The 263,844-nt window shown below is 33.7% G+C and overlaps 4 protein-coding genes and 1 pseudogene across 11 annotated transcripts; 3 read left to right on the top strand and 2 right to left on the bottom strand.

The window, feature by feature from the left end:
• Positions 1 to 22,900: 22,900 nt before the first annotated feature.
• On the bottom strand, positions 22,901 to 31,462 carry LOC143254607 (uncharacterized). The gene is made up of 4 exons (XM_076509754.1): positions 31,228 to 31,462; positions 27,438 to 28,031; positions 23,501 to 23,746; positions 22,901 to 23,288 (listed from the first exon to the last, which is right to left on the bottom strand). The coding sequence occupies exons 2-4, from the start codon at positions 28,004 to 28,006 to the stop codon at positions 23,228 to 23,230; spliced, it is 876 nt and encodes a 291-aa protein (XP_076365869.1). The 5' UTR covers positions 28,007 to 28,031; positions 31,228 to 31,462; the 3' UTR covers positions 22,901 to 23,227.
• Positions 31,463 to 39,033: 7,571 nt separating this feature from the next.
• On the top strand, positions 39,034 to 62,787 carry LOC143251661 (uncharacterized; annotated as a pseudogene). The gene is made up of 4 exons (XR_013028635.1): positions 39,034 to 39,162; positions 40,173 to 40,290; positions 61,215 to 61,352; positions 61,542 to 62,787. The product of XR_013028635.1 is annotated as an uncharacterized LOC143251661 (transcript).
• Positions 62,788 to 70,216: 7,429 nt separating this feature from the next.
• Positions 70,217 to 97,120, top strand: LOC143252960 (meiotic recombination protein REC114-like). Of its 5 annotated transcripts, XM_076505909.1 has the most exons (8): positions 70,217 to 70,601; positions 74,346 to 74,486; positions 77,114 to 77,132; positions 78,439 to 78,522; positions 89,951 to 90,034; positions 90,458 to 90,614; positions 94,654 to 94,703; positions 95,312 to 97,120. In XM_076505909.1, the coding sequence occupies exons 2-8, from the start codon at positions 74,479 to 74,481 to the stop codon at positions 95,462 to 95,464; spliced, it is 555 nt and encodes a 184-aa protein (XP_076362024.1). In that variant the 5' UTR covers positions 70,217 to 70,601; positions 74,346 to 74,478; the 3' UTR covers positions 95,465 to 97,120. The 5 variants fall into 5 exon arrangements, with proteins under 5 accessions (XP_076362024.1, XP_076362028.1, XP_076362026.1 ...); XM_076505913.1 differs by lacking the exon at positions 90,458 to 90,614 and having other exon boundaries at positions 94,653 to 94,703; XM_076505911.1 differs by lacking the exons at positions 74,346 to 74,486; positions 77,114 to 77,132.
• Positions 97,121 to 104,110: 6,990 nt separating this feature from the next.
• On the bottom strand, positions 104,111 to 159,717 carry LOC143252959 (uncharacterized). Of its 3 annotated transcripts, XR_013029273.1 has the most exons (7): positions 159,596 to 159,716; positions 137,173 to 137,342; positions 121,335 to 121,452; positions 118,580 to 118,845; positions 106,767 to 106,938; positions 105,155 to 105,235; positions 104,111 to 104,314 (listed from the first exon to the last, which is right to left on the bottom strand). XR_013029273.1 is itself a non-coding variant. In XM_076505908.1 (6 exons), the coding sequence occupies exons 1-6, from the start codon at positions 159,624 to 159,626 to the stop codon at positions 104,196 to 104,198; spliced, it is 675 nt and encodes a 224-aa protein (XP_076362023.1). In that variant the 5' UTR covers positions 159,627 to 159,717; the 3' UTR covers positions 104,111 to 104,195. The 3 variants fall into 3 exon arrangements, 2 of the variants coding, with proteins under 2 accessions (XP_076362023.1, XP_076362022.1); XM_076505908.1 differs by lacking the exons at positions 105,155 to 105,235; positions 118,580 to 118,845 and adding an exon at positions 110,700 to 110,764 and having other exon boundaries at positions 159,596 to 159,717; XM_076505907.1 differs by lacking the exon at positions 105,155 to 105,235.
• A 16,327-nt stretch (positions 159,718 to 176,044) lies between these two features.
• prtp (thioredoxin domain-containing protein pretaporter) lies at positions 176,045 to 262,690 on the top strand. The gene is made up of 10 exons (XM_076505906.1): positions 176,045 to 176,425; positions 184,818 to 184,911; positions 202,802 to 202,860; positions 213,417 to 213,522; positions 220,615 to 220,815; positions 242,915 to 243,001; positions 243,509 to 243,625; positions 255,514 to 255,599; positions 255,794 to 255,920; positions 260,872 to 262,690. Exons 1-10 carry the CDS (start codon positions 176,268 to 176,270, stop codon positions 260,995 to 260,997), a joined length of 1,161 nt encoding a protein of 386 aa, XP_076362021.1. The 5' UTR covers positions 176,045 to 176,267; the 3' UTR covers positions 260,998 to 262,690.
• The last annotated feature ends 1,154 nt before the right edge of the window (positions 262,691 to 263,844 follow it).

Here is a 263,844-nt window from a genome sequence, read left to right as displayed (position 1 = left end):
CTTCACAGAAAATAAAAGAAATATTAAGCTGCTGATAGTAAGCCCTAAGTAGGGGGGTCACATGGGTTTCAAACTTTTAGGTAAGGGGTCGCGAGTGCCAAAAGGTTGGGAACCCCTGTTTTAGTAACAAAAGAGAGTCACAACCAAGTTTATTATGTCATGCATTACAATTGATCTCAGACGAGTCTCTGATTTATTATGTTACATACGTTAAATCTTATGTTTTCATATAAATGGAAATTTGAATTTAGAAGTTAATTCAATGTCTATATGTAAGAAATTTATTATATTTGTCCATAAGATTGATACATAGTTTTCTTTACAATACAAATGTATTTTAGTATACAAAAACAATACATTTTATAATAACAGTTATTACAAATAGTTATTAAAAATAATTATTTATATAGAAAAATGTTACAAACTCACAAATGATATTTAGTTTTCTCTCTGGTCTGGAACTTAATGTTTCATCGACGGCCCAGGTCCACGACGAACAAATAAATTTTATGTTGATGCACAGATTAATAATATTATCCTTTTTCACCCGTTTTGCCATGGCTACATTTTGTACTCAATAGGCAATATTCTCGAAAATTCACTTGGAAGCAATACTGGCAGTTACATACACACCTAGTACATTATTGATTCTTACGCTCGCAAATCTACAACTTTAGAAAACAAGCAGGACTTTCGCAATATACACATACATTTCTAAATATATATTAAACTAAAACAAATATCGATATTAAAATAAATTCATAATATTAAATCCGTTTCACTTAAAGCCATTAGACAATCACAACTGATAATTAATATAATGCAAGAAACAGATAAAGCGCTTAAAGAATTATTAGTTTACTGTTCATACTCACAAATAAAATGTTTCAAAGAAGAATGTTATTCCAGGGAAAATGATACACGAAAAAACTGTCACATCAAAAACGTTGTCCATCAAATCATATGCAATATATGTGGAGATGCACACATAGGAGAAGGTGACCTAAAAAGGTCGAAATGTTTTCTTTACTTTATTTTAATTATAGTTTTAATACCCTTACCAGCCGTATTTTGAAGACATTTTTACTTCAGGTGGACTCAGCAGATAGCCCAATGTGGCTTTGCTATAAGAAAAAACACACACACTTCAAGTTGAATTCTCGTTATCATGAAGTACTTCTAATCAGATGTTATGATTGTTCATCGATGTTCCAGTGTAAAATCACAAACCGATAGTTGTCAGACATACTCAAACATCTATTCACTAAACTAAAAAAAATCTCAAACTTAAGTTTCATACATACTTAAACAATTGTGAACAAATCTTCAAGATACACTATTTACGAAAATATCTTAGTTGAGAAAGTAGTGACCTATACATGTCTAGCATAGTCATTTATAATAAATTATACTTCATGAATACCAGTTTATAATGATATGTGCAACCACAGCTTAAGGCGTTCGACTCGTAATCCGAGGGTCGCGTGTTCTAATCCCGGTTGCACCAAACATGCTCGCTCTTTCAGCTGTGGGGGCGTTATAAAATACGGTCAATCCCACTATTCGTTGGTAAAAGAGTAGCCCAAGAGTTGGTAGTGGGTGGTGATGACTAGCTGCCTTCCCTCTAGCTAAGCTACTCAAGAGCTATTTGCGCGAAATTCAAGACAAACAAACAAGCAACAACATCTTTCAGGATGTGATGGTCTTGAAAAGTACCTTCGCGTTTCATACGTTGAAAAGAGTTTTTTTCGCACTATGCACAGTGCGAATCATCATTTGAAATATATCATGTTTATTTTGTATAATACCTATGCCTGGTGAATTAGTAATTGGGGAATATTTAAATGTTCAGTTATATGACTGTATAAATAATGCAAATCGCTGTAATGAAAATATATAATACATTCACCAAAATAATTTGTACCGATATGACGATCACATGATTTGAAAATATTCACTAAAAAGTATACACTCCCACCTCAGATCTGTAGATATTTTTGTATACTATTGTTATACACAGACATATATAATCCAGATCAAAATAATTCTATAATAAATTATGCTAAAGGGTAAGACATTGTACCTACAGCTTTCACCTTTGTTCATTAATCACTTGACCACTGTTTGAGAAAAACAAATAATGTGCTTATTTCTAAAAAGTGATAGACAGTCCAGAAATTATATTTCTTTATCTTCCAAGCTTATTACGACAAAAGACAAAAAATACATATTTTCTTTCACATTTTTATAAATCCAAAATGTTTATAATCAAAATAAGTTCATGTGTTCACTTCAATTTGATTCTGACAATAAAGAACAGATTATTCAAGTTGTTGAACTTAACAGTCAGTAAAACAAAATTATTTGTTCATTCATTTCATATGACAATACAGAAAGCTAAATGTATGTTCATGAAATTATTTTTTGCTCTGATTTATTACTTTCTGTTTTCAATCTATAAATCTATATTTGTCATCTAAATATTACTTTACAAATATGACACGCCAGGATTTATACATAGGCTAGCTTCTTGAACATGTAATTGTTCAGACATGTAAAGAAATAATAGTATTGTCCATCTTCATACAATTCAGCTATTTGCTTTAATTTCATTAGAGGACGAATTCCCTCTGACGCGTTTCAGTAAGAACTTTTGCAAATCATTAATTTTATTTTGTGATTTAAGTTCAGTTTAGCATTAAAGTTTTGCCTTTAATTTATTTCATATATCTATTGCTCTTTTTTAGTTTACCCAGTGCTTTTGAATAAAAATATTTGTCACCTTTTAGTTATGTTGTGAAATATTTGATTAGCCTTAACTGTTTTGCTACAATTCATAGATTTATCTTTCAACAGCTTAGCTTAGGAGCAATGTTTCATCTTTAATTAATTTCAAATATCTATTGTTCTTCTTCTTTTGTTGTTGTTTTGTGAAAATTTTGATTTGAATTAACTGTTTTCCTACAGTTCGTAGAGTTACCTTTCAACATACAGGTATAATTTCCATTTAATATCTTAATTTTCTCAATTTTAATTTAATCAGTCTTATGTTTATTTTGTACCAATTTTTTGCAGTTATTTCAAACGATACTTCTATTATATGCTTTGGTACAGTTAACGTAAAGAATACCCCCAGTGCGGATTTAAATTAATGACTTAATCCAATTAAATATATTCGTGTTGTGACGTGTTATTCTAGTTCAATGGAACTATGAAGCCACGGCTGTATGTTATGGCAGGTTCACTTTTTGTGGTACTATTATGTCATAGCTGTTTGATATCGAACTATAAATTCAACCCTATGACATTTAGACGCCTGCCATGGCGGTCTTGCAGCGCGCCCTCTAGTGGAAACAATTGTGGGACTGTGACTTAAATTATGACATTATTGACTCTCCTCTTCTTCCCGTTGCAGCCAATCGGAACCTGTGTCCACAGTGCACTACTAACTACCAGCATGCCATAAGTAGGACATATGCTACAGAGACACTTTAATATTCATTTAATAGAAACCAAATATCTTTTCAACTTTAGCTTAGTACACACTAATGTTGCACATTTATGCCAATTATAAGGTCTATAGCATCACCAGATCTGAAGGTATGAGTTGAAAACTGTGATGAGAATGTCAATTTTCTGATTTTGAGAACAACTTGTTTGAAGGCATTTAAACGAAAAACCTTTTATCTGTTATACATTTTAACGGTTTTTAGTTTTGCTAAGACTTAGCTGAAACTTTGTTTGCACTGGACATTAAACGTAAGTGATTAAGTGTTTAAAATAAGCTAAAACAAAAAAAGGAGTAATACTCTTTAATATTTGAATGATATGTAGTACCTTAAGCCATACAGCAGACTTGCAGCTATATATATTCCCCAATAGTAAATATTGGTTAACCCCATCATGTTCTCTTATGGGCTCTTTGTAAAACCTTGCAAGTCTCGTTAATAACCTGTTGCAGGTATTAATGGCAGGTCGTAACAGGTAAACCTCAGTTTACACTTTCAGGATTCAGGGGATGTTGATATGACTGCATTGTTGGTATATTTGACCTGAGTTAGAATTGTTATGTCCAATAACCGAGAGGCTACCGTGGTAGAAACATTTTGGGATATTTGGCTATAAGGTAGGTATCTGGAGATTTTAAGTAAAACTGTTACCAAACGTGGTACCTTTTATTGGAATTGAAAATTAAGTGTGATAAGTAGTATGAAATTGTGTTATCTGTGTTGATTTTGATAAAAACAGACAAGAATGAAGAAATTTTGTGCACACATTTTATTTGTTTTGAATATATTATTTTATAACAAACGGATCGTGCGCTGCCTATTTATTGTTGAAATGTATCGCCAATATATCCTTACTTTAAATAATTGAACCTATAAAATCTGACATTGGAGAGCCAGCCACGAGTACACAATGGCAAATTACAGTAAAACATCAAACTCCTGCAAGTCTTGAAAGACGTCTCCCGCAGGCACAGCGGTAAGTTTTTGAATTTACAATGCTAAGATCAAGACTTCAATTCCCCCTAGGTAGACACAGCAGATAGCCTGATTTGGCTTTGCTATAAGGAAACATACAACACAACACACTCTCGAAAGATGACATTCCGAATGTTGGTTTAAAGGTTTGTTTGTTTGTTTTTTTCTTATAGCAAAGCCACATCGGGCTATCTGCTGAGCCCCCCGAGGGGAATTGAACCTCTGATTTTAGCGTTGCAAATCCGTAGACATATCGCTATACTAGCGGAGGGCTGGTTTAAAGGAATTCAAGAAACCACAGAAGAAAGACATTTCACTGCAGAAAGTCTAGGATAGTGCTCCAGAGAAATTAAACAAAGGAGAAGGAAACTTACAGAATAGAGTTATAAAAGTACTGTATCAGGTATATCAAAGTACTTTTACTAGGAAAGTTAAACAAATCAAAGGAAGGCAGAAGCGCTTCCATGACAAGAAGGCCAAGGATTAATGTTTGAAGATTTGACAAATGGTCTTGGTTTTGCTATCTACGGATAAAAACAAACTCGCCTTACAGTAGAAAAGACCTTTTCAAGTTCAGGAAATATGAACAAAATGTTCTAAAATTTGAAAGTACGTGGCAAGACCAGGGTCTACTATGCAAACATGTTAAAGAGATACCTCAAGAGGGAAGAAGACCTAATGGGTGCAGCAATCGAAACAGAAGTGTACATAGCAGGCATGGTTGTCACAGATGCAGAACAAGTAGACAGTGGTTTTTGTTACAAAAGATAAAAATCAACTTAGCCTAAGACCATTTAGTGAAGATGAGACATGCAAAGACATCAGCATCAAAGAAGAACTGACTGGCAAGCAGAAGAAGGTGCAAGACCTACTGTGCCAGAATACACTTGGCAAGACAGAACCAGTGTGATACAAGATCAAGATCAAGATAGGCCATTTTGTCAAGGTAAAGTCCTACCAGATGAGCTATGTGCAGATAGACCAACAAGAGAACTGCAAATGTTGGAGCATACTTTATAAGAAATTTTGTGCATGAATTAAGGACAGTCTTTGTATATAATATAAAAGTATTGTGAATATTTTTCTTGGAGTGGAGCTTTTTGTTGGATATAAAAACTGTTCAGTTCAAGAGCTATTATTTAGTTTATTAGGTTATTTAATATGTAATGATTATTTACTTTTATAGCAAGTTTTAAAAGCTAATTATGTTAAAAGCAATAGTTATGACAAGTTTTATTATGTAACTGTGTACGAGTCACACGTTGTGTGTTTGTGTAGTCTAATTATTGTACTAGAATTTTGAAATATGTTGACATAATTTTAATCGAAGATTCTAAGTTTTTCTCATTATGTATAATATTGTTGTAACTAAAAAATTAAACATTTTTAGAATTTATTTGTTCCGTGTTACAAATACATGCATATACAGAATGTAAGAAGTCATTGAAAGTAAAAATGAAGTTATACTATGTGTTAATTGTAATGGATTTACTGTTATTCATTTAGTTAAATACGTTTGTTTTATTATACTTTATTATGCATGTGACGTACATTGCTTAATGTGTATTGTGCAAGTCGCGCCTGTTCTCTAAATTTGTAAAAGATTCTTGAGAGCAGGAATCAACAACATGTTGTTTACGTGTTTTCAAACATTGTTGAACGTTTGAGACTCTCGCCTTAAACTATATAAACCAGTTATTATTATTTGTTAGCTACAATCATTGTCCTACAGGCCTAGGAAGCTATAATTGTTAAAACGCTTATAATATTGAAAAAACTACAGAATTTGACCAGGAACGTTTATAGTTTTCGAACATTATGAATCGTTCAATTCCAGAGAATTAACTTTGGACATTAGTATTTCTATGCAGACATTAGATAGCTATCTTTCTCTGTGAAAAGTCAGCTTGTAAGGTTGTGAGGTTAGCCAAAAAAAAAAACAGTGCTAGCTTAAGCAAAGTGTAACAATATCAACTCAGAATAAACTTTTTTGTCGTGGATTTGTGTCGTCAATACAATATTCAGTTTCAGTCCAGTTAGAACTATAGATATTGGTTGTGAGTTTATTAAACTTTTCTGTGTAAACACCATTGGTATTAACTAGTAGTAATAACCGTTATTATAAATTGTGTTATTTTTATGCTTGTTTATTAAAATATATTTGTGTTAAAAAGGAAACTATGTGCATCACTCTTGTTGGCAAATAACGTAAATTTAATACATATTAACATTTAATTAAATACTAAGCTCAACTTCAAATTTCTGATAATTTGAGTTAGTAATACTTAACATACATATCGTAATGTATCGGAGGCTCGTTCAAAATAAACTGTAATACGTAACGTAATAAACTGGAGGCTCTGTCCGAGATCTGATTAGAGACAAAATTTATCACAAATTTAAATTCAAATCTTAATACAATTTATATTTATGAGTGCTAACAAGAGTTGATCATGTCTATTTATCAAGGCTTTCTTGAATCACCATCCTTCCCTTCGAACAACAGGAAAAATATAACAAAAGGGAATTGCCTGAAATTGCCAAAATTTTAGAATAAAAGGTTAAAAAATCAATGAGAAAAAATGAACTAAAAAGCATATTTTTGAAATATTAGCCCATGATGATTCGTTGTATGAAAAAACATTAGAGGAATCTCCTAATGTCTCCAGTAACTAACTAGAGCTGAGTAACAAAGATATCTTGCTAAAATTCAAACAAGTAGAGCTTGTAGAGTCTCATATCGAAGCTGAGAGAGCAAATCCATATTAAAGCAGAGAAAGAGCAAGCCCGCATCGAAACCCAGAAAAAGCAAGTTTGTGTCAAAGCTGAAAAAAGAAATAGCAAGCCCGTATAAAAGCCAAGAAAGAAATTAGGCTGAAAAAAGGGAGTTTAGATTCAACTTCGATCAGTGGCAGCGCCAGGATATTTTCGTTGGGGGGCTGATATAAACTGTGGACGGGCTTTCCAAAATGCCATCAATATGAAGTATAGATGGTAAATTATAATAATGTAAATACCAAGATACATTTCAGAAAGGTGTGCTATTTTGAACTGCCTTGTCAATGTAGTTTTCATTGGAAACTCATACTCTGATTAATAATTCGTTATTACAAATTAGAAATAATCTGTTTATGAAAATATGCGTATATATGAAAGAGGAAGCTCACCTAAATTCCACCCAAGGTAATACATAATAATAAAGAAAGTCAAGATTAGCTTAGATTGAACATTTAATATACCATTAAGAGTAAAGCTACAAATCAAAAGAAATATAACATAAAAACATAGTTTACATAGCAAAACGAATTATCCCATGTGAAGTTAACACACTCTGAGGAAAAGTAAGGTCACTATCAGGCTAACTATCTTTCATCTTAATGAAGACGTTGAGTTCTACAGATCTGCCTCTTTGATGTTAATTGTTAAGCAACAACGACGATTGTGTTTTCCATATTTTATGAATATATGTAGGTAACAATAATGGGGGGGGGCTGAGAGGGGCTTGGCTCACTGGGAGTTAAAGCCCCCCAAGCCTCCCTCCTTGGCGCCGCCACTGACTTCGATCGGCCAAGGCAAAATGACAAATTTGAACTCAATCGATATATTAAAGTACCATTATTTAATGTAAAAATCAATAAATATTTCCAAAATTTTAAGAAAGATGCCCAAACCATGGAATGGCCCACTGAAAATGGTCGTTATTGTTACAAAGTGTTTAACTGGTAAAGTACAAGAAGCTTATGGTGTTCTCTTTCTAGAAGATTGTACGGATTATGATAATGTTAAAGCAACTGTTTCTAAAGCATCGGAGTAGGACTGGAGGCTTATTGCCAAAAGATTCGAGATAATCAAACTTATATGGAATTCGCCCAAGAAAATATATTTATTTTTATCGATGGTGTAGCTCTATACATAGTGGCAACAGTTTCGACAAACTAAAACAACTACGTCTAATTGAGGAATTTGAAGACTGTATAAGTGATAACCTAATACTTACTTGGATGAAAAGAAAGTTGAATTATGACAGGGAGCAGATGCTTTTTTCGATTATTACACTTTAACACATAAAACCATTTTTCATAAAGAAAAAATCCTTTATCTCAGCAAAAGCCTGAACCAGTAGCTTCTCTAGTTTGAAATACGAGGGCTGTTCAAAAAATACGCGGACTGTTTGAATTGCGCGGCTCCAGTTGGTTTCAGGGGAATCCGCTTGGTGTCGCTAGGTACGCACAGATCAGTTGGTTACGACTCCATTTCCCGATTTAAGATATCTTCATTTGTGTATTAGCTACGCGGTTTTAAGTGAAATGCGATTTTTTCTTTTGGCGGATTTCAGAATGAATGACCTGAAGGAGCAACGACTTGCTGTGAAATTTTGTGTAAACTTGGAAAATCTGCGGCTGAAACTTTCGCTATGCTTAACACGGCTTACGGTGATGTTGCTATGAAGCATGTTTCAAGTGGCATGAACGTCTTAAGGATGGTCGACAGTCCATTGAAGATGATGAGCGTCCTGGACGTCCTTCCACGTCAACTGACGACCCACAAGTCAACAAAATCAACACCCTGGTGCGGGCAAATTGACGTCTGACTGTCAGGGAGCTTGCTGAAGAGTGTGGGATATCAGTTGGATCTTGTTACGTGATTTTGACCGAAAAATTGAAGATGCACCACGTTGCTGCGAAATTCAGCCCTCAGAACTCGTGAGTTTTTGGCCAAACACTCGATCACCGTTCTTTCCCACCCACCCTACTCACCTGACCTTGCTCCTTGCGATTTTTTCTTGTTCCCCAAACTCAAAAGACCCTTGAAAGGAAGAAGATTTGAGACGATTCCCGAGATTAAGGCAAATGCCACGAAGGAGCTGGAGGACATAACAAAAGAAGCGTACCAGGACTGTTTCAACAAGTGAAAACACCGTTGGGATAAGTGTGTGCGTTGGGGAGAAGAGTACTTTGAAGGGGTCCCAGACCTGTACCTTCTAAATAAAGTACATTTTGTTTTATGACGTCAGTCCGCGTATTTTTTGAACAGACCTCGTATTCTGAGAGTCAGGATAAAACTTCATCAAAGTCATCAAGACCTATTTCTCATTTTTGTAAAAACCCTGGTCATGCTATGTTCGATTGTTAGCATAATCATCAAGTATATTGACTCAAATGTGATACAAATAACTGAAATCAAATGCTAGCACAAATGCAGGAAATACCTTGGCTCCCTCAAATCTTTGTACTATGCAAAATTTGTGGAATTCTTCTCACAGAGCTTTAGTGAACACTAAGTGCCTCACAGTTGAAGAAACAGGTCTTTGTAGCTCATAGTGACAATAAATGACCTTGATTTTATACGTACCAGGGGCCATGCGCGTTCGTGCTATACTTTTCAATCAGTGCAAGTAAGGCTTCAATTTGCTACAGAGCAAAAACGCTCTTTTGGTAGGTAGCATTATTCTATTGTTTTTCCCATACTTCCTGAAGTGTTAATTTCGGCATCCATCCATGGCTTGCCTTTGCTTTTTAGAAATGACAATTGTTCCAACTTCCAGACACTATCCAGAATCAGGATATTTCACATACGGGTTAGATCTTGCCATATGGCAAAAGCGTTTGTCTGCATCTTTGTATTGTGGGCATGGCAATAAACTATAGTGAAGCCGTATTTTTGCAACATTGTAATTCCTCCAAAATTTTCAAAGCTCATAAACCGTTTCATCAAAGCGTAATCTACTTGGGTGGTTAACTTTTTTCATATAAGTGGTGGCAAGACCACAACTACAAAAACTATTTTTTGTTGTTGTTTAATAATATCTACATTAAGCAGTTGAGAGTGTGTGACTACGATATATAATAAAATGATAAATAGATAACACACAACGTTAAAATGAATACACATTAAAATATTTATATCTAAATTAACTCAGGTTAATATCTGGTGTAGAAAAACTTACTGAAAACCCCGTAGATATTAATACATTTCACCATTATAAAAGATCTAATGGTGTTTCTGTTTGCTGACCCAAGAAGCTATGCTGACGAGACTTGAATAGGCAAAACTAAAGTCTACAACAGAGGGTACAGTTGATTAAAGCACGCATCAGACCTCTATGTCACAGATACAGATTTTCTTGCATATTACTCCCGGTAAAAAGAAAAATTTTAATATAAACACGTTAACTTGTTTTGACGTTTACCATGTTATATTTATGAGTGTTTAGATTTATGATTTCTGCATAATTCCCGGAATCAGTCCCGCTATACTCTCCCTAAAATATTCTCCAAACTTTTGTTTCTATTTAACACTTCATAATATTTTTAAACTTTATCATTTCTAAAGATTCTCGGATATTATTGACTCTGATACTATTCGGTTGAGCCAATATTACTATTTTTCCTATAATGTCTTTTATAATTATAGATGTTCTGAGAAGGCTGAACTTTCAGTCCTTTCATTTTTTTACACATCTCTCATTTTTTTACAAAACTATATTTTAAATTATGTTTTGTTTGTGCAGCATAAACACTTCCACATTCACATTTAATTTTATAAATTACAGCTTTTTTCATTAAGAGTATATTAGCTCTAGAATGACCTAAAATTTGTTTCATCAGTTTAAATGCAGAATAAGGTATTTGTTATTTTAAACATTTTTTGAATAAACCAGTAATTAAATCTGGAACATGTGAAAAAGTAACCAGTTCTTTTTAATCTTATACTAACTGGGTTTTATAGTATTATCTTGATTCATTATTACGAAATTAACTAATTTCTTATTAACTGCTCTGTCTGCAACTGTTCGATGAAATCTTCTTTCAACTGTTATATATTTCTTTACTAACAACATATGTTTAACTCCTCTTATTATTTTTAATTTCTTAAATAAATTTTATAGATTTTTCTAGGCTATTCAAATAACATACAAGCTTTATTAATTAATGCTTTATATTCATATCTCCACATACGTTATCGAAATTCTAGATTTTGTATTTTACACTTTTAACAGTTTTTATTTCAAATACATCCATATATAAGTGATTATGTATATTTTTATAGCAAAGCCACATCAGGCTATTTGTTGTGTCCACCGAGGGGAATCGAATCCATGATTTTATCATTGTAAATCTGTAGACTTACTTCTGTCCCAGCGAGGGACCAATATATAAATCACATAATAATGGGGAAGTGGGGATCCCATTGCTAACCTATCATTTTGTTTATAAGAAGCACGGATAACCCGAAAAATGGACTTTTATACATATCTTTCTTAAATTAATTGTACTTATAGTTTCAACTGCTGAAGTTTATTTTGATGATTGGTTCGTTGTTTGGCGTTAACTGGATTTTCTGCGCTAAACAACTGGTTAAAAAAATCACGTAAAATGTAAAAATTAATCAAAATAAAACAAAACAGTGGTTCAAAATTGGATAAAAACTTAAATAGAATTAAAAAGGCCAATGGGTCTTAAAATTTAAAAACATAAGTAAGGTGGGTAGTGTCAACATTGCGAATGACACTGTCCAACGTCAGATGTAAACCCGTGAAAAATAAACATATCTAAAATGGTGTCGTCGTTCAGAGTCGTTACGACCACAGGAAAGTAAAAAGTGGGCTATTGTGACTCAAATGCAACAAAGATCACACATTGATACATCAGGTCCAGATAAAAAATATGATGAGTTAGGAAACTGTGACCAATGGATAGCCTAGCCTGGAAAAATCCTCCTTCTAATCCTTATAGAAACAAGATAGCCAAAGAGCAACAGAATGTTTGATCTGGAAAAGCTTGTTATCACGTTGCTTATTCCAAGTTGACTGCAACCAGTGCGAAACCAAGCCTTGAATACAGTACTGTAGTTCATATATGGGACAAACATGGCAATTAAACCACCAGCCAGATGGACTTAGATGCAGTATCAGAGAGCTTGTTCCTACAAATATGGGCGTGGCCTAGTATCTAGGAAAATCAGATAGATGTAGAAAGTAAAGAGAAGAGGGCCAGTTGATATTTAACGTCGACGATAACAGGACGAAGTGCTTCCAGGACTAGTAAAGGGCAAAAAGAGTCAGCATAAATAGTGTCATTGGTATGCTGCATAGTTTTACATGATCCAGGGCAAGAGAGGAATACAACTAAGCAGTAAACACAGAAACTGATCAGGGAATCCTGTGTGCAACCACCAAATCACAGCAAACCATGGCTGAGTCCACAGAGTCATCTGGTTTCAAATCATCCGTATAGATGGGAATTGAAGGGTAGTTCAAAAGATGTTCAGCAAATAAAAGATGATACTTCCAATTGGGAGTCTCCACCTTCCTCAGATGACTCAAAGAAAGATCAGAGGTGGGGATAATAATAATTCATAATGGGATGGGCTGACCAGTGGAGACAGCAACGTCGTCCAAGGACAGACCCAATTCAGTTAGCTGTGCATGGACACAAAGGCCAAAAGGAAGAATGGTAGGCCCTCTCGTCTGTAAAAGCATAGTCCACTGAAAAGGGAAGACACAACCTCAGGTGGGATGCTGTGGTAAGGGTCAAAAGTTTGAAGCATACAGTAAAAAAAGTTGAAAGTGGCAGAGGTAAAGAGTTGGTTCGTGAGACCCAGTGTACAAATTCTTGACTGGAGAGTGCAGAGCTGAAGCCCCAGATGGCGCATGGGGTCGGGTCTAACATCTTTAAGACTGAGGTTCTGCCACAACCATAGACCAGAGATCCATAATCCAGTTTGGATCGAATGAGGGCATGATAAATCTTTAGCACAGAACATTGATCTACTCCACATAGTTGCATTATGTGTGGAATGAAAGACAGCTCACGGTCAAAGATAATTCCCAAGAACTTTGCCTCATGGACCACAGAAAGAAGAAAATCATCAAGATTGATCTTGTGATTAGGGTGAATACCCCGTTTGCAACAAAATTGCATGCAAACGGTTTTAGAAAAAGAAAAGGTAAAAACCATCTACCGTGGTGCCTTTTTTATGTGCAGAAAACACTTTATTTCACGTATATATGTAAAAACGGCTGGTATGGATTGAGAATTTTTTTTATGTAGAGGAGCGAACAACGTCTCGACCTTTTTCGGTCATCGCCTGGTTCACAAAGAAAGAAAGAGGTAACTGACCGATAGCTGACCACATGTTTGAAGGGGGTTGTGTAACTGAGTGTAGGAATGTAGAGAACGTGCTTAGATGTAGGATTATATTTATTAATATAGGTATAAAGGTGTTCCTTCGTATTGGTTTATTTTGGGCTTGAGTTGTTGTATAAGTAAGGCTTCTTTAATTTTGCGGTTGTTCATGTTTGTTTTTTATTTAGTATTTGGGTGTTTTTATGGTTATGTTGTGCTTATTTAATTTGCAGTGTTTGTAAACGAGTGAAGGTGACTTTTGTGTTCTGTGAATCTGGTTTCCATTTTTCAACTTGTTTCTCCAATATAATAGTGGTGGCAGTTATCGTATTGTATTTTATAAATAATGTTGGTGTGGTGTTTGTCAGTGTAGTTTTTACATAGCATGAACCTTAGTTTTGTGCATGGTTTTTGAATAAATTTGGTATTAACTGGAATGTCATATTTTGTTACTAATTTTTCCAAAATGTTGGTTATTTTGCTACTAAAGAAAGTTTCGATGCTATGAATTGGCTGCATTCTGATGAGTTATCAGGTGTAGCTGATAATGCTGCGTATTTGTACAAACAGCTTTTCGATAAGTCTATAAGCAAAGCAGTTTCTTTGCTCTTACTCGCTTGCACAATATTTGGACAAAGGTATCAACGTTCCCAGTGGTCGGCTCAAGAAAATTTCGCCGGCGTTGAGGAGAAGGATTCGATGGGTTGTCCGGCAAGACACCAGCCGATCGTCGAACCAGATTAAGGCCCTTACAGACGCAGGATGCAGCTCAAGAACAATAAGACTGCAGTACAAGAGAAAGGCTTAAAAACCATAAACGTCTTCAAAGGCCACGTTTCCTTCCACACCACGAAACAACTAGATTAAACATGGAACGTAGAAAAGTGGAAGAAAGTATTGTTCTCTGATGAGAAACAATTTAACCTGGATGGTCCAGATGGCTTCCAACGTTACTGACACGATAAGGATATCCCCCAGGAGACATTTTCTACATGACACAGTGGAGGAGGTTCCATCATGATCTGGGGTGCTTTCTCCTTCCATGGAACAATGGACCTTCAGGTTATACAGGGGCGTCAAACAAGAGCTGGCTACATTGGCATGTTGGAGAAAGCATCCTTATTGACTGAAGGCCCTCGCTTGTGTGAAATTATTGGATCTTTCAGCAGGACAACGCTGCAATCCACAATGCCCGCAGGACAAAGGTCTTTTTCATGGCGAATAACGTGATTCTTTTGGACCATCCAGCGAGTTCTCCCGCACTAAATCGCATAGAAAATGTTTCGGGTGGATGGCAAGGGAAGTCTATAGAAATGGACGTCAATTCCATATAGTGCATGATCTTCGTGAAGCCATCTTCACCACTTGGAATAACATTCCAGCCAGTCTTCTGCAAACGCTTATATCGACCACGTCAAAGTGAATGTTTGCAGTTATTCAAAATGACGGCTGTGTAACTCACTATTGAGACTTCTTGTTGGGCATTTCCTACCCTGTTTAGGACTTCTTTTTGGTATCGTCTTAAACTTTTGACCAGCTAGTATTTAGGCTAATTTGTAGTGTTTACATTTTCCCTATTAAATGCTGAAAAAGTTTTTATTTTTATTTTCTCTTTTCTTATTTTCATCTTTCGAAGCTCTACTCAAATAAGTGGTTGAGTCTAACAACGCAAAATGCATATTTTTTCTTTATGTTCATTGGCCTTAAGATTTTGGCCAGCAGTGTATTTTGTTCTCACTTACGAGTACAGTTTATTGCCTTTTTTTGAAAACGTTAGTTATTACTATATGATAAGTTTTAAATACAAAACCGAGTAAGATTTACATTGTCTATTGATATCAGTATTAATAGTTCAAATGATATTTCATTTACCATTTTTTTATGTCGACTATCAGAACAACTGTTATACAATTTCATTCGTAATGATACATTAAATAATTATGTTGAAGAGTAGTTTTGATTGTATTATAAATGATAATTTTGTCAAAAATTCAAAACTGTGTTTCAAAAGATGTCATAAACATCATGCAATTGTTAATGAATGCCTTCTTTCAGCTTTTTAAGGCTTATGAGCTATTAATGTCTACACATTTGTTTCTACAGACTTTTCCTCTCTGACAACTGGGTTAAAGTCACTACTTCATACCAGATTGGAACAGAGAATGATTCAGTTAATGTGAGGATATTTCTTTCACTCAGGTCTTTCAGTGAGTAAGATCCTTGTTTTATCTGTCTACGTAAAATGCCCTCCTGATCTGCTGGTATCGCTACTGGACAGACATTCCCAACTAAAAGATTCAGATAATCTACATTAGTGGGGCGAGTCTCTCAGCATCAGTCGTTTTTCAAGCCTTGAACTTAGTTTGATGGATTCCATGATCCTTTGTCAGTTTAAATCAGCATCACAGCTCATAGTTTACTCATATCCCTCTTGTATCTTCTCATCCAGGTGACTAATAATGTGGAAAACATTATATAGTTCAGTTCCAGAGTTCATCTATTCCAAACATTTATCTTTTCGAAATACTTTAGAAAATGACTGAGAGCCTCTTTTATTATTCCCCTAAATATTAAAGGTGATATCTGCTTTCTCTCGCTTACAAAGATCTGTGGAATGTGTTAAAGGATATCCTTTCCGTGTTCTTAAAGAATGCGTGGCTGCGATGCCACCATGGACATGGGTGTAAGGCAGTGGTCGTATTCAGGATCTCAAATCAAACATTTAATTGGTCCCTAGTACAGAGTAGTAGAGTGGTGTGATGTGCATTATCCCAGATATCATCAAAAGCTATGGTAGATATCATGGCTCGAAATGGTACACTGTCTCATAGTTCCTAATCTTTACCCATGTACGCCCATTGTCTTATTTGACAGGGAAATATCTCCAACAGTTGGATGTCAATCAACAACACTTCATCCATTCATTCTTAGTTAGCGACTAAATGTATGGACTGAACCTGGGATTGTGGTGTTCTGGCAGGTTACACACTGGGAGTCGTGTAGATTCCTATCCAAGTGGTCTCAGATTTGCTATGTTTCAATCTACATTAACAACATGTTAGCAATCCTTGCTCCTTTGTACAGAGATCAACTATTTGAGGCAAGATTCAATCAACAGTCTGGATGTTTCGGACATTAGCGTATCTTCTTGAGAAAGTTATTATAAGCAAAACAATGCAAGTCACTTCTGCAGCCTGGGTAAAAGTCCTATATCTAAATAAGGATTTTTCTTTTAGCCAACGATACATAAGTATGAATTCATTATGTCTGAAAAACATGTGTTCCTAAATCAATTAAATACAAAAATACGAAATCCTATAACCCCAGCATTTTCGAAATATGGGCCTTTACTCATCAAAGACCAGTTATAGAGAAAACCCACTGACACACCACAGTATGTTCACTGCAAAAGCTTTCACCCCACTCACATTAAATGGAATGTTACCTATAATCAAGCAATCCCATTCAAGAAAATATGGTCCGGCAAGACAAAATACAAAAAAACAACAACACCCAAAACCCAAAACAAACAATTTTACAAACGCTATAAAGATATCAACGACAGAGTAAGCTCGAACGTTAATATATCTACGAGTATATTAGATATTGCGAATGCTTCAAGCTAAACCAGCCATCAAAACAAATGTACCGGTGTATCGACAAAGAATTACTTTGCTCTCCATGAACGTCGATAAATGTTTCAGTTCCAGACCAAATATAAGAGTCTGTTGTTTGTAAGTTTGTACAACTCTTGTATATAAACCATAATTTGTAATAACTATTCGTAATAATAGTTATTATAAATTGTATTTTTTGTATATTAAAATAAATTTGTTTTCAAAATATCATTAATTTGATACGTATTTAATTTAAATTCAAACTTCTGGTTATTTAAATTTATAATAAGTAACATTGTTCATCCGAAAATGAATTGCACCTATCACATAATGTATTTTATCATCCATATAATAAAATAAAACGAATTCGTGAAAACTACCTACTAATTATTAAATTCTAAAGAAATTACTTGTTCAACACATACACACACACCATTCACCTCATAGTGTAAAAATGTATTTCTCAGTATGTAAAACACCCTAACAACTCTTACAGAACGTTTCAGTAGTGATATACAGTCATGTGAAAAAGTTAGGACATCCTATGAAAGCCTATGTAGTTGTGTAACATTTTTGGATATATAGATATTTAATCTCAATTTTAACAATACTGAGAAATTATAGGAATATAACTAAACAATTAAAACGGAAGAAAAGACTTTTCAAGACCTTCTGTAAATGTAATTCTACAAAATTGCATATTTTAACTGAAGATAAAGTTAGGATACCTTACCCTCAAATAGCTAATGTTAACCCCTTTGGCTGAAATAACTGCAGTGAGACGCTTCTTGTAGCCATCTACCAGTCTCTGACATCGGTCTGAAGAAAGTTTGCCCCACTCCTCAATGCAAAATTCTTTCAGCTGTGAGATGTTTGAGGGGTTTCTTGCATGTACAGCCCGTTTCAGGTCACCTCACAGCATTTCAATGGGACTAAGATCTGGGCTTTGATTGGGCCATTCCAGGACTCTCCATTTCTTAGTTTTCAGCCACTCCTTGGTGGATTTACTGGTATGTTTTGGGTCATTGTCGTGTTGCAGGGTCCAGTTCCGCTTCAGCTTTAATGTTCTTATAGATGGTCTCACATGATCCTCAAGCACCCTCTGATACACGGTAGATTTCATGGTGGATTCTATGATTGTGAGCTATCCAGGTCCTGCTGCAGCAAAGCAGTCTCAAACCGTGACACTTCCACCTCCATGCTTCACATTTGATATGAGGTTTTTTTCCTGGAGAGCTGTACTTGATTTACGCCAAACATGTCCTCTGTTCTGGCGTCCAAATAATTCAATTTGGGACTCATCTGTCCAAAGAACATTATTCCAGAAGTCCTGATCTTTGTCTACATTCTCTCTGGCAAACTTCCGTCTGGCCTTGATGTTTCTCTCACAGAGCAAAGGTTTCCTCCTTGCACACCTCCCATGCAAGTTAAACTTGTGCAGTCTCTTTCTGATTGTAGAGGCATGTACTTTCACATAAACAGTAGTCAGAGCCTGCTGTAGGTCCCGTGATGACATGTTAGGGTGTTTGGAGACCTCTTTTAGCATCTTGCGGTCTGCTCTTGGGGTGAACTTGTTTGGACGACCAAACCTGGGCATGTTGGCAGTTGTTTTGAAAGCCCTCCACTTGTTGACTATTATGGACAGTGGAATGTCTGATTTCAAAATATTTTGGGATCTTTTTAAATCCCTTACCAGACTCATAAGCTGCTACAAATTTCTTTCTGAAGGCCTCAGACAGCTCTTTTGCTCTCACCATGGTGCTCACTCTCGCTTCAACAGTCAGGAGCACACCAAACTAAATGTCTGAGGTTTAAATAGAGCAAGCCTCATTCAAAATGCTGAGTAACGATCTTCTAATCATGTGTACCTGGTGTGATACACCTGTGTGTGAGTTGAGCCATTTTAAGTGGGAATAAATGTGGGGGTGTCCTAAGTTTTTCCTCAGTTAGAATTACATTTACAGAAGATCTTAAAAAGTATTTTCTTTAATTTTAATTATTTAGTTATATTCCTATAATCTTTCAGTATTGTTGAAATTGAGATTAAATATCTATATATCCAAAAATGTTACAAAAATACACAGGCTTTCATAGGGTGTCCTAACTTTTTCACGTGATTGTATATATAAGCAACTACTATAATATAGTGCTTAGCATAAGACATTAAACAAACTAAGGTATACCTGGATAACTTGAACTTGCTTCCTTCTATTAGCAACGAAAAGGAAGTATTTGTTATTTACCACTTCAACTAACACGGTAATTCTATTAATGACGTAATTCTCATACGTGTTCAATTGAAGCTGTTGGAGAATTCAAAGAGATTTATTGTAATATCATTTTAAAGACCTTTCAACTTCAGGAAACAGACAAAAATCATGGAATCAATGATCTTTAATCATTAATCAGTTTTTCGGTCTGATAAATAAGTTTTTGTTGTTTTAATTTCGCACTTTCTGATTTTCTTATATGCGGTGTCAATTTTTGGTTTTTAACCATAATTTTTCTCAATACCTGTTATTTATTAACAATAATTTTCCATGCTTTTTTATTCTTTCTACTTAACTTTTTTATCATCGATCTTCGTATCAATATTTTACTTAATCGAAATCCAGAATATAATATTTTCGTCTCCTGTCGTGTTGCATCACGGATATGAGTCACACTTAGTATAATCTGAGCTGGTCGAAACGCTTCAGGATTATCAAGGTGTTCTGCCATGACGTCATTCTATCTATTTTTATCCTTCACTTTATGCAATCATTTCCAGTTTATCCTTAATAAACAAAAAGTCACCTTTCGAAAACGTTCAGGATGTTTTTTTTTCTTTTTCTTTGAGTATTAGATAGAAATGGTCTCATACTAATGTGCTATGTTTATACAAGATTTAATGGAATGTGGTTTGTATTTTTTGTGACATTAGTCATTTTAATAAGAATATTATTTAAAATTATCGTAGTCTTAATAAGTATCTTACTTCAAGACAAAAGTATACCAAGAGTTGACAGCGGAAGATTTGGCTGACTGCTTTCCCTCTAATTTATAATTTCAAAAATTAGAGACATTTGGATGGCCCGTTGTTTAGTTTTGAGCACAATATCTGAAAAAAAAATCGGCTTTACCTATGTTTGTTTTAACTTGTTTTGATACATTCTAAAAAGGCAAAGAACAAACGCTGATCGTGTTAAATGTTTTGTTTTTTTTGCGTACTCATATATCTAACACTTCGTCAGATAAAATATTTTTATTTTTAAAATCACTAAAATTTAGAAAGAATAATACCCACATTGTAAAACAGAAGTACAATTGTCAATGCTAAAGAATTTAGTAAAGAGCATTCGATATTCGACGAAGCTGAAAAAAAAAAAGGATAAACTAAAAACCAGTTCTACTTTAGAGATTAATACAAATGTAGAACCCGGAAGAAGGTTGTTTTGTGTAACAAAACGTGTTATTTAGTTCACACGTACACTTCTTCTTTAGTTTCTTTATAAATGTCGATGCCTTGACAGAAATTGCAATAATGTTCAGTGTGAGAGTTTACGTACTGCAACACAGTTGTGTTAACTAAATGGTAATTATTATTATATGTTATTAGCTGTTTTTCCTAATAAGCACAGAAGAAGCAAAGTGAACATAAAATATTAAAATGAGATTTAAAAGAAAGCAAAAAAGTACCAGCACAACCTTCCACATGAAAATAACACATCATTCTGATGAAATATTACTACGCATACTGCACCTAATAATGAAAACGTAAGCCTGTCAAACTTTGCACATCTATATAAATATAATAGTACTGTTTGTATGTCCATGTAACTAATTATCATAATGAATCTTCACCACAGTTGGTATAGAGGTTCATTGTGTCCACAAAGAATATATACAAATTTTCACTTTTGCATTTTGCGGTTTTTATTGCTTTTGTTACCACTTTTTTGTCTCATATAGATGAAACTTCACCAAATTTGGCACGAAGGTTTGTTGTGTGAGATACTTGCAAAATTGCGGTTTCACATTTTATATTTTGCAGTTTTTCTAAATTAAATTATATATACGGTTTTACAACAAACTCTTAGAAGTGTTCGTATCCTATCACCATAAAAGGCTCACTTACTTCCTTAATTCGATCTCCCATGTAGTATTGATGAACAAGGGCGCCCAAAAATATTTTCGTGGAGTGGGTGGGGTGCAAAACATGTATGTAGGAGATCCACTTTTATAGTGTAAGTAAACAGACTAAAGTAATGTATTATGGGTGTTTAAATGGTAACACAAATTTAAATTTTTAACTATAATGTTAAGATTACTTCGTTTGTTTGTTTGTTTTTGAATTTCGCATAAAGCTACTCGAGGGCTATCTGCGCTAGCCGTCTCTAATTTGGCAGTGTAAGACTAGAGGGAAGGCAGCTAGTCATCACCACCCACCGCCAACTCTTTGGCTACTCTTTTACCAACGAATAGTGGGATTGACCGTCACATTATAACGCCCCCACGGCTGAAAGGGCGAGCATGTTTGGTGCGATGGGGATGCTAACTCCCGACCCTCAGATTACGAGTCGCACGCCTTAACCGACCTGGCCATGCCGGATCTAATTACTTCGTAATACGTGTAAGTTTTATGAAATGTAAAATGGGGTAAATATCTCATTTTGACCTTTCTTGTTAATGAAAAGCTCAGCTAAACCAGATTATTGTAGAGGTGCTGCTGAAGTAAAAAATATATTATAATTTCGTGTTATTCATATTTTTTTTTTTCTGCTGTCAAGCATATATTTACACAATGAGTTATTTTTGCTCTGCCCACCATAGATATTGAAACATGATTTTAGTATTATAAGCTCTCGGATTTAAAGTCAAGCCAAAGAAGGAAACTTTTATTTCTTCACTGAAATTACATATTTTAGTAAGAAGTAAAAATAATTAGTTCTCTGAATAATCATGGGTGATCTATTGTGACAGAAAAGTCATATGTTATTCACACATGTAATGTATTTGAGGTTATAAACGTAACTATGTAAATTCCAATGAATAACGTAATTAAGTATAATTTTCATATTTGACGCCCAACAATATAATATGTGCTAGTAAAATCTTTGCGTTCATTAATGAACGAGAAATTAGTTTATCATTTGAGTTGTATCAAATTTAAGTTGATTTTTTTTTGCCAAAGATGATATTTATTTCTCATAAATTTATGTTAACTACGGAGAATATTGGATATTCTCATATGGTATATTACAAGTTTCATTAAAACCACTGTATTTTTAGGGTTATATGAGAAGTGCTCATGGAACGTTAATGCAATGAAGAAATCAAAACCGAAAGCAATATAAATACATTTCTGATTAATTTTTCTGTGAATTACCAAAGTTTCCCTTCTCACTCCTTTGGCCTGGCATGGCCAGGGGTTTAAGACGCTCGACTATTAATCTGAGCGTCGCTGGTTCTAATCATCGTCATACCAAACATCCTTGCCATTTCAACCGTAGGGGCGTTATAAAGTTTGGTTAATCCCACTATTCATTGGTAAAAGAGTAACCATAAAGAAGCGTAAAGGAAGCAATATTTTGTTCAGTGAGTAGACTTCCAGTTAAATACACTTTTCAAAAGTAAAAATATTTGTCATAGTTTATCTTATTAAAGGCACAAGACGCTTAGAATACTCACAGAGCCCCACTCAATTTTATTCCTCACCTTTACAAATTAAGAAACTTCTTGTCAATATCATAATAGAGCTGTAACAAACATATAATGATATATCAATAAGCAAGATTAATATGAATATTTAGCACAGAAAGATTGTCGGTCTGTTCCAAATTTCTTGGAATCAGTAAATAATAAGTTAGTCGAAATATTCAAACAAAACATTTTTCACAAACAATTACTGATGTTCTTAACTGGACAATTACAGTCCTTTAAGGTAATTTAAATACAGCAGTCTCCCACATTAATATTCGTCCTTGTTCAGCTCAATGGGAAAAACGAATTAATTCATTCAATAGAAGGCAGGTTTTCCCACTCGAAAGTCAAGTTCAATGTCACTGGACTTGGTGAATCTATATAATGAAGATGTCAAAATGACAGATTTTTATGGAGTGTGTTCGTATTCGAAAATTAACATTGTCTTTTGATCAAATAAAGCAAAAAAAACGATTTATACACTATTACTTAGCTTAATGTTAGTAGAATTATACACAAAATTATATTCAAAGCATTATAAATAAGATACTGTTTTTGACCTAAGTTAGTGGATTGAAATGTACTGTACCCAGTGGTAAAACTGACGCTTTTCCCTCCTAGTTCAGCATAGCTTCTCTGCTGAAACCTGTCAGTTTCCCAATTTGCAATGCTATTTCTACCTTGATACCCATGCATTCCATCAGTAGTTTGACCGTCTTCTCCAACATGGATTCCGATGCCTACTCCATGAGAGTTAGGACTTGTTGATAAATGACCACTCAGATCACTGCTTGCACTATAGCCGCCATACCCATTCCAAATATTTCCTTCAGTACTACAAATATTAAACACTTGAATATAACAAAATTCGTATAATTTATTACAATACTTGTAAACATTTAACATGAAACTTGCTGTTTTATTAGTTTCACTCTTTAATGAATTATCTCTTCACTTAAAAATTATTCAACTCAGATATACAAAACTTAAGATACAATAAATAGCATAGTTTATAAATTTACTAGACTAGCTTTCATACAAATTATGTTCATTCCAACGCGGCATATAAAATTTTATATAATTTTTAAACTATAGTGAATAGTTGTGCTTTTAAACAAAAATAGTGTTAAACACTGCAAACAATCTTAGAAAGGCCGGTACTTGGCCAACGTCCTCTTAGTGCGTGCGCAGACACACAAATACCCTAAACATTCTTTCTTATTTAAACCAGTAATGACAAACAGGAAATAATGTAAAAATTAATTAATGAAACACAAACAAAGTGTTAAAATGAATAAATAAATAACAGCTCACATAACATAATGTTTAGGAAAAACAAGGGACCCATTGGTCCATCTCGGTTGTCCCGTCCCATTTAATAAATTAAAGTCAATCCTTATCTTTCATATATCAATTAAGCTTTCTTTTGAATTCATTCAGATTTACTGCCTCCACAGCATCTGAAGACAAGTCATTGCTTAGGCCAACCACCATATTTGAAAAATCAAATTGTCTTAGTTGAAGACGACTTCTACTTTGCCTAAACCTATATTTGTGTCTCCTAGCTCTATAATTCTCGCTGCTATGTATGAAACATGTTGATGCATTAACATTATCAGTTCTTTCTACTATCTTAAACACTTAAGTCAGGTCCCCTCTAACTCTTCTTTTTTTCAAGAGAAAACAATTTTAAGTATTTTAATCTCTCCTCATGTGACAATCCCTCCATTCCAAGTACCATTTTAGTGACCCTCCTCTATACCCTTTCCAACAATTCAGTACATTTCCTGAGGCAAGAAGCCCAATACTGAAAATAGTACTTAGAATGTGGCCTGCCCAGTGACCTACACAATGAAATTATAACCTCTTTAGACTTATATTTAATATTTGTGTATGAACAACCTAAAATCCTATTTGCAACAGCCCACTGCTTGGATTACTTATGAAACTGATCAACTATTACATCAAAATCCTTTTCTTTCAAGACAGTAAAGGTTACTACAATCCAAATTACACTCATAATTCAAATTATGATAACCCACATGCAATATCTTGCTTCTATCATATTTAAAACCAATTTGCCATTTATTTGTCCAACATACTAAATGATCTAAATACTTTTGTGAAGCAGAATCATTCTCTTCGCAGCCAACAACATACAAGAGCTTGATATCATCAACAAATTTAACCAGTTTGTTGACTATTCCTTCATCTATGTTATTAATGTAAATAAATGACATTTTGAGGTACACAACATGCAACTTTAATCCAATTTGACTCGGCTCCATTTACAACCTTCTGCTCTCTTCCATTAGACCACTTTTCTATCCAATTAATTAACTTATTTCCCAGACCTATAAAGATAAGTAAGTCTCTTTACAAACCTTTTATGTGGCAATTTGTCAAATGCTTTCTCAAAATCCAGATACACTAGATCTACACAGTTACTCTCATCTATATATGCAGTAATATTTTCAAAGGATGTCAAAATATTTATTAGGCAAGATTTTTTCTTAGTAAAACAATGTTCGCTATCTGATAGAATTCTAAACTTTGGTGAATGACTTTATAATGTATTTTTATCAGACATTCCAAAACTATTCCCACAACTGATGTGAAATTAATAGACCTAATGGGATAACTTATATTATCTTCCTTAAAGATAGGAGTGATATTAGCTAATTTTGAATCTAAGGGTAGTTGTCTACTATTTAAGGACTTACAAAACCTTTGGCAAATGGCTCACACATCCTTTAAAACCCGCAAAAAATATTATCTGACCAAAAATCCTTATTATTCTTTAAATTTCCCAATTTATTTAAATAAGCTCAGAATTCATGAAGTTGCCTTATTCAACTTTCTTTTCATCTTTCGATTGCTCAATATAAAGAACACTGATTAAGTCTTCATGAGTAAAAACTGAAGAAAAACTAAATTTATCACCTAATCATTTTATAATCGTCAGATAAAATACTTTCTTTGTAATTTCTCAAGAGATCTTTCCCATTCCTAACATTTTATTTAACTTTTATGTAATTTTAAATTTTTCACTATTAATTTTTTATTTTCAGCCAATATTTTTCAGACATTTTTTTAATGTCTTAGTTTTCTGTTTGATCAACTTTCTTGATCTTCTATAATATTCTAATTCAGCAATAACACCAGTAGATTTAAATTTCTTAAACTTGACTTTTTTAATTTTATCTTTTTTAACCTTTTTATTCTCTATCTGAAGAAATACATTTATTTTAAATATTGAAAACCTTTTTAATTTGTTTTCCACATTTGCTCATTGTTTCTTATGTAACTCAGCTTCCCAGTTCACAACAGATAATTCTTGTTGTGTCCGTTGGAAATTTGCTTTTCTTAAATTTGTTTGACCAGCTTTCTTGATTTTCTATATCAGAAATCTTCTATGATACCAGTCAATTTAAGTTCCTTAAATTTTTGATGTTTTTCTTTAATTTTATCTTTTATAACTTTGTGAGCCAAAATTACTTCTTTTACTTAGAGGTACCTTTTTGTTTCTATAAGAAATATATTGTTTTGAATGCTGAAAAATCTTCACAACAGATAATTATTCTTACATTCCTTCAAAATTTGTTGTTGCGTTTTTAAATTTGGAATCAAAATATTGTCATTTATGTTTTATATATGCAGCAAAATATCAAACTTAATATAGCAATGATCACTTGTACCTAGATGTCGCCCAATTTCCACCCTTTGAACCATTTCCATATTAGAAGTTAAAAAAATTTAAAATAACATTATTTTTAGTAGGTTCTTTGACCAATTAGTAAATAAATCTATTCTTTCTTCCTCATGCTCTTGCTCCAGCATTTCCCAGTCTATATATCTAAAATCAAAATCGTCATTATGACTTCATTAACAGGCAAAATCTTAATATGAGTATAAAGTTTCTCACAAACTTCGACTGTTTCAAATGATAGTCCGTAAACGTTTTACTAAGAGATTTTACCTCGATACCCACTAACTGAAACCCAAATTGATTTCACCTCCTTGCTTTTATCCTTAATATTCTCAACTACAACAGGATGTAACTGACACTTTATATATAGAGCCTCTCTCCTCATTCTCTTTACTACACTGTTCCTATTATATAACCTATAACTGTGTATTTCAAAAAGAGCCCCCCGCTTGTACAGCGGTATGTCTCCGGATTTACAACGCTAAAATCAGGGATTCGATTCCCCTCGGTGGGCTGAGCAGATAGCCCGATGTGGCTTTGCTATAAGAAAAACACACACACACACGTATTTAAAAGAATTTCTCTCATCAAAATCATTTACATTTAGCCATGTTTAATTTGTTTCCATAATATCAAAATATTCTAATCTACTAGTGCCCTAAAGTTGTCTGTTTTATTTCTTATTTTTCTAGCATTACAATAATAACAACTAAGACTATTCTTATAACTACTATTATACTGATTTCATATGCTAAACTTATATATAGCGATATGCATAATTTTTAGTTGAAACAAGACAATAATCTATTTCACTTACGAAGCAGGATACAGTTTGTTGATGAATATTGGAAATTCTTTCACATCATTAACAGGATTCTTTACTGGATGAGTTATTGGAACTGAAATTTTCTTTGCAAAAGGAATAGCAAATGGGCGTAGAAATTTGATGGGCACAGAGGCAGGGATTTTGTTGACTATATTATACATTTTAGTTTGACTGACTATTACAGGCTTTGATGGTCGGATTTGAATGGGAATGGGGTCTAGCTGGGGAACTGGAACAGTTGCTTGATAAGGCACAAATTTCATAGCAGGTATACGAAAAGAGGCACGATGAACCTCGTTGACTCTATATGGTTTCTCTATAGGGTAAACAGTGGAGAGAGGTTTGAAGACATTTACAAAACTTGGGCTAGAAATTTGTGGAACAGGTGCAGAATATGGGATACGATAGTGTTTTCTTATTTTTTCAACTAGTATATGGTTACCACCCCAATCTTCCTTATAATTAGTATATCCATTCTTCAGTCCACCTCTGTAAGAGTGGGCACGTAGAACTGCAACCACATATAGCCATAGCGCTATAAATCCAGTCCTTTTGCCCATTCCACACTATGTTGTCAATATACCGCTGCAGAATAACGTTAAAGAAAATTAATGTATGATGACATTTATTATATTTTATCAAATTAGATAAATACATCATTCTAATTAAGCCAAAAATATCAAGTTCTGTCTCACTACAATCAAAATTGGAAAACTATGGTAACGTTGGACAAATATCGGTTTATAAGTCATAACATAAGCAAGTTATTCTGGCTAATAGCTGGTAGGTTCAACATCCAAACATACTTTAGGGTTGAGAAGATTATATTAAACGATCTTAGTATTTAAATCAGAAAGTCACATAACAACAACAACCAATAGAAAGAAGCGGTGGAATGGCGTATATAATAACGACATTTTTACATTGTTTGATCTATGATGCACTGATAATCTATCACTTTTGGAAAGGGTATATAACAGCCTTTTTCGATGCAAGATCATAAAGTTGCTTTTGTATCTGGGATTCATTATTTCCAAGAAAATGATATCTCTCATACTTAATAGCATTGTAAAAAGTAGTAATATGGATCAGTTTGGGACACCGACACATAAATAAAGAAACCTGGTGTGGTAAGCAAAATGCGAAACTTTGAACCATGCGAGATATCTGATCATAAACATCAGTAGCAACATTATCAAGAAGGATTTCCGTTCTGAAGCTAGACCAACAGAGTATGAATTCATCAAGATAAGTCATGCCACCTGTTCAACCATCGAATATATCACGAAGATTGAGAATGAAATAGGTCTTTATATTATATCGTACTAAGGCACCAGTCAAGTCCTCTGTGAATTTTTCTGCGATTAGAATGTTGAAATGGGTGCTCGGAGACTGTCACCCTCATCCATTAGACCCACTCCAGTATGGACAAGAGTTGTGTTTTAAACATAATAGCCTTATAATGGATGTTCTTTGCAAGTTAAACTATACAACGGAAATTTTTGTAAAACATTACAGTCGTTAGACAAAACATGATCAAATGTGGCCACATGGGCTGTAATTCGTAGTGAGTCTTCAAAATTGTTTCAATGTAACGTACTCAACCGCCTGTATGTGTTATAAGAGTATTTGTATGTAAACCTTAAAAGTATATATATATGTGTATATTAAGGTAACGACTGAAAAGCAACAACAAACAATTCAAACTTCAGTTTTCAATATACCAGACTAAAGTAAGTACGCGAGAGAAAAATGATGAAAAAAACACAGCGCTATTATAAGTTGATTTATTATAATGTGTTTTTCAGTTTTAACGATGAATGCTCCGGTTCAGAATTCATTATTTACGGTGTTTTTATCTTTTTCTTATATAATTATTACAAATTGTAAGTATCGAACTACACGCTGAAGAACAAAAGCGATGAGCGTAAGTTAATATGGCGTTATTGTATTGTACGCTGTTTTGCATCCTAAACCTGAACAAAGGTAATCACCTAAAGATCGACACTCCATACACTTCAAAAGTACAAAATCCTTATAAGTTATTGGTATAAAAAGTACAAACCGTAAGTTGAGATATCAAACGTCGAAGCACCATATATATACATTGATGTGAAAAATTAAAAAAATAATATTATTGATATCTGATATTATAGCCAGTATCGGCGATTTTTAACTGCATTTCAACGGTAAAAGTTTACAAATTCGAATATACGTTTCCTATACTTGGCCTAGGTACATATTTTATTTATTCAAATCTTAATATTATGGTGCGGCCCGGCATGGCCAAGTGCGTAAGGCGTGCGACTCGTAATCCGAGGGTCGCGGGTTCGCGCCCGCGTCACGCTAAACATGCTCGCCCTCCCAGCCGTGGGAGCGTATAATATGACAGTCAATCCCACTATTCGTTGGTAAAAGAGTAGCCCAAGAGTTGGCGGTGGGTGGTGATAACTAGCTGCCTTCCCTCTAGTCTTACACTGCTAAATTAGGGACGGCTAGCACAGATAGCCCTCGAGTAGCTTTGTGCGAAATTCAAAAATAAACAAAACAAATTTATTGTTAGAATGTTACGGGTCCGGGACGTATTACTCTAATTGAAAAACTATCACATATTTTATGTAATAATAAGTAAACAAATATGAACAATTATATGCGAGTAAAAAATAAAATGATGTATTTTATTCACTTTAGATAGAATGAGGAATCTGTCATTCAACACAGCGAGCAATAGTACCTATTATTAAAAATACTTATGTGTAACAAAGAGTTAAAATTTACGTAACAACAAGAAAGGTGAACACGTGTTTGTTTGTGTGTGTGTATGTGTTTATGCCTATCTGGATTTATTGTTGTTGAGTAGAATACTAAACAACGGACTGTTTGTATTGTGCCCACAAAAAGTATCGTAATCTGATTTTAATGTCGTAACCCTGCAGACTGAAAGCAGAACTATTGTTTTCTTTTGTTGAATATTTGCAGTTCTTTTTTAAAGTTTTATTTCTATAAAGTACATTTTTTATCTAAAGACTTTTATACTTCGTAATAGAGATAAGTAAGCTCTGAATTAGGGCAAGTGTGGTGACAGCATTTTATGACAAGAAGAGTCATCCCAGTACACGGTAGCGCAAGATATCTGCGACAGAATACGTTCAACAGTCTACCTGCATGCAGTAACCAGTTGTGATACTGTATCAGTTTTGTATGGTATTGGAAAGAAATCTCTACTGAAAAAAATAATGCCTCAGCCTGATGTCTTCTCTAGCCTTCATGTTTTGTCAGGAATAGCAACAGATATTGATTTATATATATTTTTAAATGATTTACAAAAATAATAACAATTATCTTTTCCCAATTCACATTATTTCAACTAAAATTATTAAATATACTTTTATTATTAAACGCATTTTCGTATAAAACAAGAGTAACAGTTTTATGCTTTCACAATAGACCCCCGCTAGTGCAGCGGTAAGTCTACGGATTTACAACGCTCAAATCACGGGTTACATTTCCCTCGATGGGCTCAGTAGATAGCCCGATGTGGCTTTGCTATAAGAAAACACACTTTTATAAGTTACACTTCAAATAATGTTCATTAAATACTTGCAAGGCTTTGATAGAGTAAAATCTCAGATTTATTTTTAATTTTGAAGTGACTTAACTGATGGTGTTATTTTTCAAAAATTTCTGTAAGTTTTAATTGATCTAACTCTTACCAAGTATTATTGTTATAAAATATGTTAAAAGTTACTGTGACTTGTCGAAACACATAACAAACACCCACCTGAATAGCTTATGAAAATCGCTGTCTAGAAAATCGAAACCTGGATTAAGAGAGGAAAAATAAGGATTTGGCCTTACAATAACAAACAGTTACGGTCATGAGACGAATCTGATTTTCATACAGCGTGTATAGCACAGTATTAGATGAGAAGCATAGACAAATTATTTCGTCTGTTCTCTAGTGTCCGCTGTGCATGCTACGTTGGACAGGTACACAACTCAGCAGGTAAAAGTTCACCACGTTTCCATGTGACTACACATCCAGACTCAAGGTCGAGGTTATTGAACTCCTGAAGTACATACGAAGCACGACCGCATGATCCATAACGTTTAAACAGTCATTTAACTTGAACTAAGTAACTAAACTGTGTATAGAATTACTTAATACTTATTAATTTTAAACCTATATGAGTGAGATATCGAATTAACATTAAATAATAATGTGATTTATCTTAATCATACTACGCTCTTTGGTACTTGGGATTATGCTTATATTCATGCAGCATTAATTCGTGGGAGTTATGACGCATAAAGGCTTAAAGCCTTTTAGAACCAGTAGCACTGCGATTGTTAAGCATTGGAACAGATATTTTTATCCAATTTATTTTTACAAGTAGTTTACTAAGGCAGAAAAAATCATGTGAGCTGTAGAGTACCAATACTATGTGTTTTGTTGAAACACTCTCATTAAACGCTGTTACTGTTATTTAAAGATGCTACATTGTTATATTTTTGGTCCATTAAAGAAGCCATATTAATAACAGTTAAGTTATATCAACCATATAAAGAAATTGTCATAAGCGATTAGCAAAAAATAAAGTACATTATGAGACCTTTGATTTCACCCAAACATATTGTATATATGAAGGAGAGATAGAAACCTCAACAAAATTTTGGCTGAAGTGCTGCTTAAAATATTTAAACACTTGTAATTCCCATTAAAAACATCAGCTTCATGTGTGTTTAGATAAAGTATTTAAAGAGTAGCAAATCCACAGAGTCTCGTCAATAAGTCTGAAGACTTAAAACACTAAAAACCAAGCTTCAATACTCGTGGTGGTCATAACACAGATAACCCATTGTGCAGCTTTGTGTTTAACAATGAACAAAACACAAAAAATAGTAAAATTCTTATTATTATACTCTTCAAAAAAAGAAACGCAAAAGGGCTATTTTTGTTATTTTAAAGAGAAATATATGTAATAACGTTACGAGCTCAAAGTATGTGATGTTACACGTGTTAAGGCACTGATTGTCAGACCAAAATGACAATAAAGGTTGTGCACTTTGAAAACGGAAGAAAACATCGGATTTTTCGTCAAAACGCATGCGTGTCCAATAAATTTGTTTGAGAGATCTACATGTTCTGCAAGTGCAACATATGCAAAATCCCTATAAAAGTGACGGGTTCTCGGTTTCCATAGCTCAGTGTTAAGCCACCGACACGCAATACAGTTACGCCAAGACTGACTGAAGCACAACGCAACAACGCCATTGGTCGCTTTGAAGCAGGCGAATCTCGATCAGATGTTGCCAGAGCTGTGAATGTCCACCCAAGCACCATCACAAGGCTATGGAATCGTCACCAACAACATGGATCAACTCGTGACCGTCCACGATCTAGCAGACCTCGTGTGACCACGCCCGCATAAGATCGCAACATCCGGTTACGTCACCTTCGGGATAGGACCACCACTGCGACGTCTACTGCCTCAACCATACCAGGGCTGCGTAGGGTTTCCGATCAGACCGTACGCAACCGTCGACGAGATTCTTAGGCCCCATGTGCAACCCATCACGGTGAACGTCAACGACGTTTTTCAACATGACAACGCCCGTCCTCACACAGCCCGACTCACCACTGTCTTCTTGAGACACCACAACATCAACGTTCTTCCCTGGCCCTCCAGATCACCAGATGTAAACCCCATCGAACATCTTTGGGACGAGTTGGACTGACGTCTGCGACGGCGACAACCTCAACTGCAAACTCTACCTCAGCTTGCAGCAGCTTTGCAGGCTGAGTGGACAGCCATTCCACAGGATGTGATTCGTCATCTCATCGCTTCCATGCGCAGGAGATGCCAAGCAGTTATTGATGCTCACGGGGGGGGCATACTCGTTATTGACGTTGAGTGACGTTAAACTTCACCTAGTGAGCGTGGACTTCGCCTATGCAGACTTTGGATGTTCAGCAGTGAATGTGCAAAGTTTCACACATGTCATACAGAACTACCCGGAATAAACTTGTTAACAATGTGTCTCATATTTTGCCTTTTGCGTTTCCTTTTTTTGAAGAGTAAATTATTCTCCTTGACGAACAGGAAAAACATACAGTAAACAAAGGAAGACTGGCAGTAATAAAATTCCACTGGTAGATGTTAATGCAGTAACCAGGGGAAATGATAGTGTGTTTAATATTGTTTTCACTTTATTTATTTCAAGTGCCAGAGGGGCCCGGCATGGCCAGGTGGTTAAGGCACTCGATTCGTAATCTGAGGATCACGGGTTCGAATCCCCGTCACACCAAACATGTTCGCCCTTTCAGCCGTGGGGGGTGTTATAATCTGACGGTCAATTTCAAATCATTATTCGTTGGTAAAAGAGTAGCCCAAGAGTTGGCGATGGATGGTGATGACTAGCTACCTCTAGTCTTACACTGCTAAATTAGGGACGGCTAGTGCAGATAGCTCTCCTGTAGTTTTGCGCGAAGTTCAAAACAAAGCGAAGCGCCAGAGAGAATAGAACGTCAGTACTCGATGTTATACCAGAGAGATGACAGGATCAGTGCCCATCTCTGTAATCAAACAGCAACTATCAGAGGTATTCCAATCTTAGGTCCCAGTAGATTAGTCAGTGGCTAATGGTCGGTCACTAATGTAAAATGGCACTCATGTAGGTATTTATGAAACTTCTTACATCAGTACATTAACAAGAAAACTTCTTTCTCCAACAGTGCATAATTTTTTCGCCCAAATTGAACCCCATTGAAAATGTTTGAGAGTGGATGGCAAGGGAAGTCTATAGAAAAGGACGTCAATTCCAAACAGTGCATGATCTTCGTGAAGCCATCTTCACCACTTGGAATAACATTCTAGCCAGCCTTCTGTAAACGCTTATATCGACCATGCCAAAGTGAATGTTTGTAGTTATTCGCAATGTCGGCCATGCAACTTACTACTGAGACCTCTTGTTGGGCATTTCCTACACTGTTAAGGACTTCTTTATGGTATGGTCTTAAACTTTTGACCAGCTAGTATTTAGACTAATTTCATAGTGTTCATATTTTCTCTATTAAATGCTAAAAATATTTTTATTTTTATTTCCCTTTTCTTATTGTCATCTTTCGAAGCTCTACTCAAATCATTGGTTGATTCCAACAATGTAAAATGCATATTTTGTCTTTATGTTCATTGGCCTTAAGATTGTGGCCAGCAGTGTATATCATAACTCATAATTTGAGATAACAGGTAACTCTAGCTTTTTGTGTGTTCATCAAGATTTTGAGTGTGAGTCATTTTAATCCATATTTTTATTGTTTGTTCACTACTTAACAGTTCTACAGCAAGCATATTTGTAAAGAGAAGAAATTTTCCTTTTGGATGAGTCAAAGTGCAGCCAGGTGCCTTTCAGGTCCATTGAACTCACCCCAGCCACATAAAGTTATTTTTTACGTCCCTTGATTCCAACAAGTCATTAAATAAAACATTAAAGCATGTTATTTCCAAACAATATTAGTAGAAATTGGTAATTTGATAAGAGAGAATAGTACAAAATATCAAAATGCAAAAATATTATACTTTCAAGCCTACAAATAGGGGCTCTAAAAAGTAAACAAACAAGGCTGGAAATAGTTTACTTTATTTTTTTCAAGCTACATGTCTATAGTACTTATCAATTTTAGTGCAGTCAAAACAGAAATTTATGGCTTGAGAAAATAATGAAAATACTATGTCACAGTAACAAAAGACGAGTCATATCTATGTTCTTCCAATTTGTACAAGTGTTTGCTGGATTAAAGAGATACAAATAATGCTCACTGGTGTGGGTGGATGCCTGATCTTGGTGAGAGGACTTCCCATAGAAGGTTTCACTTAGTCAACTTACCTATTCTGGGATCTGAACATCCACTTAAGTTTTTGCCGGGAAGTGGAAAAGAAGATCCTGGTGGTTGAATGGTCCAACTCAAACACACCACTTTTGCCTTGAATTCCTATAGATGGGTGGCTCCCAGGGTCTGTTGGCTCTGTCCTGTTGGGGGTCAACCTAGTACCAGTGTTGGGTACTCTTAACAGGTGTGTTGGACATTATGTCTGATGCTGGTGTTTAGGTATGGTACTAACTAAACCCTGACATTATTTTAGTGTCCTTGTTTGGCAGTTTGGTGGGTGGGAACATTGTGCACTGAATCTTTCTTCTTTGATTGTGATTCCCCAGATCAAAATATAAATAAAGCAATAAAAACAGATCATCAGTAAATTACCACATCTTGAACACTAAACAGCAGTCTCCATCCCCTTTGACACCTATGTCTCATTTTCTCATACTACATTCTTTTTTAGACAAATTTTAGATAGTATATATCCTTTTCTTATTTAAAAAGGATTAGAGGGACTTGCTGGCTCACCTAAGATAGTCAAGAAGCTACGTTGTGTGGATACCTTGGTGGGAAAATCTATACCAAAACTCCTCTAAAATTCGAAAGCAATTGAAGATATACCCACTGAGGTTACTCCCTATGTTATATTGAATTTATCACATGAAGTTATTGTTGAGAGGGATTTGAAGAACATCACATAGTAAAAGATTGTTGCTGTTTTTCCACCTAAGCTGTTTCTGCAGTGGAGTGCATCTTCACTCATAAAAAACAGAATAATGCAGCATATTAATGTTCTAATTTTGACGTTTACTTCACTACATCTACCTGATGCTGGAATGGCAGGTTACCTGCACTGTAAAGTATGGTAATATATTCCCGACCCTATCAGATGTTTTCATTATTAGCAGTTCAGTTACTTGAAGGCAACATATCGTGATTTTTCGACGTGTGCTCTTGCTGTGGCAAAGATCATGACACCTACGAGTGTGAACTGAATTCTAATTGTGTTAATCGTAGTGGCTCTTACCCCTCTTACTTTTCATTTTGCTCTAGGTGTGTGGAAGAGAAAGAAGTACAACATCTGAAAACGATTAACAACATTTCTTACACTAAGGTTCGGAAGTTATTGTCCCCAACTCCATTTCAGACATAAGCTGCTGCACTATGTTCCACTGCTACGGTGGGAAGGCAGACAATCTCTGTACCTCCAATATTGTCAATCTCAAACCATGTGAAGAGTCGTTTGGCCTCTATAGATAAGTAAATTGACAAATTAAAGTCTGCTCCTGTCTGTATCCCCACCTCTTTTTCCAATGACTACTCGGGTCCACTTCCTTCAGCCTCGGTTTCTGGCGTCGGCTTTGGTCCACCTTCTTTGGTCCCAAGATATAGAATGATTATTCGTTTACGCCTTCAGTCGCTGAAATCTCCGTTACTGATGGAGACCTGCTCACTCAACTCAGAGCAGAATCCATAGAGGACAATAAACCTCATTCTTATAAAGACAAACGGTGTGGTCGTAAAGCAAAGAGTTCCCCATTCATTTCTATTCCATATAAACGAAAATGGCCACTTTGATACAATGAGACATTCAAGATTTACATTCTAATCTGGATGACACTAAGGGCTCAATTGATTTCTATTATCCTGTGTATTTTTCATTACAGAAAACATTTCTGAAACCTGCTGATTCAGTCACTTTTTAGCTCTTTTGTTTTACCAAAATGACAGGTTGTGTTATGGGCAACTACTTGGTGGGTAAGAATTATTAGTTCTCCTGCACATGCTCACCCTGTCTTTGCAGCTCGATGCACTATTAAAGGCCGTAGCCTACATTGTTTCCTTGGGGTATACCATCACTGTTTGTACTCTCTACCTGTCTCTTGGAAATACTTATTATCAATCAGACCTTGATGCTCTCTTTGAACAGTTGTTGTGCAATTTTTTTTAATTCTGGAAGACTTTAAGATACACAATCCGCTCTGTGGTTGTACTGATATTGATGGGAGGGGTCGTTCCATAGGACTCAAAAATGGGCTTGGGATATCTTTAAATGTTGATCAGGGAAGCCTCCCTCAAGAGGGATCATTTTGTTTTTATGTTGTTTTTTTTTACCTTGAGAAGATTTAAGAAAGTACATGGAGGCACGGTATTTTGTGAAAACTCCATTCCAATGGGTTATATGGCCATTTATACATTTTTTATCGGAATCTGTTTTACTGGACATTCTTTTCCATAGACATTTGGAGTCAATCCATAAAGGCTGCATTTTGAGTGTCACATTTTCATTATCAAAGTTAGTGCAATAAGTACACAATTTTCTCATACTGTTGCAGACTTTCTCATTTTGTGTCTGTTGTCGAGCATGAGGTTTATTAAGCAGAAAAATTATACTGCCCTCAATTCCTTGTCAAAGTGAAACAGAGCAAACAGTTTTACCTTTTCTTTCTCCAAAATGGTTTGCATGCAATTTTTCCTCCAATGTGGTATACACCCTGATCCTGAGCTCTATCTTTGTAATGTTGTTCTTCCAGTGGTTCCTGAGGCAAATTTCATGGTGCTTCTCTATGACTGTAAAGTGACTTTCATTCTTCACATAATGCAGCTAAGTGTCAAGTGTACGAGGATATTGCACATCTCTGTGTCGTCTCTTCTACCACTTAGGGAGTAGATCAATGTTCCATACTCACAATCACGCCCTCAGTCACTACCAACAGCACAATGGTACTCTGATCTCTGTGAGGATGATGGACCCTAGTTACCATCTGGAACTTTGGCTCTGCACAGGGCTTTCTGATCTTCTTTGGATACTTGGCCATGTCGGTATTCGTGGGAACCAGTTCGCTGACACTACAGATAAGTCTGTCTGCTCTGCCCCCCCCCCGCTAGTACAGCGGTAAGTATACGGATTTACAACGCTAAAATCAGAGGTTCGATTCACCTCGGTGGACTCAGCAGATAGCCCGATGTGGCTTTGCTATAATAAAACATACACACACTGTCTGCTCTGGTGATATCACAACCGTGCCTGTCCTGTATTGAAGGATCAGCTTAGCACCAATCAAGAGTCAAATTGATGTGAGCAACATCGTAAAAACTTTTCTATATCAAACCTTATGTTATCTTTGGCCATTTTCTTTCTGTAAGGAACAGAAGGAGAAAGTAGTTCTAACTAAGTTACGCATTGATCACAGTTTTAACTCATCGTTTTCTTTTATCTGGGGCTGGTCCACCAATTTGTGACTTTTGTGACAATGAAGTCACAATAGCCACGTTTCACTGTCATGCTATCCTTACAACTATGAGCAATGGCACCATTTTCAACAAGCCTTTTCTATGGGTGACACTATCCAACTTCCTTGTGATTTTAAGTTTTTATGGCCATTGGTCTTTTAAATGACCACATGCGAATATTTTACATATATTTTGCACATTGTTTTGTTTTAACTTCATTTATTTTTTACCTTTTATAATAATTTTTCTTTTAAATTTTTTTACTGGTTGTATGGCTCAGACAGTTTAGTTGCTTTGTGCCAATGAATTTATACAAGATAGACAGCAATGACACACTTACCATAAGTCGTCAACTAATGACAAGGTTAACAACCAATACCTTAACACCAACTATTTATAAATAGCAACAGTTATACGAAATAGTCCTATATACAATGGTAATAAATATTAAATATGCACTCATGATATTTCACCATGATGGAACTGGACGATTTCCAGGCACATTGTCGTTCCTGCCCTGAGCACAATCTCCAGAATGATGTAGCCATTTTTTCAGTTTTAGCTGAAACCTCGTCGTCATATCTATGGCATACTTCAGTATTGGTATTGGCCATTGTGAAATTCTTCAATGTGACATCCATGTAGAATAGAACTAGATCATCAAACATTTGATGAGTATTCTCATTCAGAGCTGGAGTAGACTTCATAGTATATTAACATATACAGTGTGTTATGGATTCGTTTCAGAAACTTCAGCATGGGACTTGCTAAATTCCTCCAGCTTATGGGTCTTTAGCTACTTTATTTATTGGGCCACTATGGGACTTGCTAAATTCCTCCAGCTTATGGGTCTCTCAGCTACTTTATTTATTGCATTACTCACATGTTTCCAGAACAAAGAAGAGATACATGAAAGTGATCTTATTTTTTACATCAATCAAAGAAAGCAGTAAGGAAATACCTCATTAATGCTTCAATTTACAGCGCCAGTCCATGAATGGCACGTTTGTAATGCTTTTTATTAAGCATCTAGGAGACAACATCAACAGTAAAGATGCGTGAATCCACTAATAGATCACACCATAACCACCCATAGCAGTAATGAAACAATATTAAATTTGGAACCCTCTAAGGTGCAAGATGTGATGTTTTGACTGAATAGGCGAAGTTCATATAACTGCTGATCCATTGTTTTGTGAAGTATCTTTATTTTATTCTTTTCGCGTATTATAGCGTATATGACGGACATGTAAGACAGTTTTGAATTGATACTAGGTACATAGGCTATTGCATTATCTGTTGTATGTTCTGGTGAGAAGAGAGAATAAGATCTCGCCCAAAACAGTGCTGATTGTTTATCATCAGTGTGGGACACCTCATTTGCTGAGAAGGAAAGAACCCTGCCACAACACTTTGGGGAAAAGCTACATAAAATTGTAAGTATCGTGTGTTTCTTATCTTATACTGATGAGTGTTCCAATTACATCAGTCATTCTAGGAAACTCTGCACGCTTTTTTGGTTTGTATAAATGAATGACAAATAGTTTAGCTTTTGATGTAAATGTAGGGATTTGAGTTGTGAATCTGGTTTTTAAAGACTTTTTTATTCTCAGTTTACTGTATTTGAAAAGGATCCCTGCTATAGCACGGAATGTGCCTTTGCCATTAACTGTCTGACAGTTGATGTCAACGTTGTCATCTCTTTCATGAAATATCACCCAGCTTCAGCAGGTGAAACGATCATACTTAAAACACAACTTCCATTGTTCATATCTTTTCGTTCATAACCAGCAGCACTTGTCAAGAAATGATGAACCTCATTCAAAGCTATTTGAAAAAGCTCATCGAACAAATTGAAAGCTCGTGAGGATGCATCAGGTCTACTAATAATCTCGAACCATGTTCATAGTAAAGTTGGAGACCTAAGCAGAATTTCTATGACGTGATGACATTCCTGGTATTGAACGTAATACATTTTACTAACTGAAGAACTTTGCATTGTATCAGTGATAATTTTCGTATGAATTGTAGGATTTATCTTTCAGCAGCTACAGCAACATTTTCACCAGTAGAAGAAGGACAAATTTCTCAAATGATTGGAGACTCATGTCTGTTGGTGAAGGATATTCTCCAGTAGCATACACAGTAGCAATTTTTTCTTGAATATACATACACGCTGTGCAAGATGGACTGTTCTTCTGTGCTATAAACTAAAATATTCAACTTGGTCTCACGTTTAATATCATGTAGCTTAAATTTCAAGGAAAGAACGAAGCTAACAGAACTGCTAAAACTGCATTTGACATACTTTGCCCTTTTTGTGAGAGGAATGTTATTTTGTCACTGAAATACGAATGGAGTTTTCTCTGTAGCTACCTACTTTACTAGACCTGGCCTGCATTGCCACTTATTTCAAAGTACTAGTTGAATATTTCCGACAAAGATGTGATAGTCCAAGCCTTGTCATAATTTATAACAGTATGTTTTACCTGATCGATCATTTGATTTACAGCTTTCTTTTCAGTGCTTTCTGATAATATGATAGGTTCTGAATTTGGGTCTTATTTGTAAAGTGCTTTACTAGCATACTGAATATATACTTACACATTCATGCATTGTGGTAGAAGACGTCATGTGCTATCAGATCTTCTCCTAGTTTATAGAATAAACGTTAATCATTTAGTTATCGTAATGACTTCAAAATTGTTTCAGCCCTTTCATAAGTTTAAATCTCACACAAATACCTATGTCAGAACGGCTGGTATGGGTATTAGCACTTGTATTGATAATCAGTGAACAACGTTTCGATCTTCTTAGGTCATCTTCAGGTTAACAAAAAAAATCTTTGTCAACCTGAAAATGACCTAGGAATGTCGAAACGTTGTTCTCTGCTTATCAATAAAAGTGTTAATACCTTTACTAGCCGTCCTGAGATATATTTTTATTTCAAGTGGGTTTCTTGTTATCAAGAAAATCTCATACAACGTTTGGCCTGTTTTCTAGTTTGTTTCCAAACAACTCATGCACACTACCCAATTGGTTGCAGTTGTTTAGGAGATCTGGTGGGCATCTTGGATGATGAATTTGACTGTTATAACGTTTCTCCAGAAGAAGCTGAGATGTTTATTGTTGTGGTGTATAAATGCATATAACTTCTGTAATACATTATGCTGGATTCTCTAAAACTATCCAAATCGAGATTATTTTCCTGTACAAGTCTACTACGTACAGACTATTTCCTTATTTCATCAGCTTGAATAAATGTCTGGATCCCAGTGGTGGTACATTTGTTGAGACTTTTACTGTTTGATTTATGGCAAGTGACACACTTCCCAAAATCCATATGAAATTTCTGTTTTTCTGAAAGTCGTGATAGATTTAGGGAATTAGTACTATCACTAGGAAGGCTATTTTCGGTAAAACACTGTCTATCTCTCATCAGAACTCTAAGTGAGATTACAGTCTGCAAGCATACAAATGATAAATTATTACAAGAGCTATAAAATAACAACAAATTTCTTAAACTAAATTTTGTACTAAGACTTTATTTCTGAAAACTAACTAAATTATAATGATTTATCAAAAATGGCTATTGCATATGATAGCTATATTCAGACAATTCCTTTACTGACCTGAAGACGAAAGGCGGAAGGAAGACTTTCGAAACGTTGTTCTCTACACTTGTGTCTCCACAACAGGCAATTGTCTTCCATTCTATAAAGTTTCATCAATTCCTTTGCTGTGATAATATAACTCCTACTAAACGTTATGAATTAAACATATCATTCTATACTCAAGAAACTCAAGGGCAATCTGTGATAGCCGTTCCTAATTTAGCAATGTAAGACTAGAAGGAAGGCAGCTAGTCATCACCATCCACCGTCAACTCTTGGGCTACTCTTTTTCCAACGAATAGTGGGATTGATCGTAACATTATAATGCCCCCACGGCTTAAAGGGGGAACATGTTTGGTGTAACGGAGATTCGAACCCGCGACCCTCAGATTACGAGTCGAGTTTCTCGATTTGTAAAAAAATTCTTAGAAAAATAAATGAATATTATTTTCGATATTTGCGCAGCTGAGTTATCAAAATACAGTTATTAACAGCAAAATATCAGGTTATCCCTTGAGTAATGTCCGATTTTAGGTTTAAAAAAAGAGAAAAGATTTCAAACGCTTTTAATGTTATTTAATTAATAATGTATGTTCCATTTTCTTAGTTACGTCCTGCCAACACTTCACAAGTTTCTGAATACCACTTCGATAAAATTATTTGGGTTTGGAAGAAAAGAATGCAGAGAGGGTAGTTTTGACATCTTCATGTGTTCCAAGACCTTTTCCGTAAGGATAGTTCTGCTAACTTCGGAATAGATGATGATTAGATGGGGCAAGGTCTGGAGAATAAGGAGGATATGGAAGTTTTTCCCAGTCTAGCTCTTCCATTTTTGCAGATGTGATCCTCACTGTATGGGACTGTGCATTATTCTAGTGTAACACAACGCCTTTACGATTGATCAAAACAGGCTTCTTTTCTTTCAGTGGAACATTCAGACGCTATAACTGTTGAAAATAGTAGTCTGAGGTAATCATTACATTGAGTGGCAGGAACTCTAAGTGGATAACACCAACTGTATCCCATCAAATGCTTAACAAGACTTTTCTAGAGTAGAGGTCCATTTTGGGCTGTACTTTAACCAGTTTACCTGCACTGAGACATTGTTTGTGGCACGTAACATTTTTATAATATATCCATTTTTCATACCCAGTCACTAACCTATCCAAAAAAGGTGAGTTACGTCTACGAGAGTGCAGAGAAGTACAAATGTCCACTCTTGTTCTAATGTTAGCTTCTGTCAAACCATGGGGAACCAATTTTCCAAATTATGACATCTTTCCAACCTGTTGCAGATGATAGTGAACTGTTTATTAGGTTGAATTAAGCTTCTGTGCTAGTTCTTTAACTGTTACAGCACAGTCTTCATCAAGTGCAGCCAGCAGCAAGTCATCATTAAACTCAATAGGATGACCTGAACTTGGTGCATCACTTAAGCAGTAGTCATCTGAACTGAAATTCTGAAACCAACTTTGATATTTTCTTTCATTGAGAGACACTGCACCATAAACACCTTGAACGTTTTTTGTAGTTTCTGCTGCACTATTGCCTTATTTAAACTCATAAAACATTTTATGGCTAATGTGCTCCTCAGACATATCCATCTTCATAAGGGTTTATTCCATGAACGATGTGAAAAGTGGAGTTGGATTAGTTTCTTTTACTTGTCTGAACATTTTTATACACATCCTATTACATATTTTCCTCATTAAGGCCTTCTACAATGACAGAAATTATGATGCACTTTCTGTATTAAATTTTCGGACATTACTTATGAGATGACTTGATATCTTTAATGAGGTTTAATTTCACAGGCTCATGTTACACATAAAAGGAGTATTTTCAGGCTTAAAGCAAGTGCAATCACTTCCAAAATAAAAAATAAAAACAATAAGACAATGTCTTATTAAAAGTTGTGGGATATTTTGATAGAAACACAAAATATATTATATCAAGTAGGCGTTTCATGCTCTGAAGAGAAGCTAACGTAATAAAGTTCTCTTCTCATCCCCAAGAAACCACCTTTAATTCTACTTCATATATCATGTTCAGGATTATGAAGGTTATAGTATTCGAACTAATAGCCACTAGCACAGAGTCTACCAACAGATTTAAGTCTGCTAAACATTATTAGAAACAAAAAATACAAGCAATCAGTATAGCTAAACTGAAGCATTTCAATAAGGTATTTTCACATTTGTAACATTTTTTATTTTTATACTCCATTACCTAAATAGATTTTTAATATTCTAAAGTAGAAAACCTCACCACAATGAGTGTTCAACAACAACAAAAAACAATTTACTCAACTTTTACAACAAACAGAAATAAATTAAACACTTGCCAAAAGACAGTTAAAGTAAAACCAGAAAGCTAAATCTTAATTATAAAAAATACAGCAAAACAAAAATGTCTTTCAATATTAATAACAATATGAAGTGCTAAATGTCAACAATTCACTAACAGCAGCATTCACTAACTATCTGTTAACTTTCTTCTAGTGAAGCGTTTGGCAGGGTATTTATTCAGTGAGAAGGTCACGAGAGTACACATTATGTGATCATAAATTTACATAATCTTTTGCTATTATTAATTGTATTTGCACGTCATCACTATGGAAGCAGGTGTCAGTTCCATTATACATACATTGTGTGTTTTCTTTTAGCAAAGCCTCATGGGGTTATCTGCTGAACCCACCGAGAGGAATCGAACCCCTGATTTTAGCGTTGTAAATCCGTAGACGTACCGCTATACTAGTCGGGGGCACCATATTATATTTATTTAAAACGCAAATGATTCTGTAGATGGCGAGGTAGCGTACTAGTGCAATTAAAATTCATACATAAACCAAGAAATATAAGGAAATAATATGTGTACGACAAACACAACCATAACTAGAAAAAAGAAAGTTGCTATCTCACATCCCTTCTTTCTCGAAGAATAAAGTGATGAAATTAATCAGTTCTGGTTCGGCTTACCAAGAACATAATATTTTGAAGACCAGATATGATAATTAATTCTGCAATGGGATCGTATTATTCTTTAGGGAGAAGAAAGAGGTAGATCATTAACAGAATCTGTTGAAAGATGAAAAGTGATCAAACCAGTAAAAGCTTTGGGGGTGGGGGGACGACCATAAAGTCTCCTGTAAGAGACATTTTTTGTTTTGCTGCAACTGTCTAGGTGGATATAATTATTTGAAGATATAATTCAATTCAATTACTGAAATAATCTGTCACAACAAACAAATGACTATTTCCTGTACTAAACTTAAGATAAGGTCTAATATTGTCCACTCAGATTAACTTATCAAGTTGCAATGCTTTATTGTTTTGAAATAGTCCAGTGGTTTCACAAACATGGCATGACAACACATTTTGAATGTCCTTTTTTGTTCCAGACCACAAATCACGTTTGTATTCTTTGGCTATTGTTTTTATACACCTAAATAACCAACTGTAGGACTACCATGCATTTAGATTAACATCTTTTATCTAAATGTTTGGGGAATAAATGGTCTAAATTCATTATTGATAGCAATGCTTTTTGTGTAACAAAGAACGTTATCATTCAAGATATACTTACAGTTTCTGCAACTATAGTAGAATCCTCTGGTAATAGTCCAGTATTCAAATAAGAGTACATATGCTTTAATTTATAATCTTAAGCTTGTTCAGTAGCCAATTGTTAACAATAACCAAACGTTTAGGTGATAGTATATTGACATCCAATTTTGGAGTTTCTTCTGCAGAAGAGGAGGAATGAATAGAATATATAGGTAGGACACCAACTAATGCGTTCTCCTTTCCTTCAATGCGCAGCATTTCAAATGTTTAGTATTGTAATTTTAGAGACAAACACATTTGTCTACCAGTTAACATTGGTTCTGTTTGTCAGTTATACCTGTAAATTATTCTTCATCAACATATAACTTACAGTTTTATATAGCCCAGACTACGACTAGACATTTTAACTCTTTAGTTGTAAACATTATTTCTAAAAAGTTGTGTTCTACTGGTATATGCTATGACACTATTCTGATCTAATATCTGAAGCATTAATATGCACAAAATAGTGTTCACCACCTTTTCTTGATAGTTGAAAAACAGGTGGTCAAAATATAGCACGCTTTTATCTCTGGTTTGCATCTTCATACTGGGCGGGGAGTACATTTCCACCTGAACACTTTCTTCATAACTGATATAAAGGTTCATTAATTTTTACAAAGCATGGAGTGAACTGATTGTAAACGTTCCAAGAATGTATTTAACTCTGCAGTTTCTTAGAATTGGGAAGTCTCTAACAGCTTCCACTTTGTCATCATGTGTGTGAATCTTCTTAATTGTGATAATTGTGGTTAGAAAAACTTGTTTTTAGAATATTTTACAGCAGATTTAGCTGTAAAAAGTTTGTAGTTTGTTTGTTTGTGTTATGAATTTTGCGCGAAACTACATGAGGGCTATCTGCGCTAGCTGTCCCCAATTTAGCAATATAAGACTAGAGAAAAGACAGCTAGTCATCGCCACTCACCACCAACCGTTGGGCTACCCTATTACCAACAAATAGTTAGATTGATCGTCGCATTATAATGCTCCCACGGCTGAAAGGGCGAACATGTTTGTTGCGACGAGGATTCGAACACGCGATTCTCTGATTACGAATGGAACGCCCTAACCATCTGGCCATGCTGGGCCAAAAGGTTGTAGAAAATAATTTCAAAAACTTTCAAGCGTTGTTCAAATGTGGGGGAATTCCAGAATATCATCAGTATAAACCTTTGAGCATTGCTTCTGATAAAGCCTTATTCAGAATTATTTGTAAGGTAGGAGGTAGATTTTAAGACCAAGAGGTATCACTGTAAAATGATAAAGCCCATTATCACTCATAAAAGCAGTTTTATATCGATTATCCGTGTTAAGAGGTATTTGCCAATATCTACTGAACAGTTCTGATAAAGCATTCAAAACATCACTAGATTTAACTTCCTCTATTCCACACAAAACCTGAAGTATTCTTCTGGACAAGCTCGAAAAAAAGTGGACTTTTCAATTAACCTACTACGAAACATTTCATCCAATAAGGTTTACTAAACACTGGCTTTTCTTCTGTAGTTACAATACTATGCTTATGATGACGAGAAACCCATTTGAAGTAAAAGTGTATCTCAAGACGGCTGGTATTGGCATTAAAACTTTCATTAAAATAAAGTAGATAAGATGACCTAAGAAGGTCGAAACATTGTTCTGTACTTTATTTTAATAAAATTTTTAACACCAATACCAGCCGTCTTGAGATACATTAATACTATGCTCAGACAATTCTGTGAGGTCAGGTGTGTTGTTACAAATATCAACATATATCAAACACAAGTCACCTTATTTTTTCACAGTCTTTACTTACTAACTATAAACATTACACTTCTTCAATCACTATCTTATTAACACTTCAGGTTAAGAAGATAACCTAGGAAGATCGAAACTTTGTTCTCTCCTTATCAGTAAAATTGTTAATAACTATATAAGCCGTTCTTAGATATACACTGCTGGCCAAAATCTTAAGGTCAATGAACATAAAGACAATGTATGCATTTTGCGTTGTTAGAATCAACCACTTATTATCCATAGAAATAATGTCACATTTTGATGAAATACGAATAATGTAAACAACTTATTTAATAAACTTGTTTTTATTCAAAACTCTTATGATCAAACTGTTTTGTGGAAAGTAGGTTGAATATCAGAAAAATTTGCAAAGAAAATATATAAATTGAAACTTGCTAATTGCATAAGTATTTATACCACTAAATTACTACTTGCTGGAAGCACATTTGGCAGGAATTACTATTGTAGGTTTTACCGCCTTTGCACTATGGAATGATGTAATTTTTGCCTATTCTTCCTGGGAAAGTGGCTTCAATTTTGCCAAGTTCATTGAAAATTGCTCATGGACTTCAATCTGTAACTCTCGCTATAAATTTCCGATTGTATTCAAGTCAGGGTTTTGAATGAGTGCCTTCAAGACATTCACTTTCTTTTTTTAAAACCTCTCCAGTTTGGCTCTGATGTTGTGCTTCGGGTCATTGTTCTACTAAAATGCAAATTTTCTACCAAGTTTTAGATTTTTGGCTGACTCAAGCAGATTTTCCTTCAGGATTTACCTGTATTTTGCACCATTCATCTTTCCCTCAACCGTGATAAGTATTCTATTTTATAGTGACGAAATGAATCTCCATGATATGATGCTGCCACAATCATGCTTAACAGTTACGATGATACTGACTGGGTGATGTGCTGAGTTGGACTTGTGCCAGATGTAGCACTTTGAGTTTACATACAAAAACTCAGTTTTTGCCTCTTCTAACGACAACACTTTCTGCCACATGTCTGTATTGTTATTTACATGCTTTGTTGCAAACTTCAAAGTTCACTACGCTAATTTTGTGACGTTTTCACCTGAGCTAATTTATGGTTGCCGTAGCAAAGGGGTTGAATATTTATGGAATTGAGAATATTCTAAGTTTCTCTCAAAATCTAACTAACTTGCATAATAATAGTATGTTTAGCTCTCTCACTTTACTGACCACTATCCTTATTGTCTTTGATACCTGTTTACATATTCTATTAGCATTTCCACTTGTACTGTCAATACTGGCACAGACTGCTTTAAGTTTGCCACATAATACTCGCAAACTTCCAAAGAAACACAGTTATTTACAAAACTAGTTGACTTATATTTAATTGAACTTGAATTATTTCTGAACTAGTCACTCGATACCAAAGTCACAATTCAATCTTTATGAAATGGATTCCTGTTCGACCACTAGTGTAATGGTCTAAAATGAAAACAGTAAAGGTTGAACTACAACAACACCTAGGTATAAATTCAATAGTTCCAAGAACTCACGACTTGAAATTAATGTTAATGAATAATATATCATACATATCAATATTTTTCTCAAATAATGGAATCAGAGAAAACAAACAAAAATAAAAGCCTTAACTCAAAAACAGACATTTGCATCAAAATACTTATCAATATCAGTAACAATATCGACTCATACATAGCAATAATTCTCTAATTGTAGCATTTACTATCTCATATAATCATAAATTTATATAATTTTATACTACTTCAATAGTATCTGTATGTCACCGTTATAGAATCTACACATTTACTCAAAATACAAATAATTAGTTAGAAATTTGGTTAGTATTTTAATACAATGAAGTTCATAGTTAAAATAAAAGATAGAAAGAAATGACAAATAAACGATAAGCACAACCATAAACATGAAACATATACATAAACAAATTCGCAAAAATCTCTTATCTCACCTTGCCCAACCCAATGGAGTGCTAAGATTAAACGAAAAAATATTATAAAGTAATATTTTGTGGAAGACAAAAGGCAGGTCTATAACATTATTTAAGCACGCCTACAACTTTGAAGTTGAAATGGATAACTTAGGAAAATAAACAACAGTAGTTTATGTATTTATTGTTAAATATTTTGAATCTTTTGCTTTTAAGTCCAAAATAGACAAATACGAATGTATGTTTGTAATTAAACACCAAACTACACAATAGACTATTTATACTGTACCCAACATGGATAACAAAACCTGCTTTTTAGTGTTGTAAGTCCGCAGACAAACTGCCGTGGCAATAGGAGGCAAATACAAACGCATATAGGAGAGAAAACATAATAGATTACATGGTATTTATCACTGATTTAGGGTCTGTTGATTTTTGTTCGTTTGCTTTTTTTTATTCACAGGCCTGGCATGGCCAAGCGCGTAAGGCGTGCGACTCGTAATCCGAGGGTCGCGGGTTCGTGCCCGCGTCGCGCCAAACATGCTCACCCTCCCAGCCGTGGGGGTGTTATAATGTTACGGTCAATCCCACTATTCGTTGGTAAAAGAGTAGCCCAAGAGTTGGCGGTGGGTGGTGATGACTAGCTGCCTTCCCTCTAGTCTTACACTGCTAAATTAGGGACGGCTAGCACAGATAGCCCTCGAGTAGCTTTGTGCGAAATTCCAAAACAAACAAACAGATGCATGTGTAATAAAGTTTCAAAAATATATTTTGTCCCTGATCCTTCACTTCGACTAAAGATTTGTTTATGAATTTACAAAATCACTCTAACTCAGTCTCCGACTTCTCCGAACTCAAAGTGATTTTCATGATAAGAATTAAAATACTGTTCTTGTATTTTATTTGCATGACCTCCATTTCTTCTGTCGTTATCTCTACCTTAACACTAGCTATAGTGAAATCAGAAGTGTGAGGTAAAATCAAAAGTTTAACAATAAGAAACAAATCCAAATTGTTCCTTTGCTTGTAGAATCACTGTATATTTTACGAACAATTACACATTATTTATTTTTAGAGCCAAAGCTCCTAAACTTTTCGTATCTCGGTTAATTTATTTTAACTGTTGTGCAGCTGCGCGTAGACACTATAATCATACGCCAAGAACCATTTGTTTCAATGGGACACCTTTATGCAAAAAAATAATCGATTACAAGTATGCCACTGTCATATCATTATAATCATGTGTTGTGGTGAGCACGTGCTATAATGAAGAATCGTCAAAAAATTTATTTAAACTTTTTATATAACAGATATACAATTCTACGTTCATTTTGGTGTCTACATTTGTTTCTGTATAGTTTTTCGTTTTTGTTTTTTTGCCTGTGATGTATATTCTTAATATGTCCTGTCCTCGAAGGCCCGGCATGGCCAGGTGGTTAAGGCACTCGACTAGTAATCTGAGGGACGCGGGTTCGAATACCCGTCACAGCAAACATGCTCGTCTTATCAGCCGTGGGGCATTATAATGTTATAGTCAATCTTACTATTCGTTGGTAGCCCAAGAGTTAACGGTGGGTGGTGATGACTAACTGCCTTTCTTCTAGTTTTACACTGCTAAATTAGGGAATGCTAGTGCAGATAGCCATGGTGAAGCTTTGCGCGAAATTCAAAACAAACCAACCAAACCTGTCCTCGAAAACTATAAAACGTTTGTGTTTGATAATACTTGTTTGACGAACGCACGCGAGAATATTATCGAAATTTCTACAAACTCGCGTGATTCCTATCAGAAGTGGAAAAAGAATATTATTGAACATATGTGCTGTAGGCCTAGAAAGCTATAATTATTTGTTTTTAAATTTCGCGCAAAGCTACACGAGGGCTGTCTGCGTTAGCCGTCCCTAATTTGCCGGTGCAGAAACTAGAGGGAAGGCAAGTAGTCATCATCACCCACTGCCAGTTCTTTGGTTAATCCTTTACCAACGAATACTGGTATTGACCGTCACATTATAACGCCACCACTGTTAAAAGGGGGTGAATGTTTGGTGTGATAAGGATTCGAACCCGCTATCCTCGGATTACGAGTCTCATGCCTTAACCATCTGGCCATGCCTAGCAGTGGTGTAATTGTGATTAACATCTATTAATTCGAAAACTACAGAATTAGATCAAGAACATTTATAGATTTTGAACATTAGAAACCGTTCAACTCCAATAAATTACTTCCGATCCGATGTTAGAATTTCTACGAGGACATTCTTGGTAAGAAGTGAACTTGTTAGATTGTGAGACCAATCAAGAAACGACATCTAGCTAGCTTCATGAAGCGAGGTGTGACAATATCAAATCAGAATTAATTTGCTCATCGTGGATCTGGATCGTCGATAAAATATTCAGTTCTAGACCGCATGTAAGACACAGTAATTTTGTAAGTTTGCAAAACTCTTGTATATGGACCATCATTTGTGATAAGTGTTAATAATAAGCGTTATTATAAATTGTATTGGTTTTATGTTTGTATATTAAAATATATCTATGATAGAAAAAGAAGAAAATTGTGTGTATCAACCTTGTTGGCATGTGCTATAAATCTGTTACATATTAATAGTTAATTAAGTTCTAAACTCAAATTCAAATTTCAACTTATTTGAGATATTATTACTAATGTACTAACGCGTAATAGAACGGATAATTCATCTGAAATAAATTATAATACGTAACATTTAATACATAAATTTATATTTATATTAAATTAAAATTTATACATAAAAATTATATTATTTTTATTTTAGTTATTTTTATATAAAATTACAGAAACAAAAAGTGTAATACTTATATTTGGATGTTGCTTTTTGCCATAGAGAAGATTAAGTACTGTAAACCCGTTATTTGTAACAATGTTATTTCAGTTACGTAATTTACGACAAAAAATATTATCAAGCTCAGAAATAGAATTCCATAAAACTACTTTAATATAACTTGGTTTTTTCACTAAGCTATTAGTTTGTTTTAAAAGTTTCATTAGACGGTTGTGCGAAATACCACAGTGGAAAACGATGAAACTCAGGCTAAATGTTTACAAACCTTAATTAACGCTTGAGTCTACCTATAGTACAGCAGTATGTCTGCTGACATACAATGATATAAACCGGTTACGACACCTGTGTTGTGCAGATCACTTTGTACTTAACTTCAAATAAACACACCTACAATAAATAAACAATTGTACGAACGATTCGGGTGAAAAATGTTGTAAAACAGCAATTGTTCTTTCTATTGATTATAAATAATCCAATACCAAATATCATAGAGAATTAATTCTAAGTTTTAAAAGACAGTGTGTTGTAGTACGAGGAAATTAAGAAAATAGTTTCAGAAAAATTTCATGAACAACAGATCATCTAGTCAGATTAATTGAAACTATAATAGATAGTTTAAACAGAAAGAGATGCACTGTTGCTTGCTTTCTCAATTTAGAGAAAGCATTTAACAGTGTATGACACGATGGATTAAGATATAAAGTGGAACAAATGGATTTACTGACAAGTGTTATTCGCTGATTGTTCATATTTTAAAAAAAGCAGAAAATGTTGAGTGAAAGTGGAGAGTACCCGCTCGAAGTGTTTTACTGTTGAGACGGGTGTTCCACAGGAATGGATAGTTTACCCTATCCTTTTCATCACGTATGCCATTGTAAGATCCTAAGTTTAGTCTAGCATCACAATATGCAGACGATGAGACGATATGGAAAATTTCCATGACCTCTTTGAAAGCAGCTACGCACATTTCGGCTAGTTTTTAATCAAAATAAATGTTCCACAAACTATCGCTATTCTTTAAGTTATAAAAAACTCTTAGAAACCCAACCGAAATATACTTACACAGAACTATTTCCCATGTCTTCACACCAGCAAAACTTCTTCGAGTTATTAAGATTAAAAAATAGCTTTAAAAAACAACAAACATATTAAATAACTCAGAAACAAAATATGGCAACGAGCAAATTATGTCAAGAGATTACCAAGTAAACACAGAAGCCACGACAGAAAGTATCCTTAACACTTGTCGTCAAGTATAATAATTTATTCTGGATAAGTATCTCATTTATTATGTTACGTACATTACGTCTTGCAATCTCAAATAGCCGAACATTCTAATTTTAATTTAGAAGTCAAATGTCAATATGTTTCAAATTTATGATATGTATCAACAAAATTGATATATACAATTTCTTTATAACACAAATTTATTTAAATATACAAAAAACAATATATTTTACAGTAACGGTATTACACACAATTATTACAAATAATGCTTCATATACAAAAAAATTTAAACTTGTCTTCTATTTGGTTTGAAACTGAATATTATATCGACAATCCAGATCCATGACAAGCAAATAAATTCTGAGTCGATGTTGATACACGTCACTAAGCTAGCTAGCTGTCTATTCTTGGCTGGCTTCAGGCTGCTTACAAGTTTTTTTTTTTATCGACGAAGATATGTGATACCCATGTAAAAATACTAACGTCCGAAGTTAATTCACTAACGTTAAACGGTTTGTGGCATCCGAAATCTGTAAACTTTCCTGGTCAAGTATCTGTAGTTTTTCGATTAATAAGCGTACATTACAATTATAGCTTCAGAGACTTATAGTTTACTGACTGCTGTAGACTAACACTATATATTTCCCTGTCTCTCTGCGAGTTGATTTATGGACTTTAATGCGGCATTCTTGAAAGTTCACTTGGCAACTATATTCGAAAAACGCGAGTGCTTTTGTAAAACGTATATATTGCTGACTCTTACACTCGAGAATCTTCTCTAAATTTAGAAGAGAGACTCGCACAATGCACCTTAAAATATAACTTATATACATTTCTAAATGTATATTAAACTAAAACAAACATAAATATTAAAATAATATTAAATCCGTTACAACATAAACAATACATACGACCCGTATTAAAATATGCCTCTCGGGCTTGGAGTAATGTAGCACATACTCGTATTTAGCTACTACAAGACTATAAAAAATGCAGTAATCACCATAACTTTCAGAGTGCTCAGAACAATAAAACTAAAATTCATCTATAAATACGCTCATATAAAACCAATTCACAACAGACTCATAGACTGCTCGTTAAAATATTTTAATAAAAATTTTATATAAAAACGATTGACTGATCTCAATAGATCGTTATCTCATGCATTGTGAGAATAGTCCTAAGTGCCTCTCTCCACACACTTTTTATTATAAGAAAAAGTCCACCTTTACTAGACTATAATACATCTCTTAGAATTAGGTCCACCAGCTAATAGTGTGAACTAAATACGTGTGTATTTAAAAGAATATTATATGTGAAATATACATTTGAAGTGAAAAAATGGCATTTTATAATAGAACTGTTTGCGAGTGTTGATGACCAAATTCAGAGACACGGTAAAACTGCATTAAAATGCTATAAACATTCCGTTCATACGCATCTTAAATCAAGAGAGTTTACAGGATGTTTATGAAATATGAGACATACAGAAGAAAAATGTAGAAATGCTGTCATAGAATACCTTCTGATGAGACTAATAACAACCAAAAAAGAAATGAATGATTTTGCCAATATGCCTATTTTGATTATATTCCTAACTAGGATCTAAAAGTCCTATCTAAGAGCACTTTTGAACTCAGCCTTTTTCTATAACTTGTATCATGCTAGGTTTCCCCAATTTTTATCGGGTTATTTCCATGCTTGCTTTAGTTTTTCAACAGAGAGCCACCAGCACGAAGCCACTCTTCCAGTGATAGGCCAGCAATATTTGTAAAATGGCCAGAGTTACTACTCATGTAAAACTTCCACTATCCATCCTCTATGTAAGTTTAATTTGTCATCTCGCTTTTACCTTACAACCTATAAGTAATAATAACGAGAGAGTAGGAAAATCTAATCAAAATAATTAATTATTTAATAGTTGATCTCAGTGAATTTGTAACGTTAATACAAAAGATTTCAGGATAATTGTGTGCACTTATCTATGTGAGAAATAAAAATACATATATTATTTTATCCACTAATTTCTGAACAATTTATTTATTCCTTACATAAACTTCCTGAAGCTAGTAATCGCCAACCCAGGTCTGTGTATGTTTGTTTGGTTTTTGAATTTCGCACAAAGCTACTCGTGGGCTATCTGCGCTAGCCGTCCCTAATTTAGTAGTGTAAGACAAAAGGGAAGGCAGCTAGTCATCACCAGCCACCGCCAACTCTTGTGCTATTTTTTTACTAACGAATAGTGGGATTGATCGTGACATTATAACGCCCCACGACTGAAAGGGCGAGCATTTTTGGTGCCACCGGGATTCGAACCAGTGCCCTCGGATTACGAGTCGAACGCCTTAATACACTTAGCAGTGAGGGGTTCAGGTCTGTGTAAGTAGCCTGGATTAAATAAATCTATTTATAACAAGTGAACTTCGAGCTTATAACTAGCTATTCTGTTACAACTCTCTTCCTCTGCCCTCTCAGCCGTAGGGGCATATTTAACTGAGGGTCAATCTCACTATTCGTTGATAAACGAGTAGCCCAAGAATTGGCGATGGGTGGTGATGACTCGTTACCTTCCCTCTACTCTTACAATGCTAAATTACGGACGTCTAGCTCATACAGTTACGACAGCAGGTGTCCGTACCCCTGCATCCCGAGTAGTTTTTTTGCTCATAACTTAAAAAAGTAACACGATTAGGCTAATAGACGTATAATATGTTATAAATATTATACTGACACACATCTACATAAATTTTTATGTAAATTAAACGACAAATAAACTGTTTATAAACAAATAACCAAAAATAGGAGGAGCAGAAAGTGTTCGTACAGTTCAGAACGTGTAAAAAAACTGATATTCCCGTAAAAATTTTATTTATTTTGGCCAATAAACTACATTATATTATTCCAGACCTAGACAGTGGGTTCATAATCATTGGAATTTAGCTAGCAAAAAATTTAGCGCCGTCTCTATCATTATCTGCTTGCTCATCATGGGCGAATAGGAAGTAACTATCCAGTGATTTAAAAACCCGAATTATTGTAAAATACAAGTATCGCGTGTCTCTTTCCAGTATTGCTACACAACTTAATGTGCCGAAATCTACTGTTCGAAGCATACTTGCCAAGTTTAAGCTTAGAGGATCAACTGCTAACCTTTGTCGTTCCGGACGCCTCACCCACATTCCAGGTAGAACCAAGAGAAAGGTTCTCAAAGAAGTTAGTAGGAACCCTCGTTTAACACGCAATGACATACAGAAACTGGTAAGGGAAACCTAGTGTTGAAGTAAGCACCTCTTTAGTTACGAACATATTACGCTCTTCTGGGTTCAAAACATGCCATCCTCGTAGAACTCCATATTTAAAGCCTGTTCATTTAGAAGCACGATTGAGGTATGCAAGAAAGCATGTAGATAAACCCTTTACCTATTGGAAGAGTATTCTTTGGTCAGACGAGACTAAAATCGAGCTCTTCGGCCACAATGATGTTCGCTATATTTTCCGTGAGAAGGGAGAACGAAATCTTCCAAAGAACACCGTCCCTACAGTTAAACACGAAGGTGGCTCGATCATGCTATGGGGTTCCTTTAGCTCTTCTGGTGTAGGCAGCTTTCACCACGTCAACGGAATCATGAAAAAAAGAAGAGTACGTTGGTATATTAGACACTTATATCAAGAATGAAGTTCGGAACTTGCGGCTTGAGCGTCGTTAGATCTTCTAACACGACAATGACCATAAGCACACATCAAAATATGTGCAATCCTTGTTGCAGAGGAACCATATAAGCGTTCTGGAGTGGTCATCGCAGTCACCCGATCTCAACCCAATTGAAAACGTTTGGCATGAGTTGAAGACCAGGGTTCATCAGCGTCATCCGAAAAACTTGCAAGATTTGGAGGACTTCTGTGAAAAAGAATGGAAGAAAATACCAGTCGAGTACTGTAAAACGATTATGGAGCGGTATGAGGAGAGATTTCGCCAAGTAATTCACCTGAAAGGCTACACAACTGACCATTAAAGTAGACGCACGAACACTTTCTGCCCCTCCTATGTTTGGTTATTTATTTATAAACATGTTACTTGTCGTTCAATTTACATACAAATATATCTAGATGTGTGTTAGTATAATATTTACAACATACTATACTTTCATTATTCTAATCGATACGTTTTAAGTTATGAGAAAAAAACTACTCACGGTGCAAGGGTACGAACACTTTCTGTTGTAACTATATAGCTCTCATCATATATATCTGTGCGAAATTCGAAAACACACAAACAAAATAGCTAAACACTCTGGGAGCTTTTACACAGCTAAACACTCTGAGAGTAAATTTGTCATCTATCAAAAAAATGTTCTGATTAAATGCATATGGCAAAACTAATAAGTGCAAGACTGAATCCCTACATCTCAAAGCTTATAAAGTTTGGTGCACATCAGTACTTACCTATTCTCAAATCAGTATACCACCACTGACTTTTGTGTCTTTTTTTTCCATGAAATTCTTGTTGGATCCGATACCAAACTCTTTCCAAATGTGCATATAATCATAAACGGCTGTAATTTGAAGCATGATTCATATGTGTGCAGAAAATCTGACCACGTATTGTTTGGCGTATCTATATTTTCTTCAAACTATGAAAAATGGATTATTTTATGGTGATGATTGACAAAACCACGCCATTGAGTGCTTAATAAATTGAAAAAAACTTTTCAAAATCCCTTTCTAAATTTTGTCTGATCATTTATCATCCAGTTGCTGCTCTGAAATCTTGATTCATGCTCTATTTGTCAATATAAATAATCTTTTGGGGTACTTAATGATAGTTCACCTTTTCTACGTATTTGGCCAACTATATAGGAAGTTGGAAGCGAGACTAGATCCTACTATCTACACTTCGTTAAATTTTAACACCTTCATCCAACATATTGTCCTAAAAATGCAAGGAATGTTTAAGTATCTCTGTTGGGGTCATTACGTGTTTCACTATCAATCTGTACATTTTTAAGAGTTTCCTGTTGTTGAAACTACTAAGAACACGGTGTCTCCTTTTCTTCTATGTAGAACAGAAATGTACATGTGAAATGGCCCAAAATTTTCCTGACGTAAAATTAGTAGATAGAATATTAAAAACTCTGGTTATTCTTTAAATATTCTGAAATAGTGTATTAATAAAACTATGAAAACTAAAAATAATCCTTAAATTGGTCTTCTTGTTTAGACAAATGTAAGAACAGTTTTTCAACTGCATAAAATAAAGATATTAAGCAAAAAGATAACGATGGCGACATGTATAAAAACAAACTTAACTGATTTACAGTTCTGTGTAAAAAGTATTCATTCTCTACCAATATTATCACATTCTGATAAGATACAAATAATGTATTGTTTGTTTGTTTTGAATTTCGCACAAAGCTACTCGAGGGCTATCTGTGCTAGCCGTCCCTAATTTAGCAGTGCAAGACTAGAGGGAAGGCAGCTAGTCATCACCACCCACCGCCAACTCTTGGGCTACTCTTTTACCAACGAATAGTGGGATTGACCGTAACTTTATAACGCCCTCACGGCTGAAAGGGCGGGCATCTTTGGCGCGAGGGGGATGTGAACACGCGACCCTCAGATTACGAGTCGCACGCCTTAACACGCTTAGCCATGCTGGGCCAGTTCGATTGGTAAGAACACGAGAATCACAAGAACAAACACACAATTTGTAGGCCTGTTATGCAATAAAACAATTCAACAGACCAAACTGTAGGAAGAAATGATTGTATGCACCATACCCCCCACCTAAAATGAAAGGGGGTCTATCCCCCATCCCCCCAGGATCTAAGCCTCTGTTTACAAAAAACTTACTGTGAAAGGGGTCTTTCATACAGCACCAGAACATTTCAGTTGAGTTGAATAAGAAAGTTTGTATGTTGGTTTCTTGTTAAGTGCAAAGCAGCACGATGGGTCATCCTTGCTATGTCCACTACTAGCGCTAAAAACCCTATTTCTAGTTTTATAAGCCTACATAGCTCATTCTGAGCCATGGATGACTACGTAAATTAGAGAGAAGAAGTTCTTTAAAATACTTTCTAATTCAAAAATGACTGACATTACAGAAAAAGTTATTTACAAAATTTTTATGAACATATAATAACTTGTATAATATTAAAAATTCAATAGATGAAGTATCATCCTAGGCCTAGTACAAGATACGTATTCGCGAGTTTGTAGTTATACGCCATCGAAAAACAGTTGTAAGTCGCCACTTCCGCCTGTAATCTCAGATTTTAATAATATCGTCGTTCTTATCTTTTTACGTGTTCTCCAGTGGCACAGCAGTATATTTTCAGACTTCCAACCCCATAAACCGTATTTTCATGTCTGTGGAAGGCAGAGCAAACATAGTTTATCATGTAATTTTGTGCTTAATTACAAATATATATATATTCATATTTCTATTTTTATGAAATAATTCGGTATTTTTCTTATTGCCTAATTCCGAGCTATTGTGTTTATACACCAAATAAACACCACAACTTATCACAAAATCACAACTTAAGGATTGTATTTTACATAGCAATTACTTATGAGGATTTTGTTATTTTGAAGCGTATGGAGTATCGGTTGTAGGTTTTTGTTTGGTTACCTTTCAATTTGTTTGCTTATTTATATTTTCAATAATTTTACAAGAAAAAGATAAACACAAGTAATAATGATTTCTGAATTGGAGCATTTATCGTGAAAGTTAAACACACGTTATAAAAATTAGCCTATAATAGCGCTGTGTTGTTTTAATCATTTTCGTCTCTTGCATACTTGCTCTAGTTTGAGATATTGAAAATTGAAGCATTAATTCTTTGTGGTTGCCATTCGGTTATTAACTCTAAATTTTAGGAACAACATACAGATACTGTTAAAACATATAAAGAAGTTTCAGTAGGTTACGCTAAAACGATTTTGGAGACCCACTATGCAATTACAGTCCATGTTACCACATTTGATCTTGTTTTGTCCAACGACCGTATTTTTTATAATAACCACGCAATGTTGTTTCCATTGTAAAAAGCACTATTCTAAGTCTATCATGTTAAAAACACAATAATTATCTATTTGGGTTTCCATAACAGATCTAAAGACGAAGACAACAGTCTCCCAGGACCCATTTCAGCATTCTGTCCAAAGAGAAATTTGCAGACAAATTGATCAATGTCAAGCATGAAGTTGCATAAATATTTATTTCATTCTCCACCCACGAGAAATACGCGATGGTTGAACGGGAGGTATAACTTATCTTGATGAATCCATACTCAGTTGGCCTAGCTTCCAGATGATTATATATGTAAAAAACGGATGGTATAGGTAGAGAAAGTACTATGTTGAGAAGTGAACAACGTTACAACCTTCTTCGGTCTTTTTTTTGAGCTTAACATCCATCACGACAGTGTATTGTATAAAATTTACTTTTCAGTTGAAAGAACGATATATAAATAACTCGGTTACTCTTGCCTCTAGGATTACAATCTTCTTGTTTAATCAATAACAGTTAATGATTCACTTTTATTTAAATAGAAAAAATTCAGGCTGCAAGTTATTTACCTATATTATTATATACTGGTACTTGTGTATTTGTCAAGTTATATATATGAAAACAGCTAACTTTCACAAAATTATGTAATATGTTTATTTTTGTATTACAGGTAAGAGTGATGACTTCCTATCCCCAGACTACGTTCCTTCACAGTTCCAATATGTGTCTTCTCCACAGAAGAAAAAGTCAAAAGTCGCTCTGGAAACATTCAACAGAAGATCAGCCTCCAAAAAGAGAAGAAGATGTGGTGGGTTTGTAATTGTTAAACTTCTGTTAAAACCATAAAAAATGTTTATTTCAGTAACTCTGATGCGTTTGATTTTTGAGTATTTTTTCATATAAGTATGTCTTTTGTAACTTTATGTTTAGGTTTCTGATAATCATTTAATAAACATGAATATATATAAATCAATCACAAGTTTTCATTTTGTTTCAGTGGTGTCCCAGAGTGAAACTGACCAGTCTCTGCTGTCCATGTCTGCTTCTGCTCCTGCTGAGTACTGTGTGGAAGCTGCTGATGAACAGGAAGGTGGACCTCAAATTCCAGACATAGCCAGAGAGATCTCCATACAGACTGATCTTAGTATGACTGATATTGAAGCTTTACAGACAGAGTGTCAGCAATTGAGAACTGAAAATACTGCTCTCCGTGAAAAACTTGACAGTATTTCATTTGATCAAAAATCTTTAGAAAAAGATGACAGAAAGGTAAATGTTCTTATAGGTCTGAACTCATATGCAACTCTGATGTGTTTGTATAATCTCCTGAGTACCGCATTAAGGCCAATGGAATCTCTGAGTGTGTTTCAACAAATACTGATAACACTGTTAAGATTGAGAATCAACATGAATATGCAATACTTAGGTTTTCTGTACGGTGTGCATTTTTCAACAATATCCAGGTTGTTTCAGACAGTTATTGATGTGATGTATGCTCGTTTAGTTCCAGCAACCATTTTCTGGCCAGATCGTGATCTTCTTTGTAAAACTATCCTCACCTGTTTCCAGAGAATATTTCTAAAGTGTGCATGTATCATTGATTGTTTTGAAATTTGTATTGAGAGACTTTCTGATTTTAAAGCAAGAGCTCAGACATAATCCGATTACAAGTCAAATAATACAGCAAAATATTTGATTGGTATTTCACCACAAGGAGTAATAATTTTTATATCCAAAGGCTATGGAGGCAGAGCAAGTGACAAATCCATAACAGAAGATTCTGGGTTTCTTAACAACATCCATCCAGGTGACACAATTTGGCCGACAGAGGGTTTGATCTAAAAGATACAATTTGCTACTATGATACTAAATTAGAAATTCCAGCATTTACAAAAGGTAAAAAGCAACTGTATGCTGTGGATATTGAAAAAAACAGACAAATAGCATCAGTTAGAATCCATGTAGAACGCGTCATAGGTGTTACCAGACAAAAATACACAATGTTGGAATCAATTATTCCAATTACTGCTGTACATGGTGTTGATGTTAACAACATAAATAATTTTGATAAGATTGTGCGTGTTTCCTGTGCTTGGTGAATATGTGTGTTTCTGTTATCCCGAAAAATTAGTAAATTATGTTTTATGTCCCGATAATACGTTGTACCTTCACTAGTTATGTTTGTGCCAAGTAAATGTTTGGAGGTATTTGACTTTTATTTTTTCAAGTGAAAAGGAAAACTGTAAACCTGTATACACAAATAAAAATAAATATTGCAATATATCATATGTATTTATTTATGCTCACAAAAGTAAAATTGTCATACCCAGCCAGGTCACAAAAGATTACAATTTGCACATTTATCACTTAATATATAAATATTCAACAAGAGTAGTCTATGCAGTAAACTGAAATACCATACAATGGTAATTACCATAACAGGAAACACAAAACATTTCAAATTACTGGTTGTTTGACAACATTTACACCACGCGGTCACATTTCACAATGTATACATTCATACATGCGGTTGACTGCGCTGCCTGGTAATGTTGCCTAACAATATGGCGTCAGCATTGAAATCACGTGATCAGTGACGTCACATGCAAAGCCACAATAGGCCAAGGAAGCTATAAACTGTGTTGTTTTTATGTTTATATTTTAAAAATATATTAGTATTAAAAAAAGAAATCGTGGGTATCAATTTTGTTGGCAAATAACATAATAATTTGATACATATTAACATTTTATAAGTTTTTAAAATCATATTCAAATTTGCGGTTAATTGAAGTGGTAATGCGTTAACATACGCAATATAATAAATCAGAGGCTCGTCCGAAATAAATAATAATACGTACTACCCTCGACTCGCAATCAGCGGGTGGCGAATTCGAACCCCCATCACACCAAGCATGTTCTCCTTTCAGCCGTGGGATCGTTATAAAGTTACAATCAATCCAACTAGTCGTTAGTAAAAAAGTAGCCCAAGAGTTGGCAATGAGTGGTGATGTGTAGCTGTTTTCTTTATAGTCTTTCACTGCTAGATTAGGAACAGCTCGCGCAGATATCCCTCGTGTAGTTTCACATGAAATTCGAAACAAACTCAAACCAAATCCTCAAGTTGAGGAAGACTTATTCCACTCTGTTGTTCTCTCTACAGAAATGAAAGAAAACTGATTGCATTCTCCGCTTCATAAGATTCTCCATCACTAACTCAAACTAATATTGAAACAAGTATTTTCGACAATTCAAAATATTTCTACTTGTAAGTAAATATTTTATTAGTTTTCATTTATTTGAATTTGCTTATTTTTCCTTTGATGTAAATAAAGGAAATAGGAAAAAGAACCAGAAGAAAAAATATAATTTCGAATACCCATAATATTCTAAAATTAAACGGCGTCAAGATCAATAACTATCGAGTAACAGTCAGTAATAATTCATTCTAAATATTAACTCGGGAACTAACTTGTTTATGATTAAAACATTGTTTCTATTTAACAGTTTGACTGCGGTGTTATATCTCATGCAACAGAGTAATCATCTCGCAATATCTCGCAACGTTATTATCTGTACGTCGCCACTAGGAAAGGCTAGGGTCAATGTCATAATGCAAAAAACATACTCAGTGTACTTTGACTAGAGAACAGCCCGGTATGGCCAGAGGGGTTAAGGTGTTCGACTCGTAATCTGAGGGTTGCGGGTTCATGCAACATGCTTGCCCTTTCAGTCGTGAAGGCTTTATAATGTTACGGTCAATCCCACTATTCGTTGGTAAAAGAGTAGCCCAAAAGTTGGCGGTTGGTGGTGATGACTAGTCTTACACTGCAAAATTAGGGACGGCTAGCGCAGATCGCTCTCGTGTAGCTTTGCGTGAAATTAAAAAAAATAAAAAATTATAGAATGAGATAATGCTTTAATACAACTAAATGTTCAAAGTTATATAAATTATAATGAATACAAGTAGAATTCGCCATCTTGCACTCCTCCCCTTGAAAAGCCAATAAAACTTTTAATACTGAGCATAAACATGAAACACTTATGATATCAATACAGATTGGCCAGCTGAACCCTCTTTCTTACGTTTAATTTTTCATCCATAAAGCTGCTTCATCCTTATGGAGAGAATCTTTATTATGCATAAAAGTAACCTTTGCCTTCATCTGCATAAGTAGTAACTTCTTCAAATAAGTTAAAAGATTAGTAAGTTAAGATTTTCTTTTAGCACGACTATGCTGACAATACAAGAAAAATGATCAATTTAAATAATTCGCAAACCATAATTTTCAGACTTTTTTCACTAATAATGTAAGATTGATAAGTTTACATTTACATATAAATTTGTAATTACTTTCTTTGAAAAGAGGAATAATCTCCTGGCAACTGCCAACTATTCAAGGGCTTATAGGAGATATCATTTCCCCAAGAGTTTGAAGGCTAAGGATTGGATATGTTTGTCGCTTTCAAATATTTTCTTACTTCATGTAAGATGCACTTTATTTCTCATGCAAGTTACATGTACTTGAAAGTGAGATTCGAAATAGTGTTTTCTCTAATTGTTTGCAGAAAGTTAACTTCCCTATAGCTTGTGTTTGAGCAGGAATCTGATTGTCCGTGTTTTGTTCTCATTTCATAAAGAAGAAAGTATATTTCGGATAGTGTAGATTGATTTCTTTATACTTGTTTGTAGTTAACTTACACAGAATTTGGGCTAGAGTCTAATTATTTATTCTCTCATTTGATTAAGTAATTTCTGAAAAAGGCTTGCTAAGTTTTTGACAATGACACTGCATGTCCACTGTTTAGTTTATGTTCATACAACCTATTTTGAGCTGGATGTACCACAACATTTGAATATGCGCATTAGAAAATGTTTCAAAACATGGTCATATTATTGCATTGCATTTACTGGCAAGTTGAATGCATTCCACGTTCAATTAGTATACATAAGCCTTAAAGACTGGTTTCTTGTCACATGAATAATACGCATAGTAACTGCTAGAGTAAATTCTGTCCAGAATTTTATTCCAAAGCTAAACTTATAGAAACCTTTCTTTGAAAGTAGATTTTAAACTTTTAGTATAAGTTCAACAAGTTGTTGCTAAATCTCTTATTTTGCTATACTTATGAGAGCATTCTAGTGAAAGTAAGAACGTTTCAGAGAAAGCAGTCTTTCGTATAAATGTGTGGTAAGCCACTGTACAGCTACACAACATTCTCTTGTTGCGAATTAACTTGTTCCTCTTTTTAATTAATAGCTAAGCTACGAAAAGTTAAAATTCTACACTATCATTGCTGGAACTGCAAAAAGATACATTTGGAATATTGTGGAAGTTTGGTCTGACCTATTACATATCTAAGTCGCTTGTTTCTTAAGTTTCATTAATTAAATCCAGATATGCATTTGAAGTTTATACCCTCATTATAGTGCAACAGCTACTGTGATATGAATATATAGTGGAAATTAATTTCCATAATTCTGAAATACTTCCGAAACGGTTTGTGTGTGGGGCCCTGTAAACCGTATTTTCGAAATTTTTATTTAATTAGAAGTGTCGAACTACATCAAACTTACGATATTAGGCTTATCAGTTGAGTGAGACTTATTAAAATATACGACCCTGTTAATAATAATAATAAAGTGTAAAAACGCCATGTTAGCAAAAGGAAAGTATCGATGGCAGCTTCGTAAATTTGCTAAATTTGTTCCTGTTACTATTAATACAAACGAAGAAGTTAAAAAATGCAACACCCTTGATGAAGAGAGAGATTCGCCCTTAAAAGCACAAGTGGACAAGTACGGAGGATTGTGGAAAGTAGGTTTCTTGTACTAACTTTGGTCTAACTTATCAAATTTTTGTTTTGAAAGTTTCTATAAACTGAAGTGTCTGTTTAGGCCTACAATACAGTACTACTGAGCTTTTGACTTTATTAGTAGAAAGTAGTTTTCAAAACTCTGAAATTTAAAATTTCAGAATAATGTGTGTGTGTGGAGCCCAGTAAGTTGTAGTAGGGTATCATGGTTAGTTTAAATATGAGTAATTAAATCTGAAGCGCTTTGTTGGGCTTGCAAGTCAAGATGCCAGGGAAATGAAAGTTTTCAAAATAATTGAACTTCACACAACAGCAAGGCAATAAAATATATTTACTCCAAAAACCCAACATTCAAACAGAAACACATTTATTTGTTACGTATTTTAATTTATCTTTTACAAGCCTCCAATTTATTATGTTAGGTATTACGATTTCAGTTAAACTACAAGTGAATTAAATTTGAATTTAGAAGGTAATTAAATGTAGTTATGTATCAAATGTATAACGTTTGCTAACAAGATTGATACACTGCTGGCCAAAATCTTAAGGCCAGTGAACATAAGGAAAAAATATGCATTTGGCGTTGTTAGACTCAACCACTTACTTGAGTAGAGCTTCGAAAGATGAAAATAATAAAAGGGAAAATAAAAAAAACCTTTTTTAGCATTTAATAGGGAAAATGTGAACACTATCAAATTAGCCTAAATACTAGCTGGTCAAAATTTTAAGACCATACTGAAACGAAGCGTTAATCGGTAAACACGTAACGAAATTTAGTCATTTGTGTTCAAGCATTAGCGTTGTCAACATCTCCCACTGACAACTCCTGTGTCACATTGGGCAAAAACATGGCAAAGGGTAAAAAGTTGACAGAGTTTGAACGTGGCAGAATTGTAGAGCTGTAAAAGTAAGGTCTCTCTCAACGTGCCATCGCTGGTGAGATTGGGCGTAGTAAAACTGCTGTTGCAAATTTCTTAAAAGACCCTGATGGACATGGAGCGAGAATTTCAAGTGGTCGGCCCAAGAAAATTTCGCCGGTGTTGAGCAGGAGAATTCGACTGGTTGTCTGACAAGACACCAGCCGATCGTCGAACCAGATTAAGGTCCTTACGGCCACAAAATGCAGCTCAAGAACAATAAGTCGGCATCTTCAAGAGAAAGGCTTTAAAAACCATAAACATTTTCAAAGATCACGCCTCCTTTCACACCACGAAACAGCTTGGTTAAACTTTGCTGAAAAGCACCAAACATGGGACGTAGAAAAGTGGAAGAAGGTTTTGTTCTCTGATGAGAAAAAATTTAACATGGATGGTCCAGATGGCTTCCAACGTTACTGGAACGATAAAGATATCCCACCGGAGACATTTTCTACACGACAAAGTGGATGAGGTTCCATCATGATCTGGGGTGCTTTCTCCTTCCATGAAACAATGGAGCGTCAGGTTATACAGGGATGCCAAACAGCAGCTGGCTACATTGGCATGTTGGAGAGAGCATCCTTATTGAGTGGAGGCCCTCACTCGTGTGGAAATGACTGGATATTTCTGCAGGACAATGCTGCAATTCAAAATGCCCGCAGGACAAAGGACTTTTTCATGGCGAATAACGCGATAATCTTTTGGACCATCCAGCGTGTTCGCCCAAACTAAACCCCATTGAAAATGTTTGGGTGTGGATGGCAAGGGAAGTCTATAGAAATGGACGTCAGTTCCAAACAGTGCATGATCTTTCTGAAGCCATCTTCACCACTTGCAATAACATTCCAGCCAGTCTTCTGCAAACGCTTATATCGACCATGCCAAAGCGAATGTTTGAAGTTATTCGCAATGACGGCCGTGCAACTCACTACTGAGACCTCTTGTTGGGCCTTTCATACCATGTTTAGGACTTCTTTTTGGTATCGTCTTAAACTTTTGACCAGCTAGTATTTAGGCTAATTTTATAGTGTTCACATTTTCCCTATTAAATGCTAAAAAGGTTTTTTATTTTTATTTTCCCTTTTCTTATTTTCATCTTTCAAAGCTCTACTCGGATAAGTGGTTGAGTCTAACAACGCAAAATGCATATTTTTTTCTTTATGTTCATTGGCTTTAAGATTTTGGCCAGCAGTGTATACACAGATCTCTTAATACAAATGTATTTTAATATACAAAAAATAATACAATTTAAAATAACGGTTATTACAAACAGTGATTTGAATATAAAAGTTTTACAAATTACAAATAATGTTGAATCTTCTATGTCATTTGAAACTTTCTTGATATTCTATCAAGAAGCCACGATGAGTGAATTAATTTAGATTTGGTATTGGTACAGTTCACTTAAAGGGAAGCTAGCTAGCTCTTCGCTGATCACACGCAAATTTATCGCAATTTAAATTTTATAATCTCTTTGTAAAAAATATTAATGTCCGATGTTAATCAACTGAAGTTAAATGGTTTGCAATGTTCGAAATTTATAAACGTTGATATCAAAGGTTTCCGATTGATAAGCGGTAATCACAGTTATAGCTTCCGATGTTTATAGTTTATCAACAGTAGCAAACCAACAATATATACTGTCTCATGTCGCCTCGAGTTGGTTACGTTTTATAAGAGCTAAGCAAATATCTAGAAATTTCAACTGGATAAACAGTTCTAACGATATGCTGCCTTCGTAAAACATTCTTACACTTAAGAATCTTTTACAAATTTTGTGTATAGACGGGAATTTCGTAGCACACATTTGACAGTAGAAGTTACACGCATTTCTAAATACATATTTAACTGAAACAAACATCGATATACTTTATTGAAATAAATAAATATATAATAGTAAATCCCGTCACACATTTTATCTACCATCGCTTTGAGCAACAGCTAGTCATTAAGCTTCAAAATAAGATGAAAATAAAAGTTAAGCCTGAAGAAGTATAGTTGCTCAAAACTTTGCTATGTAAAACATATTTGTTTCAGTTTACATATCATCATTTTACAATGATTTTATTTTAAAAGAAAGTCTTGCATTCACATTTACAAGATACTAAGTCACCTACTGAAAATGCTACATCTTCATTATGTTCATATAAATTGTCATATTAGATTTTTCTAACTCGGTGTTCGTTTAGCAGTTGAGTATGATTAAGCCAATGCTGAATGTTGCTGAATGTCAGCAGTAGTTATAGATTTTTGTCTTTTTCTGTGTGGAGGAAACAAGCCTAATCATGAAGTTTATTGAGTTTTGAAAATTTTTGATAATTGTTGATGAGCCTTTCTCTGTTATTCTCTTCAGTTGTTGATTAGAAACACAAGGCAGTCAGTTCAATTTTGAATGAAAAATTTATATACAACCATTTGCTTGTAAATTATCTTCACCATGGTTAATGGATATTATTAGTATATCTGTCGTAATATATTCGTGTCCTGAGATGATAATTTTTCCACCCTTGGAATCTTTCAAGTGATACTCCTTTGATCTATTTCCAGTAATTCAGTATATTTCTTGTTGTATAAAATAACACCAAAATAGTACACGTTATATCAAGTGGAGCTTAAATAATTGTTAGTGTAAAGAGGCTGTTACTTCTTTTGGCTATCAGCGTATCTGTACATTTCACTCTGAAGATTTATCAGGCACCATGGTAGGGGTACGAATGTAGGAATATGACCGGTTATCATTTATCTTCTTTCTTCCTTTCCATTAGCTGTAACTCATAAACTACAGTGTATCTACTTTCACGCTGGATACCAAAACAACGTCTTTTCAATCTGGAGCCCCAAGTGATCCACAATAGGTTATTTACAGCTTTGAAATTTCCGTTTTGAAACGCATTGTTAAATATTGCCCAATACACATATCAACCAATAGATGGCGTTACATGTGAAACTGATGCTTTTTTAAGTTTAGAAACTAGTAATAAAAACTATTGTTCTAAAATTGTTAGGATGTAGGGCTAAACAAATATCAGAAACTAGAGTGCATTTAGAATGGGAGATGAATCTCCATAACCCATTCCTCCATACATATGGATGCATATATTTTAGTGTCCCCCTGACCAAATGATTGTATTTTTGTTACTTCAACCCCTGATCCAGATATTTCGTTTTTCCGTGACTAATCCATTTGGGTTGATCTTAATACTACTATTAGCCCTAGATCCTGATATTTCAGTCTCCCTTGATCAGTTTCCTTGTTTAGGGTTGAATTGTTCTTACTATCAGCAATTAATTCAGATGTTTGTCTCCCTTGATTAATGGCTTGGATGGTTAGTTTGCTTTATTTACTTAAGTAGCCACAGAGCACTGCTTAGATGATTTGACTGAATTATCAGTCAGTATGCCAAGTTTATAATGTATTGTGTAGTTACAGTAATATTAGAGTAAAATGATTTATAAGTTTATTGATCACTGTACAGTTTTACAGGTTGAAAAAAACAAACAAACAAACTTATTAGTGTCTGACCAAAACTCTACAACTAAATATATTGATAAATATGTTGAACTCAAAGACACAAATATTTAAAGAAGAAAGAAAAAAGAAAACAATATTGTCAGTAAAGATGGGTGATTAGTGTAACTTGATAATTTATTAACTATTGGGCTTATTAATTGAATACATTAAACTAATTGAATATTCTATATGAGACTTGGATAATTCGAATAAATAAAGATTGTGATAATTAAAAACATTGACTTCAATTACACATTTATTTTCGTAGATCATGACACTAATTAGTTAAGTACCATCATCTTGAATTACTCAAAAATAATAATAAGAAACCATAACAGGTATATTTTAGTTGGATAGTTGGAATAATAAAAAATGGTAACAATTAAAATGCTGATTTTGATAATTTGATTATTTTCATGATATTAATCAATTTAATCATAATAAGTTTGCTTATTTATTTCACATGATACTAATTTATATAATCAATGTTCATAATTAATTAGTTATGTTGATTAATGGGATCAGTTATTTATGTCTAGTTACAAGTACCAAACTTGTAAATATTAACAGGATTTCTTTAAATAAATTAAGGATAAACAAAATGTAAGGAATAGCATAGGGCCTTTGAGAGATGATAAAGGAATGCTCATATTTGATGATTATGAGATGGCTAGATTATTAAATACTACTTTTTTATTTTTTCAATTTTTACTGATGAAATTCAAGCAATATTCCTCATTCCAAGCAGTTGATGGAAGGAAATAAAACTTTAAAAATTATATTATTAATATGTTAAGAAAAATTGGAATATGTTTTAATGAACATTAATAATATTTTTCTCAAGTGTTTCAGAAGTGTTTAAAGATTGGATGTCTAAGCCACCTATTATTACATCTTGTATGCTCTTGAATAATGTGAAAGTGCCAGGATATTTAAAATTTGTTTATGATACCTTTTGCAAAGGAGGTGATGAAAATTGTCCCAGTAATTATAGACCTATTCAGACTTGCATCAATTTGATGAGGAGGAATCCACTTTTCAAAGAAAATAAGTTGAGATGAGATGGGTAATGAAAAACTTTTATGAAAAATATGCACTGTTTTCACAAAATTATGTCATCAATAGGTATAAGTAGCTTAGAGCTAGTTTGGATAGAAAACAGTTGCATAACAAGAGATTGCTTGACAGTCTAGTAAAGGTAATTTGGTATATTGGTGTTAGTTTAGGGTAGGGCTGTTTTCTTCAATTAAGATAGCTTCCTTTATTTTGCATTTGTTGATGTTTGGTTCTTTGTTTAAAATTACAGTGTTTTCTATAGATACACTGTGATTTTATTTGTGTTGCAATGGTGATAAATATGAGAGAATTTATAATTATGTCCAGGATTCCACTTTTTCTTCTGTTATCTCAAATGTAGATTTCGAGGCAGTTATTGCACTTTTTAAATGATGTTATGTGATTCTAATACCTCCAGTACTATGATAATAACAGTTTAATTTACCATTGAAACTACCCTTGTAGCTTATTCACACATTATTATTCTCTTACTTTTATTCTTATTTGATAATGTGATGCCCTCCACTGTCTAATTCTAGAGTAAAGTTGTCTTAAGTTTATACCTAACATTACAGAAAGTGCTAAATCATCTAATACAAATAAATCTCACATTGATAGCCATGCAGATTTAATTTTGCCTGCACCTTTGATGCTCCAAACAAGCAAGAGTTTATTTAGGCACATAAAATGGAAAAACAGATGACATTCATCAGACTTCAGTGCAAGCGAGGAAGTTATGTTCTGTACCCGTTGTAAATTTGACTGAATTTCTTTGTTAGCTGTTTACAGTTATTTCTGGGGTCTTGTTACTTCACATGCATTCAAAGAACTCTTCAAAAACATGCTGAAAGTATTGGACACATTAAATGTGAACAAATGCAGAAGACAGAGGACTAACCAGAAATAGCATTTATAGTATGATAAATTTGTTTGTATTGGACACATCAAATGTGAACAAATGCAGAAGGCAGAGGACTAACCATAAATAACATTTATAGTATGATAAATTTGTCTGTATTGATAATAAAAACATAATGTTAATATATTACATTAGAAATATGTTGTAACCCTAGCACAATATTTGAATAAAAAAGCAAGTGTAAATATTGGTACATTTCACTTCAGATAAAGAAGTATGTACAAGTGAAACCAAAATAAATTCCAACTTTCCAATTGACTTATGCTGCCATTCATTTACCAAACTCTAGGAAAAGAAAATAGCTTAGCTTTATTACTGTAAAACATATAAAAAGCAGCTTTAGAACAAGCATTGCCCTTACTCAAAAATAGCTAATTTAATTTAATTACAAGGCAATTTCTAATTTGGCCTTAAGTACACTTATTTTCTTGTAATGTAGCATTAACGTATTAGTCTAATGAGCAAAATGACATGATGGAGAAGTTTTTGAGAATAGCGTATTATAAGTTATGACATGTCTATTCAATCTCTGAACATTTGTGTGAACTACAAGCCATTGGTGGAGTTGAATTTGGTCATACTTACATGAACAACAAGATAGCTAGTTACTATATTTCATGTATTTATAAGGTAGCATTAGAAGATTGTACACCATGTAAACAGTTCTGAATTTTTTCGTGTTAATTGATACTTCTGCAGACAAATCTACAACAGTGCAATAAGCAGTATACATTCATCATTTGACTGGTAGTGAATCTGAAAACTTTTTCCTTGTGATTTTACATGTTAGTAATAAATGTCCTGAAGCAATAAGCAAATGGCTGATTTTATGTTTTTGAGAATATTGGGATCTAAGCATAATGGAAGAAGCTTGTTGGATTTGGGTCATATAGAAAAAGTGTCAACCTCAGTTTAGAGGGGGGGTAAAGCAAGTTTTCTGCATAAAAGCTATAGGCAAAAACTGTTAAACGAATTTCATTGCCTCAAAAATATTGCTTCTAGATCAAGCTCAGATGAAGCTTCTCTCACAAAGGGATTCAAGTCGGCAAAACCATGGCTAATGTAGTATGTTGTATTAAAGAATTTGATTCAATTCTTGATAATGTAAATATTTATGCAAATGAAATATTTTTGTAAGGTGTCAGCAAGCATGTAATTGAATATTTTGGTATTTTAGATCCAATTCTGGCCAAAATAACCTAATCTGTAGTAAAAATATTTAGAATCTAGCTACTCACTACTCTGAAAGTTTATTTTTTAGTAAGTCTGATGGCCATGATTCAGAGGAGATGGCTAACAGTTAAATGAGCAGGCTGTAATGCAAAAGTTGGAGAGCTTACAACAGTTTGTATCAAAACATGCTCCTGCAAATGAAAGGTTATTTTTTGTCATATGGAAATACTTCTTGGTGAACAGTTTCATCTTATTCCACAGTTAGGTAAATTAGTCAAAAACCCTCCTTTTGCCTGTGAATACAGCAGAATGTGAGGATTTTTTTCTGTGAATAAAATCAAAAGTGACAATAGATTAAGGTTGATGACTATCTCAGTTGATATGTCTTAGGTAAAGCATTTTGATCCTCAGCTTGCAATAGACTTTCGGGTAAAGGCATGAAAAGCCAGGAGAAAACTGTAAGCAATTCTTCACTCCCATCATAAGCTAGTCTAGACCTCAAGTTTCAAAACAAACGTTGGAACTCACATAAATTGATTAAACAATGAAAGGGTAATTTGCTTACTTGACATTATTTTCATTATCAAAAATAAAATTGTTATGATTCCTCAAATTTATTATTTAAATTTCAATACTGTATGTTTAAGAAAGAGCACTTGTAGTAGTACATGCACAATGTTGTTTAAGAAAGCATAGTTCTGAATCATAACTGCAAATTCATAAAAATATTGTGCATAAGTTGAAATGTAAAATATTTTTTGTGTATACAGAAAAGTGTTTCATATCAATGGCTGTTTTAGTGATGTAACAATTATTGCCCATAAGTTTGCAAATAATAAATGAAATTTTGAGTCCATAATCCCTTAGCTTTCCCCATTTTTGTTGCATTGGAATTGTTTAATTGTAGTATTAACCTGTTGACAGCCAAGTATTTCAACTCTAATGCTTCTTCATTTTGTAACTTTTTCGTGACACCATTTTGGATCGAAAGTGAAAGAATTTGTAAGTAGGTCAAATGCATGTATGGTGCTGATATCTAGCATTAACGTTAGGTATTATTGAGAACGAATTAACTCGTCCATGGCACTGTGTTACTGATTGGCTTGGACAAGTTATCTCGTCTACAGCACTGAACAGGTTGATGCCACATACTTCTTGATATGGATCAGTAACTTCATTGATATACATCTTTTAAACCTCTGAGGCAGCAGTTGGTAGGTTAAAATTAAAAGGTTACATTACATTAAATGTGACAAGAATAGACTTAAACAATTTTATGTTTTGTAAAGAAATAGATCATGTATAACATTTCAGTCAAATAAATTATTAAATAAAAATTATCATTTATTTGCCTTCAGGTCATGCTTGTGTTACCAAACAAAGATGCTTCCCAACCACATCTTCTGCTTATCAAATGTTTGAAACTTTTTACAGACTGGTAAGCACTTTTAGAAGGTGAGTTTACTAGCTTGTCACTATGAAATTCCCACCCTGGTCTGGCTCTGATCATTCTGTGGACTGTGGTAACTTGGGACATCTGCTAATGATACATGAGCTACAACCTCTGTTCAGTCCTGTCTGGAGGATGATGTTTTACAGGTTACACCTGATGCTTCACATTAATGTGGTTCAGCGATAGAGGATGATGTTACTTGAGATAACTTGACAAGAGTTATACGAGACATCCCGCAAAATTGTCTTTGAGTGGAAGCTAATCCCACCAATCTTACTGTATATCCATGGCCAGTAATGCATACTGTTGAAGAGTGGTCTTCCACATTATCATTCATAGATTTTCCTCATGGTATTTTGCTTCATCCACATATCCATTCCTGACTGAACTAACCCATGAACTTCTGTGGGTCTAGCAGAAGAAGGAATGCTGCTCATCCCTTTTATCAAATAAATTAGGGGGTGGTCTGCTTTTCAGAATGGGGTTTTCATGTTCACATTGCATTGTTTCCAGTGTCTGAGTTCCTCCAGACTCTCCACCATGTTTTCCCCCTTACTTTCATCTAGTGGAGTATGATAGTCCTCATCACTTTTACGTTCCTAGTCATTGAGGTAGTGGACCATGGATGCAACCTGTTGAATGTGATAACCTCCATTCAGTAGAGAGCAGAATGGTGATGTTTTGTTGTTGTAAATTGCATAGATCCTCCCTTCATGAACTGCTGCATTGGTAGTTAATTTTTTAGATGACTGGTGCTGGTTGCAGATGTGTGTACATTTACTTGACAAGTATGGAATTTTTCTCCTTCCTTTCTACTCAAATTGAGGTGAAAATGTTGTGAAACCTTCTCCTACTATGGCTCAGATTATTTATGCACAGTGCTTCCTGTCCTGTTTTTGGATTGGAAGTGACCTGCTGAGTACTGTCTGTTGCATTCTGTTCACTCTACACCAAGAGGCACATCCATTTAAGCTTTCCCCAACATTCAATCTGTGGCTCAGAACTCTACATTTGTTCTTATCATGGGCTGTGATTCTGGTGAGTTCAATGGAATGTGGGGTTGGAAAAACCAAGATTTATTTATTTCATATATTGAATATACTCCTCCAACTTTTACCAATTTATACACCTATTACTGTGAAAAACAAAGAGTACAGTTGGTGCAGAAGTGGTGCATTCTTTTGTTAAAACCATAAAAAATATGAAATAAATCTGTTACCTCCTATTTTTCCTTTCCAGAATGATTACAGCATGTAAAAAAAAGACTATTATTTATCCTAAAACACTTAAAGCTGAAAACAGTCTATATCTATTTTTGATTAATTTTATTACTCTTTGAATTATGCTAACTGATAATCTTGTCATAGAAGTTGTAAATCACTTGGCAAACATGTAGTTCATGTTACTGTGTTGAATGATGTACTACATGAGCTGCTATCAAGCATACCTTGTTTGTGAAGAAGTTTTATTATTATTATTGTTGCATCTAATCTAACTTTCTCTAATCTATTAAATTACTCATTTGTATGTTTTAACAGCTTTTATAAAAACTATGCATGGAAAATAAGAAGCATAGTACTTATGTTTCACCTCTTGTTTTTGCTGTCAATTACTAATCAAATTTAAGCCTACTTTCTTATAATGATGGCATCAGCATGCTAAATTTTTTAAAACTTTAATAATATGCACCCAAGAATGGAATAATATGCACAAGGCAATGTCCTAGCTCATCTGAACATCAGAAGGTAATCTTCAAACTGAAGATAAACTTGATAAAACTGTATTGAAAATATAATTGTATATCATTTGATAGATTAAAATTTTGCCCTTCTGTTACTTATGTATGAATATAAAATGTTGGAAAAAATTATTGTCAATTTTTAAAAGTGTACCTGTAAAATGAGACTGATTTCCATAAACAAATTAGACTGAAGGCTATGAAAATTAGACGTTGCTTTAATGATATCTATATTATAATGAATAACATATGTTAAATTCCAAAATGAAGTATGTCTGGCAGTTAAAATGTAACACAATCAAGTTAATCCTTGCTTTAGCATCTGTGAAGTCCAATCTCATTTTCATTTCCCAGGTTGGGGAAAGTGCTTTCTCTTGCCCTCCTTCCATGCAAATGCCTATTATAAATTTTACATTATTTATGCACTGGCAAATGTGAAAAACAACTTAGTTAAATTGTAGGCAAAAGTCAGTTAGTGCCCACAGAAGTGAAAATTAAGAATATAAAGAGAATTATTTGGTGAACTTTAAACCAACAGGAGTGAATAACACATAGCGCATCCTGGTACTTCAGAATCTTGCTAAGTAATTCATTTTGACATCTAGCATGATGAAACATTTCTGAAAAAGCTACCTTTGTGTTTCATTCCCTAAACTTCCATAATTCATATATAATGATTAAGCAGAGTCTGTTGCTTAAATGTGTAATATGTTAATTAGAGCTATGGCACAGAATACTTGAGATGAAAGTGTAGTTATAAAAAAACAAACAGAGGTTTCATATGACTTTACAACAGTGATGATAATTAGCAGTATGACTGTATGAACCTAGGCCTTTATTCTATAATGTTCTTTTTCCTGTTTCATCTAAATTTCTCCCAAATGACTTTTTATCTTTCTACTTTTTTTATTCAAATATTTCATTTTGTTTTTGGAGAATATTATTCTCCATTGAAATAAATGGACAAAGACATGCGTATGCTCAAACATACATTTTTCTTATCATGTTTGAGCATGTTTAGGTTAATAAAATTTTTGTTTGTTTTATAATTTATTTTTAAATATAAATATTTAATATTCTAGTTGGATATACGTTTTTATTCATATGCAAAATAATATATTAAAAACTACAAAATACAGTTAATATTTTACCAAATGATCTTCCACTTCAAAGAATTTTTTAATAAGTTTCAAGACATGCATTTGAACAAAGAACATAATTTTTGCTTCATTTGAGACTGTATTTTCATGAACTTAGTTTTTCTTTATTGTGTGTATGTATTAAATCCACTTTATTTTCTTTCCATCTGAAAGTTTGTTGGGGGAGAGGAAGGTGACCTTTACCTGTCTTACTTGGATGCAGGTTATTTGGTGATTTCCAAGGGAAGAACATTACATGTGAGTTTTAATCAGTTAAAACAGGCTTGACTTTTAAGTAAAATTTGTTTTTCTGCTGTTTATATAATTTTATATATGTATTAGGGTAAATATTCTTTTGAATTAATGTTGAAAAGATGCTGCAATAACTTCAAGATTTGGGAATCATTTGGAGCTATGAAAAAGGGGAAAAACTAGAAGGGACAATAAGAAGCTGAAAGAAAAATAATGAGAAAAGAAGAACTGAATAATAATAAGAAAAAGAAGAAACTGGAAAATGTGTATTGACTCCTTGAGTTTTACCACTAAACCATAAATGTTATTGTTGTCAACCAATACGATGTGATGAAAATTAGGGAAGAATTTTAGAATACATGATTGAGGATATGAGGGAGATAAACCTGTAATATTTTGTTCAAGGTTACAATGTTTTGTTTTTTGAGTTGCAATGGTGGTAAACATGGGAGGAGGTTTATTATGTTCAGTAAGTCTGGTTTCCAATTTTCCATTTGTTTCTCCAATGTGAAATTCTGGACAGTATTGCATGTTATTTTATATATGACATTGGAATTTTGTGATTCTGTGTAATTTTTATTCAGTAATGATTTTAGTTTAGTGCTGGATTTTAAAGTGAATTTGATGTCAACAGAAATTTAATTTTTATGGCATGTCTTGTCCAAGTGTTGATTATTTTTGAGGTGATATCAAGGATAAATGGTAAACTGCAGTGTAATAGTTTTTAGTGTATTAGTGTCAGTTTTGTTTCTTGAGCTGATTTCTTCATCTGTGTAATCAGTTGAATAAAGTCTGGAAGTTGTGTGTATAAGATATTTTAATATATTTTGTTTGAATTCATAGACCTGTGTGAGTAATTTTTCAGTGCATTTTGGTTTTGAATTGTGTGTCAGATCTGATAATCTACTAGTATTTTAAAAACATTGAGCATTCCTTAAAATGTAAAGAATACTTGAGCTTATACTTTCAAATAAACAATGCACAATCCATGCTACTTCTGGGGACTATAGGACTCATCTTGCCAAGTTTGGTGGAGATTGATCAAATAGTGTGCAAGAAGTTAGTAAACAAACATCCACTTTTATGTACATAGAGTTTGAAGTTTTTTCTTTGGACTGTTATCTTTGTTACCTTGCAGAAGCATGCTTTAACTTGGGCATTTTCAAAATTGAAATGTGCTGGAACTACACCATGAAGGCTATTATACAGTTGTAGATAGAGGTTCTAATTGGACAAAATTTGGTGATGTTGCATTAATATTTCTCCTTGGCAAACCAACAAATGTAATAAGAAATTTGATGCAATTATTATTATTCCATTTTTCAATTTTACTACTCTTCATGATCTCTACCAACATAACTTCTAGTCCAATTTAACTCTATGCATGACAGATGAACAGACAGAATTTTGATTCCTTCATGTTACTTCTGGAATCATAGGTTTCTTCGTGCTACGTTTGGTGGAAATTGGTAAAATAGTGTGCAAAGAATTAGTGGAAAAATTACAACAGATTTCACTTATATGGAAGGACAAAAGTATTTTAATTAATGAAAATTGAAATTATAATCTGTCAAAATAGGTAATAAGTTTAGTGACTCTGTTTTGAGAAAGAAAACAACAGTTTTCATGTTGTCATTTTATTTTGCTAAAAAATAAACAAACAAAGCACAACCTGATTATGTATAATCAAAAGTAATTGTTTAGAAGTTTATTATTCACTGTCAAGATGGTGTGGTACTTTCTATCTCACTGATTTTAGCTAGTGACTATAAACTGGAAATTCAAGAAATTGAGTCATAAAGTGTTTTTTGTTTTTCCCTGAACTCTACCTGAGTTGATTGTGTAAAAGGAAAACATATACAAATTCATAAATAAAAAAAAAAGTTCTTTCATACAAACACAAAACTACAATACAACAAGGTCTAATGTGTTTAGTGGATGTGCTGAATTGGCGAGAGATATGATAAACTATTAGTAGTTTCTTTCTTCAGTTCAGTGTGTTCCCCTTTGTAAGTTGTACTACAATCTAGTTAAGAATAAATGAAAATAATACCAAGAATTTAATTTTAAAATGAGATTAAAATAAGTACAAATTCTTAAACTATTAGTGTAAGCAAATTCCAGTCTATTCAGGGTTGTGCATGATCCCTACTTTCTGTGAGCAGTCCATGCATTCACAGCAAATCTTATACAAAATTATACAATTTACCAACAAGAAAAACAACTATTTTTCTCACAACAGTACAAGCTATATTTATAATAAGAAAGCACAGTTAATGCCCAGTTAGTTAATACATGTGCTGTAGGTATCAGAAAAAGGTAAAGTTGAGTAACTTATTGAAGCACTTCATTCTGAACAGATTTAGGACGAGGAAGAAATAATTTTTAAAATTTTAACATATTAACTACGTGGGAGGGTAATGCATTAGTAAAACTGTTCAAGAAAACAGTGAGTACTGTTCACAATAGTATGTGATGTTTATTGAACAAATGATAAAATACTTAATAAACTTGTGTCCTGTGTCTAAAGTGGAAACAAAAAGTAGAAATAATAGGTAAAAAACTATAACAGTTGTTTTGTCACATTTTAGATGAATTTCAGAAAATAACAAAGTGTAAAGTTCTGCTCTCAGTTCATTATTTCATCAAACTTTCCCAGGATTCACTGATTCATGTCATTTGTCAGCTGTTGACAGTCAACAATCATACCTGCATCAGGTGGTAAGAGTACAATGCACAACTTGTGAGCCGCTACAGCATTTAAAATTTTTAGACATTCTTTTAAAGTAGGACCTTCACATTTGTAGTTTAAACATTTTTACTTCTAATGCCAACTTCATGAGAAATTATTGGCATCATATTTCACATCCAGGATGATTTTCTCTGATGCATATATATTTATATCATTGTTGTTAAATTCATAGCCAACTGAGTAGTATCCAAGCATGTCCCATTGTGCTTATAATTTCACTTGAATATCTCATTCTTGGAATTTTTCTGAAGTTGAATAACCCCAGTAACAAGTAAGACTTGTAACAATTCTTTTTGTAATATGCTGTCACACAAACTAATAAATAGTAAATTACATTTCATTGGAGTAAGGCATTTTATGCCATAATTGAGCTATCTATAGTATTTTTTGCATTTCATTTGTAAATTATGTGAAATAAAAATATGGTGGAAATGGCCAAATAATTAATGCTATTATTTCTGCATATGAAGAACCTTAAACATTAAATCAAATGCAAATTACCCAGATTAATATATAAAAGTGAAAATTATGTCAAAAGAAAAATTGTACAAGGTTTATTAAACCAAATATTATCAACTTCAAACCATTTAAAGTCAGCTAAGCTGCATCCCCTGTCTGTCACCATATTCCATTAAGTAACTTCAAACTTCTTTTATGAAATTGGTTATATTCTGTACATATGAAAATAATGAAGTTTTATTTTTAGTTACTTATGATGGTGGAGTATTCAGTCTCTTTTAAATTTGAACAACTTCCTGAAATTTGCAAAAGGTAAACATAAACTTGATGACTCAGGCCTTACTAAAAATCCAGCACAGATCAACAGTAGCTGGTAGCCAGCAGATGTTATGTTTTGTGACATGACCATGCCAATTGGCTCAGTTTCTCTCAGCTACTGCTAGCCCACAGCTAGATGACCTAGTTTGTACCAGTGATTGGTCATTTTAATCTGATTAGCCTAACTTAGCTAATTATAACACTTTATGGTTCTTATTTTTTCTGGTAATTATATAAACTTCATACTGTTGCTTATTTTAAAAATACCCATTTGTTTTAAATGTTAACTTAAATGAGACACTGTTTTGGTTAAACTGGGTAATTTGTAATTTTCACTAATAAATAGCTTTTTCAAAACATTTCTTTGTTATTTTTTTACCTTATGTGAAATTAAAATGTTTAAAAGTTAAATTTATCTTAAGATTTGTAGGCAAAAGTTATTTTTCTTTGAAAATAGAAAACTACACAGTCATTTTAGTTTAAACTAGCTTCTATTACTATATAATTTTACATTCTGTTTCCTACTTAAGATTTTGTTACATTAGAAAGATCATGTGATGATTAACTACTGGTGTGTGAGGAACACTGTTCAACTTTTTTGTTGCTTTTTTATTCCTTTTGTTATGTCCATAATTTTTCTGTTATGTGTAATGTTTAACTTTGGCATTTTTTGATTACATCTGCTATAATCAGTGTCTGTAACAGCCTGTTAAAAATGATAGAGGTCATATTCTTGCAAAACAACAACAACAACTTAATTTTAGACTATATAGTTGTAAAACAACTCATTTAAGAGAATATTGACAACTCATAATAAAATATTCCTCACATAAATTTTTTAAATTCAAGCCAAGATAAACATTACAAATAATAATAATAATCATAAATTTCTACTAGCTTTTTCTTTTAGAATAAAAAAAAACATGAGTTAAACATCCTAAAGAATTCATATTCTTAACTTTCATTGCAGCATACTCGTAATGATTCAGTGAGGTGTGGGTAGCAGTTTTCGTTGATGTGCAGATTTTCCTCTCCCATTATGGTCTTCAAGCTTATCAGAGCCCCATAGTGCAACAGCAACATTTTTTACAAATACATAAAGAATCTTTTATTTGCCACTATAACACTTTATTATTTTTTTTCAGCATGGACTTACAAAATAAAAACTAAAGAAAACAATAACCCAATTCAGAACCTTAATTATTGACATAAAAATTAACTCCTTATTCTATTATAAATACTTTACACATCAAATATGCATGCTTATATGTAAAATAGTACATTTTAATAATGTTTACTTTGGAGAAACAAAACTACTGTTTTAAAGCATTTCTATACAACCTTTTCATTTTTACTTAATTATGAAGCAACAATAATCTAACACTCTGAAAAGGTTGTATCATTATAAGACATATATAATTACATGAAATGTTGTTATATTTTTAAATTATACATACAGTCTATCACTATGTCTCTGTATTTGCTATCATTTTCAAATTATCGAAAATAATTACCAAGTACAATCATTGCAACTGATTGCACAATATGATACACTGAAAAGGAACTCTTCTTCTCTGTGAGAAATTGGATAAAGATATAAAGATGTCTAATTTAGTTGCAAACATTTTCTTACATTATAGTTGATGCACAGACAATATTCAGGCATGTTTATAAATGCTATACAATTATTGAATATATCATTTTCTCAACACAAGAAATACAAACATTTCTTTTACTTGCCAATCCTGAACACTCATTTCAGTTACTGTTTCTTTAAATAAAATGTGGTGAAAACCATTTTCTTTCTCTTTTTTTTTTTCTTGGAGAATTCATCATGCTGGCATGGATATTTTGCAATTCTTAGAAGTTCTGAAAGTAATGAGAAATATGTCAGAACTGATTTTAATCACAGCTTATGACCCAAATTTTCTAGAAAAAAATATTTGTAATTAAAACTTGTTAAAGTCTTATTTTAGTGTACAATATTTCATACAAAATATATGAGAACATCAGCACAATTTTATATATTTGAAAACAAAATACATAAGCTATACATAAATTTACAATGATATATATATTATTTGGAACACTAACAGAAAAGATATATTAAATTACTATGTGACTCATTAATAGAATATAGTTGACACTTAGCATACAAAAATAAATGAATTAATAAAAATATCTTGTATAAAAAACTTTGCATCAATCAATAATTGAGAAAAAATTTAACTTTTATTTTGAAGCTTTTCTAAAATGTTTACATGCATACTTATGTTGAATCTTCTGTACATTTTGTTTCTTCTTCCATCTCTGGCATTTGCCTTTTACAAGATGATATCACCATTTTTAAATTATCCACTTCATTAATGAGTACACTGACTTTCTTTGATCACCATCTGTAATTTTTTTTATTTCAATATACAGCCTTTTGGGTAGTATTTCATCATTAGCATTATTGTACATAAAATATTAAACATACAAAATATGTTCATGAACAGGTAATTCATTTGTAAATGAAAATTGATATTTGTTTAGATTTTCTTTCTGAAATAAGTGAAGTAACTAACCAATGTTATTTTGGTTCTTTCTCTCTCATCATTAGCGTCAGGTTTTTGACTTTATGGGTTTGAACCAAACAATTTTTGCTGTACTAAGATGTACATATAAACAGTTTTTTTTTCAATTATATTGAAAAAATTCAACTTCTAATTAAATCAGTATTTTACTTCATTGATTTTTCCATAGTTTGATGTTAAAAGTAAAACACATAAAGCTTTATGGGGCCCAACTTAATTATGTAATTGTAGTTATGAAATGTAAGTGTATTAATTATCAGATATGAGGTAATCATAATTAACTTTCTCATCCCAGCAATAATCTGCCAATTTTTTCAATGTTCATATTTACTTCATATTTTTCAATAATACTATAGTCTAAATTTTTGGAATGTAAAGCCTTTTTTCTTGTTGTAAAAGGGTATTTACTTCTTCTTTTTCTGTATATGTTAATAAGCTGTGAATGTGTTAAGTTTGACTTTTCATAAGTCAGAAATACACTTTAGAAAACTGATTAATTAAGACACTAAATAAGTATATTGAACAGACTCAGACATCAAGACCTATACTGAACAATTTTTCAAGAAAATTTAGCTACTTCCCTTTAAATATCAAAATTTGTGTCTTGTACTAATCATTAATATCATTTATTGTATTACTACTGGTATTAGCTGAAAGTCTAATCATTCTCCTGTCAATAAAACCCATTATAAGTTATGGTATTTGTAAGTTTAGGGTAGAAGTTTGTACCTCTACAACACAAAATCTTCTGGGCTGATTGAAGGCATCATTAAAGCCCAATGTTTTCCATTTTGATAAAAGGTTGATTACATGGTTGAAAATGTAAAATAATAATATGGGAATACATATATATTATTATATCTGAAAAATCTAATATCATTGCTAATATACTAAATGATTTTGACAAATATATGTGTCCTTACCCTCCTTATTGACCATGCATATCTCTCTCTTTTCTTTTACACAAAGTACTGTGTAGTATACTTTACATACAGTGTATTTCCCCACTTTTTACTCTTATGTTTTTAGAACTAATATGTTGAAACATAGGTACAAAAATAATCAGAACCTAATCAAAGTGCAAAATAGCTTAGGCCATTAGACACTGATGCTAAACCAACTAAAATCCATCAAAGACTATCAAAAGCATCATAGTTTTATCTTAACATCAGCAAGAGCAGAGCAAACCACAATCTCAGCTAAGTTGACATGTGCTGATTTCATCAATGGGGGTGTAGCTTATCCTATGAGAATAACTTTTAACATCTTACCATGTCTACAAATATTTAACCAAGCCGCAAAAAATAACTGTTTAAATGCCACCATTCTCGGACTATAAGAAACATGCCTTTTTCTGAATATTTAAGAATTTATTTTAATATTTTTTTCCACATTTGATCAGAATTTCAAACTAATTAGTTGCCTATTTGTAGCAAACAATTTTTGTCTCTTTAGAATGTGTTGTTTTTTATAGAATATGGAACCAAATTCTCATTATTTCTTATCCCTCTATGCAACTAAACATCAAATCTAATTGAGCAATGATTATTGTATCCAGATCATCCACAGTCTCTATATTATCAACCATTTTTGTTTTGTTTTTAATTAGAATTTAAAAATAAATTTAAAGTAGCATTGTTCCTAAAGCTATCCATTTTATTTCTTATTATAGTAAAAACAATTAACCCATCAAAACTACTTTTATACCTTATTACCAAACAATAAATTTCTTTACATCTTATTTTTTCCTCAATCTCTGTGCTCTTAATGTTTGTTTTTTAATAAGAAATTAAAAATAAATATAGAGCAGCATGATTCCTAGTAGGTTCCCTGAACAATTGTTGAAGAATAACATAACATCATAAACAATATATAAAAATCTGTTTCTCTCATTATTGTACTGGCTTTAACATTTCCCACTTTATATGCCTAAAATTAAAACCTTCCATGATTATAACTTTATTGACTGTTGACTTCTTTAACTCACTGTAGTGTTTCTCATTAGTCACTTCAGTTCCATCAGGTGGTTTGTAACAAATTCCAACTAAAATCCTTCTCCTTTTGTGATCATTAAGTGTAAGCCAAAAAGATTCATCCTCCTTATCATTAGCTTTGATGTCCTCAAAAGTGTAGTGTGATTAAATATAGGTAGGGAAACTTATGACAGAGAACCTGATTCCCAAATTTGAAGAAAAACACCAGAGTTTAGGATTCAAAGAAAAGTAATACCACACAGAGTGATGCTTAGCCATATTAAGTAACAAAGGAAGGAAGTAATGTGTAAAATAAGTGAATAAGTAAAATGGTAAAAGAGGTATGAGACAAGACAAAAGTAGGGAGGAAAGAAATAGTCATAACCCCTTCAATCACAGATGAGGCATGTCAGGAACAAAAGAAAGCTTAGGCCACATGAAAGACTCCACTCTGCCACACAAAATGCTGTCCCCTGTCCCTGCATATAAAGATAAAACTAAAACCGATGTAGTTGGTAAGTTAGCATGAATGTAGTCTTGTCATTTCACATTAGACAAAGTAAAAGTATCTTTGGAGATACATCTGTTGGAAAATATCTATATCTCATAAGTTCAGGATTAAAAATAAATGCATTGTTGCACACAAGTTCAAGATTCAGAAATTATAATATTGATCTACAGTATAGGGGGAATTGGATACATTAGGAAATTATATTGCACTCCTAATGATGGAGGGTCATTGCATGTTACAGCACAGCTATACCACGTGTAAACACATGGGAGTAGGTGAAAGTTATCATATAAGAAACCTATATTTATACTTATACACTACAGTTCAAAAGTACAGCAATAAAAAAAAAACATAAAATTAAATAGTAGATGTGAATTGAGTAGAAGCTATAGTCATCTTTTACTATCTCAAATCATTCTAGAAAAAAAATACTATTATTAATTTTATTTCATATTTTCATGTCTTATTTCACAGCACATTGATGATTTTCTACAATTTGTGCTATGGTAGAAAAAATAAATATAGAATATAAAGTTTTACTAAAAATACTTTTGATATTGGTTTATAATGGTCTAGAGTTATTTAAATAATCATTTTTATTCTTATCATGGAAATCATATTTCACTTTAACTGATTTGCCAAATTTTGTGAAGATACTATTAGTATATTCAGAATTATAGTATTAATAGTTTTACAGTTAAATAGAGTTACAAGATTAGTTAAACTGACTGAACTCAGATGGTTAAATAGAATACAGCAGAATATACTATAACCATTTGATGATAATTACATGGTTAATTGAAAATACAGCATTGAGCCCTAAGAGGTTCTAAATGACTTCTACAGGGGTTCTTACACTTATATGAGTGTTAGATCCCTGTCATCAGAATAAAAATGGAGAATTACCAGAACTTGCCCATTGGCTCTACATGATCCCAGTCTTCTCCATAATTCACAGTTACACTGTCAGTATAACCCTTTACATGGAGAGGCTCTGCAGATTACTTGGGCTGGCAGACAGTGTTCACCAGTGGTACTATGTGGTAGTGTCCAGTGTTGGAGCTGATGTACACTTGTCAGCAAATATCTGGAAGTCCCACAGAAACTTCCTCATTGAGTTTCACTTTCCAGAACACACACCACCACAATAATACAAAGTTGCCCATTCCTCCTGTAATTAGAAGTTAAACATCATGGAAAAGATCTGATTAGCTGTTCTTTGCTCTTTCGATTCCAACACCTTTCTTTCTTGAGTCTGTTGTGTCATTGTGAAAATGAAGTTATGGGCATCTTCATATTAGCAAAATGCCAAATATCAAGGAGTAATTTCTTTTAGACCCAACAACTCTCTTTTTAACAATCATCATTTTATATGCATAAGTCTTCCTCCTGATTCTTCATTTCATGGAAATTTCCATCTTAAGTGTGAAGCTTTAACTCAAAAACACAAGAGTTGAAAAGAGTACAAGGTAAACACAATCATGAATAAAGAAACAGATCTTCCACAAAAATAAACCCTTTGGGCACAGCATCAAAGTATCTCCTTGCCTACTCGGTAGTATTCTTAGATTCACCAGTTTCCTTTGAGTAATCATATAGGAGCAAGAATAACAGGAAGCTTGCCAGAAATTGTTTTAATGAGTGAAATCTTAAGTATTTTAACCTTTATTGAATTTAAAGCAACAAATGACAATGAAAAGAAGTTAAACACAGTGAAACAGTATTTATCTCACACATTTGAAAACATTTAAAGACATAAACAACATATAATTTGGGTGACTTTAGTAGAGAGTTGAAGTATCATCAAATCTATCAGGAGCAAAGTCTAATAGTATTTAAACTGTATAATCTTCTACTTCATAAATACAAATTGAATTATAGAACACTAGCAATGATAAAAAATGATGGCTATATATATTGAACTGCATTCCCTGCTTATATTAGAGAACATTAACAAAAAACAAAAGAAACTTTGACCCAGACCTAATTATAATATTTAATAATGAAAATTTGAATGGCAAACAACAGAAATGAAGTAACCACTTCATACCAGGTTCCAATGGAAACTGCCTTGATTTGGATGAAGGTATCTGTCACACCCTGATGTGCCTCATAGCTGCACTGGGAAAATCCTTAATAAGCCTATCCTCCTGATCTTTGGTTACCATTACCTTCCTGTGTAATCACCAAAGATCATCTATGTAGGTGGCCAGTTCTCTTCAAAGCCTTGAATTTGATTGTATTGGATCACCTGATCTTCTGTTGGGTAAAACTAGCAACACAGTTTGAATATTACTATTTCCCAGTCCTCTTGCTCTTCATCCATATATTTTGTGTCACCCAAAGAAAGAAAATCCAAACTCAGTGATAGGTGCAGGACAGCTTTTTCCTGATCTATCCATCCCAATAATTTACCTGCCTGAAATGGTTTAAGACCTTTTTTGCTGTTCTCTTAAACATTGGGGGTAGAACCTGATTTGCTTCTCTCAAGGGACTTGTGGTGCAGATCAAACCCCCTCCCCTTGCAAATTCTCAGCCAGGGCAGCAAGAAGATGAATAATTTATTCCAACCCCTTATGTTGCCATGCATGAACGTAGGTATAATTACAAGCCATAATTGTTATTGTGAGGTATCTCTTGGTCTAAATAAATTCACCATTTCATGGTTTATGATTGTTATGTAACGAATCTTACTGCCTCACCTGCCAAAGAAACAGCCTGTCTAATGGAAATCATTCAACACATGTACAGAGCTTCTCAGCTGGTTGTTTGTGACCTGAACCAGAACTATATACAGATGTAACTTATTGAATTAATTGCTTCTTAAATTTTTTTTTTTTTTCAGGAAACCGTACCATTATTCAATGGAAAATATTGGTTACGAGGTGTAGCAAAAGGTGATAGCATGATGATTGTTTGTAAAGTTAAGGTAAGAAATTTATCAGTTTCTTACATTTCTTAAACGTGGTAGTTCTGTTTATGTTAGTTATTCATTTTAATTAATATCATAGATGCTGTACATATGACTACATAGCAATGACACTTGTGAACCATTTAAATTGCTGTATTTTTAGGTTGCCATTTTGTATTATTCACAACTTACTTTTACTTTAATTACTATGCAATACATTTCTGTTAGTACGTTCATTATTTACAAGTTCTAAACAGCACATTTAAGGCTGAGTAAAGAATTAACAATAAATGCTAAATGGAATATTCAATTATAGAAAACAAATGAAAATTGAGAAAATTATTTTTTTATTGCATTAATTAAATACAGTGATTTGGATTATCTTCTTGCTTTATCTATTGAAATTTATTTATGATTAAAAGTTGTTTTCTTTCTATACAGCTTCAAAGCAGACGTTTCAGGGTACAGTTTTATTCTGATATTCGAAGATCTGCTGTAGAACAATGTGAAGACTGCATTAAAATACTTTCAAATCACATTCCTTTCAAATATAATTCACTCAGTCCCTACAACCATCCTCCATCTATCAAACCACAGGAAAGTTTTAATAATTACCTGGTTAATTTTAATTATAGGCAATAATGTGAATAGTCTGATATATTAGGTCATCCCTTAAGTAATGTCTGATTTTAGGTTCAGAAAAAGAGAAAGGATTTCAAACACTTTTAATGTTATTTAATCATAAACGTATGTTCCATTATTATTAATTACTTCCTTCCAATGATTCACAAGCTCCTGAATGCCACTTCTATAAAATTCTTGGGGTTTGGAGAAAAAGAATGTAGAAAGGGTAGTTTTGATATCTTCATGTGTTTCAAGCTCTTTTCCATTAAGATAGTTTTGCAAACTTCAGAATAGAAGAAAATCAGATGGGGCAAGATCTGAAGAATAAGGAGGATATGGAAGTTTATCCCTGTCTAGCTCTTCAATCTTTGCAGATGTGTTTTTGCTGTATGGGGCTGTGCATTATCATGGTGTAACATAACATCTTTATGATTGATCAGAGCAGGCTTTTTTTCTTTCATTGTGACATTCAAGTGCTCTAACTGTTGACAACAGAAGTCTGATGTAATCATTACATTGAGTGACAGCAACTCGAAGCAGATCACACGAACAATATCCCACCAAACACTTAACAAGACTTTCCTTGGGTGGAGGTTCATTTTGGGCTGTGCTTTAGTTAGTTTACCTGCATTGAGCCATTGTATGCAGCACTTAACATTTTTATAATATATCCATTTCTCATCTCCAGTCATTAACTTGTCCAAAAGAAAAGGTGAGTTATATTCATGAGAGTGTAGGGAAATGCAAATGTCCACTCTTGCTCTAAGGTTGGATTCTATCAAATCATGGGGGACCCATTTTCCAAGTTTTGACACCTTTCCAAGCTGTTGCAGATGATAGTGAACTATTCAGTAGGTTGAATTAAGCTTCTGTGCTAGTTTTTCAAATGTTACAGCACAATCTTCATCAAGTGCAGCCAACAGCAAGTCTTCATTAAACTAAACAGGATGACCTGAATGTGGTACATCACTTAAGCTTTTGTTACCTGATCATAACTTCTGAAACTATCTTCAACATTTTCTTTCATTAAGACTCCACACCATAAACACCTTGAATGTTTTTTGTAGTTTCTGCTGCACTATTGCCATTTTAAAATTCATAAAGCATTATATGCCTGATGTGCTCCTCGGACACATCCATCTTAATAAGGGTTTATGTGATTAATGATTTGAAAAAGTGGAGTTGGGTTAGTTTCTTTTATTTGTTTGAGCATTGTTATGTATGTCCTACTACATATTTTAGCCATTAAACCCTTCTACAAAGACAGAAATGATGATGCACTTTGTGTATTAAATTTTTGGACATTACTTGTGGGATGACCTAATATATATATAAATTACAAAGCGTCCACAAAGAGTTAGGATTCTTTGAGAAGCTTAGAAAACTCAAGATAATAAATAACACACAACATTAAAATGGGTACACAATTTAAACATTTTTTAAATTAAGGCCAATCTGTGGCCTTCAAAATGTCGTTGTATGCCCAGTTTAACTTTGTGTGTTATTATTATTTTAACAATACTCACCAATGCTAAGAAACAAAACAGAAGACTTCTTAAGCAGTCCTGCTCTCTATGAATTTTGACTACTCAGGAATTTCTGTCTTTGTTATTAAGACTTCATTGCTCACTTTTCTAAGAGGTACCCACTTAACTTATGAACAATATAAGGTTTTGGAACAGCTATTTGTGGGATAATGTGGTTATTTTTGTACAGCATTTCACTTCTATCAGTGAAACAACATATATTTTTTTCAAACTTCATATTGTGATCTGTAGCTATCTAAAGCGTATTTGACATTTCATTTAACAGAAGTGTGGTTTTGATTACAAAAAGAAATAAGTAATTATGGTATTGGGAATAACAATGTCCTAATTTATTTCAAAGCACCATATGAAATCTTTCTAATCTAATGTATTGGAATTTCCAGCATTATTGGAACACAACGTGGCCAAAAGTATGTGGACACCCCTTCTAATTAGTGGGTTTGGCTACCTATTGTTAACAGGTGCATAATATTCAAGCATACAGCCATGCAGTCACCACAGACAAACACTGGCAGTAGAATGGGTCGTACTAAAGAGCTCAGTGCCTTTCAACGTGGCACTGTCATAAGATGCCACCTTTCCAACAAGTCAGTTCATCAAATTTCTGCCCTGCTAGAGCTGCATCGGTTAACTGTAAGTGCTGTCATTGTTAAGTGGAAACATCTAGGAGCAACAACAGCTCAGCCACAAAGTGGTAGGCCACACAAGATCACAGAACGGGACTGCCAAGTGCTGAAGCTAGTAAAAATCGCCTGTATAGAGTTGCAACACTCACTACCAAGTTTCAAACTGCCTGTGGAAGCACTGTCAGCACAAGAATTGTTTGTCAGGAGCTTTATAAGATGGGTTTTCCTGGCCGAGCAGCCGATCACAAGCCTAAGATCACCATTTGCGATGTCAAGCATTGGCTGGAATAGTGTGAAGCACACTGCCATTGGATTCTGGAGCAGTAGAAATGAGTTCTCTGGAGTAATGAATTATGGTTCACTATTTGGCAGTCTGATGGATGAATCTGGGTTTGGTGGACACCAGGAGAATGATACCTGCCTGAATACACAGTGCCAACTGTAAAGTTTTGTGGAGGAGGAATAATGGTCTGGTGCTGTTTTTCATGGTTTGGGTTAGATGTTTTAGTTTCAGTGAATGGAAATTTTAATGCTACAGCATACAGTGACATTTTGGAGAATTGTCTGCTTCCAACTTTGTGGCAACAGTTTTGGGAAGGCCCTTTTTTGTTTTAGCATGACAATGCTTTCGTGCACACAGCAAGATCCATAAAGACATGGTTTGCTGAGGTTGGTGTGAAAGAACTTGACTGGCCTGCACAGAGCCCTGACCTCAACACCATCAAACACCTTTGGGATGAATTGGAATGCTGACTGCATGCCAGGCCTTCTCGCTCGACATCACTAATGCTCTTATGGCTGAATAGAAGCAAATCCCTGCAGCCATGTTCTAAAATCTAGTGAAAAGCCTTCCAGGAGAGTGGAGGCTGTTTATAGCAGCAGAGGAGGGGGCAACTCCATATTAATGCCCATAGTTTTGGAATGAGATGTTGAACAAGCACATACGGGTGTCCATATATTTTTGGCCATGTAGTGTATATATATATATATATATATATGATATATATTATACATTTCTACAGAAGATTATGTAACAAAAAATATTTGAATTTGTTCCTGTGGTTAGTGATATTCAGTTACATTGTTTAAATTAATTACCAAAGATTATATAGAAATACAAAATTATGGAGGGGTTTGCTCAGAAAATGGTTAATTTAGTGTCATGGTTATGAGTTCAATCTTAGCATGCTTAGTGTTATATTTTATTCATGGTTGAATCTGTTGTGACCTTGGCTGTAGTTAAACAATTACATTTTAACTATTAATTATAGTGCAATGTTACACCAGTAATTTTGTTTTATATGCACACATGTAACCTCTATTAACCTTTATTTTGGATGGAATATTGTTACCTATAAATAGATGTAGGCATGAAATCAGGGTATAAGGCACTGTAAGATCTATGTTTTTAATGGGAGAAGAAACTTAAAATACATACCTCCAAAAGTAGCATATAGACAAGTTGGGTAATCTTATGAAAAGAAAAAATGAAAGTAAAAGATTTGTACAAAATTATTTAAGTATTTACATATTGTTGATACTGTACTAAATACAGTTGTGGTTTACCAATAATGAAGTTTTGTACATATAAAATATATTCATATACATATGTAAAGAATGTTTGTTCTGATGATGAAATTACTATTAGATCTGAAGTTCATTATCTAAATAAATAAAATTTAGCAGTATAAATAAAATTTAAAAAATAATAGTATTTGAAACATCATAAACACAACGTTTGATAGTGAGTGAAGAGTTTCAATTATTTCAATACAGTAGACATAGATATTTTCAAGTTTGTTTTCTCATCATCAAGATTTATGTTACTGTGTTTTACAGGTCCATGCAGAGAAAATAACTGGGGAAGTTACAGCCTCACAGATGGTTCAAGTATGCATTATCTCCATAAAACCTTTTCATTTTCTTTTTATTGTAATGTGTCTATTTATATATTAAAAACAAATCTATCAACTTATAAAATTTGTGATTATGTTGACCTCTTTTTATATAGTTATATGAATACATTTATCTTGATATTACTGAGAGTGCAAACTTAATAAAACTTTCACAGCAATTTGTTTCATTCACCATATACTTTAAATCTCTGAAAATGTTAAATTTCATGATTGAAATCATTCAGTTTCATTCTTAATAACTACAAATACTACACTGTAATTTTAAAATAAAATTTAATATTGTAGTTGCAGTGAATTAAACTTTTCTTTTGAAGTGACAAAAGACTTTTACATATAGAGTACTAGTTATTTTAAAGTATATTATTACTGTAATTCACTAATACAAAAATATTTGAATTTCACTTGTGAACTTTAAATTTCAGTGTTTGCTTGTTAGAAATTCTCTTGTAGTCATGTTATAATCATATTTTCACCTTAAATGTTCATTATACAAATAAGCTCTGTATTGGCCATTCTGTATCTTGGTACAGTTTATGGAATTAACTGTTTTGAAAAATTAAATACTTAAACTGGTACTCTTAGGCTGTGACTAAAGAAATAGAGTTACCTCGTGCATACCAACATACCAACATTCCTGTTAATCAGATCAAGAATTTGTTGTTCCTGTGTCTTTGTGATCCAAATTTTCCAGCTTTTGTGAGACAAGTACGAAAGGCTCTTCATGAAATGGAATGATGATAATTGTTTCTATTTGTTAAATATATAGTTTGAGTATTAAAAATGATTTTTTGTTATTTTTTATTTGGGTAAGTACAAGAGAAGGTTTAGTGAAATAGTAAAATATCTTTAGTGGTTGCAAGATTGTTCAATAAAAAAAGTTGTGAATATTGTTTATTAAAATTCAGCATTAACAGCAGCAGAAAGATCAATACATGTGTATATAAATGTAACACTAGTTTTATTAAATATAAAAATACATAGTGAAAGGTTTTTATAGTTTTAACAGCATTTTTAAGATTTAAATGACATTTCTTCAGCAGTTTGTGGCTTATTCTAGATATAAAAAAGTCTAGCAAGAACAGTAACCAAAAGCCAGTTTCATGTTTAGTATTCAAGTACTTTTTGTTAAAATAAAAAAGGGAATTTGTTACACCTTGTTTAGGTCAGTGAGGTCAACAGAAACAAAATGGTGGAAATTTATATTTTGTCCACTAAAAGTTTCTGTTATGTACACAGCAATTTTTGTTGCAAAAGCAGGGGTTATGATAATAACATGTTTTATATTATTAATTTTCAAAAAAATTGTAAATAGTAGAATCTGCTGCTGGAAAATAAAAAATAAAATAAAAATCTGTATGTCACTATTTATGTCAAATCCTTTAGACCTTTAGAGAAATGTAAAAAAAATGTATCAGAGTATACAACAATATAGCACTATGAACATCAAAATTGAAAACTCTTCTCAAACAAGTCCACTTCCATATTTTAACTCTCCTCAACTTGTGTTGTTTAGACATTTTGATGCATCTTCAAGTACTGTGTAAAGATATACATGTATCAAAATATAGTTTATACACTCAAAACTGTAAATGTGGCATTATGGCAAATAATAAGAAAAAGTATTTTCAGAAATAATATTACAAAAATTTTAAATAATATTTAAAATTGACTAAACATCCTACCATGACTTTTATTATAATCTTATTTGCTTATGTAAAAACCTTTACAATATCCCCTCTGTACAAAATGTTAAAGTTTACTGACCTTATAGACTGAATATTGGTATATATAAATTGTTTTTCTTTATTGTTTTTGTATTCCAACAAAATACTGCTTAAATACTGGCTTTTGTTTACTGAACTTTGCAGTACTCCTTTTAAGGTATTTTTCTTGTAATAAATGGTTTTCATTGACAATTACTGCTGTTTTTTTTTTAATATTGAGAGGTAAACTAGCAATATCAGTACTTCTGTAATTTAGATTTTTTTTCCTGACCAATGTATTTTATTCAAATTTCCATTTGCATCTTATCATTAATTTCTACTATGTGATATTCAAATATATTTACATCTTCAGTCTTAAATCAGTCCGCTTACTGGATTTAACTATCTACTGTCTCAACGTAGTGCTCAATACTGGATTGCATAATGATATTTTTGAATGATAACATATAAAATAAACAACTGACACCATTTAGAGTAAAATAAACCCTAGTAACTTATTTATTTCATGATATTCCTCTTCAAACATTTTATGTTTGTATTTGTTTCAATTTGCTATTTATTAAACTCCTCATTCATCAAAGCCATTGTAAACCAGCTTCAGCTAAGTTCATGAATGTATTTTATATGTTTCAATAACAAACAAATTTTGAAATAAAGTTTTAGAAAGGCATCTATTATATGCTTGTTCTTGTATAATAATCTCTACCAACATTATTAACAATGTTACACTTCTGTCTCTATGATATAAAATTGAACCACAGAACTGTTATTTTAGAAGTTTGGAAAATAATTACCACACAGGAATTGAAATCAGAGGACAGATCTTAAAAAGTACAAAGGAATGACGGGGAACGTATATAGTTAATTTTACACAACTAGTCATTATGCTGACTACTGTTTTAAGTAAACAGTATTATGATACATATAATAAATACAATATTTTAATTACTGAATTTGAGTATTTTGTGTTACCAAACTTTCAAATAGAAAACTTTACACCTGCAAAAACTATCCACTATTCCAAAGACAAACAGAGAGCTTACATTGTTTTCCTTTACCCACTAATGAAGATATAGTTTGAGACCAAAAATAATAAATATTTAAAATTATTATGTTTACATATATATCTGTAAATATTGCATTAGCATAAAGGTATCAGGATTATATTTGAAAAAGTTACAAAATTACTGAAAATTCCTGGCATTGCTGGAAACATCTGAGGAATGATATTCATAAAGATTATATAAGGTACATACAAAAAAATAGTCTTTGAAGCACACAATCTTAAAAGCAAGAAAAAATGTCTTTTTACTGTGAAGTATCAAATTAATGTTGTCTGTGTATGTATGTATATATATATATTTCTTTAATGGAAGATACTAATCCAGACAATTTTCCTTTTAAATTATTAACTATTTATTTAAAAAAAAGACACTTAACTGGATATCATTTAGAAAGTAAACAACTCTATACTTTTTATTGACTACAAGAACCATCATGTTTGTCTCAACTCGTTGTTCAACAAGAAGCATAAACATTCCAAATAGTATTTCTGTAATACCATAACCATTCAGTTATTTCTACAAGATCCAGTATTCTGACCATACTATGCAAGAAATTGTACACATTGCTCAGCTTATATATATATAACAATAATTAGTTCACCTCTCACCTGTTTGCACAAGAACTTAGTTGTAGGAGCACATTTCGCACTGGATTCTGTTCTCAACGAGTTATAAAAGAATCAATTTACTCCTTATTTGGTTCTCCAAGAACTAGTATACACCTATAATCTATTTAGACATTAATATTACAGGCAGACATTTTTAGTCTCTTTCTTAACAGTATTATTTATAACCGAAATAAATCCTGCAGTAATGGGCACCTCAATATTCCAAATTAAGGGTTGTATCTTTAGTCTCATTTGCTATACTACTGAGCACTCAATAAAGGGGGGCATTTGTCCTTGTCTTCTCATAACTTCTGTTACACTAGCACTATGTAAAAATAGAAAACTAACTTAGAAACAGCTGATTTTTGTTACATATGGCAGTGCTATTTAGTTTTTATATTCTTCCTTGCAAACATGATTGTGAAATTCTAATTCTTTTCTAGCAAAAAAAAAGGGATGGGTTTCAAACTGATTAGAATCTTAAAACTGTATTGCACTGACTTGAGATTCCTGATAACAGCCAAATGCCTAGGAATTACATTTTGTAGCAAGCTAACCTGGTCAGACCACTTTTGTATAGTAACAAAAAAAGTTTAAAGAAGAATCCACTATCTCAGAAAGATGGAAAGCACAGCCAGACACTGCTGAACCAATGCAATTAATTATGTCCATCTACAAAGCATTCATATGCCCAATAACAAAATATGGTAACAACCAACACAGCACATATACAATCTAGCAATATTCAAAGAGCTCAAAATCAAGCAATCATAACAACATTCCAATTTCCACAATACAGTCCTCCTGAATATCTAAAAAAAACTCAGTAAAATATCAGATGTCATACAACAAATACCAACTCTTGCAAGTGAATCATTCAGCCCAACACAGTTAACCAGACACTAGCCACCACCCCTGATTTTTAGTAATTGTACATCTCACTATTCAACACCATATATGCATGGAATGTTTAAAAATACATGTACTGACTTTATACAGCAATAGATACTGATAGAGTAGAACATTCAGTGTTCTACCAGTGACAGTGAGTTTTCTCTGGTACTCACATTTCTCCCTCACATCTAAATCAAATAGGGTACTGGATTCATACATCCCTGTCCCCCTGAAAATAGTAAATGCAAAATAAAAACCCAACAACAAAGAAATATATTCAAGAAACACAGTACCAACACAAATGACATTTTCAGAAGACTTGGTATCTGCATGAAATTGAGAGATTAATAAAGCACTGTTACTGTTAAAACAGTGCTGAAATAGCTAGAGAAAATAAATTTGTTTCTATTTCAAATATTTTTGTCCAGCAATTTTATTTTATTGTAAAATACAAAGTAACCTTTGGTGATGTACATAAAGAGAAAAATGAAATTGAGAGATATATACAACTCTTAATAAATTTAAGATATATAAGTACATATATTACACCTTCATCCAATAATAAAGAAGTTTAACTTTCCTCACCACAATGCCAGCAGCTGGCCCTCCAAAGCAGCAGAAGACTGGCTACCATTAGTGGAAATAAAATATCTCTGACCCAGACTAAGGCTTTCCTAGTCTGTGTGAACACCACCCAGATAGATCTCCTCTTCCAGTTGAAAGGAGGGATGTACATCTGACACAACCATCTTTCTCATGATTGAACAGGATACAGGCCTCTGTCCTTCTAAGACCATCTCCTAGCAATGCCACTTTATCAACAGAATCTGATCAAGGTCAGCTGGTTAGGAATATTGATTATTGGCAAATGTGTCCTCAGTTTCTCTATCACAGAGTTTCTTGACTAGTGACAGTTTGATCGCAATAGAGGTGGAAGCCCTATAACTCTTTTGCAATGGGTCCTAGGTCAAAGGCTATATCACTGCATTTGTTAATTTAAATTAAAACTTTTAATGAACTACTATTTTTCAAATTGTTGAGTATAATTCAATCTTTACTATTACATAAGTGTTAATTTCATAATTTAAAAGTAAATTTTAAAAGAACACACCTAAATATAGATTTTAGTGAGTCACATGGTATGTTGAATGCAGCACTGCTTAAAATTAGATGTTTGTGATGTCAAAATACTAAGTCTATAGTTTCGTACATATGAGGAACTCAAATTAACAATATCAAAAAGCTATAATATAAAATAAAAAACCTAATTTTTTGTTGAGATATGGCTTAAATACTGAATCAAACACAGAGTCCCATTCACATCTTTCATTTTTGGAAATGGTCCCTTATATACACGTATTTCTACATTAAAGGTATTTTGTGTACTTCATTGCTAAACTTAGATTTTTTTATATGTACTATGTTAATCGAACTTAAACATTTTGAGGGTTTTATTTTACTTATTTCATAATATACTACTGCACTAATTTGACCATTGTTAAAGTATTTGTTAATTATTTTATATAATGTAATGCATTATCTTTTATTATCTCAAATGCTGTTTTCTGGATTTTCTTTTATTTCAACTTTTAATTAAAACTTTGTCAAGTTTTCTATAGGACCAGATTCTTTGCAGTAGATGTGTGTAATTTGTTAGTGATAAATTTCAACAATAAATGAACAGCACACAATCCACAATCATATATCCAAAATTGGCAAATGTATGTACCAATTATCATCCCATTATTAGTTATCACAGTCATATCCAGTTTTAAATAATTCTCTCTCTTTTATTAAAAATCCATAGATGCAGGTTCCATTACTTTAGAACACCCTTTGTCAAGACAAATTATTTTCTCTTTATCTGCTATTACAAAATAAGCAGTGAAACTCATTTTAGAAACCACCACTATATGCTATTTATGGCTAAACTCACAATCACATATTCTAATTTGAATTTTACTACATTTTTCACCTATGTACATATATTGTCCAACTGAGGCCTATAATTTTCTACAAACTATGAGATATTATGATGTAACAATACTCATTTAAAACAATGAGAAAAATTAAGAAGGTTTGAGTAATATGCTGTATGTTCCTAACAACCAAACCACACAACAATTGATTCATAAACAGTGAATTAAGCAAAGTTGCCATTACTATTGCTTCTGAAATAACTTATGTTAATGCTGTTATCTTACAAACTAAATAATACACTCACATTAAACAATCAGCCCCTCTTCAAGAAAAATATTTCCACTATTTCTTTATGCTGTACACAAAGACTATTTTCAGTCCATAAACAAAGTCTACTCATACAGTCTGCATCAACATTTGCAATCCCCCATTTTGCAGAACCTGATAGGTTTCAACTGCACTGTATTCCTGGCCATAGTCTTGATCTTGTGTTGAATCAGGTTTGTCTTGTTTAGTCTATATATGGAAACATCTGCATACTAGCACAGTAGATCTTGTAGCTCTTTCTTCTGCTTGCCAATCAATTTTTCACTGATGTTGACATCTTTGTATGTCTCATCTGCATCCAGTGGTCTTAGATCTAGTAAGTATTCATCTTCTGAGACAAAGTCACTATCTTCTTGTTCCAAGCCTATGACATTTACACCTACCATGTGTAGGTAGTCACATCATCTGTGACTCAACAGGTCTTCTTCTTTCTTTAAGTACCTCTTAACCAAGTTCACATGGTAAATTTTGATCTTCTCATTCACTTTCATCTTATAGTCCATTCTGTTGATCACTTTATACATTCCAAAAGGTCCTTTCCACTGCAGGCAGTGTGTTGATCCTTGGCCTCCTTGTAATACAAGTGCTTCTGACTGCCTAGAGCTGCATACAAACTCTCTCAAGCCAGTTGACACATCAAATAATACTACTTGTAGGTCCCAGTCCTAGTTGCATTGTCTCTCTTGGTGCATCTTCTTTAGCATGCTCTTTAACACTCCTCTTACTCTCTCTCATAGCCCATTACATCTATGGTTGTATGGCAGATGTAAAAAGCTGCATAATCTCTTGCATCAATTCTGATGTCAACTGGGTCCCTCCTGGAAGTATTTTGCAGAGCAGGATTTCATATAAAAGCCTTGAGTACTATGGATTCTCGGTAATATGTTGCATAGCTGACTAATATCAGCACATTCTGATTGTTCTTGTCAGACACAGGATGTAGTGGTATGATCAAGTCCACAGTTACTCTGCTAAATAGGCTTTCTATGACAAGCATCTCAGCCAGTGGCATCATGGTTACTCTCCATCTAGATATTGTCCTTTGGCAGATGTCACCTGACCTGCAAAATTTAGTAACATCTCTGATGACCTCAACCAACAAAAGTTGCTGGTGATCCTTTCTGCCATTTTCTTTACTCCTAGGTGTCCTTCCACAAGTACTCATGAACCATCTTCATCATTTGAGCCAGGTATTCTGTTGGTACAAAAATGTTTACCTTCCTCAGTATAACTGCTCTGATAGATTTGGTAAACTCCTTTACAGTCCTCTATTCTGTAAGTCTCTTTCTCCCTTATCTTGTGCTCAATTTTCTCCTTGGCTTTGTCCCAAAGTTTATGCAATAAAGAGTCTTTTTTTTCTATGCTTCCTTCAGTTCTCATATTCCTTCATTCAGGATGTCATCTTTCAAGACTTGCAGGCACTTGGTTTCTTGCTTGCTTTTTCTTTTCCTAAACACTGGTGATGATTGCAAATACTTCATCAGTCATCTTTCAATCTGGTTCTTCCAAACTGTTACTACCTGGTATATTTCCAATCACCAACTCAATAGATGGGTGCCTTCACACACACAGACTAAAGATCTCCCACATAGTATGGAGTGTTCACCTTTATTCTTTCTATGATAAACTTTTCACTGTCCCTTCAATCAACATAAAGATGTATTTTGCCTGTCATCTTCTGATGGCACCTCTCAATGTTTGTCCCATGTACCAGTCACTACTGGCACTTTTGATCTATTTGCTAACTTGAGCTCACCAACGGAATTGATAATACTGTGTTGTTGGGTGTAATTGGTTGTGAAAGGCTTGTGTCATGTTTTATGACACATAGGAACAAAGAAGAGTTAATTTGCTTCTTGACTATGTCAAAATTTAAAGTTTGTTGGGTTAAAGTTTAATATTAATTGCTAGCTTGAGGGATTTTATAGTAATTAAAGAATTTTCTTTAGATTCCAGTGTTATAACTGAGTCATAATCAATAAATTATTTGTAATACTGTGTAGTTGGGTGTGATTCTTTGTGAGACTTGCATCATTCATGTGGCATGTTACTGTGGCTGAGAGCTAAACCATGTGTCAATTTAAAGTTTACTGGGTTGATTTTTAATTTTAATTGTTGACTTTAGAATCAATCTGAAGCAGTGATGAAGGGAAAAGTATACTATGCATGCAGATCATGTGCTTTTCCATCATCTTTATTAACACAGACATTTTTGAGTATTTTCATTTTGTCAGTTTCTATGTGATTCTGCATGAGCACATGGTCTATAAAACCAGATTTTTTTTCATTCTAATTATCTTTTTTGTTCTCAGTAGCAGATGATATCTAATCTATTTACAGGAATATTATACTGCAGTAATTTTGCTTAAGTGTTGAAAAGGTCATTGACCATAATGTCATTTCACAGGTAAAAATGGATGATGTCTGGGTATTCAACCCTTTGGATGCTGCCAGAGAATAATCAATCATGTTGACTATCAGAAACAAAGGAACCAAAGTTTCCAGTACCAGTATATTTAAATCTATTCAATGATCCAGTAGAGGTGATTTTTTAAGTATACACAATGCCTTTGTTTTTACTTTTTTTAAAAGTAAATACTGTTTACATCACATATGCAATCTCCTTATTTCTCACACAACTTGAGTTCACTTAATTTCCAAATTCAGACTTCTTTATAAATCTTTCATAAGCAGGCTTATGTGGTACTTGCATGGAATTTAATCTGATAATACCATAGCTTGAACATGTGCTCATGATTCATTAAGAGTTTTTAGAAGTTAAAAAATAACATTTTGTAATTAAAAATTATACAATTTATTTTGTTTTCAAAGTGACAAATGAAATTAACTTTTGAAAGTTTTCATGCTGTAAAACTTTCCTAAAGTTTATTATAAAGTTTTCATTTTCCTCAAGAATTTAACCTTTTTTTCATTCTGAGGTTCCAAAAAAATAGTTAAAAGCTTCTATCAAAGGTTGAGACTTGAAGACCAATAAATAATTATTTTCACTCAAAATTGACTTGATCTTTTCTTGAAAATTGTCATTACCTAAAATGAAAAAAAAGAAGACATTCTTCAATTATTTAACTACTCTGACTATAACAATGTTATAATTGAGTCATAATCAATGAATTATTAGTAATACTGTAGTTAAATGTAATTTATTTGTGAAAGACTTGTGTCATTCATATGATGAGCTATTGTGGATGGGAACACTATTTTTAGTGAACTATTTTCAATAAAATAAAATAAAGATTTCTCCATGAACATATTCAGTATTTGTTTTGAATAGTCTATGTGAAAAGTAATTTTCATGTTAAAATTAAAAAATAACTTTCATCTCAAAACTTTCAAGCTTCCTTTATACAATCCTTTAAACTTTCTAAATGCATTTCAGTCATTTTTTTCACTAAAACTTATAGTTTATCTATTATTTTCTCTACTCTGTCTCAAAACAGAATTGGTCAGTTTGAGCAACCTTATGACCACCAAAAAACAACAACAACAAAATAGATCTATATTACCATATTCTTTTCTGCCTAGAATTATTTCATATTGTAACAATAAACTACATTTGTTTAAATGTAGTTTAGTGTCTCTAAATTTGTAACAGTATACATTTTTATTCAAATTTTATTGTTTATTGCCCTTTTTATTGCCTTTTGAACCATGTCTAACTACTATCCATGCTGTTATAAGTTATGAATCATTTGGTGCACATGCTGCTCACTTTATGTTAATGAATTATATTACTTATGAACTACTATTATTATTATTTATTTCACCTAATTTAAACTTAACTAACATAATATAATCCCTATTTTGACATTTTAGTTACTTTTATAATTGTACATAAAGAATAAATATGAAAAGCAAGAAATAAAATACTTAGCCAATCTTCTTCTTTCTTGCTCTTGATTGTTGAAGGGAGTTAACCCTGAATTGTTTATACCAATGATGGCAATGCACCTAAAAATTTCTATTTAATTAAATGATGCACCAAACAATATAGACTAGTAACATGCAAAAAGTAGACAAATTTCCTTACCCCTGTAAAATTTTCTTGCTTTTCTTAGAAAAGAATTTTAGGATTTTAAAAAATTTGGGTTAAAAATGACATTTATAAATACTTACAGCCTTAAAAAATAAAATACATAGTCAATCTATAAAATGAGTAATTATAAATTACAAATTTACACAGTTTCACAAGGTGATATTTTGATAACTTAACCTCATGTCTATTCTAGGGTACAGTGCTGTATTTGATGATATGTTAACCAATAAATAACAGCACAAGACTACACTTCACTTTTTTGGAAGAAATGGCACACAGATGTTTATAAGCAATCTATATTCTACACTTGAACTGTTTTGTTAAATATACAGTGAGAACTGAAACTTGAAATTATGTACTGGTAGTGTTATATGCTACATTACTATTAATTGTATAATTTTTTTTTTTTTTTTAATTTTGAACTGAGTTATAACAAATAGTCAAGCTGAAATGTATGATAAGGTAGACACAAGAAACAAGGAAGAATAATGTAAGAAATCTAAAACAACTATTTAGCAGATGGGTTGCAGTCACAGCAAACACCAGCTTAGACTGAATGGATTAATCAATTGAACAAAAGGGTTTTATATGATTTTCCCCTTTAAGATAAGTATTTCATTACTAGGTTTAAGCGAGTTTCTTTTAAATAACTAAGTTGTAATTAAAACATAAAGCAACTTAAATACTACTGCTTTCAGTAAATAATACTGCATCTCATACATTTTAGCTACAACTTACAAAACAAATATAATTAATAATATTTAAGTATAGCCTTGTTTTGGGTTTTAACTACTACTATGCCACTTGCAGCATTAACAAAAAATTTACTTACATCTGGAGACAGTAACAAATATATTTTCATTGGTCTAGTTCGTTTCTTTTACATTAGACATACCAATATTTTGTTTTAATCTCCTTGTACTGCCACTACCAACATCTGTCATATGTACCACAGTAATATCTACATTTTATAAGTAAATAATTAACTTTATAGTTGCTGAATAAACGTACCTACCATAAAATTGATGTTAAGAAAAAAAAGCAACTAAAAATATTTAAAAATAATGAAGCACAATATAAAACTCATTGAAGAAATACACATTGAATTAGAGAAGGAATAAAATGATAAAATAATTCTATACTTTCTAGCCATAAACCTCTTTAAAAAAAGTTCAAAGGGCTTTCAAGAAAATTTATATGCATTTCTCCATAATGTAAGATTCAATTATATTTTAGATAGTTACCTGACTGCACTAATAAGCTAAATAACAACACTAAGCTTACTTAGTATTATATTCACAAAAACAGTTTTTCTGAAACTCTACAGTCAACCAATTTATTATTAAAACTTTCCTTACTGGATATATTACTTCTGTAATTGAAGTAATTGTATTCAACTTTCATATAACAATCAATATAACCATTATTAATACAGTTAAATTTTACCTTGGATTTGTGCTTCTACATCTTTAGGAAAACTTTCTGAGATATCATACTTTAGCTTGAGAGATAAAGTACCATACAGATCTTCAGGAATGTCAACCACTGGAGAAATTTCCAAGAAGTCATAACACATGGTTGTATGAACAGGCTGCCTAAGAAACTCCCCAACATTTTTCTACAAAATGACAAGTGTTAATTTTTTTTTCATACAACATAAAAGCTTTTCAAATGGAGCATCTTAACTTTGTATATGTATTAAAAAAGTGAACAAGGAACAAAAATAAACTTCACAAAGAAGTTATGTCTTCACAAAAGTTTCAGAGATGCATGTAATAAAAAGTTGTTTAAGGATTCTGAATATCTTGATTCAAAGTATAGAATTCACAAGCTCTTTGCATAATCTATAAAAATACACTAATAATTTATGACTTAAAACATAAATTAATCCATATTTTACATAAGTCTCATGAAAAAGTGACAGTCATTCATAATACAACATAAATTTCCATAAATAAATGAATTTGATATTTATATTATGTAAGAAATGCCAATCAAAACTTAAACCTTCCAATTTATCTTACATATTAACAAAAATTCAGAAACAGCTCATATCCTTATTCAATACTGTTGAAATATTTAAAAATAACTAGTGCAAATATATTTTAATTTAGCTGTACATTAGAAACTTTTCTAATTTCTCATGCAAGTGTTCTGCATCGTGACACTCTTGTAAACAGGATATGCAAAGGGAATATATTTCGTTAATCCTCTATTATATTGAGTGTTTCACATGGTTTTCTTACTTGACCCTATTTCTGTGTCATGACCTCCTGCACTGAAGTAATACTCATGTCATTCCAAAGGTGACACAGATTTAACAAAATTAGTATGCGTTGGGAGTTTATTTCTCTACAATATGCTAGATGGGTATAATCATTAACCTTGGTTATCTGAGAATTATGGGATTCACACTGAAACCTTGATATGATTTTGCAGTGTGGTATCATCATTATTTATGATCAAGTGTATGTCCTTTGTTGAGTTCTTGCTTTCAACTTAACCTCTTTTTCAAACAGTTTTACAAAATAACAGCTTTACAAAAACAAAAAAACATTAACTGGCCAGTAATAGAAGACAAAAATCATATTTTTAATAAACACTGGTTATAGTTTTTTTGTTATTGCTTGTATGCCTTTGTTTTTCATGTTCATTTTATTCTTTGCAAATCAGTTTTTGTGTATATTGTATTGAGAATACTTACAACTTTCCTCCAAATGCCACAAAGGGAGAAAGTCAGAATAAAGGAATGAGGAATAGAAAAAAGATGTCACTCCTAAGGACAAGAAACTATTGGAGTACTAAAGACTGGAAAACACAGGAAACCAGAGAAAACCAGTGATAAATTTCAAAAGTGTGAGGAACTTCAAACTTCCCATTATTAAGAAGGTTCTAGAGATTGCACAATATTCGAGATTTCTGGAACAAAAAATATTTTTTTTAGTCATAATATGAATTCACTTTGTGCTCAAACTAGCAATGATAAAGTTATTTTCACAAAAAAATCTTTAGTTAAAATATTAAAAAAAAACAATTTTTGGTATATAAAATACCTGTAATCTATAATGTCTACCAAATTTTGTGTAAGGTACACATGCTGCATCAAAAGTTATAGTGCAAATACTTAACATGTGCAAATGTGCAGATGAACTCATGTATATTACATCATGCCCATAGTGAAAGGGTTAAGGTAGGAAATACTTCAAGTTTTACATAATGCAAGTACTGAAGAACACAAAGAATTGTCACACATTTATGAATGTACTGAGGAGTTTTTTAATCACATTTATATAAAGTTAAAGTGCAATAGTGTAGACAGTGTACTACAACTCAGTTCTGGCTTGAATGGCCCATATCTTTCTGTAGTAAGCTTAACAAGGTTACTCACAGATCCTGAAATCACATGATGAATATGAAGCACACTGAAAAGCTTACATGCTATTTCAATGATGAATCTTTTAAAAGTTGGTTTATCTAGTGATAAAAGAATGAAAAGCAGTTTGGTTTGGACGATGAAAACACTGTGAATTATCAACTTGGTTGTATTGCCATTCAGAAGTTAAAAACACAATTCCACTAATACAACTGAAATATTATAAATACACACCAAATCAAATAAATTGGCATTCATTGGTAAATTAAGCACTATAGTTTTGTGCAAAATGACTATGTAGCACTGACCAAAATAAAACCTCTATTCTCGACAGTTATAGTACTGTCACAGCATATTTCTTAGTGCACAGTTCCGATGGTGGCACTATCCCTAATTTCAAGCCACCAATTAAAAACAGGCATTTAGTTGGTTAGCAGCCTATTGTTATCATACTGTATGTGTGTGTACACACACACAAGTAAGTAGAAAAATGTGCAAGATAAACAATAAATAAAATAGACTTTTGAAGACAAATCACCTTCAAAACTTTGTTTGTATTTTATTTTTTCTTGACAAACTTCAAGGAATGATTTGAAAGGAATTGATACATGAAAAGAGTACATTCTGTGAGACACAATATGAACAATAAATGTGTGTTTGTTTGTAGCTTAGATCTTCTAAGATTACTGTACGCAAGCACCATCAACTATGAGGAATGTTCTAAGAGGGTGAAAACTGTACTTAACCCTTAATCCTATTTCCATTTTTTAAAGTTTGTTGGTCGATCACTCCCAGCCTACTGTGCAATCTTAAACAGGGTAGTGGTGGGTTTGGCGTTTTATGGCGCAAAGCAACTAGGTTATCTGCACCAAACATCCAGTAAAAAGTTTAAAGTAAAAGTATTAAAATTCATAAAAAGGAATCAAGGTAACTCAATACAAAGCTGAATTTTTGAATTAAAACTTAAACAGCATGAAATCCAATTTTTATATCTAGTGTACAGAAGTAAGAGAAAAATTACAGTAATACTAATTTTAAATGACATTCTGTAGCATAAGTTGAATTGTCATAACTCACCAGAATGACTAACAGGTAAGTACAAACATCAGTGTTAGTCACCTGAAGTTGGCCTATGCAGTCCTCATTTCGAGTTATGTGACATTATGGCTATTTTCAGAAAGTAAAGTAATTTTTGTGCTTTTAAAATGCTGACAACCCTTCATGCAAAGCAATTTTGAGTTTAAGGTTAAAAATACTTTTCTTAATCTGAAAATTCTCATATTTCATTTGTGTAATCTCTATGACCTCCTAGAGAAATATCAAACATTTTCTTAGAAAAGCTATATTTTACTTTCTCTACCTCAACATTATACATAGTTGATCAATTTGTCCAACCTTGTAACCACCACCATAAAAAATTAGGAAAAAAAATCTAAGTTACTTTTTGTCTTTCTTGAGTGACTGTAAACTGTAACAGGAATCCATAAATGTTCATTCTAAAAAGCCTAAAACTCATAACAGTATGCATCTATTTATATTTATTAGTTTTCTTTGTTTTATTGACCTATAAACCATGCCTAACTGATAATCCCATCACAGAATTGTAAGTCATACAGCTCATATGCATCTCACATTATCATATCAAATAGCATAAAACTTGCCTTTACAAGGTATAAGTGTCCATGATGATGAGAAATCCACTTAAAGTAAAAATGTATTGCAAAAACTCTACACGTATTATAAACATTAATTAAAATAACATATAGAACAACATTTTGACTTTCTTAGGTCATCTTCAGATTGACAAAGGCAGTTTCAAACTGACTATTACTGGGCACAAGTCTTGGGGATGAGAGTATGAATGGGTACAATGTTGTTATTACATGTATATATGTATGTGTGTGTATATATATTGTTATTTATAAAAAATTCTAAACTTCATTTATTTTTCTTCAAATCTAGAACAGTAAATAAAAATATATATATAAAACAATGAACTCTACTACCTCTTGTGAAGTTATTAAGTTTTTGTGCTTGCACATTGTACTTGCTAGACTGTTGAACTTGATATCTGGAGGATGCAAATAGAATAATTTTTGTAGGTTTATATATGAACTTTGAAATGACAAATTATAGGTACTATACTGATATCAAAAACTTCCCCTGTAATATATTACACTTCCTAACTAGGTCTAAAAAGTCTCATTTCTGATCACCACTTTTCAAATCCTATAGCACTTATAAGGGCCTTACCCATATAAATACTTTAGAAAAACTGACAGGATTACATAATTCAAAATAAATGCTTTTGATCTGTTATAAAGATGTACTTAAGAAGTAAACATACAAACACAAGTGTTTTCAAATGATAAAAGCATAGGCAGAACCACTATGGTGGGTTACCTATGTATAATGATACTTCAGTAAGTAGCAAACGTAGGAGGCTCTAATTCTATATTCTTACTCATCAGTATTGGTAATTTTAGTTTCTAATTTGTTAAAACTGTAGACATTTTATAGCACCTACAATACAATCTCAACTTATGCAAAGAAAAATGTATCATGTGAAACACACAAACAAAAAAAACAAACAATATTTAGCAATTTTCTAAATATTTACTTTTGATATGAAAGATTCAATGACTTTTTAAAATATTATAATTAATCTTAACCTCACTCCACAAGCATTACATAAATAAGCAAGTCCAAAATATTTTGCCAGAGATTAAACCATTTCTGTCACCCATATCATAATATCACTTGTAGGCACCTGTTAATGTACAATATCATAAGTAATCAAAGATAAACAAGAAAGGAAAATAAAACATTAAAAATAAACTAAAAGCAAAAAGGTAAAGATGTGAAATTATGCATATATGATCAAAACAAGATATTTTAACATTATTTAACAAAGTGATAAAAGGGATATATATATATTTCCATTTCTTAATTTCATATACTGCAAGCTTTCTCTATGGTATCTTCTTCTCAAGATATATAAGTTAGACCATCCTACCATGAAACAGTCCTACACCTCTAGTTTCACTGATTCTATCCTAAACTCCTTGGTTCATCAACTCCCTACTTACAGACACCAACAATGCTTTACAAAACATTGTGAATTTCAGCTCATGTTCATATTCTGTTATTTAATTAATAATGTAAAATGTACTATTTTGGTACAACACAGGAGCTACTGATTTATCTTGGCATATCATCTTCTAAACTAACTAAAATTATTAATAAGTAATTTTTTTTTAAATCCTAAAGCCCACCATTATCATTTATACAGTTATCACTCTTTCTCTAAACTCACTTCAAGTTAGTGCTGCCACAACATCCAAGAGCATCTAGTTTTCATGTACAAAAGGATGAAATTTTGAGCAGACTATCGAGACACAACCTACTTCCTTCAAATCTTGTTTCAAAAGAAGAAGATGGCACTCTAATACATGAAAATGGCTAAGAAAGTCACAAGGGGGACATTATGAACTTTCTTTTGGTTATTCACATGTCATATACACAAATAAGTGTATATAAAGGCCATTTCCAAAAATGGAAAGAGGTGAATAGGGCCAGTGTGTTTAATTCAGTACATAAGCCACATCTCAGGAAAATAAAAATATATGAGGTTCTTATTTTATATTTTAGCTGGTCATTACTGGTAACTTGAGTTCCTAAGTTGCACAAAACTATAGACTTAGTATTTTGACATCACAAACATCTAATTATAACTAGTGCTGCATTTCAACATGCCATGTGTCTCTGAATCTAAATTTGATGGTTTATTTTAACATTTACTTTTAAATTAAGAAATTAACTCATATATTATATTAAAATGTGAATTATAATCTACAATTTAATTCCAAACTTATTTAAAGAAATTTATAAAATAGTAGTTCAATAAAATTTTGAATGCAAGTCAACAAGTCCAATGACATGTCCTCTGACCCACAACCTGTCACTAACATGATCTGTGTATTAACAAGGCAAAGGCTAGAAAACCCAGTTGTTACAAGATAAAGAAAACTACAAAATTGTATAAGGGTTCTATTCAACAACATCTACAAATGGTTTGTTAGTGTTCCTTACATTTCTATTTTTAACTATTATTTGCTCTTGTGAAAACAAAATAATAAACTATATTGAAGTATTTTATATATTTCATAATAAAGTACAGTCAAATACAAAAATTGATGTTCATCTGCAACAAGTATACCACCAATTTTCCTTTTAATCCAGACAAAATTACAAGAGTGCACTTGAAATACTTGTGACCACCAGACTAGTTCACTGGGTACCACAGATGGCATTACATGTGGCACATGCTCTTTTGGGACAGGCTACTTATAGAATTTACAGGATTTAATGTATCAAAAGTGAAAGAGGTTGTTCGTGAGTTCTTTGAGTTTGCAAAATGTTTAATGGGACCTGCTGCCAAGGGTATAGCAAGCAAGCTTAATGAAGAATTTTGACAAAGAAATACATGTTGTTCATCTCTATATTGACTCTGAAATTACGGAAACTGTTCTGAATCCTGACAAAAAAAAAGGTAAAGATAACACAAATGTAGCTGAAAGATGTACCATGGACAAGTTAACTGAGTTGATAGGTGAATTAATCAGTGAGCTAGAGCAAGGCTACATCCAATAATTCTATGGCCTCAACTTCAACTACCCTGGATGTTCCCCTTGCAACATGACAAATCAATGATGAAACAATTATGAAAGAGACAGTAATCCTGACAGCCTTCAACTTCCAGACCTGTGTCATTAGTTCTACAATTCCAGTAAAACTCTAAAATTTGCCACTTTGAAAGTGGTACTACAGCAACATTATTTGTAAGTACAGAAATTAATATATTTTTTTCATTTATACTGTACAAATAAACCTGTATCATTTACACTTGTACTAATGTACTTCATAATTAATTATTCAATTCACATTTAATTTTCTTTTATTTAAGTTTCTAGTATTCCATGGTGCTTTTGAGACACAGGAGGGGTATAATTAGTGAGTCAAAGATGTATTGTTGAATTATTATCATGTGACCTCTGTTGGTCCAGCAAAACGGATAATACAGCAAGGTTCTGAAACCAAGAGTGTCAGAAAAGCGTTGGTGTACCTGTACATAAAAAAACTGTTATACACTATTGTAAAATTTACATATCAGTGATTTGTTCCTAATCTTTTCAAACTCTAAATTTTACATTAACTACCACTGTTCTTTCTTAACAGCTAGGTCTTGTCACTTCTAACTACACTTTATTCCACTCTACCTTAATGTAAACAGCCTATAATCTGCATTATCCAATGATATTTGAAGTTTACCTGCAGCTCTTTGCTGAGCTTTATTAGAAGTTGTTCATATAACATATTGCAAGATCTAAAGAGACTGTGCCAATAAAATCAGTGAAAGAAAGGAAAAATCATGTTAGAAAAAAACCCAAAAAAAACATAGCTAATACCCATACCAGCTGTTCTGAGATACATTTTCATTTCAAGTGGGTTTCTCATCATCAAGAATAGCTAATTATAGTCTCAAGAGTTGATAAATTTGTTTACAAATATGAATCTATGCCTTGGAATGGGCTACAAAAATTCTAAATAAATTATTAAATATTTTTTTTTAACTATCTCAATATGGGTTCAGCCAATTTGACAGACCATGTGATCTCTTTGTAGTCATTTAAAGTCTTTTTAGACTTAATACTTCTGAGTTTTACTACAGTGTGTATATCTTCACAAAATGTGGCAGTTTTTCAATTAATATTATACTTTATACCATATCTTTCATGAAGTATTTTAATAAAATAAAATAAAGATTTGACTGAGAATAATATATTGAGTATTTATTTTGAATAGTCCATGTGAAAAACAATTTTCTTATTAAAATTGAAAATACTTTTCCTCATCTCCAAAATCTCAACTTTCCTTTGTGTAATCCCTAAAAACTTCTAATGCATTTCTAACATTTTATTTTACAGTAATATTTAATAGTTTATCTTATTTCTCTACCTTAACTCAAAAATTCACTTGACAAAAATATTTGAAAATATGCTAGTGTTTTAGTAAAATATATATTGTTGATTTTTACTTTTGAGAATCTTCTACAAATTTAGAAAACATGCAGGAATTGTGGTTGCACAGCCAACAATACATATCACATGCATCAAACTCAAACTCATACATGTATATTAAAATAAATGTAAAACGATAAATCCATAACAGTAATTTTTTTTTAATTAAATAATGCATCAAACTATAAAGATTAATAACATGCAAAAGGTAAACAAATTCCTTTACCTCTCAAAATTTTTCTGGTTTTCTGACTGTGACAAAAGTCATTACAAATTCATCCAAGCTAGTCATTAACTTTCTCACAAGAATGATGTAAATTCATCCAAGCTAGTCATTAACTTTCTCACAAGAATGATGTTGATGAACTGAGTGAAATCAACATTTAAAAGTTGTACAGTATGTTATTTGACAGATGAAAACCTTGACTTTCTACTGGTTATAGGTAATACATAATTAAAAAGAGAGGATTATTAAAAACTTATGAAGACAAAAACGTAACCAAACAAGATTGAAGACTAAAAATATTGTTTGTTTAAGCAATGACAATGTTATAGATAGTAAATGACATTTAATTCAATACTTTTTTGAGTGGGTGGTGAATAAAATAGGGAAAATGAAAAGCTAAGAGAAAATGTGTCACATGTGTCACACTAAGGAAAATTCAGGACCATTTAAAATATTGCATTGTAGAATTAAGAACTTAAAATCTTGTATACTATTGAAATATGGTTCATTAGCTATGATTTTATGTTATTTTAATTGGTATAACATAAAGAAAAAATAGTTTAATACAATCTTAAACGTAAAACACTAAAACCTTTTGTTGTGAACAGCAAAGGACACCATGGAGATAGTGTTTAAGAAAAGGCTCCTCAGAACTAAACAAGCCAGTTTGAATATTTTCTTCCTTTCTTGATTTTAAGTAAATTTTAGAAATGGCAAAATATCAACATCTAAATTATTTCTGAGTGTTAAAATGGGGTTATACTATTATTTTACTTAAATTTTGATATGCTGTTGTAAACAAGTCACCTGAAAAGTTCTCCCTGGTATCAATAGCGTCCATGTTACTTTGATAGTAATACTGTTTCAATTATAAGTTTTTATCAGTTCTTACTCAAGAGTGTAATAACAAAATTCCAGTTTTCATGGACACTAAATCAATTACTATCACAATTCTAACATACTTTTATGTTTAAAATGTTTCAATTCTGCAACAAGGGTATCCAAAATGAAAACTGTAACAGACTTACTGCTGTACATTTATTTTAGTGCCTACATTTTGTTTCAGTATAGAATTTTTTATACATGTGATGTATACTGCTGGATACGTATTGTGTGAGTCCATCCTGTTTTGTAAATTTGTAGATGATTCTTTAGAGTAAAAATCAATAGTATTTTTCTATGAAAATGCTAGTGTTTTGGAACATTATTTAAAATTTGAAAAATTCACATTATTTGTATAAAAGCAGCTAGTTGAGAGACAGTAACAGAAGAATATTACTGGCCAGCTACAGTCAGTGTGGATTATAGGCCTCGGAAACTATAATTGTGATTAGTGCCTTTTCATTGAAAATCTACTGAATTTGACCAGAAAAAGATTTTGAACATTACAAAAAGTCCTTTAGTAAATTAACTTTGGATGTTAAATACTGTCGCCACTGAAATCTTACTGGTGCTTCAAGCTTAGCCAGTTGTCAAAAGAAGTATACAGGTGTATCAACAAAGAATTAATTTGTTCTCTGTGAATGTCAGTAAAAGATCCAGTTCCAGATCAGATATAAGACTCAATATTGTTTGTAAGTTTGTAAAACTCTTATATATGAACCATCATTTATAATAACTATTAGTAATAACTGTTGTTATAAATTGCATTGTTTTTGCTTTCATACTAAAATGTGTGTTAAAAAAACTATAAATATCAATCTTGTAGACCAATACCATAAACTTAATATATATTAACATTTAATTAACTTCTAACTTAAAATCAAAATTTCCAGTTATTTTAAGTAGTAATACAAAAAATACATAACATAACAAATCAGAGCCTCATCCGAAATAAATTATGACATGTAACATAAGAAAACCAAAAACTCATATGGAATAGATTATAATATGTAACAGAAGAAATAAAAATGAGCATATAATTAATGGAAGCTGATTCAGGTGGTATGAAAAAGAAACAGCTTTCAGTAATTTTTACTAAATCATCTCTGCACATGTAGGCTTAAGTCCCTAATAGGATGCAAGTCTTAATGAATGGACTACATATGTGGAAGTAAATTATAGGTGCTTACACTTATAAACCTTTCAGTCAGTATATACATTTTTATATAGTCATGTGAAAAAGTTAAAACACCCTTATAGCTAGTGTTACACCCTTTGGCTGAAATAACTGCAGTGAGACGCTTCTTGTAGCCATCTACCAGTCTCCGACATCAGTATGAAGAAAGTTTGCCCCACTCCTCAATGCAGAATTCTTTCAGCTGTGAGATGTTTGAGGGGTTTCTTGCATATACAGCCCGTTTCAAGTCACCCCACAACATCTCAATGGGATTAAGATCTGGGCTTTGACTCGGCCATTCCAGGACTCTCCATTTCTTAGTTTTCAGCCAGTTCTTGGTGAATTTACTGGTATGTTTTGGGTCATTGTCGTGTTGCAGGGTCCAGTTCTGCTTCAGCTTTAATTTTCTTACAAGCACCCTCTGATACATAGTAGAATTCATGATGGATTCTATGATTGTGAGCTGTCCAAATCCTGCTGCAGCAAAGCAGCCTCAAACCATGACACTTTCACCTCCATGCTTCACGTTTGGTATGAGGTTCTTTTCCTGGAATGCTGTATTTGGTTTACGCCAAACATGTCCTCTGTTCTAGTGTTCAAATAATTCAATTTTTGACTCATCTGTCCAAAAAACATTATTCCAGAAGTCCTGGTCTTTGTCTACATTCTCTCCGGCAAACTTCAGTTTGGCCTTGATGTTTCTCTTAGAGCGCAAAGGTTTCCTCCTTGCACACCTCCCATGCAAGTTAAACTTGTGTAGTCTTTTTCTGATTGTAGAGACATGCACTTTCACATCAACAGTAGCCAGAGTCTGCTGTAGGTCCCATTATGACATGTTAGGGTGTTTGGAGACATCTTTTAGCATCTAGCAGTCTGCTCTCAGGGTGCACTTGCTTGGATGCCCAGACCTACACATGTTGGCAGTTGTTTTGAAAGCCATCCACTTGTTAACTATTTTCTGGACAGTGGAATGGCTGATTTCAAAATCTTTTGGGATCTTTTTAAATCCCTTACCAGAATCATAAGCTGCTACAATTTTCTTTCTGAAGGCCTCAGACAGCTCTTTTGCTCTCACCATGGTGCTCACTCTCACTTCAACAGTCAGGAGCACACCAAACTAAATGTCTGAGGTTTCTATAGGGCAAGCTTCATTCAAAATGCTGAGTAACGATCTTCTAAATGTGTGCACCTGGTGTGATACACCTGTGTGTGAGTTGAGCCATTTTAAGTGGGAATAAATGTGGGGGTGTCCTAACTTTTTCCTCAGTTAGAATATGCATTTTTGTAGAATTACATTTATGGAAAATCTTGAAAAGTCTTTTCTTCAGTTTTAATTGTTTAGTTATATTCTTATAATCTTTCAGTATTGTTGAAATTGAGATTAAATATCTATATATCCAAAAATGTTACAAAAATACACAGGCTTTCATAGGGTGTCCTAACTTTTTCACGTGACTGTATATATAAGCAACTACTATCATATAGTGCTTAGCATAAGACATGAAACAAACTAAGATATACCTGGAGAATTTGAACTTGCTTCTTTCTGGAAAAGTAAGCTTTTAATAAAGAATATACTTTTTTCATCAAGGATTTTACATCTTCATTCCACTGCTCAGAAACTGCACCAAGAGGAATAAATACTGGAAAAGTGTTCTCCAAAATTCTTGGGCACTCATAGCTTAGATCAAAGTCAGCATAGAGACTTTCCACGTAATGTGAACCAAGGGAAATATCAAACTGTATACGAGCAATATTATCCATCACTTTATGAACTGTGATTCCAGCTAAGTAAATAATAAAAAAAAGGCAATAAAGCACAATACTTACATTTACTATACATTTTTTTGTTACTTCTGAACTATACTACTTGAGGAATACTTAACAAAAATGAAAACATGAACAGTTTGCAAGTTGTGTATTTTGTTTCAGCTTTGCTTTATTTTATAATAAAACAAATATTCAAGACAACAGGTGAATTGCCAAATGTCTTATCTGATGTGGGTAAAACAAAGAAAGTGAATGTAGCATAAGAAATAATTGTTTAAGTGAGGAGTGGAGCTTTTAAGATTGATGCATATAGTTGTTAAACAGATGAAGCTTTTAAGGAATGAGCAAGTTGTGCCAAGAATAACTAAAGGTCAGAACAAGCTATACAGCACTGTGTAGCATATGCAATAATACAGATGATGATCAGCATCATATCTGTTAATTTCAATACATTTGTGAAAGGACCTGAACAACAAAGCCATAGTTATATTTCAAAGAAAACAACTTCAGCTGTAACAGCTGAAGGAATGATTAGCAACAGCCTTTATTCCTGTAAAGATTAATGAGAAATTACTGTTCCTTGAAAATGTAGAAAAAGTACTTGCATGACTGAACTGTAGGTAAAAATGATGAAACAATCTTATCAAACTTATAACAGCTCTGAAAGCCTTTTCACTTTGAGTTGATAAATTCCAAAGATAAAACAAAAGCAAGAGTCAGCTATCCAATAAGGAAATCAACAGAAGAAATCAGCTACTTTTCCAGTGAGTTAGACAACATGATGATTTGATTTTGTATAAATGCTGGATGGAAAAGAGGATTCTATGCTGTTAAAGAAGACAAATCAGCAGTAGGAACAAAACTGGATACAATTTGTACACGTGAAAATGAAGGAAACTAGGAATGCGTTGGCTAGAGAACAATAATAAGCAGAAATTAGAATTTAACCTTATTATTTTATTAAAAATTTTCATCACATATATATTCAGTTACAATGTGTTTGATATTCAAAAATTATGTTTTGGTTTTATTTTGCAATATCAGAAAAATAGCTGTATATGGTTTATGAAATTGGTAGTTACACACAATCAACTTAATATAGTTTGCAGCTTAAAGTTCTTTCTTAATGATGTAAATAATAGAAAACCTGATAAACCTGACAAATATTAATAAGTGGCACTTAAATTTTAGTCCAAAGTTACAAAGGAAACAATATCCTTAATTAAGATAGATTTATACATATAAATATAAAAAATAAGTAAGGGTTGACCATGATTAACATTATGTCAAGGTAAACTATACAAGTTGTTGTATATCTAGTTAACCAGAAGGTACTACCCAATAGCACTGTAACTGAGGCATTGTGGGAGCTATGAAGACTTTGCAAAGAGATTGTAAGGACAGTCAAGAGTTGTATTTTCCATCACACTACTTGAGTTAAGGAATGTATGGTGGTTTTAAGAGGTGGGATCATCTTTACAGTTTGTCTGTGAACTCCAGTTTTAATGTTAACTTCAATCAGGAGAGAACCAAATATGTGACTACTTAAATTTATATACGGCTGACACACATCAGTTCAGGAAAAGTAGAGAAGGAAGAGGGTAAAAGAAGCATCTATAGGAAAAATATTGGAGCAAAAATAATAATAGAAAGGAACAAACCATGAGATACAGATAGTATAAAAGTCAGGAAGTCAATGTAAAAGTCTGTGCAAAACCTTATTCAGTCAGGTGAGGTAGACTGAGCAGAATGAATGAGAAAACATAGTGGAGAGAAAAAGGGAACAAACACTTCTAGATACCTGGAACAGAGAAAAACTATGGACAAGAACACCTAACATTCAGGAAAAGCTGAGATCAAGATTCCATCAATAACCAGTTGGGTAAGAAAGGCTGAAAGACAGAATTACTGTCATGAAAATAAGGTGTTGGAAGGACCAGAATGATGCTACATTAGTGGAAAACCAAGCCTGATGAGTGACAGATTAGGCAGAGACTATACATGAGAACAGGGGGAAGATATTCCTCTTTTAGAAAGGAAGATGTGGGAGTATGAAGGAAGAAAGAGAAGATAATAGGGAGAGGAAAGGAATGCAAGTATCAAGCAACAAAGGCAAAAGTAGTCAAAGAGAAACCAACAATATGGCCTATGAAGATGAGTAGTGTATACTCTGGAGACTAGAAAAAGTAGAAATAGGGTAGATGGCATAAAGAAAGAAATAATAACTAGACTGTATGAGATAACTGAAAGCCAGAACTGCAGGACAAGGAATAGAGGACAATAAGAAAGGAAGTTCAGAGATAAGTAGGGTGACAAATGCATCCAAGACTAAACTCCACAGAAAACCTGGAGTTGTAGAGGCTATTCTTTTGGAAGTATTTACCTGGAGTTTAATCACACATTTATTGATATCTCAAGACTTCTGTTAAATCCAGACAATCATGTCAAGTAACATAATTTTTCCCAATTTCACATATGATATATTTGTGGTGAACAGAATACTCACTTCCAATTCTGAAAGCATAAAGCATTTCTTCCATTTTCTGGGTTTCAGCTACTTGGTAAGCAAAAGACTCAGGAATTACAATCTTTGTAGTATCTTTGACATCTTCCAGTTTACGTTCCTAAATGTCATGGATAAATTACAATGTTATATCCATCCATACTGACAAATAAACATTGGAGATTTTATCCCATTTAGTTCAACAGATCAACTAACACACAATTCAATTTGGGTAAAAAAAAAAGGGTCTTATTTGAGCTGAAAGAAAATATATCTCAATGATAAAAGTAGTAATAGTAATATAAAACATCACATATAACAATAATGATCTCTCAATTACAGACCAGTCATAAGTTAACAGTATGCTAATTTCCAAGAAGAGTTGTTTTCCTCAGCAGAAAGATAAAAAATAAAAAAAGTTTTGAACCTTATTCTTACAAAGTGAAATATCCACTTGATAGGCATCAAATCTAAACTTTCATAGTTAAAAACTGATAAACAGGTAGAAAAGGAAACTACATAAGCTGAAATATTACAAATTAATGTTAGAAAAACAACTAAAGGTTTTATTAGTATTTAAAAAATATATACCTACCTTTTTTTGGGAGAAATGTCAAACTAGCTTGGTTAACAAATCTTGGAATAAACTATATTTGTTGATTATGTTTACCTAAAATACCACTGTATAAATATGAAGTAGCACTAATTTTTAACTAATTATTAAAATTGACCTACATGAGTTTAAATGAATTTGGTTATGAACTTGTTTTCATAGTATTCTACATTCATTTTTTACACTTTAAATGATGTAGTAGCAGAAAAAAGAAATTCACCTTTGACAATAAACTGGAAAGGTAAAACTTTTAAATAATTCTTCAGTGAAAACATTATAAATATTTTATTTTCATAAAATGGTATCCTTAATACACAAATATTTTCAATTTAAGTAAATTTAAAAATCTCTAGAAGTTACATACACCAGATTTTTCACCAATCCAGGCCTGGTTAAGTAAAAATTTAGTTGTTTTTTTTTTGTTTCTTTATCTGCTTTCAGAAACTAATAACAAAATCTAATTGAATGGCTTATACTGTACATAATATTATATGTAAGTTCAGTTTTAAGGATATTTAAAGTAGAACTGACCAATCTGTGTTTTAAAAATACTGTTATTGAATGTTTTAATGTAACAGTTCATTAATTCTCAAAAAGTACAAGTAGCTTGCTTGCAAGCTATGTATTATGCACAATGAATTAAACAATTATATGAAATACATTTAATTATAGAACACTATGAGATATCATGCAAAACTTTGTTTGAACTTAGCTAATATTCAGCTAATGTGGTGCATGTTTTAATTGTAACTAAACGAGTGGAATTGAAGCACTTCAACCGCCACATTGATAATTTCTCAACTTTTAATGATCTTGGTTCTATGTTTTCATCTTTTCTAGAGACTATTAAAACATTACACAGCATTTTGGTAAAAACAATAAAGTTGGCAAACAGCAAAAATTGCAAACTTAAAATGTTAAAATACACAATTCTGTGATTCAGCAACAGGAGAGGAAAGTTACTTAATTTATAATAAAGGCAGAAAGGCATTTGTCACATGTGAAAGTTATGTATATTAGTGTTGTATTTTAAAATCCTGGAATAAAATAAAATAATAACCAAAACTGAAAATAATCACTGTTGAAAATAAGAGAAAAGAGATACATCCAGGAGAACTCAAACACAGAAAGCAAAAAATTCAAATTTAGACAAATTCAGACATAATCATACTAAATGTAACAATGGATAAAATAAATAGAAATGATAGAGTACATGCATAAATGATAAAAAAACATTAGAAACATATCTCACTTAATAGCAGAAGTGTTTCTCTCTCTCTCATTGTGTACAGGAACTCACACACAGGTTTCAGGAAACACTACCTCAGCTAGTATAATACAATTAAAATTGAAACAAATTCCACAAAATGGTTGTTCCTGTCATAACTCATTATTTATGCCACCTTTCTGTGTTGTCACCTACAAATTATACATAATATAATGCAACAGGAGCATTGCAAACACCATAAAATTGCTTTTGCCATTGAAGCACAGCAACTAGCTTCATTTCTAACTTTCTGGACTAGTACTGCCATTTAACAGACAGAAAATTCATATAATTAAGATAAACAAAGTCTTCCAGACCATACCAGCAAAAACAATACATATTCACTCAAGATTCATTCTGCCTATGTTAATTTTCATGCTGTTTTAAAGCACTGTTCCTTCGCTGCCATATATAATGACTAGTTCCAAGTATTCATCATCAGTTGAAATCAACAGTTATTGTTCTAAAATTGTATTTGTTGACCTATGCTGTTTTACCTCTCTTTATCAAGCAAACATCACACACATATGCTATTAAAACTAAGTAGAAAAAGTACTTATCATAAACCACACTGACATCTGGCTATTCAGTACCACTCAACAACATGGAAAGAAAAAAAATTTTCTTCCAGCCATTCATTTACTAATCACCCATTCTAATTACTGGTCAATCAGTTCATTTTAGCCAGCAGCAGTTTAGTCATCATCAACATTTTGACTAATCACTATAACAATCAAACCTCTTCTTTACTAGCATTTCTTCATATGACTCCTCAGATATGAAGTCAGCAACTAAATAATTGCCAAGAATTCTCAGTGTGTTCACTATCTTAAGGAGAATGATGATAAAGAGTGAGGTGAAAAGAATATGCATATACCACGTACAATATGAAGGAAAAAGATATTCCAAAAGTGGCACCTATCACAGTTATGCTAAATGTTAATGAAAAACTGTGAACTTTGAAAATGATCCACAGAGTGCAGTGTAACTTCATGAATGAACCAGCATTTAGGATTATGGAGTAATGCAACAGTAATTAATGTACATGTAATTAATCTGAAGATCAACATCATAGAAATTGTAGACATATTCAGAGATACCTAAAATATCAATGAGGTATCAAGGCACAGTTAAAAAATTTCTTTGATACACATACATATATAGTAAGACAAGTGTTGGATCCAACTGCCTAAGCAGAGAATGGATAACTCAAATAGTTTTGTATTAGAGACAAGTCTTTCATCTCACAGAAGTGAGCCACAAGATACAGCAAGACATGATAGAAATGCAAGAAACAGCATTTCAAAAAGAACTGAGGAACTAAAAGCCAAAACATACGTTGAAAGTTATGTAACCCTCTGTTTCTTTAAACCAAGTTCAGCAAACACTATATGTTTACCTAAATAACACTGGTCCATGCCAAGATTATAAATACTTCAGGAACAGCTCTTCTTCATATATGACAATTTTGGTCAAAATATATGTTGAAAGTTATGTAACCCCCTGTTTCTTCAAACCAAGTTCAGTTCAATATGCCATCTGACCAAACATGAAAGCTGAGCTCAGCCATCTTCAAAAAGACTGAACCAGTGAAGTTTTTCAAACTGGATTGCACTCACAGTTTCCATTCTGCAGCTTGACAGTTCAGTGAGAAATTATGGAGATTATATGTTAAACCTTTTGTAAAGGGGTCAGTATAATATACATAAGTTTGTCTATAACTACAGCTTTTGATACAGCATATGTAACTTCACAACCTTTGGTAGACTTTTAGCAAAGATCACAAGTATTTTGTACACAAAAAATCTGATATTTTTAATGAAAGATTTTCCTAAAGATTTGTTTATGAAAATACTGAGTGTGTTTCCTCACTAGTCCAAGTGCAAGGTGAGTTCATGTTATGATTAAAAAAATCCTCCTTTTCATCACAAAAATTGCAAATATTATTTATTCAATTTCTAAAACCTCCTAAATACATTTCAAGCATTTGTTTTCAGTAAGACTTTATATTTTATGTTATTTTATATACCCTAACTATGTGGGGTCTGTTGGTTGACAAATCTCATAATTATGCATTTTTTAATGCTAGAATGACTACATATTGCAACACAAAAATGGAAATGTATCTAAGTAACTTAAATATCGTAATACTATATATTTATTATTTTTTATTAGACTGATCTACAAGTTGTGCCTAGCTAAAATTACATAGCTTGCACTGATGTAGTGCACATGCACTTGTATTACTGTATCTAATAATATGAAACAGACCTTTAGTCTTTACAAAGTTACCACATCTTGGCTCTGTTTTAATGAACTAGTATTTTGCAACATATAGTTACATTTCTATTATCATGCAATAGATATGTATAAAAATTATTACTACTTAGAAATGAGTTATAAAACTTATTTTTCTCAAAATATAGAATAATAAATAAAGAAGCAAATAAAAAAAAACACAATATCTCTTCTAGCTATAACCTTTGAACACAATTGCTGCTGGACATGGGTTGCTAAACCTTTTAAAATTTTACACATGGATGATATCAAACAAAATTATTTTTTAGGTTTTATATATACAGTTAAATAACCAAAAAAATTAAAAATAACTGTACTGATACCATAGAATTCCACTATAATTTATTGAGTTTAGTAATTAGGCCGTAGTTAGGTTTAAAAAAACACGAAACTTCGAGCAGACTGGTGATACAACCCACCTTCCTGAATTCTTGGTTTGAAAGAATATGGTAGCCATTTCATGTATTAAAATGGCTTAGAAAATTACTAGAGAAATATTCAAGGCTTGTGAATTAACATGTCATATATTGAAGTATGTGTATATAAGGGACTGTTTTCAAAAACAGAAAGAGATAAACAGGGCTACTGTGTTTTGTTTGGGGCATAAGACACATCTCAGCAAATTAAAGTTAAGAAATTAACTCATATATAATGTTGACATTTTAATTGTAATCTACAATTTGATTCCAGACTTATTTATAAAATAGTAGTTCAATAAAATTTTGAATGCAAGTCAACAAATGGGATAACATGGCTTTTGACCCACGATCTGTTGCAAAAGGGTTAACAGTTAACTTATAATCTCTATGTTGAACCCATTTGGCTACTTCTCATATGAAAAATGATGCACAGTTCAACAACACTTACAATACTTCTAAGCTTTTTTAACATATCTTCACAACAGTTGGTAAGATTCTGTTGAAGATTACAAGTATTTTGTACAAAAGAATAAGATTATTTTAAGTATTTCAATTAAACATTGTTATTTCTGTATTGTAGTTATTTGCACTCAGACTCTGAATATTTCAAGTACTATCATCAATGTGTTATTCAATGAAATGTTTAAAATTAAAAAGAGCAAATATGTACACAGCTTTTAATGTTTTGTTCTATAATCATAAAAATCTTTTTTTGGTTCTATTTTTAATTTTTCACACAGTTTATTTTTGGTGTTTTATTTTTATTTCCTGTGCTTTAGTATTATTACTTATCATTTTACATGTCAACAGTATTCTTAGATAACGTTGGAGTATCAGAGGTAGAGACCCTTTAGCCTTCATTAGAATGTTGGGGCATTTGCCTACTATACTAAGCTCAATGGACCAATGCTATTTGACTTGTATTTTTAAAAAATAACTAAGTCTTCATAATATACATTTTGAAACATAAAAAACATGTAATTAATTATAATATGAAAATAAAACCCAAATACCACTCAACTGTATAACTAATATACTTATGGGTAAGAAACAATGTTAAACTGCTATGCACGAAAGCAGCAGTAATGTTAATTAGAATTCTTTGTGCCAATTTCAAATAATTACCGGTAGACTGTAGTTTAAAATGCTGTCTTTCTATTAGTTATAAACATCTAACTCAACTAAGTATAATTGGCTGAGAAATCACAACTTTATGTCTGGAAAGCAGGTGTGTCAACTGTCAAGAGTTCTAAGAAATTTCTTTTCCTGTCTCTGAATGTGATCTAAGGAGCTTGAAAGAAGAATATGTAAATACAACAATTAACCTATATTCTATTTATAAATGGTAGGTTAGCACACATCAAGTATTCAAATTATACAGTTCAGATAAGGTTTGAGAACTCTTGCATCAAACTGCAGTTTAAGAACTTTTATTTAAGATTTCTTTTGAATTAAAAAATTAAAACTTAAATAATACAAAACTGAACTGTGATGTAAATTTTAATGCTAAGTTCATTGGCAATATACTAGTAGGCCTATAACAATAAATGCTAAAAGGCCTAAGTTTAATTTGTTCTTAGGCCTAAGCTGATTCGTCACCTACATTGCACACTGTGCTGTTGCTTGCTGATGGAGTATTGTGTGACACATCATATTTTTGAAAAAATGCGTGCAGAGTCAACTGCTTGGTTTTCTTCAACAAATCATGACAGTCTGCTGAGACTGATCTTTTCACTTTCAAACTATGTTCGGTATCCAGGTTATTATCTTGATATTGATAGTGCCATTTTGATATGTATGAATGCTTTAGTAACTCTTTTCCTACTAAGCACTCATGGGTGTGAGTTGTCCCTATTTTCTTCATCTGTGAGAACGTTCTTGGTTTTCCTCTCCAAGAACCACAAGATCTTCTGTGGATGAATCTTCATGACCCTCTAGTAACTTAGCCTCATCATTGGCATCCACCTCATCTAACCCAATGTTCTCGGCCATGTTGACACATTGTCTTTGATGTCAAAGCCATCAAAGCTGTAAATGGACTCTGAGCACAGCTTTTGCCAAACAGCACTGCAGCAGCTGCTGCTCACTTCCTCCCAGGCCTTGACAATTATATTGATAGAATCCTTATGTTGTAGGATCTTCAGACCTCCTTCACTGTCATTCTGTTTTCTGTCACTTCAATTAGCCCATCAAATGTTGTTTTTTTTACATAATAGACCTTGAAAGTGGCAATAATACCTTGGTCCATGGACTATAGAAGAGAGCTTATGTTTGGAGGCAAAAATATAACTTTGATATTATTGCTCAGGTCCTGGAGTGCAATTGGGTGGCATGGAGCATTGTCCAAAACTAGCAGAATTTTGAAGCTCATATTCTCCTCCTTGCAATATAATTTTGGCTCAGGGTGAAGTTTTGTTGAAAAATATTGAATGAAAATAGTTGCAGTTATCCATGCTTTCTGATGCAAAAAATAATGTATAGGGAACAACTTCTTATCTTGTCCTTCGAGTGCTCTTAGATTTTTGGAATGATACACCATTACAGATTTTAATTTATGATTCCCTTCAGCATTTTCACCTAAGAGAAGCATAAGGTGGTCTTTTGTGGCCTTAAAAATCCAGTGCTGACTTTTCTTCTAGCAAAATAAATATCCTCAAAGGCATTCACTTCTAGTACAAACTAGTTTCATCTGAACTGAAAATTTTCTTTGGTGAATATCCCCCTTCTTCAATAACATCATTGAGCAATTTTGGAAATTTTTCCAGAGCAATTGTATCATCTGCTACAGCTTTTCCAAACATTTTGATGATATGGAATAGACACCCTTTTTTAAAGATTGCAAACCAGCAGAAACTGGCTTTGAATAACAGTTTCTCTTCTCTGTGGAATAAACTGTTATATAGACTGTGGTTTTAGCTTTTATGACAAGCATGCTCCCAGAAATATTTTTTGGTTTCGGTGCTCAATCCACTTACTCAAAAGTTTCCATTTTCTTAATTACACTACCCTGCAAATACAACATTATCACTAAAGTCCCTGATGCGGCATTTTGTTAACATGCTTTGATCTTTGAGGCAAAATTCAGGATGGTGTGTAGGTTCAACTCATTTAAACTGAGAGCTTGTTGAATATCTGCCATCCTTTCTCCTATATCATATTACCGTAAATCCTCTAATTTCATCTCATGAGTCAAAGATTTCTGAACTTTCTTTGCATATAAAGCACCTGCTTGACTCAGTCAGCATAATTTTAAAGAACAATGGCAGGGTAGAACTGACTCAATGGAAATTAGAATTCAAAATATATATTAGAAAATTTTTGTATCTAGGCAACAAACAAGTTTGAAGCAGATGCTTTTGAATAGCCAAGTTCAGAGGCACACTGTTTTACCTAAGAAAAAGTCAGTGATGAAAATCAAGGGATCAAAAGATTGTCTCACTTTTTGGTTCAAAGAAAATTAAATACTGTGGTGTGTTCACTCTTTAATAAGACTTTGTAGTATATACCCATCATATCATGTTACTCCCACCATCTGTCTAGGTAGGCCTGCAATAATATCAGTTTATTTTAGTCTTTTTCAAGCCATATAACTCTTGTGACTCTCTAAAATGGATTGTGGTAATAGGGATCTATGTCAGTGGATAGCACAACAGAAAGAGTAACTGGTCTCCATAGAAAGTTGTAATTACTGGCAACAGGAGGATTAAATATTAGTGTTAGGTAGGCAGGCCTCTTTGCCTCCAAAGATGAACCCCCCAATTCTGCATCTTAAGTAGTAAGGTCTATTGTCATTTTCAAGGCCAATAAGAAAAGCATTTCATTGAAAACAGAAGAATGACAGTGGAAAGATTCCTGAAAAGCCTTCAAAATTATTAGCAAGAATCATCGTGCCTGGCTTGTAGATCTCGAACTTCATTGATCTCCAAAAGGACCCTGCAATAATCTGGCTACTGCACAGCTAACCAAAATATTACTGCAATTTTAACATCACTTCAACTATCATATGTTGAGTTATTGCAGAAGGTACTGTAATAAAGTGTCTTGAAGAACATGTTGAGTAAATGCTTCTTTTTGCACTTAAGGTATAAGGTAGAAGCATTCTTCAAGAACACCTAAAGGATACCTTAAAAGGGCATCTTTAATAAGAGGATTATACATGGGAGAACCCACCACTTCAGAACCAGGTATACTCTTTGCCCATATGTAAAAAAAATGACAGATCTGGGCAGAAAATTGTGAGAAGCACATCCACATAGGGGAAAAAATTGTTGGACAGCAATTGTGGCCACAGTATATTGTAATTTCAATCTCTCTGACGAATATAATGTTGATAAAATAAAAAATATGCCCCAAAGTGTAGACTGGCTAGGGTGCTGTACACAGCAAATCAACTGCCTGTAACTGCTGATCTGTAAACATGACACATGAGCATACACACATACACACACACACACAGATATACATACATATATTATATATACATATATTTAATCACACTCAAATCAAACAGCCAAAAGCCCCTCAAATGCAGTAATACCCTTGGCATGAAAATATAAATGGTAGTGCAAGAGGAAAAAGTGAAGCAACCAACAAGAACACCTACAATACTGGTGTAGTTCTATTGAGGCAAACTGAGTGAGGGACCAAAGTTGTCCTGAATACGTATAAGGACTGAGATCCAACACCCATGCAGGTAGCAGGACAAGGAAGCTCAATTGCATGATACATGTGAGGGCATATCGGGATTGGTTAAACACTAAATCCAAATCTCTACTACTAGGAATCAACTTCCATCTGGAGGTAGGATAATGGATCCTAATCATTATGACAGTGAATTCCAAAACTACAACCTCTCCTTGGATAAACTCCTGTAAACATGGAGCATTCCATCTAGAGGACATCTCATCATCTATGCCACCAGAATACCAACAGCCTACTCTCAAATGAATGGAGTCTTTATTTTTTATATTGTACATATCTCTTATTCAAGATACTTTTATGGTCCACCACCCCATCAGCTTACAACTGATAAATGGAAAGGACTCAGTTATTCAACTGAAATAAAAGCAGAGAACAAACATGGTCAAGGGTCCAAAGGAACATCCACACAGAGACAGTGCAACAGGTAACTATAAAACCCTGTTTTGAAAAGTAAACCAAACATATTAATTCAATCTATAAGATGGCAGAGGTAGGCATCAATCCTCTCTGGCTTTACCTATGAAGTCCCTGGATTAGTATCAGATTGTAGGTTCAGAAAAAGAGAAAAGATTTCAAATGTTTTAATGTCATTTAGTCAATAGTGTATGTTCCATGATTATTAATTACTTCCTGCCAATGATTCACAAGCTTCTGAATGTAACTTCTATAAAATCCTTGGTGTTTGGAGGAAAACAATTTAGAGAGGGTAGTTTTGACATCTTTATATGTTCCAAACTTTTTTCCATCAAGGTAGTTTTGCAAACTTTGAATTAGATGATAGTCAGGTAGGGCAAAGTCTGGAGAATAAGGAGGATGTGGAAGTTTTTTCCAGTCTAGCTCTTCAATCTTTGTGGATGTGACCCTTGCTGAATGGTACCATGCATTATAATGATGTAACACAACACCTTTACAATTGATCAAAGCAGTCTTCTTTTCTTTCAGTGTGACATTCAAGTGCTCCAACTGTTGAGAATAGTATTCTGATGTAATCATTACATTAAGTGGCAGCAACTCAAAGCGGATCACGCCAACAATATCCCACCAAGCACTTAACAAAACTTTCCTCGGGTGGAGGTTCATTTTGTCAGTTTATCTGCACTGAGCCATTGTCTGCAATGCTTAACATTTTTATAATATATCCATTTTTCATCTCCAATTACTAACCTGTACAAAGAAAAGGTGAGTTATATTCACAAGAGTGCAGAGAAGTGCACTCTTGCTCTAAGGTTGGCTTTTGTCAAATAATGGAGAACCAATTTTCCAAGTTTTGACACCTTTCCAAGCTGTTGCAGATGATGGTGAATTGTTGAATGGGTTGAATTAAGCTTCTTCGCTAATTCTTCAACTGTTACAGCACAATCTTCATCAAATACAGCCAGCAGCATGTCATCATTTAACTAAACAGGATGACCAAAATGTAGTGTATAACCTATAGTGTCACCTAATCTGAACTTCTGAAACCACATTCAACATTTTCTTTCACTGAGATACTTACTCCACACCATAAACACGTTGAATGTTTTGTGTAGTTTCTGCTGCACTGTTGCATTTTTTAAACTCATAAAACATTATATGCCTAATGTGTTCCTCAGACACATCCATCTTCATAAAGGTTTATTTGATTAATGATCTGAAAAAGTGGAGGTGGGTTAGTTTCTTTCCTTTGTCTGAACATTTTTATACATGTCCCACTACATATTTTAGTCATTAAAGCCTTCTATAAAAACAGAAATAATGATGCACTTTCTGTATTAAATTTTTGGACATTACTTATGGGATGACCTGATACAATACAGAATATGCATATTTATAAAGCAAGCATATGAACAATAATCTATGAAAAACCTTATGGAACATCCCATCTCTAGTTTATGTGACTGTAATGAATAGAGATGTATCTTGTGGCCATGAAAATTATGAAAGAAAAGTAAACATGGCCTTATGGTGCAGGTTTTAGTACAACTCTAAGTGAATGAAGTATACCTGGACAGGCAGTGTAGTCCAAGTGCTTGACAGACAAAGTACTTCCAACAAATGATGAAGGTGAAGAGTAAGGTGCCTGGAACACTACACACCAGTGTGGGTTAAAACAGAAAGACTGTCAACCACAAAGGGAACAAAAATGAGTGCCCCCTTGATATAAGTAACAACTACTGAATAGTGAGAATGAAACATGATTAATCAAATCCAAGCAAGAGGGAGAAAGTGAACTAAAGCATATTGAACTGCTAGAAGTGCTATGGTGTTCATCCCTATACCACTGTCATAAAGCTTCCTACTAATCAACCCATGACTCCAATTTTGAAGATGACATCAGGAAAGAGAAACAAATTTGGATACAATGAAGGAATCACTAAATTTGATTATGTGGGGGTCATGTTCAACAACTAACATGTATAGTCAAAAAGGGAAGAAGGAAAGTTGAGAGGATAATTCAAAGCAACCCTAACAAGTTAATGTGTAGCATCTACTACCAGATCCAAATGAAGAAGTGCTTCCACAGAAGCCACATCCCCAATGAATCATAATGGCATGGATAACAGAAAGCTCCATCAAATCTACTTGAGGAGGAAAATGGCTTGTCCTGACAGATGTGGGTGTTAAAAATATATACTCCATCAAATAGCTGAGATTGTTAGGTATGTAACAGTAAACACTTATCCAACTGAAAAATCTAACTATCCAAGCTGCTCATATAAGCAGATGAGCATGTTATAACCACCCCTGTTTGGAAAGAGGTAACCAAACCTAGACATCCAAGTAGTAAAATTTCCAAAATGCAGAAGTCAGGTAAAATGCAATCCACCTGATAAAAAACACAGAACCAAAACAAGTTCAAGGAGCAAAGCATAGAAATGGTACCAAATTACATGATGAAAAAATCTAAGATATTATTTTGAGAAATGAAAAATAAGAATGTGTACCATGGTCATTCTCAATCTTGGAGATACTGCTCAATAAAGTGCAATAAAAAACTACATATTAAAATAGAGGAAGAACAAAAAGTTACTGAGGCAGAATCAACTGAACCAGAATTCTATCACCATCAAACATTCACAACATATGGTGAAGCCCATAGATAGGACAGGTTAAGAACATGAAAATGCCAGACAGGGAACATGAATAAAGATGGGAATAACTTGGAAAGTAATAAAAGATAAATCAAAAAAAGAATAATATAACACAACACAGAAATAGCTAAAAAAAAACAAAACAACACAAACAGTACAGTGGAGAAATAGAAACAATCATAAATTGCTATTAGAAGTAGATGGTAAACAAACAGTATAAGACAGTGTCCCACCCCAGAATATTTCCAAAGCAAAGAAGCCACATGCAGAGGGAAAGAACTGAAGATGTAAAACATTCTAACACAGAGGGAAGGAAGGAGAGGTATCCCATAAAATCCCCTAGATACAGGTGCAATGTCTAAAAAAAAAAAAAAGAGATTAAAAAATAGACATTTGCTGTAGGAGAATCAATAAGGTAAGATGAGGTTGGAAACTAAGAGTGAAATAAAACAAACAGGATTAACAGAAACTACCCCTCACACTGGCAACAGAGATTATAAGTACATAAAATCAAGAAGAAAATCTGTCTGATATTAAGCAAAAGTAAATTAAATCAAAGTCTGTGGAAGAAGAGACATGCACATACCCTCTCCCAAAAGAGACAAAAATGCTCATCACAAATATAATTTATAAAGGAGGAGGGAAAAAGCATACTGTGAAATGTGTCAAAAAAAAGGTCTAGATAGGCTTACCAGATTCTGATAGAGGCCTGAGAAGGCAAGCCATAATCTTGTGGAGAAAAAATGACAAAATTTAGATCATCTTAATCATGTACAGCAGTTATAAGAGGAAGGTATGCAATATTAGGAGAAAGTAGGACAGACCATGAAACCTAGGGGTCCTCACAAACTAAATTAATTGTAAGAAGTATACATTATTAAGAATTACAAAAATGAAATATTTGATATAATGTAAATTTAAGTAAGTGTGTAGCGAAATAAACATATTACATGTTAAAGAAAGAAAGTTTTCAACCTAATTATCAATTTCCCCAAAAGATGAACTCCACATAAACCAAAAATAACAGACACTTGTTAAGTCTAATGAAACTATATAGGACAAAGTTTATCACTAAGCTCAAATTTAAAACCTCTAACCTGAGAATAACATGTACAATATCAGAAGTTTGTGAGAAAAATAGATATAAAGATAAACAAAAAACTGAAGAGAACCAGATTAAACATATGAATATAAACACTGCTTAGTGAATTCCTGTATTGAAGGTGAAATAACTAAGGTTCCACAACTTGGGGTTGGAATTAAGGAATCTTAGTCCCTATATCCCACACCAGTGGCAAGGTCTATTGGACTATAATGTCATAAATATATATATATATATTTCACTGGATCCTAACCTACAGCCATAGAATAATGAATTTCACACCACTGGAATCACGACAAGAAAGTAAGCAACACTGAAGTGGACCAACTTTTTCCTACACCTGAAGAAGTCCAGAAAGCAACACCCTAGGCTCAGAATGAAGGGATCATGTATGCCTCTCTCAGCCAAAGGGACAGAACTCATCCAATCTTGAATTATAAACATTCATCCTCACTCTCAACCAAGTGGACAAGAAGTACTTCACTTGCCTTTGGAATTAAGGAGAAAACATAGAACCTATACTCAACCAAAGACCTAGGATGGGATAACTTCACATTTGGAATTATGAGGAGATAGTGGACCTCCTTCTATGAAAAATATACAAAGTAGACATTGATCAAAGAGAAGAGCCATGTACTCCTCAACTGGATAGCTTTGTGTTAAATCTGAACCAGAACTATGAATAGGTTCCTGCAGGAATTGGCATCATTGCTAGTGACATCTGGAAAAAACATTCAGAAATCCAAGTAGGAAAGCCCCAACTATGCTCTCTTCTCCAACAGTGGAGGAAAAGCCACTGCCCACTTAGTGACTAGAAATTGGATGTTATAAGGATTGCCTAGCTTCACTAGTAGAACCTGAGGGTAATGTGCCTGGGGAATCCTGAGGAATAGTGCTCTAGAAAAAATGCAACAGGTGAACAAAGTTCTTAAAATTTTTAAAAGCAAATGAACTTTGATTTATTCAATATGATGATTGGCAAGGATAGGCAGAATCTCCTTTATATAGTTAAATCATCTGGTAAAAGCTTAGATAGTCTTATAAAATAACTCATTTCTACAGAGCCTGTTGCAACCAGAAGTAATAATAATCAAATCAGCTGTTAGTGTAGAACTGAACTGAAACAAGCACACCTGTCTATGCAACACATGGCACACCATATTTCAAAATGTGTGGGCCCCCAAACTCAAGTTTAGTCCAAACAAAAGTCAGCTCATTGGTCAATTAATCTCCTGATGAAGTCAAAAAGTCAATAATTCCCTAGTTGAGGACTGCTACCTAAAGCCTGTGTAAATGTCCTGATATATCCTCCAAAGTGATAACTTAAAATTCAGAATTCATATTTAAACTGATTTTTAATGAAGTAAAAAAGTTCCATAATTAAGTAGAAATATAAGTTAATCCACTTCAGAATAAGTTACCCATACTATTGTTGCATAAAAAATATTAAATTTTGTGAGAGAAACTGATATGAAGATACAAAAAAAAAAAGACTTGAAGAAAGCATAAACTAAACATCTGAACATGAGCACTGTCAAACAAGAAGTGATAATGAGATAGAATAGCACAGAGGGAGTCACATGTGGGTGTGACACTAGTATTGGTGGAGGTCTGTTGCATGATAATTTGCATGTGAGAATTGATTAAATGATGTGAATTGAAGGGTGTGTGGGAGTGAAAAGCTTGTGGCATATAAAAAAATTTTGCAAAAAGAAGGCAGTCTGAATGAAAATAGCTATGTACATGAATGAAGTGAGGTACCTTGTGAGAAAAACATTTTAGTGTAGATACAAAACTTCAGTCATGGCAAAATAGATACCCAATCCACTTTCATACACAGTGTCTTTAAGGGATGATAGTTAGGTCTGCCATCCAGCAGACCAACTTTTCAGGATACACAAGTTGCCAGGCATTTCAGTGGAAGAAGCACATACCACTATACTTCAGTCCAGTGTGTTACCAAAAACACCAAATGGTGCTCTGGTCACAAAAGAAATATCTTTCAACCCTAACACACCAGAAAACACTAGATCCTAATGAAGTGCCTTAAACTGTGCCTGGCACTTCATCACCAGGATATAGTTCCTTTAAAGCCAGGAAGGCCATCAACTTATTTTTGAAATTATGATAAGTGTTCCAATTTATTTTTCTGATGGACAAGAATTAAACTCAAATTTCATTATAAAAACTTGTAGCAGAAGTAATACCTTAAGGGTATGGCTTTATTTAGAATTTTGTGCAAAGCTACATAAGGGCTATCTGTGCTAGCTATCCCTAATTTAGCAGTGTAAGACTAGAGAGAATATTTATATTTCCATTATATATCATAACCTACAGGACATGATTATTATATAATTTAAGTGTACTAACCATTTCACAAATACTTGTAAACTGCTGCTTCAATCTTAAGTTTTCTTCTTCAAGAAAGGCAAGTTCTTTTTGTAGATATTTCAAGCTATCTTTCTGTTCAAGAATCTTGTCAGTCTCTACACTAAACTGAGTATTCTTTTCTTGTAGTTGTTTAAGATTCTGACAAGTTGCTGCAATTTGAAGAAATATTTTAAATTTTCTTCAATAAAGTGTTTGAAAATTAAATCCTTTAACAGGTCTAACTGAAATAAATAAAATCAAAGGAGAAGGAGTTAAACTGCTCTAAATTCCAAATGGGTTATATTAAATTATATTAAAATTAGGAAGACATTTCTGTAAGTTTTCATGTAAATGTACTGAAAAATTAAATCCAAAAGTTAATAGTATAAAATAAATAGTTAAAATAAAACTACCTACAGTCTCAAAGTATAATAAAAAGTGTTTTATTTAATAATTTTACTATATAAAGATAAAATGCAATTATGATGATGTGGTAACAACTTCATACAGTTTACACATTTTGGCACATTACTGCATCACCATAAGGAGTGCAATATTCTGCATGAGTTACAACCTATGTTCATTTTCAAACATTAACTAATTAATTTTACATACAATTTTGGTGAAAGAATTCCACAACATTTATTAATAACATTTTATTCTTGTCTTTGTTTAACACTTTAACATTGTTTTTATTACATTTAGTTACCATAATAAATTCACAGATATTACTATCACTGATGTTTCCAGGTTGTGCTAAAATAGCAGTTTTTTTTCCATTTGAATCAAAACACAGAATCAATGAAAAAATACTCATTTTAGCACAAACTGCATATATCAGTAATAATAATTCATTTTGTTATATTTAACAAAACATTTTAGGATGTTAAAATCATTGCAAAAAGCAGAAACAGCATCAGAAGCCATAAATTATGATCTAAGATAGACTCAAACAACAAAGATTCACATATCACAGAATTTTCTTTCCCCACAATTATCCAGATCTTCAAGGCATATAATGCTTTGATCATCTATAATGCTTATGATGCAGTGCTTTTGGTGCTGAAAATAACATTCCACAAGGAAGGATACCACCAAAAAAGGTAACGGCTAGCTCAAGAAACTTTCAATAATCATTTTTAAGTTAGTTAACCTGAGACTACCTTCTAGTAAATTCAACAAAACTGTCCTCAACTTCCTATGTCATTTCAGCTACTCCATCTAGGTCAGTTATGATGTCAGCAAGCTTGTTCCTTCAAATACCAACATAGCCAGATATCCAAAAAAACTGAATATCAATGAAAGATGAAGAAAAATGGGCTATTCATTGTTGTATATTGATGAGAAAAAGGTGAGTACTAACATGAAACAATTCCAGGGCCAGTGGAGAGCTAAGAGAGTCACTGCAAATAGTACAGTTGGTGTGCTGCATAGCTTCTACATTATCCACAGCAAGAGAAATGGCATAAAACTTAGCAGTGAATACAGAAACTGTAGAGGGGAGCCCAAAGAGTTACCTGATTTTGAACTATCTGTATAAACAGGAATGAAAGGACTGTTAAAGATGTTCAGCAAAGAGAAAATGGTACTTCCCATTGAGAGTATCAGTTTTCTTCATATGACTCAAGGAAAGGACACATTTCGGAATGGCAATAAGCCACTGTAGAATGGGCTGATCACTGGGGACAGCAATGTCATCCAATACCTGACCCAATTCAACCAGTTGCACCTAACACACAAACTGATGTTTGAAAGAGAAAGAATTAAAAGTATCACTGAACTTTCTGAGAATAGATATTCAGAAATTACTGACAAAAAATATATACAGATACCTTTCCCAAAACAGATTTAATTTAACTAGTGATAAAATGAAGTCATCATGATTTTAATCCTGATAGACTGGATTCTATTAAGATGACATGGTATGGCTGTACAATATCCTACTGTGAGAAAGAATGAATTAGAAGATTAAGCAGATGCTGCAAGAGGCCATATAGTGTACTGAAAAGCATCAGTAATGTAGTTTAAAAGACTAGGGACGAGTAATGCATGCCACAGGTCATCTATCTTATCTTTAAAAGTACAAGGAAGAAAACTGCCAACAGGTAAATCTAAAGAAGAAATTGTCAGTGGAAATTCAACCTGCTGAAGAGATCAAAGTTCCTGTCAACACTATTTTCAAAGGATCATTCAAACTGGAGCCATCATTATATTCCCTCAACCACCTACTCAGGAAAAACTCCTACAGGGACAAGATAGCAAGTAACAATTTCAACAAGAGAATATCCCATATGGGCCTCACATATAAAACCACCAAAAAAACTTGATGAATGGACAATATAATGTAGTTACATTTTGCATTAGGATTATACAAGAAACTTCACAATCTGGAAAGAAGCAGTGTTGTAAGCTATGGTTTTAATGTTGAAAGTTTTTTATTAGCTGCATGAAACTGTGAGTTTTAATTATGATATTTAGGTAGAACTAGAAAATTATTATTTTATGTCAGTTTTTCTTGGATCTTTGAAAATAAGTTATAAACATAGGGTAACTGTGAAGATTGTTGTGAGCTTCTCAGGAATAAAGTACAGTGAATCAGTCACAAATCTTTGAAATTGAAAATCATAAGTGGGACACTGCAACACCTCTGAACCAGATAAACTCATCACTCAGTGTAGAAAATGTTGCATTCATGAGCACATCCAAATGGGAGAGAACTATCATACAATAGTGATTCAAGCTGTGTACTATATATGTGTTATAAAATCCAATAATGGAAAAGTTAAAGAGTAAGATGAAAAATATGCTCCAAGTTGTAGAGTAGCTAGGGTACAATGGATCATACAGGGCAAGTCAACTACACCTAAAATAAATGCCACTGGGTAGCAACATCCACATGGAGGAATGATGAGGATCATACTGTCAATATGTCAATTACAATCCAAAACCTGGTCACCAACATCTATATGAAGGAAGAAAGGAGAATCATAGTATAGCATGCCAACTACAATTCAAAACCTAAGCCATCATATACTGACATCCAAGTGGGGTTAGGAAAAAGGATCATACCAGCAACAAATCAACCACAATCAAAAACCCAGCCACCTGGTACTGACATTCATGTGGGATTGGAAAAGATAATCATAATGACAGCACAACTATAATTCATATTCCAGCCACTTGGTAGGGATAGGAAAGAGAATCATGTGGTTTTCACTTCAACCTCATAAAACCAGAGAGAATCTCATACCAACTTATTCATTAATATACAAATGTTGTTGTTTTATAATGATCTGAGACATTGAACAATCAATCCTAGAACCTGAAATCTGGCATTGAAAATATGTTTGTGTAATGTAAACCATCTCACAAAAATATATTATGATAGGAAGCACACCCAAGTGCAGGAACATTCTTGGAATAATATTCATGGAGAGATAATGGAAGAGGAAGAACTGCAGTAATATGCAATAACTTCAACCATGATCTACTACACAGGTAGAGTAACAATAACAGAAATAAGTAGGGGATAGAGACATCTGTAATACATGTGTGAGAACTTATGATGATTGGTTAAACTCTCAATCTAAAGCCAAGCCTATGGGAACCAACATCCAGTGGAGGTAGAATTATGGATCCCAATGAAAAGGGTGAACCACAATTTTCACAGTTCTCTTCTATGTTATATCTCGTCACCTAAACCAAAAGAGGATCACTGCCATACTCTCAACTAAATGGCTTTATAATGATATATATATATTACTTATATTTTATCATCACTTTCAGATGAATGCCTCCACAGTCCACCACCTTGGTGGCTTTGAACTGAAAAGTGAAAAGGACTTTTCAATTCCACTTCAAGTAAAGGGGTAGAAGTGAGGTGGAAAGTCTAGAGGAATGTTTAACATCTTAAACAGTGCAACAGGTGATCAAGAAGCCCTATTTTCAAAAGCAGGCTTTATTGATTTATTCAATACAAAGCATGACTGAGATGGGTAGCTGTCCCCTTTGCTTTACCCATGAAGTCCATAAGTGATTACAGTCCAGAACATACAAGCTTATGAATCAAACTTATTGAAATAATAAACCTACAAGCAATCTTGTGGAACACCCCAATGCATTGCCATAGAATTATAATGTTTAAGTCATCAGGACATTATATTGCAGTTTTTACTAGTTCAAGTATACCTAGACAGGCACCTCTCATCACAGAGCAGGATCACTAAATATAAAAAAAAAAAGAAGGTTCCCCTGAAAATAAGAGGTATATATACAAAAAGGTAACTTACCCAGTCACAGTCTCAAGAAAGAGTGAAGGATAACAGGTAAATGATGGTACTCAAACAACAAAGAACCAGCTATCCAAAGTAAAGAATGGGAGATGAATATACAAGGAGTAATATCAGTGCATGATGAAGTACCTCCAATGGACAACTGTTTGGATATGCAGAGAAAAAAAAATTCTGATCTGAGTGAAGACATGAATAATCAATGATGGGAAAAAGGATACAAGAAATAACAATCTAAACCCAACAGGTCAGAGAGGAAGTAAAAATGATCACAGACAGTAAAGAATAACACTGTGAGAGATGGATTCAATGGAAAAGCTTTAAAAACAATGAAGTAACCAATAGCATATAATAAGCAGACAAGGTCTTCTGGAGGCAATCTTGAAATAATGTGGAATATCAAATGAAACCAAAAATTAAAGCATATACCACCATTTGCCACAAAATGGAAGTAAACAGAAGTCGTAAACTGCTGGCCAAAATCTTAAAGCCAATGAACATAAAGAACAAATGTGCATTTTGCATTGTTAAACTCAACCACTTATTTGAGTAGAGCTTCAAAAGATAAAAATAAGAAAAGAGAAAATAAAAACCTTTTTAGCATTTAATAGGGAAAATGTGAAAACTATGAAATTAGCCTAAATATCAAAAGTTTAAGACCATACTGAAATGAAGCATTAACTGGTAAACACATAACGAAATTTAATCCTTTGTGTTCAAGCATTAGCGTTGTCAACATCTCCCACTGACATTTCATGTGTAACATTTGGCAAAAAACATGGCAAAGGCTAAAATGTTGACAGAGTTTGAACATGGCAGAATTGTTGAAATGCAAAAGCAAGGTCTCTCTCAACGTGCCATCGCTGGTGAGATTGGGCATAGTAAAACTGCTGTGGCAAATTTCCTAAAAGACCCAGAGGGATACGAAACAAGAATTTCAAGTGGTCAGCCAAAGAAAATTTTGCTGGCGTTGAGCAGGAGGATTCGACCATATCAAAAAGAAGTCCTAAACAGAGTAGAAAATGCCCAACAAGAGTTCTCAATAGTGAGTTGCACGACTGTCATTGCAAATAACTTTAAACATTTGCTTTGGCATGGTCGATATAAGCATTTGCAGAAGGCTGGCTGGAATGTTGTTCCAAGTGGTGAAGATAGCTTCACAAAGATCATGCACTTTTTGGAATGGACATCCATTTTTATAGACTTCCCTTGGCATCCACCTCCAAACATTTTTAATGGGGTTCAGTTTGGACAAACATGCTGGATGGTCCAAAGGAACCATGTTATTTGCCATGAAAAAGTCCTTTGTCCTGCAGGCATTGTGAATTGCAGCATTGTCCTGCTGAAAAATCCAGTCATTTCCACACAAGCGAGGACCTTCAGTCAATAAGGATGCTCTCTCCAACATGCCAATGTAGCCAGCTGCTGTTTGACAGCCCTGTATTACCTGAAGCTCCATTGTTCCATGGAAGGAGAAAGTACCCCAGATCATGATGGAACCTCCTTCACTGTGTCGTGTAGAAAATGTCTCTAGTGGGATATCCTTATTGTGCCAGTAATGTTGGGAGTTATCTGGACCATCCAGGTTAAATGTTTTCTCATCAGAGAACAAAACCTTCAACCACTTTTCTACATCTCATGTTTGGTGTTTCTCAGCAAAATTTAACCGAGCTGTTTCATGGTGTGGTAGGAGACATGGGCTTTGAAGACATTTATGGTCTTTAAAGCCTTTCTCTCATAGATGCATTCTGCATCTGTAAGGGCCTTAATATGGTTTAACGATCAGCTGGTGTCTTGTCAGACAACCGGTCGAATCCTCCTACTCAATGACAGCAAAATTTTTTTGGGCTGACCACTTGAAATTCTCGTTCCTTATCCCTCAGGGTCTTTTAAGAAATTTGCAACAGCAGTTTTACTATGCCCAATCTCACCAGCGATGGCATGTTGAGAGAGACCTTGCTTTTGCAGCTCGACAATTCTGCTACATTCAAACTCTGTCAACGTTTTAGCTTTTGTCATGTTTTTACCCAATGTAACACAGGAGATGTCAGTGGGAGATGTTGACAACACTAATGCTTGAACACAAATGATTAAATTTCGTTATGTGTTTACCGATTAATGCTTCATTTCAATATGGTCTTTAACTTTTGATATTTAGGCTAATTTCATAGTGTTCACATCTTTCCTATTAAATACTAAAAATGTTTTTTATTTTCATCTTTTGAAGCTCTACTCAAATAAGTGGTTGAGTCTAACAATGCAAAACGCATATTTTTTCTTTATGTTCTTTGGCCTTAAGATTTTGGCCAGCAGTCTATGTGTAGTAAAAAAATGGAAGATGGCAACACACAAACATGGAGGGAAAGAGGAAGAGGTATCCTATGAAAATCCCTAAGCATAGATGAAATATCTGAGAAAGAAAGTAGAAAATAAACATTACCCAAAGCAGAATATATAGGGTAAAACAAAACTGAAAAATTAGGTAGGTGAGAATATTGAAAGTATTAACAGAGATCCAAAGGATATCAAACCAAGAAAAAAATCTGCATGATGGTAATCGAAGGAAAAAAAAATTAAATACTTGTATAGAAATGCTTTCAAATACCAACCTCATCAGACACAAAAAAATCATAAAGAAACAATGCCAGGAAATGGGAATATACTAAAATGGGCTCATTAAAGGAGGAAGACACATAATACCAGGAGCAGGTAGGGTGGATCCCATCTCTCTGCTGGAAAAAAAATATAACCCTAAGATCTAAAAAAATCTTAGCCTACTTGGAAGTATAATAAAAAAATGAAATTAACAGAATTTTATAAAAAGAAATAAGTGTGTAGGAACAATAACCTATGTATAAGACATGATGTACAAAAGAAAAACAATATAGTTAAATGAATGGCTGACATCTGGTCAGGTGAATTACACGCAATCCTAAAGTAACAAAAACCCTTCATATTAACAGTAGAGGAGAAAGGATACAACTAAGCCTGATTTGTACCCTGAGCTGGATTATGAGTACTGATTAAGCTAAAAAAAACAAAAAAAAACATGATACAAAAATAATGATAGATAATAATATTAAAAGCATTCAAAACCCATAACAATATAATGTTTTATCTTTCCAAATCAGTGGACTGTATGTCAAAATATCAAAGTTGAGGCAAAACCTGGTGAATATAAGCTCCTTGAATGATCAATCACCAAATGAAGTAAAGCTGAAAATCTTCCCATGGAATACTGCAACCTGAAGCCAGTGTATATGTGTGAACAGAATACAACAAGAGGAGGATTGGTGCATAATACTTACATGCGAGACAGATTTGAATCAGTCAATTCCAGATGGGTTGGATATTTTAGGCTTGTGGATGCATAAAAACATTGTTTGCAAGTAAGGGACAGAACCGAACAAAAATAGCTATTTATATGAGGGAAGTGATGCACACCATATCAGAAAACTGATGTTTTGGGGTTAAAACTCAGTCTCTTGACTCATATGAAGAGTTCATTGGTCCTACTGCCAGTTTGTCAACTGAAGTTTTTAGTCTCCTCATTCATTTTAAGATGCCAAACAATCAGCTACTGAATCAATATGCTGTTTGATCCTGAGCCCAGAACAATGTTGAAGATGTTCATCATTTCCCACTCATGCTCCATCTAAATAACTACCACTACTTCTCAGAATTGTATAAAATTAAGATTAGGATGTATAATGTTTAAATAATGTATAAATAAATGTATAAACTTTCTGTAACATCCATTAAATTACTTAATATGTACTACCAGAAAGCTTAACTGAAGAACTGTTACCTGCTCAAATTGATAAATTTAATAGTTTTAACAGTGAAACATTTGAAGATATCTCTGTTAATTTCAATGTAGCTAAGTATTGTAATATATTACATTAAAATGGTATCTGTGGTTTGAATCTCAGTATCAGATTCAATTATTCAGCCTAACTGCAAATTCCTGAAGTTAGTGACTTCTGTACTCCACTTACAATTGTAACATGGATTTAAATAAATCTACCATAAGCTAGATTAAGTTAAACTTCAAATGACTAGCTTCTATGATTTCCTAGCATTTCAGAGTTTGTGCAGATGAAAGGATTTATGGAGCACATAACAACACGTTGGTTAAAGAAACGAGTAGAAGTAAGTCAGTCAGATAAGTAATATAAATTAAAGTAGTGCATATTGACATAAGTGGCAAGTAGAAATGGTTACTGTTGGTGTAGATACTACAACAGACGAAGGTGTTTGCTCCAGAGTTGATAGAATGGCTGAGGCAAATTATGATACTGTGGCATTTTAATCTACACAATTAGGTGTAAGAGATGCTATGCACTTGATGGGTGCTGTACTACTGTTTGATGATACACTTGATGAGGACAATGAGTTTTGGTGATGCTCTAAATAAAGATGCTGGAGCCTCATGTTGGACTTATGCTCAAAAAGCAGATATTGTGAGACTGAAAACATTAGGAATAAGAAAGCATTACTTTAGGGCTTATAATGAAGTGCATAAAAACTACTGATTTTCATTATTTATCACAGGGTTAGTTGAAGAATATAAAAAATGAGAAACACCAAATGCATTTCTGATTAAGTATCAAGGTGAGTCTGTTAGAGTGTTTGGGTATAAGTTACAAGAGCTGGATATCAGAATACAATGAGCTTAAAGACATCCAAATGAATTGATGATCCAGGAAACACTAAAATCATATCATGAATGAGTTGTGTTTAGTAACAAAGTCCACATAAACATAAATAATACAAATATGCCTAGCATGTCCTCACTGGATCTGACTGAAGAAACTACCCAAGAAGAGTTTCAAAAAACACAAATATACAAGTTACAATAATCAGCAGTAAATGTGGTGAGTTATAACAAAAATGTTCAAATAGGCTGGTGAAACAAGCAAAATAAGCCTATAACCTCTGGTGCTTTAACTGTAGAAAGTTTGGCCATATGGAGAAAATCTGTTTTCAGAAAGATGAAAAATTAGCAAATAGTTTGTTTCAATTATGGTACAAAAGGCCATACATAGCCAAAAATTGTATGCACCCAATAAAAATAGAAAAGCCCCAAAGGCTGGAACTTCTGATAGAATGTGCCTAAGAAACAGCATGAAGTTTAAGGTGTCAAGAAACATAATTTCCACCATGCTTACAGATTAAAAGTAAAGATAGTTCAAGCAATACGGAGTAAAAGATTGAGTCTCTGTAATATTAATGAAGTTTGAGCAGAAATAATGATACTGGTTGACACAGGTGTGTGATCTTCACTGTTAACTGGAGTCATTGCACAGAACCTGACATTGTTCAATAATGCTCAAAAGAAAGTGTCTACAAGTGTTTTAACTTTTATAACATGTCACCCTGTTAAAACTCTAGGCAAGTATACTGTTCAGATAAAAACAGGAGACATAGAGATAGAACAATCTTTTCACATCCATAAGTAGATAAGAATTAGAAACAGATAACATTACAGGGTATTTTCCTTAAGTGCTTATAACACTGAATTATCTCTTGCCAGAGGTAAGCTGCACATAGAAACAGAGATCTTAAGTTTTAAAATGCTTGTACCTTCAGACTTACATGCAAAATTTGAGAAATATGATACCTGTCCACTGATTAAAAGTAATAATCAGATGCCTAATGCTAGCATTAGCCAAGTTATTAATCAAAAGTCAAAATATGGATACACAAAGCCTGTTAAGCTTAGTGATACACACCAAAGTCAGCATGATAGGAATATGAAGTGTTCAAAAGAAATCCAGTGAGTTAAAAAGCTCAAAGAATTGCAGAAATGTTAGTAATAGCAGTATTTAGAAAAAAAAGAGAAAAAAAAAGAGGGAAAGTAGAGTAAGAATAAGTTAATACAACATCCAGGAGAGACAAAGCACCAATAAAAATGTTAAACGAAAATGAAGAAAAAGTAATATCAATTAAGCACATAACATTAGATAAGACTACTAGTAAAGAAAATTTAGATGCATTAGGACAGCATAAGGTAGAAAGTACTAAGATACAGACACATCAAAGTACAACAGATTGTGATTCTATCTTACAAACTGCAGAAAAGAAAAATTAACCTGATCTGATAGCTTTGTTAGAGGAGTATAGAGACATTTTTGGGAGAAAATATTAATAATGGCTACACAAATATAGTAAAACATAACAGTGTTAAATAGTAGTGTCTATCACACAGAGACCCTATAAATATGAGATAAGTACAGGGTGGAATTGAGGTAATGTGTGAAAGGAGATGCTTGAAGGAGTAACAGAGGGCAGTACTAGTCCATATGCATCCCCAGTTTTATTAGTTCCTATAAAGGAGGACAAATTAAGGTTCTGTGTGGATTTTAGTATGGTGAATGGTGTAACAGTCAATGACAGCTAACCATTACTTAACATACAAAAAACTTTAGATTGGTTAGTTAAAAGAAGTACTTTATATCTATGTATTTAATAGTTTTAACAATGAATTTTTTTCAAAATACCTTTGGTAATTTCATTGTGGCCAAGTGTATTGCATTAACACTATCTTGACAGGTTATGGATTAAAGGCATTTATTGACTTGCATTCAAAATTTTATTGAACTATTATTTTATGAATTTTTGTGAATAAATTTTTTATTAAACTATAGATTATAATTCAAACTTCATTACTACATATTAATTAATTTCTTAATCTAAAAGTAAATATTAAAAGAACACATCTAAATATCAGTTTTGTGTGTATCATGTGGTATGTTGAATGAAGCATTGGTTCATCTTATATGTCTGTGATATCCAAATACAAAGTCTATAGTTTCATACAAATTAGAAACTCAAATTATCAATGCTGAGAAGCTAGAACATCAAATAATGTGCATGTGTTTTCTTATAGCAAGGCCACATTGATCAATCTGCTGAGCCCACCGAGGGTAATGGAATTCCTGATTTTAGTATTGTAAGTCCGTAGACTTACAAGCCGTACTAGGAAGGGCATATCAAATAATAACCCCCCTCTTTTCTAAATGCTGAGATATTGCTTGTCTTAAAACATACACAGTGGCTCCACCCACCTCTTTTACTTTTCAAAACATCCTTTTATGCACACATACTTCTGTCTATGTCAAAAATAACATGACATTTTGGTCCCTCTAATAACTTTGTCAGCTATTTTGAAATATTATGATGCATACTTGATTTTTTTGATCTAAGATTTCAAGCTGTTGAGTATTTAGCTGGTTAGAAATTTTATATTATTTTTGGACCCAAATACAGCTTCCATACAATATCAAAATGGAAACCTCAAGAGATTCACTGTATCAAAGTGGTCATTTTCACTGAGGTGGAGGAGAACTAGGTGGAGCACCCTTAAGTTTATGACCATGCCAATTTTGTTTATTAGAAGGAAGTCTAACAACCTCCATGGACCTTACTGTGGGTTGAGTGAGATCTCTGTCAGTAGATTTACATTCCAATAACTGAGGACATTAAAGAATAATCATTCTGCACCTCAGGGCCGAAATAGGACCTGAGCAGATTTTGACTTGCCAACTTGCTTATCCATCGAGGACAAAAAGACTCTTTACATGGCTGGAAAAGGAGTCTGATGGAGGCACGTAAAGATCTGTCTGCATTCCCACTTCAGCAGTGGCATATAGTGTAGAAGTGTATGTCTGAGATGGAGCTGTGGACAATAACGTCCGAACCTTGGGGTAGGCAGATTGTTAACAGTTTTCAAATGCTGTACTTCCTTCTCCTTAACTCAAGTGGGCCAAGAACAAAAGTAAAAGGGCTGGAAAACACTACAGTTAATGTAGTGAGGTTCCAGTTTGCAACTGTACACATCATGTTCTTTGCTATCATAATAAACACACATCAAAGAACCATGATATGATGCCTTTGAATGTGTAAACATCTGACACTGAAAACATTAGTGAAGGTTTGTAATGTATGGCTGAATCTTTCAGTTCAGATTAGCTGCTCTGATAGAGGCAGGTGGACGTGCCAATGTAAACATTCAAATATAGACACTGGTCAGCAGCATAATGCAAGTATAGATAGAGTGCACAGCAGAAACACCTTGTCTGAACAAAACTGTGAAGATCTAACACAGGAATGTTTCTCAAATCCCTCTCAATAATAACTCCTTGAGGAATTAAAGGTAGGACTGAGAGTAATCTTCATGGATATATTCTCAAAAGTCTTAGAATTAAGGAGGAATTTGGTGTGTTTCAGTGAAGATGTTTCTGCCATGTTTTCCACAGAATGTAGCTTCTTGATGGACTTGGGAGAGCCAGCAAGCCCCTCTAATCCCTTCTGAATAAAAAGGGAGACATCTGTCCTAAGGATTTGTCAGATAAAGAAAGTGTTGGTGACAGTGCAACAGAATTGTGTGTTTGTTTACCTATAAGCTATTATTTTAATATTTTGATTTTGTTTTCAAGGATTAGATTACCCATAATAAATAAAGGAAAATTAAATGCCCACTGACCCCACCCACTATGGAATGTTATGAGGGGGTGCACTACAATGTCAGGATATTGTGAGCACTATATACAAACACCAGTATCAGACATAATGTCCACAAAACCCATCAAGAACAACCAACCTCACCCATCCAAAGGAATTCAAGACCAAATTGATGTATTGGGTAGGGTTTGACCCCTCAACTATCAGGATCCTCTTCTCCCCTTCATGAATCACCACACACAGCAAACATACAAGTAAATGTTAGATTCCAGAGGTGGTAAACTGAAAATACATAATTTTCCCTGGAAGGTACTCTCACCATGACAGACATCTATACTGAGAAGAGAGATGGCCAAAGAAGAAGTGAATTCTTTTGAAAATAGTGAAGCAGTGGAAACCACAGTCCTGTCAGCCAATACGAGGCAAACAGATTTTACAGATTAAATGACTGAGAAAATCACTCTGGAGACATTTTAAGCTGTTGAGTGGTTATTCATATCATATATTAAAGTGTATATAAGTGACTGTTTTCAAAACTGGAGAAAGGTGAACAAGACCACTATATTTGGTTTGGTGCATAAGCCATATCTCACAAAATAAAAGGATATGAAATTCTTACTTTATGTTCTAGCTTATTAATATTAGTAATTTGAGTTCCTTGTTTGTATTAAACTATAAACTTAGTATGACATCATAAACATTTAATTTTAAACAGTGCTGCTTTCAAGATGTGTGTGCACACTAAATCAATTCAACAAGGAACTTTCATTACAATAGGTTTTCCCCAAACATAATAGTTTATTTAAGAATGAGATGAGCTGTGTTAAAAATTATCAAGAGATCTTCCAAAATGTTGAAAGAAAAGACCAGTATCATTCTCCATCAAAGACAAAGAAGAATCAAAATATTTGGTAATCTGTAAAATACTTAAACCCACATCTCATAACTGGATTATTCCAGTTATTTTAAAAAATTGTAACACTTGTAACCGCTAATTCTAATATTCAGGTGGAAATATATCCTATTCCTACATCAATGAGCTGTGTGTCAAGTTGACTGGTTTTAAAAAGTATACTAAGCTGCATGGAAGACAAGCTTAAAATCAGTTAATGTTGAATGAAGAGGTAATATGATGTTTACAAAATTACTACAAATATTGGATTATTTAGTCACTCTTGTAATGTGTGGAATCACCTTCACCAGCATGTTCTCATCGCTACACAGGTTTATTATTGGCTGAAATTTATCATATTGTAAACTTTTAAGATGACAATTTTGAGAGGCAAAAATGGCATGCAGGACCAGATGGTAAACCTCCTCAGTCTCATCATAAAGATGATAGACTTGAAGAAGGTATGGGGAAAAATACAGTTCCCTTCTGATATTTTTCCATATTTTCTCTATATTACTAATTAATTGAATCCTATAGTTTATCAAACAACTACTACTTAGAGAGACTTGTTTCATATTATAATTTATCTCAGAAAAGTCTCCAATTTATTAAGTTACATATATCACTTATTATGATTTCAAAAGCCAGAAATTTTAATGTCAACTTAGAACTTATTTAAATGTTGATATGTATTAAATTTATTATATTTGCTAATAAGATTGATACACATAATTTTCTTTTTCAACAAAAAGGTAGTTTAATACATAAAAAACAATGGAATTTATAATAACAGTTATTACCACTAGCTATTACAAATAATAATTTTTACACAAGTTTTATGAACTTACAACTAATACTGATATCTGGAATCGAATATTTTTACAATGGCCTAACGTAGTTTACAAGCTTACTTTTCACAGAGGAAGATGTATACCCAATGTCCTTGTGTAAATGTATAGATTCTAATGTCCGAAACTAATTTTCTAAAGCTGAATGGTTGGTTCATAATGTTCAAAACATATAAATATTCCTGATCACATATCTGTAGATTTCCAATTAATAAGCATTTATTACAATTATAGCTTCTTAGGCTTACAATATACTGACTATATGAAACCATCTGTCTCTTGGCGCATTGATTTTTATAGTCTTTAACTGAAATTTTCAAAAGTTCAGTAGACAACAATGGAAATCATATGTTGTTGATTTTTATGCTCAAGAATCTTCTACAAATTTAGAGCAGAGATGGGACTTCCACAATACACATTTAACAATACAAGTTATATATATTTCTAAATATATATATTAACCCTTTCATGATAGGTCATGCATCAAAGGCTATGTCCCCAAGTTTGTTGACTTGTAATCAAAATTTTATTGAACTACTATTTTATGACTTTATGTCAATAAGCTTGGAATTAAATTGTAGATTATAATTCCCAACTTTAAAATTAGGTATGAGTTAATTTCTTAATTTAAAAGTAAATATTAAAAGAACACACCTCAGTAAAGATATTTAGTAAGCTGAAGTTTTAGTATGTTGAATACAGCACTGTTTAAAATCAGATGTCTACGATGTCAAACTACAAAGTTTATAGTTTTGTACAAATTAGGAACTCAAATTACAAATATTAACAAGCTAGAATATAAAACAGAACTTCAAACTTGTGTACAAAGTCAAACATAGTTCACCTCTTTCCATTTCTGGAAACAGTCCTTTATATACACTTACTTTAACATGTAACATGTAAATAAACAATCAACAGCTTAGAATATTCCCAGAGTGGTTTTCTCAGCCATATTAATATGTGAAAAGGCTTCCATATTCTTCAAACCACTTCATACCATTAGGTATGAAAAAAAAATGATATATCAATGTACCAATTTCATTGGTTAGTTGGTTTGGTGTTTTATGGAGCAAAGCAACTAAAATAAAAAGTTAAAATTATGGTAAAATTTGTAAAATGAATAAAAGGAAATTGAGGTGAAACAAAACAAAGTTTAATTTTTGAATTAAAAACATAAACAGCATTAAATCCAATTTTTACATCTAGTCTACAACAGTAAGAGAAAAATTACAGTAATACAAGTTGTCAAGGACTTTCTGTAGCATAACTGTAATTATTATAACTTGCCAGGAAGACTAACAGGTAAGTTCAAAAATCAGCATCAGTCACTTGAAGTTGGCCTTTCCAGTCCTGGTTTCAAGTTATTTGACATTAGGTTGTTTTCAGAAAGTAAAATAATATGAGTTTTATAAGGATTGTAACAAAATTTTAATTATTATAACTTTCCAGGATGATTATCAGGTAGTTCAAACAGCAGTTTTAGTCACCTGAAGTTCTTTCCAGTCCTGGTTTAGAGTTATTAGATATTATGCCAATTTTCTATTTTCAAATCAAACTAGATGTACTTTGATTCTAAAAAAATCACATTAAAATATGTCTAATGTATAAATTAAAAAAAACTTAAATAGCATTAAAAAGATTAATGACCTTTAAAAAACTAAAAACACTTTTAAGGTGGACAGTGTCACCATAGCCAATAATACTATCTAACTTTACGGATAAACTTTGAAACAAAACATGTTTAAAATGGTACCATCATTACGACTCTCAATGATGGCAAAACAATAGAATGTGGCTTATTGTTACACAAACAACACACTGGTGGACAGCAACTTTTGACCCTCAGGATAAGTAGTGTTTTGAATTGTCTTCAAATGCTGCACCTCTTTTTCTTACAACCATTCAAAGCAAGAACGAAAGTAGGATGGGTGAGATACATTAAAATTGATGCAAAGAGGGTTCCTTTCACATTCATAGGCATTGTAGTTCTTGCCACCACAATGAGCACACATCAAGGAACTACAACATGATGTCTTTGAGTGACTGAACTGCTGACACTGGAAACATCTGAGAGGGTTTAGAACGTATGGCCGTACCTTGCAATTAAGATAACTTGCCTTGATGGTGGCAGGTGGATGCGGTGATGTAAATGTTAGAATGAGGACACTGGTCAGCAACATAATTCCATCTTTGTGAGTGGAGATATGCCTTACTGTAGAAACCATTTGGGTGGAGAAACCAGCAAGAATCTCTGACTCAGAAATGTTCTTCAAATCCCTCTCAACAATAACTTCTCACAATGAATTCAAAGTAGCATGAAACATAACCTCAATAGGTATATTGCCAATTGCCTTTGAATGCAAGAGGAGTTTACTGTGTTGAGATATGGATGTTTCCACCAATATGTCACCAGAGCAAAGTTTTCTGACTGACTTTGAAGAGCCAGCAAGTCCCTCTAGTCCCTTCTGAATGAAAAATGGAGACATCTGCCCTTAAGCTTTGTCTGAAAAAATATATAATATTAGAAAATGAGATACAGGTGTTACAGATGTTGAAGATTACTGCTCAGAATTTTTAAGATGTAGTCATTTACCTTTGGACAGGTTTTTCACTATTTTATTTAAGTTTTTATTTGGAAGATCCATAATAAAAAAAATAATATTTCAGTTCCCACTGACCCCACCCACCATGGAGCCCGACAAGGAGATGCAGTAGAATGTCAAACAAGGACACTTCAGCAATGCCAGGATTTCGTGAGCACTATACCCAAACACCAGCATCAGATACAATGTCCATAATACCTGTTAAAAACATCCAAAACAGGTACTTAGTTGACCCCAATCCAAGTGGACCAGTCGATTAACCCTAGGAGGATCACCCTAAGGCCACCCGTCAACAGGAACTCAAGATCAAATGGGTGTGTTGTTAGGGTTGGACCCCTCAACCACCAGGATCCTCTCCTCCCCCTTCACAGGTCACCATGCATGGGAAACACATGGGTGGATGTTTAGGTCCCAAAGGAGGTAAACTGAAAGAACAGAACCTTCCCTGGGTTGTCCCCTCACCATGAACAGGAATTCACACCAAGGGGTGCAAGGAATAAATTAGCTAACAACAACTTTCAGGAAATTAAAAAGAGGGTTAAAATTAAAAATACTGAATTTAATTGTAATGAGCCAATTCTATTGACCAACAAATTTCAGCCCTTGGTAAAGAAAAGGAAAGTCAGGGAAGGATGTGTGTGATAAGGAGGTTAAAGTCATTGGTGATTCCTTGAAAATACATGTGAATAAGACAGTCTGTAGGGGTAAGTAGGGAGAAAAGAATCAGATTATCCTACCAGGTGCATAGGTAGAGGATATAACTGACAGAACATGAGATATAATAAGAGGAACTAGCAGAGATGCAGTTTTTAGTAAGAGTTAATGATACGGTCAAAAAGTAGAGAAAAGGAGCTAATTAATAAATTTAAGTTGCTGATAAAGGCATTTAAAAAAAATGGACATAATTTTGTCAGGGATACTGACCTAAATTAACTGTGGAGATGAAGTTATAAGTAGATCATTATAACTAAATGCTAGGCTTAAATTAGTATGTAAAGATGAGCAGATTGGTTGGTTGGACTTGTGCAATTAGTTAAGAGGAAGAATGAAGCTTTTAGGAATGGATGGTTTGCATTTAAGTAAGATATGGACTAGCTTCTTTGCTATTGCTATTAAATAAGCTTTAAGAAACATTTTAATCTAGGATAAACAGTGATGAGGGCTAAGACAAACTAAATACAAAACAAATAAGAAGCAGAAAAGTTAGCAGAGGAAAGGAGTACAGAAGTGGTTAAAAATTAGCAGGGTTACTTGTTTCTGTCATAATGCTAGAAGTATAAGAAATAAAATAGATGACTTTAGAGCATTTGTAGAGATGTAGGATTTTGATACAATTGGAATAATTAAAACATGATTAAACATAGATGACCTTGATGATCAAAAATTTATTTGAAATAATGGATTACAGGCTATTTAATATGGATACAGTACTAAAGAGGGAAAGAAGTCAAAACTATGTGTGATTTTAATTTCAGGTATATAGATTGAGAAATGCTAGAACCAAACCACCAAGAATAAAAGTTTTTGAAAACTGTTCAAGATGGCTTTCTCTTCCAATTAGTAAAGAAATCTACTAGAGATAATGCTACTTTAGATTTATTATTAACTTCAAAAACAAAAATGATTAAAAGGGTAAAACTGAGAAAAATTTAAGTGCAAGTGATCATTGCTATATTAGGTTCAACATTTTACTGCATATGGAGATATGGAATAATGATATTTGGGTTACAAGTTTCAAAATAGCAAATTTTGAAGAAATGTTACAAAAATTGTGTGTTGTGAATTGGGAAGCTGAGTTATATGGAGACAATGATCAGATGTGAAAATTTTCTGAAGATGAATCTTCAAATATTTAAGGTAAATATATTCCTTGTAGAAAAAAAAAGTAGCTGCAAGTAAACAGCCAGGTTATCTTACAAAGACTATGAGAAATAAAATTAAAGAAAAGCTGAGTTATATGGAGATAATGATCAGATGTGAAAAATCTCAAAAGATGAATTTTTTAAATATTTAAGATAAATATATTCCTTATGAAAAAAAAAGGTAGCTGCAAATAAACAACCAGGTTATTCTTTGACAGATTGTTTAGGCAGAGCATTCATTATGAAACTTTGTAGAATGGACAGCAACTGCTTGTTGTGGAGACATGTGTAGAGGACAACATTTCAAAAGTCTTCCACCTGAAATTGAAAGTTGGAACACTTTCAAAATGGCATCCTCTATACTTGTCTATCCACAACAGGTGGTTGCAGTATGTTCTACAAATTTTCAAACAATCAGGTTGTCTTACAAAGAGTATGAGAGATAAAATTAAAGAAAAGCAACACAAATCTAAGAAATTTAAATTGCTAGTATGACAGAAGGTTTAGAAGACTACAGAAGGTCATGAAAATTAGGATAAAAAAAAGATGCATGAGAAAAGGTTTGCTAAAAATGTAAAAATTAACATTAAGGATTTCTTTGAACACATTAAGGGCAAACAAAATGTTAGAATGCAGGAATGATAGAGGAATGCTAGTATCTGATGATCATGAGATGTCTAGGTTATTAAATTTTGCTTTTTCTTTGGTTTTTACGAACAAAATGTAAACAGGATTCCACACCTTAACTGAACTACATGATTGCATTATTTCTGAGTTGCTTAAGGAAAAAAATGAGAAGTTAAAAGAACAATAAGCTCTTGGACCAGATAATATTTCCCCAATGGTTTTGAAGAAGGTTAAAGATCAGATATGTGACCAATTGCTACTATTTTTGTCAGTCCTTGAATAGTGAGCAGGTGTTTAAGATTATAAAGAAAATTGATAATGTTGATACATCACATTTGTTTCACACTTTAACAGTTAGAATACTTAAAACATAAGTATAAATTCTGGCAAGGTAGGAATTAATCTTCAGTTAAGACAACAGGGTGGTTGACCTTTGTATGCTGTTGGAGACAGTAAATTTAAGCAAGTTAAAAGGAAAGCAATGATAAGAGCTGAATTTAAGATTTTCTTTTTTCAAATTAATTTATTAATAGTTTTAGTTTAATTTAGAATGGAATAGCCAAGATATATGTATGCATCCCATGTTACACCAAAACATTATGTTGGATAGATAAGTATCATTTATAATTTCAATGTATAGGTCACTAGTTAGGCCACATTTGAAACAGTATGTTCAGTTTTTAAATCATTAATTTAGGAAGAACAATAAATTATTGAAAGTGATTACAGATGTTTGGATAAATTATTAAATAAGAACACGTTAAAATCTCTGAAACTCTTAAATTTGAAACAGATAGTGCCAATACATTATCTTTTTTCATACTTAATAGTAAAAATAATATGACTAGAAAACACAAATTTAAGTTTTAGTAAGGTGGGAGACTTCGTCAGCTAGGATGAATTTACTTTTCTACACAGTGATTGGCCATTGAATTGAGATGAGTTCATACGTGGTAGATACAGTCAATTTAACCATTAAACAGTAGGAATGTTGTAGGCAGCAGCATCAATTGATCATGGCCACCATTAAAAGGTTAAGGAACTCCAGAGTAAGGCGAGGTAAACATATATGACAAAGGGTGGTACTGTGTATTTTTATTAGTTTATCAGATGTCCTTAAATTTAAAGCCTTTGTAAGTTATTTTTTCTTTAGAAAAGAAGGATAAAAAGTGATCTGGTTTACAATTTACAAGATTATCCAGGAAATCCATATAATAAAGGCCTTTGATTTCTTAGCACTACTTCTTGAATAATGAAAGAATGCAAGTTTCATAATTTGGAAAAGACTGACTAAATTCAAGTTTAATTCTTTAAAACACTGGCATAGTGGGGGCTAGAATTTATGAGTTTAAGAAGGAAATTAATAAGTTTCTGAATAATATTTTTAATTTTCTTTTTTTTTCATGGTACGTGAGCCTCTTTTTTTGTCCATAGGATGTTGCTTTTTACCCAAATAGTGGAAAGGGTGTAGACTCTGATTTTCAGCTTTTGATATACTACCAAACAGAAGGATAGCTAAACAGAAACATAACAGTAAGATTTATGTGAAGTCTTAACACTGATGAGAACCCAGTCAACAAAGTGAAGAAAATTATTTTGGCATGGTGTTGTTAAGTATAAATCACTGTTGAGTTTGTACTTGGAATACTCATTCATTTTTAAGCTTCTTAACTAAAAAAAAACAAAAAAAGAGTAATGGAAAGGGTTCAGAGGAAGTCTTCTAGTACCTTGACTACAACAATTCTAGAAATGGATAATCTTACATATACAGATTCAGATAATTTATTTCCTCTTGAGATAAAAAAAGTCCAAAATGTAATTTTATTGAAGTTTACAAGATTAGTGATATCATGATTTAACAAATAACACTATTTTGTTTTTGTTTTCTATATTCTTGATTGATATTACACAGGATAAAAAGAGAGAAGTTTTGGGAAAGATTTGGTTTGGTCTGTTTGGAATTTCTTGCAAAGCTACATGAGGATTATCTGCACTAGCCATCCCTAACTGAGCAGTATAAGGCTAGAGGGAAGGCAGCTAGTCATCACTACCCATCATCAACTCTTGGACTACTCTTTTACCAATGAACAATAGCATTGACCATCACATTATGTCCCCACAACTGAAAGGGTGAGCATGCTGGATGTGACAGGGATTCAAGCCCACAACCCTCAGATTACGAGTTGAGTACCTTAACCACCTGGCCATGCTGGGCCCTTGGGGAAATATGAATTAAGCTCTAGATTATAAAGTAATTCTTCATACAGGGTGATTGATAAGGTCATGAAAAACGTGTCAACCCTTTACACTTTTACAGAAATTTTAAAAGAGAGATAAATCAATAACGTCTTGAAAATTTTAGTGGGTTTATATCTCTACTTTCCTAAGAATGTGTGTGCAAGAAGAGCTTTGAAAGAATGAATCAGTGAATGGTCACTTTTTCCGTATGTTAATGTTGTGGAGATACTGCGAAACAAGCCGGTTTTAACAATCGTTCAGATTTTTAGTTAACTAACATTAATATCTGCAAGCGGTCATTGTGCTAGATGATTAAGCTACTTGTGAATGGCATAGGTAAACTGTCATTTATACTAATTTCACCAAGAGTGAATTGCGTTATTCCTAAACAGGCATTAATCGTCAAGTTCATCACTCAACATGCATAACGCTACGGTACTACTACTAGTACTAAATAACTTTTCATGAAATATATAAAACTAAGCTACGTGTACTATAACTACTATCAGTTTTACTAACATGAGAAAGGATATTATTCTTTTCGTTTTAACGCATATCCTTAAAAAATACACCAAAAATGTAAATATTCTTAAAATACCCGCTGAAATTCGCTGTGATAAAGATTCCATTTTCCTTATTACAAATAAGCGTTCAACTAACGCCGGTACTGTACTAGCCACGACAGATCAAGAAAATATTGTGATTTCATAACTTTTGTCTTATTTGTAGTTTTGTGTGAAATTCAATAAACAAACAAACAAATTATGAAACTTTTAATGTCCTGGGAAATAAATAATTTTCTATCTCATTTATATATCCATTTCAATGTTAAAATTTCGCTTTCAAATTCCTGTAAAATGCTTGAACTAGCACGGAACACCCTTTCCAACTGGCTCAGCTCATAATGGTGGCCCGGCATGGCCTAGCGCGTAAGGCGTGCGACTCGTAATCCGAGGGTCGCGGGTTCGCGCCCGCGTCGCGCTAAACATGCTCGCCCTCCCAGCCGTGGGGGTGTATAATGTGACGGTCAATCCCACTATTCGTTGGTAAAAGAGTAGCCCAAGAGTTGGCGGTGGGTGGTGATGACTAGCTGCCTCCCCTCTAGTCTTACACTGCTAAATTAGGGTCGGCTAGCACAGATAGCCCTCGAGTAGCTTTGTGCGAAATTCCCAAACAAACAGCTCATAATGGAATTTAAGACCAATAACATCAAATGCGTACATGGGTTTTCTCTCTCTCTCTCTCTCTCTCTCTCTCTCGGGATTTGGGTAATCATATATACCCTGTAGAGTCAGGTGCTCTTTAACATCTTCCTCCTTCCATTATACGGTCATACAGTGTTGGTTAGTATGGTTACTGCTTTATGGTCAGAGTGGGCTGAATTTCTTGTTTGTTTGTTTGTTTTGAATTTCGCACAAAGCTTCTCGAGGGGTATCTGTGCTAACCGTCCCTAATTTAGCAGTGTAAGACTAGAGGGAAGGCAGCTAGTCATCACCACCCAACGCCAACTCTTGGGCTACTCTTTTACGAACGAATAGTGGGATTGACCGTCACATTATAACACCTCCACGGCTGAAAGGACGAGCATGTTTGGCGCGACGGGGATGCGAACCGGCGGCCCTCAGATTCTCAACATCAAGAAAGCAGGCGACAATGCATTGCTTTTTGTTAAAGCTATCTATTATCTCTTCAGTTAGTCCGACTAAGTAGTCAGTTGTTTGTCTAAATTTCCTGAATCCATTTTGTTCTTCTGGTAATTTTGATGTTGTCTCCAAGAATGTAGAGAGTTTTTTACTGATTATTTTCTCTAAAGAATTTTGCCTACACAGCTGGTCAGACTGATTGGTCGGTAGCTATTGGGTTTATTTACTGGCTTTCCTTCCTTATGGAACAGTAATATATTATCATGCTTCCAAGAAACTGGTATGTATCTAGAGGATAGTGATTTGTTAAAAAGTACTTTTAGGTGGTCAAACAATTTCGGTGCGCCCTTTCTTAGGAGGATGGCTTGTATTTCATCTTCACTCATAAATTTGTTTTTTGGGCTACTCTTTTATCAACGAAAAGTGGGATTGACTGTACCATTATAATGCCCTCACAGCTGAAAGGGCAAGCATGTTTGCCGGCACTTTAGCACTGACCTAGAACAAATATATATATGTATATCCTAGTTTGTAAACCAACTCTCTATTGTCTTACTTATTTACACTGCAAAAGCGCGTATGTGTTAAGAATTTACCAAAGTACTAGTGAAGAGAAAATGCTCACCTATCTAAACAAGAAAGCAAACAAAACATTTAATACTTTTCTACACAACCTGGCCCGGCATGGCCAGGTGGTTAAGGCACTCGACTCATAATCCGAGGGTCACGGGTTCGTATTCCTGTCACACCAAAATGCTTGCCCTTTCAGCTGTGGGGGCATTATAATGTGACAGTCAATCCCACTATTCGTTGGTAAAAGAGTAGCCCAAGAGTTGGCGGTGGGTGGTGATAACTAGCTGTCTTCCCTCTAGTCTTACACTGCTAAATTAGAAACGGCTAGCTCAAATAGCCCTCGAGTAACTTTGCGCAAAATTCAAAACAAACCAAAAATCTATATAACTCATGTAACTGATTTGAGACACCCTAGGTTTCGGACCATATATAAGAAGTAAAAGACAATACAGAATTGGATAACTACTATCAAACAATAACGGAGTGCCTTCAAAAAGCGACCAACAAAACAATACCGAAATAAAATCATAAAACAACAAATAACACATGAAAACCAAACACCCTAATGAAAAAACGAAGACAATTAAAAAGACAATACATGATAACAAGAGATAGACAAACCAAAACACAAATAAACAATATAAGGAATCACGTTAGAACACAAATAAAATTACAAAAACAAGACAAATGGGACAATTTCTGCTCAAAATTAAACGATTAAACAGACCCAATAAAATTCTGGACACACCTCAGACGACTCACCAACGACAATTCAACCGCAAATAAATATCCTACGCTTGAATACGGTAATACAATAGCATCCGCAAATAAAGAAAAAGCCGAAGCTTTCAAAGACCAATTACAGAATACATTTAAAACACATACTGATCCAGATATGAATGCTTATTTTTAGAACAAAGTCACAAATTATATACTAGAGAAAGCTGAGACAAATACAAGACACATAACAAACTACGAAGGCACAATCCTAACGAAAGAAATATCCATACATGAACTTCATAGGCAATAAAAAACACAAAAAACAAATCTACGAGTGAAGTTGAGATACAAGCCATACTCCTGAAAAAGGGCGCATCGAAATTGTTTGACCACCTAAAAGCACTTTTTAACTTATCACTATCCTCTGGATACATACCAATTTCTTGGAAGTATGATAATATATTACTGTTCCATAAGGAAGGAAAGCCAGCAAATAAACCTAATAGCTACCGACCAATCAGCCTGACCAGCTGTGTAGGCAAAATTCTTGAGAGAAAAGTATCAGTAACAGCCTCTCCACATTTTTGGAGACAACATCAAAATTACCAGAAGAACAAAATGGATTCAGGAAATTTAGACAAACAACTGGCTACTTAGTCGGACTAACTGAAGAGATAATAGATAGCTTTAACAAAAAACAATGCATTGTCGCCACCCCTCTGCCCCTTGCTAGTACAGCGTTATGTCTACGTATTTACAATGTTCAAATCAGTGTTTCGATTCGCCTCGATAGGCTCAGCAGATAGCCCGATGTGGCTTTGCAATAAAAAAACACACACTTTCCATGCCCTTATAACTCCGTATCCGTTTGCACTTTTGTCCCAAAGACATGTGCCCGGAGTTAAACTAGTTTTATTTTTTATTAAATTATAATGAAGAGCTAAGTCTATAGTTTTGATTTAATTAACTTATAATGAGGATTTGAAAAATAAACAAAACTATAGTAACTTAAATTGTTATTATAATTTTATAAAAACATTAGTTAAGCTCAACTCTTCATTATAATTTAAGGGAAACTAAACAAGAGTAACTTAATTCTTCATTACAATTTAATAAAAAGAAAACTATAGTAACATTACTCCCCATTGTAATTTAATAAAAAAAGCTACAGTAACGTATGTCCTTATTATAATTTAACAAAAACAAAACAAAAGTAACCTTATTTCTCATCATATTTTTTAAAGACAAAACTAAAGTATTTGCAAATAAGAGAATGACCGTTTTAGATAAAAACAAAAAAGTGTAAAAAAAATACATCACGTACAAAACTCGCAAATCGACACGAATTGAAAGAAAACTCAAATAACAAAGCAAATAAATGAGTAACAAAGAAAAAAAAATAAATGTACACATAATACACAAAATTATGCTCAAACCGAGAAAACTGATACTCAGAAAAAGAAAATGTAAATAACAGGTAAAACAATGAAAAAACACAAATAAACACTAAAACTATAGAAAAACGTGAAATCACGTTGAAACCAGGTTAAGTAATGTTAAAAACAATAATATGCTAATAACACGATAACAAGGAATGAAAACAGAGAAAAAACTATAAGAAAGACGGCAAATTCTAAAGTCAATACGAGGAGACTGATTACACAGTAACACAATGAGAATAAACTTAAAACTATAGAAAACCCGTAATATCGCGTACAAAACGCATAAATGAAAAAAAACGCCAACTCGCGGTGTTAAAGGTGTGAATATTTTATATAAAGACATGGAACTGTAGGAAGTTTACTGCGTAAATCAATACGAAGAGAAAGGAATTATAGAAGAGATGTATAAAAAGTGTAAAATGATACGAAGAGAAAGATTACACAGTGAAAGAAAGAGGAAAACTTTTAAACTGTAGCAAATACGCAAAATCATGTACAAAACGCTTAACTAGATACTATGAGAAAGGAAACGCAAATAATACATTAAAGTAATAAGTAACAGAGAGAAATATCTATAACAATATGAAACACTACAAGTTATGTAGGAAACGGGTAAATCGATACCGAGAGAAAGAAAACTCAAATAACACGGCAAAACAACGAGTAACATGGGGTAAAATACCTAAAACTATACAAAACACGCAAAATCACGAAGAAAACACAAATAAGTGTGAAATAATTAGTATTTCAGAGAGAAACATAAGACTGCAGGAAAAACAACAAATCATGCAGAAACTAAATTAATCGATACTAAGAGAAAGATTTCTCAAAAAACAAGAAAAACAATGAGTAACAGAGAGAAAACATAAAACTGGAGGAAATACACTAAATAATCGAAAAATCACGTAAAGCGAGGTTAAAAGAAGTTGCATTCAAATAACACCATAAAACAATTAGTAAAACATAGATTGGTTTGAATTTCGCGCAAAGCTACTCGAGGGCTATCTGCTATAGCCGTCCTTAATTTAATAGTGTAAGACTAGAGGGAAAGCAGCTAGTCATCATTACCCACCTCTAACTCTTGGATTACTCTTTTACTAACGAATAGTGGGATTAATCATCATATTATAACGCCCCAATGGCTGAAATGGCGAGCATGTTTGGGGTGTGACGGGGAATTGAACCCGCGCCCTTCAGATTATGAGTCCAGTGCCTAAACCTGGCCATACAGAGCCTGCGTAAAATAAAGAAGAAACTGAAACTATACACAAAACGGAAAAATCACTTAGAAATATTGTAGCTCGATACGAAGAGAGAGATTACGTAGTAAAACAAGGAGAACACAGGGAAAAACTTAGAACTGTGGAAAACATGTAAATGAAGAAACACACAAAAATGTAAAACAGCGTAAATCGATACCAAGAGAAATAAAATGCAAACACGGTAAAATATTAAGAAGCACAGAGGAAAATCTAAAGAAATAGGAAAGACGGCAAATCACGTACACATCGCATAAAACGACACTAAGAAGAATAAAACAAGATTACGCTGTAAAATGATGAGTGACAGAAAAAAATTACAACATTATGAAACAATACAAATTGTGTATAATACGGGTAATTCGAAGAGATAGGAAACGCAAAGACACGGTAAAACAACGAGTAACACAGAGAACAAAAAACAATAGCAAACGATCAAAATCACGAAGAAAACGGATAAGTGAAGAAAACGCAAATTAGAAGGTAAGAAAACAAGTATTTTAGAAAAACAAACATAAACGTAGAAGTGTGGGAAAAAAGGCATACCACGTAGAAATCGCGTAAATTGATACTAAGAGAAAGAAAACTGAAACAACAAAGGAAAACAAAATCATATAGAAAACTCGTAAATGAATAATGGCAAACAACTTATTCTTTTGTCGTGTTCTTTGCCTTTTCTTTCTCCTAATATCAATTTACGGTTTTTCTACCTGATTTCACGTCTTTACAATAGTTGAAGTTCTTTAAAACACTTATCATTTACTTTTATTTGAGTTTTCTTCATTTACCTATTTTCTACAGTTTTAAGTTTTTCCCTGTGTTCTCCTTGTTTTAATATGCAATCTTTCTCTTCGTATCGAGTTACAAGATTTCTACGTGATTTTCAGTTTTGCGTATAGTTTTAGTTTCTTCTATGTTTTACTAATTGTTTTATGGTGTTGTTTGCAACTTCTTTCTTTTAGTAACGACTTACACGATTTGTCCGTTATTTGGTATCTTTCCTACAGTTTTACACTCTGTTACTCATTGGATTTTTTTCTAAACATACATTTAGACTCAGAGAAAGCACATAAAAACGACAGTTAATTCAAGAAATTACAAAAATGTAGCAATTAGAGTAAATCCTGTAGAAACCACGTAAATTGACATTAAAATCCACCTGAGAAGTAAAGACGCTGTAAAAGAGTTTGTGTGAAAAAGCATTTAGAACGAGTACAAAACATGCAAAGTCTTTCATAGAACCAATCTTAAGACATACAAATTGAGCATTACACCCTTGTGGAAATTAATTGAAACAAATAGCCATTTTACAATATTTTCAGCATGGCGGCCGTTGTAGGCTCGCTGGACCCGCTGATTTTCTTTAATAGTCATTTTTTCACACAGACGGCGTCATTAGCTGTGTTTTGCAGTACGGTCGATCTATTTTTGGGATATATGACGAAATTTTGAGGAATATTACGCCATTCGAAATTGCGTTAGAAGGGCAAGGAGATCAGTCAATAAACAACTTCTTACCAACCAATGAAGAAAAAACGGTATCAATGGGGTCTGTAATACAAGAACTGGACGCAAGAACAATGGAGGAAGGTGTTATTCAGTGACGAGACTCATTTCTTCATACAGAGTCAAAGAAGTCTGCATGTTTGCAGATCTCCAGGTGAGAAACTTCGAGAATCTCACATCAATCAGTTCGTAAAACATCCTTTGAAGAAGATGTTTTGGAGATTTTTCAACTACTATGGCGTTGGAGGCTCACATATCGTAGAAGGTATGATGCGAGGACCACAGTACATCGAAGTTTTGCAGAGAAGAGTCGTTCCAGAATTCAAAAAGATTTCCAGATGGATCTGGCATTTTTCAGCAAGATCTGGCTCCGTGCCACACATCGATACTTGTGAAGAATTTTATGACTACAACGCGAATAAAGGTGCTGGACTGGCTTGGAAACTCTCCAGACTTAAATCCTATTGAAAATCTTTGGGCGATTTGTAAAGAAAGACTTCAGGGAAAAGACTGTACTTCGAAAGATAAGCTAATTGAGGCCATAATTGAGGTGTGGTACCACGATCCAAAAATTAGTAAAGATTGTGGACTCGATGCCAAAGCAGATTAATGATCTTTTGTAAAATAAAGGCGGTCATATCATGTATTAATTTGTAATTTTTGGATTCTCAGAAATATAAAATCATAATTTTCCGTCTTGTTTCAATTAATTTGCACAAGGGTGTAACTACGATAAACAGGAAAACGTCCTGTATTCTGATCTAAAGAGAAATATATCTGTACATCTTGAAATTTTTAAAACACTACACAAAGAATGTATTGTTAAGAAATAAAGACTTTTCTTAATGTCTCATCACATCTATAATTACAAACGTTTTTCTTGGGTCAAAATAAATCTTTAAACACCATAAAAGATATGTAGTTCTAAACATCTCATATAAATGGGTTTCGAATACAGGATAATATAGTAAAATGATAACTTATTCTAGAAATGACGGATTGTAGAAACTATGAAAGAAGCAACTTCACACGCAAATACGCAAAGAAATGAAAAAAAAAACACGCTCTGAAACAATTAGGTGTGTATAAGCAATAAGAACTAGTAGAAAATATGTTAACTGTTTTATGGAACCAATCTTAAGACTTATGTCTTAAGAAATATATTGGTTATATGGTATGTCTTGAGATATTCAAGACACTACACAATGAATCCATTGTTATGAAAAATAATAAGGTTTTCTTAATTCTTTGTGACAATTATAAGAAAAAATTCTCTTTTTGTTTGAAAATAATTATGTATACACCATACCTGTTATGGCAATTCGAAACAGCTTATATAAATGGATTTCGAATATAATAGTAATCATAAAGAAAACACGTAAAAACAATAACTACTTTTAGAAACGATAAAATTGTAGCAAATACACTAAACCTTACAAAAGACACATAAATTGATAATCATATCCCCAAGGGACGCCGAACGCACATTCAAATATTTTGTTGTGAGGAAGCAATAAGCTCGACTACAAAACATATAAAATCTTTCATGGAACCGGTCTTAAGACATACAAACTTAGCACTAAATAAGAGAACACAATGATTTTGTTCTACAGAGAAATATCTATTGTTTGGAAAAATGATAAGGCTTTTATTAATGTCTTATCACATTTATAATTAATAACTTTTCCTGGAGTTGAGAATAGTCGTGCCAACACAGTAATAGTTATCGTAGTTCTAACAGCTCATATAAATTGTTTCTAGTAGAGTAGGAATTATAGATAAATCACTTAGACGATAGCTAATTATAGAAATGACAAAAGTTAATCAAATACGCTAAATCTTTTAGAAAAAATGTTAAATCATACGCAAATCCTCAAAAGACGGAAAGCGCGTTTTAGAACATTTAGGTGTAAATAGGTATTCGTAACATTCAGTATGATTATTTCAAAGGTCATATAGTGAGTTTATTAATGATCGTCCTCTAACAACTTTGTACGAGTTTTATAGAAACCTTAAGTGTAGTTGATCTGTGATATGGCTAATACAAAATGAAAAGAAAGAGTGAAAACACGTAAAGCGTTAACGCTTTACCACAAGAGCTACAATATATACTTTAGAAGAGTAAACTTACGATAAACATGTGAAAAAGAGGAAAATCTTAGTGTTTTTTTTTTATGCATGATATATAAAAACATAAAGTTAACTATTAAAACATGAAAAAGGAATTGAAAACTTGTAAAAACGACAAATAGATAACAAGAAAGAAAAAGAATCATCAAAAAAAACTTTAAAAAACGATAGTTTGCTGTAGAAATCAACCTACTCAATAGTTGCGTAAAATAAGCGGAAAGTGTCGACTGTATACAAACAGTGTTTTAGCATGAAGACTAATGGTTGTATAAAACACTCATATAGAATACTTCGAATAAAACAACTACTACAAAAACTAGATATACATCTGAAAGACATAAATCCGTTTCTAGAGCAGAGTACCGATCTTTATTTTTGTGTTTGAAAGTTCTAAGACAGTAACTAAAAAGTATATTGTTTGAAATGTGTCATATGGCTATATTTTCCTACCATTATTTTGTATGTACGAAACAGTTCCGAACACTTCGTTCAAGCAGCAGTTTTTTCCAAAAAGGTTGTATATAAATAAAAAAACACCGTTGAAATCCTACAGAAACTTGTAAGAGCAATATCTATTTCAAGAAATTATTAAAAGTTGACATTCGGTATGCGTACATAACTTATGTATTTAAATGTGTATTGCGCAAGTTCAGAAAAGTCTCAGTAGATTTTCAAGAATAAGAATCAATGATATATGTTTAACGAAAGCACTAGTATATCTTCGAATACTATTATTACCAAACTTTCTAGAATTTCTTCTAAGCGTTATATATGGAAGTGCCAAAATACAATATACTTGGAGGCTGTAAGTGTCATAAACATTTATTAATCGAAAAATTATAGAAATTTGACCAGAAACATATATAGATTTCGAACGCTACGAACCGTTCAACATTGGAGAGTTAACTTCAGATTTTAGCGTTTCTAGGAAGACATTGTATAACTTCGGCGATGAGAAACCTATGAGTGATTTTTAAGCAACTAGCTATCTTCTCCTACAAGTGGATTGTACATTGATATGAACATACGTAATCCGTTGATAAATGATTCGTGTAGTGTCTTTTATATGAACTATTATTTTTAGTAATCGTTATTACAAATTTTAGTAATTGTATTTTAGAATATCTTCGTCTTACAAAGAAAATTATTTGTATAAGTCTTTTCTGGGAAGTATGATAATTGTAATACGTATCAACATTCAATTAATTTCTAATTTCAAATTTATATTTTCGGCTAACGTGCTAACTTGCCCGAGGTATATTATACTACATAGCAATAATAAATTGGGAGTTTGTCCAGGACCTTATATAAATTAAAATTCGAATCATAGTTAAATTTATTTATTTATCAGTACCAAAAAGATTTGATCACGTCTGATCGCCAAGGCTTTCTCTCGAACAACTAGAAAATTTAACAAAAGTGAATTGCTCAAGATTTCCAAAAAATTCCCAGGAACTTGGATGAACTAAGAAAATTATGTCTAACTGAGGTATTTAGATGCTGTACAAGTGACAACCTAAAAAGGGACTTTGGTAAAAATAAAGTAGAAATACTACAGAAAACAGCTGCTTTTTTGATAATTACACTTTAACATATTAAACCACTTTTCATAAAAATAAATTCCTGCCATTCAGGAAAAAAAACCTGTATCTTTCCAAACCAATAAAGATCGGTATTCTTTTTGAAAATCCAACTTATCTAGTTCTAAATCTTATTACAGAGAAGATAAAACTTCATCAAAGTCATCAAGGCCTGTCTGTCATTTTTGTAAAAAAACCTTGTTATATTATATCCAATTGTTGTGGTTTAACAAATAACAAAATAATAGGAGATAACGTTCAGTGCATTCATGTTCACAAGTTTAATTTTGAGCACAGGATGAGCAATCATGGTGATGGTGAGTATCGCATTGTAACCAACACAACGTGTTTGCAAATATTATAGTTACTACAGATAAAGGAGTCATCCTTGAAACTGACTATAAAGAATGGCAAAAGTCGTGTTAACAGAAAACGACGAAAATTATGGCAAATCTAATGAAATGGAGGCAGAAATTTTGCAGCTATAAATTTTTATTTAGAAAATATTTAGTGTCATATTAAGCATGCAGCATTAATAACCCACCAGAGACTTATCGTAAAAGTTTCATGACCCAAATATCACAAATGAAGGGGGGGATAATATTAATATGTTCAATTAGTAATTAATTAACACATTTTCCACCTTGTGAAGTTTGTTCAGTATCACACTATGAAGAAATCTGGCCAGCTACAGCAATACCGTGATGTACCTTTCTATGGCCAGTGCAACGAAGAAAGAAGAGGAAAGGGAAAATTAATCAGTAATAATAAATATTAGAATGGCTTGCAGTGTTTACAGACTCTTCATATAGCTACAGGATATAAAAGTAGTAACTATATATGTATTCGTGATCATATATACAATAACACTATCAATGATAACATTGTAACAATAATATCAGGAGCAATAGCCATGAAGCTATTTCATTAAACTAAAGTATTCAAGTAAGACAGTATTGTTGTTATACAGATTTGTGTCCATAATGGACAGAAAAATTAAAGAAACAGAATTATTAAAAATTGGTAATTTAAAGAGGGGCATAGCTCTTCAAAAAATACAGAAACAGTACCGATAGTTTAAGGTAAAATGCTATAATAAAAAAAGTAATTAAACAAGCTTAAGGTTTGAGACAATATTGACACTATCTTCTCAAGCTACAAATCTATATTTTAATTTCATGTTTCTTGAACAAAGTCATTTAGACAGTACATGTCATATGTGTTACATCTTACAGCATCAATTGTGAAGACATTTTAACCTCTTCCACAAAATTGTGAGGCCTGGCATGGCCTAGCGCGTTAAGACGTGCACTTCGCAATCTGAGGGTCGCGGGTTCGCGCCCGAGTCGCGCCAAAACATGCTCGCCCTCCCAGCCGTGGGGGCGTTATAATGTGACGGTTAATCCCACTTTTCGTTGGTAAAAGAGTAGCCCAAGAGTTGGCGGTGGGTGGTGATGACTAGCTGCCTTCCCTCTAGTCTTACACTGCTAAATTAGGGACGGCTAGCACAAATAGCCCTCGAGTAGCTTTGTGCGAAATTCCAAAACAAACAAACACAAAATTGTGTTTGATCCAAACATTAGTAAATAGATAGTCTAAAATCTGCATAGTTTTTTTATAGAACAGAAATACATTAGCCAGTATTCTAACACCAGGTTTCCCAGTCATCAGGTCCAGCCATCTGATAATAACATTGCTTTATTAAGCACTAGCTCATGTAGACAAAAGGCTTACACTCAAGACCTTACGTTTGTAACTCAAATGAAACCAAATAATATTTCACAAAATACGCTCTCTGCACATAGGAACTGTGGTTTGTTAAAATATTTATTGTAAAATTCTACAATATGGGATGAACACATTATAATATAACTATTTTGGAACCTAACCACCTTTTTACAGTCCAGGTCACCACATGTATTCGTGCTCTGTTTATTCTACTATGCATTTTGGCATAAGCCCTGAATAATATTCATCTGTTTGTTTCTGAAAGTATTTAGTGCACGAACATAACAGTTTCTCAATACACATTTCGACAGTCTGATTGCAGAGAAATACCCAGATAATTTGATTGTTATGACTTCGTATGGAATAACATGAATATTTGTGCCATATAACTGTTTATTACGTATATATCATATAAGCAGCTTTTCTACACATAATTTATGTCAGTTTCCCAGACAAATATCTTTTCCATTATCTTATGCACTGCTGCCGAAGACTCACATACGGATTTTGTCACACTATTACAAAATATTGCACTCATTGCAAGTTTATTTCTGAAAGGCCCTTGTATAAGCAAATACATATAATGGATATTTCCTTCCTGGAAATTCTAAATATTCTCTTAGATCTCACCTGTATGATCCGAGTGTGCAAATATTTTGTGCCAAATATAATTTGTGGACACTATTCCAAAAGTGTTAAACGCCAAACGGTGTCAAAACGCTTTTCTGATACAAGCGGTTTCACTACGACTTCACGCTCAAAATTGCTTCATCTTTACACATTTATATTGTGTACTTCTAGGGTTCGAAATTTCATTAAATGCCAGTCGACATGTTATTAACTTTCAAGTTATGTCCAAATAGATGCATTCCGATTATTAATGTATTGATCATTAATTAGCCAACCATACATTAACACAAAACAAAACAGAATGGTAAACTAAAAGAAAGTCATGACGGTAAAAAATATTTTTATTACACTACAAACTGATTGATTTTTCTTTATATATAAATAGAAAACTTAAATGTGTATCACATATATTAGCTTTTTAAAATTATAAAGTCAAATTACAAAATTGTTAAAATATCAGTGGTGAAATAAAATGATAAACAAATTCTAAACAGAAATTTTAAATACAAACAATCATCATAAACTATCTAACACAAAAATCACACTTTGAGCACTAGTAAACAAAACAAGCAATAACAAATCAAAAATGCAAAGTTAAAACATTATCAGAGCACCATATAATTACATAAAACCTATTTCAAATACGTACTAAAGAAAATAAATTATAAATTATTTGAAAATAAAAGAACAATTTAAAAATAAAAAGATAAACTACATAAAATATCTTTTATTCTGCAGTCTAAGTTAAGAAAACTTTTGTATATTTAAATTGTGGCTTACTATTTTTAAGCATTTTCTGTATTTAAATGTTTTAAAGCATAGTACAGACAAAATAGTTTGTTTGTTTGAAGTTAAGCACAAAGCTGCACAATGAGCTGTCCCTGCTTTGCTCACCATAAGTTTTTAGCGGTATGAGTCTGCCACTTGGGGGCACAGAGAAAATAGCAGAAATCTTTTAATAAAACTTAAAATAATATGAAAAACTGATTTAACTGATTTATTAAAGTTCTATATGGAAAATTCCTTATTGGATTCTTTGAAAACTTTTGGTCTTTGTACATAGTCTAAGGATACATGTTTTCAAACATAATGTTTTTTCTACTAATGACTGCTTGTTCCAAGATCGTACGAGACAAGATTCGGAAGAATGGTAAACAATACATTTTCCATCCTCTTTCGATCTTGTTCTTCAATGGCCAGAAAATTGCTGATACCTGGAGCATCAATGATACTTTCGGCGAAAGTTTTTCTCGTGCTTTTAGCACCTCTTTTACCTTCTCCCATTTTCATGGCGATCAAGTCTTGGGTGGAGTGATCACCTCTTTTGTTTTGAACTGATCGTCTTTACGACTGTAATCGCCTGTCTGTGCTGGCTGAACTCAAACTTCCTCTTTATTGATCTGGAAATACATCGGTCGGACCTGATGATGTTCATTCTGAGATGTTGTGCCGTCTCTCTCCTGTCTTTCTTGCTTTGGTTTGGTTGTTTTAACTGGATTTAGCAGGAGTATGTTTTTCCTAATGCTTGGAACGTGACTATTGTCTTCTCTTTCTTTCATTTTGGGAAGTATCCCAAGATTCTTTCTGACTATTGTCAATGGCTTTGACAAGCTGTCTCTGAAAGGTCTTAGAGTGGATAGGTAATGCTCATCTTGTTTGATTCAAGGAATCAAATAACCTTCTCTCGCCTACACAGAGTAGGATTCAACCATGAACCACTTGATTCGACTTAAAATGTCGATCAGGGAAACTTTTCTCAAGTGACAACATTTTGTTTCCATATTCTTCAACCTTGAGAAGACTTAAGACACTACATGTAAGTACAACATTTTGCGAGACCTTCACTCATGTGATTTACACGGCAGTTTACCCACTTTTATTCAGAACTTTTTAATGGACTAGCGATTCCGAGTCCGTGTAAACTCGATGCTTTTCCATTTTTTGCTACAAAAACTTGAAGTCCCTCAGGGCTTTATCTTGAGTGTCACACTTTTCACTGTGAAGATTAATGATATCACTGCACAACTTTCTTTCATTGTTGCAAATGGGCTCTATGTCGACGTCTTCCACATCTCGTGCCAGTCGTCAAGCATGAGGTTTATTGAATGGCAGCTTGAGACTGCCCTTAATTGTTTGTTGAAGTGGACCACACCAAACGGCTTTTCCTTTTCTTTGCATCCACTTTTACCGCTAATGTTATATTCACCGCGATACCGAGCTCCGTATCGGTGATGTTATTCTTCCCGTGGTCCTTGAGCAAAGTTTTAGGGCTTATTTTTACCTTAAGCTGACTATCATTCCTCACATAGAGCAGTAACGTGTCAAGTATATATGGGCACTGAACATCCTCCGTGTCCTCTCTTCCGTCTCTTAGGGAGGTCATTAAAGTATGAAATAATGAGACTGAATAAATCTAAATAAATGAAGAAACTCTTTGTTATGATTAAGAAACATATAGCATACTTGATTTGCTTATACAAAGGGAATCACAATTGATGCACTGTAGTTTAACTTTATTTTTATATGGACAGATTTACGTGGAATTAAATACGATAATCTTAAAGTAAGAATTCACTTTACGATATCCTAGTAGAACTATGTGTGTATGTGTCTTTTTTCTTATAACAAAGCCTCATCGGGATATCTGCTGAGTCCACCGAGGGGAGAATCGAACCTATGATTTTAGCATTGTAAATTCGTGGACTTACAGGCTATACCAGCGGTGGTAGTAGAATTGGCTCAAGAAAGTGTACCTGAATTCAACAGATAAACTCTCTTTCTTTGCTCAGTCTGCAGCTTCACCTCGTTATTCCTGTGCCCTTATAATATTAGTCGACTGAAAAATTTAGTTAACGTCATTAAGCCAGCAAAATATATTAGTGCCAATCTGCTAACTCGAATGCTATATGTCACTACAGTATCCCCTTATGCAGAACAGACATTCGGTACTATAGAGAACCCAATAAAAAAAGCAACTCGAATAAGGTAACTTCAACAATTTTTTGATTGTTTGTTTTGGAATTTTACGCAAAGCTACAAGAAGGCTATCTGTGCTAGCCGTCCCCAATTTAGCAGTGTGAGACTGAAGAAAAGGCAACTAGTCATCACCACCCACTGCCAACTCTTGGGCTACTCTTTTACCAACGCATAGGGGGATTGGTTCTAACCTTATAATGCCCCTACGGCTAAAAGGACGAGCATGTTTTATGTGACAGGGATTCGAACTCGCGATTCTCAGATTACGAGTCGAGTGCCATAACTATCTCCCTACGACGACTTTTTGAACTACCACCTGTTCCAAACTCACATGAGAGAAGATTCGAAAGGTTGTTGGGCAGTATTTACGGTAAGTCTATAGATTTACAACGCTAACATCAAAGGGTTCGATTCCCCTCGGTGGACACAGCAGATAGCCCGCAGTGGCTTTGGTATAAGAAAACACACACACGTGCACACGCACGTGTTTTTTAAATTTCTACAGAAACTGGATTAAGAATATTAAAAATTACCACATAAATAAACCGTATAGGAAACACGTAGTGTGCTTAAATATCATATATATATATTCTCATTGACTTCCTTAAAGTTTTTTTCGTTTTATTTACTTTTTAAATAAGAAAACAGTACTGCTAATCGGTTAAGATTGCTTGTTAGTTGTCTTATGATGTGCTGGAGTTATCGAAATTAATTTCATTTTCAAACGCAAGTGGTTTCTTTTGTGTTTAAATAATTACATATTCATATATTCCATCTACACTTTACAACTTATTTTAAAATTGATTTTAATACACTCACTATGAGTGGCTAAAGTTATTGTTGCCTTTTTCAAAATAAACGCATACACACATATATATATATATTCGTCCGTTTGTTGTCAATAACTAAAATTTACTTGATTTGTATTCTCGAGTGGGCGTGAGTCAACTTGTTATTTACTGTCAGAATAGGTTGTCAGTTTTCATACATGTGTTTGAAAGAGTAACTGGGAATTAGGTTTCAGTACTTGTTACTTCTCTGTGTTAGATTCGTGTTGGGGTGGTACCTGGGTCCATAGTGTTAATGATGGAATTAAATTTATATTATTTTATTAGTTTTCAGTTACCTCTTTTGAGTGCAACAAACGATCTTTACAATGATAATGTTCTGAAATATGATGCAAACACATTTCTAGTTGAAATTGGAACAAAACCTCATTTTGTTCAATTTTTCGCTCCATGGTAAGTGAAAACGAAACTAATTTCATTTTCATTGTTTAATCCTAACAAGAAACATTTTTTTTTATTAGTAATAGTAGGCTAAAGTAGTACCAAGTACGAATACCAGAAGCTGTACCACGCTCCAATTGGTCTATTAATACTGAGATTTAGGAATAAGTTATACTAACAGTTACGTTATTAATATTAATATTATTAATCTCAATTTTAAGAATGAGATCTAATGAGTGTCATTGTTTTCTTAAGTTTATATATAATGCAAGTTACTAAGTGGATGTACCTCAATTAAACCTAGAGTGCTGAAGAAGTTTATAAGTGTAATTTATAAGTTAAAGTAGTATTTCTGCCAAGTTATTGTATTAATATTGTATAATGAACATAATCTTACAAAACTGGGTAGGTAATTACTTGAAGGTGCACTTATTCCAAATTTAACATATTTTGTAATTGATTTGAGTAGATTTTGTATGAATGTTTAGGAATACAGCTTATCACAAGAGTTATTGTTGCTATATCAGGTCATATTTTGGAAATTATCTGCACATAAGAATTCCCCTTCTCTATTTTTCCACACAGAAAGGTGACCCACCTTTTAGTTCTGCACAAAAATACGCCCTCCACTTTTAAAGTTGGGATAGTTTTCCAGTTATATATATTGAGCTAGTTAACTCAATTTGTGGAATTATTATAAGTGTTTTGGTCCATCTCAGCTATTACATTTTCTAAACTAAATTAAAATAACTAAAAAAGTATAAGTCAGTAAGTTTTTTCTTAAGATCCCATATATTTACTGCCTCTACAACATCCAAAGACCAATTACCCTGTTAGAAAAATGAAACTGTCTTAACTGAGGATAACTTCTACTACTCTGCCAAAATATGTATTTGTATCAACTAGTCCCAACTATTCTTACTGTTAAATGTGAAAAAAGATGATGAATCAACACTATCAGTTTCTTTTACAATCTTCAACACTTTAATCAGATCCTTCTAATTCTTTTTTGTTATCAAGAGAAAACAATTCCAGAGATTTCAGCCTCTCATCATATAACAACCCCTCCATCCCACACATCATTCTAGTAACCCTTCTCTGAACCATTTCCAACTATTTAGTGCCTTTCCTAAGGTAAGGAGCCTGAGATTTAAAATGGTATTCCAAATTTCGCCTAACCAATGACCTGTACAAGGAAATTATAACCTTTTTAGAGTTGTATTCAGCATTTCTGAAGTTCTCACTTAATATCCCACTTGCATTACAACTAAGCAATGACACACTGCTTGGATGGCCTTAGACCATCACACCAAGAACTGTTTCTTTCATGAAACTGTTAAGGTTATTCCCATGCATATTATACTCAATATTCAAATTACAATAACCCACATGCATTATTTTGCATTTGTTATAATTTAAAATCCATCTGTTGTTCATTTCCTAAACTTGCTAAATGATTTAAATCCTTTTGTAAATCAGCAGCATGCAAGGCCTTTACATCATTTGCAAATTTAAGTAATTTATTGACTATTCCTTAATCTATGTCATTGATATAAATAAAAAAGAGCAAAGTTCCTAAGACTGAGCACTGAGGTATTTCGTTTTTTACAATAATCCGGTTTACTAAACTCCTTATATGACAACCCTCTGCTTTCTCCCATCCAGCTGCTCTTCAATCCAGTTTGCTAACCTATCCACCACACCTATAGAGATAATTTATTTTACAAATCTCTTATGTAGCACCTTGTCAAATATGTTTTCTAAAAACTAAGATGCACCAAATTTACACCCTCACGATCATCTACATAAACAGCAATTGATCCTTTCTCTAATCTTATTTCCTTATTTTTTATAAACAATACAACTTAACATTTAAGAATGAAAAAAACAAACTATAATCTAACATTGATTATTTAAATATTTATTAAGCTCCTTTTTAATTACTCAAAAATTTAATGTGCTCACTGCACCTAATGGACAACCATTGTGTAAGGGAAGCTTAACTGTTGTAATTGAAGGTGTCTTCTCTTATCTGACAAAATTTACAGTTGTTTTCACTTATCATACCATTAACTGAGAAAAAAAAAACTATGTAAACACTCAATTCCTTTAACATGTTTAGACATACGAGTCTGATCCTTATCAATCCTTCAAGGAACAGTTTTAGTATGTCTGCCCTTGTATGGTAACCTTTCTATTTCAGGTTTCATCTTGCTTGTTCTTAGTAGCTGTTTTTTAACCATTTACAATAATTCTATATCCTTTTTAAGGTAATAGGCAAAGTTTAAACCCACTACTTGAAATAAGGCTTAAGCAATGACATATGCAATGAAATTATAACTTAGCTTTATATTCAATATTTCACTGAATATAATAAGAAAATTCTATTTACCTTACCACTAACAGCAGCATACTGCTTATAACATAATGTTTTTGGATAATGTGAGACCTCTTGTTCATTCTTGGCTGTTCTACCCTCTACATTAAATTATTAGAAAATAAATAAAATGAATGTTAAAGCTAGCTTTCATTATTCAGATATATCAAAATTTCTCTTAAAATTCTAAATGTATTGCCTCCACAATATATAAAGGCAACCCTTTCCAAAGACTAACCACCCTTTTATAAAAATGAAACTGTCTTAGTCAAAATTTGTGTTCCCAGGTTGTACTGTTGTTACTGTTAATTATGAAAAAATATTATGCATCAACTTCACCAGTTTCTTTTATAATCTTAAACACCTCAATCAGATAATCTCTACTCTTCTTTTTTCAAGAGAAAGCAACTTAAGACTTGAACCTCCTCATATGACAACCCCTTCATCCCAGGCACCATTATAGTATCCTTCCTCTGAAGCAATTCTAGTGATTCAATGCCCCTCTTAAAGAGCCTGAGACTGAACTCAGTACTCCAATTGTAACTTAACCAGTGGCTTATACACGAAAATTATAAGTTCTTTATACTTGTATTCAGTATTTCTGTAGATAAATCTAAAATCCTACTTACATTATCATTAGCAATGGTGCACTGCTTGTATGGCTTTAGAGACTGATCAGCGATTACACCAAGATCCTTTTCTTTCATGACACTGTTAACGTTATTCTAATCCAGATTATATTTCAAATTATAATAACCCATGTGCATTATCTTGTATTAATCATAATTAAAACCATTTGCCATTTATTTTCAAATCTCAATAAATGATCTAAATTCTTTCAAAAATCAGCAACATCTTTTACACAGCTAGCAGTATCAAATATCTTAATGCCATCTGCAAAATTAAGTAATTTTTTGACTATTTCTTCATCTATGTTACTGTTATAAATCAAAAAGAGAGCAAAAGTTCTAGGACTGAGCCCTGAGGTGCACCATTTAAAACATTAATCCAGTTTGACCAAACTCTGTTTGTTACAACACTGCATTCTTCGATACAGCCACTTTTCTATCTACTTTGCTCACTTATCCCCCATCCTATAGAGACCTTTTTTTTAGAAAGCTTTTGTGTGATGTTTTCTGAAAATTCAGAAACCTTTTAAAAGAATGCTAAAAGACTTGTGAAGAAAGATTTTCCCTTTTTATACCTTAAGGGATGAATCAACCAAAGTACCAAAATCATTTACTTTCATAACACTTAAGATTATTGCTGTCAAAGGTATACTAATATAATTATGAAAATTCATATGCATTAACTTGCATTTATTGTAACACATACGTTTAAGGACAGCAAGGAACCTATTGACAAGTTAACTATTCAACAGAATTTTAAACTTTGGTAAATGACTTTGCAATGCTATTTTATCAAATTTACTGGTATGGTACATAAACAGTTATTCTTGTTCAGTGCTGCCATGTATATGCAAAACATTTTTCTTTATGCATGCCACAAGCCTTTATGCTCCCACCCATGTGCAGCTGACTGAGTCAGCTTTCCTCTTTATAGAAGGTATCTGTTCTGCATAAATGTATTGGAAATTCAACTGTAGTGTCCTTCTGCTGACCATGTGGATGATTTCTGTATGTCACAGCCAATGAATACTCTGGAGGATGACAAGTTGCGTTGCGACAGTGTTTCAACATCAAAGAACCTAGTTTTCCAGTACAGCCTTATTTTTGAACAATATTCTACTTGATTGGCATCGTGCTTGTCAGAGTTCTGCTTATTCAAACATTGACCTATTCCTCCATTCATCTGTGCAAATGCACACACAGTGTTTTTGGTTTGTGTTATAATATTGTTTTACACATATCACATTTGTAGTTTGTTTATTTCACATTGCTTAAAACTCAGTCAAGTTTCAATCAGATTGCTTCCAAAATGGTACTACCTAAAGCTGTTTCAACCTTCATTTGCCATCTAAACATTGCTAAAAGTTTCAACAGTGCACCAGTCTTTTGCTGAACATCTTTCAAATCATCCTTCAGTTTCCATTTAGACGGATAGTTTGAAATCAGGTGTCTTTGTGAACTTTGCTATGGTTTGTTGTGATTTGATTGTTGCACACAGAATCCCCCTCTACAGTTTGTGTTTGCTGCCAAATTGTATGCCATTTTTCTTGCCCTAAATCACATAGATGTTTGCAGTACATGAACTATACTACTTATACTGACTCGTTTAGCTCTCTATTGGCCCTAGAATTGCTTCATGTTAGTTCTCATCCTGTTTTCATTAATATTCAAAACTGACTGGCCCATTTATCTCTATCATCTACTTCTATCCAGTTTTTATTTATACCACACTATGTTGGTTTTTGTGGGAATGAGCTAGCTGACATTGCAGCAAAGTCTGTTTGCTCTGGTACTATCACTGTTGTGCCTGTCTCATACTTGGCAGTCGACTTGGAGCAAGCAACATGATAACAAGCTTTTACAGATCAAACCTTCTATTTCTCTTTGGTCCCCTTGCTTTCATTATTGCTTTCTTTTATTTGGCACATCTAAATAAATGTAAAATGTGAGGTATTGCGAGCAACAGCACCATCTTTAACATATTTTTACCATGAGTTTACACTTGATGTTAAGGAGCATCATTAGCGATTGTTCCACTGTTTACCTTGGGTGTGTTTTTTAATTTACAAGGGTGATTGGTCTTTCAAATCTGTTTTAATATTTTAATTTGAAAATTGGGGTTTTTTCTTTAGCATGATTCCTTTTTACGTATTTTAATTATTTCACTTTTTTACCTTTTTACCAGTTATTTGGTACAGATAGCCCATTTGTTTTGTGCCAATAAATGATAAACAACAAACCAAAGCACCAGTTGTTTTTTTTTATTCCTTCATTTCTGCAGCACAACCCTCACATTTCTGAATTGGCTTTCAAGTGTTTAGATGTTTTAACTTGTTACCCATGTATGCACAAAATTTGGATTATACTTATTCACAAATTTATCAGTTTGAACTTTTTGTGTTTGGTTTTCATTATTTCTACTCATTTGCTTTAGAATTTTTTTTTTTTAATATTTACTTTGTTCATAATAACTTGAGATTTAGTGTGGTAGATGATGAAATTCTTACCATGAGTAGAATATTAGTCTCCAGGTCTTAGGTTTGCAGTGTTTCATAGGGAGTTTTTGTCTTGTGTTCAACAAACAATTTTCGTTTTTTTCACTTTACATTTTGGACTCCCCATCATGTTTCCAAACCCCTTTCTTCTAGTGGAGCAAGGGAGTTCTTTCCAGTTCCATGTTGCTGGAATGGTGGACTATGAAGGTTTCCTTAGGAATGGAATTTTTATGATAAAATTTTATGCAAGGTGCTTACACTTGATGAATTTCCCTGAGTGGACCATATTTGTTGATCTGTAAATGATGTACAAGAAATCAAGCAAGCACTATTATGTTAAGCACTTTTGCTGGATATTTTCTGCCAATATGGACTGTATTTATCATTATGTCATGCTACATCATATCACAAGACACTTTTATTTGATGTTTATTGCTGGGGCTGGCCTTATTTTTTATCTCAAGTTATATTGCATTCAAGATAAATGCAATGATAAATCTTATGCATGATGCTTCTACTGGATGTTTTCTGCACAAGTAGGCTGCATTGACATATCCCATTTACCTGTGTTTTTTTATTGGGCCTGCTGCCCTTGTTGATCATACAATCTTTATGTACAAAATATGAAATGAAAATGACATAATCTGTTATACGCTAAGATGCTTACCCTTGATCTTTTTGCCTGAGCTGATCACACTTGACTATCTTGATATCAATCCAAGGTGCCTCCCTTGTGATTGTTTTTGCCCAGGCAGACCACAATTGTTGACCTTACATTTTTATGCAGGGCACTTTTACTGTTGTTTTGACTGTGTGGACCTCACTTGGCATAATCTGATGTATACCAAAGTTCTTACCCTGGATTGTTATTGCTTGGATGGAGTGCATTTGGCCTATTCATATACATTTACAGTCCTTTAGCCCTAGCCACATATTCTTCATTCTGATTCCAGATACCTTCTTCGAATCTGACTGTGATTGTATCATATGTTCACATTTGTTGCATATGTGGACATCTTGTGTTACTATCTGTTGTCCATGGATGGAATCTATATTACATGACATGGTGCCTGTCTATTAAGTTCTGTCCTATGTCTTCTTTTATTTTTTACTGAGTGAAAACATGCCTGTTCGAACAGAAATAGTGCTATACTCAACTGGTGTGCTTTCTTTTGTAATTATGGCACACCTGCTCTTTTTCAGCAGTTATCTTTGTGTACTTGATTACTTTTGTGCCTTCTTTGGGCCCTCCACCTTTGCATCATGAGATTCTATCTTTGGGTGAGAGAAGTTATCATTTTCTAACACTAAAAATGTATTTCTGATAGGGACTTAACCATTAATCACTCACACCAAGCCCTTGCTCTCCACTGATTTGCTGTTTTTTGTTTGTTTGTCTGTAACTTCTCAAATGTGAGGTTTGAGCTGCAATAGTAGTACAGGTAGTGCAATATGATAGATAGAGGATAATCACATGATCAGCAATACATCAAAAATGAAGTGGTATAAAGTATTGGAATGCTTTTGAAATTTTTAACAATGCTGAGAGGGTAAATCGAGATTGAGGTGGTGGTGGTAACCACCTATCAGAAATAAATTTTATGTGCTAGAAATTGCTAACTTTAAATTTTCTCTTCAAATCCTGCTGTAATTAAGCAGATCTCTGTCACATTTGTGATGAAATTTGTTCAGTTGAGAAATACCACGTTACCGTATCTCTGAACATTGAAGACACTATATTATTTTGTTGTAGTTGTAGTGTAATAGTTGTAATCTATCCTCTAAGTTAGTTTATTTCAAGAAAATTAATGAGTATGACTCCCTTTTAGTTGTGTTGTTGTGTAACTCTTTTTATGATACCTTAGCTGCTGTAATTGAGTAACCAATGAAAAATATTGGCTGAGACCTTTCAGAAGATGGTCAATTTTTTGTTTTGATGCAGTTTATTTCTTTAAAGGTTGGTTGAATGATCTGATTATTCTTATCACCATTATAATTTAATAGTGTGAAAAAAGGGTCACATTTGGTTCTTCAGTCAATTAGCAATTTAAGTAGCTTCTCATAGTATCTGAAAGCTCAGACATTCAAACAGAAAGCTGTTTCCCTAGTTTTGCAGGATAGCAGGTAACAGTTAAAAATCATGTTATCACATAACTTTACAGGATCTTGTTATACTATTATTCTGTTCTACTAGGCTTTTGGTTTTTCCAAGGATTTCCAATTTCCTGCTCAGATTTTGCTGCTCCAGTTAGTTGTGAGACAGTTATGGCCTTATGAACTATATATTCCAATACATCTCCAGCCATTGATAAGTCAGTGATGACTCCCTGCATCCACAGAGATCATTGATGCTGATTTGTTACCACCTGGTAGTTCTGTGTAGTTAATCTTGCTCTTTCTCAGAATGGTTGTTGTCATGATGGTTAGAAGTCAAGGTCATTACCTATTACAAACTTTTAAAGAGCAAACCAGATGTGTGCCTTGGAATTATAGACTGTAGTTCAACCTTGTCATTTCAAGATTATATTTAGAACCTAGACAGTTCTTTTGGCTTACAGTGAAATGCCTACTTTCTGGAGAGGTCTCCTGGTTCATATTATCACACTTCCCAAACTACTTGGATAACATCTTTTCACTTTGTACAAAATACAAACTCAAATTAGACAGAGACCACACAAGAAAAATTAGGATCTTTGTATGATTTGAACTCTGTAGTAATATATGCTTTGTCACACTACTCTAGTTATTTGTTAGTGTTTGATGGAAACATGTTAAATGTAATGATAATAATATTGTTTAAAAAAAAGTACAGGTTGGAAAAGTGTTTGATCCTAAGTTTGAAAAAAAGGCATTGTGAATTTCAACATTTTGTTGTTGATAGCATTATAACATTTTTTTTACAGGTGTGGCCATTGCAAACGATTAGCACCAACTTGGGATGAGTTAGCAGAGAAATATAATATTGACAGTGATAACCAAGAAGTTGTGATTGCCAAGGTAAGTCAGATATCAAAGTTAAAATATCTTAATGTATTGGATTCATGATGAGGAAACCAATTGAATAAGGAAGATTAAGATGGTTGTTAAAACATAAAACATTTTATTTACAAGGTTTAAATGTTTAGGAGTAACTTAATTCTATCTGCAGAAAATCTGTGAACAATAATACAAAGATAATTATAAACAAAAATATAATGATGTAATCACTAGTTTGCATAGTTATTAAGAGAAGTGGTAAATGGATGGGTAAAATAATTATATATGTATTACATAATAGCTAAGTTACATGTGAAGATTTAGAACAGTTTTAAATCCGAAGAGCTATGTGAATTGCTTAGAGTTGGGCAATCTATAACTATGAGTAGGCTTTCTTTAATATATAGTTCAAGGTCTAAAAATCCTGTGGTTATATATATAAATCATTAAATAAATTCTCACGATCTATGGTTTCATAATGCGAGCAAATGGAGGAGTATGGTTGGTTCTGTTAGATGCATCTAGATGTTCACTGACAAGTTTTTAAGTGGCATTTCATTTTTTTCAATGTACATGGCCTTACAGTCACAACATGCATATTTATACAAGCCATAACATAGAAGTTCATGTACTTGATCTTTTTACTGAAATAAGTGTTTAATGTGAAGGCCAAGTATGCATATTATTATCAGCTGAATTTGAGAGTAAAAGCTTTTTATTGTGGAAGAGTTGTTTTTTAATTTAAAAGATGCAAACCCATAAAATGTTGGAATTTATGGTAAAGAAAACTGTGTAATTTTCATTTTAAAATCAGTTGGCTAACCATTATTTAATGTGTTTATGTAGAAAAGTAATTTATTTGTAAAATAAAATAATTAGAAAAAAGAATAAAAGCTATTTAACAACAATATAACAAGATTTTGTTGAAGTTGGGGAATAAAACTACTGAAATTGGGGGAGAGGCTAGTGAATTTTTTTTTTTTTTATCATAAACACGTGTAGAAAAGTGTTTACCTTTTTTGTAATCCTGACATCTAGGAATTGTAAAAATTCACTTTCCTTAAGTTTGGATGCGAGTTTGATATTGGGAATTAAGGTAAGTAAGAAATTTGGAAACCTGACTTTATTGTCAAAATAGCAAGAAACTGTTGTTAGTATAGTGTTTGTGAAGGACTGATTTGTATTTATGTGAGCAGTTTTCCAGCCAATTACATTTATGAAAGCACAGAAAACTACAGAAAACAAAGTGGGGATCCAATGGGAGTTACATCTACTTGATCATAAGTGACATCACTAAAGAGGAAATAATTTAATTTTGTGGAGTGGACAAGAAGTTTCAGGGATTGTTTATGGGTGAAACTGAGATACTCTTCAGTATCTGGGAAACAGAAGGTCTATGATTATATCTAAAGTTTCATCAAAGGAGATATTGGTATATAGAGATTCAATATTAAAACTGGCCATAACATATGGTCAGCAAAGAGAATTTTAGATTTCAGAAGCAAATTTGAAAGAGTTGGTAATTGTAAATTAATTCAAGGTGAAGGATTTCAGGGCAGGAACAAATAATTTAAAGTGTTGTTTCAACTGTTGGAGGTCTTGAGGAAATGTAGGATCTTATTTGCTCTTTTAAAGGATAGAGATAAATCTGTATCTAGTTTTGTAAATTCACAAGGGTTTTTGAGCTGATGGTTTATTTTATCAATATTGTCAGATTTCTTAATAACAATACCATTGTCTTTGTTTCGTTAAGTGACAATAATGTCTTTGTTTTTGGATAGGGCTTTAAGGGCTTGTAGCTCAGCATGAATTAATAGAGAGGAAATATAAAAGGAACTTTATCTGTAGAATCAGGAAAAAGCAATGTTTTTTAGTTTGGTTTTTATAAAATATTGTGCTGTGTCATTGTTTGAATTAGTGAAAACTGGAAAGGAAGTAAAGATTGTTTTTTTTCAAAATTATAATCAGCCTAGTTTAATTTAAAAGCAGCTATGTTAAAGTTAAGGCCTTTGATTAGAACTGAGTTAGAAACATTGTCAACTCGGAGATAACTCTGAATTCATATTATGTTATAAAGATTAAAACTTAGAAGTGAAGGTGAACAAATTTGCAATTCTTGGAGTTTTTCAATCTGAACTTGTTTGTCTAATTATTCCTTTTATGGATTAAGTGTGTTAAGTATTTAAATCAATGCATGAAACTATTTTCAAAGGTTTTGGGATCAGCATTGAGATTATATATTCTGTTGTTGGTGTTTATATTTCAATTATAGTTTTTCCTCTAGAAGTTGATGTAGGCAGGCAGCATGTGCTGGTAAGTTCTGTAGTTTGCCATTTGCTATGTTGAAATGAAGGAAAGAATAAATTAGTTTATGTTGTCTACATTCTGCAAGATACTGGATATAGAGGGTGGCATTTTTTGTCTTTAAATAACCCCTTGGTGTGGATTCCTGTGCTGTTCTATCTGGTTACCTTCTCTGGGATCTAAACATCCATCCACGTGTTTGCCGTGCATGGCGACCCGTGAAGGGGAGGAGAGGATCCTGGTGGTTGAGGGGTCCAACCCTAACACACCACTTTGGCCTCGAATTCCTGTAGACGGGAGGCCTTTGGGTGGCCCCCCTTGGGTCAATTGGCTGGTCCACTTGGGTTAGAGTCAACCAAGTACCAGTGTTGGAAGTTCTCAATGGGTGTTGTGGACATTGTGCCTGATGCTGGTGTTTGGGTATAGTGCTCACAAAACTCTGGCGTTGCTGCATTGTTCTTGCGTGACTTTGTAGTGCATCCCCTTGTAGGGCTCCATGGTGGGTGGGGTCAGTGGGTACCGAAACTTTTTCTTTTTCCTATGGATCCTCTAAAAAATTTAAATAAAATTGTAAAAAAACAGTCAATGGGTAGCGACCACGTCTTGAATACTCAGAACAGCAATCTTCAACATCAGTAACACACGCATTACCTCATTTTTTTATATTACATTCTCTTCGGAAAACCTTTAGGGCAAATGTCCCCTTTTTTTATTCAAAAGGGACTAGAGGGACTTGCTGGCTCTCCAAAGTCAGTAAAGAAACTTCGATCTGGTGACATATTGGTTGAAACATCCACATCCCAACACAGTGAACTCCTCTTGAATTCAAAGGCAATTGGGGATATTACCTATTGAGGTTACACCCCATGCTACCTTGAATTCTTCACGAGGAGTTATTGTTGAAAGGGATTTGAAGAACGTTCCTGAGTCAGAGATTCTCGCTGGTCTCTCCACTCAAGGAGTTTCTGCAGTGAGGCATCTCCACTGCAAAGATGGAGTTACACTGCCAACAAATACCCTCATTTTAACATTTACTTCACTACGTGCACCTGCTACCATCAAGGCAGGTTATCTCATTTGCAGGGTTCGGCCATACGTACAAAACCCTCTTCGATGTTTCCAATGTCAGAGATTCGGCCACTCAAAGACATCTTGTCGTGGTTTCCTGACATGTGCTCGTTGTGGAGGCAAGGACCACGATGCCTATGACTGTGACATGAACCCACATTGCGTAAACTGCAATGGTTCTCACCCCTCTTACTTTCATTCTTGCCCAAAATGGTTGGAGGAAAAAGAGGTGCAGCGTTTGAAAACGACACATAACAGTAGTTATCCTGAGGCTCGGAAATTGCTGTCCACAACTCCATCTCGGACATATGCTGCTGCACTTCATCCCACAACTACAGTGGGAGTGCAGACAGATCTCTCTGTGCCTCCAAGAGAATCGTTTTCAAAACAACTGAAAAGCCTTTTGACCTCCGTGGTTAAAAAGCTTGATGAATCGACTTCCACACCCATCTCTGTTCCTCCCATACCTTCCAACAATCCTCAAGATCCACGTCCTTCAGTTTCAAATACAGGCATTTCTTCTGACACATCTTTTTCTCCCACCACAAGAGACAAAACAATTATTTGTTCGCATCCTCAGTCACTGGATTCCCCTTCCAATAACAAAAACCTGCCCACCCGACCCAGAGCAGGATCCATGGAGGTTGATAGACCTCCTCCGACTAAAGACAGTAAAGAAAAAAGACGTGGTCGTAAACCGAAGGGTCCTCCAGCCACTTCACTTACCTGTTTTTAAAAATGGCCACCTTGATACAATGGAACTGTTGAGGTTTACGTTCTAATCTGGATGATATCAAAATGCTGATTGCTTCCTACCATCCTGTTTGTCTTTCTTTACAAGAAACATTTCTGAAAACTGCTGATACAGTCACCTTTCAGCAGTTTTCTTTGTACAGAAATGACAGGCTGTGTGATGGCCGAGTGCATGGAGGGGTGGCACTGTTGGTTGATCAACACGTGCCCACCCTGCCTTTGCGACTCAACACACCCTTGGAGGCTGTAGCCATCCGTGTTTCCTTGGGTCATACCATCACTGTTTGTTCTCTGTACCTGTCCCCTGGAGAGACATATGATCAATCAGATCTTGATGCTCTCATTGAACAATTGCCATCTCCATTTCTACTCCTAGGGGATTTTAATGGACATCATCCCCTCTGGGGAAGTGCTATTATTGATGGGAGGGGCCGATCTGTAGAGCGGATGCTCTCTGATCACAATCTTTCTCTTTTCAATACTGGTTCTTCCACTTACTTTCATGCACCTAGTCAGTCCTTTACCGCTATTGATCTCTCAGTTTGCTCCCCTTCATTATTCTCCCATTTTTCATGGAGGGTTGACAGTAATCCACTAGGCAGTGATCATTTTCCGATCCTTTTGAGAGAGACTGGCCGTGGTCGATGCCGGGTATCTAGCACTTCTGCTTGTTCCTCCACCTTCTTGGCCATCAAGACTTGGACAGAGCGTTCACCTCTTTCCTATCAAACTGACTGTCTCTTTGACTATAATTGTCCCTTTACCCTGGTGGAACTAAAAATGGCCCTTCATCGGTCTGCCAGTACGTCTGTTGGACCTGATGATATTCATTATGACATGCTGCACCATCTATTTCCTGCTTCTCTTGATGTCCTTCTGATTCTTTTCAACCGGATCTGGCAGGAGAATGTTTTTCCTGATGCCTGACGCCAGGCTATTATTTTACCTTTCTCTAAGCCAGGGAAAGATCCCAAGATTCCTTCAAACTACCGTCCGTTTGCTTTGACGAGCTGTCTCTGTAAGACATTAGAAAAGATGGTTAAAGCTCGTCTTGTTTGGTTCCTTGAATCAAACAACCTCCTCTCGCCCACCCAGTGTGGGTTCCGTCGACAGCACTCCACCACAGACCACCTAATTCGTCTTGAAACATCTATCAGAGAAGCCTTTCTCAACCGCCAACATCTTGTATCAGTATTCTTTGACATAGGGAAGGCTTGCGACACAACATGGAGGTATGGCGTTTTGCGAGACTTCCATACATATGGGATACGTGGCCATCTACCCATGTTTATTAAAATTTTTTTAATGGACAGGAGATTCCAAGTTTGTGTGGGTTCGACACTTTCCCGTTCTCTTTTGTACAGGAACTTGGAGTCCCTCAAGGCTGTGTATTGAGTGTTACACTCTTCAGTATAAAGATAAATGCCATCACTGAACAACTCCCTCTCACTGTTGCGAATGGGCTGTATGTCGACGACTTTCACATCTCATGTCAGTCGTCAAACATGAGATATATTGAGCGGCAACTACAAACCGCCCTCAATTGTGTACGGAAGTGGACTCTGGTGAACGGCTTTAATTTCTTTCTCTCCAAAACTGTATGCATGCACTTTTGTTATCGACGGGGGCATTCACCCTGATCCTGAACTTCATATCGGTGAAGTTTTGCTGCCAGTGGTCCCGGAGACCAAGTTCTTGGGGCTTATCTTTGATTGTAAACGGACCTTTATACCACACTTAAAGCAGCTTCGGGTCAAATGCACAAGAGCACTGAACATCCTCCGTGTTCTCTCTTCTACCAGTTGGGGGGCAGATCGCTGTTCAATGTTAAAGGTATATCGTGCTCTTATTAGATCGAAACTTGATTATGGATCAGTGGTCTATGGCTCTGCCAGACCCTCGGCCTTAAAGATGCTGGACCCCATTCATCACCAAGGACTTCGACTCTGCACTGGGGCTTTCCGTACCTCTCCAGTTCAAAGTATATACATTGAATCTCATGAACCTTCTCTACACCTTCGCCGTTTGCAACTATCTTTACAATATACTTCGAAACTTCATTCCTTACCAAAGCATCCCACCTGGAAATGTGTTTTCCTTTCTCGGTGTGCAGTACTTTTTCAGAACAGACGATCTGTCATTGCTCTGTTTGGCCTTCGCATCTGGGCGCAATTGGATGAATTGGGTCTGTCCTTGGATAACATTGCAGATTCCACAGGTTGGCCCATCCCACCATGGCTTATTACAGCCCCCAAATGTGACCTTTCTTTCATTCATCTAAAAAAGGCAGATACTCCAGATTGGAAGTACCGTCTTTTATTCAATGAATATCTTTCAAACAATCATTCAGTTCCCATTTAAACAGATGGTTTTCCAAATCAGGTAATTCAGTGGGCTCTGCTATGGTTTGCTATGGGTCAGTATTTGCACGCAGAATCCCTTCTACAGCTTCTGTGTTCACTGCTGAACTGTATGCCATATCTCTTGCCCTGGATCATATTGCAGCTGAGCAGTACTCCAACTGCACTATTTATACTGATTAGCTTAGTTCTATACTTGCCTTGGAATCGCTACACGTTAGCTCACATCCTATTCTTGCTGATATTCGAAACCAACTGGCCCATTTCTCATTAGCAGCTACTTCAATCCAGTTTTTCTGGATACCAGGCCATGTTGGTATTCGCGGGAGAACGAGCTTGCAGACATGGCAGCTAAATATGTCTGCTTCAGCACCATCACTCCATGTCTATTCCGTACATGGACTATGGTGTTGTCTTCAAGGCTTGGCTCCGTGCCAGCTGGCAGTCCACTTGGAGTGAGCAACGTGACAACAAACTTTTTCAAATCAAACCCAAAATTGGACTTTGGCCATCTAGTTTCCGTAAAGTTCGGAAGGAGGAAGTTGTTCTCACTAGGCTACGCATTGGTCACAGTTTTTTAACTCATCATTTTCTTTTATCTGGAACTGATGCACCAATGTGTAGTTTGTGTAACACTCAAATCACTATCAGCCACATTTTACTTTCTTGCCATCGTTACAATTCTCAACGACGGCAATATTTTAAACATATTTTTTCCCAGGGTCAGTCTGTAACATTGGACAGAGTTATTGGTGATGGTGACTCTGCCCGCCTTGATAATGTTTTTAATTTTTTAATGGCCATTAATCTTTTTAATCTCATTTAAGTGTTGCATATTTATTCATTACAACTTTTTAATTGTGGTTCCTTTTTTACAGTTTTAATCTCTCTCCTTCAATTTGACATTGGACAATGGCCAGAACATTAAATAACTCGACACCAGGACTGGAAAGGCCAACTTCAGGTGACTAACGCTACTGTTTGAACTATCCATTTGAACTACTCCTTAGTCGTCCTGGCGAGTTGTTATTATACTTTTGCTGCATATCATTTCACACTTTTACTACTTAACTTTTTAGTACTGGCCATATTGACTCATAACCCGGAACCAGGACTGGAAAGACCAACTTCAGGTGACTGACGGTGGTTCTTATACTTACCTGTTAGTTTTCCTGGCGGGTTATGATCATTACCATTCTGCTATAGGTAGTTCTTTACAACTTTGTTGACTGGATGTCAACATTGGTTTTCATGCCATTTTCTGTTTTAATTGCCGTTTTGCTTTTATCTTCAATTACTTTTACAAATTTTACTCTATTTACTTGACTTTTATCTTATTACTGGACATTTGGCTACTCATTATTACGATTTTGTGGAGTGTCTTTTAAAACTTTTATTCTTTTACATTTTGATAATAGCTGCTATGACACATAACCCGGAACCAGGACTGGAAAGGCCAACTTCAGGTGACTGACGGTGGTTCTTGAACTTACCTGTCAGTCTTCCTGGCGGGTTATGATCATTACCATTTTGCTAGAGTAAATATTTTACAACTTTGAAGACTGGATGTCACCATTGGTTTTTACACCATTTTCTGTTTTAATTGTTGTTTTGTTTTTACCTTCATTTACTTTTACAAATTTTACTCCATTTACTTGACTTTATCTTTTTACTGGACATTTGGCTACTCATTGTTACAATTTTGCTATGTATCTTTTAAAACTTCTATTCTTTTACATTTTGATACTGGTTGCTATGACACATAACTCGGAACCAGGACTGGAAAGACCAACTTCAGGTGACTGACGGTGGTTCTTGAACTTACCTGTTAGTCTTCCTGGCGGGTTATGATCATTACCTTTTTGCTAGAGTAAATACCTTACAACTTCTTATACTCTGCCTTCTATCTTAACATTATAGACTAGGTGTCAACATTGGTTTTATACTTTTTTGTTTTACCTTCATTTCCATTTATGTCTATTACTACATTTATTTATTTTTTATTTTTTACATTTTTACCGAATGTCTGGTGCAGATAGCCTCGCTGCTTTGTGCCATAAAACACTAAATCAATCAATCAGTCAAGTCTTTAAATAAATCTTTTCAGACCAATTTACATGCAATTTCTTGAACTACATATTTCAACCTCTGTCCAATGTATATTCCATCCCAAATTTCTCCTCATTATTGCTTTTTTAACTCCTACAAATTGAAAAAGAACTATCTTCCATAATAAAAACTTGTACCCTCAAATTCAGCTTAGAATGATATACAGACCTAGTCTCCACATTAAACATTTCTTTCAATATAAATATCTGTGTAATGACTATGAGGTCATGCACATTGGCAGAACAAAATACTAATTAAAATGTAAAGTCAGTGGACATTTAGGAACCTCTTCCTACTTAACCCTATCCACTCATTCATTCATTACCATTGTGAAACCACAGGTCATAATATTTCATTTAACAATTTTTCTATTATTACAACAGGATCGTCACACCTTGAACCCTTCAGTGTGGATTCCTGTACATGGTGAGGGGACCTCCCAGAGAAGGTTCTGTTTCATCAGTATACATCTCCACTGGCAAAGATAAAATCATGATGCCGTCCAGTGTACTATTACTGACATTTACATCATCACATCCACCTGCCACCATCAAGGCAGGATATCTTAATGCAGGGTATGGCCATACATTCCAAACTCTCTCAGATGTTTGCAGTGTCAGTGGTTCAGTCACTCGAAGATGTCTTGTCGTGGTTCCTTGATGTGTGCTTGTTGTAGTGGCAAAGACCACGATGCTTATAAGTGTGAAACGGACGTTCATTATGTTGGCTCTCACCCATTCTACTTTTGTTCTTGCACTAAATGGTTGGAAGAAAAAGAGGTACAGTGCTTGAAAATAATTCAAAACATTACTTTCCCTGAGGCTCGAAAGTTGCTGTTTACCACTTCATCTTGGACGTATGCTGCTGCACTTCGTTCCACTACCACAGTGGGAGTGCAGACAGATCTATCTGCCTCCAAAGAATTGCTCTCAAACCAAATGAAAAGTCTTTTGACCTTTATGGTTAAAAAAGTTGATGAATCAACTTCAACACCCATCTCTGTCCCAAACATACATTCCAGCAAATCCCAAGATCCACTTCCTTTAGTTCTGGGTACAGGCATTTCCTTGGGTACATCTTCTCCCACCCCAAGATGCAAAATTGTCATTTGTTCATGTCCTCAGTTGCTGGAATTCTCTTCCAACAGCAAAGACCTGCCCGATCGACCCAGGGCAATAAAAAAAAAAAAGACAGTCATAAACAGAAGTGTTCTCCACCCAATTTACCTACTTATAAATAAAAAATGGCTATCTTGACACAATGAAACTGTTGAGGGTTACATTGTAATCTTGATGACATCAAAACAGTGATTGCTTCCTACCATCCTTTATGTCTTTACCTCATGAAACATTTCTGAAACCTGCTAATACAATCACCTTTTGGTGGTTTTCTTAGGTACAGAAATGATAGGCTGTGTGATGGATGAGTGCATGGAGGGGTGGCACTGTTGTTTGATCAGCATGGGGCCACCCTCTCTTTGCCACTCGAAACATACCCTTGGAGACCATAGCCATCTGTGTTTCCTTGGGTTATACCATCACTGTTTGTTCCTGGAGAGACCTGTGATCAATCAGACCTTGATGCTCTCATTGAACAGTTGCCATCTCCCTTTTTAATCCTGGGGGACTTTAATGGACATCATTTCTTCTGGAGATATTGCTGATATTGATAGGAGGGGTATTCCGTAGAGTGTATGCTGTCTGATTACAACCTTTCTCTTTTCAATACTGGTTCTCATACTTATTTTTGTTCACTTAATCAGTCCTTTTACTGCTATTGATCTCAGTTTGCTTCCCTTCTCTATTCTCCCCGCTTTTCATGGAGGGTTGACAATGACCCATGAGACAGTGATCATTTTCCTATAATTTTGAGAGAGACTAGTGGTGGTCAATGCAATCCGACCTGCATGCACCATTGGAAGCTGGATCAAGTAAATTGGCCCTCTTTCACTGCTCTTGCAGAAAGTGATCCTGCCATTGTCTGTAAGCCATTAATAGATGACTGTGTGGCAGAGGTAACTGAGTGTATTATACAAGCAGCTGCTCAATGTATTCCTAAAAACTTCAACACATTTTCCATGATATCCTCATCTATGGTGAATCCTGCCTGCCACATGGTACAGAAGGCTCAAAGATGTACCAGGGATACTTTTCATAGGTATCCTACAATCTTTAACTGCATCGCTTTCCAGCAGGCTCAGTGGGTAAGATCTCAAAGCCAAAAGGACTCTTGGATTAAGTTCACAACCAGCATGTCTTCTACCACCAGTTTCAAAGTCATATGGTACAAGATTTGAAAGGTCAGTGGTCAATATAATTCTGTCCCCCTCTCGATCTTGCTCTCTGATGGCCAAGAAGTAGGTGATAACCAGAGCATACCCAATGCTCCAGGTGAAAACTTGTGCTGGGTATCTAGCACTTTTACTTCTTCCTCCACCTTTTTAGCCAACAAGACTCAGGTAGAGTGATCACATCTTTTCTTTCAAGCTGATTGTCTCTATTTCTTCACACTGGTGGAACTCAAACTGGCCCTTCATCGATCTGGCAGTACATTGGTTGGACCTGATGATGTACACTATGAAATGCTGCTCCATATATCTCCTGCTTCTTTTGCTATTCTTCTGATTGTTTTTGATCGGCTGTTTTTCCTGATGCCTGGTGCCAGGCTATTGTCCTAAATTTATCTGGAAAGGATCCCAAGATTCCTTTAAACTACCATCCAGTTGCTTTGATGAGCTGTCTCTGTAAGACCTTATAGAGGATAGTTAATGCTCATCTTGTTTGGTTACTCGAATTAAAGAACCTCCTCTCGCCTCCCCAGTGTGGGTTCTGATGACAGCGCTCCACTGTGGACCACCTGATTCAACTTGAAATGGCCATCAGTGAAGCTTCTTTCATACAACATTTTGTATCAATATTCTTTGACATTGAGAAGGTTTATGATACGACATGTAGGTATGGTATTTTGCGAGACCTCCATATGTATGGGTTATGTGGCCATTTGCTCATTTTTATTAAAAATTTTTTAATGGACAGGAGATTACAAGTTTGTCTATGTCCAACATTTTCTTGTTCTTTTCTACAGGAACTTGGAGTCCCTCAGGACTGTTTTGAGTGTCACACTTTTTAGTATAAAGATTAATGCCATCACTGAACAACTCCCTCTTACTGTTGCAAACGGGGTCTATATTGACGACTTTCACATCTCACGTCAGTTGTTGAACATAAGGTACATTGATCAGCAGCTACAGACTGCTCTCAATCATTTACTGAAGTGGACCACAGCAAATGGCTTTAACTTTTCTTTCTCTAAAACTGTTTTTATGCACTTTTGCCACCAATGTGGTATTCACCTTGATTTTGAATTCCATACCTGTGGAGTTGTACTGCCTGTGGTACTTGAGACAAAGCTGACCTTTATACCACACATTAAGCAGGTAAGGGTCAAATGTAGAAGAGTGCTGAACATCCTTCATGTCATCTCTTCCCCCACTTAGTGAGCAGATAGATGATCTATGCTAAAGATGTATCATGCTATTATTCGATCAAAACTTGACTATGGATCACTGGTTTATGGCTCTGCCAGAACTTTGGCCTTAAATATGTTGGACCCCATTCATCATCAAGTACTTCGGCTTTGCACTGGGACTTTCCACACTTCCCCAGTTCAGACCTATTTATACAGATGGTTTGAAATTGGGTAACTGTATGGGATCTGCCATGGTTTGTTGTGGTTCGATGGTTGCATGCAGAATCCCCTCTACAGTGTTCACTGCTGAACTGTATGTCATTTATCTTGCTCTGGATCACATAGAAGCTAAGCAGTACTCAAATTGCACTATTTATTACTGACTCGTTAAGTTCTCTACTGGCCCTGGAATTGCTTCACGTTAGTTTTTACCCTGTTTTCGCCAATATTCAAAACAGACTCCCATTTCTCCTTAACATCTACTTCTATCCAGTTTTCCTGGATACCAGGCCACATTGGTATTTGCAAGAATGGGCTCACTAACACTGCAGCTAAAACTGTCTGCTCTGATGCTATCATCGCTGTGCCTATTCCAAACATGGACTATGATCCGTATTCAAGGCTCAACTCTGCCAGTTGGCAGTTGAGTTGGAGTGAGCAATATGAAAACATGCTTTTCCAAATAAAACCCTATATTGGACTTTGGTCGTCTTGCTTCTATAAGGTTCGGAAAGAGGAAGTTGTTCTAACTAGACTAGCCATGGGACTGATGCACCAGTGTGTAACACTCAGGTCACAATCAGCCACATTTTTCTGTCTTACTGTCGTTATGACTATAAATAATGAAACCAATTTAAATATGTTCTGTCCCAAGGTTTATCCATAATGTTAGTATTATTGGTGATGGTGACACTGTCCACCTTCAAAATGTTTTTAGTTTTTTAAAGACAAATAATCTTTTTAATGCTATGTAAGTTTTTTAATTTATACATTAGACCTTTTTTAATGTGATTCTCTTTTAAGAATCAAAGTCCATCTAGTTTGATTTGAAATTAGAATATGTCCGTAACATATAATAATTCAAAACCAGGACTGAAAAGGCAAACTTCAGGTGACTGATGGGGGTTTTTGTACTTACCTGCTAGTCTTTCTGGTGAGTTATGATTATTACAATTATGCGAGAGAAAGTCCTTTACAACTTGCATTACTGTAGTTTTTCTCTTACTGCTGTAGACTATATGTAAACATTATGTTTAATGCTATTTGTGTTTTGTTTTAATTTTGTTTTGTTTTATCTTATTCCTTTTATGAATTTTAATAAATTTACTTTAATTTTTTAATGTTTTACTGGATGTTTGGCACAGATAGCTTAGCTGCTTTGTGCCATAAAACACCAAACCAACCATTCAATATTATTTTAGTTTTTGAGTTGGTGAAATTATTTGGAGATAGTGAAACGTTAAGATAGTATCTTAGACCATACCAATTGAGAACTTAGTGCGTTTGGTTATGATTGAGTATTTTATTAGTGCGTATTGAAATGTTATATAAACACAATTTTACTTAATATTATCTCGATATTACTTGATTGCAAGAATCGGTCAAAATGCGTGAACTTGCAAACTGTTTGTACCACTTTGTAGATACCTATGGTGTATATTAAATTTGTATCTGAAAGGAGTTTAAGAGGAATTTGGTTTATTCATTCCCACTGTCAAAAATTTAAGGCTTGTACTTTTATGATGACTCAACTTTTTTTTGATTTGTTGTTGGAATTTATATTCAAATCTTATCTCCCAGTTCTTTTTCACTGGACCTGGGCTTTCTTTGTGTAATAACCAGACAGGAGTGAATGTAATGTGACTAGGTAATAAAACAGCTGGTATGGGCATCAGCTGTTGTTATGGCATTGATAATATTAAGCAAAATAGTTAATAAATGATCAAGCATAAACTCCAGTGAACTTGGGAACTGGGTCATTCACATATGTAGGGAATACGTTGTCTACAAGTAATATCCACATGAATATGTGTAAGCCACATGACCACAACTTTAGTTTTTCAGCTTTATTATTCAATAAATGTAATACTCTGTGTTTAAAAGTATTTTTAGAATAGAAAAAATACTGTAATTGGGCAATGACAACTTTAAATCTACATTTATAGCCAAATCCCTGATCACCATAATAAGTTGGATCTTGCACTTGTAATACTCTGTTCAATATCAAATTCTTTACACTTCTGGCTATATTGTTCATGCAGTTGGACAGTTTTCATTCATCCTAATTAGAGTGTGATAATTTCTTCACCAGTATAGAAGAAAGCTTTTTCTGAGAGCTTCCCCTTTGGTAACTTTGAATGACAGTTTTTAGCCTGCAATCATAAGAATCTAGGTTCTGTTCTTGCAATTGACTTGACTTGAACCTATGTATTAGTTGCTTCGATATGTGATATTTAGCCAAGACCTGATGTTTTTGAGGCCACTGAGGAAGATTTTATTTTATATTTACTGATTTTATGAGAAGTGTATTTTACATGTTGAACATTTATTCCATATTTGACTTCAAATTATTTATTTTTATGCTCTTGATTATGTTCTGTCTTACTTTTGAATAAAGAATTGTATTCAGTATTGATTTGCTTTTTCTTTTGTATGTTACTGTACCTAACATTACAGATCTATATTGTATTTAGGTTTATTTTGTACTTTACATTGATTATAAATTTTTGAGCTGTAATTTTGTATTCTAGAATATCATATTTTCAGTCTTATTTGTTTATTGTTATGTCTGTTACAGGAAAAGAATAAATTACATTGTTAAAACAACTATTATGTATTGGGTTGAGGAATAATTCGTGAGCATTTTTTCAAGTTAACAAAATATATTCAGAAATGAAATGCTTTCTCAAAATATTTCATGTCATTTGGTAGATAATTTTTTGCTCTAATAGATGGTGTGTTTGATTTTCATATGTCTTTAATTTTTTCCTTCATTTTCAGCTCATTAAATGGAATGTTAAGTGGACAAAATCGAGCATTTTCGACACCATCTGCTTTTCGCATTTAATTTCTTGCAATTTCGTTTAAAACAATGCATACTATATACCTAGGTATTACATGAAATAAAGTATCATAATAAATGTTTTGGGTGTAATGTGTTCATGCATTGAAGTATTGTATAGTCTTGCATGTAATGCTTGAATGAAATTATTTAAAAACGCTCACGAATTATTCTTCAACCTAATACAATAGTTGTTTTTACAAGTTTGAACAACCTGAAGGTAAAGGAGTGAGGAAAGGTGTGGTATGCAGGCAATATGTTTTTTACCTTCTTGATTCAAAAAAAAAATTTTAAATTTTCCAACTTTGAGAGTTGTGTCTTTAACACAGAATTTCAGCCATCAAAGCACATATTTCAGTGGTTCTCAAACTTTCTACATTAATGACACCCTAACCCACTTACCTTGATTTGCACGACACCCCTGCTGCTACATGCATATTTATTGTAAGTTTTTTAATGTTATTTGCTATTCATTTGGTGAAACTATCACTATCCCTAGCAGTTTGTCATGCTAATATGTTGCAACACACAAATTATAAACCACAGACTTAGTTCCATTCACTCTCTCAACCTATTTTTCTAGATCACAGACATTTTCTCACTGTGAAAGATTTTCTTAAGGTTGAATCTACTATGTATAATTGACCAGTTAGCCTTTCCTCTTGTAGATCAAGCAATTGCACTAAGGGTGTAACATCCATCATGTGTCACTGAGAATAACCAACAGACATGGGTAGTACACACAATGTGAGAAGAAAGCATTATCATTTGTCTATGATAATGTTTTCTTAGCCCAGAACGATTTTTACAATTATAATAATAGTTCTTGCATATCTTATTACAGTTCTTAAGTGTCTTAAATTATACTAATAGCTGTTAGAGATATAACAGTTGTAATGCCCAAATCTTTGGTAAAGGCATCATCTCTCATGCACTTATATTGTCTGTTTTTTTACATTGAATAAAGATTCTTTCACTCTGTCACTTATTTTGTTTACATTTATGCATTTTGGTTCTTTTAAAACTAGGAAGAAATCAACACTTAAATGTACATTACACTAATTTTGAAAAATTGTATGTATATGTGTGGTATTCTCAAATAAAACTGAAACCAATAATTAAGACTTTGAGTTTGATTAAATCAGTTGCAACTAAAAGAAAAAGAGACTGGAGCAATTGTTTAGATATGCAATAAATAAATTATTTATGATCATTGCATTTTTTTCATTACTTTATGTTAAGTTTTCCTGTGAGTTGTATGAACAGTAATTAGGGAGAAGCTGATTTCATATCAACATAATTGCTGTTTGGATGGATTAAATATGAGATTGAAACTAACCTCAACAATAACATCCAAAAATGACTTGATTTGAACAGAACAATATAACAATCTGCTTTAAATCAGTTATATTTCAAGCTTTGCTACATTTTTCAGATTACTTAAACACTTCATGAGACTGATCTTATTGTGAAAGATGTAAAATTGCCTTTTCCATGTGCTTATCAGATATGATAAAAGGATTATTGATTTCTGACCATACACAGAAATGGGCACATCTGTGCTAGCTTTGATCATACATAATTCTATGGATTTAGTGTCATTCACAGCTGTATACATGCTGTTCATGTAGAGAATCTTAACTATGTCAAACTTTTACTGAAGTTCTAAAAAGACTGCTTTAAAAATATATAGGTATGATGATAATATATTGTGTATGAAAAGTTAAGGATATATTTTCTCTAACAGAGAATAACTAGACTTGCTCTAATTAAGGTGTAAAGTGTTAGAGATACTTGGGTAATCCATCTGTATTTATTTTGTTGTTGTTTTTTTAGTTAAGGAATAAAAATGTAAATGTGAAGCTGAATAATTTGGGTTTGGGCTTGATATGGCCTGATGGTTAAGGAACTCTACTCTTGATCTGAGAATTTCAGATTCAAATTGCTGTCACTAAACATGATCATCCTTTCAGCCATGGGGACATTCTAAGGTGAAGGACAATACCACTGTTTGCTGGTAAAAGAATAGCTCAAGAATTGGTAATGGATGTCATTAACTTGTTGTCTTCCCTCTATCTATCACTGCTAAACTAGTGATGGTTAATGCAGATAACACTTGTGTAACTTTTTGCAAAATTCTAAACAAACTAAACCAAATATGAATTTGACTCCTCAGTAATACCTCTCCTTTCATCAGAAAAATAAGTTAAAGTATGAAGACTCAAATGTCTTAAATGTAGTTCTTCGTGTACTATATGTGCTTTTGCTTATCCAGCATGTTTATGATTATCAGAATTTCCCAATTAGTGCTTTAAGCATAAACGTACTTAATGTAGTTGGTTTTACTTTTTGTGAATGATCAGCCTTCAGTCCCACATATGCATTTTGTATTCCATGTATTTGTTCCTATGTTTTTTATTATAATGTGCAATGATTGTTATTTACTTGATGCAAAGCATTTATAAATTTTTAGAATATTTATAAGTTTCCCATGTGATCTCTAATTCTATCAACTCCCAATGATGAACAAAGAATTTTTAATATTGTAGAGAATTGAAAAATATTAAATTATGGTGTACAAAACTCATATATTGTGAGTTTTGTATAAATGTACAAATGAAGTTGTAATGGCATAGTGTATTCACTTCATAGGAAATATATTTGAAAATAAACATGTATTTTTTATTTATTTTTTTATCAGTGCACTACAATCTGCTAGAAACTTAAAATGACATTTTTATAGAGTGAAGTGTATGTAACTACGTAGTGATTTTTTTATTTATTTTAGGTAGATTGTACAGAAGAAACAGCTCTATGCGCAGATCAAGGGGTTACTGGTTATCCTACGTACGTATTGACTAGTATCCTGTTTTTCTTTCCCAGTATTTGCTATAGTTACTATTCTACCTTTGTCCTGAACATAATGCAGTCTTTCTTTGCATATTGTTTGAAAAGTAAATTTTTTAATGATATTTATGAGTTTTATATATTTTTGTGAATATTATTGATACAGGAACAAAATATGTAGAAGAAAAATGTAGTTACTATATGAACAGCATTAACCTACTTACATAATTAATTCTGCAGTTTTGTTGAATTTCTGCAAATCATTGATTCATTCTTTACATACAGTATGAAAGATTTTATTATTAGTTTTTTATTTTTGCAAATAGAACTTTAAATGTTTAGAAAGTTCAAATGTATATTTACAAGTTTTTAAGGTATGAGATGTCATCATATTAATAAAGCAGGATACCCGTTTTACAAAACTCTTTTACCAATATTCAGTACTAAATTAATATACATAACTATGTTAAACATGTTGTTAAATAACAGCACTGAATGATAAAGATTTGGTTAGGATACATACTGGCTTGTAGGTAAATGTGGAATTAAGCATTACAAATTTGAACAGAGCAAGTTGCTGTGTGACTCTGAAAAAAGTTTTTTTGACTAACAGTATGCTGTATTTCTATTATCAAGATAAGTAATGTGCTATTTTTGTAATGAAAACAAAAAATTACCAGTGTTTCTCAACAAGTGTCTTTTAATTTTAAGCATCTACATATTATAACTTTTCTTCTAAACAATAAAATTGTATTTAAAAAAAAAATCCTAGATTTTGTGTTGATATTTGTCATAAATAGTTGTATCTTATGTGTTCTCAATAGCTGGTCATGAGCCATCTGTTGACTTGGGTACAAGTGAATTATAGTGCATTCACATTACGTTAACATATTTCACTCAAACATTATTATCTAATTATATGGAAAGTAGCACTTTTAATTATGAGTTTGTGCTAATTAGATCTTATGTTGGCCTAAGCTTATTGCTGAGTGGTTTAACCTTGGACAGAGGAGATATTTCATGGTATTAAATAGACTAACCAGTTTTTATTTTGTTTCTTATCTGAATTAAGAGATGTATAATTTTTCAAAACTGATATCAATTTAAAGACCATTGTAAGAATTAAGGAGTTAAATTATTTTAATGAAAACCTGGTCCATGACTTGTGTGAATTAAACTTCATAAATTTTTACCTTAAGTTATAAATGAAAGTAAGATTTCTCAAAATCAGTTTAAAAAGTCAGTGAAATGTTTATGAAAACATTAGCTCTTTGAATCGCAATTTAAACTCAATACAAGTCAATTTGGCCCGGCATGGCCAAGCGTGTTAAGGTGTTTGAGACGTAATCCGTGGGTCGCGGGTTCGAATCCCGGTTGCACCAAACATGCTCGCCCTTTCAGCCATGGGGGTGTTATAATGTTACGGTCAATCCCACTATTCATTGGTAAAAGAGTAGCCCAAGAGTTGGCGGTGGGTGGTGATGACTAGCTGGCTTCCCTCTAGTCTTACACTTACATTAGGGACGGCTAGCGCAGATAGCCCTGGAGTAGCTTTGCGCAAAATTCAAAAAAACAAAAAAAACAAACAAGTCAATTTTATGTTGTAATTTGGCATTGCTTTTTTTTCTGAGAGTTACAAAGGTTATTTTGTTTTATTTCTGTGAAAAAAATGTAGTCCAAATATGTATCTCTATAGCAATGATGAATATTTATAATCAACACAAAAAATTCAAATAGATGCAAACAATACAAAACACAAGGTTAACATTTCCTAAAATTACTGAACTATGTATTCCATGCTCTTTGAGTTTGATTGCTAGAGAATTGGTGAGAATCAACATTTGTTAACTTCTTATAATAAAAAATTTGTTATACTGCCTGTAACAAAGCTTACATCCTGCCAGTATATCTCATTTTGTTAGCTGTCAGTTTCAAGTTTAAGGGTCATGGAATTATGTACAGCAGTAATTCTCAAACTTTTCATGATGAAACACCACTTTTTGTGCAAACGTATTTTCAAATTTTATTTACCAAACTAGTCCTAAGTAAGAAAAAAAAAAGTTGCAAAAATCAATATTTTAATACCTATCCATTAACTCTTTCCTCACAGGTACACTTTTCTGTATGTGTCACAATTGTTTACAGTTATATTGAAGATTTAATTAGATTATGTTATTTTCAACGTATGTGAATAAACTTACCATTAAAACATAGTTAATAAATCAGAGTTTTGAGTTCGTAATTTTTTGAGGAAATATTTAAAAAAATTAATTTCCCTTAGTAAGAAAATCATGATAACTGTGTCTAGCTCTCCCTTCTTTAGTTTATTAACCATTTCATAAAGAAGTATGGAATTTAACATAAACTATTCATAATATAGTTATTTTTCAGGTGAATCAAAATTTTTTTATAGCCTTCAATCTTGTTTATTATGGAATCATAGGCAAGAAAACCAGATCCACTTGCCACACCTAACTTTCAAAAATTGGCAATAGTTCTCTCTAACATATCATACTATATTGTTTATGACTAATAAAAAACTGGTTTAATCTGTCAAACAAAGTATTATATTTCATTGTTTTCTGTACAGAAAATTATCTGTTTCACTTCCAGTTCAAACATTATTCACATTGGAAACACATTGATAAGCTTAGCTGAGTTTTTTAATGTTCTTGTCACATAGTTAGTAAGTCAAGAAAAGTATGATAACCCATTAGTATAAAAATGTAGCTTAAGTTTCATTGACAGTTGACAGCAAAAAAAACAAAAGACCTCTGATATGTACTGTATTTCTTTTTCTTTATTTGTTATTATAAAGATAACTAAAATGTAAATATTACAAACTTTTAGATAAGGTAAGATTAGATGAGGCAAAATAAACAAATAATAATAATAATAAAATATTTTCATGAATTATGCTCACAAGTAGCCTGCACATTGTCATTCAGTAGGGTAACATGAGCTCCACATTTGCCAAATGATTTAAAATTTTATGGCAGGAATATCACTTAGACATGGTTCAAATGGTAATAAAATTTAATATAAAAATATGTACACACTTGCATGTGAAGCTATTAAGGATAAACAAAAGTAGTTTAATTTTACAATTTGATGTCACTCTAGAAAAAAAAGTGATGTCCATTTATTTTTAATATTTTGTGGTTACAAGATCATTTAATTGCAAAATCAATCAACCTCGTGTAGAGGTAGAGTAAGGAAATAACATTGACTGTTGGTATTGATTGTTTAGTGAAGATTCTTCATCAAAAATTATGACTTTTTTTTTGTTTACAAATGACTTAATGTATACTGAAGGGCTGTAAGATTTTGTGAAAGTACACAAAACATGTTAGAAGTTGTAGTATTGAAGCTATAGTGGCCACAAACCAAAGACCATAACAAGTGAGTTAACCCTTTCACCTATGGCTTTTTTATCATAGAAAAGGTAACATTGCCAGGTATAGAGTAGTCATTAGGCATTCTTCAGAATACATTGCAAGCATGATTTTCAGCTTTTATCTTTGTTTAATTTTGTAGTTATAGCTGGACAATGCATGTAACCTTGCCAGTTGTTAAAAAATTTCATTGGACATCAAGTGTGAATGTTGAAATTTGGACATTATCATTCAACTGTATATCACATTATTTCACTGGTGAAAGCAATACTGAAAATCAGTAGTGTCACAGTAAACATTATTCATATGTTTGTTGTATGAACATTGTAATCAGTATTTTCTGGTAACACTGAAGTCATTTTTACCATGATTTTGTAGTTCATCTGTCAAATATTGTATATTTCTGATTTTAGATTTTGGTTATTGGAGTAGTATGCCTAACTTTTGTAATAAATCCTGTACACATCTAAGTATTAAACTACATAATATTTATAGAAAAATCTCAACATTAAGGCACCCTTCTAACTGTCTCCAGTTTGTTATATGCCTTTAGTATCAAAATTGTGCCATGCATAGTTGGATTTGGTATTAACTGTACTGATTTTATGGATACTAAGTCACCCTCCATTTTGTTTGGTGTATATATGATGTGGGTGTTTGTGAGTTGCAAATTGCTATGACATGGAGCATGTCAACATGTCTCATGGGGTGAATTTCCTGTGCTCTTTTTGCTTTTATTATTATTATTGATTATAAAGTTCCACATTACTTCCCTTCAAAGTTTGAACTGCTAAACATTTCACATTCATTTTCTGTGTATATTTTACTTTCAGCCACTGAAGTAGAAACCCAATGAAAATAAAGCAACAAATTGCCACTTGTATCATTAGACTGTTTAATAGACACCAAAATGAGATAGAGGGTGCTATTTGGAAAGAAATGTTTAGAAAGAAGTCCTGATAATATTGTGGATTTTAGAATGTCATTTGCTTTTATTATTTTTGTATTTAGAAATTAAGAGTTGAATAACAAAAACAAAACGACTAGAATTAGTAAGATTGGGGACAAAAATAATAGGTATATACTTTTAGTTTATATTTTAGTAGTATAAAGTATAATGTTAGCATAGAAAATATACTGATTTTTTTAGGCTTAGTTATAATTCAACTTACAGTGAAATGAGAATGTATGACAAATTAAACACTGCTTTATTTAATAATTACAGTTTTAAAAACTAGTTGACTGACAAAGTTAGGCTTAACAGTATTAACAACAAGCTACTGGTATTTAAATCATAATACCAAGGATTTATTTTAATTCTAGAAATAATACAAAGGTTAAGACTAGTTCTGGGATTAAACATTCCCAGTTTGTTAGATATGAAAGGTGCTACAAATTGGTTTTATTTGGGGACTCCGGACTACTATGTACTTTGAAAGAAGCTACTACTGAGGGTGTTCAATCTATTTGTAGAGATTAAAGGTTAGAGGAAAAGTTGGAGAATATCCTAACTAAATTTGTGGAAAGAGGTACAGAGAAGTTTAAACTGTATGAAGTGAAAGCAGACTTAAAGAGGAGCTTAAGCTTTAATATGTAAGGGAGGCATCAGTAAAGATTTACAATGACATTCAGGAAGTTAGAAATGGTAGTATTAGGGTTAAAAGTAGTGAACTTGATTGTAAAAGATTCTATTGTATTGAGCAACAGATTTTGGCACTTGGCTTATGTATATGATGAATTATTGGACGAAGGGAAAATTAAAGGAATGGACAAGGATATGGATTATGAACTTAGAGGGTAATGGTGATTCATTGACCTGATATGTGGGGTAAATAGGGACAAAATAAGAGTTAGATTATGCTACCCTGGAGAACAGGTGGAAGATGTAATTGACAGAGCAAGAGATGTAATGAAGGGGACTGGCGATGATGCAGTTTTGTTGTGCACACATGAGAGTAAATCAAAGGAACTAAAGTACAAAAGGTAGATGAAAGAATTTAAATATAAAGGCCATAAATTAATTGTGTTTGGTACTGTTAAGAATTAATTGTGGAGATGAAATTTTGAGTAGATCACTATGGCTAAATGCTAAGCTCAAATTAATATGCAAGAATGAGCAGGATAGCTGGTTGGACTTGTGGGATCAGATGAGTTGGAAAGGGGAACTTTTTTGAATGGATGGTTTACACTAAGCAGAAAAGGATCTGACATGTTTATGAGGGCTGTTGACTCAGCTGTAAGGGAAATTTTAAATTAGGACTAATAGTGGTGAAAGCAAAGATAAACTAAATGAAACAAAATTGTGATGTACAAAAAAGCTTAGCATAGCAAGTCAGTATAAAATAAATTGTAAGAATAGGCTTAATCATTACTATTGTAATGCTAGAAGTATAAGAAATAAGAGATTACCTTAGGGCACTGGTAGGAATAGAAGATTTAAATATAATAAGTGAAATATGGTTAAATGTAAATCATTTTGATGACAGATTTTGTTGAAATGCATGGTTATAGGTTATTCAATAGGTACAGACTAGTAAAGAGAGGGGAAGGAGTGGTTGTATATGAAAAATGTGAGTTACATCCTGTTGAAGTTGAGAATATTAAGGATGACAGCAAGGAGATTAAATTCATTTGGATTTATGTTAGTGGATATCAAGGTGAAAGCTCTTAGTAAGAATTTTTTACAGACCACCAGATGAAACTGTTGAAATTGGTGAGAAACTTCACAGTGAGATTAAGATTTCAGCTGTTAGTGAAGCCATAATTATGGGTGATTTTTCCATGAGGAAAAGCATTTCTGAAAATTGTTCAAGATGGTTTTCTTGACCTATGAATCTACTAGAAATAATGCTATTTTAGATTTTTTGTTGACTTGTAATATGGAAATGGTTGAGGTGGTGGAAAGTGGGGAACATCTAGGTATGAGTCATTGCTGTATTAGGTTTGATGTTTTGCTGCATCTAGAAAATAAGAATAACAATATTTTGATTTCAAATTTCAAAAATGCAAATTTTGAAGGGATACAACAAGCATTATTTTGAGAAATGGGTAGCTAAACTATTTGGAGACAGCAAATGTGAAAAGTTTTTAAAGAAAAAATATTTGATATTTGAAACAAATATATCTTACAGAAAGAAAAGGGCAACTATAAGAAACCAGCTTGGTTAACAAAGGGTATAAGAGATAAAATTAAAGAAAAGTACAACAGAGGTAAATAGAATGTAAGGATGGGGATAGGACCCTTGAAGGATGACAAAGGAAAGTTGGTATCCAATGGCTAGGTTATTAAATTCTTCTTTTTCATCACTTTTTACTGATGAAGAATTGTATAGTATTTCTTATCTTGAACAATTAACAGATGAAAAAAGTTGAACAAGACAATTGCATAAATTCTGAGATTATTAAAATAAATTGGGAAAGTTTGAGGAATGATAAGACTCCTTGTCTAAGTGATAATTCCCTAAGAGTATTAAAGGAGGTCAAGGACTGGATATGCAAGTCACTTGCCAAAAATATTTTAAGTCCTTGAATAATGAACATGTACTAACAGGTTAGAAATTAATTAACATCACTCCTATCTTCAAGGGAGGTAATAAAGTTGTCCCAGTAATTAGAGGCCTATTAATTATGGGAAAAAGTTTGGGAAGTCTGATAGAAGATACTTGGCAAAGTCATTAAGCAAAGTTTTAAAAATTTTATGAGATAATCAATATGGTTTCACTAAGGGAAAATCTTGCCTTGCTTTAAAAATATTCATGTATATGTGGATGTGGGTAATGGTGTAGAGTTGATTTATCTTGATTTTCATAAAGCATTTGACAAAGTATATGTGTAAAAATGGCTCGTTTGGGTTGAGAAAATATTTTACATAGAAGAGTGAACAATGTTTCGACCTTCTTTTGGTCATTGTCAGGTTCAAAGTGCCACATAAAAGGTATGTAAAGAAAGCTATCTCTATAAATATGGGAAAATGAGTAAACTAATTGGATAATGAGTGGCTTGATGGAAGAAAGCAGAGGGTTGTTATAAATAGAATTCACTTAAACTGATTTAATTTTGCAAATGATGTACTGCAGAGCTCAGTGTCATGATCATTGCTCTTTTTGATTTATATTAATGAGATAGATGAAGGAATGGTCAATAAATTACCTAAATTTGCTGATGAGATCAAGATATTAGGTGCTGCTGGCTGTAAAGATAATGTTGCTGCTTTACAAGAGGATTTAGATCGTTTAATGAGTTGAGTAAATAAATGGCAGATGGGTTTTAAGATAAATGCAATAAACTGTGTATGGGCTATCATAATTTGAATTACAAGTATAGTTTGGGTGGAAATAACCTTAACAGTGTCATGAACAAAAAGGATCTTGGTGTAATAGTTTATCAGTCTCTAAAGCCACCCAAATGAGTCAGCTGTTGCTAGTGGTATGGGGAAATAGGATTTTAGGTTGTTTCTTCAGAAATTCTGAATACAACTCTAAAGAAGTTATAATTTCTTTGTACAAGGTCATTGGTTAGGCCACATTTGGAATATTGTATTCAGTCTTAGGCTCCTTACATTAGGAAAGACATTAAAGGAAAATTGAAATGGTTGAGAGAAGGGTTACTAGAAAGGTGTGTGGGATGGAGGGGCTGTCATATGACGAGAAGCTGAAATCTCTGAAATTTTCTATTAATAAAAAAAAATGAATTAGGAGGATCTGATTGAGGTGTTTAAGATTGTAAAGGAAATTGATAGTGTTGATACAGCATCTTTTTTCATACTTAACAGCAAGAATTATATATTTAGGCAAGATAGAAGCCATCTTCAACTAAGATAATTTTATTTTTCAAATAGGACAGTTGGCCTATGAAATGTGTTGCCTTTTGATGTTATTGAAGCAGTAAATTTGAATAAGTGTAAAAGAAAGTTTGATAGATATACGAAAGATGAGAACTTGATTTAAATTTTTTAGTTTGGTTGGGAGGACCAGACAGCTGAGATATACCAACAGGTACCATGTTGTCTTTAAACATTATTTTATTATATGTAATATGATACTCTTGAGAGCAGTAAAGTGCATACACAAAAATAAGCCAATTTGCTCTGAGAACAGTGGGGAATGTATCTTGTGTATCCTGCAGTATTTACAAGAATTCCCCAGAGGAATGATATTGCACCTTGAATCTGTGAAAATGTTTATTACAGTATTTAGTTCAGAGCCAATCTGGTGAACATTGCTGCAAGTGTTTAAGTGTTGGTCATCCTTCTGGAATGTTTGGAAATTAACTGCTTATCATACAGGAATACTTAGATAACTATGTACTTTATCAACTGCCCATGTAGAGAATGAGACTAAAGATACTGCTTTTACTTTGCAATATCAAGGTGCATGTTATTGAGAGATTTATTTTGATTTAAAATAGTAGAAAAAGGAAAAAGACTGAAAAGATCTGCCTTTAACTATACTGTGACAGACATCCCTTATTGTGCATGTCATGATGTTTTAGTGACTTACATTGAAATTTTAGATACTTCACATTTTGTTTGTTTTGCCAATTAGATAGTCTTAGCTAAAAAATCTATACTTTATAATAGTATACAAGTTTTAAGTTTTTAATTTTATAAGACAATATTTAAGAAAATCCTACATTTCCCTAGTGTTGCATGTGTAGCTCGTTGTTCCTAGTTATTTCATCTTTATTTTTCCACTTCTATTCTAGTATGTATGAAATTCAATGTATGTTACTCACTATAAGATTATCATTCCTCAGAAAAACCATAATTTTCATTGTCTTCAATTGTATTTGGTTACAGATCTATCAGTTAGAAAATAAGACCCCTCTTGCCACATCCACTTGTCACATCCTCTCTTTCAGGATTTATTAATAGTTCTATCTTACATAGGTTTTAATCTATCAAATGATGTGTTGTATAACATTGTCTTATGGACAGAGAATTGTCAATTTCAATATTAGTACAATCTTTAAAAGATAGTGACTAGCTTGGCTTATTTTGCATTGATTGTAGTGCATAATTAGCCTAAAAATTTGAGGTAGTGAAAAATGTCTACTTTTTGTATGTTGTTATTTTTTATTGTTTGGTGCATTATTTAAGTAAATAAATATTTTTAGTGCATTACTATCATCAGTAAAAAAAAAAGTAAAGTTAATTTTCTTTTGCAATTAACAGGAAGAAAAGAGAAGGTTCAGGAAATATTTTTTATTTCTGGTTTTTCATGTTTATTGTTTTTTTTATTATTTTAAAAGTAACTAAAATGTAAAAATAAGATATCTTTAAGATAGTGAAAGCTAGATAAATGAATGAAATAATGCACATGAGCTGTTTGGAGAAGTACATGGGTAATGTAATTTGATAGTGTGACATGAGCTGCATATTCCCCAGGAGATTTAAAAGTTATAATAACTTGAATAGTAGTTAGAGATTTTCCTTAGAGTAAGAAAACAATATAAGTATAAATAAATGTATACTGTTATGAATTTAAAGCTATGTTGGACAAACAAATGTAGTTTTATATTACAAAATGAAGTTATTCTAGATGGGAAAAATGGTAATTTATATTTATTTCAAGTTGGTTTTGGTGGTTTAAGCAAATTAGTCAACCTTGTATACTGTTCAGGTAGAGAAAATAAAATAATTTTAAATGTATTTAGGAGGCTTTAGAGTTCACAAAAATGAGGTTTTTGAGATGAAAAAAGGAATTTTAATCTTTAAAAAAATCACTTTCCATGTGGACTATTCAAAACAAGTACCTGGTATATTGTAGGACAAATCTTTTTAGCTTATTTAAGATACCTATAATTTTTACTGAATGACTGCCAAATTTTGGCATACGGTATTAAAAGTTAATAGTATCAAATCTATGAAGAGCATACGAGTACAAAGAGGTCATGGTTGATCAAATCAACTGAGCCTGTGTTAAGAGAGTTAATTATGTGATGCCTGATTTTTCAAGGTGCCTTTTTACTCAAGTTTCTACTGTATATTTTATGTTTTAAAATAAAAGTATTAAAACATACGAAAAATTCTTTGAGTTATATTTGTTACTGTAATAAGTTTTGGGATAAAAATATAATCATTCTGATATTAGTAATAGCTGTGAGTTTTGTTTTAAAACCTCCTTTGTCTCATAATGGCTTTAATATTATTTTATTTCGTAGGTTGAAGTTTTTCAAAACTGGTTCAACAGAAGGATTAAAGTATCGTGGTTCGAGAGACCTTCCATCACTTGAATCATTTGTGACGAGCACTCTTGGAGAGGAAGAAGTGAGTTATTAAAAAATAAATTTGAGTCAGTTATCTATGAAGTACTTTGAGCTAGTAAACAATAGTTGTTTTAATTACCTATTGAATAAGGCTGTGATGCAACATCTTTTTCAGAATTTGATTTGTAATGCATAACTTGTGATTAATTTTTAAACTCTTTCAGTAAAGATTTATCTTGCTTAAATGAGTTAACTGTGTGTGTTTCATCATCTTATACAAATAACTACTGAAATATTTGAATAAAATTTCATGAAATACTTTTAGTGCTGGCTGCTTTAATATGGTATTTGGTAGTGTGAAAATTAAAGTGAACCTTAACCGAGACTGAAATAATACCTTTTGAGTAATTGGAGGTTGGTTTGATAGACATCCATGTATGCGTATATTTCAATTTAGTTTAATATTTGAGTATTTTTACAACAAGGCATTCCGATCAATTTGGGAAAATCTTGTTTTTGTTTGGTCATGCAATTTCTTATTTATATTTTTTTCTACCTGGTAATTTGATATTAGCCAGCCAACTATTTAAATTATAATTTAAGAAAACTATCTTTTTTTTATTTGTTTAGAAAAATGTTATCCAATTGAAAGGAACATAAAGTATTTAAGTATGTGTAGCTATTTTAAACAATAGGATCACAAATTTTATTTCTTTTCATGACAACAAAAAATGATTTTATCCCAGTTTTTAATTTTAATCTTGCTTCTTTATTTAACCTTTTTGTGACTAGTGAGAATCTGTCAGGTGTTAAGTGCTTATCTGCATATCAGAATTCAATATTTATGTGCAAAATAATCTAGCAAAAATTTTTGATTCAAAAATATTATAACATTGACTTTTAGTTGCATTTAGTAAGTATAATTTGCAAAGACAAATGATAAAATAAAACACAGCTCTGAAGAGTATATTTGCCACAAATAACCCATTTGTTAGTTTTTTTAAAGAAATGTTGTACCAAAAATTTATATTTATGTATCCCTTAAAAACATAGTTATTAAGGTGTTTTGTTTTTTTCTTATGTGATTTTCCCATTCCTCACCCATGTGGTGAGGGAACTGCCCCAGGAAGGTTCTGTTCTTTCAGTTTACCTCCTCTGGGATCTAGATATCCATCCACGTGTTTGCAGTGCGTGGCAACCCATGAAGGGGAGGAGAGGATTCTGGTGGTTGAGGGGTCCAACCATAACACACCACTTTGGCCTTGAATTCCAGTAGATGGGTGGCCCCCCTTGGGTCAATCAGCTGGTCCATTTGGGCTATGGTCAACCAAGTACCAGTGTTGGATGTTCTCAACAGGTGTTGTGGACATTGTATCTGATGATGGTGTTTGGGTATAGTGCTCAAGAAACCCTGGTGTTGCTGCAGTGCTCTTGTTTGACATTGTAGTACATCTCTTTATAGGGCTCCATGGTGGGTGGAGTCACTAGGCAATGAAATTTTTCTATTTTCATTATGGATACTTCAATTAAAAATCTTAATAAAATAGTGAAAAAACAATCTTTAGGTAAATGACCACATCTTGAAGATTCTGAGCAGCAATTCTCACCATCTGTGCCATTTGTGGTACCAAATTTTCTTATATTGCATTCACTTTCAGACAAACCTTTAGGGCAAATGTCTTCCATTTTCATTCAGAAGGGAATAGAGGGACTTGCTGGCTCTCTAAAGTCAGTAAAGAAGCTTTAGTCTGGTGACATATTGGTGGAAACATTCACATCTCAAAACAGTGAACTCTTGCATTCAAAGGCAGTGGGGGATATACCTATTGAGATTACACCTCATGCTACTTTGAATTCATCATGAGGAGTTATTGTTGAGAGGGATATGAAAAACATCCTCAAGTCAGAGATTATTGCTGGTTTCTCCACCCAAGGAGTTTCTGCAGTGAGGTGTATATCCACTCGCAAAGATGGAATTATGATGTATTTATGTCACCATGTCTGCCTGGCACCATCAAGGCAGGTTATCTTAATTGCAAAGTACGGCCATACATTCCAAACCCTCTCTGATGCTTCCAGTGTCTGCGGTTCTGTCACTCAAAGAAGTCATGTCGTGGTTCCTTGACGCGTGTTCATTGTGGTGGCAAGGACCATGATGCCTATGAATGTGAAACGGACCCTCATTGCATGAATTTCAGTGGCTCTCACCCTTCCTACTTTCATTCTTGCCCTAAAGGGTTGGAAGAAAAAGAGGTGCAATGTTTGAAAATTATTTTTAACATTACTTATTCTGAGGTTCGTAAGCTGCTGTCCACCACATCATCTTGGACATATGCTGCTGCACTTCATTCCACTATAACAGTGAGGGTGCAGATGGATCTCTCTGATCCAAAAGAATCATTCTCAAAACAAATGAAAAGTCTTTTGACCTCCATGGTTAATTACATGGCTAAATTACTTTCCAGCAAATCCCAAGATCCACTTCCTTTAGTCTCGGCAAGATGCACAAATATAATTTGTTCACATCCTCAGTTGCTGAAAAATCATCTTCCAACAGCAAAGACCTGCCCAATCAACCTAGGGCAGGATCCATGGAGGTCGATAGACTTCCCTTGAGTAAAGACAATAAAGATAAAAGATGTTCTAAACAGAAGGGTTCTCCAACCAATTCACCTACACGAAAATAAAAATGGCCACCTTGATACAATGGAACTGTCAAGGTTTATGTTCTAATCTGGAAGACATAAAACCACTGATTGCTTCCTACCATCCTGTATGTCTCTTCTTACAGGAAACATTTCTGAAACCTGCAGATACAGTCACGTTTCAGCAGTTTTCTTTGTACAGAAATGACAGGCTGTGTGATGGCCGAGTGCATGGAGGGGTGGCACTGTTGGTTGATCAGCATGTGCCCACCCTGTCTTTGCCACCCTTGGAGGCCGTAGCCATCTGTGTTTCCTTGGGTCATACCATTACTATTTGTTCTTTCTACCTGTTGTCTGGAGAGACCTATGATCAATCGGACGTTGATGCTCTCACTGAACAGTTGCTGTCTCCCATTTTAATCCTGGGGGACTTTAATGGACATCATCCCCTCTGGGGAAGTGATGGTATTGATATGTTCCATAGAGCATATGCTCTCTGATCACAACCTTTCTCTTTTTAATACTGGTTCTTATACTTATTTTCATGCACCTGGTCAGTCCTTTACTGCTATTCATCTTCAGTTTGCTCCCCTTTTCTATTCTCCCCCTTTTCATGGAGGGTTGAAAATAACCCATGAGACAGTGATCATTTTCCTTTAATTCTGAGAGAGATTGGCCGTGGTTGCCACCCAACCAGCGTGCTCTGGTGCAAGCTGGATCAAGCAAACTGGCTTTTTTTCACTACTGTTGCAGAACTTGATCCTGCCATTGTCTGTAAGCCATCAATAGACGACTGTGTGGCAGCAGTAACTGACTATATTATACAAGCAGCTGGTCAGTATATATCTGGAACCTTTACGTTTTCCATGATATTCTTATCCATGGTGGAATCCTGCCTTCCACATGGTACGGAAGGCTCAAAGATGGACCTGGGATACTTTCCATAGGTATCCCACACTCTTGCACCACATTGCTTTCCAGCAGGCCCGTGCACATTCTTGGTGGGAAAGATGTCAAAGCCAGAAAGAACCTTAGATTAAGTTCACAACCAGCATATTTTCTACCACCAGTTCCAAAGTCATATGGGACAAGATTCAAAAGTCAGTGGGCAATATAATTCTGTCCCTCTCTCGATCTTGCTCTCTGATGGCCAGGAAGTAGCCGTTACCTGGAGCATTGCTGATACTCTAGGTGGAAGCATTTGTTGGGTATTTAGCACTTCTGCTTCTTCCTCCACCTTCTTAGGCATCAAGACTCGGGCAGAGCAAACATCTCTGTTCTTTCGAGGTGATTGTCTCTATGACTGTAATCGTTCCTTTACACTGGTGGAACTCAAACTGGCCCTTCATCGGTCTGGCAGTACATCATTTGGACCTGATGATGCTTCTATTACTATTCTTTTGCTTGTTTTTAACTAAATCTTGCAGGAGAATATTTTTTCTGGTGCCAGGCCATTGTTGTACCTTTTATCTAAGCCTAGGAAGGATCCCAAGATTCCTTCAAACTACCATTCAATTACTTTGAGCTGTCTCTGTAAGACCTGAAAGAGGATGGTTAATGCTTGTCTCATTTGGTTTCTCGAATCAAACAACTTCCTTTCATCCACCCAGTGTGGGTTACGACGACAGCACTCTACTATGGACCACCTGATTCAACTTGACACATCCATCAGAGAAGCCTTTCTCAAATGACAACATCTTGTATCAGTATTTTTTGAAATTGTTATGATACAACATGAAAGTGTGGCATTTTGCAAGACCATATATATGGGTTATGTGGCCATTTGCCCATTTTTACTAAAAATGTTTTTAATGGACAGTAGATTCCAAGTTTGTATGGGTTCAACACTTTCCCATTCTTTTTTACAGGAACTTGTAGTTCTTCAGGGCTGTGTTTTGAGTGTCACACTTTTCAGTATAAAGATTAATGCCATCACTGAACAACTCCCTTTTACTGTTGCAAATGTGCTGTATGTCAATGACTTTCACATCTCCTGTCAGTTGTCAAACATGAGGTGTATTGAGTGGCAGCTACAGACTGCCCTCAGTTGTTTACTAAAGTGGACCACAGCAAATGGCTTTAACTTTTCTCTCTCCAAAACTGTTTGCATGCACTTTTCTCACCAACAGGGTATTCACCCTGATCCTTAACTCCATATCTGTGAAGTTGTTCTGCCTGTGGTCCTGGGGCTTATCTTTGACCATAAGCTGACCTTTATACCACACATCAAGCAGCTATGGGTCAAATGTACAAGAGTTCTGAACGTCCTCCGTGTCCTCTCTTCCATCACTTGGGGAGCAGATCGAAGTTCCATGCTAAAGATATGTCGTGCTCTTATTTGTTCGAAACTCGAATATGGATCACTGGCCTATAGCTCTGCTGGGACTTTGGCCTTAAATATGTTGGAACCCATTCATCATCAAGGACTTTGGCTCTGCACTGGGGCTTTCTGCACTTCCTCAGTTCAGAGCTTATACATAGTCTCATGAACCTTCTTTGCACCTCTGCTGTTTGCAACTGTCTTTACTATATGCTTTGAAACTTTGTTCCTTAACAAAGCATCCCACCTGGGATTGTATTTTCCTTCCTCAGTAGGCCAAACTTTTTCAGAATAGACAATTTGCCACTGCTCCTTTTGGCTTTCATATCCAGGGGCAGTTGGATGAATTTGGTCTGTTTTTAACCAAGTCTGTTAGAAGTCGACTTGGAATGAGCAATGTGACAACAAGTTTTTCCAAATAAGACCTTGTATTGGACTTTGGTCATCTTGCTTCCATAAGGATTGGAAGGAGGAAGTTGTTCTCACTAGACTATGCATTGGTTACAGTTTTTTAACTCATCATTTTCTTTTATCTAGAACTGATGCACCATTGTGTAGTCTGTGTGATACTGAGGTCACAGAAAACCACATTTTACTTCTTTGCTGTCATTATGACTCTTAATGATGGCACCATTTTCATCATATTCTGTCTCAATGTTTGTCCATAATGTTAAACAATTTTATTGGTTATGATGACACTGTCCACCTTGGAAATGTTTTTAGGTTTTTAAAGGCCATCAATCTTTTTAATGCTATTTAAGGTTTTTAATTTATACATTAGACCAATTTAATGAGGTTCCCTTTTAAGAATCACAGTCCATCTAGTTTGATTTGAAATTAGAAAATGGTCGTAAACTCAAATAATTTAAAACCAGGACTGGAAAGGCCAATTTCAGGTGTCTGACGGTGGTTTTTGTACTTGCCTGTTAGTCTTCCTGGTGAGTTATGATAATTACAGAAAGACCTCGACAACTTGTAGAGGTCTATTACCTCTACACTAATACTGTAGTTTTTCTCTTGATGCTGTAGACTAGATGTAAACATAGGTTTTATGCTTTTTTAACTTTGTTTTATTTTACCTTAATTTCCTTTTTATAAATTTCCTGATTTTACTTTAATTTTAACTTTTCACTGGATGTTTGGCACAGATAGCCTAGCTGCTTTTGCCTTAAAAAAACAAATCAACCAACCAACTGACTTGTGTGATTTTAGAATTGATGCTTTGGAATTTTGTAATTTGCTGGAGTTATTTGCTAAGAAAAATGAAAAAAGACATTTAAAGTTGTTTCTGCACAAATATTGGAGACACTTTGAAAATAGCTAGAGAAAGCATTTAATACTACTGAATAGAGAAGGTTAAAGACTATATCACCGTGGAGTAAATAAGGTGGTCTGAAAAGTCATTTGTTGTTTTGTGGGAAAGTAGTTAAATATAGTTTCTGTAGAGAAGAACAATAAATTTTAGTGTGAGACTTAGACATTGCAACAAATTAAATTTTAGAAACTTTAATTTTTTTTTTAGATGTTTGTTTCATTTCTGATAATGCTATTTTTTTGTATGAAAACTTTTAAATTTTTTTTTCTTGAAAAAGACATCAGGTAAGACTAAATTAGGTTTAGAGCAAAATATTGATTACTTAGTTTTGAATGTTACTGGATAAATTAAATAATTTGTTATTCATTTAAAATAGATTATATTCACTTGATATAAATTGATTTCAACCAATATGCTATCTAGTCTAATCTGATGTCATTTTGAGAAGTCAGGTCATAGGTTGCTGATAGATTTGTGTTACTTTTTTTTTTTTTTACAACATATAGCCATAAGTTATTTCTATAGTCAGCAAAATAATAAGAAACATTATGTTAATGAATATCAATTATTTTGAAATTGAATATTAATGGAACATTTTGATTAACAATAGATATATTCAAAGCCTAAAAGGAAATATTTTTAATGTTTTGAAAACAGCCTCTTAACAAAATTTTGAATATTTAACATCTAGCAAAATTCCAGAAAAACTATATTAAGTTATATGATTATTTTAAAATTAAAATTATACTGTTTAGCTGGATTTTGCAAAATTTTCTTGCAGTTGGATTAAATATTTCTGCCATGAGAAGTGAAAATATGAAGGAATATCAGTAACCTGTTCATAAAATGGTTAATGAAACTTATCTTTTACAGATGAAGGAAGAGGTAAAAATTCCAAAACCAAATCATGGGATGCTTGAACTTACAGACAGTACCTTTCAGAAAACTGTACAAAGAGGTCAACATTTTGTGAAGTTTTATGCCCCTTGGTGTGGACATTGTCAAAAATTGGCACCAGTTTGGCAGGATTTAGCCATATCATTTGAATATGATCCTTCTATAAGGATTTCCAAGGTATTCAAACTTTTCTTAAAAATTAGTTAAGTTTTTCCTTCTAGTTCCCTAGTGTTAATAGTTCTTAGGTGTTCTTTCTAAAATTTCATTATACTGTAAGATTATCTACATCTTTTAATATATTTCAAAAACATTTTTTATGAAAGTGTATTTTGGTGTTAAATACTCAAAAATACTGCCAACTTAAACATGCACACATATATTTGGCCTATGGCTAATTTTACAAATAAAACATTATAATAAGTAACTTTCATACATAACCCATGTTACAAAATAAGTAAAAATAGATGGTATCAGTAGGAAATTTAATTTTTTGTTTCTAATAAAAGTTTATTTTACACACGTGGCTGAATAGAATCAAGCCATACATTTACATTGAATACTATACAATATGCATATCTTTTGTTCTTTTGAGGATTATTTGCTCCATAGAATGACTGTAACAAAATTTATATTTTCTAATCAATAATGAAAGAAGTAGTAGATTCCGGATCCATGGCAGACCTTGAAAACTAGAGATGTTTCGAAAAAACTTCAACAAAAGAAAAGCTTGTGGCCTTGAAAACATTTTGAAAAAGAAAAGATAAATGGTCCTAAACTTTTAAAAAGTCTTGTAATTCTTGATTAGAAATGATTCTTCCTGTAAAGGAAGAACAAAAAATGTTTTTGAAAAAAGGGGGGAATGTTTTTTTTTCAATGTCTTTTGAAACATGATTTTTGACAACATTCAGGAACCTGTGTTTTTCACTTATTAATACTAACATTTGTCATCCAAATGCATTACGTTTCACAAAATATCTAGCTACTGTTTTCAGTTCCTCTTGCTAGATCATGAAGTCTCCAAGGACTGGATCACCAGATCTAGCTCAAATAACTATGATAAATGTAAAGTTTACCAAAAAGAGATAGATTTCTGTGCTATGAGATACTGCACTTTATGATCCCATACAATGGAAAAAATTATAAAGCTAACTGCAAACAAGAAAGCATGAGTGTGAAATCCTTTTTGAATCCAGAGGTATGTATATGCAAATCTTTAGAGTTAGAAATAAATTATTATAATTTACTGTTATATTCTAAATAAGAAAATAATTTTCTGAAACCTTTTTTGAAGAAGGTTTTCTTATCTAGATCACCTGGGCTAATGGTGTGTGTCTCTTTTAGAATTGTTATATGCATTTACACCAGTTTCAACTATCCTGGTAAGATAGTCAACTTATTTTATCTTTGGAAGTGCAAAAATTTATAGTAAACCTGTTCTGCTTCCTGCTTGAATATTTGTTATTTCCATTATATTTATGGTGATCCATTTGTTTTATATTTACATGTAGGTCTAGTATTGTTTTGTATGTTTCAACAAAAGATATGGTTCAAAATGTTTATTTACTTACTTAGCATAACATGTATGGCTGTTATTTTGGTAGTGAGAAAAACAGCAGAAAATCGTCATTTGTTTTTTTCAAAAACATACCATCTACTGACATTATATATATTTTTTGATTTCCAGGATTTCCATTGTTTGCTTATCTAAGCATTGAAAATGCTTGATTCAGTCTTTATACTGCACTTGAATACCATAGAAGAGTTCTTAGTCAAAAGGGCAGTAAAGAGAGTGTAAATCTTGGACTTGTACTGCTGCAGTGGGAGTGCAGACAGATCTTCTCATGTATCTGACAGAGTCATTATCCAACCGTGTGAAGATTCCTTTGCCCTCCATGGTTAAAAGAGTTTAGTCAACATCTACTTTTATCTCTGTTCCCACCATTTCTTTCAGAAGCTACCTGAATTCACTTTCTTTGGCTCAGGCTTCAGACGACTGCTCGGGTACATATTCTTATTTGACCTTAATATGCAGAACAAGTATTTGTTCGTGTCTTCAGTTGCTGGAATTTATGTCCACCAGCAGAGACCTGCCCACTTAGTTTAGGGCAAGATTCATGGAGGTTGATAAACGTCATTTTACGGAAGAAAAATATGTAGTCGAATGTATGAGGGCTCTCCACCCAATTCTCCTCCACCTAAGTTAAAATGGTCATTTTGATTTAGTGGAACTATCAAGGTTTCTGTTCTAATGTAGATGATATTAAGCTTTTCATTGATTTTTATCATTCTGTGTATTTATAGGAAACATTTTTGAAACCTGTTGACACTGTCACTTTCGGTAGTTTTGTTTGTACTGGAAAATGACAGATTCTGTGATAAACAAGTTCTTGGGGCTTATTTTTTACCGTAAGCTGACCTTCAGTGCATACATCAAGCAGCTATGTGTCAAGTATAAAAGGACTCTGAACATCCTCCTTGTTCTCTCTTCCACCTCATGAGAAGCAGATTGATGTTTTATGCTAAAGATCCATTGTATTTTCATTTGATTCATACTGAACGATGGGTCTCTGGTATATGGTTCTTCCAGGATCTTGGCCTTGAGGATGTTGGATCCCATTTACCATCTAGGGCATTGGCTTTGCATGGGGGGGGCTTCCTGTACATCTCCAGTCCAGAGTTTATACACCAAATCCCACAAACCTCTTTTTCACCACCACTGATTGCAACTTTCTTTAGTGTATACATTAAAATTGTGGTCCTTATCATGTTTTTCCACCTGGGATTGTGTCTTCCTTCTTTAGTGGGCTATGCTCTTTTGATACAGACTGTCAGCCATTCTCTTTTGGCCTATGTGTCTAGGCATAGCTGGGTAAATTGGATCTGTTTTTGGATGACATTGCTGTCTTCCTTGGTTATCCCATTCCATTGTGGCTTATTATCATCCCCATCTGTGACTGTTGAGTCACATAAGGAAGCCAGATACTTCCAATTGGAAGTACCATCTTCTATTTGCCAAACGTCTTTCAAACCATCCTTCTATGTTATACAGGTGGTTCAAAATCAGGTGACTGCCATAGTTTGTTGTGGTTGCTCACAGGATCCCCTCTGCAGTTTCTGTGTTCACTGCCAAAGTTGTATGTCATTTCACTTGCCTTGGATCATGTATTAGCTATGCAGTATACAAGTTTAACTATTTATTTAATTACAAATCACTTGTTTTGACTTAACTGGATTCTTCTGACAAGAATGGATGCTACATGACAAGGTTTTTCTGTTGATATGCTCTCATTTCAGGTATCTTATGATTGATGCTTTTGTGACTCATTGGGATCTTTAACTACTGTTATTTTGCCTGATACATCATCCTAAAGTGCTGTTGGCAGATGTGTTCAGTTAGCACTGGACAGGTTTACATGTACATGTCTTTCCTCTGATTGATTTGTTGACCTGAGTCCTAACAGGTTCATTCTACCCCATATCAAGTTCTCTGGTTGCATTATGTTGGAAAGCTCATGCATCATTTTCACTTCTTCAGTAACTGTAGTAATTTACACTGCTTCCACATTGGCACTCTTTGTTCAGACATTCTCCATCCAGGGAAGAGGGAAAGATCATCATAAACAATTCATTTGTCAGCCATTTCTCACCTACATGACCACCCTCATCATGATTGTTTGTTATGTGCTATCAGGACCCAACAGGGTACTAGGAACTTATTTTTCATTCATTGGGATCCATTTATCTCTCATGACTTATCTCCAGCTACCCTAATTAGGTGGATTTGTAAATTATTCATGTAGCCTACAGTGGATTATTGTTACAGGAGAGGAATCTTATTGTGTGTCACATCTCACCAGATTCATCATATCTTTGTCATTAGCCATCCAGTTAAATTTCCCTCTGGACGACGTCATGTGAACTTGTGCGTGGACTGCTCCTAATAGTTTCATATCTTACTACTTTCATAATCTGGCAATTTCCTTTTCTGAGGGTTTTCAACTACTTCCTGTAGTTTTTTTACCACATTTGTTAGGATTTACCCAGAGGTATTTTCCTTAATCATTTTTTTTATTTCTAGAGTACCTTTATTTTCACTGGCAGGTAAGCTTTCTCTTCTCAATTCTGCACAAGCAACCACTTTCACTTTAATTACTAAAATTAAATGGGATAAAATGGGATATTCCATAAGGCCATCTAGATGCCTTCCAGATGGTGTTACCATTATTTGTGGAGTATGATTCATGGACTGTCATGAGTAAAGCTGAAGAGGACCCTACCCATCCATGTTAATTTTCAGATTGAATAACTCATAAATGGTGTGTTTTAAAACTGTAGGGAATTTGGTTCACCTACTGCACAGTTTCCAAAGCACTGTTCCTGAGGGCTCCCCAATGTATATTAACCCCAGCTGTCTGGTTGGGTCTGACATACTGAATGTTAGTAGTATTTTATTCCACCTGTGATTATAGGAACTAATTTCCAGGTGAAGAGCATACCTGTTCTGGATGTAGTGCAGTTCCCCTTCTCTTTTACCATTATTTATCTTGGTGCACTCTTGTTTTATACAGATGTTTTCTGTGTGGATTATGCCCACACTGGTGCCTCCATGTTCTCACTGTGGGATTTTAGTCATATTGTCAATGGGTGATAAGTATGTTTTGGAAGCCAACATTTTCCTAAACTGAAAAATGTATTTCTGCTGACACTCTCCTGCTCTACCTCCTCACTAAATGCCAGCTTATGTCTCAGAAGCATTTTTTTTTTTAAATGAGGTGTTTAATGTATAGTACCTACAGAGATGGTGAATTGCAGTTGGTGGATAATTTTGCAAATTAGAATTTGCCTAAGGCATTAGAGTATGGTGTAAATACTAGTGCAAGAGTTCTCAATGCTAAGGTGGGCAATGAGTGGAAGCCCTAGAGATCAAGGAATAGCTTTAGTATCAATGGAGGTGTCATTGGAAATGCATTTTAATTTTAGGAAAATGTTAACTTTCATTTATCACAACCCATGAAGCCCATCCTTTGCATGCTTCATTTAGCCTATAGATCTATAATGTTCAGCAAATGAGATTATATTACAGATTGGTCAACATTTTTTATAAATAAATATTTTAGTCTAAGAGACGGCACAGCTTTAGACCTCCCTGTCTGTAACACAACCATCTCAATCATTTTAATCTAATTAAAAACCAGTAATCTCATCTCTTTCCATGTTATGCTATGTAGAAAAGGATGGCATCTTAAAAGAAGAAATTATCTGGATATTGCACACCATGAGCAAGCATCACAACTTCTTGTCTAGTGCAAGAATAAACATAATTTTCCAGGTCATGTCTCCTAATAATGCTACCATAAAGCACTTTGGTGTATAAGAAAGAAAAGCCTTATTTGGCATATTTTGGATTTGTACTCTATTTTACATCTAAGTTTAAGGACAGAATAAACTGAGGAATTTATTCTTCTCTTTGCTTAGAGTACAAACAACTTTCTGTAGAATAAACAGATGTTTTCCCTGAGATCAAGGAACTGTTAGAAACAAGGTATTTTACCTCCAGGTTTCTTCTAACATGGCCACTGCATTTGATGATACAATTACAAATTTGAATTTAAGAAGTATGACTCTTGTTTCAGTAGATGAGTCAGTGGATAGTGTGAAGTGGTCTTTCCATGACAAGATTGACTCTTCTGTGGAAATGGATTATGGTGTAACATTAAATCCAGAGAGTTCTGGACTTCTCAAAGTTTATGATGCATCCAAGGTTGTTATGATCCTGCTGTTTGGAAAATAGATATAATCTTGAAAGCAACATATAAGCTTTTCCATGACAGCAAGAGAGAGTACTTTGTTTAGAGTAATGGAGACATCTGTGTTTCCACTTGAATTTTGTAAATGTAAATGATTGGAGAATGCCTAAATTGCCCTAAGCATTATTGTTTTGATGTCTTTATCAATGGTAACCTTTGCTCTCTTCAAATATTATTTTAATCATTCAAACCTTTTCTCTTATATCCTCTTTTCTTTGCATCTGCTTTACATTTTTGATCCCTTAAGTGAGTATTTATCTGCTGAAGGTACTTCCAGCATTAACAAATATTTTGAGTGTTAGTTTCCACTTTCACAACTCCACTTGTCAGTGAACACCTTAAGTTTTTTCCAACATGTTCACAACTTTCATTGCTTGCCAGAGATGGGAAAACTGCTTTTGACAAGCAAGTCAGTAATAATAATAATAATAAAAAAAATCATTTGAAAAATCAGTGCTTCTTGCAGATACACTGACTGGCCCATTACTGATATCTGAATCTACAAATAAGGAAAATTCATTAAGCACTGAATCAGGTCCTGATGTTGAACTTTCTCTTGATGGTTTATACATCTGATATTCCATAAAGAAAAGCTCAGCCTACTTACATAGTGAAAAGAAACTGAAATACAGATAAATTTCTGTCATCACCACTTCCAACAACCTAAGGAGAAATATGAGGGACAAAAAAGCAGGGAGCTTTTGAAAAGCAGTTAAATGAAAAACTGCAAGAACTGCAAATATTCTTGATTTCCTAACTAGAGTATTGTGTAAGAATTGTATGTAGTGTTTGTTTTGTACAATATATAAGGTTAATAATAGATATATTCTGTATGTGAAAACTTGAACTGTATTTTTTAAATGCTGTCTAGCGATACTCTGTTGAATATATCTTCTGAAGATAACCCTAATTTGTTGTATGATCATGAAGATGAATATTGTTGATAAAACATGAAACATTTTATTTATCAGGTTTGAACATTTCAGAACAACTTATTCCATCTTCAGTGAAATCTGAAAATCACGTTACAGATCTAATTATCACTAAAATTATAGTATAATAACATAATAATTAGTTTATTTAGTTATTAAGAAAAGCAGTAAATAGATGGATAAAACAACATTTATATTACATATAGCTGAGTTAAGTGTAAATATGTAAAACAATTTTTGGATCTAAAGAGCTTTGTGAACCATTGAGGGTCAAGTGGTCTATAACTACGAGTTGTCTTTCTTTAATGTAGTGGTCAAGGTCTAAAGATCCTGTGGTGACGATAGAGAATTTGTAAAATGAAATATTGTGATTTCAGAATGTAAACAAATGGATGAGTGGCTGAGTTTAAATAGAAGATGGCTGGTTCTGTTAGATACTCCTAAATGTTCACAGACTCTAGTTTTTAAGTGGAACTTCATTTGCCATTGCATGTGACCTTACAGTCACTACTCACACATTTATAAATGAGCAATGAATATAGAAGTTTAGGTACTTTGTACTGAAAAAAGTGTTTAATATGAAGACTACAGCTACACATTATTATAAGCTAAATATGAGGGTAGAAGATTTTTATTAAGAAAGAAATTATATTTTCAATTGGTAGAGATCGCAAACCCATAAAAGGAAAGGGGTTGTTGTTTGTTGTTTAGGAAATTGTTTGTAAACTTCATTAGAAAATCAGTCAGATAGCCATTATTTAATATGCTTATGTAGAAGGGTAATTTCTTTGTTTAACATAAAATAATTAGAACAAAGACTAAAAATCCTGTTTAACAGTGATTTAATCAGATTGTTTGAAGAAGTGGGGAATAAAACTATTGAAATTGATGTGTAGGCTAGTAAAATTTCTTTTATGATGAACAGAAGTAGAAAAATGTTTGGTTTCTTTGAGTTTGGATGTGAATTTTATATTGACATGTTGGGAAATAAGGTAAAAAAACATGGAAACTTGATTGTTGAAGCAGCAAGAAAGTTTCATTAATATATAATTTGTAAAGGACGTGTTTGAATTCATGTAGACCGTTTTCTAACCACTTGCATTCATGATACCACAGAAAACTATTAGCTGTTGTCAGACTCAATGAGGATCCAATGGCAGTCACATCTACTTTGTCATAAATGACATCATCAAAGAGGAAATAATTTAACTTTGGAAGGACAAGAAGTTCCAGGAATTGTTTATGGGTGAAACCAATATACAGTTTAGTGTCTGTGGGAAATGAAAGGTCCATGATTATATTTAGTTTCATTAAGGGAGATATTGGTATATGGAGATTCAATATCAAAACTTGCCATAACATTGCTCAGCAGAGGGAATTTTAAAGATTGTAACTTTTAAATTTTGTTATGCAAATGAATACATAACTGTGTGTGCATATTCTAGTGAAAAGTTGCTGGCAAAATTGTAACTTAGTTTTTTTAATAGGTAAGAGTGTAGAATAAGGATTGCAGGATACAAGCTATAATATGGGATATAAAATGTACCCTAGACAGGTACTTTTGCAGTCACCTCCAAAACCTAGGGTACATTTTATTTTCTACATTATACCTTGTAATGTGGCATCCTCTCAATTAGACCAGTGTTTTTATTTTTTGTTTTGGCTTGTTTTTGGTTATAACAACCTAATATAATTAGTCAGAGGTTTGGACATGCTGTTTTTATTGCAGCCCTTCCTTTTGGTCTTGTTTTAACTTATGTAACTAGCAGTATTAATTTTCTCTAAAAACAATTATGTATATAAGCTTGGAAATGTCTTTTAATTGATAATTTTTATTTTACAACATTTATTTAATGTAATTTGTAAAAAAAACAAAAATTTCATTTCTGCACATTTACAAGGAGTCTTGCTTGTAAACAGTGCATTTACTAATTTTTTTTTAAAATTAACTTTCTATCTAAAAGTATAATTTATACATACTAAGGAGCTATCATTATTCATGTTTTGTTTCTTAATGATTTTATTACTGCAGGTTTTCTTACCACATTTTTATATCATGTCATGTTATCTAAACAGTTACTAGTTAGATTACATCAGTGAGACTTGACAGTTTTCGAATGAAGAAAAGTTTTTTTCACCTTAACATTAAAATTACTTTGCACTCAGAGCAGTCAAATCTTTGAGTGAGTTTGATTCCATATATTCATGGAGAAAGTTTTAGTAATAATGCTTAATTTAAAAAAAAAATTTGTGCAAAATGTCAATAATTAGGAAGGTCAAAGTGAAATAGCTATAGTAAGCATTTAAATATAATTAAATAGAACAAATTAAAAAATGTTAGAATAGCATAAACAAAGTAATTTAAATAGACATTTGTAGAAAAGTTAGAGATTTTCTTATGGGGATGAAGAGAGAAATCTAATGGGAAGTTTAGAGAACTTGTTAACAAATAACAGAACTAGGAATATTTTATGATTTATTTATAGATTCTTTTTCTCCTTGATATTGTTTTGGTGTTAAATTATTTTTCTTTGAAAGCTATAGAAATGTTATTCTATGACAAAACACCATTTAGCTTAACTCTCTTGCCACAGATTTGTCTAAATTGGCTGAGTTTGTGACCTTTATAGTTTCCATATTATACTTTCAAATATGTTTTTGTACCTTTGCAAAATTTTGAAAGCTTTTAGTGATGAATTTCACTGAAACTTTATCCATGAATGTATGAAATCAGTGTTAACTATTCAGAGCATAAAATGATTTTTCATTTTAAGATTAAAAATACTTTTATTCGTGTAAAGGATCTTGTATTTCATTTGCATGATCTCTGAAACCTCCTTAATATTTTAAATTCTTTTCAATAAAACTTTATATTTTATTTGTTGTTATCTGTACAATAACCATATGAGGTTTGCCAATTTAACCAACTTCTTAACTACAAAAGAAAGTTTGAAATAAGTCTGAATTACCTATTTCTTTTCTTTCTAGAATGATTTTATATTGTAACATGAAACTACATTTGTTTCATCAAAATAGACTTAAACTTATAACTCTATGCAACTGTTTCTACTTAAATTTTATTGCTTTATTGAACTTTGAACCATGTCTATACAATATTTTTACCACACAAGTTGTAATTCACTTGGTAAATATCTCGCACATGTTACCTTATCAAATTGCGTATTGCATAGGGTATTATTATTATTTATTTTACCTAATCTAACCTAAAAAGATACTATCTTTTACATTTTAGTAACTTTTATAATACTAAATAATGAATACTCATGAAAAACAAGAATCATGTAAGATGTTTTTTTTTTTCCATTTCAGATTGTTCATGAAATTTTCAATTTTTGCTCATTCTGGGGATGAGTTGATCATAGTTTGAGGTGCAGTGACATAGATAGTTGGTTATTTAGTTTAGGTTGTAAGTTATGAATTTGGAGTGCTGTCTTTTCTGAGAGTCCATTCATCTTTTGCCAAGTCTATTATTCTGAAGTGTTCATTCTTTTGCTACAGTCTTTGCTTATGTGGTTGTAAGTTCCATCATTACTGAAGGAGCTGTTATGTGCATGATTCTTGATTGTGGTAGCTAAGATTCAAATCATTGTCCCAGTATAGGTTTATCTGAAACAAGGACACAAATATTTGTATATTACCAGCAATTTTTTGAATCGGATATTTTGTCTTAGACAGAAAAATTGTGTATCTGTTTGATCAGTTTGAAGATTACTCTTAGGTTGATTACAGAATGATTTTGATTTTACTTTTTTGGTTTAACACTATGGGAACCAGTGAAAGGTAACATCAGTGTGATAGGATATTTAAAAATGTTGAGGTCTGGAATTTTAGGATGTAAACCTTATTGATGTATTCAATATACTTTTGTTGATGAGTGCTGGAGGGAAGGAATTTTTAATCAAATATTTTTTTAGTATTGATAAGTTCATCATGAAAATAATAATAAGAGCTGGTAAGTTTATATGCTCTTTGAACCAAAATATTTATTAAATTACTTTTGTAACAGTCCAGTATAAATGTGCTTAAATGATAGTATAGGCCAGAAAATGTTGATTTGTGGTAATACTTTGTTTCAAGCCTGCTATTCTGGTTGATGACTTCCAGAGCATAATGACTTAATGGCAAAACTTGTGATGTATAGAGATGATTTAAACTCCATGAATTTGGCAAAGCTAGAGAAGGTAGCCATGATAAATTCATTGTACCTGAGATAAGCAAAAATTGAAAACTTCAAGGAACAAGTGTCAGTGTTTATTGGAAAAAAAGAAACAAAGCATTTACTTGGACCTTTTTTTGTGCTGTTAACTGTCAATGAAACTTAACCCTGCTTTTTTTTTTTTTTAACGTGAATCAGTCATGATTGTGTCTAATCACTTTCTTTCAGAAAAATCAGTTTCTCAGAGGTTCAAGTCATACTTTCACAATATCTTATAGAATCTTCTTGTATTAAGCAGACCTATTCTGTTTTAAGATTAATCCCCTTTCTTTTGTATGCAGGAATGGGATTTTTTTCAGATTTCTGGAGAGGTAGACCCTGTTGAAATACTTTGACACCATTCACCATTTAGTTCCTGTTCATTTTCTTTACCTATGCATACTTCATCTAGCTACTAACAATCCACATTGTGAAATTTAAGATATGCATTGTGATTGGATGTCCATGTATCAAGAGCAGCGTTTTGTCCAATAGAAAGTTTTGTTAGTTTCTGCCAAAGGCAGTTAAAGATGTGTTCTGAGCCAGCTCAAGAGACTGAGAGAGGTATTTTTAAAAGCATGATTTGTTCAGCATTGACTATATTAAGAGCTATTTGTTTGCTAGTTATATTGAAATTTGACATTTAGAACATTTCACTGTAATATATACCACATTATTGCTTCTCATACATGAGCCATTTAATGACAAGATTGAATTGAAACATAATGCTCCATTTTTAATTTTGCTGATATGATGCAGTTGTGGCTAAAAATTTCAGGCCTTTCAGACTGTTATGTAAATATCAATCCAGATTACTTTAATTACAATATCTTAATTCATTTGTTATATTTTTGATTAAAAGCTATTTCTTTCCTGAATTAACTTTAAGGATTCACTGGATTTATGGGCAATAATAAAATGATTTCCACATGCTCCAATGATACTTGATGTGGCATATGTACAAGAAGTTGGGAGGGCATACTATAAAGCCATGTCTCACTAAATAGACTTTAATATCAATTTATACTGATTCTGCATGTGCACCAGCAAATTTCACAAATGGTTTATGAGATAATACTGCAATGGAGTATCAATTTTCCAAAGGGAGGATGGTTTGAATGTCAAGAATGTTGACAAAATTCTCAGAAAACAAATGGAATTGATCTTGGGTGGAAAAATGGGTGGCACTTTGTTTGTTATTTGTATTTGAAAATTGCCCACAGCTGATAAAACTTACTGCATGTGGTGTGATTGTGAGACAAGCTACCCGGCCAGTAGAGCCATAGCTTTGGAAGCCAAAGCGAAATCAATGAAGAATGTGCAACTGCTTCAGACAAAGAAGTCTAACTAATAGGCTTACAGATTTGTATGTATTAATTTTAAAGATACTAGAAATGATGTATTGAAATCCTCTCATTATTATGTTAGAATTGTAAACTCATGACACGAGTTTACTTGTGTTGCATGCAAAGAATCAAATGAGTTGGATGCATTTTATTTTGTACCAGATGGTCATTATTTGTTTGATTTGTGCTTATAGTACCCCTATTTTTATAAATGGCTTCTCACAGAAAATGTAACGTGTTGAGTGAAGGTGAAATAATTACTTAATTATATAATGATAATTTGTCAGGTCTTCTAAATGAAGAAGATACTGATGTGAATGTGTTTCTGGATCATTCTTACAGTGACTCTAGCTAGGGTGAAATCATTATACTCATGTAAAGTTGTTGCAGTCAAACTGATTCCCAATCAGAAAGTGATGATTCTACTAATGTTTCATAGTGATTTGTTTTCCTGTTGTGATAATGATAATTGGTCAGAAATATTCCACCAAACTTGGAAGTGTATGAAGGAAATTCATTATGACTCCATTCAACCCTAAAGTATTACTGCTTTGTGTCTAATATTTGTTTGAAATGTTTTATCATGAAATATGTCCCTATCATAATCAATTTTCAGAGAAACATAAAATATCATATAAAGGACTTCAATGGGTCTGAAGTTACAATTAAAGACATGAGGAAATTCTTAGCTCTTATTCTAGTAATGGTACAGACATGGAAATATAAGTGGAAAGATTATTGGCCATATCTGATCTCTTTTCATTAGCTAGTATTTTGCAAACAATGAGGTGAAACAGATTTGAAAAAAAAATGGAAATTTTGGCATTTCAATGATAATTGGAAAATGATTGAGTCTTCAAGTAGGCTCTTCCAAATTCAACTAGTACTGGATTATTTCCTCAAATACAGGATAGTATACAAATCAGAGCAACAGTTGTCATTGGACAAGGACATGATTCCATGGATAAGATGTCTAAGATTCTGAATATATAACTTTGCAAAAATTATAAAATATGGCCTGCTGGTGAGAATTGTGTATGAGAATGACACAGTTTATATTTGTAACAAAGAGATTAATACCGGTGAGGAGAAAAAAAAATGTGAAGAAACTATTCTTTCATTTCTTTCTTTCAATTCTGGATTGTGGTACCACATACACTAGAACAATTATTGCAACAGTACTTCCACTGCAAACATGTTCATGGAACATAAAACAGTAGTCTGTGGGACAATCAGAGTGAATAGACTTTTGCTGCCAATGCTGAAGGCTGGAGTTTCAACAGTTAAAAAAAGGCGATACAACTTTCTGTAGAATAGGTGATTCTCATTCTTATATGAAAATATCAATGGTTTCAACCATCAACAATTCATCTTTTTCCACCACAGAAAAGAAAATAGAATAACTGGAGAATAAAAAAAAACACAATCTGTCTTTCTTAACACAATGCTCGCATGAAAAGTGTTGACTGTGCAAATTAGTACCTCTCATATACCATTCTCAGAAAAACAGTGAAATAGACAAAAAGAAAAGGATGTTATTTGATAAACTGCATTCTTTTCATTTCATATTATTTATAAAACCCTGAATCAACAGAAAAAAATAAAATATAAGCAGTTCCTCCTCTGTGGCAAAAGAATGGATTGCCGATAAAGAGAAAGAGAAGGTGCCCTGGAACCAAAAAGGAATGAACATACAGTGAAGATCACCCAAGATGACTGTTAGGTGAAATGAAGCAGTATATTTCTATGCTCATTTCATCTACAGGCAAAATAGAAATTTCCTACCACAGGCTGCAGAATTGCCCCCTTAAGGTGGATTTCTGTATGTGGTGAGGGGACCTCTCAGAAAAAGGTTTGTTCTTTCAGTATCTCCTTTGGAATCTAAATAACCACCTACATGTTTCCTGTGCAGGAAGACTCGTGAAAGGGAGAAGAGGATCCTGGTTGTTGAGGGGGTCCAATCTTGACATACCACTTTGGTCATGAATTCCTGTGGATGGGCAGCCTTTGGGTGCCCCTTCCCCCAGGGTCATTCAGCTGGTTCACTTGGGCTAGGGTCAACCAAGTATCAGCAGTATTAGACATTCTCAACAAGAGTTGAGGACATTGTGTGTAGATTTAGTGCTCGCAAAACCATGTTGTTGCTGCAGTGTTCTTGTTTGGCATTGTACTGCATCCCCTAGTAGGGCTCCATGGTGGATGGGGGAGACATTGGGCACTGAAATTTTCTTATTTTATTACGGATACCCCAATTGATGAGTAAAAAAATAAAAATGAAAAAAACAGATTATTGGAAAATGACCACGTATGGACAACTCTTTTATACAGTCACCATTAAAGTCAGACTCGACCTCAATTTCTCATTCTGCATTTATTGCCTGAGAAATCATTGGGGCAGATTAACTTGAAAGGGATTAGGGGGCTTGTTGGCTTCTCCAAACTGGTGAAGCTGTACTCAGGAGTCATCTTGATGAAAAAATCTTCACCACAACACACCAAACTTCTCGTGAATTCAAAGAGCATTGGGAATGTACTCATTGAGATTACTTCCCATGTTATCCTGAGTTCCTCGAGAGAAGGACTTGAAGAACATTCCCAGGTCAGAGATCCTTGAAGGTTCTTCCAGCCACTGCATTTTTTCAGTGCTCCAAATCTCCACTCACAAAGATGGAATTGTAATGCCTACTATTGTTCAGATTTTGACTTTTACATCACAATGTCCACCTTCCACAGTCAAGACAGGTTATCTGAACTGTAAGGTATGGTCATACAGTTCCAAAGCTCTCAGATGATTCGTGTCAGCAGTTTGGTCACTTGAAGATATCATGTCATAGTTCTCTTCTTCGACATGCACTTGTTGTGGTGGCAAAGACCATGACACCTATGAGTGAGAATTGGAACCACACTGTGTTAACTGTAGTGGTTCACACCCTTCTTACTCTATTTCTTGCCCTAAGTGAATGGAGGAGAAAGAGCTGCAACAGTTGAAGACTGTGAACATCTCCTATCCAGAGGCTCAGAAGTTATTGTACCTTACTCAGTCTCAGATGTATTATGATGCACTTCATTCCTCTGCCAAAGTTGGAGTGCAGATAGTCTCTTTGTGCCTCCAGCAGATCATTTGTGAAACATATGGAGAGTCTTTTGCCTGTCATGGTTAAAAGAGTTGATGAGTCTACATCTACTCTCATCTCTGCCCTGAAACTCCTTCTGGTGGCTGCCCAGGTGCATTTCCATTGGCTTTCTGTTCAGGCATTTCCTTGGGTCCTTTGTCTCCATCCCCAAGATGCAAAATGACTGTTCATTCATGCCATCTGTTGCAAGAATCTTTGTTTACAGACATAGATCTGCATACTCAACCTAGGAGATTGAATAGACCTTCAATAAAGGGAAAAAATGTGGTCCAAAACAGAAGGGCTCCATTCTCCTCCATATAAATAAAAATGACCACTTTGACACAGTAGAACTGTAGAGGTTTGTTAAAATATAGATGACACTAAGGATTTGACTGATTCTTATAATCCTCTGTCTCTTATTACAGGAAACATTTCTGAAACCTGCCAGTGCAGTCCCATTTCAGCAGTTTAATACACAAAAGACAGGTTGTGTTATTGACAAGTGCATGGAGGTGTGTCACTGCTAATCAATCAGCATGTGCCTGTCCTGTGTTTGCCACTCAATACTCTCCTGGAGGCTGTAGATGTGATTCCTTTGATTTGTTCTTTCTACCTGACTTCTGGAGAGGCCTATGATCAGTTAGACCTTGATGTGCTCATTAAATGCTTACCATTTCATTTTTAATCCTTTGGGACTTTAGTGGACATCCACCCCTCTGGGGTGGTGCTGATATTGATGGGATGGGTCTTTCCACAGAGCATATGCTCTCAGATCACAACTTTTCTCACTCCAACTGGATCCGTTCATCATCAGGGACTTTGACTTTGCACTGGGGCTTTCTGCAATTTCCTTATTCACAGCTTAGTCTTGTGAACCTCCTCTACACCTCCACCATTTGCAGTTGTGTTTACTTTATGCTTCAAAATTCATTCCTTACCAAAGCAAATCACCTGGGATTGTGTTTTCTTTCCTTGGTGGGCCATTCATTTTCAGAACATATGATCTTCCATTGCTTCTTCTGGCCTTTGTATCCAGGTGCAGTTGGATGAATTGGGTCTGTCCTTAGATAATATTGCTGTATTCACTTGTTAGCCCATCCCACTATGGCTTATTACAGCCCCCAAATGTGACCTTTCTTTAAGTCACCTGAGAAAAGCAAATACTCCTGATTGGAAATACTGTCTCTGCTATTTGCTGAACATCTTTCAAACCATCCTTCCATTTTCTATTTATGGCTCTTCCATTGTTTGTTGTGGTTCAGTGGTTGTATGCATAATCCCCTCTACAGTTTCTGTGTTCACTTCTGAACTGTACACCATTTTTCTTGCCCTGGATCACATAGAAGCTAAGCAGTATTCAAATTGAACTATTTATACTGACTCACTTAGTTCTTTACTGGCACTGGAATCGCTTTACATTAGTTCACACCCTGTTCATGCCGATATTCAAAACTGACTGGCCCATTTCTTTTTAACATCTACTTCTACCCAGTTTCTCTGGGTTCCAGGCTACATTGGTATTTGCAGAAAAGGCTCACCAACACCACAGCTAAATCTGTCTGCTTGGCACTATTACTGCTGTGCCTGTTCTATATGTGGACTATGATCCTTTATTCAAGGCTCGGCTCTGTGCCAGTTGGAAGTCGACTTTGAGTGAGCAATGTGACAACAGGCTTTTCCAAATAAAACCCAATATTGGGCTTTGGCCGTCTTGTTTCTGTAAGAATTTGAAAGATGAAGTTGTTCTAAGTAGACTATGTACTGGTCAAAGTAACTCATCTTTTTCGTTTATCTAGAACTGATGCACCAATATGTCGTCTGTGTTACAATTCTCAACGACAACACCATTTTAAAGATGTTTTGTCCCAAGGTTTATCCAGAATGTTAGACAGTGTTATTGGCAGTGGTGACACTCATCACCTTAGAAATGCTTTTAGATTTTAAAAGGCATTAATCTTTTTAATGTTGTTTAAGTTTTTTTAATTTATACATTAGACCTTTTTTTTAATGTGATTCCCTTTTAAGAATCAAAGTACATCTAATTCAGTTTGAAATTAGAAAATGGCTGTAACATCAAATAACTCAAAACCAGGACTGGAAAGTCCAACTTCAGGTGACTGATGCTGATTTTTGAACTTACCTGTTAGTCTTCCTGGAGAGTTATGATAATTACAATTATGCTACAGAAAGTCTTTTACAACTTGTGTTACTGTAGTTTTTCTCTTACAGCAGTAGACTAGATGTAAAAATTGGATTTAAGCTGTTATGTTTTTAAATCAAAAATTAAACTTTGTTTTGTTTTACTTTAATTTCCTTTTATGAACTTGAATAATTTTACTTTAATTATAACTTTTTACCACATGTTTGTTCAGATAGCCTAGTTGCTTTGTACCATAAGACACCAAACCAACCAACCAACCAACCAATTCTCTCTTCAATACTGGTTCTTATTTTCATGCACCTGGTTAATTTTTTACTGCTATTTATCTCTCTGTCTGCACCCCTTACCTTTTCTCTTACCTTTCTTAGAGGGTTGACAATAGTTCATGGGTAAGTGATCATTTTCCTATCATTTTGAGAGAAACTGGCTGTGGGAAGTGCCACCCAACCCTTGTACCTTGATAGAAGCTGAACCAGGCCAACTTGCCCTCCTTCACTGCTCTCTTGGAAATTGATCATGGTGTTGTCTGTAAGCCATAAGCAGTGACTGACTGTATTATCCAGGCAGTTACTCAGTGTATTCCTCAAACCTTGACATGTTTTCCATAGTATCCTCATGTGTGGTGGAATTCTGCCTGTTTCTTGGCACAGAAGGCTGAGGAACAGGCCTGGAATACAATTTGTAAGTATCCCACACTTTTAAACTGTCCTCAGCAGGTTAAATATCAAGGCCAGAAGTAATCTTCAGTTAAGTGCACAACCACCAGTTTCAAAGTCACATAGGACAAAATTCAGAAGGTCAGTGAGCAATATGCTTTTTCCCCTCATTTCAATCTTGCTTCCTGATATCCAGAACATTGTCAATACTCTTGACAAAAGCTTTTCTCATGTATGTAGTACTTTTGCTTCATCCTCCATTTTCTTAGCCGTCAAGACTTGGGTAGAGTGATTGCCTGCTTCTTATTGAATTGATCGTCTCTATGACTGTAATCACCCCATTTTCCTGGTGAAACACAAGCTTCCTTTCCACTGGTCTGGCAATACATCAGCTGGTCCTGATGATATTCATTATGAGATGCTGTACTATCTCTTTCCTGCCTCTCTGCTACTCTTCTGGTTGTTTTTAACCAGATCTGGCAGGAGAATGCTTTTCTTGATGCTTGGCACCTAGAAAGTATACCAAGATTTCTTCAAACTACAGTCTAGTTCCTTTGAGCTGTCTTTGAAGATCTTAGAGATGATGGTTAATGCTCATCTTGTTTGAGTTTTTTCAATCAAACAACCTCTTCTCACTCACACAGTTTGGGTTTCAATGACAGTGATTCACCCCGGAATCACCAGATTCATCTTTAAATGTTAATCAGGGAATCCTTTCTCAAACAACATCTTGTTTCTGGTTTTTTGATTTTTTTTATCTTGAGAAAACTTATGATACTACATGGAAGTATGGCATTTTGCGAGACATCCACTCATATGGGGTTGCATGGCCATTTGATCACTTTTATCAAAACTATTTTAATGGACTGGTGATTCCAAGTTTCTGTGGGTTCAACATTTCTCATTCTTTCTCACATTAATTTCGAGTCTGTCAGAGCTGTGTCTTGAGTGTCACACTTTTTATTGTAAACATTAATGCCATTACTGGACAACTCCTCCATACAGTTGTAAACAGACTCTACATCAATGACTTTTACATCTACATCTCGTGTCAGTCATCGAGCATGAGGTTTATTGAGCAGCAACTACAGATTTCCCTCAGTCATCTACTGAAATAGGCCACAAGAAATGGGTTTTGTCTTTTCTTTTTCTCATACCATCTGCATGCTTCACCAATGGGATTTTCACCCCATTCTCGAGCTCTGTCTCAGTGAGGTTGTGTTTCCTGCAGGGTACCTGAGGCAAAGTTCTTGGGGCTTATATTTGACTGTAAGCTGACTTTCATTCTATACATTAATCAGCTATGCATCAAGTGTACACAGAACATCCTCTGTTTCCTCTCTTACACCTCTTGTGGAGTGGATTGATGTTCTATACTCAAGATCCTATCATACTCTCATTCATTCAAAACTGGACTATGTAATTCTGGTCTATGGCTCTGTCAGAACCTTGGCACTTGAAGTTGTTGGACCCCATTCACCATCTGAGGCTTTGGCTCTGCATGAGGGCTCTCCTCACTTCTCCAGTCAAGAGATTGTACACTGAGTCTAATGAACCTCCTCTACTTCTCTGCTGTTTGCAACTGTCTATACTGTAGGCTTCAAAATTTCAACCCTTTGTTTTCCTTCCTTAATGGGCTCTGGTTTTTCTGAAGAGATGGTCTACTATTGTTTCTTTTGGCTTTCATATCCAAGTGCAGTTGGCCAAATTAGTTCTGTCTTTAGAAGACATTGCTTTCTCCACAGGTCAACCCATCTCACCATGGCTTACTACTATCCCTAAATGTGATCTTTCTTTAAAAACATCTGAAGAAGGTAGGTGCTCTCGATTGAAAGTACTATCTTCTGTTTGCCAAACGTCTTTCAAACCATCTTTCCATTGCCATTTACATGGTTGGTTCAAAATCGGGTGATTCTGTGGGCTCTGCCATGGTTTGTCTTGATTTATTGATTGCACACAGAATCCACTCTACTTTATCTGTTTTCATTGCTTAATTGTGTGCCATTTTTCATGCCTTGGATCATGTAAAAGCTATGCAATACAAAAACTGTACTATTTATACCAACTCGCTCAGCTCTCTACTGGCCCTGGAATTGTCTTACATTCATTCTTATCTTGTTTTTATCAATATTCCAAACCAACTGCTTCATTTCTCTTTATCATCTACTTCTGTCCAGTTTTTATTGATACTAGGCTATGTTAGTATTTGCAGAAACAAGCTCATTGACACCACAGTCTGTCTGCTCTGGTGCTATCACTACTGTATCTATTTCATACATGGACTATGTTCTTGTATTCAAAGCTCATCTCCATGCCAGTTGGCAGTTGTCTTGAGTGTACAATGTGATAACAAACCTTTCCAGATAAAACCTTCTAGTGGACTTTAGCTGTCTTGTTTCCATAAGGATTAAAATAATGAAGTTGTTCTAACTATACTACACATTGGTTACAGTTTTTTAACTTGTTTTCTTTTATCTGGGTCTGATGCATCAATGTGTGGTCTGTGACTCTCAAATCACTATAGCCCACCCTTTACTGTTGTGCTATCGTTACGACTGTGAGCGATGGCATCATTTTAGACATGTTTTTACCATAGGTTTACCCTTGACATTGGACAGTGTCATTGGAAATGGTGACACTGCCACATTACAGATATTTTTAATGTTTTAAGGACCATTGGCCTTTATATTTAAGTTTTTCCGATGCTGGGTCACTGTTTTTGTTTTAACTTAATTTCCCTTTACACTTTATAATAAAAGATAGCTTTGCACTATAATTTTCCAAATAATAATAACAACAACAACAACAACAGAGTTGTACTTCCCATGGGGAAAAAATGAAATGTGATGCATTTGAAAGTTTTGTGTGGTTCCATTCCATATGGGAATATGTTTTACAAGATACCACATTTTAAATATTTACCAGGCATCTTCATGTAAATACTCTGTTTCAAATAAACAAAAATATAATTGAGCTATGGATGAAATAAAATGCATCCACTCAACATTGTAATAAATGGCACAGAAAGACATTGCACAAAACACAAATAAACTTGACTCATCTGCAATGTGTTAGTAAAAACTCAACTAATTAATTCCATTACACTAATATAAAAAAAAGTTTGGATATTAGACAAAGTGATGACTGTCTTATTAATGAAAGGGCATTTACTTATACATAGTCATTCATAGTAAAGATGCTCATGGATTACATACTACTGACAAGTGTTTGTAAATTTGGGAAGGTTAATAGTTTGTAATAAGTTCTGTTTAGTTAACTAAAGCTCAGATCAATGTATGGGGAACAAACCACATAGGCTATCCACCATATACTTTCTATAGGCCAACCAGGTGCCAACTAATTTTGAGCCCTCAACTTGCATTGCCTGAACGTCTCACCTGTACTTGAAAATACCTGTCACAAACAAACTCCTGCATCACTTTTTTGTACTTGACCTTATTGTTAGAAGAGTGGAGGTGACTGTGCAGTATATACCATTACTGCTCTCTCTCACTGAAGATGAGGCAGCTTTTGATTTAGAGGTTCGAGACTTCCAGGATGTACAGATATGTATACTACAGTTTAGTGTTCTTCCACGTTCCAAAATAAAATGATTCATTCTAATGAAAGAGAAAGAGATAAAATTTGTATGTTACAAACAGGCTGCAAAATGAGTGACAATTTGCTGTGCAACTTTTGAACATTGATTTGCTAAATGCTTTTATTGTACTGTATGTGTATTTCTACCATGTTTATCTTCAAATAAAGGAAAATATGTTTTATTTGCAGTATCTGATAGTATTATTTTGCTCCATTAGAGTTTTAAGTGTATGCAAAAAAAGCCTTAGGCATTACAAGTATGATTAATGTGGTGTTTTTGAAATAAGACTAAACCTTATAAAATGTTCTCTCCAAGAATTTACATAACAATATATGCTATTTTGGTGAGTTATTGTTATTAAAGTTAATTAACTGCAGCCAATATTTTATGTGATTAATGGTTTCTAACATTTTATATTTATTTCATGTGTTGTTTTTTCAGGTTGATTGCACAAGTAATCGTTTCACATGTAATGAATTTGAAGTCAAAGCCTATCCAACTTTATTGTGGATTATGGATGGTAAAAAGGTAAGCTGATTGTGACATAAAATTAATGTTTTTTTCAGTACAATAAGAGATGTATTAGGAAAATATTTGGCTCAATCTAGTGAAAGGACAACTTGTTGACAAGATTTCAATGAACAAAAGTCTTAAACTGAGAAATTATTCAATTACATTATCTTGTATGTTAAAGAAGGTGAATCGTAACAATTCTCTTGTACAAAGTGATGAAATATCCAATAAGACTACTGTTAATATTCATCAGTTAATTCACAGTTGATCTAGTAATAACTTTTTTAGTGTAGTCTTTAGCAGAATAACAACATTCTTTAAGATACTTGATAGAAGCATAATTTACCAATGTATCAATAAGTTTGATCCTAAATTTTACTAATTTTAAATGAAAACTGTTACATTCAGTATAAATAAATGTAAAATTATGTTTTCCACCTATTTAACTTTAATAGTCCTAAATATTCAAATTATATTAAGTATATTAGTTTTATAAGACATATAAAATTTGATTCTTTGTAGGTAGAGAAGTACCAAGGAGGAAGAAGCCATGAAGAGCTTAAATCTTTTGTTACAAGAATGAAAGAACTAAACCATAAGATAGACACTGAATATGAAGAGAAGGTTCCTGATGCTTTGGTAAAAAAACAACAAAAAACAAAGCATTTTAGTTCAATAGATTTACCTGTAGTTTTTTCTCAATTTTTATATAAATATGTAATGCCAGTTTTATGTGCATTTTAAACACAAGTAGAAATAAATCTGCTTAGCTACCTGGCTACCTCTCGGTGTGGATTCCTGTACGTGGTGAGGGGACCTATCAGGGAAGGTTTTTATCTTTCATTTTACCTCCTCTGGGATCTAAACATCCACCCACGTGTTTGCTGTGTATGTTGACCCGTGAAGGGGAGTAGAGGATACTGGTGGTTGAGGGGTCCAACCCTAATACACTACTTTGGCCTTGAATTCCTGTAGATGGGTGGCCTTTGGGTGGGCCCCCTTGGGTCATTCGGCTGGTCCACTTTGGCTAGAGTCAACCAAGTACTAGTGTTGGAAGTTTTCAACGGATGTTGTGGACATGGTGTTTGGGTATAGTGCTCACGAAACCCTGGCGTTGCTGCAACGTCCTTGCTTGACATTGTAGTGCGTCCCCTGGTAGGGTTCCATGGTGGGTGGGGTCACTGGGTACCGAAATTTTTCTTTTTTCCTATGGATCCTCCAACAAAAAATTTAAATAAAATAATGAAAAAACAGTCAATAGGTAAACAACCACGTCTCAAAGACTCTGAGCAGCAATCTTCAACATCTGTGACACCTGTACCCCATTTTCTTATATTGCATTCTCTTTCAGAAAAACCGTTAGGGCAAATGCCCCCCACCTTTTTTTTTTATTCAGAAGGGACTAGAGGGACTTGCTGGCTCTCCAAAGTCCGTAAAGAATTTTCGATCCAGAGACATATTGGTTGAAACATCCACATCCCAACCCAGTGAACTCCTCTTAAATTCAAAGGCAATTGGGGATGTACCTATTGAGGTTACCCCTCATACTACCTTGAATTCATTACAAGGAGTTGTTGTTGAGAGGTATTTGAAGAATATTCCTGAGTCAGAAATTCTCGCTGGTCTCTCCACTCAAGGAGTTTCTGCAGTGAGGCGCATCTCCACTCGCAAAGACGGAGTTACACTGCTGACAAATATCCTCGTTTTAACATTTACATCACCACGTGCACCTGCCACTATCAAGGCAGGTTATCTAATTTGCAGGGTACTGCCATACATTCCAAACCCTCATAGATGTTTCCAATGTCAGAGGTTCGGCCACTCAAAGACGTCATGTCGTGGTTCCCTGACACGTGATCATTGTGATGGCAAGGGTCATGATGCCTATGAGTGTCACACGGACCCACATTGTGTTAACTGCAATGGTTACCACCCTTCCTACTTTTGTTCTTGCCCAAAATTGTTGGAGGAAAAAGAGGTGCAGCATTTGAAAATGACTCATAACATTAGTTATCCTGAGACTCGGAAATTGCTGTCCGCCACTCCATCTCAAACATATGCTGCTGCACTTCATTCTACAACTACAGTGGGAATGCTGACAGATCTCTCTGTGCCTCCAAGAGAATCGTTTTCAAAACAAATGAAAAGCCTTTTGACCTCTATGGTTAAAAACATTGATGAATCAACTTCTACACCCATCTCTGTTCCTCACATACATTCCAACTAATCTCAAGATCCACATTCTTCAGTTTCAAATACAGGCATTTCTTCTGATACATCTTTTCCTCCCACCTCACGATGCAAAACAATCATTTGTTCACGTCCTCAGTCACTGGAATCCCCTTCCAACAACAAAGATCTGCCCAATCGACCCAGGGCGGGATCCGTGGAGGTCAATAGACCTTCTCCGAATAAGGACAGTAAGGAAAAAAGACGTGGTTGTAAACAGAAGGGTTCTTCAGCCACTTCGCCTTCCTGTCATTAAAAATGGCCACCTTGATACAATGGAACTGTCGAGGTTTTACGATCTAATCTAGATGATATCAAAACATTGATTGCTTTCTACCATCCTGTATATCTTTCCTTACAAGAAACATATCTAAAACCTGCTGATACAGTCACCATTCGGCAGTTTTCTCTGTACAGAAATGACAGGCTGTGTGATGGACGACTACATGGAGGGGTGGCACTGTTGGTTGATCAACACGTGACCACCCTGCCTTTGCCACTCAACACACCCTTGGAGGCCGTAGCCATCTGTGTTTCCTTGGGTCATACCATCACTGTTTGTTCTTTCTACCTGTCCCCTGGAGAGACATATGATCAATCAGACCTTGATGCTCTCAATGAACAGTTGCCATCTCCATTTCTAATCCTGGGGGACTTTAATGCTGGGGAAGTGCTGTTATTGATAAGAGGGGTCGCTCTGTAGAGCGTATGCTCTCTGATTACAATCTTTCACTTTTCAATACTGGTTCATCCGCTTATTTTCATGCACCTAGTCAGTCCTTTACTGCTATTGATCTCTCGGTTTGCTCCCCTTCACTGTTTTCCCATTTTTCATGGAGGGTTGACAATAATCCACTTGGCAGTGATCATTTTCCTATACTTTTGAGAGAGACTGGCCGTGGTTGATGCCACCCTACCCACGTGCCCCAGTGGAAGCTGGACCAGGCAGACTGGTCCACTTTCACTGCTCTCGCAGAACTTGATCCTGCCATCATGAATCAGCCATAAATAGACGACTGTGTGGCAGTGGTAACCGACTGTATTATACAAGCAGCTGCTCAGTGTATTCCTGAAACCTCGACACGTTTTTCACGATATCCTCGTCCGTAGTGGAATCCTGCTTGCCATTTGGCACGGAAGGCTCAAAACCGGGCCTGGGATACTTTCCGTAGATATCCCACACTTTTGAACCTCATCGCTTTCCAACAGGCCCATGCACATGCTAGGTGGTAAGACATCAAAGCCAGAAGGAATCTTGGATTAAGTTCACAACTAGCATATCTTCTACCGCAAGTTCCAAGGTCCTATGGAACAGGGTTCGAAAAGGTCAGTGGGCACTACAATTCTGTCCCCCTCTCCATTTTACTCTTTGATGGCCAAGTGGTAGCTGTTGTCAGGAGCATCTCCGATACTCTAGGTGAAAGCTTTTGCCGGGTATTTAGCACTTCTGCTTGTTCCTCCACCTTCTTGGCCATCAAGACTTGGACAGAGCGTTCACCTCTTTCCTTTCAAACTGACTGTCTCTTTGACTATAATTGTCCCTTTACACTGGTGGAACTGAAAATGGCCCTTCATCAGTCTGGCAGTACATCTGTTTGACCTGATGATGTACACTATAACATGCTGCACTATCTCTCTCCTGCTTCATTTGATATTCTTCTAATTGTTTTTAAATAGATCTGGCAGGAGAATGTTTTTCCTGATGCTTGGTGCAAGGCTATTATCTTACCCTTTTTTAAACCTGGGAAAGATCCCAAGATTCCTTCAAACTTCCGTCCAATTGCTTTGACGAGCTGTCTCTGTAAGATCTTAGAGAGGATGGTTAGTGCTCATCTTATTTGGTTCCTCGAATCAAACAATCTCCTCTCGCTCACCCAGTGTGGGTTCCGACGACAGCACTCCACCACAGACCACCTAATTCGACTTGAAACATTAATCAAAGAATCCTTTCTCAAATGCCAACATCTTGTTTCAGTATTCTTTGACATTGAGAAGGCTTATGACATAACATGGAGGTATGGCATTTTGAGATCTCCATATATATGGGTTGTGTGACCGTTTACCCATGTTTATGAAAAAAATTTAATGGACAGGAGATTCCAAGTTCGTGTGGGTTCGACACTTTTTCGTTCTTTTATACAGGAACTTGGGGTCCCTCAGGGCCGTGTTTTGAGTGTCACACTTTTCAGTACAAAGATAAATGCCATTACTGAACAACTCCCTCTTACTGTTGCAAACGGGCTCTATGTCGACAACTTTCACATCTCATGTCAGTCGTCAAACATGAGATATATTGAGCGGCAACTACAAAGTGCCCTCAATCGTGTACTGAAGTGGACTACAGCGAACGGCTTTAATTTTTCTCTCTCTAAAACCGTTTGCGTGTAATTTTGCCATAAATGGGATATTCACCCTGATCCTGAACTCCGTATTGGTGAAGTTTCGCTGCCAGTGGTCCCTGAGACCAAGTTCTTGGGGCTTATCTTTGACTGTAAGCTAAACTTTATACCACACATCAAGCATCTACGGGTCAAATGCACAAGAGCACTGAACATCCTCTCTACTGCCAGTTGGGGAGCTGATCGATGTTCTATGTTAAAGATATATCGTGCTCTTATTCGTTTAAAACTCGACTATGAATCAATGGTCTATGGCTCTGCTAGATCCTGAGCCTTAAAGATGCTCGACCTCATTTATCATCAAGGACTTCGACTTTGCACTGGGGCTTTCTGCACCTCCTTAGTTCAGAGCTTATACATGGAATCTCACGAACCTTCTCTTCACCTTTGCCATTTGCAACTGTCTTTACTGTATTCTTCGAAACTTCGTTCCTTACCAAAGCATCCCACTTGAGGATGTTTTCCTTTCTCAGTGGGCCTTACTTTTTCAAAACAGACGATCTGCCATTGCTCCTTTTGGCCTTCTCATCCAGGCACAATTGGATGAATTGGGTCTGTCCTTGGATAACATTGCAGAATCCACTGGTCAGCCCATCCACCCCATGGCTTATTACAGCCCCCAAATGTGATCTTTCTTTAAGTCATCTGAAAATGGCAGATACTCCCGATTGGAAGTATCGTCTTTTATTTACTGAACACCTTTCAAACAATCATTCCATTCCAATTTATATGGATGGTTCCAAATTAGGTAATTCTGTAAGCTCTGCCATGCTTTGTTGAGGTTTGGTGGTTGCGTGCAGAATCCCCTCTACAGCTTCTGTGTTCACTGCTGAACTGTATGCCATATCTCTTGCCCTGGAGCATATTGAAGCTGAGCAGTACTCCGACTGCACTATTTATACTGATTTCCTTTGTTCTCTGCTGGCCTTGGAATCACTTCATGTTGGCTCACACCCTGTTCTCGCTGATATTCAAACCGACTGGCCCATTTCTCATTAGCAGCTACTTCAATCCAGTTTTTCTGGATACCAGGCCATGTTGGTATTTGCGGGAACGAGCTTGCAGACATGGCAGCTAAATATGTCTGCTTCAGCACCATCACTCCTATGCCTATTCCATACATGGACTATGGTGTTGTCTTCAAGGCTCGGCTCCGTGCCAGCTGGCAGTCCACTTGGAGTGAGCAACGTGACAACAAGCTTTTTTCAAATAAAACCCTATATTGGGCTTTGGCCGTCTAGCTTTCGTAAGGTTTGGAAGGAGGAAGTTGTTCTAACTAGACTACGCATTGGTCACAGCTTTTTAACTGATCGTTTTCTTTTATCTGGAACTGATGCACCAGTATGCAGTTTGTGTAACACTCAAATCACTGTAAGCCACATTTTACTTTTTACTTTCCTGCCATCGTTACGACTCTCAGTGACGGCAATATTTTGAACATGTTCTGTCCCAGAGTTTGTCTGTAACATTGGACAGTGTTATTGGTGAAGGTGACACTGTCCACCTTGATAAAGTTTTTAGCTTTTAATGGCCATTAATCTTTTTAACCTCATTTAAGTGTTTGATATTTATTCATTACACCTTTTTATTTGTGGTTTCCTTTTCAGAATCTCAATCTCTCTAGTTCAATTTGACATTGGAAAATGGCCAGAACATTAAATAACTTGACATCAGGACTGGAAAGGCCAACTTCAGGTGACTAACGCTGCTGTTTGAACTATCAGTTTGAACTACCCGTTAGTCGTCCTGGCGAGTTGTTATTATAATTTTGCTGCATATCTTTAAACACTTTTATTACTTTACCTTTTAGTACTGGCCATAATGACACATAACCTGGAACCAGGACTGGAAAGACCAACATCAGGTGACTGATAGTGGTTTTTGTACTTACCTGTTAGTCTTCCTGGCGGGTCATGGTCATTACCATTCTGCTACAGGAAGTCCTTTACAACTTTGTAGACTGGATGTCAGCATTGGTTTTATGCCATTTTCTGTTTTTAATTGCTGTTTTGTCTTTACCTTTGTTTTCTTTTACGACTTTTACTACATTTACTTTACTTTTACATTTTTACAGGACATTTTGGCTATTTTTTATTACGATTTTGCTATATGTGTTTTAACACTTTTCTTATTTTACCTTTTGATAATAGCTGCTATGACACATAACCCGGAACCAGGACTGGAAAGGCCAACTTCAGGTGACTGATGGTGGTTCTTCAACTTACCTGTTAGTCTTCCTGGCAGGTTATGGTCATTACCATTTTGCTAGAGAAAGTCCTTTACAACTTCTCTTACTCTTTCTCTCTTAACATTGTAGACTAGGTGTCAACATTGGTTTTATACTTTTTTTGTTTTACCTTCATTTCCTTTTATGTATTTTACTACATTTAATTTATTTTTACTTTTTTACTGGACGTTTGGTGCAGATAGCCTAGCTGCTTTGTGCCATAAAACACTAAATCAATCAATCAGTCAATCAACTACCTGGCTATGTTCAGTCAATTCAGCCAAAATCATAACCCCAGATTAACCTATAGAGTTCCTATACTATACTTTCTAATATGTTTTGTGTATCTTCACACAATTTAGCAAGCATACAGTTATCATTACAAGTTTTTGTTGACAAAATTCAGAGTTTTTAATGAAGTATTTTTTACTAAACATTTTTTCAGGAATATATATACATATATGGAGGAAATGTGTTGACTATTTTGATTGCAAAGTGATTTTTGTGTTAAGATAATAAAATCTAGCAATTTTCTTAATTTTTAATCTCTAAATCCTCCTAAATAAAGTTAAAATGCTTTATTTTTAGAAAATTTTACATTTTATCTGTTGTTTTATGTACCCTAATTCTGTATGAGGAAGGTGAGTTTGACCCCCCCCCCACCAACCATAAAAAAATGAAAAAAGTTCAAATTACCCTTTTTACTTTCTATAATGACTTCAAACTGTAACTCGAAACTACATCTTTTGGTTCTTTTAGCTATTTAGCTAAGTCTTGTAATATTATACTTGTATTTCTACTTTAGTTTTATTGTTTTATTGCCATTTGAAACGTGTAACTAATAATCCTGCTACACAAGTTGTAAATCACTCAAAAAATGTATAGCTCTTGTTACCCTTTTCCAGTTACGTAACACACAGGTTTCTTGCAATTATGCCTTGTAAACATTTATTATTTTTCTTTATTTTATCAAATCTAATCTTATCTCACTTAAAGTTTATTTATATATTTTACTTACTTTTGTAATTATAAATAAAGAACACACATGAAAAACAAGGAATATAATACTTATAAGAACACGGATTAATAACGTTAAAAAGCAGACAATATTTTATAACTATCACAATTTTACTGACATAAACTTCAGTTAATCTTGTTAGTATGTTTCTGTGAGAATACAGTTTGAACTGGAAGTGAAATAGACAGTTCTGTGTACAGAAAACAGTATAGTATAATACATCATTTGACAGATTAAAACTTTAGATTTCTGTTGGTTATAAGTAATGGAGTATTAAATGTCGGCAAGAAATACTAGCAATCTGTGAAAGAGAGGGTGTGACAGGTAAGCATGGTTAAAGGGAAGTTTGATTTTATAGTTTATGGCTCCGTAACCAAATTTGATTAAAGGTTGTAAAAATTATGCTTTGTGCAAGTAATAACAATTTCATAATGACTAATTTATGTTAAATTCCATATTCCATATTTTGTGAAGGGGGGTGGTAAATAAACTAAAGTGAAAGACCAAGAGAGCAAATGTCACAATTCTCCTATTATTGGAAAATGAAGTTAGTTTTTTTAGACAACATAAAAACAACAACAACTTAAAATGTATATAATATTAATATTTGATTTATTAGCTATGTTTTAATTCCAAGTTTATTTGTATATCATGATAATAAAATAATGTAATTAAATGTTTAATTAAACCTCAGTTAAACTTCGTGAGATGTGCATAAAAGGATGTCTTGTTGGTCTTTTCCAACCATTTAGCATTGAGCGTAATTTAATTAAGAACTTAAAACTTAACTTCACTGAAGAATACAAATTATGCTGTTGTTCCTTTAATATTTAATAAGACAATGTCTTTAATTACAGACTTAGATAAGGAAATTGGTTCTGAAAGAATCCTTTCCTTTACATTGTTAAATAAACTACAGAAAGTATTTTCAAAGGAACTATTGCTACAAGAATGTTTTACTACTAATGATGACAGTTTATTTCCATTTTGTTTTTATTTAATACTTAATTGAACATCTCTTGAGTTTACTTTTTTATCTTAGTTGACAGAAATACATCCAGGTAGTGCAGTTTTGTATGGCTTAATTAATTTTGATTTCTTTCTACCTGCATACTCAAACATTTTGCATTTCAAGTTTTCTATAAATAATAATAGCAGCAGAAACTCCCACATTGACAGTGTCATTTCTGTCATTGTTTCATAAATATAAATATTTCCCATGATTTATTTGAAATTACTACCTCTCAAGTCTCTCCAACTTGTTGACAGAAAGATCTTTTTCAAAATAATTTTCATTTTATTTAGTCCTTAGTTTCTTTATCACAGATATTAATGGGTATCTTCTCCAACTGTGATTTAACTGATTTTATCAAAACCTGACATTATCCAATTAGCCTGTCACAACATGTTCTATGGAAATTGAAACTGTTTGAGGAAGGTTTGTTTTGGTCATGCTGGTTTAGCTTTATAAGATACTTGTAGTGTAAAATTATATTATTCCAAGATTGTGCCTCACCTCTTTACACCCATTAGCTACCTACTTCAATGCTTTTGCCAGAGATTTGCATGCAAATCTTGAGGCAATTCCTACCTAATTTTGTGATTTTTACATAAATTGTTCTATTGAAAATGATATCATTATGTGGAAAAAACTCCACCAGTAGGAGTGTGTCACAATTATATGTGCAATAAAATACCCTTTATGTCTTTGTATTCATGAACCTTTGTTTTTCTCACTGGCATTATGTTGTACAGATGTGTTAACATTTCTTATCTGTGTTCAATTTAATGAAATTTTCACTGTTAATATTACTGCAATGGGTACCAAAATGGCTCCTAATTATGCCAACATTTTCAGGTCATATTTAACATTAGCTTTTACAGTTCAGCTCTGTAAAGTTTCGTTTTCAGTCACTTAGAGAATTTATCACACCTGCTCACTTCTTGACAAAACAATCAAATTTGCATGCATTTAACTCGACTATGCAGATTAACTTGAAGTTAATCTAATTACAGTTGTCTGTACGAAAACCTACAGACAGACCACAATACCTGTTACCCCTCTCACACTAAACAAAACATTACCAACAGTCAAGTTCTTTTGAGATGAAGAAAAGTATTTTAAATATTAACATGAAAATCGCTTTGCATTTGGTCTTATAAAAAAAAAAAAAAGAAATAAGACTCAATACATTTATGGGTAAATCTATTTTTAGTTTATTAAAAACGCTTCACCAGAGTGCAAATAAATACATGGAATAACAAAATTTTATTAAAAATAGTAGCAAAAAATAGAATTTTAACATTTCATTTTTCTGGAACTATGCACTTTTAGGAATGTTCTTGTCAAATTTCAAACATTAGTTTTTGTATTATTGTAAAGAACTTTCATGAGAGTTACATAACCTACATACACTGTAAGTAGATCATTGCCATAGGCTTAAGGTAAACCTTGACCAAAAATAAGATTTAGAAACTGACACTACTTCTTTTAGGCAATTTGAAATACATATCTTCTTTTCTTTTACACATTTTCTTAAATCTCATTTCAACAAGCATTAATTAAATACTTCATTTCACTCTTGCTCAGTGGCACAGCAGTATGCCTGCAAAGTTAGAAACTGAATTTCAACACCTTTTGTCAACAGAGCACAAATAGCTTATTGTATAGCTTTGTGCTTAACTATAGATTGAAACTTCATTTCACTATATCTAAGTGTGAGGAATAACTCTGAAAAATAATGCTCCTGTATGTTACTATTCATTTACAGTTTGAACATGAGTGTTGAAAATATTTTACATTTTGATATATTAAAATACTGAACTTCATTTATTTTCTGTAATGTATAGTTATATATCAAAACTTCTTTGAAAATGATACATGTTTCTAGATTTAATTATTACCTGTTACAATTCTACAAAAGCCACTGATTGTGGAGGGAATTTCTTCATGCATTTAATTTATCATCTTACAGCTTTTTAGTGTAGGTGGTTGCAGAAAATCCTGAATTTATTTGAGTAAGGAACAGATGCATTGGTGGTAGAATGAAACTGGATTACATTATTTTAATGCAGTATGTTGTTATAAAACAATTATAGGAACAGCATATTAAAATACTCAACAATCAATATTATATTATGTGAACCAAAAATTTTATGAACATTGATCAGTTTTTAAATAAAACAATATTTTTACTTTTTCTTGTTCCTGGTTAGAAAGTGTTATTTCCCAATTTCTTATACCTAAAGTAAATAGAAAAGACCTATTTTTTCTTCAACTTTGCTTTTTTGACCTGGGTAATGAAATTTTCAAATTTACCCATTTTCCAGAACATTCCAGGTAGATTCAGTGCTGAGTAGCTGATAGAGAATTGTCTTGAACTTTCCATAGTAATATATACAGGGGCTCACTGCTCACCATTCCAGTTTAATTCTAGCTACCTAAGTGAACACATAGACCTATCTAAGGAGGCTTTACCAAGTTTCCCTGTTATCTTTACCTTTGGGACACTGCAGCACACTACAACAGGAAGCACTGGCCACAATGAACTGAGTTCTCTGTGGGGAGACATGATATAAAGTGTGAGCCACTACTGGACTTGCAGAAGGTGTTGTACCCACCAGTGTACATAAAATTGAGTCTTATGAAACAATTTGTCACAGCTTTTGATAAGGAGTTTACGGCCTTCAAGTACCTTCGAGATTTCTTCCCTAAGCTGTGTGAGGCAAAGGTCAAAGCTGGCATCTTCATTGGACCACAAATAAAGAAAATCCTGTAGTGCACAGAATTCTCCAAGAAGCTCAGTAGGAAGGAAAAAAAAGCTTTGAGCAACTTTGTCACAGTGGTTCGAGTCTTCTTGGACAATCACAAGGCCAAAAACTATGTGGAACTGGTTGAGGCTCTGGTGAAGAACTACAGCAAAATGGACTGCTAGATGTCTCTGCAAGTCCATATCCTTGATACACATCTTAATAAATTCAAAGAGAACATGGAAACATACTCAGAGGAGCAAGGTGAGCAATTGCACCAAGATATACCACACTTTGAACGCTACTACCAAGGAGCGTACAATGAAAAAATAATGTATGAAAGTGATTTACATTACAGTTGCAAATCTCGAAAAACTACTTGCTTCTAAACATTTTTGTATAACTTTAGTGTAAGTACATGTAGATCTTGATTGATATGTTGTTTTATTCGGATCTTATGTAAATGAAAATGTGCAAATTTGCCTGTTTTTACATAGAAAATAGGCTTATTTCTAAATTTCATTATCCAGGTTACAAAAGTAAAGTTTGAAAGGAATAATGACCATTTTTTGTACTTTTACAATATAAGCAATTAAGAAATAACACATACTAATCAGGAACAAAATTTGTGTTACATAGTGAAATTATTATTGTATATTAAGCATTGTGGATTGTTGAAAGTTTTAATACATTTTAAATATTTATACAAATTTTCTTGAAATTTATTCATTACAGGAACTGTGTCTGACAACATAACTGTAAAGCTGAAATCAAAAATAATGATAAAATATAAAAATTGTTGTTTTATAGCATGTACTATTCTTACAAAAACCAAAGTCCACGTTTAACCTAACTTTTACATGACTAAGTCACTGTTTGTAATTGGTGGTCATTCTGTTTACAGCCCTCACCTGTAGTACAGCTTACTTCAGAAAATTTTGCTAATGCTGTAAGTCAAGGCCTCAGTTTTGTTAAATTTTTTGCACCTTGGTAAGTTTTGTTTTTTGCAATTTTTAATGTATTGGTTTAAGCATTGTTTAGTCATGATTACATATATTTCTGTTTTATTAAGAAAATAACTTAACTCATAATTTTTATTCTGAATTTATGAGATTATTAGGAAAATTTATTAATATGTTTTTTCTTTTTACATTTTTATTTAATTTTCCACATTTTTATATCAGGTGTGGGCATTGTCGACGGTTGGCTTCAACTTGGAGCGATCTTGGGAGGAAGTTTGTTAAAAACACAGAAATAAAAATTGCAGAAGTAGATTGTACTGTTGAAGATGCATTGTGCAGTGAAAATAAGGTGACATATTTTGTTGTTTATAATACTTCATTACCAAAAAAAGAGAGAGAGATAGTAAATATATAATTATCTTGTGTTTTATATGACAATTCTTAAACTTTGATACATGCTGAATGATCTGCCAATAGGTCACAGATAAATTTGTGGACTTACAATGCTAAAACCCACAGTATGATTCCCCATGGTGGACAGTGTGTATATAACCAGTTGTGTATAGCCTTGTGTGAAAAAACAAACAGAAAAACCTTTATGAATGGCTTTTAATTACAAGTTTTAATTCTTAACATATGAGGATCCTTTTATGTGCATGTTAAAAGGTTTTACTGAGTTATGTTAGTAGGACAAGAGTAAGCCTACACAATTACAATTAAGAAAGTCATTTGGTTTGACTTTTCAGTGTGAGGAGTTTTTTCTTTTCTCTGTTATTGGCTTTCTTGGGGAATTTTCTTTACTTCCCAACATCCATTTGATCCTTCTTTCCCTTCTCAGTATTTGAGATATGGAAAATTTAGTCATCAGAGTCCTTTCCTCTCATTTATAGCTAACATCAAAAGATTCCGTCTCTTTTAAAGATTTGGACTTCATTGGTTGCTTTCACACTCATATCTGGCAGTCACATATTACCATCGATGGGTATTTCTCAACTCATGGCAACTTTGCTTAGATCCCTTGGTTTATCTGGACATATTTGATTATTTCCATTGGACTGATGTTGTTTGGTGGTGGGACATTGATCATTGTACAACAGGTGTTCCTCTTTCACCTCCTTCTTGGGTCTTCTGCCTGTCACTAATGCTTTTCTTGTATGTTGAACTGCATATCTCATTACCCTGGAGGATATTTCTAGGTATTGGGCTTTGACTCATCTGTGTTTCATTTCTCAGTTTTTGTCACTTTATTGTTGATAGAGCTTTATCTCTTCCATCTTTTCCAGAAAAGGTAGTTTTTGTGTATTCTATCATCTTCTATGTAATTATATATTTCTTCAAATAGGTCAGTACCTAGTTACGGTTCTTTTGTTTTTTGATTCTGGGGCTACTTTACTTGCTAGAACACTAGTGGCTTATCCAGTGGTGTGTGACACTGATGGACTTTTATTAGTAAAACAGAAGGGAAATTTTGCCCATCTTTGCCACTCCCAAAATTGGTTTGCTTTTCAAAATAGGCTTTCTCTAGTTTGGGTTTCCTTATCTTCCTGTTCCTGGTTACGAACCATAGAGGCTTTCCATGGAGTATAAGACACATAGAACACTATTTATCTCTACACACTCTTGAAGAGGAAAAAAGCTGGGAACCCTTACTCCTTCCTTCCTTACTAGGTTATTATTCCTGAATATTTAATATGACATGGAGCTGCAACACTGTGTGATTCTCCACATAATACTAGGTTGAGTTTGATAAGGTTGATAGCACCCTATTCTTACACTTGAGAATAGTAGACACTCTCCATTTTCATAATTTCAGTTGCAGAATGACTTTTTTTGCATGGTTGAACTCAGGAGAACTTCATCTACCTCCTAAATACATGGTATCCTGCTCCTACAGTTGAGCAGAAATTCTTCATCCTACATGTAATACCAGGTGCACATGGTTTTTGTCTCTGTTCTTATGGTTGTTTTGTTCTTGTTCTTTTCCTTCTCATAATGCCAGCAACAGAATGAATTTATTCTTACAGTTGTTGATACTCACACACAATGTCCCAAAATTCTGGGTTCAGTTTAGTGTTTTTCTACTCCCTACAATTGTTGTGGAAGAATGTCCAATGATTGCCACTTGCTTACTTTCTCATTGTATTTCTGTTTGTTTGCAGTTAGTTTTTGTGTGTATATATTCATAGCCCACTGACTCTAACCAATTACATATATATATTATTTTATTCTTTGGTGCTGTGTTCCTCCTCATACTACCAAGAACAGGTAGTAGGACCTCTTCTATCCAGCTTGGGTAGAGGTTGAGGAGAGTTTTGCCCTAACCTTTCCAGTGCCATTCTCTCATGGTTTGTTCCTTAGTAATGCCCATTTCATGACCTTTTATTACTTCTATGGTGAAGGGCATACTTATTCCAGAAATGGTGCAACCTTCTTTTTTGTGCTTTGTACAATTCCTGAGCACATCAGGTTACTGAATAGTAGATACTTTCCATGAGTAGTCTCTTATTTCTGTGCTTCATCAGTTTCTCTATCTACTCACTGTAGGATTTTAGCTTTTCTGTGAGAGAAAGTATGTATCATATGTATCATATAATTTTCCTACACTGAAAATATATTTCCAATAAATAGTTACTCCTTTGACAAACTTCCTATCCTTTCTCCCCACTTTTGGGCTGGTGAGTCATGTGATAATTTTTTTTTCAATACATCAGAAGGGAAGTGTAAGCTTGGAAACACTTTTTTGTTTGAGGAGGTAACTATCTATTACGAATCAATTTTCAATGTAGAAAAATAACACCAGGGGTTTCATTCACCTTTGTGGACACAGCAGATAGCCCAATGTGGCTTTGCTATTAAAAAAACAGTGTTATCCTGGTATGAATAAACTTAGCATCAAAAAATAGCTAATAACCTAAATTTTAAAATCACATAAATTTTAATTTCTTAATTTTAGAAGACAGTATTTAAGATTTTTTTTTTAATTTTCACTAGTATGAGAAGTGACATTTGCTCTCATGGTTTTCCCTCTTAAATTTATTTACCACCCCTTCAAGATGTATGGATTTTAACATAAATTACTTGTTACAATATTGTTATTACATAGAGAAAATATAATTTTTATAGCCTTCAATCTTGAGAGCTTTAATCTATCTAATGATATATTGCATTATTTTCTGTACAGAGAATTGTCTATTATGGTTCTAGTAAAACTGTTTCTACAGGCTTACTTGAATTTTTATTGCTTCTTATTGTATAATTAGAAAGTCAGAAAAATTTTGATAATTATAAGACATTGTCTGCTTTTTACATATTATTACTTTATGTTCTTAGGTTTATTATTTTAATAAATAAAAATGTATTTACTTTTCTAGTACCATTAGTATAAAAACTAAGCTCAAACTTCATTGTCAGTAGACAGAACAAAAAAAAGATTGAAGTAAGCACTATATTCCATGTTTTTCATGTGTATTCTTTCTTTATTATGATAAAAGTAACTAAAATGTAAAAATTATAAACTTTTTATATTAAAAAAAATATTTCATGAGGTATGCTTGCAAGTAATGTACTTTATATAATTTGATAAGGTGGAGTGAGCCACACATTCACAAAATGATGTACAGCTTGAATGGTGGAATTATCTGTTAAACACTAAAACAATAAGATTTAAATAGAAAAAGATATGTACTGTTATAAATATAAAGCTATTTATAATAAACAAATGTATTTTCACGTTACAATTTGAAGTCCATCTAGAAAGAAAAAAAAAGTTATTTAGATTAATTTTTTTATGGTGGTCACAAGGTTGAATTGACCTTTTTTAGAGTTAAGGTAGTGACTATAACAGATAAAGTAAGTACAACTGAGAAAACATTTGGAATGTATTTAGGACATTTTAGAGGATATAAAAATGAAACTTGAGAATTTTCAGATGAAGAAAATGTTTTAAAATAATAATACTTTGTACTTATCATTTCGGCTCCATATGTTCATGGAATAATGATTAATAAAAATTACTTCATTTACAATTCTGACTTTTTGTCCAAAGATTTTATGATAACTATGAAGATACGTAAAAATATTAGTAGTTATAGTATGGAAAACATAAAGGTCAGGTTTTGGTTAGGAACTGGACTGATTTGATGAAGCCTATTAACAAGATTGTTAGTCATTAGGTGAAAGGTTCAGCTTAATTCATATTAAGTTTTGTAAATAAACATTTATTTTTCTTCATAACTGTAGCATTAAAGAAATCCTGTGATTCTTCATTTTTAACCCATTGTTATCCAGGTTTAGTCAAGCATGTTATTTTGATTATAGCACTACACAATAGTGCATTAAAGTTAACAATGCAAAAAAAGAGAAAACTTACTAGAAAATATTTCTAATACAAAGATAAATATAAATAATTATAGTGTATGATAGAATAACAATTTCAGATTTAGAGTTTTTATCATTAAAGGATGTTAGCATTATCATAATTCATCTATGAACAAGTATGAACAGTTTGTTTGGAAGATTTGATACAAGCCATACACAATGTAATTTACTGTAGAACTTTAAAGTAAAACAAATGTATATTTGAGTATACATTAATATTACTTACCTACAGACATTATTTTCTCATAAGAATTTAATATCAGCTTTGCCAAACCCACCCTATTTAGTTTCATAGATTGAGGTAATTGTGAGACAAAAATTGTAAATCAACATTTTCTCAAACAAATATTACGAAAATTTCAAATTTATATTTTATAAAATCAATTTATTTGACTAAAATGAACCACATAATAAGATATGAACATAGTTGCAATTCTGTAATTAGAAATAAAAGCAGTTCAGTGAGTTCAATTCAAATTGTAAGAAAGGTTGTTTACTCAATTCATACATTTAATTGAAACTGGGTGACACAAAAACAGTTCTGTATTTCAGTCTTGGCATAGCTTGGTGGTTATGGAACTTTACTTTTGATCTCTGGGTTGCAGGTACAAATTCTTGTTACTAAATAGGTGTGTTATAATATAACAGCAAGTTCCACTATTAATTGGTATAAAATGAAGTGACACAAGAGTTGGTAGTGAGTGGTGTTAACAAGGTGTCTTCCCTCTAGCCTGTCAATTCTAAATTAAAGATGGTTAGCACAGATAGCATCTTGAGTAGCTTTTGTGCAAAATTCAAAAACCAGACAATCTGTATTTCTGTTCCATGCACTTGTACATAATTGTGAATCACATTATAGTATTTTTTGTGTAATTAAATATGAATAGTTCTGAATTTTTTCTTAAGAGTTTTGAATTTTGCAGGTAGAGGGCTACCCAACACTAATTCTCTTCAAGAACGGAGAACGTATTAAAGAATATGGTGGAACCAGAGATCTTTCTGCTCTACATGGATTTGTGTTAGAGCATTTACCTCGAGAAGAATTGTAGTTTATACTGTATGTATTTATAGCCTGAGTGAATAGTAAGATATAAATACAGTAAAATTTGCAAATTGATGTAATTCAGTATTTTGTTTATTTGCTTCACTGATATGTGCATGCTATTATAATAATTGCAAAGTGTGTTTTCTTTTTATTGGTTTCAATGTAATTTTGCATCCTTTTGTAGCATTATAAGTGACAAACACAAAATATATATATATATATATATATATATATATATATAAAGTTGTGTGTTCTTAACTAAATGATCATTGCTGATACTAAAAATAGTACTGTGCCTAATTTTGTGATACACAAGTAAGTGCAAGCTCTAGCACAATCAGGAGATTTCAAGGCTTTGAAAATACCATCCCTTTTTACACAATTTATATATATGTATACACACTGGTACAGTGGTAAGTCTATGGATTTACAACACTAAATTTGGGATTTCAATTTCCCTTAGTGTACATAGCAGCTAGCATGATGTGTCTTTGCTATAAGACACCACACAACACATACTTTGAACTTGTTTCTTAAATTTGAATATGAAAATTTTCTTTTGCAATGTGCTTGAAATATAATAGGAAAATGTATGTTAAGGCAAAAGTGCTTAGTCATTTGGAGGTTTTTCATTTTTCTTTGTTTCAAAATAGACTTCCTGTATAAGGTATCTTTCGAATTGGACACATATTTTATTACTAAAATGATTTGGTTACTTTTATAGTAGAAATTGTTTAACATAACTCATGGTAAGAAAGTAACCAGAGGAAGTACAAAGATTTAAATGAAATGAAAAAATAAATATGATTAAACTGCAGACAGCTACCTTTTTTGATCAAAGATCAATCTTTTTATTTTTTGTTGAAAGATTTAGCATTATGTTGTGTCAGTGATAGTCATATAATTCCTAATACCAGTACATGTATTTAAAAGTGTGTTTATTTACATGCAAAAAAAACAAAATTAATTATTAAAAAATTCAAGATTTTTCATCATCCAATACATTTAACAACAAAAATAAACAGTTCTTGAATGACTTTCCAATGTAATGACTTCCTTGGTATTGTACATTTAGGACAGAAAATAAACTGTTCTTAACTGATTATGTAATCTAGTAGCCTCTTTAGTGCTGTAAATGCATTCAAAAACAAAAAATAAAGAGTTTGATTGATTTTGCAATACATAATTTAATGATTTTCTTGGTACTGTACTTAATTGTACAGCATTGATAAATTTGGAATACTTAATTGCTTTTCGTCAAATACAATATTTAGAGTTTCTGTTAGCCTATTTCTTGATGAATTCTATATGAATTTCATTTGTCAGAATACTTGGTCGCAGATGTAACTTGAAGTAAAGGCTCTGACTAAAGAGCAAGTGCAATTTTCTTGAAGGGAGAAAACTTTGGTCAGAGTGATGTTCAACAAAGATGTGGTGATTTGGTTCACATTTCTCGAGGTCTTGGCACAACTGTTATAATTTAACAGTTATAATGTTGAACATCTGAAGTTTGATTAATTTCATATTCAGATTCGTAACATAAACAAATTCAAAATATTGAAGATCAAGAATATTTTCATTGATTTCATCTGGTTTTATTATAAAAGAAAACATTGGACCATGCTTTAAGTTTTGGAATGTATTTTTTATAATTCCTTTGATGTAGTTGATGTAACTAATAAACATATTGAAGTCCATATCTTTAACTATTTTCTCTCCTTTAGTAGATATAAGATTTTACTATTGGAAAATACCAAAGCATTAAGGTTTTAATATTCTCAAATAAAAGTAGCTTACAACAAAAATTCTTCTATTTTTCATATGGTTCAAAATTGTATGTTTGTTTCTTTGTAGGAAGAGATTCAAATTGTTAACATGGTTTTTAATTTTTGTCAAAAAACTGAGTTTTAACAACCATTATTTATCTTTCAGTTGGTGGATAGTTTTCTCCAATTTTAAATAAGAATAGTTGGGTTCCATCAGTCAGTCAAAAGTATAGTTAGAGCTTTTCCCCTACTAAGGCAGATTCCATTTCTTCCAGAAGCTGAAAGAGCTACAATCACATTTATGATCTTCACAACTACATTCATGACCTCACTTAATTGTTTTGCAGGTGCTTTTGTATATAAATTTTCCTTATGGATAAAACACAAAAATGACAGAAGAGGTTGTTTAAGCTTGTTTTCTAATAACACTAGAAATCCAAATATTATGTTCTAACACAGCTGGAGCACTGTTTGTTGTTACAAAAGATAGTTTGCTCTTTAAATTTCTTTCATCTTTGAGGTTTGTGAATTCTTTTATATTGTCAAAAAAATTAGAACAATTTCTAATAGCAAGCATTCATATGGATAAAACTTAATAGAAAAGGTTTGCTGTTGTATTCATTTCTGTTCATGTGGACTTGTCAGGGTTGCGGTCGAATTCTCGTCTCGCCAGACTTGCTCACCCTTGGGCGCTATAACGTGACAATCATTCCCACTATTGTTTGGTAAAAAAATAGCCCAAGAGTGGTGGTGAATATTGATGATTAGGTGCCTTCTCTCTAGTTTAACATTGCTAAATCAAGGACGCATAGCTCAGATAGCCTTCATGTAGCTTTGCGCGAAATTCAAAAACAGAACAAACAATACATTGCTTGTTCTTTTTCTTTTTTGGGCTTCAATACAGACTTGCTCATTCTCAGCTTTGATATGGGGTTGCTCAAGCTCGATTTCTTGAGTTTCAGCTGGACTTTTAACTTATCTTTAACACCCAACTCTGATTGGTTAGTTGAGACACTAGAATATTCCCCTAATGCTTTCTAAGACAATAAATCATCATCAACGTGTATTTCAACAATACACATTTT

Source organism: Tachypleus tridentatus, chromosome 6 (genome assembly GCF_004210375.1).
Source record: "Tachypleus tridentatus isolate NWPU-2018 chromosome 6, ASM421037v1, whole genome shotgun sequence".
NCBI classification, from domain to species: domain Eukaryota; kingdom Metazoa; phylum Arthropoda; class Merostomata; order Xiphosura; family Limulidae; genus Tachypleus; species Tachypleus tridentatus.
The sequence above is the reverse complement of the archived record's forward strand: the minus strand, read 5'-3'. Positions and strand labels throughout refer to the sequence as shown.

What these genes read in the sequence shown, in the direction of transcription:
- LOC143254607 (XM_076509754.1), bottom strand. Translation starts at nt 28,006, where the DNA reads ATGGGCAAAAGGACTGGATTTATAGCGCTATGGCTATATGTGGTTGCA. An exon ending in AACAAACTGTATCCTGCTTC is followed by an intron (nt 23,747 to 27,437) that starts GTAAGTGAAATA and finishes TAATATTTGTAG; the next exon opens with TACTGAAGGAAATATTTGGA. An exon ending in AGCGTCAGTTTTACCACTGG is followed by an intron (nt 23,289 to 23,500) that starts GTACAGTACATT and finishes TTCATTATATAG; the next exon opens with ATTCACCAAGTCCAGTGACA.
- LOC143252960 (XM_076505909.1), top strand. An exon ending in CCAAGGGAAGAACATTACAT is followed by an intron (nt 78,523 to 89,950) that starts GTGAGTTTTAAT and finishes TTTTTTTTTCAG; the next exon opens with GAAACCGTACCATTATTCAA. An exon ending in TGATTGTTTGTAAAGTTAAG is followed by an intron (nt 90,035 to 90,457) that starts GTAAGAAATTTA and finishes CTTTCTATACAG; the next exon opens with CTTCAAAGCAGACGTTTCAG.
- LOC143252959 (XM_076505907.1), bottom strand. Translation starts at nt 159,626, where the DNA reads ATGGAATCTTTATCACAGCGAATTTCAGCGG. An exon ending in TTATGCTTTCAGAATTGGAA is followed by an intron (nt 118,846 to 121,334) that starts GTGAGTATTCTG and finishes TTATTTACTTAG; the next exon opens with CTGGAATCACAGTTCATAAA. An exon ending in AGCAAGTTCAAATTCTCCAG is followed by an intron (nt 106,939 to 118,579) that starts GTATATCTTAGT and finishes GTCATTTTGTAG; the next exon opens with AAAAATGTTGGGGAGTTTCT.
- prtp (XM_076505906.1), top strand. Translation starts at nt 176,268, where the DNA reads ATGATGGAATTAAATTTATATTATTTTATTAGTTTTCAGTTACCTCTT. An exon ending in AAGAAGTTGTGATTGCCAAG is followed by an intron (nt 184,912 to 202,801) that starts GTAAGTCAGATA and finishes TATTTATTTTAG; the next exon opens with GTAGATTGTACAGAAGAAAC. An exon ending in GCACTCTTGGAGAGGAAGAA is followed by an intron (nt 213,523 to 220,614) that starts GTGAGTTATTAA and finishes TATCTTTTACAG; the next exon opens with ATGAAGGAAGAGGTAAAAAT.